This window comes from Gorilla gorilla, chromosome 9, assembly GCF_029281585.2.
Source record: "Gorilla gorilla gorilla isolate KB3781 chromosome 9, NHGRI_mGorGor1-v2.1_pri, whole genome shotgun sequence".
Lineage (NCBI taxonomy): Eukaryota > Metazoa > Chordata > Mammalia > Primates > Hominidae > Gorilla > Gorilla gorilla.
In genome coordinates this window covers 24,631,457-24,842,686 of record NC_073233.2, presented here as the reverse complement: position 1 = coordinate 24,842,686, position 211,230 = coordinate 24,631,457, and the positions used below count along the sequence as shown (strand labels likewise).

The 211,230-nt window shown below is 42.9% G+C and overlaps 7 protein-coding genes across 29 annotated transcripts; 2 read left to right on the top strand and 5 right to left on the bottom strand.

The window, feature by feature from the left end:
• Window positions 1-260: 260 nt before the first annotated feature.
• Window positions 261-39,182, bottom strand: LDHC (lactate dehydrogenase C). 2 transcript variants are annotated; one of them, XM_004050791.4, is made up of 8 exons: window positions 39,060-39,182; window positions 38,625-38,759; window positions 36,185-36,302; window positions 21,534-21,707; window positions 16,525-16,698; window positions 12,794-12,911; window positions 5,161-5,284; window positions 261-549 (listed from the first exon to the last, which is right to left on the bottom strand). In XM_004050791.4, exons 2-8 carry the CDS (start codon window positions 38,748-38,750, stop codon window positions 385-387), a joined length of 999 nt encoding a protein of 332 aa, XP_004050839.1. In that variant the 5' UTR covers window positions 38,751-38,759; window positions 39,060-39,182; the 3' UTR covers window positions 261-384. The 2 variants fall into 2 exon arrangements, with proteins under 2 accessions (XP_004050839.1, XP_004050840.1); XM_004050792.3 differs by having other exon boundaries at window positions 39,006-39,173.
• A 4,439-nt stretch (window positions 39,183-43,621) lies between these two features.
• On the bottom strand, window positions 43,622-56,937 carry LDHA (lactate dehydrogenase A). 2 transcript variants are annotated; one of them, XM_004050786.5, is made up of 8 exons: window positions 56,807-56,937; window positions 54,479-54,628; window positions 51,912-52,029; window positions 50,463-50,636; window positions 48,467-48,640; window positions 47,669-47,786; window positions 45,896-46,019; window positions 43,622-44,354 (listed from the first exon to the last, which is right to left on the bottom strand). In XM_004050786.5, the coding sequence occupies exons 2-8, from the start codon at window positions 54,602-54,604 to the stop codon at window positions 44,190-44,192; spliced, it is 999 nt and encodes a 332-aa protein (XP_004050834.1). In that variant the 5' UTR covers window positions 54,605-54,628; window positions 56,807-56,937; the 3' UTR covers window positions 43,622-44,189. The 2 variants fall into 2 exon arrangements, with proteins under 2 accessions (XP_004050834.1, XP_004050837.1); XM_004050789.4 differs by lacking the exon at window positions 56,807-56,937 and adding an exon at window positions 54,837-56,076.
• A 31,494-nt stretch (window positions 56,938-88,431) lies between these two features.
• GTF2H1 (general transcription factor IIH subunit 1) lies at window positions 88,432-133,067 on the bottom strand. Of its 3 annotated transcripts, none has more exons than XM_063711034.1 (16): window positions 132,519-133,002; window positions 129,122-129,328; window positions 122,037-122,205; window positions 119,320-119,512; window positions 116,998-117,163; window positions 115,616-115,709; window positions 113,837-113,986; window positions 113,640-113,719; window positions 107,538-107,665; window positions 107,334-107,421; window positions 103,284-103,372; window positions 102,792-102,909; window positions 97,186-97,276; window positions 96,588-96,703; window positions 94,526-94,618; window positions 88,432-89,475 (listed from the first exon to the last, which is right to left on the bottom strand). In XM_063711034.1, the coding sequence occupies exons 3-16, from the start codon at window positions 122,188-122,190 to the stop codon at window positions 89,389-89,391; spliced, it is 1,647 nt and encodes a 548-aa protein (XP_063567104.1). In that variant the 5' UTR covers window positions 122,191-122,205; window positions 129,122-129,328; window positions 132,519-133,002; the 3' UTR covers window positions 88,432-89,388. The 3 variants fall into 3 exon arrangements, with proteins under 3 accessions (XP_063567104.1, XP_055211967.1, XP_018892611.3); XM_055355992.2 differs by lacking the exon at window positions 132,519-133,002 and adding an exon at window positions 130,981-131,176; XM_019037066.4 differs by lacking the exon at window positions 129,122-129,328 and having other exon boundaries at window positions 132,519-133,067.
• On the top strand, window positions 132,721-176,641 carry HPS5 (HPS5 biogenesis of lysosomal organelles complex 2 subunit 2). Of its 17 annotated transcripts, none has more exons than XM_055355978.2 (24): window positions 132,756-133,127; window positions 137,365-137,521; window positions 143,255-143,365; window positions 143,827-143,891; window positions 144,343-144,535; window positions 146,192-146,325; window positions 148,899-149,111; window positions 149,754-149,825; window positions 154,336-154,424; window positions 156,276-156,454; window positions 157,530-157,688; window positions 158,263-158,449; window positions 159,126-159,249; window positions 160,086-160,235; window positions 162,290-162,367; window positions 163,251-163,828; window positions 167,240-167,360; window positions 167,561-167,716; window positions 168,539-168,658; window positions 169,845-169,958; window positions 171,400-171,506; window positions 173,080-173,350; window positions 174,670-174,803; window positions 175,370-176,641. In XM_055355978.2, the coding sequence occupies exons 2-24, from the start codon at window positions 137,414-137,416 to the stop codon at window positions 175,375-175,377; spliced, it is 3,471 nt and encodes a 1,156-aa protein (XP_055211953.1). In that variant the 5' UTR covers window positions 132,756-133,127; window positions 137,365-137,413; the 3' UTR covers window positions 175,378-176,641. The 17 variants fall into 17 exon arrangements, with proteins under 17 accessions (XP_055211956.1, XP_055211955.1, XP_055211953.1 ...); XM_055355977.2 differs by having other exon boundaries at window positions 132,934-133,183; XM_055355976.2 differs by having other exon boundaries at window positions 132,993-133,314.
• An 8,701-nt stretch (window positions 176,642-185,342) lies between these two features.
• LOC101146566 (serum amyloid A-1 protein) lies at window positions 185,343-189,101 on the bottom strand. Of its 2 annotated transcripts, XM_031015861.3 has the most exons (5): window positions 189,006-189,046; window positions 188,860-188,920; window positions 188,325-188,419; window positions 185,975-186,113; window positions 185,343-185,593 (listed from the first exon to the last, which is right to left on the bottom strand). In XM_031015861.3, exons 3-5 carry the CDS (start codon window positions 188,413-188,415, stop codon window positions 185,455-185,457), a joined length of 369 nt encoding a protein of 122 aa, XP_030871721.1. In that variant the 5' UTR covers window positions 188,416-188,419; window positions 188,860-188,920; window positions 189,006-189,046; the 3' UTR covers window positions 185,343-185,454. The 2 variants fall into 2 exon arrangements, with proteins under 2 accessions (XP_030871721.1, XP_030871720.1); XM_031015860.2 differs by lacking the exon at window positions 188,860-188,920 and having other exon boundaries at window positions 189,006-189,101.
• Window positions 189,102-192,719: 3,618 nt separating this feature from the next.
• On the bottom strand, window positions 192,720-193,880 carry LOC101135829 (putative protein FAM10A5). Its single transcript, XM_004050783.5, has one exon. It carries the CDS (start codon window positions 193,855-193,857, stop codon window positions 192,751-192,753), a length of 1,107 nt encoding a protein of 368 aa, XP_004050831.2. The 5' UTR covers window positions 193,858-193,880; the 3' UTR covers window positions 192,720-192,750.
• Window positions 193,881-207,461: 13,581 nt separating this feature from the next.
• On the top strand, window positions 207,462-210,917 carry LOC101134521 (serum amyloid A-2 protein). Of its 2 annotated transcripts, XM_019037491.3 has the most exons (5): window positions 207,474-207,538; window positions 207,624-207,684; window positions 208,125-208,219; window positions 210,109-210,247; window positions 210,642-210,917. In XM_019037491.3, the coding sequence occupies exons 3-5, from the start codon at window positions 208,129-208,131 to the stop codon at window positions 210,778-210,780; spliced, it is 369 nt and encodes a 122-aa protein (XP_018893036.2). In that variant the 5' UTR covers window positions 207,474-207,538; window positions 207,624-207,684; window positions 208,125-208,128; the 3' UTR covers window positions 210,781-210,917. The 2 variants fall into 2 exon arrangements, with proteins under 2 accessions (XP_004050826.3, XP_018893036.2); XM_004050778.5 differs by lacking the exon at window positions 207,624-207,684 and having other exon boundaries at window positions 207,462-207,538.
• Window positions 210,918-211,230: the final 313 nt, after the last annotated feature.

Here is a 211,230-nt window from a genome sequence, read left to right as displayed (position 1 = left end):
CTGGTACTCTAATGGATGAAAGTACAAGATAAAATTGTAATACTAGAAAAAGGGCTTGGCTTGTGAAAAGAATCAAAGCTCTGTATTATAGTGATTATACATATTCTACTACATCTGAAGGCACTCTAACATATGTGACATACCTCAGAAGTATAACTTACACCTGTACAGATTGGGTATCATTAGAATAGAGCTATAAATGATTCTTAAAGAGGAAAATCTCTTTACCATTTGCTCGTTCTAATCTTGAGAGACTAGAGTTATGTCACAGGTCTCCAATTTGTTTTTATTTTTTAAAGATCAAATGAAAATACTTTCAAAATTTAAAATACACAGCCTGCTATCTTCTGTTCTCCAAACAGTGGAACATTAGAAGGCTTTAATTTAAAATATTAGATCCTTTTGAATATTCCAAAGTGTTTCTGCACTCTTCTTGAAAAGGGCCTCCTCCTCAGAATTCAAGTTAATTTTCACAACATCTGAGACACCATTCCGCCCCAAGACACAAGGGATACTGAGAAAGAGTTCTTCTTTTATTCCATATAATCCCTGAAAGGCAAGATAAGATATTGTTCAAATAACCTGATATGGAAAAGCAGCTATGCAAAAGGGCATCAAAATGAGAGTATACAGGAGAGACTAAAGCATTCAACAAGAATCACTCAGAGGGTGGCAGAGTGATGGTCAGCAAAAGCAAGAGCATCCTTATGTCCTATAACCATGTGGAACTTACATTCAGTGACATGAAGAAGATGCCAGAGGCCTTTACAAGGACCCAGAAACATACAATTTACCTTATCCCTTACCAGGTCATCTTTTGGTCCACAGGAAAGGATGCCATGCAGTCTTTCATGATGCCATTTTATCAAAAGGAGGACTATGAGAATCAAGTAACTTGTGTGTAGTCCAAACTACATCGAGGCAACAGTGAAGCAGGAGGCGACTGGGAAGGCTCTGCTTCATACCTTTACAGCAGGGAGCATCACTGAGTTTGGACAATGGGTGCTACGGGTAGCATTTTAAGCCTCCAGTGGAGCCTATAGATGCTCTTACATGCCCGGTGGGGCCTGTGCCTCCCATCACCAGCTGCAATGGAATGCACTCCTGCCCTTCTGTACTCCTATCCACCACCTCCACCTGAGTTCTATCTGGGACCTCCCATCATGGATAGGGCCATGAAACAGGTGCAGCCCCGTGGCACTGCCCTATCCTGGGCCCCTGGAACCTCCCATCAGAAGCCCCAAAATTCCCTCCATTCCTGCAGCCAAGGCCGAGAAGCAGCTGCCAGAGCCTATTACAACCTGGGCAACTCACATAACATCTACATGCATAGGTACCAGCCTCCACCACCTCCATACTATCCTCCCTGGTCTTGGAAGATAGGAAAACTCAATATACCCCCCAAAAATTAAAATTTAAAAAATGTTAAAAGACACCCAGTTAAAAAAAAAAAAAAGACACCCAGTAAATCCCTCACACTTCCCTGCCTCCTACCACTCATTACTCTTTACCCCTCTCTTTGGGGCTGAGTCTGGGGTTGTGGGAGAAGGGAGGGCATTGTTCTTCTCCAGGACTGATTATAAACAGTTACCAGGAATGGCGTTGAAGGAAGAGGGGAGGCTCCTTGACTCTGGAGCAGTGCCTCACAGCTTTCCATGCTGCAGAGCCCACGGGCGCTATTCAGCCATGCTTCCCTCTCACCATCTCTGAGGCTCTACTCAGGAGCACAAGGTGTGCCCCTTGTTCCTGTTTTGCTTCAGTAACTTCTCCCCACAGAGGGATTCTCTGGTCGCCTCCTCTACCATAGTCCAGCTCCCTCATTTTGGTAGCCACTTTACACTCAACCTCATAAGCACCATCAGATCAGCCAAGTGTCATCCCTGAGGGTGCCCCGCCAAGAACTACTTACATTCCTTCCACTTTGGCATCTGCCTAGCTATGGAAAGCCACTGTCTTTTCAGACTGTCAACCCACATTCTATTCAGCCAGGCTCCAGCCACAGTCATACTGAAATTCGCAATTCACTTCCCTATCCTCTTTTTTTTTTTTTTTTTTTTTTTTTTTTTTAGGAGACAGTGTCTCGCTGTGTCACCCAGGCTGGAGTGCAGTGGTGCAGTCATAGCTCAATGTTGCCTGGACCTCCTGGGCTTAAGCAATCCTCCCACTGCAGCCTCCCAAGTAGCACACACCACCATGCCTGGCTATTTTTCTTTTCATTTTTTATAGAGATGGAGTCTTGTTATGTTGCCCAGGTTGGTCTCCAACTCCCTCTCTGATCCTTGATCATTCTGTTGCCACCTCTGTGACATTTGAAGCTTTAACATGAGCTTCCATGGGTGTAATCAGAGGCAAGGCCTCTGATGGTGGCAGGGGAAGAAGTCCCTCTGCTTCCCTACTGGTTATTTCCAGAATTTGTTTCCCTTTACCTCCTGTCATCTCTCTTCTCTCTAGAAGAGGCACCTCAGACTGGAATTCGAGAATTCATGTCCACCCATCATGCCATCTGAGGACTGCTGGGTGGGCTGGGAACAAGGGCTCCTGCCTGAATCCTGGGACCAAGCCTGGCCCTGTGTGCTAACTGTGACCTGCTGCTAGCCTCCTCAGCCTACCCTCTTCCCTTTAAGCTTTATGCCTGGTTAGTGATAATTTCCCCTGGATATATTAGAATTTGTTCTCATTTGCTCTTGGACCAGCTGTGAAATACAGAGATTGTTTAAAGAGAATTCCCTATTTGACAAAAAAAAAAAATCCAATTAATATATTAATGTGAAATAAACTCTGCACACCTTGATTTGGTGAAAATGTGAAGTAGTAAAAGTGAAGTAAGTGGGAAAGAAAGAAAAAATAAGAATATACAAATGACTCTGCTTGTAACGTTAAATGTTTAAATGTTCCCTATAAAATATAACTCAGCAGGGCGCGGTGGCTCACGCCTGTAATCCCAGCACTTTGGGAAGCCGAGGTGGTTGGATTGCTTCAGGTCACGAGTTCAAGACCAGCCTGGCAGCAGCACAAAACCCCTTCTCTACTAAAAATACAAAAAATAGCCAGGCGTGGTGGCGCGTGCCTGTAATCCCAGCTACTTAGGAGGCTGAGGCACAAGAATCGCTTGAACCCAGGAGGCAGAGGTTGCAGTGAGCTGAGATTGCGCCACTGCACTCCAGCCTGGGCAACAGAGTAAGACTTCATCCCTCCCCAAAACATTAAAATTAAATTAAAATATAATGTCCATTGACTTGTTCGGTAAAGCTATTAAATTCCCATATTACTCAGTTTCTTCACTGATTACTCATTTGACACTTCCCTGACTCTTTCTCCAGAGTCCTAGAGAGGCAGTTGCTTATTCTCCCATAGGTTCTGCAGCCTCAGAAAAGAAGGGGTGTGTGGTATCCATTGTGTACTCTTTATTGCCTCTTCCAAATCTTTTTTTTTTTTTTTTTTTGAGACAGAGTCTCATTCTGTTGCCCAGGCTGGAGTGCAGTGACACAGTCTTGGCTCACTGCAGCTTGTACCTCCTGGGTTCAAGCAATTCTCTTGTCTCAGCTGCCCAAGTAGCTAGGACTACAGGCGTGCACCACCATACTCAGCTAATTTTTGTATTTTTAGTAGAGGCGGGGTTTCACCATGTTGACCGGCTGGTCTCAAACTCCTGACGTCAAGTGATCCACCGGCCTCAGCCTCCCAAAGTGCTGGGATTACAGGCATGAGCCACTGCACCTGCCCCGTTCTTCCAAATCATTAATCCCCTGCTCTTATAAAAACAAAACATATTCTCCCTATTTTTTGAAGATCATCTAATTCAGCTCTTCTTCCCTTTGTAAGGACTAACCTCCTAGTTATTCAATCTCATTCACAGACTGACACATGGCTCACAGTCTTCCCTGTCTATCTCAATTTCTGCCATTATCCTTGTTAACTTCAACATACATATGAATAATCCAGCCAAAATTCCCTTTCTTTCCACTTTCTAGACTTTTTTCACTTATGAAACCTTCTGCTCCCACTCCCGTTATCCTACTCCTTTCACTATCTCCTTTCACTAAAAATAGAGAAATCGACAGGCCGTGGTGGCTCACGCCTGTAATCCCAGCAATTTGGGAGGCTGAGGCAGGCAGATCACGAGGTCAGGAGATCAAGACCATCCTGGTTAACACAGTGAAACCCTGTCTCTACTAAAAATACAAAAAAAATTAGCTGGGTGTGGTGGTGGGTGCCTATAGTCCCAGCTACTTGGGAGGCTGAGGCAGGAGAATAGTGTGAACCCGGGAGGTGGAGCTTGCAGTGAGCCAAGATCGCATGACTGCACTCCAGCCTCGGTGACAGAGTGAGACTCCGTCTCAAAAAAAAAAAAAAAAAAAATAGAGAAGTCATCAGATGCTTCCAATGTCAAATATACAAATCTACATGCATCAGTACACATTCTCTCTTTGTTAACTCCTGCCCCTCCTCCTTTTAGGGGTAATGCCTACAACTATGCTCTGGACTCCATCCCCCTCTGCTTACCACTTCTGTCTTCATCCTCTCCCTTGGTACTTGATCTTTACTATAAGCATCTTATCTGTGTAACAAACAAACAAACAAACTTCTTGCCCTGATTTTCCTTACCTTCACAACCAAATTCCTAAAAATAGCTATTACACTTGTCTTAATTTCCTCAGTCTACGCCAGTGGTTCTCAGCCAGAGGTATTATAGGATCTAAGCCTGCAGCTACTGTGACCCATCTTTGTTGCCCCATGGAAAAAGTCTGCATGAGTTGGAAGCCAGTAGAGGAAAAAGATGAGCCAAGAGAATGGAGAGAAAAGACAGCTCTCATAATATTGTCTGAGTACCAGAATCAGGCCTCCTTGGCATTTCAGTTACATAAGCCAATAAATTTTCTTTTTGCATAAGCTAGTTTGAGTTGGCTTCACACTGTTTATATGCCAGGGCTCAAAACTGTGTCCAAAACTGTAAATGTGATCTTCAAACCTGGTTCTCTTTCAGGACTCCCTTCCTTAGGTCAAGGTATCTGTATTTTTTTGACCTGACCTGAGGTCAAGGTCTTTGTATTTTTTATTCACTATTATATCCTCAACATCTTGTACACTGCCTGGCATATAGTAGTGACTCAATAAATATTAAAGGAAAGAATGATAAATGAAGATTTAATTTAAGCCTACCTTAACCATGGTGGAAACTGGGTGCACTCTCCTAAGATTTTTCAAAATGGATCCTACCAGATCCATCACAGACAGTCCAATAGCCCAAGAGGTATACCCCTTCAGCTTGATAATTTCATAGGCACTACAGTTGTAGAAAGTAAGAAAATCAAATCCATAATAAGTCAACCCAGAGAAAACATAATATTCTTCAAGCATCCATTTTAAAGTTATCTACATGTCAATGCAATTGTATTAGAATTTTCTCATAGATTTCTTACAGAATTTATAAGCAGGCAACAAAACTTTCTATACTGGTCTAATAAAACTTCACTACATACTTTATTACTTTTTTATTGATTATTATTATTTTTTTTTGAGACAGGGTCTTGCTTCCTTGCCCAGGCCGGAGGGCAGTTGTGTGTGATCATGGCTCACTGCAACCTCCACCTCCTGGGCTTATGCGATCCTCCCTCCTCAGCTTCCCAAGTAGCTACTTGAGAGTACAGGCATGAGCCACCATGCCTGGCTAATTTTTGTGTTCTTTGTAGATACAGGGTTTCGCCATGTTGCCCAGGCTGGTTTCAAACTTCTGAGCTCAAGCGATCTGCTCGCCTCGGTTTCCTGGAGTGCTGGTATTATAGGTGTGAGCCACTGTGCCCAGCCTACTTACTTTAAGTAAAAATTAATTTACTCTTTTTTTAAATCATAAAGGCAGAATACTAGGACAAATGTGCCACTCAAGATGAAACTAGCTTTTAATATTTTTTGTATTGTTGCTTAAATATGCAACATAGAAACTAATCACCTTGAAAGTTACCATATAAATCTCTTGGACCATTTAAAATTGTTACTAGTGGCCAGGGGCAATGGCTCACATCTGTAATCCCAGCACTTTGGGAGGCCGAGGTGGGTGGATCATGAGGTCAGAAGTTCGAGACCAGCCTGGCCAACACTGGCCAACACAGCGAAACCCCATCTCTACTAAAAATACAAAACTTAGCCAGGTGTGGTGGTATATGCCTGTAGTCCCAGCTACTCGAGAGGCTGAGGTAGGAGAATCACTTGAACCTGGCGGGCAGAGGTTGCAGTGAGCCTAGACTACACCATTGCACTCCAGCCTGGGTGACAGAGTGAGACTCCGTCTCAAAAAAAAAAAAAAATTGTTACTAGCTTGCCAATGTAAATTTATACAGTTGTAAGCTGTGTGTATATATCTTTCCTAAGAATATATCACTAAATCAATAATAAATGAATATGGAAAATATTCATGATACATTTTCAAAGGAAAATAGCACAATACTAAACATTATGCATTTTCTTATCTCTGGCTTGTAAAAAATATACATTTTTATACAAACTTTAGAGCTGCATCAACCTACCAAGTTATTAATAGTGATTATTTTTACAAGACAGGCTTACAGGTGAGTCTTCTTTATGCCTGTCTGAATTTCCTTATTTCCTACAATTAATATTTATTATATATTTGCATTGCTACAAATAGTGGTCTCAGGTTTGGATTGACAGTCAACTTCACTGGACAAAGAGGGTTTAATTTAGCACTAAGTTTATTTAACTTTTAGAAAGGATACAGGACAAGAAGCAAAGACTGTCCAGCATATATCATTCATATCAGGAGGTCTTACAACTACCCCGTTTTAAAGCCCCAAGAATGCACATAACACACTTGGTTGCCAAGATAAGGCATATATATATATACCACCTGAACACAGCAGGTTGGGCCTGGACTGTTCCTACAGTAGTGTCCTATGATTTGACTATCAGTCCAAAATCAGGGCCAGTATCAGAGGCCATGCAATACTTTTGATGACAAAAGTACTTTTAGACCCTCAATTCTGTACGGCCAAGACTCCGGGGGTAAGTAAAAGGAAAGGGAAAGAGGGTCTGCCTGGCACCTGATTGACAGCATACTGTCTATGAGTTGAAGAAAAGAAAGCTCTACAGTAGATAACTGGGGACAAATCTCACCAGTTGAATCTGGATGACAGATTTATCCTCTCAGGTATTAATAAAATAGATTGAGAAACAGAAGAAAGTTGAGAATGGCTAAAAACATAATCCTTCAGTTGTTATTAACCATCCTGATGAAAATAAAATTGCTGGTGTAAAAGAAAGGGTAAATGGAGCAAATAGAAGAAATAGTTTCAAGGATGGTACTTTAAGACAAAAACTGATACACATTGTAAACCAAATGCCCTCTTGGGAACAAGTAAGGACATCTTATTAAATCATGATGTCATTCCTCTGCAATTGGTGGTTAGACAACAGCAAATCAGAAGCTGTTGTGTAAAAAGAGCTGAGTAGTTTTTAGATAAATATTAGCAGCACCCTGAGGATTGTTTATAATTATAGATCCTCTGCTAAATGATCAAGAGGCAAATAATTTAATTTTAGATACTGCAGAGTTGAGAGGACCAATAGTGATAAGTACTGATCTGAAACACATTGGAATATTTGGTATTCAAATCACACAGGACTTCAATGGGAAATGTGATCTTAATCCTTGTTCCCTTAAAGCAAGTGTCTCAAATTAAAAAGGAACTGCCCGAGTACAGTGGCTCACACCTGTAATCCCAACACTTTGGGAGGCCAAGGTGGGCAGATTGCTTTAGCTCAGGAGTTTGAGACCAGCCTGGGCAACATGGTGAAACCCCATCACTACCAAAAATACAAAAAGTGGCCAGGCATGGTGGCATGCACCTGTATTCCTAGCTACTCAGGAGGCTGAGGTGTGAGGATGGCTTGAGCCTGGGAGTCAGAGGTTGCAGTAAGCCAAGATCATGCCACTACACTCCAGCCTGGATGACAGAGCCAGACTGTGTCTCAAAAAAAAAAAAAAAAAGAAAGAAAGAAAAAAAAGAACTACCATTCTCTGTGGTACAATTATTAGTGACTGGGTAGATAAAGACCAACACTGTGACAGCCCTATGGGAGGTAGATGGGCTGCTCCATAACACTTGGAAACCGCTGTCGGTTAAAACAGGTTCCTTAGTGGGTGGGGGGTATGGATGTGCCTCCAGACCAGTTAGATCCCTGCATTTATTGGAGACTGGTCTCCTGGCCCCTATAGCTGAAAATATATGGGCATAAGGGACAGTTTTGTTGAGAAGGATAGGAAAAGATACTGTAATATTAATACATATTGTGTTTTCTAGGGATTAATTTAACCTCTCATTCAAAGCTTTTTGGTGAAACAAAGCATTTGTAGGTTCCCTTAAGAGAATTTAAGAAAATAAAACATACCAATAATGATTTTCAAAGTAAAAGATATTTTGGTAAATTGACCTAAAACTTTCAATTGATGTGATACTTATGGAAATAGTTTGGCCAAAAAAAGAAATACATTTGCTTTAGAAATATAAAAACTGCGTGGTGGCTTCGGGAGGCTGAGGCGGGCAGATCACCTGAGGTCAGGAGTTGGAGACCAGTTTGACCAACATGGTGAAACCTCATCTGTACTAAAAATATAAAAACTAGCCAGGTGTGGTGGTACGCTCCTGTAGTCCCAGCTACTCAAGAGGCTGAGGCATGAGAATCGCTTGAACCCAGGAGGCGGAGGTTGCAGTGAGCCAAAATTGCCCCACTGCACTCCAGCCTGGGCAACAGAGCAAGACTCTGTCTCAAAAAAAAAAAAAAAAAAGAGAGAGAGAGAAAGAGATAAAACATGCGATTGAATGCGTGTATCAATACCTTTAATAAGACGCAAGTGACAGTAAATGATAGAGGGGGAAAAAAACAGTCTAGTTGGTTAAGAATTACCAAAACATTGTGAAGGATTCTGTTTACCTACTGTGTCTTACAGAGTCTAGTGGTTGTAGATGTACTAACTTGTCTTTTCTATTTATAAAATATTGAAGAAATGTTTGTCAAATGAACTCTGAAGAATATATGATACCAAGATAATAATCTGAGGTCATGGAAAGGTACCAAGGGTAAAGGGTTAACAGTGGATTTGAGCCCTTTCGAAAAAGCCAGAAGTAACTGGGAAGATAACCTTGAGTTTGAGTTCAGGCAACATAGTTTTCTAGATATAAAAATTAGTTAAGATAAATGTGGACTATTAACTATAATAGAACTAGGTTATCAGCACTGGATTTTATGAAACCATTGATTTGTGCATTGTATCAGGACTAGCAGTACTGGGATCAAGTATGCAGACCCTGAGGGCGATGTGACAAGAAGTGCATTAAGAACTGTTGAGAATTTCCCACTTTTGCAGTTAAAAAAAAAAAAAAAAACTGTTGAGAACTAAAGGCAGCCGCTTTCCTGTGCTGGGGAAGTCTGCCCCCATGTCAGCTTCCTTCTGTGTAACTGAGTGTGCCCCATGCAGTGATAGGGCCTAGAAGCTACACCTAAGCATTGCAATACTGTTGTTTTGTTTTGTTTTTAGACGGAGTCTCCCTCTGTCGCCCATGCTGGAGTGCAGTGGCGTAACCTCAACTCACAGCAACCTCCACCTCCTGGGTTCAAGTGATGCCTCAGCCTCCCAAATAGCTGGGATTACAGGCGCCCGCCACCAAGCCCAGCTAATTTTTGTATTTTTAGTAGAGACAGGGTTTCACCATGTTGGGCCAGGCTGGTCTTGAACTCCTGACCTTAAGAAGTGATCTACCTGCCTCAGCCTCCCAAAGTGCTGGGATTACAGGCATGAGCCACCACGCCCAGCCGCATTGAAATATCTTCTAAAGGGCCGGGTGTGGTGGCTCATGCCTGTAATCCCAGCACTTTGGGAGGCCAAGGTGGGCAGATCATGAGGTCAAGAGATTAAGACTCCTGGCCAACATGGTGAAACCCCGTTTCTACTAAAAACACAAAAATTAGCTGAGCATGGTGGCGCATGCTTGTAGTCCCAGCTACTCAGGAGGCTGAGGCAGGAGAATTGTTTGAACCCGGGAGGCGGAGTGCAGAGACCACACCACTGCACTCCAGCCTGGCGACAGAGCAAGACCCCATCTCAAAAAAAAAAAAAAGAAAAGAAATACCTTCTAAAGAAGATACTGATATGCTATACTGTGTTTTCTTCCTGGTATCCTTTCACCATGCTAGATAAACTTAATGCTAGGTGAAAACCTATTATGTCCTGTGAGTCGGACAGTCTGAATTTCAGACAACAATTCGTGGCTATATACTTTTAATATTGTTGTTGTTGTTTTTTGTTTTTTTTTTAAGAGATGAGGTCTCACTCTGTTGCCCAGGTTGGAATGCAGTGGACTATCGTTGTTCATTGCAATCTTGCATTCCTGGGCTCAAGTAATCCTCCCATCTCAATCTCCCAGGTAGCTAAGACTACAGGTATGCAACACTACAACTAGTTAATTTTTTATTTTATTTTATTTTATTTTATTTTATTTTTTAGAGACAGGATTTTTCTCTGCTGTCCAGGCTAGTGTGCAGTGGTGTGATCATACCTCTGCGAGTTTGAGTTGAGCCTAAAACTCCTGGGCTCAAGTGATCTTCCTGCCTTAACCACCCCAGTAGCTGGGACTACAGACATACCACCATGCCTGGCTAATTTTTTAAAATTTTTTGTGGAGACATGATCTCACTCTGTTGCCCCAGCTGATCTGAAACTCCTGGCCTCAAACAATCCTCCTATCTCAGCCTCCCAAAGGGTTGGGATTACAGATGTGAGCCACTGCACCCAGCCTTAACTGCTTTTTTAACTACGGTAAAATTTATCATCTTAACAATTATAGTTCAGTGGCATTAAGTGCATTAACACTGCTGTGCAGTCATTACCACTATCCTCTCTCAAATGTTTTCATCTTCCCAAACTGTAGCTCTGTACTCATACACGTTGCCATGTTACTTTTTATAACCAAAAATAAAATAATATAAACTTTTAAAACTAAAAGGCATTTAAGAGAATAAAAACTCACCCATGATCACTTGTTATATTATGACTTTTTAGTCTCTGCCCTAATTCTTACACATTTTTGTTTTATTATTTTATTTTATTTATTTATTTGTTTGTTTTCTTTGAAACAGAGTCTTGCTCTGTTGCCAGGCTGGAGTGCATTGGTGTGATCTTGGCTCACTGCAACCTCCGCCTCCCGGGTTCAAGCGATTCTCCTGCCGCAGCCTCCTGAGTAGCTGGGATTACAGGGGCACACCACCACACCCGGCTAATTTTTTTTTTTTTTTTTTGTATTTTAGTAGAGACGGAGTTTCACCATATTGGCCAGGATGGTCTTGATCTCCTGACCTCATGATCGGCCCACCTAGGCCTTCCAAAATGCTGGGATTACAGGCATAAGCCACTGCGCCCAGCCTATTATTTTATTTATTTATCTTTTTTCTGAGACAGAGTCTTGCTCTGTTGCCCAGGCTGGATTGCACTGGCACAATATTGGCTCACTGCAACCTCTGCCTCCTAGGTTCAAGCAATTCTTGTGCCTCAGCCTCCCAAGTAGCTGGGATTACAGGCACGCACAACCACAGCTGGCTAATTTTTGTTTTGTTTTGTTTTGTTTTCTTTTAGTAGAGACGGTTTTCACCATGTTGGCCAGGCTGGTCTCGAACTCCTGACCTCAGGTGATCTGCCCACCTTGGCCTCCCAAAGTATTGGGATTATAGGCGTGAGCCACCATGCCTGGCCTCTTACACATTTTTGTAGGGTTGTTGTAAGTATACACACAGTAGACCTGTGGTTTTTGTTAAGTTCAATATTCCAAGCTGTGAATATCCAAAAGTGATTTTTAAGTTCTTTTTTTTTTTGAGATGGAGTTTCACTCTTGTTGCCCAGGCTGGAGTGCAATGGCGCTGTCTTGGCTCACTGCAACCTCTGCCTCCTGGGTTCCAGTGATTCTCCTGCCTCAGCCTCCCAAGTACCTGGGATTACAGGCGCCCATCACCACACCGAGCTAATTTTTGTATTTTTAGAAGAGATGGGGTTTTACCATGTTGTTCAGGCTGGTCTCGAACTGCTGACCTCAGGTGATCCACCCGCCTTGGCCTCCCAAAGCGCTGGAATTACAGGCGTGAGCCACCCCGCCCAGCCAATTTTTAAGTTCTATAACTTCTACTAATATGTAACTTGACTCTTGACTAAAGCATGAAGAATAATCCTGTGTGCTGTTAAGGCTAATATATATGGAGTCAGATGCTTCATTTATAAGAAAACCATATTGATTTCTGATCATCTGCGTTAGCTTAATGTTTCATCTACTCAAATGATGAACATTTAATAAATTCTTGGCATGGTTCTAGCATTTTACATGTAGTATTAACTTATTTACTCTCCATAATAGCCCTGTAAAGTAGGTTCTATAATTATCCCCATTTCGAAGATAAGTAAACAACTTCTGATATTTTAAGTAATTTCCCAATATCATATCACTAATAAATGATGAAGCAGGTTTCAAACCTGGACAACCTGGGTCCAAAGTCCATGCTCATAATCACTATGCTTTTATTACTCTCAAATATATGAGTTGTGAAATAATAAGTACTTTTTCTTTTTGAAAAATGCCCCCAAAAAGAAAGCTATGTATAAGTCTGAATTTAGTGATTTTCAGATGCCTAGAGTTATTTATCTCACAAAAAGCAAGGATCAACTACTTGATTTTTGTCCGTGATATTTATTCTTAAGACTGACTATTAAGGCATTAAGAAACTTAATAGGTACTATTACCTTTGAATAACTTGTTTATGGATATTTTTCCAGTGTTCCTTATCTGAATCCGTTCCTAATTTAGGGTCCAGAGTCTTCAGAGCAACACCAGCAACATTCACCCCACTCCATAAGGGCACTAAAAAATACAGATCTCAAAATAAACTCTTCTTCCCAATATTGCATCAGGAGTTTGAGTTCAGTGTTGTTTTTTTAAGTTAAGTTGCCACCTGATATGGTTCAGATGTTTGTCTCCTCCAAATCTCATGTTGAAATGTAACCCCTAGTGTTGGGGGTGGGAAGTGTCTGATCATGGGTGCAGATCCCTCATGAATAGCTTAGCATCATCCCCTGTTGATGAGTGAGTTTTCACTCTAAGTTCATGTGAGATCTGGTTGTTTAAAAGTGTATGGCACCTCCTCTCTCTCGTTTCTGCCCTCACTATGTGACACATCTACTCCTCCTTTGCCTTCTGCCATGATTGCAAGCTTCCTGAGGCCCTCATCAAGAGCATATCTTGGAGCCATGCCTGTACAACCTGCAGAAGCACAAGCTAAATTAAACCCCTTTTCTTTATAAATTACTCAGCCTCAGGTATTTCTTTTGTTTTTTTTTTCTTTTTCACTCAGGCTGTAGCATAGTGGCTTGATCTCAGCTCACTGCAACCTCCACCTCCCAAGTTCAAGGGATTCTTCTGTTTCAGCCTCCCAAGCAGCTGGGATTACAGGTGTGTGCCACCACACCCAGCTTTTTTTTGTATTTTTAGTAGAGATGGGGTTTCGCTATGTTGGCCAGGCTGGTCTTAAACTCCTGGCCTCAAGTGATCCACACGCGTTGGCCTCCAAAAGTGCTGGGATTACAGGCATGAGCCACTACTCCTGGCCAGGTATTTCTTTTTCTTTTTTTTTTTTTTGAGAGGGAGTCTTGCTCTGTCGCCCAGGCTAGAGTGCAGTGGCGCGATCTCGGCTCACTGCAAGCTCCACCTCCCGGGTTCACGCCATTCTCCCGCCTCAGCCTCCCGAGTCACTGGGACTACAGGTGCCCACCACCACGCCTGGCTAATTTTTTGTATTTTTAGTAGAGACGGGTTTTCACCGTGTTAGCCAGGATGGTCTCAATCTCCTGACCTCGTGATCCGTCCACCTCAGCCTCCCAAAGTGCTGGGATTATAGGCGTGAGCCACCATGCCCGGCCCTGGCCAGGTATTTCTTTACAGCAACACAAAAATGGCCTAAAACGCCACCTTACACCATACATAAAAATAGGTTTCAAATGTATAAAAGAGGGAAATGTAAGAAATAAAATTATAAGGTTGTTAGAAAATATGTAGTAGAATTTATTTATAATTGTGTGGTATAGGAAGCATTTTTAAGCAACATACATATTTTTTAAGCAATATGCAAAATGCAGTATAAACAAAGAAAAAGACTGATAAGAAAGATAAAATATAAGCAATGAGAGGGAAAAGAATGTCAAATTAATACCATACTTCTCAATAGTAAACAAGAGCCAAGGAGGAATAACTGTCAATCTAGAATCTCACATCCAATTAACCTGTCATTCCAGAATAAGATGAGACTAAAACAGTCATATAAACAACACCAACAGGATAGAGTTCAGGAAGAAATAAATTGAATCCAGGGGAAGAAATTAGATGGAGAAAATAAAGATAAGCAACACAACTGGCCAACCTGTAAATAAATCTGAACAAGTATTAACTATTCAAATAATAATAATTATAACTAGTTTGGGGGATATAAGAACAGTATGGATACAGAAAAGGAATTAATAATTACATGTATGACAGAAAGAGGATGGTGTCAACATCAAAAAAAGGGGATGATCAAACTAAAAGCATTCTAAGATCTTTGTATTATCCCGGCCGGGTGCAGTGGCTCATGCCTATAATCCCAGCACTTTGGAAGGCTGTGGCGGGTGGATCACCTGACGTCAAGAGTTCGAGACCAGCCTGACCAACATGGCGAAACCTTGTCTCTACTAAAAATACAAAATTAGTCGGGTGTGGTGGTGCATGCCTGTAATCCCAGCTACTCAGGAGGCTGAGGCAGGAGAATCACTTGAACCCAGGAGGCGGGGGTTGCAGTGAGCCGAGATCACACCATTGCACTCCAGCCTGGGCAACAAGAGCGAAACTCTGTCTCCAAAAAAAAAAAAAAAAAAAAAAAATCTTTGTATTATCCCAAAAGAGAGTAAATAAATTTATCATCTGAGGTCAAGTATGAATGTTAAAAATTTATAGATAACCATTTATAAGGTAAGTGTATAATTCAAAGTATTAGAGGAAATTAAAGAAAGTAGATCCAATGGAAAACAGAAAAAGAGGAAGGAAACCGAAAAATCATGCTAAATAGAATACTAAACATGTTCAAATTAATACTAATCAGAATATACTATTTTCTAAAAATAAACTTATAGAATATTAAATGTGAGAAATTAAAATATACCAGAGAAAATTAGTTTTAATGAACTTCAGGAAAAATAACACAAGCCAACAGGGTCAAAGTAAGGCTCTGGTTGAAGAAATATTTGTCCAAATCAAATAAAGTATTTGTTATATTATGGCTCTTGGATTATAAAGAAAAGGGCACTCTAAATATTTTGAATAAATAAATGAATGTTTGAACAAATGGTCTTTATTCTCAATTGGTTTATTGCCATTATGGAAAGAAGATTTACATACATGACACAATTAAAGAACACTGTAAAAAGTATAAAGTTCTAACCATGTAGCAGAGACTAAATGTTTACATTCAGTAAAGAGAGAGGTTGGTGTGGCCTCAATAGTTAAAATCACATATTATTTCATTTATATGAAAAATCTGGAATAAATAAATCTACAGAGTGAGAAAGTAGATTAGTGGTTGCCTGGGGCTAGGGTAGGGGAAAAAGATGCGGATTTCATTTTGGGCTGATGAAAAGATTCTGTATTTAGATTGTGGTGATGTTAGTACAACCCTGTGAATATACCAGAAACTCATGAATTCTGTAATTTGCTGGTTGAATTTTATGGTACATGAATTGTATTAGTCCATTCTCACATTGCTATAAAGAAATACCTGAGACTGGGCAACTTACAAAGAAAAGAGGTTCAACTGGCTCACAATTCTGCAAGCTGTACAGGAAGCACAATGCTGGCATCTGCTTGGCTTCCTGAGAGGCCTCAGGAAACTTTCAATCATAGAAGGCGAAGGGGAAGCAGGAGAGTCTTATATGGCTACAGCGGGTGGCGGGGGGGGGGTGCCACACACTTTTAAACAACCAGATCTCACAAGAGCTCACTATTGTGAAAACAGTACTAAGGCAGATGGTGTTAAACCATGACAACATGCCTCCATGATCCAACCACCTCCCACCAGGCCCCAGCTCCCACACTGGGGATTACAATTCAACATGAGATTTGGGCAGGGACACAGATCCAAACCATATCATGAATTATGTCTTAATAAAGCTGTTTAAAAAAATCACAATAAATAAAAAAGTATTACAGATAAGAGAAACACTCACATTGACTATTAAAACAGCTATATGCTTTGTGGACTATTTTATGAAAGATAGCTAAATCAATGATGCAAAATATTGAAACTAAAGGAATAGTAAAAGTTACACCAGGGAAATACCAAAAAAATTAAACTTATACAACTATATTAATATAAGGAAAAAAACTTTAAAGGAAATAAGCATTAGTAGAGATAAGAAGGGTAGTCACGTAATAATAATAGATTTATACTTACCACTAGAATCACCATGTTCTCCAATAATCCAACCATGGCAGCTTGTGGGGTGGACACCCAACTTTTCTCCAATTAGGTAACGGAAACGGGCAGAGTCTAGATTACAACCACTTCCAATTACACGAGTTACAGGTAAGCCACTTATCTTCCAGACTATATATGTCAAAATATCCACTAAGAAGAAAAATTTTGTGTTAGAAAAAGATTCATCATAACTTAAAAAAATTTTTTTTTTCCTGAATACATAGATGAATTGTTTTAGAGTCAAATACAGATTTACTACAAAGTGAAGCAAGTCACTGGCTGGGTGCGGTGGCACATGCCTGTAATCCCCTGGCACTTTGGGAGGCTTAGGTAGGTGGATCACTCGAGGCCAGGACTTTGAAACCAGCCTGGCCAATATGGTGAAACTGTCTCTACCAACAAATACAAAAATTAGCCAGATGTGGTGGCACACACCTGCATTCCCAGCTACTTGGGGGGCTAAGAAGGAATCAGAAAACCAACCTTGGTAATATAACAAAATAAGGCTCGTCAACACCCCCCAAAAATCACATAAGTTCACCAGCAATGGATCCAAACCAAGAAGAAATCCCTGGTTTACCTGAAAAAGAATTCAGGAGGTTAGCTATTAAGCTAATCAGGGAGGGACCAGAGAAAGGCGAAGCCCAATGCAAGGAAATAAAAAAAAAAAAGATACAAGAAGTGAAGGGAGAAATATTCACATAAATAAATAGCTTAAAGAAAAAACAATAAAAAATTCAGGAAATTTTGGACACACTTTTAGATATGTGAAATGCTCTGGAAAGTCTCAGCAATAGAATTGAACAAGTAGAAGAAAGAAATTCAGAGCTCGAGGACAAGGTCTTCAAATGAACCCAATCCAACAAAGACAAAGAAAAAGAATAAGAAGATATGAACAAAGCCTCCAGGATGTCTGGGATTACAATAAACAACCAAACCTAAGAATAATCGGTGTTACTGAGGAAGAAGACAATTCTAAAAGCTTAGAAAACATATTTGGTATTTGGGGAGATAATCAGGGAAAACCTCCCTGGCCTTGCTAGAGACCTAGACATGCAAATACAAGAAGCACAAAGGACACCTGGGAAATTCATCGCAAAAAGACCTTTGCCTAGCACACTGTCATCAGGTTACCCAAAGTTAAGACAAAGGAAAGAATCTTAAGAGCTGTGAGACAGAAGCACCAGGTAACCTATAAAGAAAAACCTATCAAATTAATAGCAGATTTCTCAGCAGAAACCCTACAACCTAGAAGGGATTGTGGCCCTATCTTCAGCCTCCTCAAACAAAACAATTATCAGCCAAGAATGTTGTATCCAGTGAAACTAAGAATCATATATGAAGGAAAGATACAGTCATTTTCAGACAAACAAATGCTGAGAGAATTTGCCATTACCAAGCCACTACTATAAGAACTGCTAAATGGAGCTCTAAATCTTGAAACAAATCCTGGAGACACATCAAAACAGAACCTCTTTTTTTTTTATTTATTTATTTCCTTTTTTTGAGATGGAGTCTTGCTCTGTTGCCCAGGCTGGAGTGCAGTGGCATGATCTCAGCTCACTGCAACCTCTGCCTCCCAGGTTCAAGCAATTCTCATGCCTCAGCCTACCGAGTAGCTGGGACTACAGGTGCCCACCACCATGCCCAGCTAATTTTTGTGTTTTTAGTAGAGACAGGGTTTCACTATGTTGGGCAGGCTGGTCTTGAACTCCTGACCTCAGGTGATCCGCCCACCTTGGCCTCCCAAAATGCTGGGATTACAGGTGTCAGCCACTGTGCCTGGCCCAGAACTTCCTTAAAGCATAAATCACACAGGACCTATAAAACTAAAACACAAGTTAAAAAGCAAAAACAAACATACAAACAAAAACCCAAAGTACACAGGCAACAAAAAGCATGATGGATACAACAGTACCTTGCATTTCAATACTAACACTGAATGTAAATGGCCTAAATGCTCCACTTAAAAGATAAAGAACTGCAGAATGGATAAGAACTAATCAACCAACTATCTGCTGTCTTCAGGAGACTCACCTAACATACAAGGACTCACATAAAGGGGTGGAAAAAGGCATTTCACGCAAATGGACACCAAAAGTGAGCTGGGGTAGATACTCTTATATCAGACGAAACAAACTTTAAAGCAACAAGCAGTTAAAAGAGACAAAGAGGGACATTATATAATGGTAAAAGGCCTTGTCCAACAGGAAAATATCACAGTCCTAAACATATATGCACCTAACAATGGAGCTCCCAAATTTATAAAACATTTACTAATAAACCTAAGAAATAAGACGGACAGCAACACAATAATAGTGGGGGACTTCAATACTCTGCTGACAGCAATAGACAGGTCATCAAGACAGAAAGTCAACAAAGAAACAGTGGATTTAAACTATACCTTGGAACGAATGGATTTAACAGATATATACACAACATTTCATCTAACAACCACAGAATACACATCCTATTCAACAGCACATGGAACTTTCTCCAAGACAGACCATATGATAGGCCATAAAATGAGCCTCAATAAATTTAAGAAAATTGAAATTATATCAAGCACTCTCAGACCACAGTGGAATAAAACTGGACATCAACTCCAAAAGGAACCTTCAAAACCATGCAAATACATGGAAATTAAATAACCTGCTCCTGAATGAGCATTGAGTCAAAAATGAAATCAAGATAGAAATTAAAAATTCTTCTAACCGAATGACAGTAATGACACAACCTATCAAAACCGCTGGGATACAGCTAAGGCGATGCCAAGAGGAAAGTTCATAGCCCTAAATGCCTACATCAAAAAGTCTGAAAGACCACAAAAGACAATCTAAGGTCACACCTCAAGGAACTAGAGAAACAAGAACAAACCAAACCCAAACCCAGCAGAAGAAAGGAAATAACTAAGATCAGAGCAGAACTAAATGAAATTGAAACAAAAAAATACAAAAGATAAATGAAACAAAAAGCTGGTTCTTTGAAAAGATAAATAAAATTGATAGACTATTAGCAAGATTAACCAAGAAAAGAAGAGAGCAGGCCGGGTGCAGTGGCTCACACCTGTAATCCCAGCACTTTGGGAGGCGAGGCAGGTGGATCACCTGAGGTCAGGAGTTTGAGACCAGCCTGGCCAACATGGTGTAACCTCGTCTTTACTAAAAATACAAATACAAAAATTAGCCAGGCGTGGTGGTGTGCACCTGCAGTCCCAGCAACATGGGAGGCTGAACAGGAGAATCGCTTGAACCTGCGACAAGGAGATTGTGGTGAGCCAAGGTCATGCCACTGCACTCCAGCCTGGGACAGAGCAAGACTCCATCTCAAAAACAAAAAAACAAAACAAAACAAAACAAAAACACACACAATGATATTGGATTGGCTAAAATTTATTTTATTTTATTTATTTATTTTTATTTTTATTTTTTGAGACAGAGTTTCACTCTTGTTGCCCAGGCTGGAATGCAATGGTGCGATCTCAACTCACCACAACCTCCACTTCCCAGGTTCAAGTGATTCTCCTGCCTCAGCCTCTTGAGTAGCTGGGATTACAGGCATGCACCACCACACACCCGGCTAATTTTGTATTTTTAGTAGAGATGGGGTTTCACTACGTTGGCCAGGCTAGTCTTGAACTCCTGACCTCAGGTGATCCACCTGCCTTAGGCTCCCAAAGTGTTGCGGGGATTACAGGTGTGAGCCACCACGCCTGGCCTGGATTAGCTAAAATTTAAAACTGTTTTTTTTTTGTTTGCTTTGGTTTTTTTTTTTTTGAGACAAGGTTTCACTCTGCCACTCAGGCTGGAGTGCAGTGGCACAACCACAGCTCACTGCAGCCCAGATCTCCCAGGCTTATGCAATCTTCATACCCAGCTTTTTTACTTTATTTTATGTACAGACAAGGTCTCCCTATGTTGCCCACACTGGTCTCAAACTCCTAGGCTCAAGCGATCCTTCTGCCTCAGCCTCCCAAAGTGCTAGGATTACAGGCATGAGCCACAATGCCCAACCTGTTTGGTAATTTCTGATAGAGTTAAACATATACCTACCATATAACCCACCTATGTTACTCCCAGGTATTTATCCAAGAAAAATAAAGACATATGACCACACAAATACTTACATACAAATTATGATGTTAGTTTCACTCATAATAGCCCAAAACTGGAAATAACCTCAATATGTTTCAACAGATGAATAAACAAAATAGCATTTTAAATGTATAAACAATGGCTGGGTGCAGTGGCTCACATCTGTAATCCCAGCACTTTAGGAGGCCAAGGCGAGTAGACTGCCTGAGCTTAGGAGTTCCAGACCAGACTGGACAAAATAGTGAAACCCCACTTCTACCAAAAATATGAAAATTAGCTGGGTGTGGTGGGACATGCCCGTGGTCCCAGCTACTGGGGAGCCTGAGGTGGGAGGATCAATTGAGCCTGAGGTGGGAGGATCAATGTGAGGCAGAGGTTACAGTGAGTCAAGATTACGCCCTGCACTCCAACCTCGAGTGAGACAGAGGTTGAGTGACACCCCATCTCAGAGTGAGACCCCATCTCAAACACACAAACAAAAAAATGTATAAACAAAAGAATACTTCGGCGCTAAAAAAGGAACAATATGATACACTCACTAATATGGATGAATCCCAAAATAATTATGCTGGGTGAAAGAAGTCAGGCAGAAAAAATTACATTCAGCATGATTTCATTCATATAAAATTCCAGAAAATGGGGCCAGGGGTGGAATGAGAGATGAACTGCAAGGAGGCACAAGAAAACTTTCAGAGGTAGCTGAAATGTTTTGTATCTTGATCATGGTGGTAGTTTCATGAGTGATTACATTTATCAAAACTCATCGCGTTATATACTTTAAACGAGTGCAATTTATTGTATATAAATGTTAACTCAATGAAGTTGATTCTTTTAAAGGAATGGTATGGAAAGATCATCCTTATGCAATAGAATGGAAGAGAGAAGACTCACCTGGATTTGAAACAACAAGAATTTTACAATCAGGACTATAATGGACTATGGCAGGAATGATTGATTTCATTATAGCCACATTACGTTGGACCAGGGCAAGGCGAGTTTCTCCCTCCTGCTGCCTTGCACCTGCTGTGACAATAACTATTCTGGAGTTTGCAGATACACTGTAATCTAAAAAGGAAACAAAATACTATATTTGGATCAACATTACCATAACCACTGTGCCTTAACTCCTTAAAACTCTATTGTATGTTCTTAGTATTATATTAAAGTATCCATGTACCTTTATGTCTGGCATTTTGGAGATGAACGGACTTTTCTAACCTTTATAATCTGAAGGAAGCCTTGTCACTATGACTTGCCAAATTTCACATAGCTACCTCAAAAATTTTTATAACAATAGAAACTAACATCCCCTTTTGCCCAAATTCCCATGTGTTATGAAGGCCCAAGGCAATGAAAGTCAGCTCTCTGCCTTCTTAGAAACACCAAAATGAGGCCAGGCGCAGTGGCTCATGCCTGTAATCCCAGAACTTTGGGAGGCCAAGGCAGGCGGATCACGAGGTCAAGAGATCAACACCATCTTGGCCAACATGGTAAAATCCTGTCTCTACTAAAAATACAAAAATTAGCTGGGAGTGGCAGGACATGCCTGTAGTCCCAGCTACTTGGGAGGCTGAGGCAGGAGAATCGCTTGAACCTGGGAGGCGGAGGTTGAAGTGAGCAAAGATCGCGCCACTGCACTCCAGCCTGGCAAGACTCTGTCTCAAAAAAAAAAAAAAAAAAAAAGACCAAAATGAATAAAGACTTAGAACTCTGAGAATTTATGTGTCTGTTTCAGGAGTCTAAGAGTGAGAATGTATTTACTTCTAATATTGTAAGGGACTGGGTTTGAAATCACAAACAAGTTCTTGACCCACCCAAGAAAATAAACTACATACTAAATGACCAGTTGTTTCACCTGTTGAATACAATGTCACTACTATGAAGCACTTACTAACTCATACTGGACTTCTTTTTTTTTTTTTTCTGAGATAGTGTCTCACTCTGTTGCCCAGGCTGGAGTACGGTGGTGCCATCTCAGCTCACTGCAACGTCTGCCTCTCAGGTTCAAGAGATTCTCCCACATCAGCCTCCTGAGTAGCTGGGACTACAGGCATGCACCATCACACACAGCTAAATTTTTATTTTTTGGTAGAGACAGGGTTTCACCATGTTGGCCAGGCTGGTTTCGAACTCCTGACCTCAACTGATCCACCTACCTCGGCCTCCTAAAGTGTTGGGATTACAGGCGTGAGCTACCACATGTGGCCTCATACTGGACTTTTTAAAAAAGCACTATATAGCTGAAGATTATCTACCATGTGGATGTAAAAAATTAGTTAAAATATCCTCTATATCTATCTCATCTCGACTTTTCATGTTCTTTTAGAAAATGAAATCTAATAGCTGGGCATAGTGGCTCACACCTGTAATTCTAACACTTTGGAAGCTGAGGCTGGCGGATCACTTGAGGTCAGGAGTTCAAGACCAGCCTGACCAACATGTCTCTACTAAAAATACAAAAATTAGCCAGCCATGGTGGCGTGCATCTGTAATCCCAGCTACTCAGGAGGCTGAGGCAGGAGAATGGCTTGAACCCAGGAGGCGGAGGTTGCAGTGAGCCCAGGAGGCGGAGGTTGCAGTGAGCCCACATCATGCCACTGCACTCCAGCCTGTGTGACAGAGTGAGACTCTGTCTCAAAAAAAAAAAAAAAAAAAAAAGAAAAAAAAAAGAGAGAGAAAGAAAGAAAAGAAAACGAAATCTACTTAATTTTTAAAATATCACATCTTCATTTATGGTGATTCTTGTATCTTTCTAATCCAAAAGAGAAGATAACTTATGAAATATGAACACTGTTGTTTTTCCTGCCCCAGTAAAGATTTTAACTAGAAAGGCACACTTAGGAATTAGATGACATTTCTGGCCAGGCACAGTGGCTCACACCTGTAATCCCAGCACTTTAGGAGGTAGAGATGGGTGGAACACTTGAGGTCAGGAGTTCAAGACCAGCCTAGCCAACATGGTGAAACCCCATCTCTACTAAAAATACAAAAATTAGCTGGGCATGATGGCACGTGCTGTAATCCCAGTTACTCAGGAGGGTAAAGCAGGAAAATCACTTGAACCTAGGAGGTGGAGGTTGCAGTGAGCCGAGACTGTGCCACTGCACCCCGGCCTGAGTGACAGAGCGAGACTCCATCTCAAAAAAAAAAAAAAAAAATCTGGCTCCAAATCATCTTTACTAGCTTTATGTCTTATTTTTATGTCAGATTTTCCAGGTGCCCTGATCCTGTTAATGCCATGATTTCCTTACCTGTTATTTATTTTTCTTTGTAAATATAACCACAAAGAGACCATAAACTACAGTGGTCTGGAGCAAAAGCTCTGAGGTCTAACTGCCAGTATTCCCAACTTTGCCACTTACTAGCTGTGTAACTGTGGACAATTACTTTGCCTACCCCTCTAACTCTCACTTCCTCATCTACAAGATCAAGCTAATAGCGTTTTTTTGTTGTTATTTTGTTTTTGTTTGTTTGTTTGTTTTTTTGAGGCACAATCTTGCTCTGTCGCCCAAGCTGGAGTGCAGTGGTGCAATCTCAGCTCACTGCAACCTCCGCCTCCCAGGTTCAAGCAATACCTCACCTCAGCCTCCCAAGTAGCTGGGATTACAGGAGCCCACCAACATGCCCGGCTAATTTTTGTATTTTTAGTAGAGACGGGGTTTCACCATCTTGACCAGGCTGGTCTTGTACTCCCGACCTCATGATCTACCCGCCTCAGCCTCCCACAGTGCTGGGATTATAGGCATCAGCTACCACGCCCAGCCGCTAATAGCCTTTTTAAAAATATGGTTCTTAAGAAGATAACTCAGTGAGTTAATATACATTAAGTACTCAACAGTGTGTATTAAATGTTCAATAAATGTTAGCAATTAACATTATTATTATATTAGTCAAGTACTTCTTCGAATACCAATTCCTCTGCTAGATATCCCCAAGTATTTATCATATCATTCATAAATGATATGTGGTTGTATTTTGAAAGAAAAATAAACAACAGGTAAGGAAATGATGGCATTAACAGGATCAGGGCACCTGGAAAATCTGACATAAAAATAAGACATAAAGCCATCATATCATTCATTATTTATCATATCATTCATAAATACCACTTTCTTCACAGAATTTTTTTATAGCACTTACTGCCTATAATTATGAAAAAGTCCTTATAAGAGCATATGTTATCTTCTCATGGTTATGTCTTATTTAAACCCCTAACTTAATCATAAGCACCATAATATTAATAATAGGTTCTGATTTCACTGATTTCACATTACTCCCTTCTTTCCACAAATATCTTTTTTTTTTTTTTTTTTTTGAGACGGAGTCTTGCTCTGTTGCCCAGGCTGGAGTGGAGTGGCGTGATCTTGGCTCACTGCAACCTATGCCTCCCTGGTTCAAGTGATTCTCCTGCTTCAGCCTCCCAAGTATCTGGGATTACAGGGACCCGCCACCATGCCCAGCTAATTTTTGTATCTTTAGTAGAAACGGGCTTTTGCCATGTTGGCCAGGTTGGTCTTGAACTCCTGACCTCAGGTGATCCACCTGCCTCGGGCTCCCAAAGTGCTGGGATTACAGGCGTGAGCCACCACACCTGGTCCATAAATATCTTAGCAGCCTCTATGTTCCACGCACCTGGATTCACTGTACATATGAGATAATTTAAAATATCTGTGGAGCTGGGCATAGTAGTCCCAGCTACTTAGGAAGCTGAAGCAAGAGGGTCACTTGAACCCAGGAGTTAGAGGCTGCAGTGCACTGTGATTGTGCCCATGAACAGCCATCTCTAAACTAAAAAGTAAAAAAAAAAACAAAAGTTGTGGCTGATCAACGATGTTCCATCATTGCTCTTCCCCATTAGACCTCACAATATGTATTTTCTTTTTTCTTTTTTTTTTTCTGAGACAGAGTCTCGCTCTGTTGCCCAGGCTGGAGTGCAGTGGCGCGATCTCGGCTCACTGCAAGCTCCGCCTCCTGGGTTCACGCCATTCTCCTGCCTCAGCCCTCCTGAGTAGCTGGGACTACAGGCGCCTGCCAACACGCCTGGCTAATTTTTTTTTTATTTTTAGTAGAGAAGGGGTTTCACCGCGTTAGCCAGGATGGTCTTGATCTCCTGACCTTGTGATCCACCCACCTCAGCCTCCCAAAGTACTGGGATTACAGGCGTGAGCCACCACGCCTGGCACAAAATGTATTTTTTAAATGTTCTATTGTGAAATATTTCATATACAATAACATATAAGAAATATACACTCAATTTATAAAACATTAAACAACTCTGTTAAAACCACACAAAAGGCCAAGCACAGTGGCTCACACCTGTAATCCCAGCTACTGGGGAGGCTGAGGCACGAGAATCACTTGAACCTGGGAGGCAGAGATTGCAGTGAGCTGAGATCGTGCCACCGCACTCCAGCCTTGGGTTAACAGGGCAAGACCTAGTCTCTAAAATATAATAATTTTTTAATGAAAAAAATTAAAAATATTAACTCTGCCAAAACTGCACAATAAACATCTAGTTCACATTTGTCCTCTGGAGGCTGAGGTGGGAGGACTGCTTGAACCCAGGAATTCAAGAGTTTGAGGTTGTGGTGAGCTATGATCACACCCCTGAACTCTAGCCTGGGCAACAAAGCAAGACCCTTTTTCAAAACAAAAAAAAAAATCCCCAAATTTATAGAACATTGTCAACACCTTGGAAGCCCCTGCATGCCTCTAACAGATTATATCTATCAACCACTCTTGTGGCTGGCAAAAAATCACATCACTTTTAAAAAAGCTTTACTACCTATGCATGTTTAAATTACATATTAATTGTTTTTTTATTTGTTTTGTTTTGTTTTGTTTTGAGATGGCTCTATCACCCAGGCTGGAGTACAGTGGCACGATCTCAGCTGACTGCAACTTCCGCCTCCCAGGTTCAAGCGATTCTCCTGCCTCAGCCTCCCGAGTAGCTGGAATTACAGGCACGTGCCACCACACCCAGCTAATTTTTGTATTTTTAGTAGAGACAGGGTTTCGCCATGGTGGCCAGGCTGGTCTGGAACTCCTGACCTCAAGTGATCCGCCCACCTCGGCCTCCCAAAGTGCTAGGATTACAGGCGTGAGCCACCATGCCCAGCATTACATAGTACATTTTATCTGTTTTTGAATCATAAGGCATGTATTCCCTTAACTAAATATTATGTATCTGATATTTATTCATGTTAATGTGTGTTCCTGTAGTTTCTTCATTTTCACTGCTGTGCAATATTACACCGCATAATTTTACAATTTAGTACTGGGATTCATTGACTTGTTTACAGTTTGAGGCTACTACAATACGTTCTTGTACATGTATCCTAGTGCGCATGTGCAAAAGTTTTCTTGGGAATATACTTAGAAGTGTAATTTCCAGGTTGTGGGATATGTTCATGTTCAACTTCACCAGGTAATGACAAACTCGTGGGGTTTTTTTTTTTTTTTTTTTGAGACAGAGTTTCATTCCATGGCCCAGGCTGGAGTGCAGTGGCGCGATCTAGGCTCACTGCAACCTCCACCTCCTGGGTTCAAGCGATTCCCCTGCCTCAGACTCCTGAGTAGCTGGGATTACAGGCGCGCACCACCATGCCCGGCTAATTTTTGTATTTTTAGTAGAGACAGGGTTTCACCATGTTGGTCAGGCTGGTCTCAAACTCCTGACCTCGTGATCTGCCCACCTCAGCCTCCCAAAGTGCTGGATTACAGGCATGAGCCACCGCACCCGGCCAAACTTGTTTTTTTAACTGGTTTTACTACACTCCTATATGCTGTGTGTGAGAGCACTTATTGTTCCACATCCTCACAAACACTATCACACTTCTACCAATCTAGTGGGTGTGTAATGGTATATTGATATGGTTTTTATTTTCCTGTGCTTGGTTATTGAGTTTTCTCCCCCTATTTATAAGCCACTTGAGTGTCTTCTTTTGTAAATTATTGAAGGCTTTTTCTCATTTTTCTATTGAGCTGTGCATTTTTTTTAGGTATTATATTAATACAAGTATTTTTATTCTGAACACTATTCCTTTGTTAGATGTTAACACTGCAAATATCTTCTCTCAGTTTATGGCTTGTCTCTTTGCTCTTTTATATTATATTTTTGTGAACACTCTTAACTTTGTATTCTTTATTGATTATGCTTTTTGTGTCTTTGTGTTTAAATCAGTCCCTACCTTCAGGTCATAAGGATATTCTACGTTATCTTCTAAAGGAAATTTTGAAGTTTTGCTTTTCACATTTTAGTCTTCAACCAACCTGGCTTTGATTTTTGTGTGTGGTATCAGGTAGGGTGTGTGTGTGGTATCAACTTATTTTTTCCATAATGATAACTACTGCCATAAGAACAATTCTAAAGGTCCATAAATTTCCTATTTATCTAGAAAATTATCAGTGTTATATAACAATCTTTTATATTGTCTCCTAATTAAGTCTCTGCACATAATTAGTGCTTTATAATAAGTCTTGAATTAGCTTGGAATGTCCAATAATAACAAAACCTGCGGGGTTTTGACTAGGATTGCATATAATCAATATGGGAAGAATGGATAGCTTACAATATTGAGACTTCTATGAACAAGGAATATCACTTCATTTATTTATTTTACTCTTGAGTAGCTGGGACTACAGGTGTGTGCCAACACGCCCGGCTAATTTTTTGTATTTTTAGCAGAGACAGGGTTTCACCATGTTGGCCAGGCTGGTCTCGAACTCCTGACCTCAAGGGATCCACTTGACTCGGCCTCGCAAAGTGCTGGGATTACAGGCATGAGCTACTGCGCCCAGCCTCCCCTCATTTATTTAGATAATATATTCTTTGAGTTTTTTGTTGTTGTTGTTGTTTTCTTTTTTTTGGTTTTGGTTTTTTTGAGACATGTCACCCAGGCTGGAGTGCAATGGCGCAACCTCAGCTCACTGTGACTTCTACCTCCCAGGCTCAAGCCATCCTTCCACCTCAGCCTCTTGAGTAGCTGGGACTCAGGCACCCATCAACACGCCCAGCTAATTTTTGTATTTTTGGTAAAGACATGGTTTCACCGTGTTTTCCAGGCTGGTCTTAAACTCCTCCACTCAAGCGATACTCCCGCCTCGGCTTCCCAAAGTGCTAGGATTACAGGCACCACACCCAGCCTGACATTTAACATCTTCTAATGAGGTGGTATGTTTTCTGCACAAAAGCTCTTATCCCAGGTATTTCCTATTTTTATGATATTGTAAATAATAGCTTTAGATTTCTTTTGCCTGGTTTTGGCATGCAGAAATACAATGGATTTTTTTTTTTTTTGAGATGGAGTCTTGCTCTGTTGCCCAGGCTGGAGTGCACTGCCACAATCTTGGCTCACTGCAACTTCCACCTCCGGGTTCAAGTGATTCTCCTACCTCAGCGTACCAAGTAGCTGGATTACAGGTGTGCACCATTACGCCTGGCTAATTTTTGTATTTTTAGTAGAGACAGGGGTCTCACCATGTTGCCCAGGCTGATCTCGAACTCCTGGCCTTAAGTGATCCACCACCTCAGCCTCCCAGAGTGCTGGGATTACAGGCATGGGCCATCGTGCCTGGCCTTGATTTCTGATTACTAACTTTGTCTGTCATCCTTGCTAAACTTTTAGTTTTATATGCTGTCCTATTCTTATATTTCTATCTTCTTTTTAATTCATTAGGTATGTTTATCTAATATTACTTCTTCCTCTTTACTAACTTTTTTGTTTTTTTGGATCAGTCTTGCTCCATCGCTTAGGCTGGAGTATAGTGGCAGCGATCTTGGCTCACTGCAACCTCCACCTCCCGGGTTGAAGTGATTCTCCTGCCTCAGCCTCCTGAGTAGCTGGGACTACAGGTGTGCACCACCACATGCAGCTAATTTTTGTAGTTTTAGTAGAGACAGGGTTTCACCATGTTGGCCAGGCTAGTCTTGAACTCCTGACCTCAAATGATTCGCCCACGTTGGCCTCCCGAAGTGCTGAGACTACAGGCATGAGCCACCATGCCCAGACACCTTTAAGAATTTAAAGGTTTCTGTTCTTTTGTTAGCTGTCACAGAAGTTAGATCATGTCATCTGTAATCCCAGCTGAGTGAGGCAGGAGGATCATTTGGGCCCAGGAGTTTGAGACCAGCCTGGGCAACATAGCGAGATCCCATCTCTGTGTTTTTTGTTTGTTTTGAGATGGAGTTTTGCTCTTGTCACCCAGGCTGGAGTGTAATGGCATGATCTCTGCTCACTGCCACCTCCGTCTCCCAGGTTAAAGCGATTCTCCTGCCTCAGGTTCCTGAGTAGCTGGGATTATAGGCATGCATCAGCATGCCCAACTAATTTTTGTATTTTTAGTAGAGATGGGGTTTCACCAGGTTGGCCACGCTGGTCTCAAACTCCTGAACTCAAGTGATCTGCCTGTCTAGCCTCCCAAAGTTCTAGGATTACTGGCGTGAGCCACCACATCCGACCTACACCTCGCCTCTTTAAAAATTATTTAAAAATTTGAGGCCAGCCATGGTGGCTCACTCCTGTAATCCCAGCACTTTGGGAAGCCGAAGCGGGCAGACCACCTGAGGTCAGGAGTTAGAGACCAGCCTGGCCAACATGGTGAAACCCCATGTCTTCTAAAAATACAAAAAATTAGCCAGGCTCAGTGGTGCGTGCCTGTAATTTCAGCTACTCGAGAGGCTGAGGCAGGAGAATCACTTGAACCTGGGAGGTGGAGGGTGCAGAGAGCTGAGATCACACCACTGCACCCAGCCTGGGTGACAGTGTGAGACTTTGTCTCAAAATAAAAATAAAATATAAAAATTTGAAAAAGAAAAAGAAATTACAACGTGCATTTTTAACTTATCAAAGTTCAAAGTTAATCACCACACTTCCTGCTTCCCTAATGACACAGGAAACTTAGAACACTACTTCATTCATCACTATCACCCCTCGCCCGTATATTTATATGCTATATTCAAAAATTTTTTAATCCCCCAAGACTACAGTTTTATACAATTGATGTTTATTTAGATTTGCCTTCATATTTACCATTTTCTCTGTCCTTCATTTTCTGTCTTGCATCACAGATCTTATATGTGAGATCACTTTTCTTTTGCCTGATATGTATACTTTTGTGTTTCCTTTAGGGAGGGTCTGACAGTAATTGTCTCAGTCTGTTTCTGAAAACACCTTCATTCACTCTCCTTTTTTTTTTTTTTTTTTTTTTAAGAGACAAGATTTCACTATGCTGCCCAGGCTGGTCTCAAAGTGATCCTTCTGCCTCAGCCTGCTACCAGGCCCAGCTTTGTCCTTGTTCTTGAAAGATGTTTTTGCTGGGTAGATTCCAGATTGACACTTACTCCTCCCTCAGCACATTAAAAATATTCCATTGTCTTCTGGTTTCACTGCTGCTATTGTCACCCTCTCCCTTTTCTGTAGGTAATTTATCTTCTCTCTGACAATTTTTAAGAACTTCTTTTTGCCTTTAGTGTTCTCTAATTTCACAAGAATATGTCCAGGTAGGGATATTATATTTATTCTTCATGAGATTATTTGGCTTCTTAAATCTGTGGGTTGATATTTTTCAGTGGTCTTCAAAAATGCTGAATCATAATCTCTTCAAATGTGATTATTCTATCCTCCATGACTCTTAACCTGTTACATTTTCTACTTCTTGTCTTCTGGGTAATTGCCTTAGATTTGCCACTTCTCTCTTCAAATGTGTCTAATCTATCATTATATCCATAGAGGTTGTTGTTGTTGTTGTTGTTGTTTTAAGACGGAGTCTCACTTTGTCGCCCAGGCTGGAGTGTGGAGTGGTGCCATCTCAGTTCACTGCAACCTCTGCCTCCTGGTTCAAGTGATTCTCTTGCCTCAGCCTCCTGAGTAGCTGAGACTACAGGCATGCACCACCACACCCAGCTAATTTTTGTATTTTTAGTAGAGACAGGTTTTCACCATGTTGGCCAAGCTGATCTCCAACTCCTGACCTCAACCAATCCACCTGCCTCACCTTCCCAAAGTGCTGGGATTATAGGACTGAGCCACTATGCCTGGCTCCACTGAGTTTTTCACATTTATAAGTTATATTTTGTTACTTTTTTAATGTTTTTATAGTCTCCTGTCTCATGCTGATATTTTCAAGTCTGTTCTTTATTTTTTATGTAGAATAATCATATTAATTTTATAATTTGTGTTTGATAATTTTTAAATCTATAGTGGCATGTTTCTGTTATGCTGGTTCTTGCTCATGCCTTTTCTTGCAGATTTAATTATTTCTATTGTGAGATGTTCATTTTCTCTGGAAGTTTATTTGTGGAAGTTCTTTGAGGCCTGAAATAAAGTGAGTTTCCTCCAGCTACCATCTGATTGCTTAAGGTTTTCTGGAATTCAAATAAGAGCCAGCTTGTGGTTCCAAATCCTTAGCAGGTATATTCCCCCACTAAAGTGTCTAAGACATTCAATTTTACTTGTAGTCCCCAAAGGCAGGGAGAGAATAATTATTTGTAGATCATCATTACATTAACGGTATAGTTCTGGCAATGGTAAACTACTGTTGGCAGACAAGCGATATCTGGTCTACCACCTGTGTTTGGTAAATAGAGTCTCACTGGAGCCACACCCACTTGCTTATGTATTATTGTCTGTGGCTTCCTTTTGCACTGTAAGAGCAGAGTTGAGTAGGTATAATAGGAACTACATAGCTGCAAAAGCCTAAAATATCTACTATCTGAGTCTTCCTAGAAAAAGTTTAGTAACCCCTGGCTTAGTCCACTAGGGTACCAGGTTTGTGGGGTGATCTCCCCAAATCCCTAAGCTCTGTCTCTGGTCTCCTAAATTTTATGAGTCAGTGAAAACCAAAACTGATGTCCACCATGTTTGGCAAATGCTATCAGGGTAAAAAGAGCAATCAGAGCTGCAGTGCTCTGCTTAACTCTCTGGTTTTCTCACTTCATTCAGTACCTGTTGTGAAAATGCCTTACTTTTTTGTTAAGAACATATTCTTTCTCAAGGATTGATTTTTTTATTTCATATTTTATGCAGGAGTTTTCTCATTTACAGCAAAAGATTAATCCAGGTATTTATCCTGCCATATTATTAGAAATTGAAGGTTGAATATGTTTTCAAGTATTTTAAAATATGGCCAGGTGCGGTGGCTCACACCTATAATCCCAGCACTTTGGATCGCTTGAGGTCAGGCATTCGAGACCAGCCTGGCCAACATGGTGAAACCCCGTCTCTACTAAAAATACAATTAGCTGGGCATGGTGGTATGCACCTGTAATCCCAGCTACTTGGGAGGCTGAGGCAGGAGAATCTCTTGAACCTGGGAGGTGGAGGTTGCAGTGAGCAGAGATCACACCACTGCACTCCAGCCTGGGTGACAGAGCAAGACTCCATCTCAAAAAATAAAATAAAATAAAATAAAATAAAATAGTAATACTCTTTTAATTTGACTCCATTTAACCAATCCACCAAATTAACTGATACAAAACATACTGATACCCCAGACATACTAAACACTCTCAACTAGTAAACTACTATCTAGTATGTCTATGTACTTCTGCTCATTAGTTGCTACATATCAAGAATTAGTCATATTTGTACCCAAATATATGTATGTATTTATTATTATATATATAATTAAAGATAATATAAGTCACTAAATACCAGTGTGAAAGAAATGTTTGGTAAAGGTAAACACCACATTCAACATTGAGATTTAGGGACAGGAAGATATGAATATACAGAATGTATCAACTGACTTGGTAATGTTTTATTTCTTTTGCTGAATGGTAGATGCACTGATGTCTGTTATATTATTATATATATTGTAGCAATAGGATCTTCCTTTGTGCCCAGGCTGGAGTGCAGTGATACAATCATAGCTCACTGCAACCTTGAACTCAAGCAATCCTCCTGCATCAGCCTCGCAAAGCTAGGGCTACAGGCACAATGGAGACAGGGTCTCACTATGTTGCCTCTGGCTGATTTCAAACTCCTGGCCTCATGCGACCCTCCTACATCAGCCTCCCAATGTTACATTATTGTTAATCTCTTTTTCTCTATCAAGTATTCCATAATTAATATTAAAAATAATTGTTTCTATGAAAAGTAAGTTAATCCCTGGGAAGACATTAAAAGCAAATTGTTTAAAAATTGTCCTTCTAGGTTTGAGAAAGGGATAAAAATGGGCTGGGCGTGGTGGCTCACACCTGCAACTGCTTGAGCCTAGGAGTTTGAGACCAGCCTGAGCAACAGAGTGACACCGCATCTCTACAAATAATAATTTCTTAAAAATTAGCTGGGTGTGGTGCTGTGCACCTATAGTCCCAGCTACACAGAAGGGTGAGGTGGGAGGATCACCTGAGCCTGGGAATTCAAGGCTGCAGTGAACCATGATTATGCCACTGCACTCCAGCCTGGTGAAACTGTCTCCAAAAATAAAATAAATCAAGTCATAAAATTTAGTAAGGTTTTATAACCAGACTGCTTCATGAACACTTTTAAATTTATTGTAGTACTTTAAAGCAATTTAAATGATCATTATTGACGTGCTTTCAGAAAGACACCACCTGTTGTTCCAGGTACTTGCCAGGCTGAGGCAGGAGGACCCCTTCAGCCCAGGAGTTCAAGATTGTAGTGTGCTAAGACCATGCCTATAAATTGCCACTCCAGGCCGGGTGCGGTGGCTCACGCCTGTAATCCCAGCACTTTGGGAGGCCAAGGCAGGCGGGTCACCTGAGGTCAGGAGTTCAAGACCAGCCTGGCTAACGTGGTGAAACCCTGTGTCTGCTAAAAACATAAAAACTAGCCAGGCATGGTGGCACACACCTATAGTCCCAGCTACTTGGGAGGCTGAGGCAGGAGAATCGTTTGAACCTCGGAGGTGGAGGTTGTGGTGAGCTGAGATTGTACCACCACACTCCAGCCTGGGCAACAGATCAAGACTCTGTCTCAAAAATAAATAAGTAAATAAATAGCCACTCCAATCTGGGCAACATGGAGAGGAGAGGAAAGGAAAGGATGGAGGGCTGGGGAGGGTAGGGGAGGTGAGTAGAGGGGAGAGGATCAGAGGGGGAAAGGGGAAGAGGAGGAAAGGAGGAATGAAATGAACGGAGAAGGGAAAGGGGGAAGGAAGGGGAAACGGAAAAGGAAGGGAAGGGGAAGATGGAAGGGAAGGGGGAAGGGATGGGAAGGCACTGCAAAACTCTAATCAGCTGAGCCGTACTCAAAGGCCTTGCCCTACAACCAGAAAATCAGCAAATGAACTTTTATCTACATGTGTATGTTTTAGGTCGATATAAAATGTTTATCATGGCTCTTTCTAAGAAGCATGTTTAAATTAGGTAACTGCCTTCAATCTCAATCATGTTAGATAAGAGGGCTTCTAGTAGAAAGTATATCTGTTGAATCACATTACCAAACAGTGCACCATATACTTTAGTGTATGATAAAATAATTATGTTTCCTAATTATCTGAGGCTTCTTAGTTGGTCAACAGATGATGCTAACGCCAATGAGGCCAAGTTCTAAATTTCTTATGTTCTATGGCCTCATGCTATACCTTGAAACCTGGTTCACTATAAACATAGAAAGAAAACTAAAGAATATGGATAAATGTATTAATAATATTACAGAAACTCTTCAAGATTGTATATTCTTGGGAAAATATATAAGACAAAATGACAAGCTTAAAAGCATTTATACATCAGTTATGTAAAGAAAACAAAAGCTTAGAAAACCTACATAAAGTCATTAATAGAAGAGATTCAATTTTTCTTTATACTTTCTGTTTTCCAAATATGCTCCAATTATATCGAAGTGTTCTTTTTAAAAAAATTAACTTTTTAAATTATATGGCCCGGCTGGGCACCGCAGCTCACACCTGTAATTCCAGCACTTTGGAAGGCCGAGGCAGGTGGATCACCTGAAGTCAGGAGTTCGAGACCAGCCTGGCCAACATATAGTGAAACCCCATCTCTACTAAAAATACAAAAATCAGCGGGGTGTGGTAGCGCATGCCTGTAATCCCAGCTATTCGGGAGACTGAGGCAAGAAAATTGCTTGAACCCAGGTGGCGGAGGTTGCAGTGAGCTGAGATTGTGCCACTGCACTCCAGCCTGGGCAACAGAGCGAGACTCCATCTCAAAATAAATAAATAAATAAAAATAAACTATATGGCCCAATCACCTGAGGTCAGGAGTTCGAGACCAGCCTGGCCAACATGGCAAAACTACGTCTCTATTAAAAATACAAAAATTAGCCAGGCGTGGTGGCGCATGCCTGTAATCCCAGCTACACAGGAGACCGAGGCAGGAGAATCACTTGAAGCTGGGAGGTGGAGGTTGCAGTGAGCCAAGATCGCGCCACTGCACTCTAATCTGGGTGACAGAGGCAGACTCTCTCAAAAAACAAAAAAAATTGATTAACTAAATTAAATTATATGGCCCAATGGCATGGTGCTATTTTTAATTTTATATTTATTGACATCAGTTTGGTAAAATTTATTACTTTTTTAAAAAGCTTTGAAAATAACTTTATAAAACTAAAATTAACCTTTTCCAGAAGTAATCTTTGAAGTACTAAAGAAAAGACTGCCATGCTGAAGATCCATCATTTCTCCCTTCAGTTTGTCCAATGCAACATCAACAAGGGCAAGTTCATCAGCCAAATCCTAAAATACACAAAAGTTCTGAATAAAATGTTCCTACTTAAGTTTTAGGAGAATAAGAAGAATTTTCATGTGGCTACTTGATAATTAAAGGAATCTCATATTTTAATAGGGAAAAATGATATAAAAATAGTTTTTCAATGAGCCTGGGTGACCGAAAGTCAAGGTAAGTAAATATTAAGATGTAGCAAAAATTGTTTGACTTCATATAATTGTTAGAACTTTTTAGAGCTGGGTGTTTTTTGTTTTTGTTTTTTTTGCCATTCAGATAACAGTTTGAAACCAAGGAAAATAAAATGATTTCAAAGGCTTTTATTATATTTAGCCTTTATTTTTGTGTTTTTTGTTTTGTTTTGTTTGAGATGAAGTCTCACTCTGTCGCCCAGGCTGGAGTGCAGTGGCACAATCTCGGGCGCTGCAACCTCCGTCTCCCAGGTTCAAGCAATTTTCGTGCTTCAGCCTCCCGAGTAGCTGGGATTACAGGCGCCCGCCACCATGTCCGGCTAATTTTTGTATTTTTAGTACAGACGGGGTTTCACCATATTGGTCAGGCTGGTCTCAAACTCCTAACCTCAAGTGATCTACCCATCTCAGCCTCGCAAAGTCCTGGGATTACAGGCCTGAGCCACTGCGCCCGGCCAGGATTTTATTATATTTAACCTTAACCCTAATTTCTGAGTTGGCTAAAGCTGCTTTTAGTATGCGTCGTTATGGCCCAAACAGGAAGGTAACCACCTCTGATGAACACTTATTGTTTTCATCTGTCTAGTGTCCCTTTTTCTGGTAATAGAATTTCTCTTTTCCATGGGAACCCATTCCATATGTTTCAGTGCAGTACAATTAACATTGGTTTTCCAAGCTTAGGGTAGATGGGCATAAAACCAGACCTAGCCAATTGTTCCATCCTTTCCTTCTGGTCACAGAAATCAGTTCATAAGTGGACATATGGCCCAGGTATAAGAAACAAGCATGTCTATGAAGTTTGAAAATGGAAGACGGAAGATTACATCTCACTTTTCTTTGGAATCATAAGCTCTAAGAATAACATGCAAATCTAAGAACATTAGTAAGGACTGTAGAGTTGGAGAAAAAACAAGAATCTAAGAACAAACTGTACAGCCATCTTTACCACCACATAGAAAGACTCTACGAATTAAGCCAACAGAGAAAATCTAAACCAAGATATACAAAGACTATGTCTTGATATGTGTGAACTTCAGAATCCGGTAGTACCTGAAGCAGTTTTGCCCTGTTTCAAGTTACATGAACAATATATCGTCTTTTTCTGCTTACCCTAATTTAAATTGGGTTTTTGTCACATGTGACAGAGTACGGAACTATATACAAGGAGTGTATTCATTCAGATTTCAATAGCCAGATTCCAAAAGCGAACAGTAAGGGAAAGAAGTAAAAGTCCCTACTTAAGGCCAGGCGTGGTGGCTCATGCCTGTAATCCCAGCACTTTGGGAGGCTGAGGCAGGCGGATCACGAGGTCAAGAAATCAAGGCCATCCTGGCCAACATGATGAAACCCCGTCTCTACCAAAAATATAAAAATTAGCTGGGCGTGGTGGCACATGCCTGTAGTCCCAGCTACTCAGGAGGCTGAGGCAGGAGAATCGCTTGAACCCGGGAGGCAGAGGTTGCCGGGAGCCGAGATCCTGCCGCTGCACTCCAGCCTGGCAACAGAGCGAGACTCCGTCTCAAAAAAAGAAAAAAGAAGAGAACAATAAACACTGGGGACTCCAAAAGCAGAGAGGGAGGAGGGCACAAGGGTTAAAAACAATACCTATTGGCAGCCAGGTGTGGTGGCTCATGCCTGTAATCCCAGTACTCTGGGAGGCCGAGGCAGGCGGATCACTTGAGGTCAGGAGTTCGAAACCAGCCTGGCCAACACGGAGAAACCCCATCTCTACTAAAAATATAAAAAATTAGCCAGGCCTGGTGGTGCATGCCTGTGGCCCCAGTTATTCAAGAGGCTTAGGCAGGAGAATCGCTTGATCCCGGGAGGTGGAGGTTGCGGTGGGCCAAGATCGCGCCACTGCACTCCAACCTGGGTAACAGACAAATCCTGTCTCAAAAAAAGAAAAAGAAAAGGAAAGTCAGAAAAAAAAAAGAAAGGAAAAGAAAGAAGAAGTTTTAAAAAAAAAGGAAAAGAAAGAGAGAAAGAAAAAGGAAGGAAGGAAGGGAGGGAGGGAGGGAGGAAAGGTCAAAGGATACATAATTGCTTTCAAGGGATTAACCTTGCAACCCTGAATACATCGACATATACAACACTCTGAAGTGCTCACTTGATTTTCAGCCACAGGATGGGCTTCTCACTCACCTTCAGTAAGATACTAATAGCACAAGCCATGCCTACGGCACCAGTTCCAACAATAGTAATTTTACACTGGGAGTCTTTATCATCCTCAATTAGCTTCTCAATTAGCTGCTCCTTGACAGTTGACATTTGGAGAACCTGATAGGGATAATGCAATTTCATTGGATTAACCACACTGAACATCTAAGAAACTACCTCTTCAGTTTACAGAATGTTGGAGCCGGGGATGGGGGGAAGCCAAAGAAAGAATTTCCTGGTCAAAGGATGCGGGGAGGGTAAAGCAAGGCCCAGTCTACCAGGCAATGGGAGGGCTGGGGCACCAGCGGGCTTTTGGATTTCTCCCTGCCCCCAGCCACCACTTTCACCCCAGCACCACACGCTCACAAATGCTTTGCTTGGCGCAATCAGTACAGATGACCCACAAGGACAAAGCACCACCTTTGAAGGAAGGCACAGAAGTGACACCAGAAAAATACACCAACGACAGTTGAGGCGCTAAGCCCGGCGACGGTTGCCCTCCGTGCGACTCGAGACACGCACGTTCCCCCGCTCGGCTCTTATGCGTCAGCACGCAAGCTCCGCCCCCCGCCGGCCCAGGCGCGGGCATGGGGCGTCTTTTCTGCCCTGGAGAGCTGTGTGGGTGGTGGCGGTCCAAATCACCGAAATGCTGATGCGAAGAATTCTAGACTGGCCCAAAGAGTGTGCAAGACGGGGATATCCATGCATTATTTGCAGGATTTTAAAAATTATTAACTTCTGTAACTTCAGGACTGAGTGCTGAAATAAAGTTAGAATTTCTCTTGAGAGAACAGAAGGTAGTAATGAAACGCAAAGATGCGAAGTATGCTTTCAATTTACAGCAAGAAATTGTTGATATTTATAACTCATGGCCGGACGCGGTAGCTCACACCTGTAATCCCAGCACTTTGGGAGGCCGAGGCAGGTGGATCACCTGAGGTCAGGAGTTTGAGAACAGCCTGGCCAACATGGCGAAACCCCGTCTCTACTAAAAATATAAAATTAGTCGGGCATGGTGGTGCATGCCTGTAGTCCCAGCTACTTGGGAGGCTGAGGCAGGAGAATCGCTTGAACCCAGGAGGCGGAGGTTGCAGTGAGCCAAGATCACGCCACTGCACTCCAGACTGGGCAACAAGAGAGAAACTCCATCTCAAAAAAAATTTACATATATATATATTTTTTTTGTGAGAGAGATATATATCTCACAGAAGGGGACACAACCTACTCCATCTTTTGTAGAGTATTTGCATTTGAACCTTTTTCAAAATCCAAAATATAATTTATTTTTCTTATAATAGCCTGTAGTGTTGTTATTGTTGTTGTTTTTGAGACAGAGTCTCACTCTGTCGCCCAGGCTGGAGTGCAGTGGCGCAATCTCAGTTCACTGCAACCTCCGCCGCCTGGGTTCAAGCAATTCTCCTGCCTCAGCCTCCCAAGTAACTGGGACTACAGGCGTGCGCCACCACGCCCGGCTAATTTTTGTATTTTTAGTAGAGATGGGGTTTCACCATGTTGGCCAGGATGGTCTCCAACTCCTGACCTCGTGATCCGCCCTCCCAAAGTGTTGGGATTACAGGCATGAGCCACCGTGCTGAGCCACCGTGCCCAGCCGCCGGGCAAATTTTTTTGTATTTTTTTGTATTTCACCTTGCTGGCCAGGCTGGTCTCGAACTCTTGACCTCAAGTGATCCACCCACCTCGGCCTCCCAAAGTGCTGGGATTACAGGCGTGAACCACCGCACCCAGTCAGTATTTGTTTTCAGTATGGTTCAGATTATGCAATAACCCTGCTTTAAACTCTTCCGTGGCTTTCCATTACAGGTAGAGTAATCCACTTTTACCACAACCTAGATCTTCAAGATTTGGCCTCCTACCCCCACTTCCCATATCATCTCAGGACACTCAATACACTTCCTTCCAACTAGGCTTTGGACAGCTTTTTTGAATCAGGACTTTTTGCTGTTCTTTAAACCAAGAAAGCTCTTTCCCCAGCCCTTCTCAAGGTTAATTCCTCATTTTCAGCTTTGCACATACATACTCTGGCTTTCCTTGACAAATGTCAACTACCATCATTTCCTGTATATCTCTCTCTTATGGCACTTTTCTCAACCAGCAACTAGCCTGAAGCTAGAGGCCTCCTATAGCAGACAGGAGCAGCAACCACTTGGTCCTATACCTCCACAGCAACCTCATTTATCCCCGGGCTGAGAGGGAGATTGCTGGCCTGGATGGACTGGAAATTTAAGCTCTACACCTGCCTCAGGCCCCTGGCGGCCAAGGAAGGTATCAGCTTGGTAGTGGCCAAACTGATGCTAGATGACTAGAACTGGCTCTTCATCCATGCCTGCCCAAATATTCCAAATTTACTTAACATTTTGCTTACTTGATTGCAGTAACTTTAGAACCAAAATTTGTCTTTATTTATTCTTGTACATTGCAACATTTACCAAAGCATAGTAGGTACTCACTAAAGAATTTTTGGGCCAGACATGGTGGCTCACTCCTGCAATCCCAGCACTTTGGGAAGCCGAGGCTTCAGCCCAGGAGTTCAAGACCAGTCTGGCAACATAGGGAGACCCCCATCTCTACCCCCAAAAATAAAAATAAAATAAAATAAAATAATTTTTTTTGAGACAGAGTCTCGCAGTCTCGCCCAGGCTGTAGTACAGTGGTCCGATCTCGGCTCACTGCAAGCTCCGCCTCCCGGGTTCACGCCATTCTCCTGCCTCAGCCTCCCGAGTAGCTGGGACTACAGGCGCCCGCCACCATGCCCAGCTAATTTTTTGTATTTTTAGTAGAGATGGAGTTTCACCATGTTAGCCAGGATGTTTTCAATCTCCTGACCTTGTGATCCACCCTCCGCCTCAGCCTCCCAAAGTGCTGGGATTACAGGCGTGAGCCACCACACCTGGCCAAAATAAAAAAAATTTTAAAGAATTTTTAAAGAACATGGCTTTGAAGTATTGCGTTTTATTTTGGCAACATGGGCTTTAGTGGGGGGAAAAAAGGAAGTAGAACCATGTTCTGAGCATCACATTTGCTTCTACACTAACTGGCAACTTCTGTGAGATGGGGATAAGGCCTGCTTAATTTAGTTCCCAAGGTTACTATGAAAAAAAAAAATCAAGTTTCTTTGCAGAGTTGGCCTATTCCTTGCCTGGGGCAGGAAGGTACAAACTGAACCTGGAACATTTATTTTGCCCATAAGTAAGGACACTTTACAAGATTGCATTTGAAAATTCATGAAAGATTAATAGAATCAGTCTATTTCACTTAAATATTATTTTTCAGTCATGTTGGTATTGACTAATTTATTGTATCAAATAATATAAAATTAATGTAAATTTAAAAATTTTAAAGACTGAAGGTGACTCAAAGTTTACAAAAGGCTACAGGATTAAGTACAGGCCTCTTTTTGTGCTAATTAAAATATTCTTTTTTTTTTTTTGAAACAGGGTCTCACTCTGTCACCCAGGCTGGAGTACAGTGGTGGGATCTTGGCTCACTGCAACCTTTATCTCACGGGTTCAAGGGATCCTCCCACCTGAGCCTCCTGTGCAGCTAGGACTACAGGCACCTGCCACCACGCCTGGCTAATTTCTTTTTTGTAGAGACAGGCTTTTGCCATGTTGCCCAGACTGGTCTGGAACTCCTGGGCTCAAGCAATCTACCCACCTTGGCCTCCTAAAGTGCTGGGAATTTGAAGCCACTGCACCCAGCCTATATTCTAAGATTAGATACTGGTGATGGTTGCCGACTATGTGAATACACTAAAAATCCACAGAATGATACGCTTTGTAGCTGTGTCCGACCCTTTGAATGTGAGGACTCTTTAGGTGGCAGCAGGTATCCAGATCATGAACTTTTTTGTAGCTCATCAGCTATCATTAGTGTTAATTTCTTTAATTTTTATTGAGACAGTCTCGCTGTGTTGCCCAGGCTCGAGTGCAGTGGTGCCATCTTGGCTCACTTCAATCTCTGCCTCCCCGGTTCAAGCGATCCTCTCACCTCAGCCTCTTGTGCCTCAGCTTCCCAAGTAGCTGGGATTACAAACATAGGCCACCATACCTGGCAAATCTTTCGATTTTTAGTACAGATGGGGTTTCACCATGTTGGCCATGCTAGTCTTGAACTCCTAATCCACCCGCCTCAGCCTCCCCAAGTGCTGGGATTATAGGTGTCAGCCACCACAGCTGGCACGTGTTAGTGTATTTAATGTGTGGCCCAAGACAATTCTTCTTCCAATGTGGCTCAGGGAAAGCAAAAGATTGGACAACCAGGCTTTAAGATAATTCCTTCCCTTAACTAGCTCTCAGGAAAGAATCTTTGGAAAAAGATGCTGGAGTTGGGAATGACAATAATGTTGTTCAGTTAACCTTTACAAGTATGGTTTTCAGGCCTGGATAAGGGTCACAGTTGTATTTTCAGAAAAATGTACAGAAAACTTGAGGAGACATCCACCAAGGTTACTTGTTTTTTTTGGTTTTGTTTTGTTATTTTAACAGATGGGGTTTTGTTGTGTTGGCCAGGCTGGTCCCCAATTCCTGGCCTCAAGTGATCAGCCCACCTGGGCTTCCCAAAGTGCTGGGATTATAGGCATGAGCCACTGCACCCTGCCTTAAGATTGTTTTTAATTGTTACCAGCTTCCAGAGGACAAGATCTCAAAAATCTGTGTTCCCTATAGTGACACACTATCATTGCCTATATTCAGTTGGCAAATAAATTTTACATTTACATATAGAATGTTACTTTCCAATTATGATTAGCATTATTATCAAATATATAATACTTTGGGACTTACAATGGAAGTGGTACCAATACAACTCAGTTGACTATTACATCCTCTGCTATTAGTCAATAATATCCCTTTTAGAAAAAATCGTTGCAGGGTTGCCCAAGAATAGCCTAATATTTCCAAATTAATATAATAACTAGCAGCTTTATGACTTTATATCTTAATATAATGAATTAACCAAAGTAGTCACTGTTCAAGGTTTATTGGGGGTTTTAGTTGGTATAACACTTGGATAGTTGGTTGCATTGTTTGTATGTAGATCTTTTTACGTTATATGGTAATGTACACTACTGATATAGTTCACAAAATAAGATCCTTTGGAAGAATTATGCACAAGACATATGATATTGGATTTATACACTGGATCCCAGGATGTGACTCATTGGGAAAAAATGTTGGACTAGGCATGTTCAGTGAAGGAGCCAGAAAGTTATATAACACACGGTAAACATCCACCTGGCTCAAGCGGCAAATGCAGTACGTACAGCATTGGCAGTGGTGCGTCAGAGGTGGCAGAACTATTTCACACTAACCAGTTGAAGACTACACAAGATTAATACCATCCAGCATCAGGATATAGCTGTGGATTTTACAAACCATTCTTATTTCTAACTTCAGGAGTTGATGTTTTTCCCAGTCCATCTTAAAATATTACTGCTTTAATCACAGATCAGATAAAAAGGACAACATGCACAACCTCCACCTAGAATCCTGTTGTAGCCTAGACAGTGAAATGATATGACATCAGAAGACTTTAAAATTGCAGCTCCTTTTGGATCCCCCAAAGTGTATCTGCACTCTTCTTCAAACGGGCCTCTTCCTCAGAAGTCAGAGTCACCTTCACAAGGTCTGAGATTCCATTCTGTCCCAAAATGCAAGGAACACTAAGGAAGACATCATCCTTTATTCCGTAAAGACCCTGAAGATGAAATGAAAAAAAAAAAAAATCTCACATTTTGTCTATGCATTCCCAGGTTTCCCAAGACTTACAGTCTCTATAATTATAAAGCTTTTTTTTTTAATTTTTTTTTTGAGGCAGAGTCTCGCTCTGTCGCCCAGGCTGGAGTGCAGTGGCACGATCTCAGCTCACCGCAACCTCCACCTCCAGGGTTCAAGTGATTCTCCTGCTTCAGCCTTCTGGGACTACAGGCATGCGCCACCACACTTGGCTAATTTTTGTATGTTTAGTACAGATGGGGTTTCACCATGTTGGCCAGGTTGGTCTCAAATTCTTGACCTCAGGTGATCCACCTCTTGGCCTCCCAAAGTGCTGGGGTTACAAGCATGAGCCACAGAGCCCAGCCGCTTTTTTTTTTCTTTTGAGATGGAGTTTCACTCTTGTTGCCCAGGCTGGAGTGCAATGGTGCGATCTCGGCTCACTGCAACCTCCACCTCCTGGGTTCAAGTGATTCTTCTGCCTCAGTCTCCCAAGTAGCTGGGATTACAGGCGCCTGCCACCACACCTGGCTAATTTTGTATTTTTAGTAGAGACAGGGTTTCACCATGTTGGTCAGGCTGGTCTTGAACTACTGACCTCAGGTGATCCACCCCTTGGCCTCCCAAAGTGCTGGGATTACAGGCATCAGCTGCCGCACATGGCCTTTTTTTTTTTTTTTTTTTTTTTAAACAGAGGCAAGATCTCACTGTACTGCCTAGGGTGGTCTCAAACACCTGGGCTCAAGCAATTCTCCTGCCCTTGGCCTTCCAAAGTGCTGGTATTACAGCTGTCAGTCACTGTGTGTGGCCTAATTATGAAGATTTTAAAATACAACTTGAGGCCGGGTGCGGTGGCTCACACCTGCAATCCCAGCATTCAGGGAGGCCGAGGCGGGTGGATCACAAGGTCAGGTGTTCGAGACCAGCCTGGCCAATATGGTGAAACTCCGTCTCTACTAAAAATACAAAAAGTAGCTGGGCGTGGTGGCACACACCTGTAGTTCCAGCTACTTAGGAGGCTGAGGCAGAAGAATCGCTTAAACCTGGGAGGCAGAGGTTGCCGAGATTGGCCACTGCACTGCAGCCTGGGTGACAGAGGGAGACTGTCTCAAAAAAATAAAAAACTTTGATAAGTAGAAATTCCTTTCCAGGTGTTCAGTTATGATTTAATTAATAGTATAAAAGAAAGTCATTAAAAATAGTAACATAACGCTAACTTGAATATAATTTCTATTTTCCCCAATGGAGAAATAGTTTATTTCTTTTATAGTCTTCCACCTACCTCAGCATAATTGAACAAGACTTTTTTGTAGTCAAATTATCAAGTATCTATGTGTTGAACAGGCCTAATGGACATTAATCCTAAAGCTCAACCATTTCTTTCAAAAAAGGAAAGCTGTGGGTACATTAATTTATTTCACTTAAGTCAGTAATGGAAGACTTGTATTAATCTTTCTCAGAAGAATCTTTTTTAAAAAGCCAGCAAAAAGCATTCAAATACAGCGTATCACTACATAGACCTACCTTAATCATGGTGGAAACTGGGTGCACCCGCCTAAGATTCTTCATTATACTCTCTGCCAAATCTGCTACAGAGAGTCCAATAGCCCAGGATGTGTAGCCTTTGAGTTTGATCACCTCATAAGCACTGTATGATAGGAAACCATAGGTAAAGGCAGAAAAAGCAGGGTGGGAGAAAGAAAGAAAAACAAAGTTTTCATTAATACACATTTTACAGTAAATAATGCCACAATGTTGCATTATACCAAGAATAACCCTTGCACATGTATGCTAGGATATTATGTACAGGGATATTCATTAACAGTACTGTTAGTAACAGCAAAAACATGACAATCTTTCCAATGCCCTCCAACAGAAGAATGGATAAATCATGGTATACTGATACAATGGAATATTACACAGCTATCAAAAATAAACTATAGCTACTTGTAAAAAAAATTGGATAATTCTTAAAAATATAATATTGAATTTTAAAAAGAAATCCAAGATAACATAGCATCCTTAACTCAGGATTATCTCAAGTGGGAGCGTGAGGGGGACAGAGGGATAGCTGGGGGAAAGAGCACAGAATCCACTTATTTCCAAACACCAGCAGAATACTAAATTCTGATTCAACAATGTTATTTGACAGATATTGTGTTTCTTTCTTGAGCTGGGTGGTGGGTTCACAGGTTTTATTTAATTAAACAAATACAAACAAGAGGGCCTTGCTTGACCAATCACAAGAATATGTTATGAACTAAAGATTATGATTTTTTTTTTTTTTTTTTTTTTTTTGAGACGGAGTCTCGCTCTGTCACCCAGGCTGGAGTGCAGTGGCGCGATCTCGGCTCACTGCAAGCTCCAACTACCGGGCTCATGCCATTCTCCTGCCTCAGCCTCCCGAGTAGCTGGGACTACAGGCGCCTGCCACCACGCCCGGCTAATTTTTTGTATTTTTAGTAGAGACGGGGTTTCACCGTGTTAGCCAGGATGGCCTCGATCTCCTGACCTCGTGATCTGCCTGCCTCGGCCTCCCAAAGTGCTGGGATTACAGGCATGAGCCACCATGCCCGGCTATGATTCATTTTTTAATTCTATAGACCTGAGGTCCACACAGGACCACAAAGGTAAATAATGCCACCAAGTTGAAAGCTTCCCTATTTCAATAATTTTTTTTTTTCCTTTGAGACAGGCTCTTACTCTGTCACCCAGGCTAGCAGGCTCTGGAGTGCAGTGGCAGGATCTCACTTCACTGCAGCCTTGACCTCCCAGGCTCATGCGATCTTCCTGCCTCAGCCTCTCAAGTAGCTAGGACCACAGGTGCTCACCACCATGCCTGGCTAATTTGTGTATTTATTGTAGAGACAGGGTTTTGCCCTGTTGCCCAGGCTGGCCTTGAACTCCTGAGCTCAAGTGATCCTAGGGCCTGGGCCTTGCAAGGTGAGGCACATTCTTTTTTTTTTTGGCTAACATGGTGAAACCCCATCTCTACTAAAAATACAAAAAATTAGCCGGGCGTCATGGCATATGCCTGTAGTCCCAGGTACCCAGGAAGGCTGAGGCAGGAGAATCGCCTGAACCCGGGAGGCAGAGGTTGCAGTGAGCCAAGATTGCGCCACTGCACTGCAGCCTGTGCGAAAGGGCAAGATTCTGTCTCAAACAAAACAAAACAAAAAAACCACACAAGTTTTCTAACAAAAAGTTCTCAAATGCAAATACTATTACAATTTTAACCTTTTAAATAAAAATAGTAAATGTTAATATTCTGTGTTGCCAAATTAAAAGATTTATTACCTCTCAACCACCTGCTTGTGAACCTCTTTCCACTGTTCCTTATCTTTATCAGTCCCTAAATCTGGGTGCAGAGTCTTCAGAGAGACACCAGCAACATTCATTCCACTCCATACAGGCACTAAAAGAAATAGTACAGACTACATTTATTTTCATGTACCAACAGATTAGTAATTGTGATTCATTTTCCTAACTCTCTTATCTTCGGAGGAAGAATACTCAATTTTGGTAGATGGTCAAGACTACTAATGTAGTCATTACTCACTTTTAGATTAGATTTTCATTTACTTACATTATGTAAAACTAAGAATTTTAACTGTATTATAACCTGTTTCTCTGGCCAATTGAAATGTTTAACCCATGTATATTTGAAATATAAAGATAGTATGAGAACATAAGGGGGGTTTTCTTAGCATACAGAACCTAATCATAACATTTTTCAACTGTGATAATATAACTTTTGTGCATTTGGATTTGCTCATCTTTTCAGGGCCAGGCAGTACAAGTCAGGTATAAACAGCTGTGATATTAAATGACTGAAGTCATCCTAAGAACTACAGTCTTAAGATATCCATGGTAAGAAGACAAATTTCATTTCCCGTCCCCCTCGCCATAAAATGCCATATAAAATGGCAACAATCCTAACAATTCTTAACATTTAATTATACAAAATGCTAGATTTCGGGAAACCATTCCATCCTACTGAATGGATATTTGATTAGGCTCTAATTGAATAATACAATGCCCATCGACTTTTTATATAATCTTTTCAAAAACAAAAAGAAAATAACTTATGCTTACCACTGGAATCTCCATGTTCCCCAAGGACCCACCCATGACAGCTTAATGGGTGAACTCCCAGCCTTTCCCCCATCAGGTAACGGAATCGGGCTGAATCCAGATTGCAACCACTTCCAATAACACGGTTTTTGGGAAAACCACTTATCTTCCAAGCCACGTAGGTCAAGATATCCACTATGAAAAAGGAGAAAATAAAAATCACCCATTATCCTCTCCCTACACACAAAAAAGATATCCCTACTATGAAGAAAACACTTAAGCAGATACTAGGTGATCATTAGATAATGATAGGCTACTCCAGATATATGGCTTTTCAGGATCTTGATATTGATCATGGCTAACCAATAATTTTGTTAATATTTTTAATTAAGCCTCTACACTATGTATATCAAGTCCATTAATTATTCAAAAAGTAGTTTTGGCTGGGCATGACAACTCGCACCTGTAATCCCAACACTTTGGGAGGCTGAGGTGGGAGGACTGCCTGAGGCCAGCAGTTCAAGACCAGCCTGGGCAACATAGCAAAACCCCATGTCTACAAAAAACTTTTAACAAACTAGCCAGGCATATTGGTGCATGCCTGTAGTCATAGCTACTTAAGAGGCTGAGGAAGAAGGATCACCTGAGCCTAGGAGGTCAAAGCTGCCATGATCATCCCATTGCCCTCCAGCTTGGGCGACAGAGTGAGACATGCTCTCAAAAAAAAAGTATAGTAACAGTTTTATGAAAATAAACTGTTTATCAACTAAGAGACAATTATGGGCCCGGGCACGGTGGCTCACGCCTGTAATCCTAATACTTTGGGAGGCTGAGGCAGATGGATCACCTGAGCTCAGGAAGTTCAGACCAGCCTGGGCAACATGGTGAAACCCCTTTCTACTAAAACTTCAAAAATTAGCCGAGCATGGTGGCACGTGCCTGTAATCCCACCTACTTGGGAGGCTGAGGCAGGAGAATTGCTTGAACCCAGGAGGCAGAGGTTGCAGTGAGCCAAGATCGAACCACTGCACTCCAGCCTGAGCTACAAAGTGAGACTGTCTCAAAAAAAAAAAAAAGAGAATAACAATTATTCACAAACTTATCCCTTATCCAAGATCTTGGGCAGGTAATTTTAAGCTCCAACTACATTTAAAGGCATTGTATTCCCTTTAATGTTTTAAAATTATTAAAAAACAAAAAACACACACATACAAATCTCCTTAGAAGGGAAATGAAACATGAAAAATAAATGAATCGCCAGGCACGGTGGCTCACGCCTGTAATCCCAGCACTTTGGGAGGCCAAGGCGGGCAGATCACAAGGTCAGGAGATTGAGACCATCCTGGCTAACCTGATGAAACCCCGTCTCTACTAAAAATACAAAAAATTAGCCAGGCGTCGTGGTGGGCACCTGTAGTCCCAGCTACTCGGCAGGCTGAGGCAGGAGAATGGCAGGAACCCGGGAGGCGGAGCTTGCAGTGAGCCAAGATCAAGCCACTGTACTCCAGCCAGGGCGACAGAGCGAGACTCCGTCTCAAAAAAAAAAAAAAAAAAGAAAAATAAATGAATCAATAAATATGCGTGGCTGGGCACAGTGGCTCACGCCTGTAATCCTAGCACTTTGGGAGGCAGATGGACTGCTTGAGGCCAGGAGTTCAAAACCAGCCTGGCCAACATGGTGAAACCCTGTCTCTACTAAAAATATAAAAAATTAGCCATGTGTGGTGGCAGGCGCTTGTAATCCCAGCTACTTGAGAGGCTGAGGCAAAAGAATCGCTTGAACCCATGAGGCAGAGGTTGCAGTGAGCCCAGATTGCGCCACTGCACTCCAACCTGGGCGACAAGAGCAAAACTCCGCCTCAAAATATATATATATATTTTAAAATAATATTCGAAAATATTTGTAAAAGTGTATTTTTTAAAATATTTCAAAATATTTAAAATATATATAATATATATATCATATACTATCAGTTTTACTATAGCTTGTCAATTTTTATGCAGTCAAAAGCCTCACCTGGATTTGAAACAATAAGCAACTTGCAGTTCGGGCTGTATTTTACAACATTAGGAATGATGAATTTAAAGATGTTCACGTTACGCTGGACCAAATTAAGACGGCTTTCTCCCTCTTGCTGACGTGCCCCAGCCGTGATAATGACCAGCTTGGAGTTTGCAGTTACATTATAGTCTAGAGAAAAGGGGAATAATGACCAGATTAAGGCCTTTAGAATAAATTTTACCTAGGCAGCAAAAATTTGTTCCATAAATGCTCCACAAACCTTTCTTGTTCTTAGAGTTTTATCATTATGGCTTCTTAAATGGAGGAAGAGCATGTCAACATCTTCCTTGTATTCTAGTTTTAGTCAAGTTGTAACTTTACGTAACTACAATTAGGGAGAGCTGGAGGAAATCAAGTTTATTATTTGATCCTCCTATTAATTTCTTACATATCCTCAAATTTTTTGATCCCCAAGCTCAACGTTCACACTCTTCCATACTCCTGTTTCTACTTAACTGGTGTCCTATCAGCCCAGGAACAGGCAATTTCGTGTGTGTGTGTGTGTGTGTGTGGTGGTGGTGGTGGTGGTGGTAGGGGGACTTGTTTTTAAGCAGAGACAGCTTTACACTTAACAAACATATTTTGCTTCTAGATACCCTATGGCACAAGAGAGTTATAAGCCAGTGATGAAGGGAGTTGCCCATCAGCGAGGTGGCCAGTGATTTTCAGGTATCAAAATAGACACTATTTGGGCTCACATTCAGGTTTCCTGGCTGGTGCTGTTAAGTGTGAAAGGGTCAAGCCAAGAGTATTAGCTGAACAGGCTCATTTATTTACCCTATTCTCAACTTCGTGTGTGAAAGGATGTGGGGGCAAGTAAGTAACACAATGTGGTTAAATACAGACCTAAGGTTTAAGCTTTACTCATTACATTCTAATTCAGATGGTTTGCATAGCATGGACAAATTGGATTTCTATTTTAAACCATTTGCCAGAAATTGAAACTTTGATATTCACAGGCACCCAAGTGAAATTGTTCCCAGGCTCTTGCACCCGGCATTTAAAACAAAATCTTTAAAGAGCTACGATTTGAAGCCTGATAAAGCATTTAAGTCTAAAGCCGGGCACAGTGGTTCACACCTGCAATCCCAGTACTTCGGAAGGCTAAGGAGGGAGGATCACTTGAGCCCAGTGGTTCAAGACAGGCCTGGGCAACACAGTGGGTCCCCATCTCTACAAAAAGTAAAAAAATTAGCTGGGCATGGTAGCATACCCTATAGTCCCAGTTTCTTTGTGAGGGGGAGGGGATAATGAAGTGGAAGGAGGATTGCTTGAGCCCGGGGTTCGAGGCTGTGGTGAGCCATAATTGTGCAACTGCACTCTACCCTAAGCAACAAATGGAGACCATCTGGAAAAAGAATTTAAGTCAAGCATGGATTATAATATAAACTTGTTGAAATCAACCTTTGCCAGAGACAATCTTTGGTGTTCTAAGGAAAAGGCTGCCATGTTGGAGATCCATCATCTCTCCCTTCAATTTGTCTTCGATGACATCAACAAGAGCAAGTTCATCTGCCAAGTCCTAAAAGACATCAAATCTTTAGTTAAATGGAAAATTGCCACTTCTAGATTTTTAGAAGAGCATGAAAAATTTCTATATTTCCGGCATAGGAGAGTTATGTTACTTTATTAGTACAGTATCGAGATATTCAAAGTAGAGGGCACCCCATTTCAAAAGCTGACTTACAGATTACTCCATACATAGATAGCACTGACCCTCTCTCCAGCCCTGTCTCCCCACTGAAGCGAGCTCTATAGGAGTTCCACCACTGCAGATGTGGAAGCAGAACACTGGACTGGCAGTTGCTAGAATAACTTCCAATTATATAAAACTGCTCTGTCTACTCTCTCAAATTCCATCCTACACACCAATTTTAGGTTGTTATTCATTTAACTAGGTGATATTTACCAGCATCAAGACTTGAAATTAGTAAGAAATGTTCTGGCCGGGCATAGTGACTCACATCTGTAATCCCAACACTTTGGAAGGCCGAGGCGGGCAGATCACTTGAGGTCAGGAGTTCAAGACAGCCTGGCCAGGCCAGGCATGGTGGCTCACGCTTGTAATCCCAGCACTTTGGGAGGCCGAGGCAGGCAGATCACAAGGTCAGGAGATCGAGACCATCCTGGCTAACATGGTGAAACCCCGTCTCTACTAAAAAATACAAACATTTAGCCAGGCATGGTGGTGGGTGCCTGTAGTCCCAGCTACTTGGGAGGCTGAGACAGGAGAATGGCATGAACCCGGGAGGCGGAGCTAGCAGTGAGTGGAGTTCACGCCACTGCACTCTAGCCTGGGCGACACGGCGAGACTCCTTCTCAGAAAAAAAAAAAAAAGACCACCCTGGCCAATATGGTGAAGGCCTGTCTCTACTAAAAATACAAAAATTAGCCAGGCGTGGCAGTGGGTGCCTGTAGTCCCAGCTACTCGGGAGGCTGAGAGAGGAGAATCACTTGAACCCAGGAGGTCAAGTGAGCCAAGATCGTGCCACTGCACTCCAGCCAGGGCAACAAAGCGAGATTCCGTCTCAAAAAAAAAAAAGTTAAAAAGTTAAAAAGTCTGATTTCCACCCATCTTTCAGAGATGGAATCTGAACTATTCCCTGGTTGATTCCATATATGAACCAATACTAACAGTTATGGATAAATAGGTTTGTGCAGTGTATAATACTGGCAAAAAATATCCTTATAGTTGCAACTCAAAGTTCATAGGTGCATTTCAGGCCAGGAGCACCAATAACAGCTTTAATACAACTGGATGTGGTCTATCGTTACCAAAAGTTATTCAAGCTGCAGATATATCCCTAAATCATCCACAATATAATGAGTGTCAGTTACTCTTCTTACCCACACCTGAGCCAGAGGCCATCACAGAGAAAAACCATAGGCGGTTTGTAGGTGTGGGGAAAACAGCATCAATTTCTCATCTAGTGGGTAAGGAATAAAAGTTGGTGTATTATGTGGCCTTTCCTAAGAACATATGTAGAGTCACCTGTGTTGTTACAAGGCCTTTTCATAGCTCATTTCTGTCTTTAGTCCCTTCTCACTTGAATCCATTTCTATTTAGAACCCAGAATTCATCATTTTACTTTTATTAGAAACTCCACATCTTAACTTCAGATTTTTTTTTTTTGAGATGGAGTCTCGCTGTCGCCCAGGCTGGAGTGGAGTGGTGCTATCTCGGGTCACTGCAACCTCCACCTCCTGGGTTCAAGCAATTCTCCTGCCTCAGCCTCCAAAGTAGCTGGGACTATAGGCGTATGCCACCACGCCCGGCTAATTTTTTGTATTTCTAGTAGAGATGGGGTTTCATCGTGTTAGCCAGGATGGTCTCCATCTCCTGACCTCATGATCCACCCACCTCAGCCTCCTAAAGTGCTGGCATTACAAGCATGAGCCACCGTGCTCCGCCTCAGACATTTTAATGTTGTAAGCTGCCTCAATTTCTTTTAAATATAAATCAGGTTTCAATAGTGTAATAAGGAGTGCTTTACTCACAATTTCTTTTTTCTAATTAAATTTTAGCTCCATAATTGATAACAAAATTGCTATCCAAGGCACAGGGGCAATGAGATTTGGGTGGGAGAACTTATGCTTTCCCATATAATTTTACCAATAAATGACAATTTTTGAATTGTCATTTTCAATTCAAAAATCACTTTAAAAGAATTTTGGCTCATTTAAAGTCATGGACCCTTCCTTTTCATTGGTAGTCAATCCATGCATGTTAATACAGAATAATGAATTTTAGGAACTGGGTCTCCAGCCTGATAACCTTTGATTCTTTTTAATTTCAGATACTTTTGGTGTATTATCATATTTCAAAAGTTTGTTTCACAGAAAGTTATCTGAATGAGTGCATAAATCTAAATACTGTTACATGAAATGTAATAATACAATTCTAGGGGTAGGAGTGGGGGTAGAGGATGGGGTCAAGGTATGGGCTTCCAGTGTGGTAGATTCTCACTTACCTTCATTAAGATACTGATGGCACAGGCCATGCCAACAGCACCAACCCCAACAACTGTAATCTTATTCTGGGGGGTCTGTTCTTCTTTTAGAAGATTATGAATCAGCTGATCCTTTAGAGTTGCCATATTGGACTTGGAACCAAAAGGAATCTATAGGAGGAAAAACATTTAGTGTCACTACAGCTTCTTTAATGTTTATTAACCAAGAGATTTTTTTAAGCTATTTTACTTCCTTTGGGGGTATTTGCCACTATAAATCACTAGAGATGACTAAAAAGGGAGGGGAAAAAACCTAATGGTTGCCAAAAGAGAGTTGAAAGGCCTAATGACAGGGTCTGTGAAGAGTGAAGGCCCATACCTTAGCGTGGAAAAGGAATATCGACGTTTGGGTGTAAGTATAGCCTCCTGAGGGTTCACCCATCGCGGTTTATTAACCCCAAGTGGGGCTGGCCTTTCCTCAGACAAGATCACTCTGAGCTACTCCGGCTCCTACAGCAAGGGCACAGCCAGGCTTCTCAAGTAAAAACCAGAGATACGTGCAGAAAAGCCATTAACTGCCACAAAGCTCAAGCCCAAGGCACAGGAGCCTGCGGTGATCCGCGCGCATGCGCGCTTTGTGGCTCTCCTTCCCGCTCGGAAAGGTGGGCGGAAATCAGACTAATTGCTGGGTCCTCCGAACGCCCGGCTTTTACGCCCCGCCCAAGTACGGAAGATGGGCGGGCCCAGGAACTTGTGCGCGTGCGCATGCGCATTACAGCGCGCAGGGCGAAGCCGATTAGTCTAGCGGCCTCCGGCCGTTGGGAAGCGGGCATCGGGCCAGAAGGCAGAAGGCTGAGAAGCCCCGCCCGTAAGCAGAGGCAATCTGGAGCTATGCAGCTCAGTGGGTGAGAGGGAGGGAGCTGGGATTCAGACTTCAGACCTAATGAATGCCCCGAAGCAGACGCCAGCAACGTGAAGCCTAGCTGGCAGCCTCCCAGGTCTGGCGTGCAGCCAGCGCCAGACTTTAAATCGCAATACTAGAAACCAGGGCCTGTTAACCAACCGGGAGGGAGGCGCACGGTGTGGCTTCTGCCGTGATCCTTGTTGCAAAGGCCTGTCAGGCCCAGTATGAAGAAATAGTTTCAGTACAGGGAGTGTAGAAATAGCTGCAGAAGGCCTGAGGCCTGCAGCCCTAGAGTTAATAGCTACTTGGTGGAACCCTCGAATTCTTTCCACCTTGTTAATCCAACCCTGCACTGCATTCGCTGGAGGAAATATCACAGGCTGCATCCCCAAAGTATCACGTCTAGTTTTGACACCACTCCAAAGGGCAAAAATCCGAGAGGACCTCTAGGCAGGCAGTCAGCCCAGAGTCACCAAGCTGGAGCCAGGTCTCTCCTTACAAATCACTGCTATTTCTAGACAGCCTTGTAAGGTTTCTAGCCTGGCAGGGGGAAGGGAGTTCCTGCGGACACCTGCTAGCTTCACTGAACGGCCCCGGGATCCAATGCTACCTTTAATGTAGGGGCGGAGGTGGGAGGGCATGGGATGAGGGAAGGGTGCGTCTAGAGGCGAGAGACATGCAAAAACGAGTTCTACACCTCACCTCTGCCGCCTACTCACTGGGAACTTAGAGATCCCTGTCTCCTAGCTTTCGGTCTCCCCATTTGTTAAAAGGAGGAGTTGGTACCGGCGGATCCTACTCAACTGACCGTCTGAGGTGCGGAAGGGCTGGGATGCTGCCTGCTTCATCTTTGCACGCGCCGTGCCTAGCGCAGCCCGAGATACACCAGTAGCTTCTTAATAAATGCGCAAAGAGCTCCCTATAATCTGCAGGCAGCAGCTGCCCTCACGGAGGCCACCTCTCGAGCGTCCCAAGAGAAAAATGCAAGCCACGTGGTACTCAGCCGCTTTCCGGCTTTCAAGAACCCGCCCCGGACAAGCTGAGGCTTTTTTGGCTCTATGGGCTCCGAGAACTCGACCTCGAGTTTTGCACCGCCCGCCGATTTCGAGCCCAGAGGTATCCCCCACCCTTAAGGCCTATCATATCCTTGTTCCGCATCCACCCGGGTTTTCGACCCCTGCTTGGGTGCGGCCAACTCCTCGGTTCCCCAGCGTGGCCAGAAGCCATGGTTCCCGCTTAGAGCAAAAGCAGAGCGCGGCGAGCTCCGAACACATGCGTTGTGTGGGCCGCCGCCCAGAGATCTGCGGGCTGTGCTTCTGGAAAGCGGCTCCTACACCTCCCAGGAGCAGGAACCCCTTCGCGAGCAGCGGAGGCCAGCAGAACCAGAGGCAGTTGGTTCTACCCGCCCATCCCTCTGGCGCCGTGCGCGCAGGGCCCTACCGTACCGGGAATGCACGTCGGGCGGTCGTCGGGAGCGCGTAGCAATGAGATCCGGAATCGGCGGCAGCGGCTGCAGCACGCTGAGCTGGGCGCGGGAGGGGCCTTAAGTGGAACAGCTATGCTGACGTCAGCGGGGGGGGGGGCCGGCGGACGTGCGGGAACCCACGTGTGAGTCGGGCTGGGGGTGGATGCCGAGCCAGGCGGGGCACTGGAGAGGCCCGGGTGGCGCGCGCAGCCAGACAACCGACCGGCAGACTGCTCCACGTGCGCTGGAAATCTAAGTAAGGTGCTGCCCTCCAACCACAGAAGCCCCGGGGTCGGAGCCATGAGCCTGAGTCAGGACGACCTTCAGTTTCCTCGTCCATGAAACCTGGGGAGGTTACTCTCAGGAAGGCTTGGATCTGTTTCTTCTTCATCCCTGTTTCTCAGTGTCCAGAACAGCTTCTGGCACGTAATAGGCACTCCACAAATATTTGTTGAACGAAAGGAAGAAAATGCCTAGCAGTCAGTCAGTCTGTTCTTACCTAAGTCGAGTGACCTCCAAAACTCGACGCTGCTTTTCCCTCTGCTGCTAAGCCTACCAGCTCCCACTCACAGTGAAGCCTTGGCCTCTCAGGCCTTGCAGGGTGACTCAGTTCAAATTTACATTTTATTCTGTACTTCCTACTGCCCACCCCATTGGCATCTCATCTCGAGTCTCAGCCATACCCAAGAACTGTCAGTGGCTTGTTTTTTTGGTTTTGGTTTTTTGTTTGTTTATTTGTTTTTTGGTATTTTTCGAGACAGGGTCTCACTCTGTTACCCAGGCTGGAGGGCAGTGGCATGATCATGGCTTCCTGCAGCCTCGACCTTCTGGCTCAAGCGATCCTCCCACCTCGGCTCCCCGAAGTGACTGGGACTACAAGCGCGCCCACTTGCCCTGCGATTTTTTTTTTAATTATTAATTTTTTTTTTTTTGAAACGGAGTCGCTCTGTCGCCCAGGCTGGAGTGCAGTGGGCTGATCTCGGCTCACTGCAACCTCCGCCTCCCGGGTTCAAGCGAATCTCCTGCCTCAGCCTCCTGAGAAGCTGGGATTACAGCCAAGCGCCACCACGCCCGGCTAATTTTTATAATTTTTAGTAGAGACGGGGTTTCACCATGTTGGTCAGGCTGATCTCAAACTCCTGGCCTCAAGTGATCTGGCCGCCTCGGCCTCCCAAAGAGCTGGGATTACAGGCGTGAGCCACCGTGCCCAGCTCAATTTTTTGTTTTCTTATCATACTTACCTCTGGGCCTGTATTCTTGCTGATTCCATTGCCCAGCCCGCCCTCCTCCATCTCTTCTTTAATTTGTAGCAATACTTCCCCACTGTGGGGTATATTATGAAATATATTTGGTAAGCCCTTGAGTATGCCAAAATTTCCTGAATTTTCTGATAGAAGTGTCTTTTGTTATTTATAAAGAGCCTTTTTCCCTGACTTAATGTTAATGAATGAGGAGTCTTAGCCTCAGGAAGGAGCCAGTCATGGGAAAGACCAAATGATTAGGGAATTAGAGGGCTGGAACTTTCAGCCCAAAGGGGTGGATGGGTTTACCTACTCCCTGAACCTACAGCAGCAGCCCAGTGCAGCTTTGAGATAGATCCATAACTGAGTTTCTTGGTTTTGACAGAAAACTCTAACCTCAGCTCCAAAATAGCACAAGGGGCCAGGTGCAGTGACTCATGCCTGTAATCCCAGCACCAATGTGGTTGAGGTGGGAGGACTGCTTGAGGCCAGGAGTTCGAGACTAGCCTGGGCAGCATAGTGAGACCCTGTCTCAAAAAAAAAAAAAAAAAAAATAGCAGGGCATGCTTGCATGTTCTAACAGTTTTCCCATCACTCTAGATTCTAAGATCACTCTAGGTTCTGAAATGGGGCTCTCACCTCAAACACACAGCTGGAAAGTTTAGGGGTGGGCCACTGATTCTTCAGAGTACCTCAGGGCAGGGCAGATTGCCACAGTGTTTTCCGGTTCCTCAGTCTTTGCAACAGTGTTCTCAGTCAGGGCTGGGCCCCTGCCTGCCTACCAAATGTGACCACTGCTGCTGGGAAGAGGTGTGCAGAAGGCAGAGAGCTGAAGTTGGCTGGGGAGACGAAGAATTTTCACCTGAAAGGCTTGGGTTTGGGCACTCTGAGATGACCTGTGAAGATAAACTAGGTAGAGTCTTCATTCCCCTAATTTATGATACCTAGCAACAGCTTGCTCCAAGCACAGCTTCAGGCTTCTTAGGCAGAACAACAGCCAGTATTTGACTCCACAAATATGAATAAAACAAATACCATTTACTGAGCACCTGCTATGGTGCTGGCAGCCAGCTGGGTAATCCCCATACTCATCCTTTGGAGTAGGCATAATTATCCCCATTTTTCAGATATGGAAACCAAGGCTCAGAAAGGTAAGTGACTTTGCTAAGGTAGTGCAGCTAGTAAGTGATTTTGGCTGAGACTTTAACCCAGTGCTGACTAACCCCACAGCCTATGATTTTCTCTCTATTATAGGATATTGTTCCACACCACTCCATACAAAGGGCAAGAAATTATCTAGGGGGCCCAAACCAGTCCCAGGCTCAGAAGAGGCTGTGGGTGCCAATGGGTGTCTCTGCTGAGACCTTGGTATTCCGCCCTTAGACTGGGACTTAGACCCTTGGCTCTCCTGATTCTCAGGCCTTTGGGCTCGAACTGGAATTTATACCACCAGCTTTCCTGAGTCTCCAGCTTGCAGATGGCAAGATCATGGGACTTCTCCGCCTGCATAAACACATGAGCAAATTCCTCCTCATAAATCTCTTTATATATATCCTTCCATTGGTTCTGTTTCTCTGGAGAACCCTGACTAATATAGAACCCTGACTAATACAATCCAAACAGTAGAACTTCTGTACTGAAGCCAGAGAAGAATGTGGAACCCTTGGAACAGGTCAGAAAACACTTTCAGGGGACAGAACAGAATTCTTAATCTGACCAAGTGTTCTTTGGATGTGGCCTCTTCAAAAGGGAAAACCCCTAGCACAGTCACTATGGAAAACAGTATGGAGACCCCTCAAAAAACTAAAACTGCAACTTCCATATGATCCAGCAATCTGAGTATATATCCAAAAGAAACGAAATCAGTATATCAAACAGATATCTGCACTCCCATGACTATTGCAGCACTATTCACAATAGCTGAAGTATGGATGGACTCAATCTAAGTGTCATCAATGGATGGATGATAAAGAAAATGTGTTGGCCAGGTGCAGTGGCTCATGCCTCTAATCCCAGCACTTTGGGAGGCCGAGGTGGGTGGATTACCTGAGGTCAGGAGTTCAAGACCGGCCTGACCAACATGATGAAACCCCATCTCTACTAAATAAAAAAATTAGCCGGGCGTGGTGGTACATGCCTGTAATCCCCAGCTACTTGGGAGGCTGAAGCAGGAGAATTGCTTGAACCCAGGAAGCAGAGGGGCTGGACATGGTGGCTCATGCCTGTAATCCCAGCACTTTGGAAGGCTGAGGCAGGCAGATTGAGCCCAGGAGTTCAAGATCAGCCTGGGCAACATGGTGAACCCCCATCTCTACAAAAAATACAAAAAAAAAAAAAATTAGCTGAGAATGGTGGTAAATGCCTGTAGTCCCAGCTACCCAGGAGGTTGAGGTGGGAGGATCACCTGACCCAGGGAGGTCCAGGCTGCAGTGAACTGTGATGTCACCACTGCAGTCCAGAGCAAGACCCTGTCTCAAAAAAAAAAAAAAATTTAAAAAAAGAAGAAAAAAATGTGCTATATATATACCCAGTGAAATACTATTCAGCTATTTCAGAATGAAATCCTGTCATTTGCAGCAACATGGATGGAACTGGAGGTCATTATGTTAAGTGAAATAAACTGGCACAGAAAGACAAACATCGCATGTTCTCACTCATGTGGGAACTAAAAAATTTGGTCTTATGGAGGTAGTGAATAGAATGGTGGTTACCACAAGTTGGGGAGGATAGCGGGGATGAAGGATGAAGAGGGATTGGTTAATGGGTGCAAAAATAACAGTTAGGGCAAGTATAGTTAATAACTTATTGTATATTTCAAAATAGCTAGAAGATTCAGAATGTGCCCAACACAAAGAAATCACAAATATTTGAGGTGATGGATATACCAGTTCCCCAGATTTGATCATTATACATTTTATGCTAGTATCAAAATGTCACATGTACCTCATGCATATGTACAACTATTATGTATCAATAAAATTTTTTTAAAGGGAAAATCCCATAAAGAGGTGGTTTGACCAAGGGACAAGCTGGCCTCAGAGAATAGATGCTGCTCAGCACCCACTGTAAGATTTTCCCAAAATGGCCCTGGCTGCAGGATGCTGTCCATCCAAAACACAGTGCTGAGTCATTCCTTCATCTTGTATTTATTATACGCCTCCTCAAGAGCATTCGGTGGCCCCTCATTGCCTCAAGAATAAAGTCCAAACACTTTGGAAAGACACAGCCAAACCCCTGTGATCCAGCGCCCACATCCCCTCTCTGGTTTTATCTATTTTCCTTCATGCTTCCTATATACCAGTCCCAGGGCTACGCACCACATTCCCCAAATGTGCCATGTACTCTCTCACCTCAAGCCTTCCACCTAGGGAGTTCCTTCCCTCTGAGTGCCCTCTCCTTTGCCATCATCCCTACCCACCTGAGCCCCACATAACCAGCACTCAATATATTCCTTTTTTTTGAGACAGGGTCTCCCTCTGTGACCCAGTGCAATCTCAGCTCACTGTATGCAACCTCCACATCCCAGGCTCAGGTGATCCTCCCACCTCAGCCTCCTGAGTAGCTGTAACTATAAGTGTGCACCACAATGCCCGGCTAATTTTTATATTTTTAGTAGAGACGAGGTTTCTCCATGTTGTCCAGCCTCGTCTTGAACTCCTGGGCCCTAGCCATCTGCCTACCTCAGCCTCCCAAATAAATTAATTCATATTGGTGTATGTCTCTGTCACTGAACTGTAAGCTCCTAGTGCAAATAAACTTTTTTTCCACCGGGAAACTTTCTTTCCACTAGGAAAAAATGTTTTCCTAGCACAGGGCAAGAAGTTTTCCTAGCACCAGGCACAGTGGCTCATCCTTGTAATACCAGCACTTTGGGAGGCTGAGGCAGGAGGATCGCTTTAGCCCAGGAGTTTGAGAGCAGCCTAGGCAAAATAACAAGACCTAATCTCTACGAGGAAAAAAAAAATTAGCTGGGCATGGTGGCGTGTGCCTGAAGTCCCAGCTACTCGGGAGACTAGGGTGGCAGAATTGCTTGAGTCCAGAAGGTTGAGGCTCCAGTGAGCTATGATCGCTCCACTGCACTCCTGCCTGGGAGACAGAGTGAAACCCTGTCTCAAAAACAAACAACAACAACAACAAAAAGGCTGGGCACGGTGGCTCACCCCTGTAATCCCAACACTTTGGGAGGCTGAGGCTGGCGGATCACGAGGTCAGGAGTTCGAGACAGACTGGCCAACATCGTGAAACCTTGTCTGTACTAAAAATACAAAAATTTGCCGGGTGCGGTGGCAGGCACCTGTAATCCCAGCTACTCAGGAGGCCGAGGCAGGAGAATTGCTTGAACTCAGGGGGCGGAAGTTGCAGTGAGCCGAGATCGCGCTACTGCACTCCAGCCTGGGTGACAGAGCAAGACTCCATCTCAGAAAACAAACAAAAAAACCCCACAAGTTTCTCATTTATCTCCATAACCCAACACATACATTTATTTGTGTAACAAATATATTTTGAATTAAATGCCTGCTATGTAAAGGGACTGTACTAGGTATTGGGGATACAAAAATGAATACAACAAACTTACAAGCCTTCGAAGACTTTAGTATTTAGTGGAGGAAACTGACAGCCTCGCCCTTAATAGTCAGAATGCATAAGAGAATGTAACTACTGCAAAAGAGGTAGAGAAAAGTGCTCTGCCATTCAGAGGAGAGAGGGCATTTGGGTAAGGATACCAAAAAAGGCTTCCTGGAAGAGGTAGCATCTGAGCTGCAGCTAGAAGAGGATTTTAATCGGTAAAGATCAGGTGCTGAGAAAGCAGAGAACAAAGCATGAGTAAAATGCACAAGGGCAGGAAAATACATGGTGAGTCTGGTTAATCTTTAGCCTTAAATGCCAGGCTAAGAAATTTGGGGGAGACAGGGTATGCTGGCTGACACTTGTTTTTGTTTTTGTTTTTTTTTTTGAGGCAGAGTCTCACTCTGTCGCCCAGGCTGGAATGCAGTGGCGCAATCTCGGCTCGCTGCAAGCTCCGCCTCCGGGGTTCACGCCATTCTCCTGTCTCAGCCTCCCGAGTAGGTGGGACTACAGGCACCCGCCACCGCGCCCGCCCGGCTAATTTTTTGTATTTTTAGTAGAGACGGGGTTTCACCGTGTTAGCCAGGATGGTCTCGATCTCCTGACCTTATGATCCACCCCCCTCGGCCTCCCAGAGTGCTGGGATTACAGGCGTGAGCCACCGCGCCCGGCCGACACTTGTTTTTTTGTTCTTGTTTGTTTGGTTGGTTGGTTGATTGTTTTTGAGATGGAGTCTCGCTCTGTTGCCAGGCCAGAGTGCAGAGGCGCGATCTCCGCTCACTGCAAGCTCCGCCTTCCGGGTTCAAGCGATTCTCCTGCCTCAGACTCCCGAGTAGCTGGGACTACAGGCGCGCACCATCACACACAGCTAATTTTTTTGTATATTTAGTAGAGACGAGGTTTCACCATGTTGGCCAGGATGGTCTCGATCTCCTGACCTCGTGATCCACCCGGATCTGTCTCCCAAAATGCTGGGATTACAGGCGTGAGCCACTGTGCCCAGCCCATGGCCGACACTTGTAATCCTAGGACTTTGGGAGCCTGAGGCAGGAGGATTGCTTGAGCCCAGGAGATTGAGGCTGCAGTAAGTCATGCTTACACCACTGAACTCCAGCCTGGGCAAGAGTAAGGAAAGGAAGGCACCAGGATTTTTTTAGTAATACACAACATACAGATCTACAACATGTACAGACCATATACAGCTCCAACCACATCTGTTCAGAACATACACTTCTCAGACAACCCTAGACAGCCCCACAGTCCCTTCAAACCCTCACTGACAGCCTGACTCTTTTTTTTTTTTACCTTTTCTGTGGTTGCAAAACTGATGGCTTTCCTGAGTTGCAGGGCCCAAGATGCAGACAACCTCATCAGTCTCTGTTCCTGAGATACCACGGCCTACTATGTACGTACCAAAGTAGAGGCTCCTCTCTTTGGCATGAGAGCAGGCACCTGCTCCTGAGAAACTCCTTCATGTCCCTCTCCTCATCCCAAGCCCCATCTATCTCTCAGATGACAGGAATGGATGCCAGAAGACTCCACCCTGACTGTTCAGGTTCTCCTGGGTGACAACCCCCGGTCCCCTAATGCCTGTCTCCTCCTCCTCACCCACTCCTCCTCCAGGCAAGGCTCATCCTCAGGCACAAGATGCTGCCTGCATTTCCTCTTTTGGCTTGGACCGTCATTCCCTCCAGAATTCATTCCTCACACTGTTCCCTAATAATATCCATCTCAAAAACTCTAGATTCCTTCCCAGCCACTTCCTAACCCAGGAAATAAGTAGCAGCTGTGTCCTTTCTCTCCCTCTTTCTCTGGCTGGGATTTGGGCCTCAAGCTTCCCATCACACTGAGAAGTTCCAGAGCAAAGACTGTCACCAGAATTTAAGTGGCTTCCAAACCGAGGGCCCCCAAAATCAGTGCTGCAGAGGGAGTCCCAAGGCCCCTTCAAGCCAGACAGTCACCAGTGGCACCCACAAGCAGAAACTGTCTGTTGTCTAATCACAGCAGGGGAGGACCATAGAAAGTTGTGATAGCCTTTCCCTCTGACACCTTGGGTGGCAAGGACAGTGATGGGCATGGCGGGACAGAGACGACGGGGCAGCTGATGGATAGGGGACACTGGCCTGGGGGTCAGGAGACATGTATTCTTACCCCAGCTATGTCATGGACACATGGGTAACATTGTGGCAGTTGCATTCCCTCTGTAGTAGCCTCAGCACCCTTGACTGCAAACATAAAGGGATCTTTCTTGGCTGGGTGCGGTGGCTCACGCCTGTAATCCCAGCACTTTGGGAGGCCGAGGCAGGTGGATCGCTTGAGGTCAGGAGTTCAAGACCAGCCTGGCCAACATGGTGGAATGTCATCTCTACTAAAAATACAAAAATTAGCCGGGCTCGATAGTGGGCTCTTGTGATGCTAGCTACTCAGGAGGCTGAGGTACGAGCATCGAACCCAGGAGGCGGAGGTTGCAGTGAGCCCAGACAGCGCCACTGCACTCCAGCCTGAGCGACAGAGCGAGACTCCATCTCAAAAAGAAAAAAAAGGGTCTCTTTCTTCCAGCTGTAATGTCCAAGGAGGCTCTGAGGTGGTGAGTCCAGCTTCCACACAACACACCTTCATTTTTACAATGCTCAGGACTCAGAGGCAACGCGCTCCCCATTTTGGGAAGTGATCAGGGCTGCTCCTGAGATAAGGGAGAAATGCCTATGGTGACAGGAAACCTATGCCTGCCATCCTCTTGTCCCCCATATTAGTTCCAAAACAGGATCCCAAATGCCCAGTACACTGGTGGGTGTTTGTTAAATTTGTTAACAAAAACTATCTTGGCCGGGCGCGGTGGCTCACGCCTATAATCCTAGCACTTTGGGAGGCCGAGGCGGGGGGGATCACGAGGTCAGGAGATTGAGACTATCCTGGCTAACAGGGTGAAACCCCATCTCTACTAAAAATAATAATAATTTAAAAAATTAGCCAGGCGTGGTGGCGGGCGCCTGTAATCCCAGCTACTCGGAAGGCTGAGGCAGGAGAATGGCGTGAACCCGAGAAGAGGAGCTAGCAGTGAGCCGAGATCGCGCCACTGCACTCCAGCCTGGGCGACAGAGCGAGACTCCGTCTCAAAAAAAAAAACAAAAACTATCTTGGGCCTGGCGCAATGGCTCACGCCTATAATTCCAGCACTTTGGGAGGCCGAGGCGGGTGGATCACTTGAGGTCAGGCATTCAAGACCAGCCTGGCCAACATGGAGAAACCCTGTTTCTACTAAAATACAAAAATTAGGTGGGTGTGGTGGTGGGCTCCTGTAATCCCAGCTATTCAGGAGGCTGAGGCAGGAGAATCGCTTGAACCTGGGAGGCAGAGGTTTCAGTGAGCCGAGATCATGCCACTGTACTACACCCTGGGCAAGACAGAGCGAGACTCCTTCCCAATAAAAAACAAACAAACAAACAAAACAAACAAAACAAAACAAAACAAAAAAACTTGGCCGGGCGTGGTGGCTCATGCATGTAATCCAGCACTTTGGGAGGCTGAGGCAGGTGGATCATGAAGTCAGGCATTCAAGACCAGCCTGGCCAACATGGCGAAGCTTCGACTCTACTAAAAAATACAAAAATTAGGCAGGCGTGGTGGTGGGTGCCTGTAGTCCCAGCTACTCGGGAGGCTGAGGCAGGAGAATTGCTTGAACCTGGGAGGCAGAGGTTGCAGTGAGCAAAGATCGTGCCACTGCACTACAGCCTGGGTGACAGAGCAAGACTCTGTCTCAAAAAAAAATAAATATATATATATATATACTATATATATATACTATATATATACACTATATATACACTATATATACTATATATATACTATATATACACTATATATACACTATATATACTATATATACTATATATATACACTATATATACACTATATATACTATATATACTATATACATACACTATATATACTATATATATACTATATATACACTATATATACTATATATACACTATATATACACTATATATACTATATATATACACTATATATATACACTATATATACTATATATACCATATATATACACTATATATACACACCATATATATACACTATATATACACACCATATATATACACTATATATACACACCATATATACACTATATATATACACTATATATACACTATATATACACTATATATACACTATATATACACACTATATATACACTATATATACACACTATATATACACTATATACACACTATATATACACTATATATACACTATATACTATATATATACACTATACACACTATATATATACACTATACATACACTATATATATACTATACATATACTATATATACTATATACATACTATATATATACTATATACATACTATATATATACTATATATACATACTATATATATACTATATAGACACTACATAGATACTATATAGACACACTACATAGATACTATATAGACACACTACATAGATACTATATAGACACACTACATAGATACTATATAGACACACTACATAGATACTATATAGACACACTACATAGATACTATATAGACACACTACATAGATACTATATAGACACACTACATAGATACTATATAGACACACTACATAGATACTATATAGACACACTACATAGATACTATATAGACACACTACATAGATACTATATAGACACACTACATAGATACTATATAGACACACTACATAGATACTATATAGACACACTACATAGATACTATATAGACACACTACATAGATACTATATAGACACACTACATAGATACTATATAGACACACTACATAGATACTATATAGACACACTACATAGATACTATATAGACACACTACATAGATACTATATAGACACACTACATAGATACTATATAGACACACTATATAGATACTATATATATACTATATATATATATATATCACGTCCCAACACAGTGGCTTATGCCTGTAATTCCAACACTTTAGCAGGCCTAGATGGGAGGATTATGAGACCAGGAGTTCAAGACCAGCCTGGGCAACATAGTAAGATCTTGTCCCTACAAAAAATTTTAAAAATTAGGTTCTGCTGGACAAGGGGGCTCTCTGCCCTGTTCTTTGAGCCTGCTCAGAGGACACTGCCCTGAAAAGGCAGCCGTACTCATTTCTGTAGGGTGCTAGAAGGGAAGCCTGAGATTCTCTTATGAGGAGCCAAAGAAAACTCCTCAGATGCTCAGGAGGGAGCTCAGGCTGTGGGGGGCCGGTGCCGATGTGGAGAAGGCTTCTTCTGTGGCCAGATAAAGGACATCAGGTCCTTCCCTTGTGTGTAGCTGTGGTGGGTTTCACAAGCATTCTCTCAGGGTGTTTTCACCCTGACCGGAAGAGGAAAGCAGAAGCTTTAATATTTAACTGGTGATATTGCCAAAACACAAAAAATTGTATTGCTCCAGGCCACACAGCGGGAAAGTGGCCAAGTGGATTTCAAACTCACCACTCGGTACCTCTGACTTCCTGTCTCACAGTCTGGGAGGATAGTAAGTAAGTACTTAGCCCTTTGCTTCCTGGATATCAAAGGGCAAAAGTAATAAATACTCCCTAGCTCCCTCCCCTGCCCAAGGCTACAGGAAGGTCCAGACAGCTCCTCTGGCTCACAGGGCTACTTCAGGGCTCTATCTAATTAGCCTCCCTCTCCCTGGTGCTGCATTAGCCTTGCATGGCCCTTGGGTGTACAAGGCCAAGCTCTGCCTTTTGTACAAACACACTTGCAGCGTCAGGCTCTCTCAAAGGACAGTTTCACTGAGCTCATACTCCAGTTTTAGCCACAGAAGGGATGAAAGCCTCAGAGAAATCCTCATAGCCTTGGTCTTCCTTTACCCACTGAATCAGAGGGAGATCACCAGCCCCTGACACCTACCCCTGCCTCACTTATGCTGCAGGGCCTGTCAGTAACTCTGCCTAGCCCACAGGGCAGACATTAGTCACACAGTGGAGACTTCGTGCTCAGAGAAGAGAAGGGAAGTTTTCTTGGTCCGCCCTAGTGTTTCAGCGGTGGTGACTCAGGGCCTAGAACTTCCCAACCACCCTAGTGGTTTCTTCTCTGCACCATGTACCATGACCTTCACAACATGCCTGGCACTATGGGTGTGGTTCTCCCTCTAGTCTCTGACTCCTGGGTTTTTTCCACTGTACCAGAGCTTCTTCCAACAGCCCTTGCTTGGAGTTGACAGCTCTGTAGCTTGGCCTCACTCTGCAGGAGGCCACACCCCAGCTTTTAAAGATACAGCGTCGGCTGAAGGCTACCTCAGTGGAGAGCTCCCAGCCTCAGCTTCCTCTCCAGTTGTCTTTTGGCTGCAAACTCATGATGTCACAGACAACCCCGACCCGACCCCCACCACAAGCTAGTTTTCAAGCACCCAAATTCCTCCCCTTTCCTCAGGAAGGCTGCCTGTCAACCACAGATGGGTATAGGCTGTGCCAGCATCTCCATGGTAACCATGGGCCGCAGCTTCCTGCCTTGATCCAGAGCTTGCACCCGTGGCAGGGCTCCCTTGCAAGGAGGGCTGGCTGTCACAGTAGGCCCATTACACATCTCACTATCATCCTCGCATGGGGACAGCTTAGGGAGGCAGCACAGCTCAGGAGTTCTTTGAGGAAGGTCTGAAAGGGGGCAGACTAGGAAGGCTCTCCCTTCTTTGTGGAATCGATTCTTCACTGTAGGCTGTGGGGCTCCAGTGTTAACACTTTTTCAGGGCAATGGGTGAAAGTTGAAAATGTGAGTTTGTGAGTTAGCTTTAGACTTTGCTCTCTTGGGGGGTACAGGAGAGAGACTGCAATTGATTAGGCAATAATTCCAGTTCCTTGCCACCCCTAACTCCATAAAATGTCCCCTGGGGCAGTTGAGGAGCTCTCAACTAGGGGGGCTGTTTATCCATGTGGAATCAAAGACTCCAGAGTGAGAGGGGGGCCAGCGAGGGCCAACAAGAGGAGAGCCAACCTGAACTGCACCCTTTTGAGGATTGAGGAGGTATCTTCTGAGAGATTCTGTTTCCAGGAGAAAAGCAAACCAGAATACAAACTGCAGCTGCTGCTGTTCCTCCTGCTTCTCATCTCCGTCCTCTAAGGACATCTCCTCTGCTTCCAACCGCAGTACTAGAAGGCAGGGCATGGGAGTGAGCCTGAAACTCATTGTAGCAGACCAAACCTCACAGCCTTCCCTGACCCCTGCGTATTTGTTTGTTTTTTTTTCTGAGATGGAGTCTCACTCTGTTGCCCAGGCTGGAGTGCAGTGGTGTGATCTCGGCTCACTGCAACTTCAGCCTCCTGGGTTCAAGCAATCCTCCCACCTCAGCCTCCAGAGTAGCTGGGACTACAGGCGCAGACCACCATGCCCTGCTAATTTTTTTTTTTTTTTTTTTTTTTTTTTGAGACGGATTCTCGCTCTGTCGCCCAGGCTGGAATGCAGTAGTGCGATCTCGGCTTACCGCAAGCTCCGCCTCCCAGGTTCACGCCATTCTCCTGCCTCAGCCTCCCGAGTAGCTGGAACTACAGGCGCCCACCACCAAGCCCGGCTAACTGTTTTGTATTTTTATTAGAGATGGGGTTTCACTGTGTTAGTCAGGATGGTCTCGATCTCCTGACCTCGTGATCCCCCCTGCCTCTGCCTCTCAAAGTGCTGGGATTACAGGCGTGAGCCACGGCGCCCAGCCAACACACCCTGCTAATTTTTGTATGTTTTTGTAGAGACGGGGTTTCACCATGTTGGCCAGGCTGCTCTCAAACGCCTGAGCTCAAGTGATCCGCCCTCCTTGGCCTCCCGAAGTGCTGGGATTACAGGCATGAGCCACCGCGTCCAGCCTTGCATAATCCTTCTTTTCATGTTCAACTTCTTTTCCAAATCTCCGTGGAGGGCAGTTAGGTGTTTGCACTTCTGTGATATAGAATCAAGAATACCAGCAGGCGCGGTGGCTCACACCTGTAATCCCAGCACTTTGGGAGGCCAAGGTGGGCGGATCACCTGAGGTCAGGAGTTCGAGACCAGCCTGACCAACATGGAGAAACCCCATCTCTACTAAAAATACCAAATTAGCTGGTCATGGTGGTGCATGCCTGTAATCCCAGCTACTCGGGAGGCCAAAGCAGGAAAATCGCTTGAACCCGGGAGGCGGAGGTTGCAGTGAGCCGAGATCACACCATTGAACTCCAGCCTGGGCAACAAGAGCAAAACTCTCAAAAAAAAAAAAAAAAAAAAAAAAGAATCATGTTAGCTGGGCACGGTGGCTCATGCCTGTAATCCCAGCACTTTGGGAGGCCAAGGCGGGCAGATCACTTGAGGCCAGGAGTTCGAGACCAGCCTGGCCAACATGGTGAAACCTTGTCTCTACTAAAAATACAAACATTAGCCAGGCATGGTGGCGGGCACCTGTAATCTCAGCTACTTGGGAGGCTGAGGCAGGGGAATTGCTTGAACCTGGGGGAGATGGAGGTTGCAGTGAGCCGAGATTGCGCTACTGCACTCCAGACTGGGCAACAGAGTCCCTGTCTCAAAAAAAAGAATACCATGTTGGGGAAGACTCTATAGAATGATAGCAGGGAGAAGAATTTGGGTCCTTAGGCTGTTAATCTAATAAAGAGAGAGAGAGAGAACACCTCAAAGGAATTTGGGGGGCACTGAGGGTGGGAGAGTTGAAGAGATGCCTTAACTTCTGTGGACTGTGATCAGAGTGAACTGTAGAGGAATGAGGCCTCTAGCTATTCTCATTTAGTGCTGTTGTAGACATCATTGGAATCTCCACTATCACTTGGCCAAATGTGAAGCTAAGGATTTGAGATATTTTGGAATTACTTTTCTTTTTCTTTCTTTTTTTTTTTTCCCTGAGATAGGGTCTTGCTCTGTTACCCAGGCTGGAATATAGTAGCATGATCATAGCTCACTGCAGCCCTGAACTCCTGGGCTCAAGCAATACGCCATGCTCAGCCTTCTGAGTAGCTGGGACTTCAGGGGTGTGCTACCACGCCTGGCTAATTTTTAATTTTTTATGTAGAAATGAGGTCTTGCTATGTTGCCCAGTATGGTCTTGAACTCCTGGGCTCAAGTGATCCTCTTGCCTTGGCCTCCCAAAGCGTTGGGATTACAGGCATGAGCCAGTAAGCCTGGCCTGAAATTACTTTGGATTGCTAACAGGTGCTTCTTAGACAGTGCTGGGAGACAAAACCTCATGGTTCCAGACTTTGTAAGAATTGCAATAATAATTACTCCTATATTTAATTAATTAATTTATTTATTTATTAGGTCGAGTCTCACTCTGTTGCCCACGCTGGAGTGCAGTGGCATGATCTCAGCGTGCTGCAACCTCTGCCTCCTGGGTTCAAGCAATTTTTATCCCTCAGCCTCTCGAGTAGTTTGGACTACAGGTGTGCACCACCACGCCTGGCTGATTTTTGTATTTTTAGTAGAGGCAGGGTTTCATCATGTTGGCCAGGCTGGTCTCAAACTCCTGACATCAGGTGATTTGCCCACCTCGTCCTCCCAAAGTGCTGGGATTACAGGCGTGAACCACCGAGGCTGGCCATTATTTATTTATTTTTATGAGACAGAGTCTTGCTCTGTCGCTCAGGCTGGAGTTCAGTGGTGTGATCTTGACTCACTGCAACCTCTGCCTCCTGGGTTCAAGCGATTCTCCTGCTTCGGCCTCCCGAGTAGCTGGGATTACAGGTGCATGACACCACGCCCAGCTAATTTTTTATTTTTAGTAGAGATGGGGTTTCACCATGTTGGCCAAGGCTGGTCTTGAACTCCTGACCTTAAGTGATCCACCCACTTCGGCCTCCCAGAGTGCTGGTATTATAGGTGTGAGCCACCGCATCCAGCCTTAATATGTACTAAATCCTATACATTCATTATCTAATTTAATCCTCACAACTACACATTTTAACAGAAACAGAAACTGAGTCTTAGGGAGGTAAAGTAACATGACTAAAGTCACTTGGGCATATGTACTGAAGCCAGGCCTCAAAGAAAATGAAATCCAGAGGCTGGGTGCGCTGGCTCACGCCAAAGTATATCCCAAAGTATATCCCAGCACTTTGGGAGACCGAGGCGGTGGATCATATGAGGTCGGGAGTTCAAGACCAGCCTGGCCCACATGGTGAAACCCCGTCTCTACTAAAAATACAAAAATTAGCCGGGCGTGATGGCATGTGCCTGTAATCCCAGCTACTCAGGAGGCTGAGGCAGGAGAATTGCTTGAACCTGGGAGGCAGAGGTTGCAGTGAGCTGAGATCGCGCCACTGCACTCCAGTCTGGGCCACAGAGCGAGACTCTGTCTCAAAAAAAAAGAAAATGAAATCCAAGTAGCAGCTTGAGATCCAGGTAGCAGCTTAGCAGCTGGGTAGGCTCCCTGCATGGAGACCAGGAACTGCCACTACCTCTAAGAGCAGAGAAAACAGGGTGTTCCTCTCAGTAAGCTCCCAAGAAAATTGCCAGGCCATGCTGAAGAGGGCTCTTACTGATCTAATGAAGCAGAAAATCAAGGAGATTTACATGAGGCGTTGTGGCTTGGAGGCTGCTCCCTCACAAATCTGAGCACCAGGAATGTGCTGGGGCCCAGGTGACCATCTGCAGCAGCTCCTGCCAGCCTGTTTCTGTGCTGCTTTGTTAAGTCCCAGAGGCAGGGGATGGGGAAACACAGAGAGAGTGACTCTTTCTGAGGAAGCCCTATTTTTCTTTTCTTTTCTTTTTTCTTTTTTTTTTGAGACAAAGTCTCACTCTTGTCCGCCAGGCTGGAGTGCAATGGCACGATCTTGGCTCACTGCAACCTCCACCTCCAAGGTTCAAGTGATTCTCCTGCCTCTGCCTCCCGAGTAGCTGGGATTACAGGCACCTGCCACTACGCCCAGCTAATTTTTGTATTTTTAGTAGAGACGGGGTTTCACCATGTTGGCCAGGCTGGTCTCAAACTCCTGACCTCAGATGATCTACCCACCTCAGCCTCCCGAAGTGCTGGGATTACAGGCGTGAGCCACTGTGCCTGGCCTAGGAAGCCCTATTTTTCAATCTTTCTGCACAGGCCTTTCAGAAAATTGACATCTCCCTCCTGCTTGCACCACTTGGAGAGAAGCTCTTCACCTCTCCTAGGGACATGGAGGCGCAGAGAGCAGGGCCTCCAGCTGCTCTGCATTGTCCTCCAGCAAGAGGGTCCCAGACAGTAATCATTGTGCAGTGGGAACCTCAGGTTTGGGAGCCACACAGACCTGGGTTCAAATCCTGACTCTGTTCCTACTGCCTGAATGCTTCTGGACAAGTCATTTAACCTTTTGAAGCCTTTAGTGTCTGTGACATTAAAAAAAATGATAGCCCCCATGTGAAAGGTTTAATGCAAACAAAAGTACTTGGCACAGGGTGATTGCCCAATAAACCATATTCCTATTGCAGGAAAATGACTTGGGAAGAGGCGAGTTTGTGGTTCCTGTTCTGACAGTTTGTTTCATCTATTTGGGACTGTAATTTTTTTTTTTTTTTTTTGAGACAGAGTCTCGCTCTCTCCCCCAGGGTGGAGTGCAGTGGCGTGGCATGATTTCAGCTCACTGCAATCTTCATCTTTTGGGTTCAAGCAATTCTCCTGCCTCAGCCTCCCGAGTAGCTGACACTACAGGCATGCGCCACTGCACCCAGCTAATTTTTGTATTTTTAGTAGAGACAGGGTTTCTTTCCTTTTTCTTTCTTTTTTTTTGGGATGAAGTTTCACTCTTATTGCCCAGTCTGGAGTATAATGGCGCGATCTAGGCTCACTGCAACTTCTGCCTCCTGGGTTCAAGCAGTTCTCCTGCCTCAGCCTCCCAAGTAGCTGGGATTACAGGCGCCCACCACCACGTCCAGCTAATTTTTTGTATTTTTAGTAGAGATGGGGTTTCGCCATGTTGGCCAGGCTGGTCTTGAACTCCTGACCTCAAGTGATCCACCTGACTTGGCTTTTCAAAGTGCTGGGATTACAGGCGTGAGTCACCGTGCCTGGCCCATTTTGGACTGTAACTGATTCTTAGAATCCTTTTTGGCCCTTGCCCAAGTCTATCTTTGACCCCTTGCTCAGATAAAGGCTGCTCTAAAACTTGTTCCCCTGCTTTTGTTTTCCCCCGAAAATTAGAGATGGGGGGGCAGGGAACACTATGTTGCCCAGGCTGGTCTAGAACACCTGGCCTCAAGCAATCCTCCCATGCTGGCCTCCCAAAGTGCTGGGATTACAGGCATGTGAGCCGCCATGCCCATCCCTCCACTGCTTTTTAAAAGAGAAACACCTTATTACTTAGGACTAATGTCAGTTGTATATACAAGATTGGGCTGGCTACCAGTTTCCCAGTTTTTTACGGTGTGTTTAGGATGTAAAGCACATGAATGTTTCTGGTCATTGTCAAACACTGGATTGTCTCTGCCCCTTGCATCGATTCAGAAAGCCAGCCCCTGCCCAGGAGGCTCTGGCCTCCTTCAGTTTTGTTTTCCTCACAGGTTGGAAAGAGGCAGCCATATAATTGACCAGACAGCAGCAGAGTGAGCCACATGTCTCTGGGGGAACCGGTCTGCTCAGTACAGCTCTTTGCTTTGGCCTCACACTGCCCTGGGTTTAACTGGCTCTGCCACTCATTATGAGAACATGGGCAAGTTTCTTGATCTCATGGGGCCTCGGTAGAATAGGGGTAATACCGTTCCTTTTTCTTTTTTTTTGAGATGGAGTTTTGCTCTTGTTGCCAAGGCTGGAGTGCAATGGCACGATCTTTGCTCACTGCAGCCTCTGCCTCCCAGGTTCAAGTGGTTCTCCCGCCTCAGCCTCTGGAGTAGCTTGGAGTACAGGTGCCCGCCACCACGCCTGGCTAATTTTTTGTATTTTTAGTAGAGACTGGGTTTTGGCATGTTGGCCAGGCTCGTCTCAAAATCCTGGCCTCAGGTGATCTGCCCACCTCAGCCTCCCAAAGTGCTGGGATTACAGGTGTGAGCCACCGCACCCAGACCATTGTCATAGGTTGTCGTAAGCTTTAAATGTAAAGCTCCAGGCCGGGCACGGTGGCTCACGCCTGTAATCCCAGCACTTTGGGAGGCTGAGGCGGGCGGATCACGAGGTCAGGAGATTGTAGACCATCCTGGCTAACACAGTGAAATCCCGTCTCTACTAAAAATACAAAAAATTAGCTGGGTATTGTGGCACGCACCTGTAATCCCAGCTACTCCGGAGGCTGAGGCAGGAGAATCACTTGAACCTGGGAGGTGGAGGTTGCAGTGAGCTGAGATCGTGCCACTGTACTCCAGCCTGAGTGACAGAGCAAGATTCCGTATCAAAAAAAAAAAAAAAAAAGTAAAGTTCCAGTGCTCAGTAGGTACTCAACAAATATTAATTCTCTTTTCTATCCCTTTTGGGCAATTTGCAATGTGGAACTGAAGATGCTTCCAGGGAAGCTCCCAGGAGCCCAACCTAAGAAGAGGGGATGGCCCAGAGGAGCCAGGAGTGAGATCTTTGACACTACCTGCTTCCCCACCTGCTGCTGCCTTGTCTGGGCTGGAGCTGTGCTAAGAGCAGTTCTAGGACAGATGAGGAGACAACTGTTCTGCCTGGGGCTAAGGACTGAACCCTCCAGGTAGCTGTCAATTACCAGCCCTCCCATTTTCTCAGCCTGTGTCTCAGAGCAAGGTGCAAAGGAAGGGAGGTCCCTGGGGAGTGTAAATGTAGCTCTAAGAGGGAGGCCACTGAAATTGCTATTCTAGTCCACACCATTTGTAGGCAGCCTCTTGCAACCAGCAAGCTGTTTTATTCCACAGAAACAAACAGTGATTTCTGGGGAAGTGAAGACTGCACTGTACAGGTTCCATTCCAGTCTGGGGATTAGGGGAGGCAGAAGAGTACAAGTCCTGGGGCTATTTTGGAAGGAAACTGGCTTCTAAAATCTCTTTTCTGGATTAGTAGTACTAGCTACCTGCAGGATTAGTGTTTATCATATTGTAGTCACCGTCACAATGCTTGCCTTTCCTGAATAGCACCTATACTATCATTTATTTAGCACTTTTCTTTAAATTGACTATTTTACTTAGACTTATCCTTAGCAAAATATCGGCCTGACATGCCAATTACCTTTCTTATTTTTCTTTTCTTTTTTCTTTTTTCTTTTTTTTTTGCGATGAAGTCTCACTCTGTTGCCTGGGCTGCAGTGCCGTGGCACAATCTCGGCTCACTGCAACCTCTGCCTCCCGGGTTCAAGTGATTCTCCTGTCTCAGCCTTGTGAGTAGCTGGGACTACAGGCACCCGCCACCACAATCGGCCAATTTTTTGTATTTTTTTTAGTAGAGATGGGGTTTCACTATGTTGGCCAGGCTGATCTCAAACTCCTGACCTCGTGATCTGCCCACCTCGACCTCCTAAAGTGCTGGGATTACAGGCGTGAGCCACCGCACCTGGGTTTTTTTTTTTTTGGAGATGGGGATCTTGCTGTGTTGCCCAGGCTGGACCACAGTAACTGACTATTCACAGGTGCGATCATAATGCACTATAGCTGTAAACTCCTGCCTCAGCCTCCCAGGTAGCTGGCACTACAAGTGTGTGCCACTGTGTCTGGCTAATGCCAGTTATGTTTAAAAACACATATACATTAAAATATATAACTTTTACAATTAAAAAAAGTTAATTCATATGAAATTTACTCTCTCAACCTCCTGGAGGTGTGCTAACCACACTTTAGAAAACAATGGGTTAGGCTAGGCGCAGTGACTCATGTCTGTAATTCCAGCACTTTGGGAGGCCGAGGCAGGAAAAATGTTTGAGCCCAGGAGTTCGAGACAAGCCTGGGCAACATGGTGAGACCCCATCTCCACAGAAATTAAAAAATTACCAGCCGGGAGCGGTGGCTCACGCCTGTAATCCCAGCATTTTGGGAGGCCGAGGCGGGTGGATCATGAGGTCAGGAGATAGAGGCCATCCTGGCTAACACGGTGAAACCCTGTCTCTACTAAAAAAATACAAAAAATTTGCCGGGCATGGTGGTGGGTGCCTGTAGTCCCAGCTACTCAGGAGGCTGAGGCAGGAGAATGGCGTGAACCCGGGAGGCGGAGCTTGCAGTGAGCCGAGATTGTGCCACTGCACTCCAGCCTGGGTGAGAGAGTGAGACTCCATCTCAAAAAAAAAAAAAAAATTACCAGCCTGGCCAACATAGTGAAACCTCATCTCTAGTAAAAATACAAAAAATTAGCCAGGCATGGTGGCAGGCGCCTGTAATCCCAGCTACTCGGGAGGTTGAGGCAGGAGAATTGCTTGAACCTGGGAGGCGGAGGTTGCAGTGAGCTGAAATTGTGCCATTGCACTCTAGCCAGAGCGACAGTGCAAGTCTCAAAAAAAAAAAAAAAAAAAAAAAAAAACTAGCTGGGCGTGGTGGCATGTGTCTGTGGTCTCAGTTACTTGGGAGACTGAGGCAAGGAGGATCACTTGATCTCCAGTCAGCCAGGTTTGCCCCACTGCACTCCAGCCTGGACAACAGAGTAAAACCCTATCTCAAAAAAAAATTTTTTTTTAAAAAGAAAAAACACTGGGCTAATGAAGAACTTGGTAGTGGAATGACAGTGACATGCTCACGCTGGAAACTTTGGCTTGGTATATCACAAGGCACTGTGACTAGCTAATACGAGTATGGAGAACATCAGTTTACAGCAACCATCTTACGGGGCTTTCAGTCATGAAATGGTGAGCATTCGCCTAAACACAAAAATAAAACATTACCAAAACTCAGTGCTAGTGGACCTCTGGCTAAACATGATGAATTGACCTGATACATTTATCTTAACTCCTTCCCCAAGCCCCACTAAAGTGATAGGAAAATAACACACAAAAGTATAACCACACAAAAATGAAGGAAGATGAGAAGTCTGCCAGCAATGCTTTGGAAAGTAGAAATCAGTGGAGACTGAGACCATAGTGAAATTCAAGTGCCCACACGGAGGGAGTGAAGAGATGGAAGCTGATTTGCTCTGAAGTGCACTGTTCAGTCTCAGGAATTGGAGGTACCAGGTACCATGGAAGGGAAGGGTAAAGTGCGGGGCTGTAACAGGGGCTATAAGGAAATGCTAGGCTCCCAGACTTCTATTCCCACCCTGAAACAAAATGGCTACCTCCTGCCTCCACCTTAAGTGAGAACAGGTTTATTTTCTGAGGAAATGCAATCAGGGCCCAAGCACAATGGTGAGAGCGCTGGGGCATAGGAGATTGTCTGTATACAGAGAGCTCCCTTCCCCAGGTGATTCCCAGAAGGGTGGCATCCAGGCTTACACTCCCAGTAGAAACCTGGAGATCCCTTCTTTGGAGAGACTGAACAGCCTCAGAGAAAAGTCCCATAAATAATATATATATATATATTTTTTTTTAGAGACAAGGTCTCATTCTGTCATCCAGGCTGGAATGCAGAGGTGTGATCACCACCCACTGTAGCTTCAACCTTCCTGGGGTACATGTGATCCTCTCAAACTGCTGGGGATTACAAGCATGAGCCACCATGCCCAGCCCAGCTGAGGGTTTTATAGTTGACTCTGCCTGGCTGTAATTCTGAACATCTTTTTGCCTTGCAGGTCTACATTTCTGTTTGCCATACTGCTCTGGGCTCTGGGGGTTGACCTGAATGGACCACACAGCCATGGTGTCTCCTGTCCTCCACCTTCACTGGTGAAGACTGGGAGTGAGGAAGAAGAGTGAGATTGCACCCTCTCTGCAGGACCATGGGCAGACCCTGCCCCTTACCTCTTCTCAGGGGTCTCTCTTCTCTCCTGTTAACTTCTTCCCATTCCCTCATCAGGCCTTTGCTTGGTTTCTGGACATGCCGCCCACACCTTTGTAAATTGTCCCTTTAATCTCTTCAAATAACCCAGTTTAAGGGTGCCATTTGTATCCTGCCAGGATCCTGTCTCAACCACTAAACAATATTCACATAATCAAAATGTAAACACTATTAATTATCGAAAAACTGTGAAATAACTATATCAGGAGCCTGGAGTCGAGGGGACAGGAGTAATGGTATTATAAGAACACTAAATCTTCAACTACCATAATAGAAAGTCAGTAGAAAATAACAAAATTAATAAGAATGGTATACTGTCAGCTAAAAGAGTGGAAAGTAATTGATTCAGTGAAGAGAGAATAAAGGGTAGGGGGCAGTGAGTGGGATAGTGGACGTGGTATTTTGAAATGTGCCTTCTAGTGCTTTTCACTTTTTAAATTATGAGCACGTAAAATGTTGCTAAAAAAAAATTAATTTTTGAAAAGTCTAAAGCCAAGAGAAAAAAACACAGTAATGGCCCTTTGAATTCTTTTGAGGGCCTAGTGCATAATGGATGCTTAGCGGTACCAACAGCAGAATTCAAGCCTCCCTAGTGACTTCAGATCCAGTAATCCATCTCCTTCACTGCACTTTTGGAGAATAAAGCAGTCTCAGCCTCAGAGCCATCTGTGCTTGTCAGTGTGAGGCCTGATAGAAATAAAATAGCTCTCCTGCTCCCAATTATTTCTATCAGGTAGAAGAAAAAGTTCCAGCCTGCAAGATCAGGTTAGGGAGAGAGTGAGGAGGTTAGCGAGACAGTGAGGAGGGTAGGGAGAGAGAGGTCAGTAGATGCACAGAATTTGCATTCAAGAGCTGAATTTGAATCTTAGCTCTCCACTCCCGAGTTGGATGCAGGGCCTTTTCATCTCTCCAAGCCTGTTTATTCTCAAGTAAGCTTCACGAGGGCATTTTGCCCATAATCTAGGACAGTGCTTTGTTTTTTTGTCACCCAGGCTGGAGTGCAGTGGTGCGATCACAGCTCACTGCAACCTCCGCCTCCTGGATTCAAGCTATTCTCGTGCCTCAGCCTCCCGAGTAGCTGGGATTACATGTGTGCACCACCACGCCCAGCTTATTTTTGTATTTTTAGTAGAGACGGGGTTTTGCCATGTTGGCCAGGCTGGTCTCAAACTCCTGACCTCAAGTGATCCACCTGCCTTGGCCTCCCAAAGTGCTGGAATTACAGGCATGAGCCACTGTGCCCGGCCAGGACAATGCTTTTTAATAACCAGAGGCTTTTTATTTTTACTTTTGACACAGGGTCTCTGTTGTCCACCTTACAGTGCATGATCATGGCTCACTGCAGCCTCAACTTCCCGGGTCAAGTGATCCTACCACCTCAGCCTCTGGAGAAGCTGGGACTACAGGCATGTGCCACCACACCTGGCTGATTTTTATTTTTTGTAGAGACGGGGGTCTCCCCATATTGCCCAGGTTGGTCTCGAACTCCTGGTTTCAAGTGATCTGTATGCCTTGGCCTCTCAAAGTGCTGGGATTACAGGCATAAAGCCACCACACCTGACCAATAAATTGAGACTTTTATTTATTTATTTATTTATTTTTGAGATGGAGTCTCACTCTGTTGCCCAGGCTGGACTGCAGTGGTGTGATCTCGGTTCACTGCAATGTCTGCCTCCTGGGTTCAAGCAATTCTCCTGTGTCAGCCTCCTGAGTAGCTAGGATTACAGGCATGAGCCATCATGCCCAGATAATTTTTGTATTTTTAGTAGAGATGGGGTTTCACCATGTTGGCCAGGCTGGTCCTGAACTCCTGACCTCAGGTGATCCGCCTGCCTTGGCCTCCCAAAGTGCTGATTACAGGTGTGAGCCATTGCACCCAGTCAATTTGAGACTTTATAAGTAGAAGGCTGTATACTGATGCACAGTAGCTTAATAATTATTGAATGAATCTTGAGGATGAAATAAGAATGGTCATATAGCATGGCAAATATTTGGCAAATAGATCTAATAGATAGTAGACAGTAGTAAACTAACTAATAAGAGTTTCTTTCCCTTGATCTCTACCTCAGCTTTTTACCAATGTTGTTATATGGCAGCCTAAGTCAATAAGCTTTTTTTTTCCCCTCGCTCTGTCGCCCAGGCTGGAGTGCAGTGGCGCAATCTCGGCTCACTGCAAGCTCCGCCTCCTGGGTTCACGCCATTCTCCTGCCTCAGCCTCCCGAGTAGCTGGGACTACAGGCACCCACCAGCATGCCCTGCTAATTTTTTTTTTTAGTAGAGACGGGGTTTCACTGTGTAAGCCAGGATGGTCTCGGTCTCCTGACCTCGTGATCCACCAGCCTCAGCCTCCCAAAGTGCTGGGATTATAGGCGTGAGCCACTGCGCCTGGCCCTAAGTCAATAAGCTTTGAACTGAAGCCTGGTAATGGTAAGTAGTAATAATAGAGTCATGAACCTCATAATGTTTTGGTCAACAATGGACTGCATATACAAGGGTGGTCCTGTAAGGTTATAATACTGTACCATACTTTTACTGTATCTTTCCTATGTTTAGATACACAAATACTTACTCTTGTGTTACTATTTCCTCACACTATTCTGTATAGTAACATGCTGTACAGGTTTATAGCTTCAAATCAATAGGCTGTACCACATAGCCTCTATGTTTTGTAGGTATACCATCCAGGAGGTATAGCCTACAACATGTTGGGAGGCCGAGGCGGGAGGAATGCTTTGTATAAGTACAGTCTGTGATGTTCATACAGTAATGAACTCATCTAATGATGCATTTATCAGAACATATCCTCATTGTTAAGTGATATATGACTGTAATAGTAATAAATGATAGAAAGAACATTTATTCTCAGAAAAAAAAAAAAAGAACATTTATTGAATGGTCATTTTGAGCCAGGCACTATTCTATATTAGCTCATTTAACCTTCACGGTAAATCTGTAAGTACTACTATTATGCTCATGTTACAAATTAAGAAACTAAAGTTGGGTCGGGGGGTGGTGGTGGCGGGGGGAAAGAAAGAGACAGAGAAAGAAAGAGGGTGCAGTGGCTCCTGCCTGTAATCCCAGCACTTTGAGAGGCTGAGGCACGCAGATTGCTTGAGCCCAGGAGTCCAAGACTAGTCTGGGCTACATGGCAAGAACTTGTCTCTACAAAAAATACAAAAATTAGCCAGGCATGGTGGCATGTGCCTGTAGTCCTAGCTACTCCAGAGGCTGAGGTAGGAGGATTGCTTGAGTCCGGGAGGTGGAGGCTGCAGTGCTGTGATTGTGCCACTGCACTCCAACCTGGGCCACAGAGTGAGACCTAGTCTCTTAAAAAAAAAAAAAAAAAAAAAAGAAGAAAGAAAGAGAAAGAAAAACTGAAGCATGGAGAGATAAGTAATCACACAGCTAGCCAGCTAGTAAATGACAGGGCTGGAATTTGAACCCAGGCAGCTTACCTGTAGATCTTGAGTGCTTCATCATGTAAGTTAGACTTCTCTTAATTTATTCATCTGACAAAGAAAATGGATCGCTGTTGTATTTTTTAAGGAAATTCCTTCTTATCTAAGTTATAATTGTGATATGTAACTGTTACAATGCCAAACCACCATATTTAGGACATGCTAACTGAAACCTGTTAGTGACTTTGTTTTGAAGATAAACCCTTCGCACCTATTGAATCAAGTTTTAAGGTTGCTCTCCTGCTAACTCAGCATACTCTAAATGGCTTTTTCTTTTAACTCAAGTTTGATCCCAACTTCTATTTAAAGAAAAAATTTTAAGCCGGGTGCAGTGGCTTGTACCTGTAATCCCAGCACTTTGAGAGGCTGAGGCGGGAGGACTGCTTGAGCCCAGGAGTTCAAGGTCAGCCTGGTCAACATAGTGAGACCCCATCTCTATGAAAAAAATTCAAAAAATTAACCAGGCATGGTGGTGCGAGGTTGTAGTCCTAGCTACTCGAGAGGCTGAGCTGGGAGGATCACTTGAGCCCAGGAGTTGGAGGCTGCAGTGAGCTATGATCATGTGGCTGCACTACAGCCTGGGTGACAGTCTGAGACCCTGTCTCAAAAAGAAAAAAAAAAGAGCTCAAAATTTGGAGAATGCAGGTCACCACAAAAAAGTGTCTACTAATCAGTCTAGTAAAGATGATCTAAGAAAATCAAATATGTACAGGTTTTGTGGGGAAAATGAAAGCACAGAAGAAAGCACTTTTACTTTTCTTTGAGGGAATTTTCCTCCATTTAGGGTTCTAAGGTTAAACAATAAAAACAAGAAGGTGCTGCAGTCTTTCACTGCGTGACTCAGGGGAAGCCTTATCAACATTCATTACAGCAAACACTTGCATAGCACTTGTGGTGTGCTGGACTCTGCTCTAAGTGGCTTATAGACATCTCAGCTATCCTCACAACAACCCTATCAGTTAAATGCTACTACTAGACCTATTTTGTTGATGGAGAAATGAAGACACAGATTAAGCAAATGGTTTACAGCTAGTGTTTTAGACATGTGAGATTTGAACCCAAACAGCCTAGTACCAAAGTATAGCATCCAACAGACACATGCTATACTATGTGTCCACTGCTGCAGGGATGTGGATAAATCCTGTGAAGGGGCTGTCAGAACAGTTGACTTACTCTCCATTCCTTATTCTGTAGGTCTAAATGTTCAAGGGCAATAAGGATATGGTTGATATATATGTGAAGTCTCGTGGATGTGTATTCAGCACAGGTATATAACCTGTTCTCAAGAATAACCAGGTGGCCGGGCATGATGGCTCATGCCTGTAATCCCAGCACTTTGGGAGGCTGAAGCAGGCGGATCAGAAGGAGGTCAGAAGTTGAAGACCAGCCTGGCCAACATGGCAAAACCCCGTCTCCACTAAAAATACAAAAATTAGCCAGGCATGGTGGCGGGTGCCTGTAATCCCAGCTACTTGGGAGGCTGAAGCACGAGAATCGCTTGAACCCAGGAAGCAGAGGTTGCAGTGAGCCGAGATGGTGCCACTGCATTCCATCCTGGGTGACAGAGCAAGACTCCACCTCAAAAAAAAAAAAAAAAAAAAAAAAAAAGACAAAAAAAGAAAAAAGGAAAGAATAACCATGTGTCAGAAACAGATACAAATGGGTAGGACCAAAATTTACAAGAATTTGGCTTGCAGAAATAGGATCACTAACGGATTCTTCTCTAAGGATATGAGCCCCTTTGTTAAGGATTATCTTTTTATTCATTTATTTATTTAGAGACGGGGTCTTGCTCTGTTGCCCAGGCTGGAGTGCAGTGCCGTGAACACAGCTCATTGCGGCCTGAACCTCCCAGGCTCAAGCTATCTTCCCATCTCAATCTCCTGTCTCCTGAGTGGCTGGGACCACAGGCACATGCCACCATGCCAGGCTAATTTTTTTTTTTTTTTTTTTTTTGTATAAAGGGGGTTTCACCATGTTGCCCAGCCTGGTTTTGAACTCCTGGGCTCAAGGGATCCATCCACCTTGGCCTCCCAAAGTGCTGGGATCACAGGTGTGAGCCACCATGCCCGGTCATTTTCTAACTTTTAAAAATTAAGAAAAAAAAAAAAATTAAGAGGCAGGGTCTAGCTGTCATCCAGGCTGGAGTGCAGTGGCATGATCATAGCTCACTGCAACCTCAAACTCCTGGGCCCAAGTGATTCTCCTGCCTACCTCCTGACTACAGGTGCATTCCACCATGCCTAACTAAAAGGATTATCTTAAAGGGCATGTTCAGGTGCACAGGTATCTCTTTGTTAGAAAAATCTCAGGTTGCAGGTTAGAAAAGAATTTAAGGGCATAGACAAATGTCCAGAAGAAGATGCACTGACCATCACCTCAGGAAAGACTTGGAAGTAAGGGTACAGAGACACTTTCTATTTTATATACTTCAGCACTATTCGAAACTCAGGGAAAAAAAAACCCCACGAATTATGCTTCCACTGTATGTATTGCACACACACACATATATATAGCGTGCGCACACACACACACACACACACATATGTAACTCCACCCAGGATGGAAAGAAAGTCAGTAGTGGCCACGAGATGACAAGATTTCCAGTCTCTTCTGTGACTTTAATATACACCCAAACAAGGAGATGGACTACTAACTCAGGCTGGTCACTCCTGAACCAGGTTCCAGGCAATACTCCAGTTCTGGACATTTTAACAGCTGAAAATAACTAAGACTCCCCTGGCCTCAAGAACTGGGAGAACAGCTGAGTCTTGAGGGAGCTAAATTGGGAAAGGGCAGAGGTAATCCTAAGGAATCCCATGCAAGTCTTGACACTGGAGACAGCAAACCTAAGTTTGAAACACACAGCTTTCCATTCCAGACACTGTCAGCTCTAGAGAGATGGTATATGCAACAGGAAATCACTTTCTGGATTAAACTCTCAGACTCGATGAGTGGGGTTACCTTTCTAGTTACAGATGTTAAAACATTCTTTTGTTTTCCATCCTGAAGTGGATTTTACAAGGTACCTCACCCACTTTGTAGTATGTCTAAAGCAGACTAACATTACTGACTTTTTTTGAGATGGAGTTTCGCTCTTGTTGCCCAGGCTGGAGCAGAGTGGCTTGATCTCGGCTCACCACAGCCTCCACTTCCCAGGTTCAAGCGATTCTCCTGCCTCAGCCTCTTGAGTAGTTGGGATTACAGGTGCCTGCCACCACGCCCGACTAATTTTTTGTATTTTTAGTAGAGATGGGGTTTTGCCATGTTGGGTAGGCTGGTCTCAAATTCCTGACCTCAGGTGATCCACCCGCCTCGGCCTCCCAAAGTGCTGGGATTACAGGTGTGAGCCACTGCGCTAGGCCACTACTGACTTTCTTTCCAGAAAAGACTCATTCTCCTAAGGCAGGACATGCTTTTGTTACATTATTACATTTTATAGCCCTCTGGGCCTACTAGGCAGACTAATCCCATGATGCAATTTGCCACAAGTAAAGCACAGAATAGAGTCAGGCAGGAATGACAAAGGAGTCAAAGGAAAAACTAGGCAATGGAAGCCTGGGCTGTGGAATAAAAACTTGCAACTTCACAGACATCTCATCCCTTCTCCAGACTAGAGAAGCCTTAGGGTAAATCCTAGCTCTGACACTTACTAGCTGTGTGAATTTGGGTAAATTACTTAACCGCTAAACCATTTCTAATCTGTACAAAATCTTGTAGTATCTACTTGCTTCTTCAGTTGTGGGAAGGGAGATACAGCAGAAAAAGTGTTTGGCACAATGCTGGTTTACGGCAGCCCTCAACCATCAGTGGTGCTATTATTTTCCACAAGGAGAAGGTGAAGGGCCATAAAAGGCCTATACAGCTGCTGAAGTTCATTGTTAAAGGTATCCAAGGCTCAAATATTTCAAGTGCAAGCTAGACATGAAATTCACAGCTATCTCTGTGAATCACCCTTGATTCCTTCACTCCCTGTGAGTTGGGCACATACACTGTAGAAATGCCGTTACTCAGGCCCTTCCTATTTACCAGGACTTCATTTTAATGTAGACGCTTTCCTGTGTGGTTTATTCAGAAAGTCTTATAAATCTGTCCTAATTGCCAAGTTTAACCCCTGCCTAACCCCCAACCACCAGAAAACCCCCCTATAAAAGCAACTTGCTTAAAATTTTCTCTCAAGTCTCCCATGCCTAGTAGGTAAGGTCTGAGTATTTTACTTTAGCATACAAGGCCATTCACAACCTGAATTAAAATGGTTTTCTGAGCCTTACTTGTCACTTCCAACTCTCCAATCTAACGCATTTTTTCCTGTTCTTCTAACATATTTCAGTCTTTCAAACCTTCTCACCATCATGCTCTTCCCTCAGTCTAGAAGAGATGACTTTCTTCTCTACCTCACAAAATCCTACTCAACCTTCAAGACTTAGCTAAAATGCTCTTTTAAATGAAGTCTTTCCTTCAGGCTTTATATATATATATATTTTTTTTGAGACAGGGCTTTGTCTTACTGTCCAGGCTGTAGTGCAGTGGTGTGATCATAGCTCATTGCAGCCTCAATCTCCTGGGATCATGCAATCCTCCCGCCTCGGCCTCCAGAGCAGCTGGAACTACAAGCACATACCACCACGCCCAGCTAACTTTTTTTACTTTTAGTAGAGATGAGGTTTTGCTATCTTGCCCAGGCTGGTCTTGAATTCCTGAGCTCAAGTGATCCTCTTGCCTTGGCCTCCCAAAGTGCTGGATTACAGGTATGACTCACCATGCCCAGCTTACAACTTAATTTTCAACACAGCACTCAACAGAACATTCTATTTCTTATGTCTGCCTTTCCCAATAGCCATTTTTTTTTCATTTCAATCATTTTTCTATTTGCCCCACTGTGGCAGTAACACATTTGAAAGTACTTTGTGAAAGTGTAAATTTTAAGGGATTATACCAGTACATATACTGATCTGAAAGAGAAATGGGAAGACTGAAGGCAGAAAATGATGTGGCTTCTTTCCCTTTACCAGTTCAAGGTCTTCATAAATTTTTCTTTTTTTTTCTGTAAAAAAAGAGATGGAGTCTCACTATGTTGCTCAGTCTGGACTTTTGAACTTCTGGGCTCAAGTGATCCTCCTACCTCAGCCTCCCAAGTAGCTGGAACTACAGGCATGTGCTACCATGCCTGGCTTAGATTCTGACCTTAGCAGTCATTATATGAAGGATAACCAGTTTGTAACATGGCCTAAAATAAAATGAACAGTTCTCAGGCAGCCTACCCAAGGAAATTCACACGTAATGAGAAACCAGAGATGTGTTAGAGTTAAAAGGGTAAGTATAAAAAGTTTTACTTTTTTTGTGTAATTTTTAATACAAGACATCTAAAGTCTTAAACATTAAGTTGATCCCATCAGGAACAAAATATGGCACGAAGTTCAGAAACAAGAACATCTTTTTTTTCTTTTTTTTTTTTGCACTTAGGCTTTTCAGTCACTATGCAATGATTATCGATTCGCCAAGGACAGTAACAGTCAAATACTAGAGAAAAGGAGATAGGAGAAACATCTTTTATTTCTTCTAAAGAGGTGAAAATAAGATTTTTTTAATATTTCTCACTCATAAGATTTTTAAACTCTTAAAAATGCAATATCTTCTTTTCAAAGCACATGCCATCTTAAAAAAATCTTAGCAATGTACATTTGCACTCAAAGAAAAACATGCAGCGCCATTGTCTTCTGACAAAATTCTGCATTAAAAAACCCTATGCGACTTTCTGCAAATATATTCCCTCTTTATTATTCAGGGACTCCAAACCACAAACATTCAGTGCAATATTTATTGTTTCTTATTTCCGTAGGAAACACAGAACCAATGATGTCTTCTGACAACTGTTTCCTGATGGTTGAGCAACAGTCTCCCTTTGCTTTATTTTAAAGTACTCTTTTTAACTTGCTGATGTAAGGTATAATTGGAATTCATTAAAACTTGAGGATCCAATGGAGGGTGAAGAATGAAGGATGGAGGAGGAATACTTAAGGTCTACCCTGTGCCATAAACTTAGCAAAAAAATGTACACAGAAAAAAATGACAACCAAAAAACCTCAGATTTTATCAATGCACCCTTTAAAAAGTGTTTTTTTTTTAAATTTCTGAAAGCAGCTTAATGTGAATCAAAAGCAGTTCCTGAGCAACTGCAGTAAACAGTCTTTTAAAATATATATATGTACATACACATGTACATATATATGTGTGTGTGTATATATATATATATATATTTGCAACTTAGCTCATTTAGTTCTGTCTTAATTTACCTCCCCAGCATTTAGTCCCTTCTTTCCTTTCAGTCTCCAATGTGCAAGTACAATAGCATCAGCTCTGGGAGTTGGCGTGGAGCAGATGTTTCTTATCACTCCTGTGAGGTCATCTGCTTGTCTGTCAGGCCAGGTTTCCAGAGTTGCTGCAGGTCATAGTTCTCTCAATCTCACAAAACCTGTAAGCATCATGGCCACCTCACGTTTTCTTCATCAGACGCCGTGACTGCCATGTGTGGAGCTTGTTGTAGGCTGTCTGGAGCATCTCTTCTATGTGACTTACCAACTGAAAAACACAGCAAGACACTTAACAACTGGGCAAAAGCAGGGGAATTTAATCCTTCCAACCCAAATCTGGCACATACTTCAGAGTGTAGTTTCGGAGCTCCTCTGTATTTCCCCAGTCAATGAGGTAATGTGCAAGCCCTCTGAGAAGGTGCTGTCAGACACATTTTGTATGGAAAGGAAAGACAGAAAGTAGGGGGCAGTGAAAAGGCTGCGGTTGTAATGGCTGTCCTGTCATTAACCAATAATAGGACAATATGAAAGTCACAATTGTGCTCCAGGCCTCAATTCCTTCTGTCAAACGAGGGGTCTGAACTATATCTGTGATTTTCTAGATTTGAATACTGGTCAGCCAACTAAGGCCAGGATGGTAGTATAAACTTTATTTTATTTTATTTTATTTTTTGAGACAGAGTCTTGCTCTGTCACCCAGGCTGGAGTGCTATGGTGTGATTTTGGCTCACTGCAGCCTCCACCTCACAGGTCCAAGCAGTTCTCATGTCTCAGACTCCCGAGTAGCTAGGGTTACAACCATGAGCCACCACACCTGGCTAATTTTTGTATTTTTAGTAGAGATGGGATTTCACCATGTTGGCCAGGCTGGTCTTGAACTCCTGGCCTCAAGTGATTCACCCACCTCAGCCTCCCAAAGTGCTGGGATTACAGGCCTGAGCCACCATGCCCGGCCAGGTTTTTGTTTTTTTTTTTTAAATAGTGGAGATGGACTCTTGCTATGCTGCCCAGGCTGGTCTCGAACTCCTGGGCTCAAGCAATCTTCCTGCCTCAGCCTCTCAAAGTGCTGGGATTACAGGCATGAGCTGCTGTGCCCAGCCCCATATATACATCTTGGCAGAACACTGGAAAAATGCCTTATTCTCCTGAAGATTCTGATTCAACAGGCCTGGGATGAGACCCAAGAATCTTTGATTTTCAAAAGCTCCTGCAGTTAATTCTGCATAATTTTGTGAAACAGTTTGCTATTTTTAGGGTTTTTCCAACTCCAGCATTTCAGGAGTTCAATACAACTCAGCAGATTACAGAAAACCTAAATGGTTTCAATGCTTCACACAATGTGCTATGTCATGTCTTGGGTCAGGACTATAGATCTTTGAGTAGATTAAGAATTTTGCCCTCATCATGGACATAGCTAGAAGTCAACAGGATCATATGGAATCTTTTTTATTTTTTTGAGACATGGTCTCGCTACGTTGCCCAGGCTGGAGTGCAGTGGCTATTCACAGGTGCAATTTTAGTTTACTATAGTCTCAAACTCCTGATTTCAAGTGATCCTCCTGCCTCAGTCTCTTGAGTAGTTGGGACTACATGTGCATACCACTGCATCTGGCTTATACTGACTTTTGAGGTAGAAGTCTCTGGAATATGTTTCCTTGGAGGTGGACAGTGTTTAAGTGTTTAGAAGTAAAGTTTTGCCAAGTCTGGGAGGATGGAGATGGAGATCAGGAAGTCCTAAATTCCTTTGGCATGTCAATGTTTAGGTCTGAGGGGTACAGAGTTAAAAAAATTACCCTTACTGCCATACCTGTTTATCATTATGGGGGATAGGAATATTTAGCTCTGTCTGGAAACTATAAAAATTACTTATTCTGTTTGATGGGCAGCAGTATCTATATTATCAATTGGAAGACATGAACACCATATCCTTCTGTAAGGCTACGCATGGCCTCAGCATCCTTTTCTTTTTTTTTTTGAGATGGAGTTTCACTCTTGTTGCCTAGGCTAGATGCAATGGCACGATCTCAGCTCACTGCAATCTCCGCCTCCCAGGTTCAAGCAATTCTCCTGTCTCAACTTCCCGAGTAGCTGGGATTAGGGGCACTCGCCACAACGCCCGGCTAATTTTTTGTATTTTTAGTAGAGACGGGGTTTCACTGTGTTGGCCAGGCTGGTCTTGAACTCTTGACCTCAGGTGATCCACCCGCCTCAGCCTCCCAAAGTACTGGGATTACAGGTGTAAGCCACCACACCTGGCCCTCAGCATCCTTTCCAACACAGCACTCCAAGCAGTTATAATCAATTAAGAAGGCACATGACCTGAAACCTATCTGCCATCCTTGCCCTGCTGTGAGAAGACACTCCAAGCTTCTATCTGATTATAAGTAATGCTGTTTTGTATTTTAAGAAAACCCACTTAGAATATTTAGGAAATAAATATGAAAAATCTTGCTGATGATTTTTCAGCTTTCAATTGTAAAACTCCCCTTTTATTTATCCTACTTATTGAATACTGAATCTTAAATTTGTAACTAGAGTCATGTGCCACATAATGTGCATATATGATGGCGGTCCCATCAGATTATAATAGAGCTGAGAAATTCCCATCATCTAGTGATGTCGTAACATCATACAGCAGCACATTATTCACTCGTTTGTAGGGATGCTGGTGTAAACGAACCTATTAAGTAGCCAGCTGTATGAAAGTATAGCATGTACAATTATGTATAGTACCTAATACTTGATAATGATAATGAATATGTTACTGGTTTATCTATTTACTGTATTTTAAAATCATTATATACGGTGTACTCCTACTTATATATATAAAAAAGTTAACTGTAAAATAGCCTTAGGCAGGTCCTTCAGGAGGTATTCCAGAAGAAGGTATTGTTTCACAGGAGATGACAGCTCCATGTGCATTACTGCCCCTGAAGACTTTTCAGTGGGACAAGATGTGGAGGTGGAAGACAGTGATGATCCTGACTCTGTGTAGGCCTGGGCTAATGTGTGTTTGTGTCTTAGTTTTTAACGAAAGTTTGAAAAGAAAAAAAAAATTAAAAATAGAAAAAAGGCACCAGGCGTGGTGGCTCACGCCTGTAATTCCAGCACTTTGTGAGGCCGAGGTGGGTGGATCACGAGGTCAGGAGTTCGAGACCAACCTGGCCGACAGAGTGAAACCCGGTCTCTACTAAAAATACAAAAATTAGCTGGGCGTGGTGGTGGGTGCCTGTAATCCCAGCTACTCGGGAGGCTGAGGCGGGAGAATCGCTTGAACCCAGGAGGCAGAGGTTGCAATGAGCTGTGATCATGCCACTGCACTCCAGCCTGGGCGACAGAACTAGACTCCATCTCAAAAAAAAAAAAAAAAAGAAAAAGAAAAAAAATATATATATATATACGGAGAGAGGGAGAGAGAGAGAGAGAGAGAGAGAGAGAGAAAGGCTTATAGAATAAGAATACAAAGAAAATACTTTTGTACAGCTATACGATGGGTGTTTTAGGTTAAGTGTTATTCCAAAGAATGAAAAACTTTAAAAATATTTAAAAGTTTATAAGGTAAAAATGTTATAGTAAGCTAAGGCTAATTTATTATTGAAGAAAAAAAGCTATATTGTAAATTTAATGTAGTCTAAGTGTACAGTGTTAGTAAACTCTGCAGTAGTGTACAGTAATGTCCTAGGCCTTCACATTCACTCACTGAGTCACCCAGAGCAACTTCTAGTCCTGCAAGCTCTATTTATGGTAAATGCCCTTTACGGGTGGACCACTTTTTATCTTTTATACTGAATTTTTACTGCAACTTTTCTATGTTTAGATACACGAATACCATTGTGTTAAAACTGTTTACAGTATTTAGTACAGTACTATGCTGTATAGGTTTGTAGCCTAGGAGCAATAGGCTACACCATATAGCCTAGAAGTACAGTAGGCTATATAGCTAGGTTTTAAGTACACTCTGTGAGGTTCATACAACAAAACTGTCTGTCAATGAATTGTTTAGAACACATCCCTGTGGTTAAGCAACACGTGACTGTACTATTCTTCCCAAGGTACCTCTGGGAGGGCTTGTATAACTGCACATACAAATGATCTGATGTGGTTGCTCTAACCTTGTTTTAAATACAATGCTAAAAATGCTGGGTATAAAGTGACACTTCTCAATACCTCATCCACTGACCTTCCCCACTGTAAACAATCAGGGAAGCTGATGCCAAATAGAACCCAGGAACAGTTTGGCTTACTACGAGTAGTGGCAATTCTATCTTTCCTTACGCTGCTAGGTTTGTGCTTGCTACTCAGTTTTTCCAAATTAATAAATTAGTAGTATGTATTTTTCAGAACATACACACAGATTGTAAAACTTTTTGAGACAGAGTCTTACGGTGTCACCCAGGCTGGAGTGCGGTGGCATGACCTCAGCTCACCGCAACCCGTCTCCCACGTTCAAGCAATTCTCCTGTCTCAGCCTCCCGAGCAGCTGGGACTACAGGCATGCGCCACCGTGCCAGGCTAATTTTTGTATTTTTAGTAGAGACAGGGTTTCGCCACGTTGGCCAGAACTGGTCTCGGAACTCCTGACCTCAAGTGATCAGCCTGCCTTGGCCTCCCAAAGTGTTGGGATTACAGGCGTGAGCCACCGCACCCGGCCAGATTGTAAAACTTTTCTAAGGGAAAGCATGGAGATGGTCATCAAAAATGCTTTGGTTAGTCATGACCTCTGGAAGGAAAGAGAGAGTGGTATGCAACTGGACAGGGGCACTCAGGGAATATCTATGGGTTATGGCAACATTCTACTAATTTTCCTGATTGGTGAGTAAACAGACAGTTATTTTATTATTTAAAAAATATGTATGTATTTTATATACTTCTGAATGCATGACACATTTCAATATTAAAAAATAGTACTTTGAGCAACAGAAAATAAAGTATTGGCCGGGTGCAGTGGCTCATGCCTGTAATCCTAGCACTTTGGGAGGCCAAGGTGGGCTGATCACCTGAGATCGAGTTTGAGACCAGCCTGGCCAACATGGTGAAACCCCGTCTCTACTAAAATACAAAAATTAGCTGGGCGTGGCAGCATGCGCTTGTAATCTCAGCTACTCAGAAGGCTGAGGCAGGAGAATCGCTTGAACCCAGGAGGTAGAGGTTGCAGTGAGCTGAGATGGAGCCACTGTACTCCAGCCTGGGCGACAGAGTGAGACTCCGTTTCAAAAAAGAAAATTAAGTATCTACTCATTTACATGAAAGCAAAATCAATTTCATCATTTTACTACAAAGAGAAAGAAGATCAGGCAAAAATCAGATTGCTGCCTTACATTTGTGCTTAAATACTGTCTCCGAATCTTTTCTTGGAATGGACAGAGCTTCGTAACTTGGAATCGTTCCAAATTACTTTTCATTTTCACTACCTAAAAAAGATGAGAAACAATAAATTACAGAGAAATCTCAAGCTGTAGAGACCAACAGAAAAACAATCTTCTACATATGAAAGTTACTTTTCTTGTAGAATTTTTTTTAAATGTAAAAATAAAATAAAAATATACCAATTATATCACATTGTTAACCCTTCAATGTGAATATCTTTCAGTCATAAATACTCATTTGGCCAGACGTGGTGGCTCACGCCTGTAATCCCAGCACTTTGGGAGGCCGAGGTGGGCAGAACACAAGGACAAGAGATTGAGACCATCCTGGCTAACATGGTGAAACCCCGTCTCCGCTAAAAATACAAAAATTAGCTGGGCATGGTGGCATACACCTGTAGTCCCAGCTACTCAGGAGGCTGAGGCAGGAAAATTGGTTGAACCCAGGAGGTGGAGGCTGCAGTGAACTGAGATCACACCACTGCACTCCAGCCTGCCGACAGAGTGAGACTCCATCTCGAAAAACAAAAACAACAAAAAACCCAACTCATTTAAATAGTCACTCATTGATTTATTCATTCATTTAGAGACAGGGTCTCATTCTGTCAACCAGGCTGGAGTGCAGTGGCAACATCATGGCTCATTGCAGCTTTGACCTCTCTAGGCTCAGGTGATCACCTGAGCTACTTTTCATAATTTTTGTAGAGACGGAGTTCTGCCATGTTGCCCAAGTTGGTCTCAAACTCCTGAGCTCAAGCAATCTGCCTGCCTTGGCTTCCCAAAGTGCCCAGTTTAGTGGCTCATGCCTGTAGTCCCAGCTACTAGAGAGGCTGAGGTGGGAGAATCACCTCAGCCCAGAAGGAAGCAGCTGCAGTGAGCTGAGATCACTCCACTGCACTCCAGCCTGGGTGACAGCGTGAGACCCTGTCTCAATAAATAAAATAAAATAAAATAATTATTGTCTTTCAACGTATGAATATACCAAATGCTTCTCTAACCAACCCCCTTCTGGTAGATATTTAGGCCATTTCCTCTATCTTAGAGAGTGGTAGACCATCTCTAGCTAAGTATTTGCATTCCTAATTATTTCCTAAATTTCTAAATGTTGAATTTCATTTGAAGTTTCATTTGAATGCTGAAGTAAAAGCATCTAAAAAAACACTAGCAGTGGAAGAAAGCACTCTTGGCTACTTGGTCAACATTGATCATTTTAAGATTTTTGTTCTTCTGCAAATTAGGTGAAAAAAATATTCTTTTAAAAAATTTATTTATGTATTTTTTGGAGACAGAGTCTTGCTATGTTTTCCAGGCTGGTCTCCAACTCCTGGGCTCAAACAATTCTCCCGCCTCAGCCCCGCCAGAGTGTTGGGATTACAGGTGTGAGCCACCGTGCTTGGCCAAAATGTTCTTTTACTGTAGCTGTAATTTATCTGCATACTGGTAAGTGTGAGCATTTCCCCTTAATCTTCCTAGGCCACTCCATTCTTTAGTGAGTTGCTTGTAAAGTTTGCCTATTGTGCTTAATGAGGTCTTTATCTTTTACTTAATCATGGTTTATGAAAGCAATTTATAGTATTACTATTAATGTTACATTTTTCATTTGTCAACTGTCCTTTAATTGGTTAAAGGGGTTTTAGTGTTAAAAAGCTAGTGCTATATTTGTTGTCAGTTCTTATTTTGGATTTTGTTATCCCTGAAAAACGTATCAAACATAAATAAATTTATTGATGTAATTTGTTTTGGGTCTCTATTCACAGTGGCTTGGAGGTAGATACAAGTTTTAAGTTGTATGATTATTAGTTATGGAACTCGTCTGGATCTCAGTTTCCAAATCTATAAAATGGGTACCAATAGCTACTCCATAAAGATGCTGTGAGGTTTACATGAAACGATGTATGCAAAAGAGTTATCCCAGTGTCTGTCACATGGTAAGACTTAATAAAACTTTCCAATTTCAAAACTTCTTGTAAGTCACTACCACAATTATCTGGCTGTCTTCAGAACTGCTTCTAACCTTTTCTTCTAGGAATGGCGTATTAACAGGAAAGCAGGACCAGAAATGTCGTAGAAGTTCTCCAACAGCTACATATAAGTGTTTCAATTCAGACTGAATATCATTTGGCACCATCTCTGCAAAAGAAGAACGAGGCCCATAGGTTAAGAGCTATTTTAACATATACAGTCTCGAAAAAAATGACCACTCAGAGAATAAACTTGAACGTGTACTCTTTGTCAATGCCAAACCAGGATGTGCTATTTTCAGATAAGTTAGTAATTTTGTGGCTGAGAGATCATAAAATTTAAAAGCTCTTGGGATTTTAAAGAAACTTTCAGGTTTCCCCTTTATTCTAAGAGGTAGGGGAGAAGAAAGGAGCTTTTACTATGATATGAGAGAAACTAGCAATGTACCACTATTTGTAATAGTAAGACAGTTCTGAAACCTAAGATCTTGTCTAGATGTGTTTCAGAATCTGAATGTATAAAAACAAATCTACAAAATAGAAATCCCAGGATTATTCCAAGGAAAAACCAATAAAAGTTCAGCACTCCTCCCAGCTTGCTTTTTAAAGCTGATTTAGGCAGAAAGTAGTAGAAGATGGCCCGGCACATACGGTTTATGGCTTGCTGTGTTCCTCCCTGCATAAGTGCCCCTCCAGGTGACAGTGCTGTGATGGTACTACTGGCAGCACTACTTGAGAGAACCTGAAAAAAATGAAGATGCATTAAAACTGGTTTTCCTCCCTTTTTTTTTTTTTGCCACCTTTCTTTCTTAACATTTTAGTTTTAGAGCAGAAGATGAAGTGCTTTTCCTTTTGTTTAAATACTACATCATTTACAGTGGTCAAAGTGAACTATTTTCCTTGAGGGCAGAAACACAATCCGTGTAGAAAGAAGATACCTACAAATCTTCCAGGCATGCCAGGCAAGTCCACAGGGACCTCAAAACTCCCAAGGTTTTGCCTAGTTAAAGCCCTTTCTTAAGTACCAATTCAATTTAACATGAGAACTCTTACCACTGAAGGTAAAATTGAGTTTAAGGAAAGAAAACAGGTAAAACAACATGTTAACCTGTATCCTTTGTTTCTGTTAAATTTATTTTTCTAAGAAACAAAATCTTGTTATGTTGCCCAGGCTGAACTTGAACTCCTGGGCTCAAGCAATCCTCCTCCCTCAGCCTCCTGAGTAGCTGGGACAGACTACAGGTGTGTACTCCACACCTGGCTTTGCTAACATATACCCTTGATAACAGATTGGGGGAAAAAAAAAATAAAGAGCAGAAATTTATTAACTGTCATTTAATTTTCAAGGAAGTGAATAAATATAGCCAAAAGGGGGAAAAATATACTCCCCACTGTATCGACATCAACATTTAGGAAAAAATTGACCTATCTATTCAATGAGTGCCTATCAAGTGCCAGGCACTGTAGGGAAGCACTGCTATAGGGAGGAACAAATAATTTGTGAAACAGCAAGTGCAGGGTTAGCATCTCTAAGATTTTCCAATGAAGTTTTTATGAGTAGAAATCCATCCATGTATAGATTGGATGAAAACATTTTTTCAACTTAGTGTAAAAGTACAGTATGGGACAACCATGAGTGAAGGGGACATTGGAGCTCACTTTATTCCTATTTTCCTTTTGTCAGATACCAGCCTGGGCAATATGGTGAAACCCTGTCTCTACAAAAAATACAAAAAAATTAGTTGGGCATGGTGGTGCATGCCTGTAGTCCTAGCTACTTGGGAGGCTGAGATGAGAAGATCATTTGAGCCTGGGGAAGTTGAGGCTGCAGTGAGCTGAGATGGTGTCACTGCACTCCAGCCTGGGCAACAAAGCAAGACCCTGACTGCAAAAAAAAAAAACAAAAACAAAAACAAAGATTGACTACAGTGTAAAAAAATTACATGGGGAGAGCTGGGCATGGTGGCTTACAATTATAATCCTAGTGACTCAGAAGGCTGAGGTGGGAGCATCGCCTGAGCCCAGGAGTTCAAGGTTGCAGTAAGCTATGATAGTGCTACTGCACTCCAGTCTGGGTGACAGAAACCTCACCTCAAAATCAAACAAACACCACCACCCCCAAGACAAAAGTTATGTGGGTCTACTTGGGCCCAAGGGCCAGATACTGGACAACTATAGTCTACACTGAAAGAATTAGTCAAATAATCCCAGATTGGTTATGTGTGCATTTATGTACACATATGTATTTTCTAGCTTTCTGCTGAAGTGACAATGACACCCCAATGTATACCCAGTGCCCAGATTTTTTTTTTTTTTTTTTTTTTTGAGACAGAATCTCACTCTATTGCCCAGGCTGGAGTGCAGTGGTGTGATCTCGGCTCACTGCAACCTCCGCCTCCCAGGCTCAAGCAATTCTTCTGCCTCAGCCTCCCGAGTAGCTGAGACTACAGGTACGCACCACCATACCCAGTTAATTTTTGTATTTTTGGTAGAGACAGGGTTTTGCCATGTTGGCCAGGGTGGTCTAGAGCTCTCAAGTGATCTGCGTGCCTCGGCCTCCCAAAGTGCTGGGACTATAGGCGTGAGCCACTGTGCCCGGTCCCAGATCTTGGTTCCTACCTTAATCCACTCAGTGCTAAAAAGAAAATTCCACGCCTGGGACAGAGCAGATATAAGATAAGCCTGGAACATCTATCTTACTATACCATTAAGTAAGGAGGGGCTAAGAATGATGGGGATATTGTCAGAAAGACACAGGAGAGCCTGTGTGAAGGGTATAGGAAGGGTTTGACTATAAAGGCATGGGTAGACTTTCTGGGGTGACAGAACCGGTTTTTTAAAATCTTGATTTTGTTGGTGGCTACACAACAGCATGTGTTTATCAAAACTTGTAGAATAGCAGACTTAAAAAGATAAATTTCATTTTGGGAGGCTGAGGCAGGTGGATCGCTTGAGCTCAGGAGTTCGAGACCAGCCTGGGCAACGTGGTGAAACCCTGTCTACACACAAAAATATAAAAATTAGCCAGGGATGGTGACACATGCCTGGAGTCCCAGCTACTTAGCTACTTGGAGGGCTGAGGTGAGAGGATTGCTTGAACCTGGGAAGTCGAGGCTGCAGTGAGCCGAGATTGTGCCACTGCACTCCAGCCTGGGGGACAAGGTGAGACCCTGTCTCAAAATAAATAAATAAATAAGTAAATTTATTTACTTATTTATTTTACTGTATGTTAAGTTGTACCTTGGTTAATAAAAAGAAAAAAGGCTGGGCGTGGTGGCTCACGCCTGTAATCCCAGTACTTTGGGAGGCTGAGGCGGGCGGATCACGAGGTCAGGAGATCGAGACCATCCTGGCTAACACGGTGAAACCCCATCGCTACTAAAAATACAAAAAAATTAGCCGGGCGTGGTGGCGGGCGCCTATAGTCCCAGCTACTCCAGAGGCTGAGGCAGGAGAATGGCGTGAACCTGGGAGGCGGAGTTTGCAGTGAGCGGGGATCGTGCCACTGCACTCCAGCCTGGGCAACAGAGCAAGACTCCGTCTCAAAAAAAAAAAAAAAAAAAAAAAAAAAAAATTAAAAAAATTTAAAAAAAAGGAAAAAGAAAAAAATGGCCTGTAGTATCAGCACTTTGGGAGGCCGAGGCGAGTGGACTGCTTGAGCTCAGGAGTTAAAAGACCAGCCTGGGCAACATGGCAAAACCCTGTCTCTACCAAAAATACAAAAACTTTGCCAGGCATGGTGGTGAGTGCCTGTGGTTTCAGCTACTTGGGGGGCTGAGGTGGGAGGATCGCTTGAGCCAGGGAGGTGGAGGTTGCAGTGGGCCGAGATCATGCCACTGCACTTCAGCCTGGGTGACAGAGTGAGACCCCATCTCAAAAAAAAAAAAACAAAAACAAAAACAAAAAGAAAAAGAAACAAAGAAAAAAGGATAGCAACAGTGTTTAACTCATAAATGAATCCATGCTGATATAAATAACAAACAGAGGAGAAGGGAATGCTCTTCCTTTCATGTTAGCTGATAAACATAGAAGGGCTGATGGAATTAGAAAATCATCATTTAACAACTGCTCTTCCAGGCAAGAATCATCAGTGATTCTAAAAAAACTACCAGATGTAAGTTTTTTGTGTGGTGACACATGCCTATAATCCCAGCTACTCAGGAGGCTGAGGCACGAGGATTGCTTGAGTCTAGGAGTCTGAGGTTGAACGGAGCTATGACTGTGCCACTGCACTACAGCCTGGGCATCAGAGCAAGACCCTGTCTCTAAAGATAATAATATTAAAAAATAAAAATAAAAAATTTGGTGACAAATGGGGTATTTATACAGTCTCAAAGTACAGCTCCACAAGATATGTATTAATTACAAAGGGAAAAATAGTTAACTTTTTGGTGGAGAAACCAGGCAAATACTACCTTTAACCAAGTGAAAAAATTTAATATCACAAGCTAGGATATATACAAATCATTTGCCTCCTGATATGACACACTGAGTAGGATACGACATTACTTCTGTGGAATTTCTGGCAAAAATGCCTAATGTGAATCTAGTCACGAGGAAACATTAGGTAAATTTAAGGTCATTCTACAAAAAATTGCCCAGTACTCTTTCAATGTCAAAGTTATGAAAAGACAAAGATTGACAGATCATTCCATTTTAAAGGAGACTAAAAACACATGAGAAATAAATACAACTCATAAACCCAGCTTGTCTGCTGGACCAAAAAAAGTTTTCTTTTGCTATGTAGAACATTGGTGGTATAACTGGTGAAAATGTAGTAAGATATATAGACTAGATAACACATCATCAATGTTAACTTACTAATTCTATAATTGTACTGTTATTTAAGAGAATGTCTTAGTTTTTTGAAAATATACATCGAAATATTTAGGGGTAAAGGGAAATTATGCCTGTAACCTTCTCTCAAAATGGGTTGGAAAACATATTTTTCTGTCACTTTCTGTAAAATCTGAGATTTCAAAATAAAAAGTAAAAAAGTAAGTCTTGATGTGTGATAAATAACGTAATATAGGTATACACTCAGTGCCTCAGTGCTCATAAAAACGGAGAAAGGGAAAAAACAAATTCTTCTTTGCACAAGTTAAGGATTACTTTCCAGAGGCAATGAAATTGGAGCTGAGTCTTCAGTAATTATTAGTTCCTTGGGGGAGAAACACGGCTAAGGGAATTCTAAAGAGAAAGAGCATAAGCCGAAGCACAGGAAGCATGAAGGAGATAATGTGATCAAAAGATTCTGGACAGCTTAGTGTGTTAGGCTGGAACCCTTGGCCATGTGTGGAAGGGAGTAGCGGAGACTATCGCTGAAGATGAGACTCGAGTAGTGGGCTGGGGCCAGACTATAAAGAGTTTTGCAGGCCAGACAAAGGCACTCAGACTACTGCAGTGAAGGTTTTCAAGCTGCAGTGATAAAATACATGTTTTTATTTTTAAATATTTAAATGTTTATTTATCTATTTGAGATGGAGCTTCGCTCTTGTCGCCCAGGCTGGAGTGCAATGGCGCAGTGTCAGCTCACTGTAACCTCTGCCTTCCAGGTTCAAGTGATTCTCCTGCCTCAGCGTCTTGAGTAGCTGGGATTACAGGCGTGTGCCACCACGCCCAGTTAATTTTTAAAGTTTTAGTACAGACGGGTTTCACCATGTTGGTCAGGCTGGTCTCGAACTTCTGACCTCACGTGATCCACCCACCTCGGCCTCCCAAAGTATTGGGATTACAGGTGTGAGCCACTGTGCCCGGCCAAAATAAGTGATTTTAGAAAGACAACTTGCAGTAGCATTATGGAAAATCAATCAGGTTTGCCTAAATACGGGTGATAGAATCAAGAAGTATTATTGAAGGCAGAACTGACAAATTGCTGATCAACTGAAGTATGAAAAGAAACAAAGAACAATGATGAGCTGTTTTACGTATTTTAAGCCTGAGTCATGCAGAATATTCAGAGAATAATGTCCAGACAGAATTTGGAAACCTGGGAGATTTTCCCAATAAAAGTATATAGAAGTAAAGATCACAAAATTCATCAACTTAATTTTTTTTCATTATCATCTTATCTTCAGATGCCTCTTGAATATGCCAAACACCTTTTCTTGCTACCTCTTGATTTTTTCAATTTATTTAGCAGAACTATGTCTTTAAGCCCAATTAAAATATTAGTTGTATAGTTCAATCTGCTTGTGCTCATAAACTGAGGAAGGAACTATGGGAATTCTGGCCTTCAAACAGTAGAAGTCACCTACCTGAGTTAACTTGGGTGTATAAGCTTCCATTTCTTGTCTAATACTTTGAAAAGAATTAATAATGTCCTGACTTGTTGCATACTGTAGTGACTGGATTGGAGTTGGACCATGATAATACCTGCAGGTTAGCACAGAAGAAATTACTAATCACACACAGTAAAGATGCTCAACATTTGTCTTTGCAACATTTTAGCAGTCAGTACTAAGTTCCCCTCAAGGCAAGAAACGATAACTAAAGAGATTTCAATAAAATAATTTCAATAAAATAATTTAATTCCCATAAGGGCAATAAGAAAGCAACAGCAGAAAGATCCAACATTTATTGTCATGGGTTTAATCATTTTTGCTTCCTGAGAAGCCTAAATTTTAAACAAAAAAGGATATTGTACTTTGATGGTGACAAACTGATTAAAACATGAGTGCTATACTTGTAGGATATATTTTGGACTGAATTGTTACATAGCTATTCTGCTTAATATTGACCAAACTTACCTATCTGACTTCTTGAGGTTTAGTGCAATCGTTTTTACAGAATTATTTTTCCCCAAGTCTTCATATTCAATGGACTCTTGTAATTTCGCCTATAATTATTAACACAGTACTTTTTATTTTGTCACAACTTTCTCTTACACAATAAACATGACGCAAAAACAAAACTGTACATAGGGTAAAAAATGAAGTCTTCCCACCATGAGCTTCTCTTCCTAGAGATGACTGTCCTACAAACGGTTGAACCAATTTTCTCAACAACTATTTAAGAATACTAGTTTTCTTACACTCTGACCACATGAAGTATTATTGAACTTTTTACTTTTGCCAATCTGGTAGGTGAAAGTTTACATTTTATTATTTTTTCCCCAAATGAATGATCTGTTATGCTGTCCACTATTTTTATAGTGGGTACTTTTTAAAAAATAAGACTTTTAAATATTAAGGAAACAGTCTTTTACATGTTGTAAATACTTTATCTTCCAGTTTGGTGTTTTTTTGTTTTGTTTTGTTTTAATTATAAAAAAATCCATCTCCTGGGCAGGTGCCTGTAATCCCAGCTACTTGGGAGGGTGAGGCAGGAGAATCGCTTGAACCCGGGAGGCAGAGGTTGCAGTGAGCTGAGATCACGCCACTGCGCTCCAGCCTGGGCGACAAGTGAGACCTTCATCAAAAAAACAAAAAACAAAAAATTCCGCCTCTTTGCCCGCTTTTTGCTTATACATCTGTGGCTTAATTTTTCTTTTTTTCTAGGCGCATATCACCACCTCCCCAGCTGAACTCAGTCTCCTAAACTGCGGAGATTACAGACACACGCTACCATGCTCAGCTTCCAGCTTAATTTTTGCTTAATCTTGGATCCACTCAGAATTTATTTTGGATTAGGAGTAAAATAGGGAATCTAAGTTTCTTTTAACAAAATTATCAATCAGTGCTTCTAACACCATTTGTAAAATAATTTACCTTTTCCCACTGATTTTTAAAATGTCATGTGTATCATATATATGCTTAATTCCTCCATGTATTTGGGTTTACTTCTGGACTCTTTTAGTAATTTTATTCATTAATTTTATTAATCTGTTACCCCCTGTGCTATTAACAACCTGCTTAAATTTTTACAGCCTTGTAATAATAAAAACATATTACTTATGAAAGATACATGATCTATGTAAACATTTGTGCAAATCAGCCTTGAAATATTTCATCCTCTACAAAGCTATGAAATTCATCTGGCCAACTCTTATTGACTACCAAGACTAGAATCAGAACATTCAGGTTATTAACTATACCTCAAAAAACGTCAATCTGAAAACTTAACGTTTTAAATTGCTCCAGCTTTAAGATTCTAAATAGTCCCTTTATGGTACAGGAACAAATCTGACCTCACATGAGGTCACAAATCTGACCTCAATCTGAAAACTTAACGTTTTAGATTGCTCCAGCTTTAAGATTCTAAATAGTCCCTTTATGGTACAGGAACAAATCTGACCTCAGAGAAACACATCCTTACCTAGACTCAGCCTGACTTTTTTTTTTTTTTTTAACTACTTTCTCAACTCTATACCTTTCAGCCAACTTCAAGGATTACTGATGTCTTCATGATTTTTGACATGTCAAGCTTATCTCTACCCCTGCTGTTGCCTTACCAATATGACATGTCCCTACCCAAGCTCCCATAACAATCCAAATCCTAAACTTATGCCAAGGCCTTGTTAGGTCACCTGACTTTCACACTTAAATGAAAGCTCCATCAAGGTAGGGACTCTGTCTGCTATTAATTCTGAATCTCTCATTCTACAAGTGAGAGAATCTATAAATTGTAACCCTTTATAGAATAAACAGCAGTCAACCACTGACTTCGAAGAATAGTTAGAGCCAGCATTTACCACTGAATACTGATAGCCCCTGACTTACAATGGTTTGACTTCGAATTTTTCAACATTATGATGGTGTCAAAGTGATTCACATTCAGTAGAGAAACCATACTTTGAGTACCCATATATTGTTTTTCACTTCCAGTATTCAATGAGTTACATGAGATATTCAACATTTTATTAGAAAATACACTTTATAGTAGGTAATGCTGCCCAACTACAGGCTAATCTAAGTGTTCGGAACACGTTTAAAGTAGGATAGGCTAAACTATGGTGTTCCATACATTAGGTGTATTCAATGCATTTTTGATTTACAGTATTTGCAACTTATGAGTTTATTGGGATGTAGCCCCATTTAAGTCGAGAAGCATCTGTATTGTAAAAATTCACACAAATAAATAAATTTCTTTTTTATTTTTTCTTTGAGATGGAGTCTTGCTCTGTCATCCAGGCTGGAGTACAGTGACGCGATCCCAGCTCACTGCGAACTCCGCCTGCCAGGTTCAAGTGATTTTGCTGCCTCAGCCTCCCAAGTAGCTGGAATTACAGGTGCACGTCACCATGCCTGGCTAATTTCTGTATTTTTAGTAGAGACAGGGTTTCACCATGCTGGCCAGGCTGGTCTACAAATTCTGACCTCAAGTGATCCACCCACCTTGGACTCTCAAAGTGCTGGGACTACAGGTGTGAGCCACGGCTCCCGGCCAAGAAATTTCTGATAACTTGTTCACCACCAAGAATCAAGGGTACTCAGTGCAACAGTATAAAAAGAAAGTATCACTTAATAGATTTCTTCTCTAACTTCTCTATAACTTATTATTAGCTTTGCTTTAGTTCAAAAAAGAAATACCTCACTGGCTTTATTAATTTTATAGGTAATACATGCCTGTAAAAACATTAAGTTACTGAAATAGGCTGGCACAGTGGCTCATGCCTGTAACCCCAGCACTTTGGGAGGCTGAGATGGGCGGATCACATGACGCCAGGAGTTCAACACCAGCCTGGCCAATATCGCAAAACTCCGTCTCTACTAAAAATACAAAAATTAGCTAGGTATGATGGTGCACGCCTGTAATCCCAGCTACTCTGGAGGCTGAGGCAGAAGAATTGCTTGAATCCAGGAGGCAGACGTTGCAGTGAGCCGAGATTGCGGTGAGCTGAGATTGCACCACTGCACTCCAGCCTGGGTGACAGAGCAAGACTCTGTCTCAAAAAAACAAACAACAACAACAGAAACATTAAATTACTGAAATAAATGAAAGAAATTAAGACTTACCCATAATCTCTTTATTGAAAGATAACCGTTTAGCATATTCATTTGAAGGCCCTTTTAAAGCTCACAAACTATTTTTTTTGTGTGTAAAACTGTACTGTACAATCTGTTCTGTGAACTCTTTGATGCAATATTATCATTAATGCTTTCAAAATAATGAACAGTTGCATCAATCTCTATTGTATTAATGCAACACAGATAACAGAATCCTTGCTACTGTCTTTATCATGATACTGTAATGAATATTTCTATCTAAATCTTAGTATACATCTTTCTTAAGAAATAAATGTCCACAAGTAGAACTAAGGGTGTAAAGCTTTAAACATTTAATATACATTGCCTGACTGCTCTCTAACAAAGCTTTATCATAATTAGGAAGGGAGGTACAAAATAGCGTGGCAAAGTTGCAGGAGAAAAATAAATACACAAGAAGCTAATTCTGTCCATCCTTCTCCACACCCTCAAATGATTTCTTCAATATTTAATGAGAAGACACTTTCAGCTCTGAAATGCTAGGTTTAACATGAGGGCCAATTCACTTTCTTTGAAAAATCATATACATGAAACTTTGGTTTTTCTGTCATATTGCCTCTGTTGAATGAAGATTTTATTCCCGGAGAACAAAATCACATATAAGAACAATCCATACGTATGTGTACATGTCGGGAAAACAAACAAACAAACAAAAAACAATAAAAATGGCTAACAGGCTAGAGTCAATGGAAAGTTGGCTGGCAAGCCAAAGCTGGGGAAATACTCTTTGTAATGCTCTATACTTTAAGCCAAATGCTTAACATCTTAGTTAGAAGAACTGAGTCACAGGAAATAAGCGTATACAGTACTTGCGTCACATAAAGTATTTGGAGAAACTTGAGCCCCAAATGGTTCATATTTTTTTGCCCATACCCTTTTGACTGCTGGCTGAAAGCAGTCTGCATCTCCGGAATTTCCATCCATGTTGCTGGGCTCACTATTTTGTTCATTTTGTGCTTCTCTTAAAATAAAGGGGAAAAAAAAGTTAATGTTAAAAACCACAAGCAAAACAACACCACAACTCCATCTGGATATCCTGAACAGCCCAGTTACTGCACCTCTGCATTTATACTTAACTGTTTTCTGAGTCCAGCTGCCAGGACCATGGCACTGTGATGGTTAAATCTCTTGATGATGGCAGCATTACTATTCTCTTTTATGGATTTAGAACTGGAAGCAGATGGCACAGAGGAAATGCCATAGCCCTGTGAGAAATAATAGATTAAAAATTTTTTAAAAAGGTTCTGCTTTTCTTATTGTAAGACACGCTTAGCTGAAACATCATTTGCTGGATGATGGGACTTTTATTACTTCTCACGAACATTACTAAATATTTATGAACAAACATTTAAAAACAAGTGACATTATGCACATAAAATATTAACAAATAGCACTAACTCGTTTTAGCATTACAAAATACATCTTAAACTGAATTTCTCTCTCTTTTTGAGATGGAGTCCCGCTCTGTTGCTCAGGCTGGAGTGCAACCTTCGCCTCCTGGGTTCAAGTGATTCTCCTGCCTCAGTCTCCTGAGAAGCTGGGATTACAGGCGCCTGCCACCACGCCCGGCTAATATTTTGTATTTTTAGTAGAGATGGGGTTTCACCATGCTGGTCAGACTGGTCTTGAACTCCTGACCTCAAGTGATCTGCCCACCTTGGCCTCCCAAAGTGCTGGGATTACAGGTGTGAGCCACCGTGCATGGTCTGCATTTCTCTTTTAAAGAACAATTTGGATCTAGTTATCAAAACATTAAATAAAAGCAATAGAGTCAGGACACCTGTAATCCCAGCACTCTGGGAGGCCAAGGTGGGCGAGTCACCTGAGGTCAGGAGTTCAAAACTAGCCCGGCCAACATGGTGAAACCTCATCTCTATCAAAAATACAAAAATTAGCCAGGTGTGGTGGCACACACCTGTAATCCCAGCTGTTGGGGAGGCTGAGTGAGGCAGGAGAATCACTTGAACCCAGGAGGCAGAGGTGACAGTGAGCTGAGATTGCACCACTGCACTCCAGCCTGGGTGACAGAGTGAGACTGTCTCAAAAAAAAAAAAAAAAGTAAATAAAAAGAATAGAATATAGTGAGAAAAACACAGACTATGGATTCAGAAAGATAAAGAGTCAAATTCTTTTTCTAACATTAATCTAGGCAAGATAAACTTTTCCAAGCTCTATAAAGTAGGATAAAAGAGAATAAAATGAGATTATATTTTAAAACATGTATTGAGTGCACGCTACTTGCTAGACCATGCAGATACAAAATTGATTAAGACCCCATGCCATAGGAGCTTAAATACTAGTTAATGGGAAGCTGGGCTGGAGAGAATTACTAATCAATCCTACTGGAGAAGAGGGTTTGAAAAAGGTTCACAGAGAACCATAAGATAAACTGGTGCTTGCCAAGTAGATCTGGGAGACAATAACATTTCAGGGAGAGGAAACTGCTTAAACAAAGGCAAAGAGGCACTGTGGTCCTGATTATTTGGGAGGTTGAGGCAGAAGAACTGTTGAGCCAAAGAGTTCAAGTCCAGCCTGGCAACATAGTGAGACCTTGTCTCTATTTAAAAATAAAACAAAACACAAGCAAAGCAGCAATGCAGTACATATTGTGTCATGAAACTGTATATGGTTCAATACACTAATAACAGTGGTCCAGGAATTGGTGAGGCTAAAAAGGTGAAAGAAAGATCATGAGACTCATATGGGCCAGGCGTGGTGGCTTACGCCTGTAATCCCAACACTTTGGGAGGCTGAGGCGGGTGGATCACGAGGTCAGGAGATTGAGGCCATCCTGGCTAACACGGTGAAATCCCGTCTGTACTAAAAATACAAAAAATTAGCCGGGCGAGGTGGCGGACGCCTGTAGTCCCAGCTACTCGGGAGGCTGAGGCAGGAGAATGGCATGAACCCCGGGGGGCGGAGCCTGCAGTGAGCCGAGATGGTGCTACTGCACTCTAGCCTGGGTGACAGCAAGACTCCGTCTCAAAAAAAAAAGACTCATGTGCTGGGTGTGGTGGCTCACGCCTGTAATCCCACCACTTTGGGAGGCTGAGGTGGGTGGGTCACCTGAGGTTGGGAATTCAAGACCAGTCTGGTCGTGGTGAAACCCTGTACTAAAAATACAAAAATTAGCTGGGCGTGGTGTGTGCCTATGATCCCATCTACTCAGGAAGCTGAGGGAGGAGAATTGCTTGAACTCGGGAGGCAGAGATTGCAGTGAGCTGAGATCACGCCACTGAACTCCAGCCTGGGCAAAAGGGCACGACTCCATCTCAAACAAAAAAAAAAAGATCCATATGCTGTTCATCAATGTATCAAATAATTACTAAGAGATTATTACTACATGACATGCGCTAGGAACAGGCCAATAAACAGAACAAAGTCAGCTTCATGAAGATTACACTCTGAGAGGAGTGTGAATGGAATTATCAAGTAAAACAAGGTAAACACAATTTTTTTTGAAAGTGGAAAATGTCATTGAAGAAAACAGAGGGTAACATGATGAAGTGACTGAATTTGTGGGTGGTTAGAGAAAGCCTCTCTGAAGCAAGCAACTTTTTAATTTTTAATTTTTAAATTTATATTTTTATCTTTTTTTGGAGACAGGTTCTCGCTCTGTTGCCCAGGCTGGAGTGCAGTGGTGCAATCGCAGTTTACTGCAGCCTTGACCTCAAGTCAAGGCTCAAGTGATCCTCCTGCCTCAGCCTCCCGAGTAGCTGGGACTGCAAGTTTATACCACTATGCCCAGCTAATTTTTAAATTAAAAAAAAAAAAAAGTTTAGAGATGTGGTCTCACAATGGACTCAAACGATCCTCCCACCTCAGCCTCCCAAAGTGCTAGGATTAAAGGCATGAGCCACCCCACCTGGCGAGAAATGACATTAGAACAGGTATCTAAAGATAGGCAGAAGCTGGTTAGGGAACAAGCAGGTAGAAGATCAGTTAAGTGCATAGGCCCTGAGGTAGAAAAAGCGTGGCATGGAAGTGAATGGTCATTATGTCTAAAGCATGAATGAGTAGAAGTGGCCCCATCTGAGAAGTATGCAGGAGCCAAATCTAGCAGTCTTGTAGGAGTTTTGATTTTATTCTAAGCTCAATGAGAAGATAATGAAGAGATTCACATAGGGGATTATTAGGATCTGATTTATATTATAATCCTTTTTTTTGAGACAGTCTCACTCTGTCACTCAGGCAGGAGTGCAGTGGCGCAATCTTAGCTCACTGCAGCCTCTGCCTCCCCAGTTCCAGCGACTCTCCTGCCTCAGCCTGCCGGGTAGCTGGAATTACAGGCATGTGCTGCCAGGCCCGGCTAATTTTTTTATTTTTAGTGGAGATGGGGTTTCACCATGTTGGCCAGGCTGGTCTCAAACTCCTGACCTCAGGTGATCCACCCGCCTTGGCGTCCCAAAGTGCTCGATCACAGGCACGAGCCACCACGCCCGGCCTATATTATAATTATTACTGCGAGGGGAGAATAAACTATAAAAGACAAGATAGCAAAAATAAAGGTTAGAAGGCTAAGGCAAGCAAACAGGCCAAAGATGATGATACCGTAAGCATGAAAGGGTGTAAGCGTTTGTGTAGATCCCACAAATGAGAGGTGTATTGTACGAGGCTTGCTGATACACTGAATGCTGGACATAACAGGAGGAAAACATGGCTGGCTGCAATGGTTCACGGCTGTATAATCTCAGCACTTTAGGAGGCTGAGGTGGAAAAATAGCTTGAGCCCAGGAGTTCAGACCAGCCTGGGCAATATAGGGAGACCCTGTCTCTACAAAAAATAAAATTAGCCAGGTGTGGTAGCCTGTGCTACAGTTCCAGCTACTCAGGAGCCTAAGGCAGATTGCTTGAGCCCAAGAGGTCAAGATTGCAGTGAGCCATGATTGTGCCACTGCACTCCAGCCTGGGCAACAGAGTGAGCCCCTGTCATAAAAAAGAAGAGGAAGAATCAAGGAGACTCGCCGACTCCCAGGTTTTTGGCTTAAGCAAATTGTAATGCTTTTTACTAAGAGAGGGAATACCCATGGAGATACGTTTATGAGGATGGGAATCAAAGATTCCATTTTACATGTGAAGTTGAGATGTCTTCGAAATACCTGAGAGATGTCAAGTAGGCAGTTAGAGCTCTGCAGTCAAAGACAGACTATGGTTATTCAGGATTCATCATTATGTAACAAGAATGTTTTTATTTTTATTTTTACTCCCTCCCCTGTTCCCCATATCTAGTAAAGCAATGGAATAGAGAGAATGCATTCAGGAGGCCATAGATCATAGCCTGTGATAGTTACTATAATCAGAAGATTGAGAAGGGAAGAAGGAACACCAAATGAAAAATGGCATCAACCAACATTTGTAGTAAAAAGACTGGTTATATAAATGTTGATATACCCATACCAATGGAATACCATGCAGGCATCTAAAAATACCGATAACAACAATGCCTATTACCTACTACTTATTACGCACTAGGCTCTTTTAACTCATAGAAATCCTATAATGCAAGTACTATTAGCCTCACTAAGGAAAAAAAAAAAACAAAAACAAAGAACTGGGCTTGGGCTGGGCACATCGGCTCACATCTGTAATCCCTGCACTTTGGGAGGCCGAGGTGGGTGGACCACTTGAGGTCAGGAGTTTGAGATCAGCCCGGCCAACATGATGAAACCCCGCCTGTACTAAAAATACAAAAATTAGCCTGGCGTGGTGGCATGTGCCTGTGATCTCAGCTACTCGGGAGCCTGAGGCAGGAGAATCGCTTGAACCCAGGAGATACAGGTTGCAGTGAGCCGAGCTCAGGCCACTCACTGTACTCCTGCCTGGGCAACAGAGTGAGATCCCATCTCAAAAAACAGAACAAAACAAAACAAAACAAAAACCAAACAGGGCCTAGAAATGTTAGAAGATATCAGAATCTAAGTCAGCTAGTTTGGTTTTAAAGTCTATGTTTTAAACTATGGGATAGTTTATACAGATACTGATACTAAACAGAAGATAAAGTTACAAATGTACATGTACAATATGCCATCATGTTTATTTTAAAGAAAAAAAAGCACTAAAAAAGTCTTCCTTTCATAGTAAGTTGTAAGTCTAAGCGCCACTAAGCTTTATTTTCTCAGGATAATTAAAGAGGGCTATGCTTGTATAGATTCTTCTTCACTTCTGAAAGGGTGATGTCCTGAAAAACTCACCGTATGATGAAAGTATAAATTGAAAATATACTGGCTGGGCGCGGTGGCTCATGACTGTAATCCCAGCACTTTGGGAGGCCAAGGTGGGCAGATCACCTGAGGTAAGGAGTTTGAGACCAGCCTGGCCAACGTGGCAAAACCCCGTCTCTACTAAAAATACAAAAATTAGCTGGGTGTGGTGGCACGTGCCTGTAATTCCAGCTACTTGGGAGGCTGAGGCAGGAGAATGGCTTTAACTTGGGAGGCAGAGGTTGCAGTGAGCCAAGATTGCACCACTGCACTCCAGCCTGGGCAACAGAGTGAAACTCTTTCTCAAAAAAAAAAAAAAAAAAAAAAAAAAAAAACAGAGACAGAAAAAGAAGAAAAATAAGAGCAAGAAAATGAAAACTCAGAGTAAAGGGAGTAACTGAGGAAGACAAGTTCTGGCCTAGAAGACAGAGGCAGTGACAAAATTATCCTTGATCACAACAGGAACCATCTCTTTCTCTGCAAGTAGATAAATCTGTAGGTCTGGGGTCATGATGCTGAGGTAGGTAGGTCATATATGATGGCCTACTTGCTGAAACATTGGGGTTGGCATGGTATAAGGGTCATGAGAGTGCTTAAGGTTTGGCAGATAGTAAGCAATCCACAAATGTTTGTTATCTTCCTTATTTATTAATTTATCCATATTTCTTTAGATTAAATGTTAGCTAGAGCATAAAGCTGAACTCATCACATTAAGCCTTTATTATTACTAGAGAACTGCGGATGAGGGAGCTAGAAATTTATTTTTAAAAGGTTTTAGCAACTCACACAGGAATTTCATTTCTTCTAGGCAATTTTAATGGCAAACAACGCTATTTCAAAGCACTTCCGATAAATCACTTCAAGTAACAGTATTTTGCTTATTTGACATTCTCACAAGTGGAATAGGTCTACGCTTAAGACAGTGTTGAAGACTAGGAAAAGACTCTTTTCTCTCAAAACTTCTTTTATTGCTTCTTACCTCATCTAATGGTTTATCTTCCAAAGCTGTTAAATCTAGTAGTGGGTTTTTCACTCCTAATGAAACCATTGTTTTTAGGCCTAGAAAATCAACAAAATAAAAAGTTCAGCATGTCTTATCTGTCTCAGAAATTAACACCTATAATGTCTAGAGGGTGGCAAGTTAAATACCAGTGTCTACCAGAGATAAACAGTTACCTTTTTCATCTATTTTGGCACATTCTGCAAAGAGATCCTTTGACCCTGTATTCAGCCGATCCCTGTGAAAATAATGGGACTGGAAAAAACGTGTCCAGAATTCCTTCTCTGTCATGTTGTGGGGAACATTTTCTGCATATTTCATTTTTACTGTGGAAAAAAACCCACAATTATTATATACTGAATTTCCATTTTTAAAACCTCTCAAATTAGGTAACTGAAATACAAATAGCAAAATCTAGACCATAAAGCTCTCAACTCTACATACTATATGTTATAATCTAATTATAAATATGAAAGGTAACTTGAGAGATTAGGTGAGGTATGACTTCTACAAATCTTACAAATTACAAACAAAACCTTATTTGCACCAAAAGAATAAGGTTTTGAAGTTTTAGTAGAAATACCAAGAATATCAGGAGTCAGAGCTGAGTCTGCTTGTTTGCTCATTGATATATGTGCACTCTCAAACCAAGGCACTGTGTTAGCTTGTGGGGTAATAACGATCTCAATATCCACTGGACTGTCAGCTCAGCACTCCAGGGGCATACACACTGGCAAGCATAGAGTTCAACAGCATTGTTTGCTGAGCTCTGAGTTTAAAATTCCAGGTCTGCCACTTTCTATCTGTGTGATGCTGAGCAAATTACTTAATCTTTCTGTACCTTGGTTTCCTCATCTGTAAAATGAGGGTCATAACAGTACCTCTACTTCATAGGTTTACGTGATGATTAAATCAGTTACTATAGAAAAAGAACTTAGAAAAGTGTCTGGCACATAATAAACACTACACAATTATGTTACCATCAGAAAGATACAAAAGAGCCAGATGCTGTGGCTCAAGCCTGTAATCTCAGCACTTTGGGAGGCTGAGGCGGGCAGATCACTTGAGGTCAGGAATTCAAGACCAGCCTGGCCGACAGGGTGAAACCCCATCTCTACAAAAAATACAAAAAGTAGCTTGGCGTGGTGGCACGTGCCTGTACTCCCAGCTACTTGGGAGGCGGAGGCAGTAGAATCACTTGAGCCTGGGAGGCGGAGGTTGCAGTGAGCCAAGATCGTGCCACTGCACTCCAGCCTGGTTGACAGAGCAAGACTCTGTCTCAATTAAAAAAAAAAAAAGAGATAGGGTCTTGTTTTGTTGCCCAGGCTAGTCTTAAACCCCTTGCTTCAAGGGATCCTCTTGCCTCAGCCTCCTGAAGTGTTGGGATTACAGGCGTGAGCCACTGGGACTGGCAGGATTTCATAGAGGTGGCAAGGAGGTGATGCTTGAGCTGAGTCCTGAGAGAGAGATTCCTAAGGGACTAAAGGGGTAAGAGTGGGGAAGAGGGAAGCGAGAACAGAATACAGCTTAAGAGAGTACCGCTTAGTCAGAAGAATGACTGACACACTGGCTCTCACCCTTGTCTACACATAATAAATCACTGAGGCTGGGGTCAAGGAATCTATGCTTTTAGGATGGCATCTGCATGGGAAGTAATTTTTGGGTTAGGAAGGTCACTCTGGATGCAGAATGAAGAATGATCTGAGTTAGTAGTACAGACAGACTCGAATGGCAGTCATATTAGTGAACTGATGACAACACATTATTTACTGAGCCCCTAGTATCTACCATATGTCAGGCACTGGGTAAAAAGTACTTTACATAATTTATTGCACTTGATCAGGAATCTGAAGCTTTTTGTCTTTCACTGATATACTATAGAATATATCCTTCACTGATACACTATAGAATATATCCATATATTTTAACCATCTGAAAGAACTGATTCTTCTTACCTGCTGGATAGGTCCTAAATATGGACTCAATGATATCAGAAGTTAAATTATATCTTAGACCGTTACAGCCATCAGTTTGGGGCCGGACATCAGCCTAAAACAAAGCCCATACACACACACACGTTAGAGCATCAGGGAAAGATGGCTCAGGTCCCAGTGGACACTGGACAAAGGTGGAAAAAAAAATTTCTGAACTAACTGCATAGACAGAGAAAGTCCCTCACCTTCACTTTTTGCACAGAGGCAGGACTCAAAAAAGCCTGACTGATTTCTCACGGTCTTAAGTGACCTATAAAATCTGCTTCTTTGGAAGTCTACTATGGTCAAATAGGCATGTTTAAGTATGAAGTCAGAGAGGCAGTGGAGCTTTAAGATAAAACTTGTATGGTCATAAAAATCACTACAAACCTTGGTTAGTAAATAATTAAATTAACATTAACTGACTGACTTCTTTGGGAAAGGCCTTATTAATTCACTTCACTAATAAACATCCAAAAAAGATACCAAACATACAAATAGTATTCAAAATTTTGTTGAATGTGTTAATACTATTCTGGTTCCACTAGACTACCAGCTGACTGAATTCCATTCCATAATTCCACAGATAAGGTGTTCCCAATTGTTCTAATATAGTTTACAAATCTTACATTTTCTATAATATGGTCATGATACATTTAACCTTGTATTGTAAGTAAAATATGGCAAAGGTTTAAAAAGGCACCAGAAAGCCCTACCTTTGAAAATATTTGAAAAAGTAAGTATTAGTCCAAACTCTGAAAGAGTCATTTTCAAATTCCATTTGACTACCAGCATGCTAGGGTCAAGTCCAAAGGCCAAGAAAACATAACTGGTAAAAAGAAATATAAATTTTTTAAAAAATGCATGTATTTTAAAAACATTTTGGAAGAGGGCTGAGTGTGATAGCTCATACTTGTAATCCCAGAGCTTTGGGAGGCTAAGATGGGAGGAACTCTTGAGGCCAGGGATTTGAGACCAGCCTGGGAAATACAAAAAGAGCTGCCCCCCGCCCTATAAAAATAAGAAAATTTAGCCAGGCAAGGTGGTGCACACCTTTAGTCCCAGCTACTTGACAGGCTGAAGCAGGAGGATCGCTTAAGCCCAGGAGTTTGAGGCTGCAGGGAGCTATCACTGTGCCACTGCACTCCAGTCTGGGTGACAGAGTGAGACCCTGTCTTTTAAAAACAAACAAACAAACATAATAATAATAATAGTTCAATAACAGTGAAGAATACCATGGATACTCAATTTTCCATTACTTTCCTTTAAGGAAATGCTAAGTTTTACAAAAGGAATAACGGTCTTAAGACACATATTGGGGTTTGAATTTTTATTTTCTTCAGAAATCTAGAAGGCTCACATACCAGAAATGCAGCAGAAATGCCAACATCCTGCTTATGATTGGATGTGGAAGAACTATCTGTTGCATTCACATTTAAACGATTGGCCCAGAATTCCTCAGCACTGATCACTTGACTCACAACAAGGTCTTTATAAAGCTGAAACAAAACAGGATCTTCTTGCAGCATTCTGTAAAGCAGAATATACTGAATATAACTGAACTTCTAGAATAAAACACCATGTAGGTACATTTTAAAAAGATTTTGGCAACACAAAACATTGAAACACACAACTTTTATTTTGTGATGTTTGAACAGCAGAGGTCCTTCAGTTCACTTTTCAGTAATTAAGAGCAAAATACCCCACATTTTTGGAGGAACAAATGAAGTGGTGATAAATGGAGGTAGGTGTAAAGGAAAGATTAAACCCTTTGAGGACATGGGTTTGATCTTATTCATCTCCATATCCCAGTGATTCAAAGATCACCACATCTGCAGTGTACTGTCTGTTGGTATCTGAAAATGCTCAAGTCCGTTAGATAAAATGGTGTATTTACATACAACCTATACATATCCTCCCATATACTTAAATCTTATATTATAAATCTTATAATAACTATTTATAATATCAAATACAAGGTAAATAGTTATATTTTTATTTGTATTATGTTTAATTATTGTACGGTTATTTTTTTCCCAAGTACTTCTGATCCAAAGTTGGTTGAATCTGTGGATGTAGAACTCCTGGATATGGAAGGCTGAATGTATTCTCTTTCACATACAGAAGTAAATGGGCAGAAGAGGAGGTATGCTTAAAATTTTCCAGCAATGAAGTTTTTTTTTCTTTTTTGAGATGGAGTCTCGCTCTGTCACCTAGGCTAGAGTGCACTGGCATGATCTCAGCTCACTGCAGCCCTTGCCTCCCAGATTCATGCGATTTTCCTGCCTCAGCCTCCCAAGTTGCTGGATTACAGGTATGTGCCACGACACCCAGCTAATTTTTGTATACATAGATATGTATTTTTTTTAGTAGACGTGGAGTTTCACCACGTTGGCTGGGTTGGTCTTGAACTTCTGACTTTAAGTGATCCACCCACCTCAGCCTCAAAAAGTGCTGAGACTACAGGCATGAGCCATTATGCCCCGCCTTCAGCAATGGATTTTTCATGGCGCTAAGCATGCACAGATATAAGCACTGCTGGCCTGAAAGATATTGGTGATGGAATAATTCATAAGGAAATTGTGGCCAGGTGTGGTGGTTCACACCTGTAATCCCAGCACTTTGGAAGGCCCAGGCAGGCAGATCACTTGAGGTCAGGAGTTTGAGACCAGCCTGGCCAACGTGGTGAAACCCTGTATTAAAAATAGAAAAATTAGCCAAGTGTGGTGGCGTGTGCCTGTGATACCAGATACTTGGGAGGCTGAGGCAGGAGAACTGCTTGAACCCAGGAGGTGGAGGTTGCAGTGAGCTGAGATCACGCCACTGCACTCCAGCCTGGGCAACAGAGCAAGATTCTGTCTCAAAAAAAAAAAAAAAATTCTCATTATTTTACATACTGTCTCACTTTTTCAGTGTGAATTATTTTAGGTTTCTTGTTCATAAGCATACTTCCAACGGCTTAGCATCTTCTCTGTGACAGAGAACTGGGAAAAGAAATTAAGGAACTTCAGCACCTTCCAATCCCGGTTCTGCTCCTAAGCAGATGTTAAGCATGATGCAGTTAATTCAGCTTCTGGGTTTGCACATTCTCATTTCCCAAAGTCAAACAAGCAGTAAGATTTTAAAGCTGAAAACTAAACACCAAGGTAAAGACACTAGAGCCCATATTTTCCTACATTACAGTATCATAGCAAAAGTGAGGATAGGTGGCCGGGCGTGGTGGCTCATACCTGTAATCCCAGCACTTTGGGAGGCCGAGGTGGGTGGATCACTGGAGGTCAGGAAGTTCGAGACCAGCCTGACCAACATGGTGAAACCCCGTCTCTACTAAAATTACAAAAATTAGCCGGGCATGGTGGCACACGCCTGTAGTCCCAGCTACTCGGGAGGCTGAGACAGGAGAATTGCTTGAACCTGGGAGGTGGAGGTTGCAGTGAGCCAAGATTGTGCCACTGCACTCCAGCCTGGGTGACAGAGCGAAACTCCGTCTCAAAAAAATCCAAAAACAAACAAACAAAAAACAACCACCACCAAAACAAACAAACAAACAAAACAAAAACAACAACAACAACAAAAAACCAAAACCAAAACCGAAAAAACGTGGGGATAGCTAACAAGCTATTACCATACTAGGAGACTATAGAGAACCCAGTATCTCTTTCAAAAGGCTATTCTTTTCCTCCCACCTGTTCTTCTCTTCCAGTTCTTTATTTGCTTTCCTCTTGAATTTGGGCAGCAGCTGCTGAAGAAGGTCTTTTACTGCATCTCGCTCTTTCACTGCTGTGCTTTCATTGGAAAAATGGAAGTTAGTTGTGTCCCCTGCATGTAGGACCAGCTGAAGCTGAATTTTAGCTTTTCCTTCTGGACTAATTTTCTGGCCTAAAAAGAAGCATGAGGGCAGTTAGATGATGACACTCACACTGTGGGAATAACCATACAGTAAGTTACTTCTCCCAAGATGATTCAGGATTCCTTTGGGCTTTAACTGCCCTATTCCAATACTGATGCTTTTGTAGAATGCACTCTTCTTAAATGATCCCATACAACCAGAGCATGCTCATCAAACTCACTAACACTCTGCTTCCTTCTTTGGTACTCTTGTCATGCAGCACTTCTCACCCACTGCTACTACCTCCAGATATTAATGGGCTTTTGTTTCCATTCAACGAGGGCAGACCTCTTTAAAGCTTCCTGAATGTATTTTAAACAAACTGCCCCAAATCAACATTATCATTAATAAAAATGACCTATCATGATCCAAAAGACTGCAAAATGCGGGCCATGGCATTTCATTTTGCAAGGGAAATATGTAATTTTATATTCGAGAAATCTGGTGTCACCACTTTAATAAAGTTATCAAACTTAGCCTCATTAAAAGTGAGACAACCTGACACTATATGCTTTCTGAGGTGATGGAACAGGAAGTGAATGTCACTATGTACGTTATTACTCTTGCACAAAATGTTTAAGCTGAATATATTCAAGCCTTTAGATCTGATTTTTAGCTTATAAAAAATACAGGTATACAGGAATAAATTAAAACCTTGAGGAGACAATCAGAAATATTCAGAATGTTTGATATTTGACAAGGCTATACCCTGAAAGGGACTAAAGAAATGACAACTACAGGAACCTAGATTGGATACCGTTTTTTTAAAAATAAAAAAATAAAAAAAAAACCAAAAACCACAACTATAAACATTATTGAGACAACCAATGGAAATGTAACAATGGCTATTTTTTATTAAAATGTTTTCAGTGTGATAATGGTATTACAAGCAATAAAAGTGCACACACAAATAATAAAGCAAATATGGCAAAATAATAACTAATATCTAGGTGGGGCATATTACGTAGGTTTTCACTGTATCATTCTTTAAAATTTTCTGTAACTTTGTCAGCTATGATAAGAACTAAATCAATTTCAATTGCTTCTTTCAGATGTAGGCATTCCTTCGAATATTCAACTTGAAACTGTTCTGATGCAAATCTAGTTTTGGGTATGCACTGCTTTCACCAATAACTGAGAAGAATTGTAGAGAAATTGGAGATGGGCATACTGTTTTGTTTATTGTACACTGTGGTTATCACAATGTGCGTGTGTTATTACACAAAGCTATGGGGCTAGCTTCCCATTTGAGAGAGACGCTAATACTCCTAATTTATAAGTCTATTGTTACAGAAATGTTAGTAGCTAAGGCTATTAGCTAGTAACAGAAATTTGTAGGGCATTCTCTCAGAAATATATTTCTTTTTTTGAGAAGGAGTCTCGCACCCAGGCTGGAGTGCAGTGGTGCGATCTTGGCTCACTGCAAGCTCCGCCTCTTGAGTTCACGCCATTCTCCTGCCTCAGGCTCCCGAGGAGCTGGGACTACAGGCGCCCGCCACCATGCCCAGAGAATTTTTTTGTATTTTTAGTAGAGATGGGGTTTCATTGTGTTAGCCAGGATGGTCTCGATCTCCTGACCTTGTGATCCGCCCACCTCGGCCTCCCAAAGTGCTGGGATTACAGGCGTGAGCCACCGCGCCCGGCCCTTAATTTTTGTATTTTTAGTAGAAATGGGGTTCCACCATGTTGACCAGGCTGGTCTCAAACTTCTGATCTCAGGTGATCCACTTGCCTTGGCCTCTCAAACTTCTGGGATTACAGGTGTGAGCCACTGCGCCTAGCCCATGCCTGAAATTTATAAAAAGAGATTCCACCACCTACATTCACTATAAGGTTGAGTCTTCTCAACAGAAGATGGCCACATAAGCAAAGATCAGACAACTTGCCTAACTGGTACAATTTTAGTGAAGGAAAATCTGGCATCATCTATCAGCATTTTAAATGCATAAACCTGGCCAAGCATGGTGGTGCCTGCCTATAATATAATCCCAGAATTTTGAGAGGATGAGGCAGGAGTGTTGCTTGAGGCCAGGAGTTTGAGACCGGCCTGGGCAACACAGCAAGACTGTCCCTACCAACAATAACACAAAAAAACACATCAACTATTAAACAGGAAATTCTTTGCAGAAATGTATCCTACACATACAACCTTGAAATGATATTAGTGCAAACAATGCAATAAAAAAATTTTGGAAACTTCCTAAGTGTCCAACCACAGAGGGCTGGTTAAATACATGATTGTATATTCATTTAGTGGAGTATTATGCAACTCTTAAAGTGTGTGGAGATCTATATGTCAGGTAGATTTACATATTATATGTAAACCTGTACCTGTTCTGTTATTAAGTGAAAAGGTCAGGTTATAAAACAGTATATATTCAGTGACCCCTTTTGTAATTATTTCTACATGGTTGATTTTTTGATATAAAATAAAGATTATTTATATAATCTTTTTACAAAATTACTAGCAACTATGACATACAAATACATCAGAACTTAGTATAGCTGACTTACATTTAATATCTGCATACATATGGCTGATTGTAAATCTATCTTTGCCTTCAGGTGCCCAAGCAATTCTTTCTGCCATGAGGTACAGAGCTCCATCCTGCTTCTTTTGACGCACTTTCTTTACAATCAGCAAAACTTCTTCAGATGAGGTTGCCATGGTGGCTAGAAGGTGCTAAGAGAGAAAAAAAAGATGAAGAAAAAAATTACTCCACACATCAATTAGGGTTGAATTTGCTGACTTCTAGAGTCCCTTTCAAATATAAAATCTAAACTGTAGGAAATTAACGGGGAAGAAAAAAGTCTCTTTTCTCATTCAAAGTTGAAGATAAAGCTGCACGGCATCATTCCTCTACAATTAAATTTCATTTTGCTCATACCACAGGTGTAAATTTATACAATACTTATATGCTAATGAGTATTAATTTATTTTCCTCAGTTATATTCTTATACACACACAATTTGAAAATGTGTAGTCTTTCATACAGTCTATATTTACAATTGTAAAACTGTAGAATTACAGTCATATTTATTATTTAGTTCAAATTTGTTTCAATTGAAACTAAAGTCTGCAAGATTTGTGGGGACTTCCCAGAACCATTCCCAGAGCTGAAACCACACCAAAGTTTCCTGATTTCTGGTCTGTTTCTTCTGTATAAATAAAACTGAGAGAACTAAATATTTAACACTTCACATGCTAATTTCTTATCTTTTAACATTCAAATGTCTTCAACTGCTCTCCACGTCTTGGCCATGATTCATTGGTATAATGCCTAACTAGTTATCTAAGAAAGAGTCTGGTCCCTCCACCTCCATCCCCTGCCTCTGCGAATCTTAAATGCCCAACCCAAATCCTCCAGGCTTGAGTGTGGCTGTCTGCACTCAGTGAGAAAAACTGCTGACTGATGGTGCTGTCTGCCATGGGCCAGGATGGGGAAAGTTGTGGCACCAATGCCACATATATGCCATTTCTGGTGAAGTTATGACTTTAGTTTTCATCCCCAGAGGAATGGCCAAAATATAATTTAACAATTATGTTTGCCCTGGGCAAATAAGTGAAGCTTTACTGCAACATTTTTCTGAGGGTTAAAACAAATGAAAACAGGCCAAGTGATGTGGCTTACACCTGTAACCCCCGCAATTTGGGAGGCCAAGGCAGGAGGTATCACTTGAGCCCAAGAGTTTGAGATCAGCCTTGTCAACAAAGTGAGACCCCGTCTGTACAAAAAATAGGTCTAATTACTTTGGGAGGCCAAAGGGGGAGAATTGCTTGAGCCCAGGAGTTTGAGGCAGCAGTGAGCTATAATCACCACACCGTACTCCAATCTGGGTGACTGAGTGAGACCTGGGTCTCTAAACAAATAAAATGGGAACAATGAAATACTGGATCTGCCATTAGTTCTCCAAAATAATTGAGAACTTCTATTTGAACATAATGGGAAAATAAGTATTAGGAAGGGGGGTACGGCAAGGATTAAAAACAACAGAAATCAGAAATTCTTGTAATAAAGTTACAAAAAAAAAAAACCCCAAAAAAACTACTTAAACCATCACCTCTTTTTTTTTGAGATGGAGTTTCACTTTTGTTGCCCAGGCTGGAGTGCAATGGTGTGATCTCAGCTCACCACAACCTTCGCCTCCTGGGTTCAAGTGATTCTCCTGCCTCAGCCTCCCGAGCAGCTGGGATTACAGGCATGTGCCACCACGCCTGGCTATTTTTGTATTTTTAGTAGAGACGGGGTTTCTCCATGTTGGTCAGGCTGGTCTCGAACTCTTGACCTCTGGTGATCCACCCACCTTGGCCTCCCAAAGTGCTGGGATTACAGGTGTGAGCCACTGCGCCCAGCAAACCAACACCTCTTAAGATTAATAAATATGGCTGGGCACGGTGGCTCCTGTCTATAATCCCAGCACTTTGGGAGGCTGTGGCAGGTGGATCACTTGAGCTCAGGAGCTCGAGACCAGTCTGGGCAACATGGTGAAACCCATTCCCACAAAAAATACAAAAATTAGCCGGGCAAAAGGATGTGCTCCTGCAGTCCCAGCTACTTGGAATGCTGAAGCAGGAGAATCAGGAGAATCGCTTGAGCCCAGGAGGCAGAGGCTGCAGTGAGGTGAGATCGCAACATTGTACTCCAGCCTGGGGATGAAAGTGAAACCCTGCCTCAAAACAAAACAAAACAAACCACTGGATTAAAACAATTATTACTTCTTATTCGCTCAGTGAGTTAGAAATAAAAAATACAGGGAAAAAAGTGAAACCTTGCTTTCTCTGAAGTTGATTATCTCAAGTATGAGTAGTCAGATACCCCTTTTATAGGTCTTTACAGGCTATTCTATCCCGAGAATAGAAAGGAAATAGGTCAATGTGAATACATTTATCCAACAAATCTGTACTGAGCCAAGGAGCCTGGGGACTATCCAAAGATGAATGTCTGTTGATTTCTGCTTTCAAAGATCTTCCAGGGCAGCAAGTGTGTATATGTGTGCTATTTGTTAGTGTATACTAATTAGAATGTGTGTAGACTCCTAATTAGGGAAAAGGAGTCAGGCTGGTGGGAGCAGGGGAAAGCAAAAAGAAAAAGCAGATAAGCTACAAGTCAGCCTTTCTTCATGGTCCAGGACACATAGCCCTCCCGTGCAAATAATTCACAATCTTCCTGCGCCCCACTTATCACCAGAACCTCAGCGGATAGAAAAATGCAAGTTAGCTCACTGCAGCCTTGGTGTTAGCAGTACTTCATGTAGCCCTCTTCAGCAAAAGTACAATCCTATAAAATCCCCTGGAAGCTTTTGTCTCCTTGCAGTCAGCTCTCCGCTTGCTAATCTGCACGTTGCTTTCTTGCAACATATCTTCCTACTTTCTCTAACAAATCTGCCTTTCTTTACCTACAACTGTCTTCGTGAATTCTTTTTATTACTGGTGCCACCAGCCTCAGACAGTTGCTACCCACGACATGAAGTCCCAAAAGGGACACAAAAATGTTCCAAGTTAGGACTCAGAGGCAGTTTCTTCACTCAGAAAGCCATGAGAAATGTTTGCCACAGAATTTTTAAAAAGCCATTTTAAAAAACTAAGATATAATTAACAAACCAACAAATACGTAGGTCTTAGGCATTCTGTTCAATGCGTTTTGACTATAGTACACACCCATTTACAGTTACCCAAAATGAGACACAGAACATTTCAGTCACCCTTGAACATTCTCTCATGTTTCCTTCAGGTCAATCTCTTTTCCCCAACCTCCAGCAACTACTCTGATTTCTATCACCACAGATTAGTTTTTATCTGTTCTAGGATTTCATATGAAAGGAATCATACAGTATGTACTCCTTTTGTCTCTAGTTTTTTGCTTAACATGTTTTTTGAAATCCCCCATATTGTTGTATATGTATCATTTCATTCTGTTTAATACCTAGTTTGGTTACAAATTGGGTCTTGAAGAGACGACTTCTACAGAGAAAGTAAAGGGAAACAGGTGTCAGAGGCAAAGGGAATAGTTTGGGGCAGTGGACTGAAACTCTCTAGGAATGAGTAATCTGCTTAGGATATAGCATAAGGTTCATGAGATCAGTAGGATATGAGGTTGGATGGTTAAGATGGAGGCATATGTGGAGAAGGCCACCCCATGTGGCAAACAACAGGAAACTTCTGAAGACTTTTGAATAGGGGAGTGATTTGTATTTTAGAAATTAATCTGTGAGCAGCAGGAGAGACTGGAGAGGAAGGGACAAGGAGGACCACTGAAGCAGCAGAATGAACAGACATTGTTAAAGTGCTGAAGGAAGCGTCACGGTTGCTTGCCCATACCCCATTTCTGAGCCTTACTGACATGAGCACAGTGGTACCATTTTCAGAAATTAATGAGAAGGAAGAGCAGATTTGAAAGTGAAGATAAGGAATTCAGTTCCGGACATAATGAATGTGAGGTACTGCTGAGTCATGCAGGTGGAGAGAGTCTGCATTATGTAGGCATTTGCAAATGCTGGAATAAAGCCCGATTAGATGACTGCTTTTAATTAAAAAGGGATTTAAAAAATTCCATAATGTCACAACCCTGACATCAATTTTCCTCATTTTTAATTGTGCTTACCTTATCTGTACTCACCTTACAAATGTAATCATAAAATACATTCAAGTCCATTATTCTGTGATTTTTACTCACCACTGAGAATTTGTTTTCTTACAATCCCATTTTGATATCCATATATCAAATATGATAAAGGATCACAATTCTTAATAAACGATACCACCTTTTAACTGACTTATTTGATGTCTTAAGACTTTGAGAGTTTTCCCTTCTTGAAGTTTAAAAAACTGTTTTAAGACTATTTAATGACATGAAAAGATACACAGAAAAAAAAGGCATGTAGTTTGATTCCATATTCTTTTTTTTTTTTTTTTTGAGATGGAGTCTCACTGTCACCCAGGCAGGAGTGCAGTGGCGCGATCTCGGCTCACTGCAACCTCCGCCTCCTGGGTTCAAGCGATTCTCCTGCCTCAGCCTCCAGAGTAGCCGGGACTACAGGCATGTGCCACCATGCCTGGCTAATTTTTTGTATTTTTAGTAGAGATGGAGTTTCGCCATGTTAGCCAGGCTGGTCTCAAACTCCTGGATGCAAGTGATCCGCCCGCCTCAGCCTCCCAAAGTGCTGGGATTACAGGTGTGAGCCACCATGCCCGGCATGATTCCATAAAATTTTTTTTTTTTTTTTTTTGAGATGGAGTCTTGCTCTGTCACCCAGGCTAGAGTGCAGTGGCGTGATCTTGGCTCACTGCAACCTCCTCCTCCCAGTTCCAGGAAACTTTCCCTGCCTCAGCCCCCCAAGTAGCTGGGATTACAGGTTCCTGCCACCACGCCCGGCTAATTTTTGTATTTTTTAGTAGAGACGGGGTTTCGCCGTGTTGGCCAAGCTGGTCTTGTACTCCTGACCTCAGGTGATCCACCTGCCTCGGCCTCCCAAAGTGCTGGGATTACAGGCGTTAGCCGCCGTGCCTGGCCCCATATTCTTTTTTTTTTTTTTTGAGATGGAGTCTCACTCTGTCACCCAGGCTGGAGTGCAGTGGCCCGATCTTGGCGTACTGCAACCTCCACCTCCCCAGTTCAAGTGATTCTCCTGCCTCAGCCTCCTCAGTAACTAGGGGTTAGAGGCACATGCCACCATGGCTGGCTAATTTTTGTATGTTTAGTAGAGATGGGGTTTCACCATGTTATCAGGCTGCTCTCGAACTGACCTAGTGATCTCCCGCCTCAGTCTCCCAAAGTGCTGGGATTACAGGCGTGAGCCACTACACCCGGCCTGCCCCATATTCTTAAATTTAAAAAAATCTAAAATTTAGGCTGGGCAGGGTGGCTGACGTCTATAATCTCATCACTTTAGGAGCCGAGGCGGACAGACTGCCTGAGACCAGGAGTTTGCGACCAGCCCGTGCAACATAGCAAAACCCTGTCCCTACAAAAACTATAAAAATTAGCTGGGCCTGGTGGTACACATCTGTAGTCCCAGCAAGCCGGGAGGCTGAAATGAGAGGATTACCTGAGTCCAGGGAGATGGAGCCGTGATGACACCACTGCACTCCAGTCTGGGTGATAGAGTATTCTCCATCATCTAGAATTTGCTGAATGCTTAATAATGTGTCAGGTTCTGGACTAAGTTTCTTATAGGCATTATCTCAGTCCCCAGTTAATAATCCCATGAGGTAGGTTCTATTATTAGTTACATTTTGTAGATAAGGAAACTGGGTCTGAGAAATCAAGAGGCTTTCTTAAAGCATCAGGGAAGTAGCAGAACTGGGTTTGAATCTGGGTCAGTCTGTCTTTGAAATTTCACTATGTTACTCTGAAAATATATGCGAATGAAGGGATAGATACCAAATTTAATGATGATTATCTATGGGTGATAAAAATACAGATGATTTAAATGTTCTCTTTTCTGATCTATAATAATTATATATTTTATACTAGAGCAGTTATTAAAAAAAAAAAGTCTTCCCAAGAGTTTCTTCTCTATCAAACCAAATGTTTATAAAGGTAACCCAGGAAAGTGTTAGGGGTGCTAGTGTGAGAATTTGAAAACAGTGTTTTCTATTTTCAATAGTTTATTTTAACATTAATTTTCTAGTATTCTTTATAATAAACATATAACTATGCAATTCTTCTGCCAGAACCTCCCAAGTAGCTGGGATTATAGGCGTCTGCCACCACGCCCAGCTAATTTTTCTATTTTTTTTTTTAGTAGAGATGAGGTTTTGAGGCAGGTGGATCACTTGAGGTTGGGAGTTAGAGAACATATTTTAAAAAGCCCACTCTGTAGAATATGAAACTGGACTGCAAACCATACAAATTAGGAAACACATGTTTTAAGAAAAATGAATTAAAATCTAAGAAAGATGAGGGGAGGATTTGAGGGGGAAGTTGGCAAATAATTTTAAGTATGTTGATACTTCATTATCCTACTTAAGTAGGATAATTTTAAGTATGTCAGTAGTTGGAAGAAAAGCAGTGAGCAAGGACAGCTGATAGAGCAAGTCTCCAATTAACTGGACTTACAGGCACAAATAAAGTGTTAGTATTGGAAAATAATACAAAAACCTTTATGAGTTGAGAAGGTAAAAAAAATGCATGAAGACAGAGAAACTGCAAAGTGGAGAATACATCATGAGACAGAACTGACTGCAGCAACTGGGAAAAACATAACCTTTTTTTTTTTTTTTTTTTTTTTGAGAAGGAGTCTTGTTCTGTCACCCAGGCTGGAGTGCAGTGGCCTCATTTCGGCTTACTGCAACCTCCGCCTCCCAGATTCAAGCGATTCCCTTGCCTCAGCCTCCCAAACAGGTGGGATTACAGGCACGCACCACCACGCCTCGCTAATTTTTCTACATTTGGTAGAGATGGGGTTTCGCCATGTTGGCCAGGCTGGTCTCAAACTCCTGACCTCAGGTGATCTGCCTGCCTCAGCCTCCCAAAGTGCTGGGATTACAGGCGTGAGCCACCACGCCCAGCCATAACCTCTTATATATAACATATAAAACCATTTATATCAAAATTTGTTTATGGGGAAATTTAAAAAATAAATCTGAGATAAATTACCGAACATTGGGCACAAATGGTCAATTGTCTCACAGCTAATTTGCTTGGTAAATTTTCCTGGTCATCTGTAGCACCTCTTAATTGTTCAAGGACCAATTTCAGGAGGTTTAACAGAATCACTGTAGCTATCTTACAATGCCTTCTGTGATTTCCAGGTTTTTCTTGAGTGTATTCCTTGAGTGGCAAACACTTCTTCCCAGGAGAACTCTATAAGAGCCATAGAAATTTATGAAAGTTATTGGTGTAGGCTACATTTAAACAGATCAGGTCAATGAAGATCTCGCTTTACTAAAAGACTATTTACTTATGAAATGGTCTGTTATAAGACTTCCTTAAATAGCAAGATCTATAGTAAAGGCATTAATTTATTTGCAGTTAAAAATGTATTTGTCCGAATCTAAATTCATATACCTTGCTCTGAGCCTTTGTACATTCTCTTCCTTTCCCATCAACTGGCTAACTTTCACTCATTTTTTTTTCAGTCTATGTTAAGCTTCAAAGTTACCAGCTAAAGTCTCCTATTATTTTCTTCATGGCACTTACAACAACATAATTTTTAATGTAATTCTTTTAATGTACACGTCTCCTGACAGATTGCAAGCTTCATAAGGGAGGGCAGAGGCCATATATGTCGGGTTCTCTGTAATATAGCACCCAGTAATATAGTGTTTGGCCTATAAGAAGAGTCCAAGAAGTATCAATGACATCATTTAAGATCTTGCTGTTAAAAGAATACAATCTCTTGCTAAGACATAATAAGGAATCTTTGCATATACATCTTTGCCTAAACTCCAGGAACCACTATAGTTTTCAATTCACAGATCAATGTACCATTTCTCATACAGATTCTAATAACTGGATCTTGCTCTTAAAAGGCAACAGTGATAAGGAAGAATATGAACTGGCTGAATACAAATCTTTACATTACTGCACCTCTGCATTTCCACTACCTACATCCCCTTTTCCAATGTGCAAGAGATAAATGGAGGAGAGGAGATAGGGAGCAACAAGTGAAAGAAATCTTCTGAAAGAAGGATTACTAGAGAGCACTGTTATATCTGCCAGCATACAAAAATGGAGATTTGGAATGCTGCTTGCCATCAAGCAATCCAAAAGTGTTTGAACAATTCAGCATTAAAGGGAATAACTTTATAAGTATGTAAAGAGTGACCAAAATGTACTGTTTTAAGGATAATTTCACAGGTAAGGAAGATATTAAGGAGAATAACTGATGTGGCAATTTTAGGACTGAGCACTTGTACATTTTACAGCAGTGCAGGGAAGAGGCAGGAGGAAAATGCGACAGAGATGCATGACAGAGGAAAATATGCTCATATCCACTAATAAATACTGCATACTGACAAGAGTATATTACCAAAATTGAGAGAAGAGTAATCAGTTGGTAATCAAAGTGGTGAAAAGAGGAACTACTAGGTCAATGGCTGATACTGCCACACTGAAGGCAGGAAAGAGAAAGGAAGGGCACAAAGACATCTCTATCAGCAGTATCCATAAGGCAGAGATAAATGGTGGCCAAAATGCTAGGAAAGCTCAAGGTATGCCAGACAACATTCTGATGGTAGGGAATAAAATAGCACAGAGAAGCAGGTTATCAGAGGGCAGGACACATGGTACCAGCAGGGAGAAGTTACAAGCCTTGAGGGCAGTACACACAGGAAGCATTCACAACCCAGGACTGGTGCTGGTCACTGGCTTCACTACTTTTAACTGATTCTTCTCCCACACTGCACCAAGTTTCCTAGTATTTTTCAAAAGCCCTCTCTGAATTTGCTTTGATTTTTTTTCACATTTGTACTGCAATGTGTATTTAATATCACCTAAGAGAGACTCAAACTTACCAATCTGTTGCACTGCTACAAGTCGGCTGAATGGCCTGGTCAACATGGTGAAACCCCGTCTCTACTAAAAATACAAAAATTAGCCAGGCATGGTGGCGTGCGCCTGTGGTCCCAGCCGCTGGGGAGGCTGAGGCAGGAGAAGCCCTTGAACCCGGTAGATGGAGGCTGCAGTGAGCAGAGATCACGCCATTGCACTCCAGCCTGGGCAACAAGAGCAAAACTCCGTCTCAAAAAAAAAAAAATGTCGGCTGAGTGAGGATAGCAGACCATCTCTTTTTTCTCCTTTCTGAATGAGGGACTTAAGCCTGCTAACAGGTACAAAGTTCTCTCCAGAGTCTAGTCCTTCTGTAAGCCCAAGGCCTGCTACTAGAGGTTACCTTCCCTGCAGTTGTGACTTCTCCATTTCAACTGCTCTGGTTTTGTCTTTTAAAAAATCTTAAGGTTGGCAACTTTGGCTTAATTACCTAAGTCCAGTTCAGTGGTTTTCAAACTGTGTTCCAACGAGTGGCCTCTAGGATAGAAGTTAAGTGGGGTGGTGGGGCCTGGCCCTCTTAAATTTAGTTCCACCAGAGCATGCTGCTTTATATATTGGGTTCCAGATTCATGGGGAGAAATTGTTCCACTCCTTTAAAATGTTTGAAAATCACAAGTCTGGATATTGGTTTGTATGGAGTCAATACTCACTGCAAAGCATATTTCATTCAAACCACTCAGTTTTTTTTTTGTTTGTTTTTAAGACTGGGTCTTCAAATGGACAAAGGGTGTATTTTTCATATCTTCTTTCCCCATCCCCATTTTACTGATGCTAAAATTGGAGTTTGGGAGTCATTTGGGGCCAGGCACTGTAGCATAATTCTGGCGCTTTGGGAGGTCTAGGCAGGAGAATCGCTTGAGCCCAGGAATTCGAGGTTACAGTGAGCTATTATCACGCCACTGCATTCCAGCCAGGACGACAGAACAAGACTCTGTCTCTTAAAAAAAAATAAGTCACCTCCTTATTTAATTTGGCCTTTGAGAACACTGGGGGATTTACAAAATAATTACATATATCCAGGTACTCACGGTCTATTTTTCATCATTACACGACAATCAAATGACCAAAAACTAGGAGTGTGTGGACTGGCACGTGTTAAGGTTTTTAAGAGAGGTAAGATTGACAGGCGGAAGCAAAAGGTGTGCAGACAACAAGGTGACAGCTTTTCTCTTACAGAATCCCAGACTCAACAGCACATTTCCTGACGGGAAGGGCTTCTCTGTCTGGGAGAGGCCTCCACTTCATTCTCATAAGCCAAATCTGATCCTGGCTTTGGGTAAACCTGCTCTCAATTTAAGAGCAGGTTTCCTTTAGACAAGTAGATTAGGGGTCGCCTCTTCCTCGCCTCAGGATAAGGGCAAACAAGACGCTAGGCTTGGACGTTGGGAGGACGGCGACAGCGACGCTGGGAAAAGGGGTAGAATACACGCCGTCCAGCGGCCCCCAGGCCTGTCAGCTCCTCACCCGCCCACCCACCCGCCTGCATTCTTCGGTCTAAACTTACCAGGTGGAAGCTACAACTCTAGACAGGAAGTAACTAACTGGGTTGGATCCGGTCGAGTTCCGCTGCGCTTCTCAGAGCCGCTGCTGGGAAGAGGCCGAAACCCAGTGGCCGCAGCAGCAGCCACCGCCTCTGTTACTAGGGGGTCTTGCCTCCATCGCTGGCTGCGAGGAGTCTGAGGGCACGTGACCGGAAGTAGCAAGGCGGGCCCTGGGCACGTGACTCAAGAGCGCGGCCGCCATGACACCTTCCGCTAGTTCCCTCCCTCCCCCACGGGTTCCCGCCTGTTTCGTTTCCTCTCTCCGGTCTCGAGCGGCGAAGGGTCCTGGGATCCTGGCTGGCCCAACCATTTGGCCTAGAGCTCCTCCGGTTCCAGTCGGCGCCGTGTCTCCAGCCCGCAACGGCCCTGCGGCCGCAGGCCGTAGAGAGCGTAATCGCGACCGCGGCCTGAGGGGGGAGGGACCACGCGCAAGGAGGGGCGTGACTCGTCACGTGATGAGGAAGTGCCGTTAGTAGCGTTGTCTCCAGTCCGCGGCTCTCCTGGATGACGTCAGCAAGGAAGGGGAGGAACGCGAGGGGAGACTGAAGTTCACGTTCCGCTCTTAGTGCGCGGTGAGTTCCCCGGCGCTAAGCCGGGAGACAAGATCCGATCCACTGAGAGCTGCGAGGTACTGGCCTGGATGTGGTGGAGCTGGGCTGGGACCTCCGGGCTGCTGGTCTGTGAGCCTGGCTTTGAAAATTGGTTACTGGGTCTCCTTTCAAGAAATCTCAAGATATTAAAGTTACTGCTGTTAAAAAGGTAGTAGTTCCACTAGGCAGGGAGCTTTTTGTGGGCAGGGATTGTGTTTTGTTCATCCCTGTGTCTCTAGCGGTGTGTTCAGGTCCTGGAACATAGTAGGCACTCAGAATGTTGAATGAATGAATGTATGAATGAGTCAGTCGCCATTTGTCTGAGGCAGAGAGTTGTTTTCTGATCATTTCTTCTTGGATAGAAAGATCCCATTGTGAAAATGAGGCAGTCTGCAACTTCCCCTTCTCATTTCTTCAATTTTTGCCATCTTTCTTACTTCTTTCTCCTCTTCTTCCACGCACCTACTGGGGCAAAAGAGAAACATATTTGCATTTGATGTGTGAGCAACAAACACTGAACTATTTTACGATAATGGAAAGATGAGATTTGGATTCAGGAGACGCGTATTCTAATCTCAGCTCTACCATTTATGAACTCTGTGATCCTTGGGCAAGCCAGTCTCCCAAAAGTTGTTTCATTTACTTTGGTTAAGCATTTGTCGCCAACTTCTATGTTCTTAGTTTTTGGTAGAGTGACTTCACAGAAGTAACATTTAAACTCAGCTTTGCAGAAAGGTAGGGTCTTGGTAAATGGGGGAAGATTCCATAAACATCATATATTAAACCATGGAGGCACAGCAAGTTTATGGAATGAAAAAGAAAAAAAGAGTCGAGTCCAATGTAGTTGGAGAATAGAGAGGTTAAGATGGGAAATGAGGCTGGAAAAAGAGGTAGGGAGGAGATAACAGATTTTCAAGAAATGGAGCTGTTGAAGGCTTGTACAATATTATGTATATATTTTTAAAATTTTATTGTGGAAAATTTCAAACGCAGACAAAAGTAGGATAATAAATTGAACCCTCATGTACACTTAACGCAACTTGAACAATTATCAGCATTCTGCTGTTCCTGTTTATACTGTTTGTACATTTCTAGGTACTTTTTATATCCATTGTTGCATTTGATTAATAGCAGCTTTCAATTTGAGCTCAGTTCTACTGTATGTAGCTACTGGCTAAGAAGATTTTATTTATGTAAACAATTTATTTGGGTTTTAGTTGACCACTTGCTCTGTTGAATCAACGTGTAACATGGCCACTTAAACACAACTAATACTGTTTTTAGGTTGTAATATAGAAACTTAGTGTCTAGATCCAGGAAGTTAGTGTTTCTACTCTATTCTGGGCTCATCTAACTACTTAAGGAGTATTACGCTCAGTTCTAGGCACCTCATTTTTAGGCAAACTACAGTGCCTCTGTAGAAGGTTGACTGGAACAGAGGGTTGGAAAATGTCATGTCAGGAGTGATGAAGAAACTGGGAATGTTAAATTTTTAGAAGACCTGATAATGCTTTTCAAATACAGAAGGATTGTTTTGGAAAGAGACAGCTTGTTCCCTTCAGCTGTAGAAGCTACATACAATTAGGAATAATGGTAGAGCTCTAAGTGATCAGGCTTCAGCATAGTGTTAAAAAGAACCTTATAATAGTGAGCCCTTTGGAGGACTGGAATTGGCAGCTTCATGAGAGTGAGTGCTTTCTTTCCATGGCTGAAAATGTTCAGGGATCTAGGGCAAAACTAATTTCTGAATTAGGTGGACATGTTCACTGAATTACCTATGAATCTTTTTCCATCTTGAGAATTCTAGGAAGTAGGGCTCATGTGCGATCTTGAGAGCTGGGTATGTTTGGATAAGAAAATCTGGAAGGGAAGCAGTCATTTCAGGGAGAGTAAACATAAAGTATAAAGTTGAAGTTGGTTTAACACTGTCATTCAGCAGCTTCTCTGAGAATTGGCATTGCTTATGCTGTTTTTATTTTCCATTCTCATTTCTGTTAAATTCTTTTTTTCTTTTCAGTAGAACTTACTAGGTGTGTCCCCCTGCCCACCCCCGCATTATATTATAACTTCCAGGACATTCTCTTTTTACCGAGATTAAGGCGAAATGACCTACTTCAGAGTTTCTTTGTTTCAAGATCACAAGTAGAAGAGACACTATGATATTATCATTCCTTTCCATCTCTTGGATCCTGTACCATGGTTTTATCTTTTTCTTGAATCTTCAGTCCCTTTCGTTCTAGACTCTACTTTTAGCTACTACCTACAAATCTGTTGAAGAGTCTCCCCAATAATAAGTCAAGAGAGGTTTTCTCCTTTTCCACCAGACTTCTTGAGTAATTGAAATGTTTTACCCTCATTTTCATACCACCCACCCGTTTTCTCAAGTCTTTGTTTTCTAGCATCTAACCACCCACAGCACTTTACAGAAATTGTGTGACCTCCCAACACCAAATTCTTCAATTCCTTTCTGTTGCCTGCCAAGTTAAGTTCAGGTTCTTTGGTTTGAAATTCAAAGTGTTTTGTAACTTGGGCCCAAATTAAGATTCCAGCTTTATCTTTCATTATTCCATTGCTTGTATCCTGTTTCAACCAAAGACTAAATTTGTATTCTTTTAGTATATTCTGCATTTTTTTCTTCTCTATATATTTGCTTATTGCTACCCTACCTGCTACCCTTTCCCTTTTCCTTGAGATAAAAGCCTAGTCAGCATCAGTACTACTTTCCTTAGAGCGTTTTCTTCAGTTCCCTTTAATTCAATGTGATCCCTCTGTCCTGTAAAGTTCTAACAAAGCAGTTTGCTTATGTTTCCCTTATAAGATGTGTGTGTGTGTGTGTGTGTGTGTGTGTGTGTGTGTGTGTGTGTGTGTGGTATTTGTCTTTTCCTCCGTATTATAAACTGACTGACTTCTGGAATTATTTTACTTGTCTTATTTTTACCACTGTGCCTAGTACTTTACTAGGTACTCAATGAAATGAATGAGTGAAAACAATGAGGGAAGATTTTCTTAGGTCAATAATTCTCAAATATTTTGAGTACAGGCATGTGAAAGTTTCTTTTTGGGTTTTTTTCTTTTTTTTTTTTTCTGAACATTCTCCTTGCAGAGGTCAAGGTGTATTAGGAACATTGTTACTAGCAGAAAATAAGATTGTGTTATGTGTGTGCAATAAAAAATATAGTCTTCGTTTTGCCACTAGAAAGTATGCTCTATGAGGGTTAGAATTTTATCATCTCCAGGACCTAGAATAATGTCTGGCACGTAGGTGGGTGCTCAGTACAAATTTGTTGAATAAATGAGTGATCGAATATATATGTTTCTGGAAAAAAAGTCAAAAACGTAAAGCATGAACAAACAACAAGAATGTATAAACAGTTCATGACTTTTTCTGTTGTATTCATTTGCTTTCTAAATTTGGCAGGTAACAAGTGATTGAGAAAAGTTATAATTAATGAGTAGAATTTTCTTTTCTTTTTTTCTGGAGATTGGTGCAAGTTGACAAAAAAGTGCATTTGAGAGTAGGTGAACACATAAAAACTTTCGTGTTACTTTACAAAGTCCTCACTGGTTATTTGGCATTTGTTACCTTGTATTCTTATCCGTATTCTGTCCTATCTAGTCTCTTTTGTTGAAGCGCTTATTTTTCTTTGTGCTCTAATTCCCTGTACCTTCTCACTTAGTAGATCTGTTCATTCATTCACCATACTTACTAAGCCCCTGCTCAGTTGAAGAGAGAAGTCTATTGGCCTATTCCTATAAAGTACTGTTAAATTGTTAGCTGATAACTGTAGGGTTTGCTGATAACAGTTAATAAGTTGAGGCCTTTACAGAAGATTGCATTTTAATGAGAGACTCCTAAAGACAGAAGATTTAGTATTCATAGAAATGCAGCAGCAAGGTTGCTGTTTTGCCTCAGGGTGATATGCCAATTTTCCTAAATCCTACTCTGCCTATTCTGTTTACTCACACTGTTAGATAATACAGGGGGATAGGATTATGGAGGGCCCTGAGAATCCGTACCTGCTACTCTGGGAGTTTTAGAGTCAGGGAATGACACAATGTAAACACACTGTGGCATACAATGTTACCTTATGTGTTTTCTTTCTAAGTCCCTGTGTAGTGGGGACTTTCTCATGTTTCTCTATGTTCCCCACATATTTGTTAAATGCATGTTAAATGAATGGTGGGCTTCTTAAATTATATTTTTGTGGATTTTATTCAGGTGAGGAATACTGTATCTATCATTCAACAAGTTTCAGCTTTCTGGCTAAATGACTTTTGTGCCAGTGATACCAGAGTCCTACAGCCATGTTCTTGCAGAGTTTGAATCTCTGGATCCATTACTCTCAGCCCTGCGGCTGGACTCCAGTCGTCTAAAGGTGAATTTCTTGATCCTTGTATCAGTTTCATTTTCATGTGCTCTCTGTTACTGTGCCCCTACCCTCCAGTTCCTTAACGTTTAGTGGAATCTTGGGTGTTCTTACCTGTCCTAGTCATACTTTTGTGGGGGAAAAAGAGAAGAAAATAAACTTTTTATCTGAGGAGTGTGAGCCCCTTTAAATTATCAGGCCCAGGCTGGGCGTGGTGGCTCACACCTGTAATTCCAGCACTTTGGGAGGCTGAGGTGGGTGGATCACTTGAGGCAAGGAGTTCAAGACCAGCCTGGCCAACATGGCGAAACTCTATCTCTACTAAAAATACAAAAATTAGCTGGGCAAGGTGGCACGTGCCTGTAATCCCAGGTACTCGGGAAGCTGAGGCACGAGAATCACTTGAACCCGGGAGGTGGAGGTTGCAGTGAGTCGAGGTCATGCCACTGCACTGTAGCCTGGGCGACAGAGTAAGACTCTCTCAAAAAAAAAAAAAAAATTATCAGGCCCGGAGAAGCATTGGAATGAAACAGCAGTCTCTTATCACTCTTTTTTTTTTTTTTGAGACGGAGTCTCGCTCTGTTGCCCAGGCTGGAGTACAGTGGTGTGATCTCAGCTCACTGCATGCTCCGCCTCCCGAGTTCACACCGTTTTCCTGCCTCAGCCTCCCAAGTAGCTGGGACCACATGTGCCCGCCACCACGTCTGGCTAATTTTTTGTATTTTTAGTAGAGACGGGGTTTCACCATGTTAGCCAGGATGGTCTCGATCTCCTGACCTCGTGATCTGCCCGCCTCGGCCTCCCAAAGTGCTGGGATTACAGGTTTTATCACTTTTGTTTGAGCTAATTAATTACCTCTTGAGGCTACTTGCTATGTGGGCACTAGACTAACTGACACCAAGTAGTGATAAAATGCAGTACACTTCATAGTTCAAAAGTGTATAGCCAATCACTAATCAATGTTATTGCTGTAAGCCAATGAGAATTCCTGACAAACAGCCTCTTCTGAAAACTTGAGTTTCTTGTTGTCCAGAGCATTCCCCAAGGCAACTTGGAAGTGTGTCCTAGGCTGCATCCTCAACCTTGGCCCAAATAAAGTCAATGTTAATTTGGCCTCAACTTCTTCCTTTTACGTTGACACTTTACATAGAGGTATAATTTTCATAGCTCTTTCTTGATTTATTTTTTGGGCTATCTTTTGAATTCTAATTTACCATCCCTGGAAACCATGATACTGACTTGCTTCATTTTTCCCCGTTAGTGTTCTTGCTGTCTTCTCTCAGAAAGTAATGTATTTGATTGAAAATAAAATGGTATAAATGAGTATATCTCACAAAGACCAAGAGAAAACTGTCTCTTCATCTTCTGAAGGTTTGCTGAAAATCAACTACTAAAAATAAGATTAATAGGAGAAAAGGCATATAAAATCTTATTTTCTTTTCTTTCTTTTTTTTTTTTTTCTTCTTTTGAAACAGGTTGTATCTGTTGCTCAGGCCTAAGTGCAATGGGGAGATCCTAGCTCACTGTAACCTCAAACTCCTGGGTTCAAGTAATTCTCCTGCCTCATCCTCCCGAGCAGCTGGGACTAAACATACTCGATACCATGTCAGGCTAATTTTTAAAGTTTTTGTAGAGATGGGGTCTTGCTGTGTTGCCCAGGCTGGAGTACAGTGGTGAGACCATAGCTCATGATAACATCGAACTCCTGGCCTCAAGCAATCATGTGCCTTGGCCTTTGGCCTCCGTAAAGCACTGGGATAACAGGAGTGAGCCACCATGCCTGGCTGTGTGTACCCTCTTTCATAGGGAAGTGGGGATATGGAGAACGTAGATGATTGTTTTGAGTGGCAATAAATCATTATGGAGAATGAATAGACCTAGCAAGTGGGAGGCAGACATGGGAAGGTGAGGGATGGAGCTGTATAGGAACAATCTGACTTATGCAGGTAAAATCCCCCAGATAAACTCTTGGAGCTACCTTCAGAAGAATAAATGAAAAGTCTATCTGGGCATGATGATGACTCCCAGTCTCTTCTCTAGTGGTTGATTTTTCCTGGTTATTTGATGAGATCCTTAGGGAAAGGGTTTAGGACAATTGCATTTCTTTTGGAAGGAAGCTTTCTTTTTCTTTTTTTCTTTTCTTTTTTTTTTTTTTTGAGATAGAGTTTCACTCCCTTGCCTAGGCTGGAGTGCAGTGGCACGATCTTGGCTTACTGCAACCTCCACTTCCTGGGTTCAAGTGAGTCTTGTGCCTCAGCCTCCAGAGTAGCTGGGATTACAGGCACCTGCCACCACGCCTGGCTAATTTTTGTATTTTTCGTAGAGACAGAGTTTCACCACGTTGGCCAGACTCGTCCCAAACTCCTAGCCTCAGACAATCCTCTTGCCTCCTCCCAAAGTGCTGGGATTACAGGCATGAGCCATTGAGCCTGGCCCACTTTGGAAAGAAGCTTTCTTGGTCAGATAAGGAAATTCCTCTGGAGAGAGTCCCACTCTGTGCTTGGTGGAGAGGTGGAAACGAGACAAGGTTAAAGGGACTTTGGTTTTGAGGCAGCTTCTAAGAACTGTCAGCATGTCAAAGCTCCCTATTTTGGGGTATTGGTTGCTGAGCCCCAATAACCCCTTTACATTTTGAATAACATGTAGTTATACTAAGGTCATTCCAAAACAGGGAGTCTGGTGTAACCCTCATTTTAGGGAGAAAAGCAAAAGTTAGTTAGCTCTGGGCAGAATGTCGACGTAAGAGGAAGAAGCTGAGGCAAGTGCCCTGGCTTGGTGGCTCATGCCTGTAATCCCAGCAATTTAGGAGGCGGAAGTGGGAGGATTGGTTGAGCTCAGGAGTTTGAGACCAGCTTGGGAAATATGGCAAAACCCCATCTTTACAAAAAATACAAAAATCAGCTGGACGTGGTGGTGGGTATCTGTGGTCCCAGCTACTCAGAAGGCTGAGTTGGGAGGATTGCTTGAGCCAGGGAGGTTGAGGCTACAGTGAGCTGTGATAGCTCCACTGCATTCCAGCCTGGGTGACACAGCAAGACCCTATCTCAAAAGGAATTAAAAAAAACCCAGAAAACAAAACAGACAAAGGCAAAAATAATATAAGCAGACAGTTTATTAGGGCCAAGCTTGAGGATTACAACCTGGGAACATAGATAAAAGTTGCTTTAAATATACACTTTGATTAGCAGCAGTTACAAGTGGATTATTTATTTATTTATTTATTTATTTTTGAGATGTAGTCTTGCTGTGTTGCCCAGGATGGAGTACAGTGGCACCATCTCAGCTCTCTGCAAACTCTGCCTCCCGGGTTCAAGTGATTCTCATGCCTCAGCCACCAGAGAGGCTAGGATTACAGGTGTGTACCACCATGCCTGGCTAATTTTTGAATTTTTAGTGGAGACGGGGTTTTGCCATGTTGGCCAGGCTTGTCTTGAACACCTGGCCTCAAGTAATCCGCCCGCCTCGGCCTCCCAAAGTGCTGGGTGGATTATTTTTTGAGACGGCTGGTCGGGGGAGGGGGGATGCGGTCTTACTATGTTGCCCAAGCTGGAGTGCAGTGGCTATTCACAGGCATCATAGCCGAGTCATAGCACACTGCAGTGCACTGTAGCCTTGAACTGGCGTCAGGCAGTCTTCTTGCCTCAGCCTCTCAAGTAGCTGGGACTACAGGCATGTACCACACCACATGGCCTACCTAATTTTTATATATTTTTTAGAGATAGGGTTTCATTATGTTGCTGTGGCTGGTCTCAAACTCCTGGGCTCAGTGAGTCCTTCTGCCTTGGCCTCCCAAAGTGCTGGAATTACAGGCATGAGCCACTGCACCCGGCCTTTTTTTTTTTTTTTTTTTTGAGACGGAGTATAGCTCTGTCACCAGGCTGGAGTTCAGTGGCGCAATCTTGGCTCACTGCAACTTCCGCCTCCTGGGTTCAAGTGATTCTACTGCCTCAGCCTCCCAAGTAGCTGGGATTACAGACACGCACTGCCACACCCAGCTAATTTTTGTATTTTTAGTAGAGACGGGTTTCACTTTATTGGCCAGGATGGTCTCGATCTCCTAACCTTGTGATCCGCCCACCTTGGCCTCCCAAAGTATTGGGATTACAGGCGTGAGCCACTGCGCCTGGCCTGGATTTCTTAAAAATAAAAATGTTTAAATTAGGGCTGGAGTCTTATTCTGTTGCCCAGGCTGGTCTCGACATCCTGGCCTCCCAAAATGTTGGGATTATAGGCGTGAGCCACCTTGTCCAGCCCAAGTGGATTTTTAAAGGAAAAGAAGAGGCAGATTCTCAGTTGTTTACTACCAAAAACTCATATTAAAATAACAAAAACTATTGATTGGCTATACGTTGTTCTTTGTATCACAGATTTCAGTGACATGAAGGTAACAGGTGAGACAACTAGTCAGTGGCAAAATTACTTTAAACAATTGCCCCCAGGCATGGGTGCAGAGAGTGGGTGCATGACTGATATCTCATATTCATTTCTGTCTGGGCCTGCATACTTCACATAGCTCAGACTGCCCTGAGCTATTTTTTTTTTTCCCTCAATAACTATGTGTTTTGATTGTCCTTGGAATTCAAAGAACTATGTACTTCCTTCAATCTCTGAGTTATTTTGATTAAACTCAGGAATGATGTGGTAAAAATCAAAGTTTCATAACCAGTACCAAAGTAATTTCATTTTTATACTTTTGCTACTGCCCTAAAGGAAATACTAGCATCTGAGGAAAGGGAAAATAGGAAGTGATAGACAAAGTAATATGAGTAACAATTTTGAGGCTTGATATCAGTTAGACATTTTTTTCAGCTGCAAATTACAGTATGGTGTAACATATTAATAGGAGCTTACGTGGTAAAGATGTTTATAATCTCATAGGAGGTTAGTGTTCTGGGTTTAGTGTAGTGGCCCAATGATATAACTGACTCCCATTTTTCCTGTTCTACCATTGCACATATGTTAGCTTTTAGCTGCTTTTGCAATATGTGTCCCGTCTCCAGTCTTACTGTTCTCATTAACGTCTCAAGAAAGTGGGGGCAAAGGGCAAAGGCTTTCTACAGGCTCTGCCTTTCATCTTTCATCAAGGCCTCAGCAGTCTTGGTCTTATTAGCTAGAATTGAGTTACATGACAACCCTTGGCAACTAGGGAACTGGGAAGGTGAATATTTAGGTTTTCCAACTTCTATGGTGAAAAGCAACAAAATTGAAGAAGATTGGGAATGTCTCTTAGTCAATCAACTAATAACTTTTGCCACGGGGTATTGGGCACAGCATGACCACTGCATTCTCTGATGGAGTCTCACCTACCCTAAGACTTGTGGATGTTTTGTGGTGTTTGTACAGATTAGAAATGATTTAAATGAATGAATATTTAACCTGGTTGCTTTATCTTCTGGTAACTTCCTTGGTCTTCCATTGTTGTAGTCAGCATTGGAATGACCTAGTCAAATTACACAAAATATGAAGTCTTAACAGCCAGCTTTTGCCAAGGGAAAATTACTCATACAATGGAGCCTATTCAGCCTTTGTGAGATTCATTTAGAAGTTTAAAAACAAAATGTTCTTTCTTCAGTATTTTACTATTCTAGAATTAGAGAATAAGTGTCATATTGTGTCCATATGGGCAGAGGGTAAAGTGAGGGAAGGAGCCTGATGCATAAATCCTCAGTATTTATTTTCAGTGGATAGTCTATTTGGTTAAGTAGCTGTGATTATCTCACACTTCTCTTCACATGTTTTTAGTGCACGAGCATAGCTGTGTCTCGGAAATGGTTGGCTTTGGGCAGTTCAGGAGGAGGACTCCATCTCATTCAGAAAGAAGGCTGGAAGCACAGGCTTTTTCTTTCACACAGGGTAAGATTAAGGGCAGCTCTGTCATACACCATTTGGAGTCTCTTTCATAAATGCAGATTTCTCCAATATAAATAATCATTTGGAATAAAAGAATGTAGAACTTGGCTCGGTGCGGTGTCTCACGCCTGTAATCCCAGCATTTCGGGAGGCCAAGGCAGATGGATTACCTGAGGTCAGGAGTTGGAGACCAGCTTGGTCAACATGGTGAAACCCCGTCTCTACTAAAAACACAAAAATTAGCTGGGCGTGGTGGTGAGCACCTGTAATCCCAGCTACTTGGGAGGCGGAGGCGGGACAATCGCTTGAACCCAGGAAGTGGAGGTTGCAGTGAGCCGAGATCACACCATTGCTCCCCAGCCTGGGCAACAGAGCGAGACTCAGTCTCAAAAAAAAAAAAAAAAAAATAATAATAATAATGTAAAACTTGAGATTTAAAAAATGTTTTTTCTTTTGTGCTCTAGGAAGGTGCAATTTCTCAAGTCGCCTGTTGTTTACATGATGATGATTATGTTGCTGTAGCTACCAGGTAAGAATCTGTTCCAAAACTATCTGTCCTTTTTCAAATGCATTTTAAATTGACACGTGTTTGTTAGGGTGACCAACCATCCTGGTTTGCCTAGGATTGTCCCAGTTTTAACAATGAAACTCCTGTGTCTCAGGAAATCTCTCAGTACCCAGCAAACCAGAATGGACAGCTGGTCATCCTAGTATTTGTAGAAAATGCTAATTTAAGGTTACAACATTTCAAAGGCCTTAAAAGACAAAGGGAACAGAGATAATTTAGATCATCTAACTTCTCCTATTAAACTGGTTTGGTGACTAAAACAAGGAAATTAATACCTTGACTTTTTATAATACTTCCTCTTTTCTGAAGAACAAGAGTTGCATATGTTTTTGATATAGTTGATACTGTGATGCAATAAAATTGTACCTTGTTCACCATTGCCAAGTTTGCCTCTGCGACTCAATTCTTGCAGTCAAGGTCTTGTAGTTGTTTGGGAATTAAATCAAGAGCGTCGTGGGAAACCGGAACAAATGTATGTGTCTTCAGAACACAAAGGCCGAAGAGTCACAGCTCTCTGCTGGGATACAGCTATTCTTAGAGTTTTTGTAGGTGATCATGCTGGGAAGGTTTCTGCTATCAAACTCAATACTTCTAAACAAGCAAAGGTGAGAAGCAGTCCCATTCTTTGTGTATGTAGTGAGATACAAGGTGTTGTCTTATAAAACTTCCAATTAAAGGATGTGATTTTATCTACTGTATTTCTTGGGAGACTAATCCGGAGTCCAAACCTGGAGATTTTGAGGAGACCTGTCTTTATATAGTACACATGGTGGCCTGTTAGCTCAATACCTTTACAGAATGGCTTTTGTGAACTAACTTCAGTACTTTGCACATTGTCTATTGCAGTCCTTCCTGATTCACCTGCATGGCTCATTTAAAGCATTCTTTAGTATAAGGCTATTAAGAAAGAAAAGATATCTATTTATTATTGGTGTGAATAAAGTGACAAACATAGAAATGACACCAATTGCCCAGGCTTCTGGTCTTCTCTGCTTCTTGTGTAGAAGAAACTCATAGGTCTGGGAATATTTTTTATCAGGATGGATATAACTTATTTTGAATGGAATCTTGAAGACACCTTCTGGCTTTGCTCTGCTCTGCAGGTCCTCAGGCTTCTTGCTGCAGTTATTACTGAGTAGAAGGGTTGAGACTCAGGTTACCCTAACAGAATGCTCCAGTCTGTCATTAAGACAGAATAGACCAGCTTCTCATTGTCCTGCTCCTCCACGGCCATTACATCAGAAGTAGAGGGATTTGTCTCGCATTGGCTTATTTCTATTTAGGATCCTGGCAGAAAAGAAGGGCTCTAACTACTATTGGCTAAATTTATTTTATTTTGAGACAGGTTCTTGCTCTGTCACTCGGGCAGAAGTACAGTGGTGAGATCATGGCTCACTGCAGTCTTGATTGCCCGGGCTGAAGCAATCCTCCCACCTCAAACCTCCTGAGTAGCTGGGACTACTGGCATGCATCACCACGCCTGGCTGATTTTTAAAAACTTTTGTAGAGACAGGGTTTCACCATGTTGCCCAGGCTGGTCTCGGACTCCTGGGCTCAAGTGATCCAATCACCTTGCCCTCGCAAAGTGCTGGGATTACAGACATGAGCCACTGCACCTGGCTATTGGCTAAATTATTTTATTTTAATGAACACATCAGAATATTTTTCTGGTTTGCCGTCATGACCTATCAAAGTTATCAATTGATTCTTAATATATTTTGGACCTAAAATATAGAAACCCTAGTAAACTTATTTTGTCTTTTTCTAAAAGGGAGAAGTACTATCTACAGGTGAAAAATTCTTTCACATACTCCAAAACTTTATTTATCTAGAGACAGGTTCTTCCTCTGTTGCCCAGGCTGGCATATAGTAGCATGATCTTAGCTCACTGCAGCCGCAAGCTCCTAGGCTCAAGCAGTTCTTCTGCCTCAGCCTCCTGAGTAGCTGGGATTATGGATGTGTGCTACCATGCCTGACTAACATGTTCTAAACCTCGCTTCATCTTTTTCATTCTAACCTCTAAGATTAGATAATCACAAACAGATCCTTGAGAAATCTCTTCTGCAGTTACGTACCAGATTATTTAATACAACTTTTAAGTGACTAGAACTTTGATATCCTTACGAGCAAATTAAGTTTTGGCTTATTTGAAAATTTTATTTTGCTATTCAAGTTATTTTCATTTACAAGGTAAAGAGGAAGAGATTGCATGTGTATGTTATGATTAAATAAACTTTATTTCTTTCTCACATTCCTTTTAGGCAGCTGCTGCTTTTGTGATGTTTCCTGTTCAGACAATCACAACTGTTGACTCCTGTGTTGTACAGTTAGATTATTTGGATGGAAGGCTACTTATATCTTCACTTACTCGATCCTTCTTGTGTGACACTGAGAGGTATATTGACCAACCATTAGTCATCAGAAATGCAGAATTTTAGAACTGGGAGGAACTTAGAAGTTATCTACCCCAAGCCCCATCAATCAGTTATACAGATTTTTTTTTCTTTTTTCTTTTTTTTCTTTTTTTGAGATGGGGTCTCACTCTGTCACTCAGGCTGGAGTGCAGTGGTGTGATCATGGCTCACTGCAGCCTTGACCTCCCTGGCTCAAGCGATCCTCCTACCTCAGCCTCTCAAGTAGCTAGGTCTATAGGCACATGCCACCATGCCCTGCTAATTTTTTGTATTTTGTTTAGAGACTGGGTTTTGTCATGTTACCCAGGCTGGTCTTGAACTCCTGGGCTCAAGCAATCTTCCTGCCTCAGCCTCCCAAAGGGCTTGGATTATAGGCATGGACCACTGCCCCTGGCTATACAGATGTTAAGGAATCAGTTGTATGCAAGCTGATGTTAGAGAGCAGAGAGGAGGTAGAGGAGTCTAAGACAGTCCAGTGGGTGACTAAGACAAGTATTCCGTGAGCCCGTTGCTGGTGAGACATTCTGAGTGCCATGAGAGAAGGCTAAAGGCCTGTTTTTAGATGGGGAAGCAGGAAGTCTTCTTTCAGTTTTGTTGTTTTCAAGATTTGTTTTATTTTAATAGAATTTTACTAAAGGGTAAAATTGGATGAAGAATAATTAAGAGCTTTATGAAGATAAGTATTTCATCAAAATCTCAAGGGTAGATAGAGCCAGAGATCCAATGAATGGCAAAGGAGTGCATTAGAGGTAGCTGTGAAATACCAGAGCAGAATAGCAGACAGCTGGAAATGAATATTATGCATCACTATGCCAAAGTTCTCAGCCATTCTCACTGCAAGGAAATTTTCACTGGCCATTTCTTTTTTTCACTGGGCCTGGCAGCTATCATATTTCTTAGGACCATCTCCTTTTAAAAATTTATCATGGAGAGTTTTGAGCCTACACAAAAGAAGGGAGAATTGTGTAATCAACCCCTGTGTACCTATTTCATAACTAAGGTTGGATGACAGTATCATAGAACCTCCTGTAAAAATAACATGTTTAGACGTGCTTTCTGTTAGCTAGAATTCAGTTTTTGGGGACATGTGTAGTATAATAAAATATATACTTATGTTAAAAAATCTTTTTGTTTCAACCTGTTTTCCCTCCCAACAAACAGTTTTTTGGTTTTTTTTTGTTTCTTTGTTTTTTTTTTTTAAAGCTGAGACTCCTAGTGACTAGCCAAAGTGATAGATATGACTTTGCTTCATGTAAATTTAGTGTTAAGGATTAACTAAGGTAGCATATGTGAAAATACTCAACTTTGTGCCTGTGACGTATTGTTTGAAAAATAATAGAAAGTAAGATTAATGAGTATACAAATGATAATGAATTGATTACATTTTTCACTCAGCAAACATTTATTATGTTCCTCCAGCTCCTTAGCACTGTATTAGGTACCATAGAAAATATAAAATGAAGAAATATATTTTATTTCCCAAATAAGGAGTATAAGTAATAAAACCACTACTTCCTGTACTGCTCTGTATACATTTCAAAGCACTCTTACACCTATGTTCTTAAAGTAAAGCAAATGTTTTATTTTATTCATAAAGCAATTAAGTACAGAAGTAGTTGTTGAATTATCTGAGGTTATCTAGTAAATTCATGCTAGAGAGCATATTAGATCACTCTTCAATAAAAGAGATTGAGTTTATGGAACTCTATAATGTATTGAGTGCTTTTTGTAGGCCTGACACTGCTACACACTGGGAATTCAACCAAAGAGGAATAAGAATTGTCCTTTGCCCTGAAAAGTCATGATCTGCTGTTTAAATAGACATAATTGCCATATATCATAAGTGCTATGAAAGCAAAGCATAGGAAGCGTGTAATTCCATATATGGGAATCAAGGAAAGTTTCTGAGGAGGAATGATGGAATCATGGAGAGTAAGTAACAGGAGTTTTTAGGAAGAGACATCTCCCTCATCATTATCACCTTCTGTGTTCCCAGGCAGTGTACTAAGCTCTTTTATATATCTAACTCATGTAATCCTAAGGGAACAGAATGCTCCAAGGTGCAGAGTTTCAGAAGGACCTGGGTTTTTGAGGAAAACGTAAGTTTATTGGGTGTTTGTGGTGAGGAAGTGACTTGGAGACAGGGTTGGAGAACTAGATTAGTAGCTTCCATGGAGTGTCCAAAGAACATTTTACAAAGTGACTTTAGAAGCAATTAGTAGGATTCAAGGATGTACGAAATAGTTTGGTAGCACTCACCTTTTAGATTTGGAAGGGGCCTTTACATTAATTCTGAGCCTCTTATTCTGTGGATAATAAACTGAGTACTAATATGAAATGATTTGCTTCCTGTCATAGAAATAGCTAATGGCAAATCAGAGCCAGAATCCTATTTTGATCTTTCCATTCTATTGTTTTTTTCAGTATATTGCTAATATGAATGAAGGAGAAGGCATTGTGAGTGGAGTTATTATGCCCATGCTGATTTGTAGTGCCGTTGTTTTTGACTTTTTTTTGAAAGTAAATCTGCTTTCCCTTCCTTTCTGGATGTTAGAGAAAAGTTTTGGAAAATTGGAAACAAGGAAAGAGATGGAGAATATGGAGCTTGTTTCTTTCCTGGAAGATGTTCTGGGGGCCAGCAACCTCTGATATATTGTGCTCGCCCAGGCTCTAGGATGTGGGAAGTGAACTTTGATGGAGAAGTTATAAGTACACATCAGTTCAAGAAACTCCTCTCATTGCCACCTGTCCCTGTGATTACTCTAAGGTAACGATTTGTATGGCTGGTTGGGATTGTTTGAAGAGCTTCTATATAGAGGTTCGGTGAAAGTCTCTGATATTCTATCTGTGTTAAAGATTTTATTATACCTGGCCGGGCGCGTTGGCACACGCCTGTAATCCCAGCACTTTTGGAGGCTGTGGCAGGCGGATCATGAGGTCAGGAGATCGAGACCATCCTGGCTAACGCAGTGAAACCCCGTCTCTACCAAAAATACAAACAAAATTTAGCTGGGTGTGGTGGCGCATGCCTGTAGTCCCAGCTACTCGGGAGGCTGAGGTGGGAGAATGGTGTGAAGGGAGGCGGAGCTTGCAGTGAGCTGAGATTGTGCCACTGCACTCCAGCCTGGGCGACAGAGCGAGACTCCGTCTCAAAAAAAAAAAAAAAAAAAGATTTTATTCTATCTTTTCAGAGTGAAGTTGAATTTTTATTTTTATTAAAAGATTCAGAAAAACCAAAGAAGTCTTTGATAATTACCTCTCCTATGATTAGTGTCAGTCGAATAAGGGCAGATGCAGTTAGGCTCTTGAATTTGTTTTGGAGGCAAAAATTTCCCTATATTGGGAAAAGTGTAATTTTATGTTATACTTTTAACAGATAAACTCATTAACAGATGTATTTACTTTCTAGATCAGAACCTCAGTATGATCATACAGCTGGATCCTCCCAATCTTTGTCTTTCCCCAAACTCTTACATCTTAGGTAAGTTTCTCCTTTCCTTTGTTCTGGCGGGGGGGGGGGGAAAGAATACTTAGATTTTTATCTCTGTTTCTTGTTCAGAAGTAGTTTTTTAAGGTTATTTTTGCACTAAATTACTTTTAGAAAGTTAGGAAATAATTATGTTACATGAAGTGTTCTGTATCTAAAAGGAATGGAAAGATCCTAGAAATACACTTCTCTTTCCAAGCCAATTGGAGAGTTTATAATTGCCAAGAAACTTCTAACAATTGGAGCTAAGATAGCTCTACTAACCTCCTCATAACCTCCCCTACCTAATGGGATGCTATAATGAAAGCAAGTCCCAGATCAAAATCTGCCACACAGATGTATGCTTTTTTAGCAAGCAGGCACAAAAATAGTTGTAGAACTTGTTCTTGTAAGCTTGGTGAAATTTCAGCTCTCTATCCTGTAGGTACTCTGACAAATGCTTGCATGGAAGATCTGCTGGAGGCAGTTTCAGCCATATTCTAATGTCAGAGTTCAGCCAGCCTTCTAGTTGGATTAGATGCAAAGTCCAGCACAAAGTGCTGCCTTAAAAGTTGTTAAACTGCTGGACCTGCCAATTCTTACACCTTGTTCTGCAAGAGCAAGAGTACCAGTGTATGATTTCCAGCCAATATCTTGAACTCTATTTCATCAATAAAAAATTACTTCTGATATCCCTTAGGCTAGTTAACAAGATCTCTGATGCAAATTCAGCAAATGTTGTATGAAGTTGTTATATGGTACACTGGAGTGTGAACACCTGATTCAGTTCTTTCAAAGGCTAACTAACCACTCTTTGTGATTTTTAAAAATAATTGAAGTGTTAATTAATTGCCTCTAAGGGTAAGGATAAAAACCAGTTCATGTATTTGTCATACTTCCTACACTGAAGTATTTAAAAGTGAATTATAAGGTCGGGTGTGGCTCATGCCTGTAATCCCAGCACTTTGGGAGACCGAGGTGGACAGATCATCTGAGGTCGGGAGTTCAAGACTAGCCTATCAACATGGAGAAACCCCGTCTCTACTAAAAATACAAAAATTAGCCAGGCATAGTGGCATGCTCCTGTAATCCCAGCTAGTAGGGAGGCTGAGGCAGGAGAATCGCTTGAACCTGGAAGGTAGAGGTTGCAGTGAGCCGAGATCGTGCCATTGCACTCCAGCCTGGGCCACAGAGCAAGACTGTCTCAAAAAAAAAAATAAAGTGAATTATAGACATTATAACACTTTAGTAACTCCATAATTCATCATGAAAGTTACTAGAGAAAGACATTTATTTATTTACCCATAATTAGATAAAGCATATTAAAAACTCTTCCTCCTTTAGCATTCTTCCTTTGTGGCACTTGTCACAGTTTATAATTACATATTAATATAATATTTATACATGTCTTACCCTAAACAGTAAGCTCCATGAAGGCTTTATTTCTGTTTTGTTGACTATTATTTTTTCAATGCTTGGCCTAATGCCTGGCACATGATAGATACTTAGATGTGAAGTGCGGGGTATTGGGAAGTCCCTTACCCAAGTTTTTTTTTTTTTTTTTTTTGTAGAGACGGAGTCTTGCTCTGTCACCCACATTGGAGTGCAGTGGCGCGATCTTAGCTCACTGCAGCCTCTGCCTCCCAGGTTCTAGCAATTCTCCTGCCTCAGCCTTCCAAGTAGCTGGGACTCACAGGCGCACGCCACCACGCCTGGCTAATTTTTTGTATTTTAGTAGGGATGGGGTTTCACCATGTTGCCCAGGCTGGTCTCGAACTCCTGAGCTCAGGCAATCCACCTGCATCGGCTTCCCAAAGTACCCAAGAATATGTTTTCTAGTAGTTGGGCCACAATACACTTAGCTCTCCTGGTAGAGTTATTCTTTTGGCTGTAGCTATTTAAAGCTCCTGTTATAGTCCCTACCATGGTAGACAGAAAGCCTTTGATGATCTGGCTCTGCCTATTCCTCAGCTAAAGCAACAATTAACACCACTTTGAAACTTCTGCTGATTCCTCCAAGAGGCTTATGTTAGACAGCCTATTTCTGTGCATGTACTGTTGTCAAACCATATTCATTCCTTTATCATTGCCACTGTCTTACTGTATTATGAATATGCATCCCAGCATCAGATTGTCAACTCCTTTTCTATGGGCAGTGCTAGACACATAGAAAACTCTCAAATGATAGTGAATTCAACAAAGAGTTTTTTCGAAAACATGAAGAGGAGGGCTTCTTTTCATTCCTGTTTGTTTATGTTTTTCATTCGTACATTGTGCCCTATGGGACTTTTACTGTTGCAACCCATAAATCCCAGAGGGGGCATCCTTATGTACTTTGTTTCCTTTCAGGCACATTGATATCACTTTCCTTTCTGGAACTTCTAAAACAATGCTGTTAGGCTTATGTCCCCATTTATTATCAGTGAAGGGATAAGGGGACAAGGAATGTATAAATTACGAGTATCAGCTTTTATCTAAGTTCCCGTCCTCAGCCCCCCATCTAATCTAGGTTGCTATTCCTAAGGAATTTTCCAAGCTGAATGTCAGGTTCAGTATCAAAATTATGATCCTGTATCTCTTTCTCAGGGATCCTCTGACCCCCCCCCCCCAACCCCCCCGCTTTTTTTCTCCTTTGACTCTTGAAGGCAGCCTTCTCAATTTTACTTTGGATTCAGATTCTGACCATTTCTTGCATTTTATGACAAAGATTACTTTCCTGTAGGGATAGTGATCTGGTCTTTCATATTGACAAAATGTTTAACACTTACATGAGGACCCAACTCCTGTTAAAAATCAATTAGTTTCATAGCCACATGGAACCATTTTTAGTACTCTTGGAAACATAAAGGAAAAAGAAATATAGTCCCTGTTCTTAAGAGTATAATTTATTGGAGAGATGTGATTTATTTCTCCAAAAAGTTTAACAACAATAAGAAGTAAGAGTTGTGACAGTGCAGTAGATGATTAAGTGCCATATGAGCAGAGTATAAGAAATAGGTTGAGTGCAAGAAATAGGGTGAGTGTTGTGGGCTGTAAGGGAGGATTTCAGAGGGAAGTAGAACTTCTGATCCTTGAGAGGTGGCTAGATTAAGAACATTGTAAGTTGGAGAATGTCCTGAACAGCATTAGGAAGTGGAGATTACCAGTGGTATATAAAAAATAGTAGCAGCCTTGAGAGAATAAATGAAATATGTGAGATAAATTTATATGAGTAAGTATAGAAAAAGATGAGTAGAAAAAGATGAGTCCTCCAGACCAGAGGACTGGAGAGAAAGAGAACCAAGAAAATGCAGTGTCCAGGAGCCCCAGGAGGTGAGGTTCAAGAAGCAGAGAACAGTTAGCAGGGTTGGCTTCTGCTTGGGGTTAAGAAAATGGGACGTGATGAAGGGTTATTGGGTTTGGCAGTTTGGGAATCTGTGACTTTTTGAGAATTCAGTTAAGTGGAATAGTTAGGATTCCAGATAATAGTGGGTAGGTTAGTGAAGATAAGTGGAGGAGGAAGTAGATTCTGTGTTATATAGGAAAAAAGTCCAGGTTTTGGAGCCAGACTATCCTGCATATCCAGTATAAATTCTGACTCGTCTACATTTCATGCTGAATGGCCTTTGGTATATTATTTTATTTCTCTGAGCCTTAGCTTTTTCTCTTTTTAATAAGAATAGTATATCTACCTTGATTGGCTTCTACAAAGTTAGGTAATATAGACAGAGCCTTTAATAAAGCTCCTGGCACATCGTTGACCAGGAGTTCTCAGCTTTTTGTTGCCCACACACAACTAACAACATCAAAATATTACTGTTCCTAAAAGTGGCTCACTAGAGTAATGATTGGCAGTAAGATGTTAGTCTTTGTTTTAAATGTGCCCCTATCATGTCCAGTATGGAAAGTTCAGCTGCTTTAACAAACATCAGGTAAAGGTCCCTAAGCTTTTCTTTTTCCAGATACCAGCCTTTTCTTTCTTTCTTTTTTTTTTTTTTTTTTTTTTTTGAGACAGAGTCACCCAGGCTGTCACCCAGGCTGGAGTGCAGTGGCACAATCTTGGCTCACTGCAACCTCTGCCTCCCAGTAAGTGATTCTCCTGCCTCAGCCTCCCGAGTAGCTGGGATTACAGGCGCATGCCGCCGCGCCTGGCTAATTTTTCTGTTTTTAATAGAGACAGGGTTTCACCATGTTGGTCTGGCTAGTCTCAAACTCCTGACCTCAAGTGATCCACCCACCTTGGCCTCCCAAAGTGCTGGGACTACAGGCGTGAGCCACTGCACCCAGCTGACCGTTTTCTTTTTCTGGAAAATATCTAGTATATGTGTCTGAATTTTCTCAATTTGGCATCATTTTATGCTATTTATTAGTGGGCTGTTGTTACAGACAGAAAGGAGTTGTTAGGACTCGATTAGCTGGATCACTCTTGTGTTTTCTTTGTACAGTCTGATTTTACTTTAATAGCTAATGCAAGGATCTGAATTCGGGGAATTATAAACTTTTGTATCCTAGCACACTTGAATTCTCTTGACTTCTTCTCTTGCAGTGAGCATTGTGTGCTGACTTGGACAGAAAGAGGAATTTATATTTTCATTCCTCAGAATGTTCAAGTTCTTCTTTGGAGTGAAGTCAAAGGTAATTATGTTTTTCTTTGTAATTTTTAATCTCATGCTTATGAAAATTTGATTATTGTAGGAGCATTCTCTTGTAATTTAAGAAGTTGAAAAACAGGATGGGATGACTTTTTTTTTTTTTTTTTGAGACTAAGTCTTGCTCTGTCACCCAGGCTGGAGTGCACTGGTGCGATCTTGGCTCACGGCAACCTCCGCCTCCTGGGTTCAAGTGATTCTCCTGCCTCAGCCTCCTGAGTACCTGGGATTACAGGCACGCACCACCACACCTGGCTAATTTTTGTATTTTTAGTAGAGATGGAGTTTCGCCATGTTGGCCAGGCTGGTCTCGAATTTCCTGACCTCAGGTGATCTGCTGGCCTCAGCCTCCCAAAGTTCTGGGATTATAAGCATGTATGATTACAGGTGTGAGCCACCGTGCCCAGTCACGTTTCTTTTAACGATTGACCATAGATATTTCCCATTGTAAGGTACTTCCCAAACATGCATTAGTGAATTTGCATTCAGCTATTTATTTTTTCATGAGTCATTTTATTTATTTTTTAATTGACACATAATAATTGTGCATATTTATGGGGTACATAAATATGTACCCCATAATATGTTTCGATACATGCAGTGTATAGTATACCCTGATCAGATCAGGGTGGTTAGCATATCTACCATGTTAAACATTTATTAGCTCTTCATGTTGGGAACATTCATTATCCTTCTAGCTCTTTGAAAACATACATTATTATTAACTATAGTCATCCTACAATGCTATGGAACAGTAGAATTTATTCCTCCTATCTAGCTATAATTTTGTATCCTTTAACAAGTCTTTTCCCTGTCTTCTCCTTCCTCTTACCCTTCCCAGAATCTAGTCACCTCTGTTCTGCTTTTTTACTTCTGTGAGATCACATTTTTCTAGCTTCTGCATATAAATGAGAACATGTGGTCTTTAACTTTCTGTTCCTAGCTTATTTCACTTAACATAGTGTCTTCCAGTTTTCATGAGTAATTTTAAGTGCAGTTTTCATTAGTAACTGCTGAAAAGGAACAAACAGGTTATTTTTCCCTCTATTGCCCTGAGTCTTTATCCCTGCCAGAAGTCTTACTTTGACTCCCATTTTGTATCTTTATAGTTTGGGGTTCAAATTGTTCTTGTGGGAGCAACAGCCATCATATGTGACTGAGACAGAAAATCAATCTCTATATTCTTTGGGTTAAAACCAGAAGTGGAGGAAATCTAGCTTTTTTACCATTGCTGCTCAGTAGAGAGTGTTACGTTGACTTTTTGGTTCTTTTTCTATGTTTGTAAAAACCAAAAAAGGAGAGAGAGAAAGAAATCATTACTTACTGGTCTTATCAACAGTGACTTTCTTGTGGCTTAAATTTCTTAAGTATGTCCCTTGAAAAGTAGTCTTTTAAATCCTTTCAGGATACTCTGCCAAGACAGATATTTTCTTGAAGGCAGATATTTTCTCATGAACTGTATATTGATTTACATACTATGTTAAAATCCATTCATTGAGGACCAGGTTGTAACACTCGAACCTTATAGTCTGGCCTCTAATGTAGATTATCCTCTTTTAATGTCCCAATTCCTTTTCACAGAAAACAGCATTTTTAAACATAAGACTTTAGGTCAGAGAGATATAGTTCTTTCTTCACATCTTTTATTCTTGATCTTTTTAGAATAGTTTCTAAAATATGATTTCTTCATTGAACTGCAAGTACAAAAATAGAGATGAAATTCAGTCAAGCCAAACCCTACGTAAGAAATGAATTTATTAGAATAATTGCATCCCTTTTAAAATTGTAAGGGGTATTTGGTTAACATTTTGTATGTTCACACCTGTGGTTTTCGTAGATATTCAGGATGTGGCTGTCTGTAGGAATGAATTGTTCTGTTTGCACCTAAATGGGAAAGTCTCACATCTCTCCCTGATATCTGTGGAGCGCTGTGTGGAACGCCTGCTAAGAAGAGGCCTATGGAACTTGGCTGCTCGTACATGCTGTCTTTTCCAAAATTCTGTCATTGCCAGCAGAGTGAGTCAGAGCTTACCTAGACATCTTTACCATGGATTGGTGAAACTCTCCTAGCTTGCAAGATTGTGTTACAAAGTTGCTTGATTTTATTAACCCTGTCTGTGTGACCTACAGATACAGCAATACATGCCCAGAGAAAGCATGATAGATATATCTAGGGGTGGATAGAGGGTAAGAAAGAGGGTACAATTTTCATTTAAAACATCAAATTTACATACGAATTTGTTTCAGAACTTGTTTTTAAGGGGGATAATTGTGTATATGGTAAATTTTAATTAAATTATTATTATTATTATTTTGAGACAGTCTCGCTCTGTCACCCAGGCTGGAGTGCAATGGCACAATCTCGGCCCACTGCAACCTCTGCCTCCTGGGTTCAAGCGATTCGCGTGTCTCAGCCTCCTGAGTAGCTGTGACTACAGGCGCTCGCTGCCACACCTAGCTGATTTTTTTTGTATTTTTAGTAGAGACGGGGTTTCACCATGTTGGCCAGGCTGATCTCGAACTCCTGACCTCAAGTGATCCGCCCACTTTGGCCTCCCAAAGTGTGGGATTACGGGTATCAGCCACCACACATGGCCTTAAATTCTTAATTCCTAAGAAAATTCTCATTAAATCTTTCTCCAGCTTGCTAAGCCTTTTTAAAGCACCATTGAAGTTTTATGTTCTATATTAGACTTATTTCTTTCTTTTTTTTTTTTTTTGTTGAGATGAAGTCTCACTCTTGTCCCCCAGGCTGGAGTGGAGTGCAATGGCGTGATTTCAGCTCACTGCAACCTCCGCCTCCCAGGTTCAAATGATTCTCCTGCCTCAGCCTCCCGAGTAGCTGGGATTACAGATGCCTGCCCCCACGCCCAGCTAATTTTTGTATTTTTAGTAGAGACGGGGTTTCACCATGTTGGCCAGGCTTGTCTCGAACTCCTGACCTCAGGGGATCTGCCCGCCTCGGCCTCCCAGAGTGCTGGGATTACAGGCGTGAGCCACCGTGCCTGGCCTAGACCTCTTTCAATATATTGGCCATTTGAATATAGATTTACCTACAAATAGCTATTCCATTGCGATGTTGTTTTATTAGGCAAGAAAAACTTTAACTGCAGATAAATTGGAGCATTTGAAATCTCAGCTGGACCATGGCACCTATAATGATCTAATTTTGCAACTGGAAGAATTGATCTTAAAATTTGAACCTTTGGATTCAGCTTGTAGCAGTAGAAGAAGCTCCATTTCATCACATGTAAGTATTCTCACCTTTAAAGGATTTTGTAGGGTAAGATTTTTCCATCTTCGGTTGTTCTTATTTAACCTCTAGGATCCCCAAATTTGTTGTCCTTTCCATTTATGTTTTTTGGTGGGAAGGGGTGAACTTTTGTTCAGCTAGTGGCTCAGCTCTGTGAAGCCTCCATTTAGGTGTGTCTTGGAGCCACATTTTGTTTTGCATTGTTTATTATTTTTTGTTCCCTGATATACTCATATAGCTCTCAGCATAAGGTACGTTGCTCTAATATGTGATTTCAGGTGCTTCATGCTAATTTGAGCCTGAATGCAGCTCTGGATTATCTCATTTAATCCCCATTCTCACTACCATGCTTTATGAAGACAAGCTAGAGAAATATGGCAGCTGATGCCACTAGCACACGGAGTGACCCAGCTGCCAGGCACCTAAGCCTTGCTCATCAGTTTGTTCTAATAAGCCATAATGGTTGTTATTAACTTTCTATTTGAGTGTTGGTATTTCTCTGCAGAAGTTATATTAACGTTATAAAGGAAATTTTTACCTTTTTTTTTTTTGGAATTCTTTTAATTTTTAGGAAAGTTTCAGCATCTTGGACTCTGGTATTTATCGTATCATTAGTAGTAGAAGAGGCAGTCAGTCAGATGAAGACTCTTGCTCCCTTCACAGCCAAACCCTCTCAGAAGATGAGAGATTTAAAGAATTCACCTCACAGCAGGAAGAGGACCTGCCAGATCAGTGCTGTGGCTCACACAGAAATGAAGGTGATGAATGTGTCTGTTGTTGGTTCCTGATGTGAAGCCATTATTTTCCACGAGCTCTTGTTACCAGGATTATCTTGTGCACAGAATTTCTCTGAAGTGTTAATAATTTTTAACATGTTGATAGAACTTTCCATCCAGATCTACAGATCTGCTCCCTACTAGAAGAGTTGGTTTATGTTTAGTATTTTTTTCCCCTCATGTTTGGACTAACATTAGGGCCTGTTTTTGATCATGCATCAAAATGCTGGAAAGGTTATGAAAGAAAGGTCATTAACCAAAAGAGTGGGAAGATTTTATTCTGACTAACCAAATTATTTTTCATCAGGATTGAAAAATTACTGCAGTTTTTGGGGGTCATTGCCTTCCTTTTTCGATGTGCGAGTATTCCTGTGGCTGAACTAGTGAGAAGAGAATAATAGAGATCCTAAACTCCCTTTTTGACTTATGGGGACTCAGGGTTAGTAGGCAAATGAAGGTACCTGCCTCGGTGTTTTATGTGGACCATCCCGTGCGTTTTGTAAACCTGTGTTCCACTCATTTGTTTCTGGGTCAGTTGTGATTTTGGTATTGAATCCTTCATTTCTTTCGGTTTATTCATTTCAAAATTTTTTTAAAGATTAAAACAATTCCCACATGATTAGATTTTGTTTCTTTTTTTCCTGATTCCATTCATTAGACAATGTTTCTCATGCTCCAGTGATGTTTGAGACAGATAAGAATGAAACTTTTCTCCCCTTCGGCATTCCATTACCATTTCGTTCTCCATCTCCTCTTGTGTCTCTTCAGGCTGTCAAAGAAAGGTAAACCAATTAGTCTTGTCATTTAATTCCATTACTGATCTTATTTCAGTTCTCACATTAGGTAATTTGTGCTGAGAATGGAAAATGAGAAAAAGGAAGTCTCTTGTTTTCCATATAACTTGTCATATGGAGCTATTAACTTCTCATTTACCTTGGGGAGAGTCTAGCTTCCCTCTGTTTTAGCAGCTGGTATTTGAGTTGTTGCAGATGTAGGTGCCCCCACCCTCAAGAGATCAAAAATTAAAAATCTCTGATGGGAATAGTTTCCACGTATCATTACATTAGTCTTTAGTTGATCCTTTCTAATGGTCAGTTTGGGCTCAGACTTGGAGTCTTTTCAGAATTCTTTTCTAGCTACTCCATGGGACCAGGGTTGACATTTGAGATTAAGAGAGAAGACTTTGTGCAGCTACTTAACTGCTTATCTGAGTCTTACTGGATACAAATTTTGCTTAAGAAGGGTATATTGTGACTAGTTAACAGCTGAGTTACATGAAGCAATTCTTTATTCTGTGACCAGAATGGGGCTGATGATCACATGGCTTTGCCTAAGTTGACAGAAATATTACAGATACAGCTGGAGTTAAAGACCTTTTCTTTAGCGCTGAAACACTGATTTCTTAGGGCAGTTTAGTAAATAATGTGAATCATTATATTGTAAGTTTATATACGTGAAATACTATTATTTGAACAGAGGAGTTGCTATAAACAGTCCTTCCTAAGTCCAAGTTGCCTCCCTAGGACTAATAGAAACACAGAAAACTGAAGAATGAAAACCTGAGTTTTCTCAGTAATAAGTTTTTATTCATGTTAGTTTTTTGTTATTTGACTTCTAGTGTTTCTAGCTTTGTGCGTAAAACTACTGAGAAGATTGGCACCCTTCACACGAGCCCTGATCTGAAAGTGAGACCAGAGCTCAGGGGTGATGAGCAATCATGTGAAGAGGATGTGAGTTCAGATACCTGCCCAAAGGAGGAAGACACTGAGTAAGCCCTTACACATAAATCTCTATACATTCTAGGGAATCCAGCTGTCAGTTTTAAGAAAGCCATAGACCAACCTTGTGCAGCCTGTGGCCCGTGGGCCTCATGTGTTCCAGGATGGCTTTGAACGTGGCCCAACACAAATTTGTCAAGTTTCTGAAAACATGAGTTTTTTTGTGATTTTTTTTTTTAATAGCTCATCAGCTATTGTTAATGTTAGTGTATTTTATGTGTGGCCCAAGACAATTCTTCCCATGTGGCCCGGGGAAGCCAAAAATTGGACACCTGTGCCATAGACTATGTCCTTTTCAAGAAGGCACATGTATGTCTGCATTCATTGAAGATTGTTTGTGTAGCTTATAAAAATTGTGAAATTCCACAAAGTGTTGAAAAATTACATCACCCTGAAGCAGATCTATTGAGCAGAGTTTTAATTTAGTACTTCTTCCATCTTTCCCCTGCATAACTCCCCTCCTTCCCCCCATAATCTCTTCAAACTTCTGGAATCTCACAGGAGTATTATATTAAGAGTAGGATGACCAAGGATCTAGACCTCGTCCTGGCTCTGCGTATGACTAGTATGTGACTTTGGGAATGTCACTGATGCTCTCTGGCCTGTAAGATCCAAAATGTGCTATTATTTGATGAGTCAAGGACTCATCAAGCAATAGCAAAAGGACAACCTTTTATATTCATCTAATTGTCTCATGTAACATGAGTATAATACTTTATTCTCTAATGAAGAGAATATTAGATTGAGATAATGAAAAAGAAAACAAGGGATTCTTTAGGCAACATTGATCAAGCAGTTGGCATTGATGTCCTGTCAGGTACCTTCCCATAATATGCTGGTGGCCTGGTCCTTGTGTAGTAGAGTTGTAGCAGAGCCCTTAATCGGGCATAGTGTGGAGTATCTTGTCTCTCTGGCTTCTGCCTTATAGTTCAGGGAATCTGGGTATTAAAGGCAAACAAATTCAGCACTTACCCAGGAATTAAGAGAGAAACCCATGGGACCAGTGCATCTGGACAGTCAGACGAAATAAAAGATTTGTAATCTTCAGAATAACTTAGTGAATCCATATGTTTATAGAAAAAAGTACAGATTTTTTGACATGGCATTTAATGCAGCCTTCTATCTGACCTTAGCTACCTTTCTAGCCACATCCTTCTAAGTGCTATAAATTTCACTCCTATCGGAGAACTAAGTGTGTACACTGACACTTTACTACCTTTCTTCATGCTATGTCTTCTATCCAGAGTATTCTCCTGCCATTTTTTGTGACACAAATAATACCTCCTTAGGAATATGTCCCTTTCCCTACTCAGAAAAATTATTTCTTCTTCTCTGCTTTCATATCACAATGCTCTTTTAAAGAGCTGCTCTTTGGTATTCAACTTACTCTTTTTTTAAATTATACTTAGTTGTTTGCATGCCTTTCTTTCTAATGAGAGCTTACTGGAGCTTATCACCTTGAGGCCAAGGACCACCTTTTCTATTCATCTATTTGTCTTATGTAACATGAGTATAATACTTGCCGTTAGTAAGCATGAGAAATATTTGTCTAAGGGCCAGGCGCGGTGGCTCACACACTTTAGGAGGCCGAGGCAGGTGGATCACGAGGTCAGGAGATCGAGACCATCCTGACTAACATGATGAAACCCCATCTCTACTAAAAATACAAAAACAAAATTAGCCAGGCATGGTGCCGGGTGCCTGTAGTCCCAGCTATTCGGGAGGCTGAGGCGGGAGAATGGTGTGAACCTGGGAGGTGGAGCTTGCAGTGAGCAGAGATCATGCCACTGCACTCCAGCCTAGGCAACAGAGCGTGACTCTGTCTCAAAAAAAAAAGAAAAGAAAAAAGAAATATTTGTCTAAGAAAGCTCTGAGGCTGAGGCAGGGAGAATTGCTTGAACCCGGGAGGCGGAGGTTGCAATGAACCGAGATCACGTCACTGCACTGCAGCCTGGGCGACAGAGTGAGACCCTGTCTCAAAAAAAAAAGCTCTGATCCCCTCTAACTCTTGTGAATGTTATTGTTATTTTTCACACTTTTTTAGGGAGGAAAAAGAGGTAACTAGTCCACCTCCAGAAGAAGACAGGTTCCAGGAGCTTAAAGTAGCAACAGCAGAAGCAATGTGAGTATAATGAGAAACTTTTATAGTGACTTCTCAAGGCAGTTTAGTAAATGAAGTGAATCATTATATTGCAAGTTTTTTATGGGCCTTATATGAAATATATAGTTGATTAGAGAAGTTGCTATAAATGGTCTTTCCTTTTATTAAGTCCAAGTTGCCTTCCTAGGACTAATAGGAAAAACCCAGGCACCAAAGTTTTCATTCTTGGCAGCAATAAGATTTTTTTCATGTTAATTTTTTGGTATTTGACTTCCAGTATTCCTAGCTTTGTGTGTAAAACTACTGAGAAGATTGGCAGCCTTCACACAAGCCCAGAATGGGAATGACTTTCTGAGTCCATCAGTAGTGGTCCTGAGACAGTTTGGGGCAGAGGTAGCCTCATTTGGAATTGAAATTGAAGAATTAGGCTGGGCGTGGTGGCTCATGACTGTAATCCCAGCATTTTGAAAGGCTGAGGTGGGCGGATCGCTTGAGCTTAGAAGTTTGAGACCATCCAGGGCAACATGATGAAACCCCAAATACCAAAAGTAGCTGGATGTAGTGGGTGTAGTGGCATGTACCTGTATTCCCAGCTACTCAGGAGGCTGAGGCGAGAGGATCACTTGAGCCTGCAGTGAGCTATGTTTGTGCCATTCCACTCCAGCCTGGGTGACAAAACAAGACCCTATCTCAAAAAAAAAAAAAAAAAAAAAAAGAGTAAAACACTACAAAGTTTATGTTCTCTGTTTTGTCATCTTGTTGAGATAGTTTTTATTTAAAGAGTTGAAAAGTAACGTTTATTCCACATGAGTATGTTACATTGGTTAGGTTAATTTAGCATGAATTAACTTGTTTTAAGAAAAACACATGACACATGAATTTCATACTTGTCTGTCTTGTATAGGACCAAGCTACAGGACCCTCTGGTTTTATTTGAATCCGAGTCTCTGAGAATGGTTTTACAGGAGTGGCTTTCACATTTAGAAAAAACATTTGCCATGAAGGACTTTTCAGGCGTTTCAGATACTGACAACTCATCCATGAAATTGAACCAGGATGTACTATTAGTTAATGAATCAAAAAAGGGAATATTAGATGAAGATAATGAAAAAGAAAAAAGGGACTCTTTAGGCAATGAAGAATCTGTTGATAAAACAGCATGTGAATGTGTAAGGAGTCCAAGGGAGTCTTTGGATGACCTGTTTCAAATATGTTCTCCATGCGCCATTGCAAGTGGTCTTCAGAACGACCTGGCTGAATTGACAACATTATGTTTGGAGTTGAATGTATTGAATTCTAAGATCAAAAGCACCAGTGGACATGTGGACCACACTTTGCAACAGTACTCTCCTGAAATTCTGGCTTGCCAATTCCTGAAGAAGTACTTTTTTCTCCTGAACTTGAAAAGAGCGAAGGAGAGTATCAAGCTTAGTTACAGTAATAGCCCTTCTGTTTGGGATACTTTTATTGAAGGATTGAAAGGTAATACTCAGATTGCCTTATCAAAGATAGAAATTCGTATTAAAAAACATTAGCAGTTTTGAATTTTGGGGTTTAAAAAAAGATTTAAGTAGAAAATCACATCTGTTCTGGTCAACCCTTCATTCTGTTTTCCATTCATTTTAACTTTTAATAGTTCTTTCAGACATTGGTTAAATTTACAACTGGATTATAAGAAATTAGTTTTTAAATTTTTATTTATTTTATTTTTTTTGAGACAGAGTTTCACTCTGTTTGAGTGCAGTGGCGCCATCTTGGCTCACTGCAACCTCCGCCTCCTGGGTTCAAGTGATTGTCTTGCCTCAGCCTCCCAAGTAGCTGGGACTGCAGGCGTGCACCACCACGCCCAGCTAATTTTTGTATTTTAGTAGAGACAGGGTTTTGCCATGTTGGCCAAGCTGGTCTCAAACGCCTGACCTCAAGTGATCCACCTGCCTTGGCCTCCCAAAGTGTTGGGATCACAGGCATCAACCACTGTGCCTGGCCCTATTTTTTATTTTTAGAGACAGGGTCTCACTCTGTGCCCAGGCTGGAATGCAGTGGTGTGATCATGGCTCACTGTAGCCTTGATCCCTTGGGTTCAAGCGATCCTCCTGCCTCAGTTTTCTGAGTCGTGGGGTTACAGGCATGTGCCACTGTACCCTCGATTTCTTCATTTTTTTATAGAGATGGGGTCTTACTGTGTTGCCCAGGTTGGTCTTGAAATCCTGACCTCAAAGCAGTCTTCCCACCTTGGCCTCCCAAAATGCTGGGATTATAGGTGTGAGCCACCATGCCTGGCCCTAGAAATTAGTTTTATTTCTCTCATAATGACATTCAGAAAATGGTAGAGCAGTGCTGGGGAAGTTGAGGTTAAAGTAAAATGCTTATAAATGCAGATGTATTAAAAGAAGAAAATCTCTCGTGTAACTTACTAACACAGAAATACTATATGGGGTACTTATTGTGTGGCAGATATTATGGTAAACACTTTTCAGCATTGTCTCATTTCATCCTTACAATAATGTTTGGAGTAGATGGTGTTATTCCATTTTATAGATAAGCAGTTTGAGGCAGAGAGAGATCTTAGGTAGCTAAACTGCTGTAATAAATATCTGATAATGAAGTAACTCATACATAAATAGAAGTGTATTTCTTGCTCATGTAACAGTCCAGGACAGGTATTCCAGGTCAGTGGGTAGCTGTCTCCCAGGTGGTAATTCAGCATTCTAGCATTCCAATTTCCTTCCATTATTTTCAGCTCCATCTTCCCTTAAGGGATGTGGTCGTGTTTGGGTTGCTATGTCTGGGGAAAGCATGTAGAAAGTGCTGTCTTATAGGCCTGGCCTGGTAGTGGCTTACCTCTCTTCTGTATACATTTCCATTGATGAGAATTCCGTCATATAGCCACAACTAACTGCAAAGGACACTGGGAAATGTAACCTGTCCAGGATGAAAAGAATGAATATAGGTGAAGAGCTTGCTTACATGTCTGCCTCAGAGACTTTGGTGCATAGCCAGCAGTATCTACCTTGGCTGAAGGTCACATATGTCATCCTGACATATAATAGAAACCAGCTCTCATACCCTAAAAACTATATGCATTGCCCTTTCTGCAGCCATAGTCCCATGTTTTTGAAGAAGTGAATTTTCTTAATTCCAAATCCTACTTGAATAACAGATGCCATATTTCTAATACTTTAGACTTTAAGCAAACTTTTCATTCATTACCAAAAGTGAATAGAGATACATTTTTATGTCATCTTACTTAAAGATATTTTAGCTTTCTAGAAACATGGATCTATAGTTACAGATCTGCTTTAATTCAAATATAGCAGTTAAAAGCATAATAATTTTTTTTTTTCTGAGTTGAGGTAGATTGTCTTTTGTGTGAAATAAGAAACAAACTATTTCTCCTCAGGTAAGTTCAAACGTGTGACATTATTACTCATTGTAAATTTACTGTATCTGTCTCTATTATGTGATCATACCCAGTCACAGAAGAGCAGAAAAGAGTCTCCATCAGCCAGAGTGATAGTTGTTACTACCAGTGCTGGCTAGAGGAAGCATGGTGGGCAATTTGAGTGATATGGCTGCTTACTTCAATTTAGGTGGATATGTCTGGTTTAGCTCCCGCGCAGTCATCAGGCTTCCCCAAACCTCTGAATGGCCTCCTCCTCTGAATTCCTTTAAAGTACTTATTGCCTGACACAGTCAAATGGGAAACAATGAGACTGGGGAAAAAATGACTTTTTTAAAAAAGCATGTATCAGAAATTGAATGTTGGCTCTTAGAACCTGGTGAGTAGGCCTCACCCTTCTAATGATGTGATAATTATGGGAAACAGCTTTTGGAACTGTTATTTGGGATTTGTCTTCAGAGGCAGTTGAAAAATACTTGCCCAGCCTAGGCAACGTAGCAAGACCCTGTCTCTACACACACAAAAACACACACACCAGCCTATGCAATGTAGCAAGACCCTGTCTACACACACATACACATAAACACACACACACACCCCAGCCTAGACAACGTTTCAAGACCTTGTCTCTACACACACATGCACACACCCAGGTATTGCAGCTAGGCAACGTAGCAAGACCCTGTCTCTCCACACACGCATGTGCGCATGTGTGCACACAGGCACTGCAGCTAGGCAACGTAGGAAGACCCCGTCGCCACACACACACACACACACACACACACAGCCAGGAGTTCAACTGCACTCCAGCCTGGGCAACAGAATGAGACCCTGTTTCTAAAAAACTGAAAAAGAAAACTACTTGGAAAAAAACCCACTTTACTTTAGATTCATACTTTTTTTTTTTTAAACCACAAGTAGTTTTAGATCATCACTCACTTCTTTCACCAGACTTGATTTTAAATGACTTGGCTATTCCAAAAAGTCAAATCTTTTGTTCTTCAGAGAATGAGTATTTGCTATACTGATAACTTTAAGAAAAGGTCAAATATTTTAAAATTAATTTCATTGAATTTAATTCTAAAAGATGGAGTAGGAATACTAGTTCTAGAAAAAACTGAGCAACTTGGCATTGATGATAGCTATGTATATTGGTTTTTGATGTGTGCTTATATGGACAGTTGCTATATATAGGCCTAGATACTCATTATTTTAAGAGTAATAGTCACTGATGTATTAATTATATGTTCCTTTGTCTTATTTAAAACTTTTAATATGCTTTGCCTCCCAATTAGATTTTAAGGTTCTTAAAAGTAGAGATTACATCTCTTGTTTTTTTATTTGTTTCTCTTGCAATGCTTAACATTGGGCCTTGCACATAATAGGTCCACACAGTAGGTACGTGACTAATGATTGCTGAATGAACATGTTCATAAATTGAATATTTCTGCCTAAGAGATAAAGTTTGGAAAAGGATATGCTTTATATTTCAGAAATGGCAAGTTCCAATCCTGTGTATATGGAGATGGAAAAAGGAGATCTACCAACAAGGTTAAAGTTACTAGGTGATGAGGTTCCTTTTGATAGTCCGTTGTTGGTTGTTTATGCTACCCGGTAAGTTGTCCTATATATTGTTTATATGAACTAAAGCACATGCATTTTTTTGTGTATTTTAGTCTCTAACGTTACTCATTTGCATATGAGGCAGCTTCTGTTAGTATATTTATTTTCATTTGTAATAAGTAACCTAAATGTAACCAAGTTATATAATTTCACTGAAATTAGAGACTAAAGTGTTTTGTTTTTAAATGCAGGTTGTATGAAAAGTTTGGGGAATCTGCTCTTCGATCCTTAATCAAGTTCTATCCATCCATTTTGCCATCGGATATCATACAACTTTGTCATCATCACCCTGCTGAGTTTTTGGCCTATTTAGACAGTCTGGTGAAATCAAGGCCTGAAGATCAGCGGTGAGAAGGAGAGCATATTTGCAGACTCTCCTTTCTTTTGACAGGGCATTGTTTCTCTTTTATAAGCAGGTGTCACACTTTGTACTGTTAATTACCAAGGGGTTGAGGCACATACTATGGAAGAGGAGGATTTGGGAGGCCTTGTAACATTCTGCCACATGTCACAGCACACATCACAAATGTGCATGTACCACACTTCTTCACTGCCTCTCAGGGGTTCTCAGATCAGTGCAAAATTAATCCCTTGATTCAGGGCCTGAACTAAGAAGATAAGCTTCTCATTGTCTTTGCAGTGAGTAGATTCACTGCCACCTTTTTATTGACATAGATCTCAGTTCCAGCTCTTCTCTTTTTAGGCTGATGTCTGATTTTCTGTCTCCCCATGGTTGTAACACTTGTGACCTGTGCCCCTGGCTTATTAGACTAGCGGCTTCCTCCTTTCTTCTTTTGATTGGTTCACATTTGCCACAGTGTTGCCCAGGCTGGATGCAGTGGCTATTCACGGGTGTGATCATAGCATACTACAGCCTCAAACTTATGGCCTCAGTGATCTTCCTACTCTGGCCACACTGGTTTTTATTTGTCTCTTTCTTTCTCTCTCTCTTTCTCTCCCTTTTTTTTTCTTTTTTGGCCCTTTGACATTTTCTTTGTTATCTTGGAGCTTGGTCACCAGCATTTCTAGACATTTTGTAGCAGAAGAGTTTTCAAGTTATTTCTTCTTCTATATTCATCTCTTAATCAGGTTTTCTTCACACTCCCCACATTTTATGTTTCCTTTCTTAGCGTGAAGATTGGTGACTTTTTTCCCCAACTTTGTCTTAGGTCTTCTTTTCTTGAGTCCCTTCTGCAACCAGAGTCTTTAAGGTTGGATTGGCTGCTTTTGGCAGTGTCCCTTGATGCTCCACCAAGCACCAGCACAATGGATGATGAAGGTTATCCCAGGTACAGAAGAAGTCCTCTTTCTTTGTTTTTTTCTTTACTTTTTTTTTTTGAGACAGGATCTCACTCTGTCACCTAGGCTGGAATGTGGTGCTAAGATCATGGCTTCCTGCAGCCTTGACCTCCTAGGCTCAGGTGATTAAACCCTCCAACCTTAGCTTCCTGAGTAGCTGGGAAGACAGGAGCACACCACTCTGCCCAGCTAATTTTTTGTACAGATGAGATTTCACCTTATGGCCCAGGCTGGTCTCGATCTCCTGGGCTCAAGCGATCTACCTGCCTTGGCCTCACAAAGTGCTGGGATTATAGGCGTGAGCCACTGTGCCTGGCTAGGAGTCTTATTTCTAAGGATTAAGCTCCAGTGTTCCTTTGGAATGGAACTGGTTTATTCACATATGGCATTCTGGGCTCACTTTAGAAATAGCTATGGAAGAGACTGACCCAAGTCATGGTAGTAATGAGATTAAGTATATTTCTTAGTGGTTCTGAAATTTTTTGGGGTCACCGTATAGGAATCTGATGATTCCTTTTAGAAAAATGCAGTCATGCAAAACTTTGCACAGCTGACCCCCTGCAGGTTTTTCATGGGCCCACATTAAGAGACCTTGGTGATTAAGCCTGTGAGAGGATAAAACTGGGTGTGGGGGTTAGGGAGATAGGTATGTATGTATTTTCTTCCTAAAAATGTGTCAAGGAATTTTTAGACATAACCTGATTTAGGACTTTAAAAATAAAATAAAATTAAAGTACACACTGGTACTTGTGTCAGAACTATTGCTTGCGTTTCCTCCCAGGAGAAGCTTCTTAAAAGACCCCCAAATGCCTGTCTTATATTCCTAGGAGAAAGTCTGGAAGGATATGCAGTGGTTATCTGTGAGTGATGGAATGATAGAATTAAGAGAAGAAAAAAGGATTTATTTCTTTTGCTTTTGATTACCTAAAGTATCTAATCTTTGAAGAAAAAAGAATTTATTTCTTTTGCTTTTGATTACTTAAAGTATCTAATCTTTAAAAATAAACAGGTTATAGGAAAAATAGCTATTTTTAATTTTTCAAAAGCCAAATAGCAATGTTTTTAAAATGTAGTAATATAATGCAGTTAAACTCTATTCTTACCTATTAGGTGATAAATAAGCATTTTCTGGAGTTTATTTCCTATCTAATTTACTGATTCCTTTTCATTTCATAGGCCTCATTCACACTTGCTTTCCTGGGGTTACAGTCAGCTGATCCTTCATCTAATTAAACTTCCTGCAGATTTTATAACCAAAGAGAAAATGACAGACATCTGCAGGTCTTGTGGGTAAGTGAGAATTTTTTAGAAACTGAAGTTAAGGTTAGAAACATTTCAGTTAACAACCTTATAGTTAAGGGTCTGAATTAATACACATTAATATTTGGGGATTCTCTTTGCTATTTAAAAGTACCTTTTTGTTTTAAGTGATAGTAAATTAAACATCTTTTTTCCATTTAAATTTCGTGCTTTTTTTTTTTTTTTTTTAATAGCCTTAGCTAATTTCCCCTCCACTCCCTCTGCTTAGTTGCCAGCCCCAGTTCTCAGGCATGTAGATAGTATTTAATTAAGCACCAGATTATGTGATACCAATTATAATTGATAGACTTTTATAATTAATACAGTAAGAGAGAGATCAAAATGGGCTCAATAGCATCGCTGGTGAAGGACTCAAGGAGGAGGTGAGATTTTGGAGGTAAAACCTAAAACCTGGGTAGGATTTGTATTTATAAAGGAGCCAGGAGAGGGTGAGTTAGGTGAGAGAAACAGAGCAAGGGCGTGGAAAACTGGCATTGCTTATTATCCATGTCACACTTCAGTCAGTTATTTATTGCCTGGTGATACTGGCTTATGGCTCCAACTGGATTATAATCTTTTGAAGATAGCAACTTGTGTCTTTCTTTTCCCTCATAATGTCTATATCTAATTTGTATAGTGGTAGGCACTTGATACATATTTGCTCATTGTAATGAGGGCTGAGTCTGGCCAGGTGGTGGGTGACAAGATCATGCAGGACCTTGAAAGCTGGTAGAATAATTTAGTTATCAGTAGAGACCCTTTTAGAGTGAACTATTTGGTGCAAAAATTGTGTAATGAAAGTGGAGCTTTCTAGAGATAATTTCTGATGTCATACATGAGAAGGCTGGAGACAGAAGGCCAGCTAGGAAGCTGTTGGAGTAATTCAGATATGAGTGGATTGGTGATTAGTAGGGCAGCAAAAGGAGCACATCCAGTGGGCATTTCAAAGGAAAATGCGGTGGGACATGCTGATACTGGATATAGCGAATGAAGGAGGGGGAAGAGTCAAGGAAGACTTCCAAGGTTTACATATTTGGAGAAGAAATATGCTAGGTTTGTGTTGAATTTTAAAGTTTATAAATTGAATAAAGCTTAAATGCCTTATAATTGGAGCTTGGCCTCAAATGTCAGCATTTGTTGCTAGGTTTTTTTTTTTTTTTTTTTTTCCCTAGATCAGGGTCATCTGATAGAACTTTCTGTGATAGTGGAGATATTCTACTGAACTGTCCAATGGTGGCCACTAGCCACATGTAGCCATTGACTACTTGAAATGTGAATATATTAACTGAAAAACTGACTTTCAGATGTTATTTACTTTTAATTAATTTAAATTGAAATAGCCACATGTGACGGTGTCTACTGTTTTGGGCAGCACAGCTCCAGATAAATTCATGGCCTTTTATTCCTTTCTTCAACTTCGGTCTCTTTAAAGTTTCTGGCCTGGATATCTAATTCTCTGTTTGGAGCTGGAGAGAAGAAGAGAGGCCTTCACCAATATTGTGTATCTGAATGATATGAGCCTGATGGAAGGGGACAATGGTATGTCAATCCTAACTGGTTACTCTTGGTTGTCAATTTTTAGAAGTTACTCCAGACCTCTCAACAAAAAAATTTGGTGAACCTTTCAATGATCATATATTTAATATGTGATTCCACTTAGTTGTCACATTTGTGGAGTTTTTGTTTTTGTTTTTTACCTATAGCCCTTGATATGTTATGAAATCACAATTAAGAATGAACTATAGGCAACTTTTCTATTTCATGAGTGCCTACTATGTGTTAGGCACTATACTATGTGCTTTCCATATGTTGTTTTAAATGAGATAACAAACGCTGGGGATAGTTACTATTATTTCCACTTTCCAGATAACTAAGGTACAGAAGGGACAGTTAATTGGCCCAAAGTCACACAGCTACTAATAGTAAATGCTGGAGCTGGGGTTCAGACCAAGGACTTCCTCCAAAATTTGTGCTTAGGCTCTTTTTTTTTTTTTTTTTTTTTAAATTTCCCATTAATTAAAGATGATTCTGGCCAGGCACGGTGGCTCACGCTTGTAATTCCAGCACTTTCAGAGGCCGAGGTGGGCAGATCACCTGAGGTCAGGAGTTTGAGACCAGCCTGGCCAACATGGTGAAACCCCATCTCTACTAAAAATACAAAAATTAACTGGGCATGGTGGCTCATGCTTGTAATCCCAGCTACTTGAGAGGCTGAGGCAGGAGAATTGCTTGAACTTCGGAGGTGGAGGTTGCAGTGAGCTGAGATCACACCACTGCACTCCAGCCTGGGCAACAGAGCAAGACTTGGTCTCAAAACAAAAAGGAAAAGAAAAATTCCTTGAATTCGTCAAGTTCTTTCCTGTGTCACATTGTCTTCCATGTTTCCTTTATCAGAAATGCAGGCCCCTTATTTCTGATGGCTCCTACTCCAAGTTTTCACATTATGTGGGCCCCATGCATATGTCCTCTAAGCTTGTCTCATCTTTTAGCTTTCTGCTTCAATGTCACTTCCTCATAGAGCCCTTCTCAGATCTTCCAGGCAGAATCAGCCATTCTCTCTGATGCTTCCTTGTTCTTTTTTTTCATAGTGCTTATTAGCATACTTTATAAGTATATACTTACGTGTTTAAGTTTTGTCTCCTATACTAGACTGTAGGCTCCACAAGAGTACAGAGATTGTGTCTCTTCTGTTCATCATTACATATCCAGTGCTTAGCATAGGATATGCCCTGGGTAATTACTGAGTGGTTGAAAGAATTCTGAAGCTGCCTAGGTGTGGTAGCTCATGCCTGTAATCCCAGCACTTTGGGAGGCTACGGTGGGAGGCTTGCTTGAGCTCAGGAGTTTAAGACCAGCCTGGGCAACATGGTAGTGAGACCCTGTCTCTCTTTAAAAAAAAAAAGAAAAAATCAAAGTTAATTTTGTGGCTTCTCTTTCTCATGAACAATTTATACAACAAATTTTCAGAAAACAACTTGTGTTAGGGTGATGAGATTGTGTTCTTGAATATTTTTACGTTTTGGCATTAAACATTTTCACAGTTTTGACCACCTCCTGTATCCAGTCAGTGTGCTAAGAGTGGTCAAACTGACACTTCCCTGTGTGTGTTTAGGTTGGATCCCAGAGACCGTGGAGGAATGGAAGCTTCTCCTTCATCTCATACAGAGCAAGAGCACGAGGCCAGCCCCCCAGGAGTCCCTAAATGGGAGCCTCAGTGATGGGCCTTCCCCCATCAATGTGGAGAATGTTGCACTTCTGTTAGCTAAGGCCATGGGCCCAGATCGGGCTTGGTCACTGCTACAGGAATGTGGTCTGGCCCTTGAGTTGTCAGAGAAGTTTACCAGAACCTGCGATATCCTGAGGATTGCCGAGAAAAGGCAGAGGTAATACCAGTTTGTCCTACCCTCTGCATAGTGCTTGGAGAAGGTAGAAGGCCACAGACTTTCAGATGTAGATGTGGAGATCATTTAGTCCCGACCCATCACTAACATGAGGAGACTGAGACTGATCTGGTAATTAAGGGAAGAGGCTAAAGTAATATTTCATTCACAGCCATGACCAAGATGCTGTTCAGATTAACCTGAATAATCTGATGTGTCCTTGATTCTTTAAAAATATTACTGGTACCAGGCTGGTCGTGGTGGTTCACGCCTGTAATCCTAGCGCTTTATGAGGCCGAGGTGGGCGGATCACAAGGTCAAGAGATTGAGACCATCCTGGTCAACATGGTGAAACCCCATCTCTACTAAAAAAAAAAAGTACAAAAATTAGCTGGGCGTGGTGGCACGTGCCTGTAGTCCCAGCTACTTGGGAGGCTGAGGCAGGAGAATCGCTTGAACTCAGAAGGTGGAGGTTGCAGTGAGCCAAGAACATGATACTGTACTCTAGCCTGGTGACAGAGCGAGACTCCATCTCAAAAAAAAAAAAAAAAAAAAAAAAATTACTGGTACATGGCTGGGTACAGTGGCTTATGCCTGTAATCCCAGTACTTGGGGAGGCCGAGGCAGGTGGATAACCTGAGGTCAGGAGTTCGAGACCAGCCTAACCAATATGGTGAAACCCTGTCTCTACTTAAAAAAAGAAAAAAAATACAAAAAAATTAACTGGACATGGTGGCAGACACCTGTAAATCCCAGCTACTCGGGAAGCTGAGGCAGGAGAATCGCTTGAACTCAGCAGGCGGAGATTGCAGTGAGCCAAGATCACGCCATTGCACTCTACCCTGGGCAACAAGAGCAAAACTCTGAAAAAAAAAAAAAATTACTGGTACCAGATACCTAATGTCTCAGTAATTTTTTTTTGTGTGGTATAATACACATAAAATTTATCATCTTAACAATTTAAAAATGTTCACCTCAGTGGTATTAAGTTATTCACATTGTTTTGCATCCAGTCTCTAGAACTTTTTCATTTTGCAAAACTGAAACTCCACACCCATTAAACAGCAACTTACTTCCTCTACCTAGCCCCTGGCAACCACAGTTCTACTTTCTGTTTTTATTAATTTTACTATTCTACATACCTCATCTCAGTGGAATTAATGCATTTGTCGTTTTGTGACCAGCCTGTTTTCACTGAGCATAGCATCCTAAAGGTTTATCCATGTTGTAGCATGTGTCAGGATTTCCTTTCTACTTAAGGCTGAATAATATTCCGTTGTATATATATGCCACCTTTTGTTTATCCATTCATCTGTTGACAGACACTTGAATTGCTTCCACTTTCTGGCTATTGTGAATAACGCTGCTATGAATATGAGTATACAAATATGTCTTCCAGACACTGCTTTCAGTTCTTTCGGGTATATACCTGAAAGTGGAATTCTGGAGTCATACGGTAATTCTATTTTTAATTTTTTGAGGAACCACCATACTGCTCTGTAGAGACTGCACCATTTTACTTTCCTGCCAGCAGTGCACAAGAGTTCCAGTTTCTCCATGTGCTAGCCCCACACTTGTCATTTTCTGTTGTTGTTTTTTGTTAAACAGTAGCTATCCCAGTGGGTGTCAGGTATTATATATCTCATTGTGGTTTTGATTTGCATTTTTCTAGTGATTAGAGATGTTGAGCATTTTTTCATATGCTTATTGACCATTTATATAATTGTCTTTGGAGAAATAGCTATTCAAGTCCTTTGCCCATGTTGAATCAGGTTGGGTGTTTTTGTTGTTGTTGCTGTAAGAGTTCTCCGATATTCTGGATATTAACCCCTTATCAGATTCATGATTTGCAAATATTTTCTTCCATTCTGTAGGTTGCCTTTTCACTCTGTGCATTGTGTCTTTTGATGCACAGAATCAGTCAACTTTTTGAATCCTCTGAAACTCTGTAGTTTTTAAGTTTTCTGTGAAGAATGAACAATGACAACTAAATTTGCTTGTTTCTTTTCTTTGGGATTTCAGGGCCTTGATACAAAGCATGCTTGAAAAATGTGATCGGTTTCTCTGGTCCCAGCAGGCCTAGTGGGAGAAGATTCAGCAGGATGTCATCACATTTTGAGAAAAACTAAATCATGCTCCTGAACCTTCTGAACGCATTTGTTATTGAAGGAAAGACACCACCCCCAAATCCTGCCATCTTATTGGGGCTACTTTTGTCAGTGTCTGTACCCTTGGCATCGGCATCTGTGACTCTTTATCCATGACCTCAGTGTTTCTTAACCAAAGTTGTGTGTTACTCAGCATTTCTTAACCAAAGTTGAATTTTGAAAAGAGTCAGTCTTTGTTTGCTGGAATTAGAATGTTAATGTCCTAGTATTATTCCGAACTACAGTATTAACTGCTTGTTGCTAGTGGATTAGACAGATTCTTTTCTTACTGTGGCTTCCATGTTGGGAGCAGAAGCTTTTCATCCTGGTCACATGAAGACAGATAGTATTATTGACTGGAGTTGAATTATTTTTATATCTTGTCTGGCACAATATGGAAATTACTGAAATAAGACAGTGTATAATGGAATTAACACCCAAAATAAGCAGAACACTGAAGATTTGAATTTGATATTTAAGTAAAATGGGACTGGGTGCAGTGGCTCAGGCCTGTAATCCCAACCCTTTGGAAGGTAAAGATGGGAGGATCACTTGAGGCCAGGAGTTCAAGACCAGCCTGGGCAACATAGTGAGAATGCATCTCTACAAAAAATAAAAAAAATTAGCTAGGCATAGTACCTGAGGCCAGGAGGTCCAGGCCGCAATGAGATGTGTTTGTGCCATTGCACACCAGTCTGGGTGACAGAGAGAGACCCTGTCTCAAAAACAAATTAAATAAAATATCTTCATATATAAATTAAGCTAATTAAAATATTTTTCCCTGTATTTATTTAATATTTTCTAATCTGAACCCATATACAGCTGACTAATTCATTCTTAGAAATGTGCTATCTGTAATCTTTCCTAAACAGAGTAGCCCACAAGAATCATGCACTTTTTAAAAATTATTTCTAAGAAGCCATAACAAAGCTGTGTACTAATAAAGACTGCAGCAAGCACTTGTGTTATTTAAATTATGTAAGTAGATTGTCATTTGTCAGGCTCCTGTACATTTACATAGCATGTTATATGAATAATAAATGTAAAATATGACTAAAGTTTTCATTGGAACACAATGTAGACAGGAGGTTTATTATGAGCATTTTGCAGAAAGGTGTGGAGTAAGTAAAGTGTTGGATGCACTGAACAATTCAACTCTTTTTTTCATTTATAACATAACCAGAGAATATGGACACAAATCACTGTTAAACTTACACATTACTCCTAGATATGATGCAACCATATGGGTTAAAGAGATTGTCGGGCTGGGCGCGGTGGCTCACGCTTGTAATCCCAGCACTTTGGGAGGCCAAGGCGGGTGGATCACGAGGTCAGGAGATCGAGACCATCCTGGCTAACACAGTGAAACCCCGTCTCTACTAAAAATACAAAAAAATTAGCCTGGCGTGGTGGCTGGCGCCTGTAGTCCCAGCTACTCGGGAGGCTGAGGCCAGAGAATGGCGTGAACCCAGGAGCCGGAGCTTGCAGTGAGCCAAGATCGTGCCACTGCACTCCAGGCTGGGCGACAGAGTGAGACTCCGTCTCAAAAAAAAAGAGAGATTGTCAGGGAAAGGAGAATTCTTAGAATTCCGGGAAGTATGGAAAACCTTCCCGCTAGCATAATTTGCCTTTTGGCCATATTGGATTACGTTGAAATGTGTGTCTATACTGAGATAAGAGTGAGAGCCCCCGTCCACTGTCAGCACAGTGACTACTAGAAGGCCCAGAGGAAGTCCCGTGACAAGCAGACAGCATGAACTGGCACAATTGTGCAATCATTTCTTCACAGACCTTCTCAAGGCACAGCAATTCTCATTTGATAAAGGGTATGGAGAGAAATTTCTAATATAACAAACAAAAACAAATCTTGTCACTTGAATTTATTTTCCAAGGCAAACAAACAAAAATCACCTTCATGACATTAGATGAGAAAAAAAAATCTCCTTCAGTTAAACATTTAAACTTGCAGTCTATTTGGGTATTAGTTTTTAAATAGAACTTGTATCTTTCTTTCGCTTCCCTGAAAGTTCTAGGCAGATTGTGATTCATGGTTGCCTCCCTTTCGCTTTTGTTTACAGCTCTGACCGGCTGTTTTACAGGGCATCACAGTGGCTGACAGCTTGTGTTCTGAGGCTGACTGCCTTGGTTTGAATATCTACTCTCTCTTTTGCTTCATGACTTTGGGAAGTTCCTTTGTTTTTCTAAGTTTTAGTGTTCTCATCTGTAAAATGGGGATGATGGTAGCTCTGATTCAGGGTATTTTGAGGATTAGATGAGATAATAGCACAAAGAAAGAGTGAGGTGTTAGAGCTCCTTTTTAGTGAGAATTAAAGGAGACGGAAATGTAGGGCACAGTGCCTGTGACGTAGCATATAGGTAATAATGTTAGCTATTGTTAGAAAGCTTTGGGATGTCGTTGTTGGACCTGATAGTTATCAGACCCATAGACATTGGATTTACATGAGCCAGAGACAGTGGGAAGATGAAAATTGAAATTAATAATTTCCTTGCATGTGTTAAATTTGTGATTGCCCTGGTCAAGGCTCAAAACCTTGTAGTAGTCATCCTTGCCTCTTTCTCCTCCTCTACCCTCACTTCTAATTACTAGGTACATTTCTACCTTGCTTTCAATTCTACCTTGCTGGTGTTTTCCATTAGTCATTTTTTTTCGCATTGTCTCTTGCCACCAGCTCACGTTCTCATTATTTCTTGCCTAGACTATTGCCACAGTCTTTTTTTTTTTTTTTGAGACGGAGTTTCGCTCTTGTTGCCCAGGCTGGAGTGCAATGGCGTCATCTCGGCTCACAGCAACCTCCGCCTCCCAGGTTCAAGCGATTCTCCTGCTTCAGCCTCCTGAGTAGCTGGGATTACAGGCATGTGCAACCACACCCAGCTAATTTTGTTGTTTTTATTTATTTATTATTATTTTTAGTAGAGACGGGGTTTCTCCATGTTGGTCAGGCTGGTCTGGAACTCCCAACTTCAGGTGATCCGCCTGCCTTGGCCTCCTAAAGTGCTTGGATTACAGGCGTGAGCCACTGCGCCTGGCCCATTACAGCAGACTTAAGTGACCTTCCTCTCTTCACCTCTAACCACTGACATCCCATCACTGCCACCAGTTCATCTCAGCACAATAAATGTAAACAATCTTAGATCTATTAAGAGGTGACAGCGTGCTGGCGACCCTCGCAGCCCTTGCTCACTCTCCGTGCCTCCTCGGCCTCGGCCCCGGCCCCCACTCTGGCGGCACTTGAGGAGCCCTTCAGCCCGCTGCTGCACTGTGGGAGCCCCTTTCTGGGCTGGCCAAGGCTGGAGCCGGCTCCCTCAGCTTGCAGGGAGGTGTGGAGGGAGAGGCGCAGGTGGGAACCGGGGCTGTGCACTGTGCTCGCGGGCCAGCGCAAGTTCCGGGTGGGCGTGGGCTCAGCGGCCCTGCACTCGGAGCGGCCGGCCGGCCCCGCCGGCCCTGGGCAGTGAGGGGCTTAGCACCTGGGCCAGCAGCTGCTGTGCTCAATTTCTCGCCAGGCCTTAGCTGCCTTCCTGTGGGGCAGGGCTCGGGACCTGCAGCCCGCCATGCCTGAGCCTCCCCCCGACTCCGTGGGCTCCTGTGCGGCCCAAGCCTCCCTGACGAGCACCGCCCCCTGCTCCAGGGCACCCAGTCCCATTGACCACCCAAGGGCCGAGGAGTGCGGGCACATGGCAGGGGACGGGCAGGCAGCTCCACCTGTGGCCCCGGTGCGGGATCCACTGGGTGAAGCCAGCTGGGCTCCTGCGTCTGGTGGGGACTTGGAGAACCTTTATGTCTAGCTAAGGGATTGTAAATACACCAATCGGCACTCTGTATCTAGCTCAAGGTTTGTAAACACACCAATCAGCACCCTGTGTCTAGCTCAGGGTTTGTTAATGCACCAATGGACACTGTATCTAGCTACTCTGGTGGGGACTTGGAGAACATTTATGTCTAGCTAAGGGACTGTAAATACACCAATCAGCATTCTGTATCTAGCTAATCTAGTGGGGATGTGGAGAACTTTTGTGTCTAGCTCAGGGATTGTAAACGCACCAATCAGCACCCTGTCAAAACGGACCAATCAGCTCTCTGTAAAATGGACCAATCAGCAGGATGTGAGTGGGGCCAGATAAGAGAATAAAAGCAGGCTGCTTGAGGTGGCAGTGGCAAGCTGCTCAGGTGCTCTTCCACACTGTGGAAGCTTTGTTCTTTTGCTCTTTGCAATAAATCTTGCTGCTGCTCACTTTTTGGGTCCACACTGCCTTTATGAGCTGTAACACTCACTGCGAAGGTCTGCAGTTCACTCCTGAAGCCAGTGAGACCATGAACCCACCGGGAGGGACAAACAACTCCAGACGCTCCACCTTAAGAGCTGTAACACTCACCACGAAGGTCCATAGCTTCACTCCCGAGCCAGGGAGACCACGAACCCACCAGAAAAGAAACTCCGAACACCAGAAGTAACATTCCGGACACCCCACCTTTAAGAACTGTAACACTTAAACACTCACTGAGAGGGTCTGTGGCTTCATTCTTGAAGTCAGTGAGACCAAGAACCCACCAATTCCAGACACACTATTACCCAGTCAGGTGATTCACAAACCTGGCTCCATATCAGAATCACCGCAGGAGCTTGTTAAAAATACAATTGCTGGCCAGGCATGGTGGCTCACACTTGCAATCCCAGCACTTTGGGAGGCCAAGGTGGGCGGATCACCTGAGGTCAGGAGTTCAAGACCAGCCTGGCCAACATAGTGAAACCCTGTCTCTACTAAAATACAATAAAAATTTAGCCAGGCATGGTGGTGGGTTCCTGTAGTCCCGCTACTTGGGAGGCTGAGGCAGGAGAATCGCTTGAACCCGGGAGGTGGAGGTTGCAGTGAGCTGAGATTGCACCACTGCTCTCCAGCCTGGGCCACACAGCGAGACTGTTAAAAAAAAAAAATTAGCTGGGCATGGTGGCACACACCAGTAGTCCCAGCTACTCAGGAGGCTGAGACATGAGAATCGCTTGAACCCGGGAGGCAGAGGTTGCAGTGAGCTGAGATCGCACCACGGCACTACAGCCTGGGTGACAGAATGAGAGTCTGTCTCAAAAAAAAAAAAAAAATACAATTGGTAGAGACCCTGCCCCAAACCTGAAAACTATAGATCAAGGGACTAATTTATTTTTATTTTTGAGACGGAGTCTCGCTCTGTCACCCAGGCTGGAGTGCAATGACACGATCTCAGCTCACTGCAACCTCCTGGTTTCAAGCGATTCTCCTGCCTCAGCCTACTGAGTAGCTGGGATTACAGGTGTGCGCCACCACGCCTGGCTAATTTTTGTGTTTTTAGTAAATGTGGGGTTTCACTATGTTAGCCAGGCTGGTCTCCAACTCCTGACCTCAATTAATCTGCCCGCCTGGGCCTCCTGACGTGCTGGGATTACAGGCGTGAGCCACTGTGCCCGGGCTCAATGGACTAATTTAACCTCCCTCAACTTGCCATCGACCCCCACACTGTTCTGAGATTTAGATAGAGTCATCCTCGTGTATAGATGCACCACAGTCCGTGAGAAGATTGTTTATCTTGCTTTCATGGGAAGTTAATTGCAGATGCACTGCCAGGATCTTTGTCTTCTTGGGGCACAGTCATGCCACTTCCCAGTCAGAAACTTTCAACGCCTCCCCTCTGTTTTCAGAGTACAGCCCAAGCCCTTGGGCTTGGCATTTCAGGCCTTCCGTGATCTATTTTCAAACTTTTTCTGTTTCAGAGCCCAAGTTTGTCCCTTGTCCTGGGTCCTCCGTTCCTTGCATACGTTCTGCACTTTGCTCTTTTTGCATATGTTCCTGTTCAACTCTGGCGTGGCTTTTCACCCATTGCCCACCTGCTGAAATTTCCTTAGGATTCTGTCCACCTCACATGGACGTGAGGGCTGTATAATTGTCAGAACCCTGAACTTATGAGGGCCCCCCACTTGGTTTAATGTTCTGCTTTCACTGTTTTGAAATTCTTAATAATTGATGGACAAGGGTTCCCACATTTTTTTCCCGTTTTGGCTTCTCAACAAGTCCCTACTTTTTTTTTTTTTTTTTTGCTGTACTTCCTACAGATTAGGTAGGAGCTCCTGACTGCCACAGTAGATCTAGGGTAGAGCCTGAGATTTTGCATTTCTGACAAGATCCCAGGCGATGCTGATGCCTCTGGTCCTTGGATCACACTTTGAGTAGCAAGGGTCAGTCTGAAGTATGGTAGAGCCAACAACTTGGAAGGAACCTGAAAGACAGTACGGAGCTGAAGTCCCTGGCAGCTGAAATACTCATCACAAACTGTTAAGTGAGACATAAATTTGTATATTCCTTAACATTCTGTATTTTGGAGTATCTTTGTTAAAGCAAGTTAGCCTTACCCTACTAAAGAAAGTGAAGGAGAGCAGGTCTCACAGGTCCTTCTGTCCTTTTCTAATTTGGAAAAAGCCTATGAGGTGTGCAATGGGAACTTGGCTCTGAGTGGGTCAAACACAAGCTCATGCTCCCTGGTTTGCTTCCTCCAGTGCTGGTGGGGGCTGACTGGAATGGCCTTTCTGATCTGAGGGGTTGGAGACTGATTTTGAAAGAAGTCCTCTTAGACTTCTAGCCCAGACCATGCAGTGCAGCCCAACTTACCAGAGTTCTGCTTTGAAGTTTGGGGCCAAACCCCAACCAACAATAGAGTGCTGGTCATTGTCCTCAGAACTTATCTCCATTGGGGACCTTGTGGGTTTGATTGGGCATAAGATTCATATATTCCTGGTATCCCCTAACCATAAAGGCCATCATATTACCCTCATTTTACCACAACCTCTAACAAAGTACCTATGTTGTAAGAAAACAAAAACAAGTTATTTCAAGCAAAAGATTATGTCGTGTGTTACAATCTTGCTGCTAGGAATGTCACCATGTCCCTAAACCTATTAAAGCCCCATAGCATCCCTAAATTCCTTCAGTGTCTTGTGGAGCACTGTGCTCCAAATCATGTTCCCCCTGGGAGTGGCATCTGTGTGGGATCACAAGGGTTATGGCAGGTTTCATTAGTCCATGGTGGTTTACATTTCTCTGTCTCTCCCAGTCGCCCTGCCTCTTTCCCCATCTTGGCTATCCAGTATAGTTTCTTCTTGTCTCTTTTATTCTTAGTCTAAGATCCAGTCCATTCCTTTGTTCCCAAGTGAACTTGCTGTGTCCAGACCTTACTTTCAAAAAGCAAAGCTTTGCACTGTGTATCAGATGCAGCCTGTCAACTACTTCAGACCTGCTGGCCCACTCCCCTTTCTCCAGCCACTGCTACAGTGATGAGTTCCACCATAGGCTTTAATTCATTTCACGCAGGTACAACCTGGCAGCACCTTGCTTTGGGTCTGCTCCGTGGACCTTCTACTTCCTACTCCAGGTAAACCCACTGGACGCTCTTGTGTGCATAGCCAACAAATGCAGAAAAGTTAACAATGGTGGGGCCACCTTTGACCAAAGGGAGATGGAAGCCAGTTGCTAGGTGCCTTTCATTTTGGACTGCTGATGGAGAGCACTGAGACACTTTTTATGATGTTCCTGTGAAGGTCCCAGTGGCATCAGTTATGTGGCTCTTATGCATGGCCAGCTGTATAATGTGTCCCTGTATTGGCCTTGCTCCTCCCTGTTTTACTCCACTGTCTCACTCCTGCTCCCCGTGTTCATTCCCCAAATACCTACACACAAGACTTTGTTTCCGCTTTCTTTTCAGGAGAACCCATGCTAAGAATTGAGGAAAGGTGGCGGAGGTGGGAAGCGGGTGCAGTGGGGAGAGTCTGCTATTCTTTGAGGCTTTATCACCTAGACTTAGTCTGTTATCTAAGTTGAGGGTGTATTAGGTAAGAAACAGTAGTTAACCAGTCATCATTGCAGGCTGGGTCTTCTCTCCCCACACGACTTGCTTCCTTTTCCTCCCACTCTGATGTCCTCCACATCTGTTCAGCGGAGCTCCCTGACCCTACCTGCAGATGCAGCACAACTTATGGCTTGGTATAGGAACTACTGAAGGATCCTCAACCTCTAATCTCTAGGCAAGCCTCCAACTACACTCTGGGGTACTAGGGAGAGTGGCACATCCACACTTAACTCAATAGCGAGAGACCCAAAGGCGTTGCTTCTGATCAAGGAACTAATTTTACAAAAAATGAAGTATAATGGGGTCCCATGCTTATGGAATTCACTGCTGTTACCATGTTCCCTATCTTCCTGAAGAAGAGAGGAGGTCTCCACTGCTGAATCTCTTGGCCTTGTTCAGTCTATCGCAGGTTCTGGAGTCAGACAAACCAGCCTGCAGTCTTGGCTCTGCACCTGTTACATGTGTGACCTTGGAGAAGGCCTGAGCACATACCTCTAAACCTGTTTATCCAACTGAGAACATCAAAGGCTTCTCTGCAGTGTCAATCCGATAAAGCACGTAAAGTATAGGACACAGTCTTGCAATTGCAATGTAAAAGATGGCAGCGATTCTAGTTACTATTCACTGGCCTTCCATATTCCAGCAGAGTTTGGACTGCCACCAGTGTGTGCCTGTATTGAGGCTCTTATTGTATTGTGTCTACCTACATATCTCGCTTTCTCTTTAGAACAATAAACATTGTCAAACGACAATGAGTGAGACTAATGTATCTTGTGAACGGTTACACAGGACAATAGAAATGAAAGTGTTTTTATGAACTGTTCAAATGCTAGTTATGTTACAGGGGCTTCCAGTCCAGCAGAGGAACTGACATACAAAACCAATTCTGAGAGGAAGGGCAAAGATGAACCAGCAGGTGTGAACAAAGTGCTTGGGAGCCACAAACTCTGCCCCAGAGTGTGGTGCATGGCTACTGGGAAGGCTCTTCAAGGAAGTGGAATTTTTGTCTGGACATGAATTCTAAGTCAGTGAAAAGAAAGATGAGGGAAACAAATGGGAGAGCCATTCTTTAAGGAGAATAAAGAGAAACTTTAAAAATTGGGTCAGTCAGAAGCAGGGTGATGTCCCTAAAAGTAATAATAGTAAAATAAGAAAATAAAATTTTAAAATGAGATCAGGAGTAGGGGCTAGTGTTGGTGAGACTAATGTATCAGTTGCCAAGACTCTTGGGATGAGGCTTTCCAAAGCCTCATAGAAACATCGTTGAGGACAAGGCCAGGAGGTCGACAAGGGGACAGGACACAACTGACAGGGCAGTGAAGAGATCTGGGCACACAGAGGCCTGGGAATAGCAATAAAACGACTGGTGAGGCCTCTGCATGACCAGGGAGAGGGGGTGGGTGAGCGGTGTGAGACAATTGATCGATGTAGCCACAGATACAAAAGGAAGGGTTTAACATAGAGAGTTATTAATGGCTAACATGAGATTAGCTACTAAGGGATAAAAAACACAGAAAGAAGTAAATTTGGGAAAGGGCTCCTCACAAGGCTGAGATTAAATCTTGCTGGAGAGTGTGTGGCTGTAGCCACTGGGTGGCAGGAAGCTTTTGCTGGGTGCCACAAGCTAAAGCTGCAAGCAAGGAGCTCTCCATTGAGGTGCTGGCAAAACGTGCCGGGGTGCAGTTGAACTCACTGGGAATGTGGCTGGGGTTTCTACAAACTCACTGGGCAGCTGCTCACATGGGGTAAGGGGTGGGATGCTGCTGAAGCCCCTGGGATCCTGTGGGGGTGGCCACTGAACTCATCATGTCCTTGCCTCAGGGATGCCCAGGATGCCCTGTGTGCCCAGGAGTCGTCTCCCCCCCACCAAGGCTCCACGTTCACCTAGATGTGCATGGATCACCCCTTCATACTAAACAGGCAGTCTATACCACAAAGTATAACACACAGTTTCCACAAATTCCACCTCTTAAGTATTTATTAGATACCCATTGTGTACCCTCTCCCCACTTTGTATCCCTGCCCTGAGGGCCTCACAGCCAGATCTCCTGAGAGCAGAGTGAAGAGGAAGCTCAGTATTTCTCAGGCAGGCCAGCAGGTCGGAAGTGATTGGGGTCTTTGCCACTCCTGCCCCATTCATTGGCAGCCTGATCAGCCAGCGAGTCCTCCGCACCATGGCCAAAGAATCTCTGGATATTCTCTCTGGCATCGCTGTAATCAAGGCAGGCAAGGAGATTAATAATCAGGCCAGTGAGCAATAGCCCACCCTCCCATTCTCCCTGTTCCAAGGGAGGGCTCAGAGAGGAGCCCAGAAAGGCCATGGAAGGAGGGATGAAAACACTGGGCACCACCCCATTCAGCCAGGCTGGGCACCCCTAGGCTGGATGAACAGCACCCAGAGAGGGAGGGTGAGGAATCACTCACTCCTACCATCCACTCAGACCCTCACACTGAGCACAGAGGCAGAGAGAGGGCAAGAGCAGGAGGGGCCGCAGCCTCTAACTTCTCCACAAGGAGGTCGTCTCCCTCCTGACTGTCCAAGGCAGGCAAGCTCTGCTCACCCAGCTCTGGCGTCCCAGGAGCTCCAGTTACCTGATCGCTTCTGCAGCCCAGGCACCCCCAGGTCCCCTTTTGGCAGCATCATAGTTCCCCCGAGCATGGAAGTATTTGTCTGAGCCGATGTAATTGGCTTCTCTCATGTCAGAGTAGGCTCTCCACATGTCCCGAGCCCCTGGAAAGGAAAGGAAAGGCAGAAGGGACATCAGGAGAACATAAAGACTCCAACACCACCTTAGAGGGGAATGAGGAAGGACAAGTTTTCCACTGACTTCAAGCTTTCAGCCTGTGATCATAGCAGCCTTGGATACCATGGGTTGAGAAGCACATTCCTTTATCCTAGTTGGCTTCTCCAGGTCCCCTGGTGAAGAGCCACTGCTATAGAATGAAGCTGCCTATGATAAGATCCAGGAGTGTGTATGAATGAGGTGGTGACATGGAATACTGATGCTGAGAAAGGTGGCAGACACAGAGTACTTCTGCCCTGACAACTAAAGTCTATATTCTTTTTTTTTTTTTTTTTTTTTTAGACAGAGTCTCGCTCTGTCACCCAGGCTGGAGTGCACTGGAGTGCAGTGGTGCTATCTCAGCTCATTGCAGCCTCCACCTCCCAGGTTCAAGAGATTCTTCTGCCTCAGCCTCCTGAGTAGCTGAGATTACAGGCATGCACCATCACGCCTGTCTAATTTTTGTATTTTTAGTAGAGACGGGGATTTCACCATGTTGGTCAGGCTGGTCTCGATCTCCTGACCTCGTGATCCCCCTGCCTTGGCCTCCCAAAGTGCTGGGATTACAGGCGTGAGCCACCGCACCCTGACCTAAAGTATATATTCTTGCAAATGGAATACACGTCATTGTGACCTGAGTTCCAGTGACTGTTAGGAGCATAAAAGTCCCTAAATACTTTCTTAGTAGGCTGTACTGATGCTGTGGGTTGCTTGAGGAAGCAATAGGGCAGTGGTGCTCTGCCTTGGCTGCACTTTCTTTTTCATTTTTTTTAGACAGAGTCTCGCTCTGTCACCCAGGTTGGAGGACACTGGTGCGATCTCTAGTCACTGAAACCTCTGCTTCTCGGGTTCAAGTGATTCTCGTGCTTCAGCCTCCTGAGTAGCTGGGATTACAGGTACCTACCACCACGCCTGGCTACATTTTCATATTTTTAGTAGACACAGGGTTTCACCATGTTGGCCAGGCTGCTCCGGAACTCATGACCTCAAGTGATTCATCCACCTTGGCCTCCCAAAGTGCTGGAATTACAGGCGTGAGCCTTGGCTGCATTTTCTAATGACCCAGAGAGAAACTGAAAGTCCCAATGCCCAGGCCACACCCCAGACCAGTTTCTGCAGACTCTGCTGGGGAGTTGCAGGCATGGGTAGTTCAGGTGATGCCAAGGTGTGCCTGAGATTCATAACCATCAACCTCTAGGAGGTGGTCAGTGATGCGTCTACCTGGCAAGAGCTCTGACCTCAAGCACAGCCGGGCTCAAACCTCTGCCCTGCCACCTGCTGACTGGCAGTAAGTCCCTGGGCATTGGCCTCAGCTGCTCTAAGTCTCAGCTTTCTCACCTTCACAGAAGGGATGCCTGCCTCACAGAGTCATTCTGAAGCTAAATGAGAAAATGCTGTGGTCCTTGTGGGGGCTTGATGCACGTTAGTTCCCAGCTCTTGTCAAGAAGGCTGGAGAAGGAATGGAAATAGAACAAACCAGGAAGGGAGCCCCTGACAGAGCGAGGCTAAAGAGCCCTGTACATTATCCAACTAGGAAATCGAAGGAGGAAGGAGAAAGAAGACAGAAGAGTCAACAGCCTTAGTCATACTCCTATGCGATTTATGCTGAGGGACATTTTATACCAATTGCAGGCCTTATTTTGCATCTTCTACTCCAAACAAACAGCTCAGGTGCTCCTGGAAAGGATGATTGTTCTTTCTCTGAGTAACTGACTGACAATAATCCTCGACTCTCTAATCTGTTTAGCAGCTCCCCAGGCACCTGGCACATCCTGCACATTGGGCAGCACAACCTAAGGCAGCGGCTCAAATTTTAAGGAAGCCCAAAAATACCCCTTGTGCATTGTTACTGGATGCCCCATTCCTTATGGCTCAAGAGATGTGTTTTCGATACATCTTGCAGCGGCTTCTGAAATGTGATCCATCCACTGAACACACCCTGAGAAGCTGCACCACAGGGAAAGGAGATACTCCCAGCAGCTCTGAAAGACTCGAGACAGGCAACCCAGCAAACCCTAGTTCCTGGCAGGCCTCAGCAACGCAGACACTAGCAACTCTGTGGTTCAAAAGCAGCCTTCCGAAAGCATCATTTTCCCCAGTTTATCAGGTCCAGGGCGATGTTTCTCTTCAGAAATCCTGCAAACCTTCTGAAGCCTTACCATCAAAAGCCTCGCCAAGGAACGAAAAGAAGCTTCGGCTGCTGACACTCAGGACCAAGGAGCAGAAAACCAGGCCCGTGAGAAGCTTCATGGTGCTGAAATGAAAGGAGAAGTCAGGCAGTCGCCCACAAGACTGGCACAGTTTCCCTTGGGACTTATATTCCGACGAGAGCCTGGTTATTTCCACGGGATCTTATTAGAGTCTCAGTGGCTCATCTAGGAAATCTTGCAGCAGGACCTCATTCAGAGCCAGAAGCCCTCGGTTCTGAACCCATCAGCCCTGAAGCCTGACTGCATAAGAGGATGCCAACGTGGCATTGATGGAGGAAGGCAGGAGTTACCACCAGACTGTCACTCCCTCAAGTAACCTATAATTCCCCACAACGCATTTACCGTGTGTTCCCTCTGCCCCGCACAGAACTCAACATGGGATAAACACAAAGCAGGATCATTATTTTTTATTCTTAAAGCCTTTAGCACCTGGTATTCCCAGGTGTTCTCCCATCCAAGTACTACCAGGCCCGACCCTGCTTACCTCTCTAGATCAGAGGAGATAAGACACCTTCAGAATGGTATGGCTGTATGCCCCAGGATAACTATTTTTTTAAAGGAAATGATAATCTTGTTGGGAAAGAGAAAACAGAGTAAGTTTAAAAAATCACTCCTTGGTGTGCTCCTCACCTGATCTGTGCTGTAGCTGAGCTGCGGGTCCCTGCCTGCCAGGGAGCGGTGGCTGCTATTTATACTGAGCCTTCCCTGCTGGTCTCTTGGGAGGGAAGAAAAGCTGGATGTGGTCCCTGGGGAAAGTCCCTGCAGGTCATTTCCCCTACAAAATGGTCTAAGACAAGTTCCTGGATGCCAGTGGTTTCTTCATCCCGGGTCATTTATCCCAGTTGTGCAACCTGAGAGAACAAGATGTGCCCGGCTGCTGTCAGGGCAGGAGACCAGCTCTGCTCCTCAGCATTGAGGGGGCTGAGGCTGCGGAGTTGAGAGTGGGAGCCCCGTGATGGCGGCACCTGGGCTGCTGGAAGGTGTGGAGTGAGGGCAGCTTTGAAGCCAGCTCCTGACTCTACCAGTCATTTCCTCAGGATGGGCTCTGCTGGGCCACATGGCAGATGCCTCTGAAATGAAGTCCCTCTGAGTTCATATCTAAAGCTTCAAAGCTGACAGACTAGGTCCAGCACAGTGGCTCACTCCTATAATCCCAATGCTTTTGGAGGCCAAGGCAGGAGGATCACTTGGGGTCAAGAGTGTAAGATCACTCTGTGCAAAATTGTAAGATCTTGTCTCTACAAAATATAAAAATAAATGGACCGGGTGTGGTAGTGTGCACCTGCAGTCCCAGCTACTCAAGAGGCTGAAGCGGAAGGATTGTGGGAGACCCAGGAGGTCAAGGCTGCAGTGAGCTATAATCACGCCACTGCACTCCAGCCTGGGTGACAGAGCAAGACCCTGTGTCTAAAAGAAAACAAAATAAAACTAGCAGCCTAGCCCTGCCATGTCTCATGTGTGCCCTGGAAGGCTCCTTCCACCCCTCAGTCTAGATATCCCGAGATTTACCTCCTCAGCACAGAAAAGCCCTGCTCAGCTGGCCTAGTCAATTAGGAAATTAGGAAGGAAGGAAGTGGTCAGTACCAGAGCCCAGCAGGGCTGAGGCCAGGACATGCAGAGAGGCTGGTGGACATAGCAGCAACTGTGGTTTCTTCTTCTCCAGTCCATTTTCACTCTTTCATTTTTTCTTTCTTTCCTTCCTTCCTTTATTTTCTTCCTTCCTCTCTCTTTCTCCTTCCTTCCTTCCTTACTCCCTCTCTCTCTTCCTCCTTCCTTCCTCTCTCTCTTCCTTCCTTCTTTCCCTCCTTTCTTCCTCTTTCCCTCCTTCCCTTCCCTCCCTCCCTCCTTCCTTCCTTCTTTTCTTCCTCCCTTCCTTCCTCTCTCTTTCTCTTTCCTTCCTCTCTCTTTCTCTTTCCTTCCTCTCTCTTTCTCCTTCCTTCCCTCCTCTCTCTTTCTTTCCTCTTTTCTTTTCTTTCTTTCAGAATGCTACGAATATAGGCCTCAGGATAACTACTTTTTAAAGGAAATGACAATCTTGTTGGGAAAGAGAAAACAGTAAATTTTAAAAACATTCTTTGGCATACTCCTCACCTGATCCTCCTCTCCTTCCCTCCCCTCCCCTCCCCTCCCCTCCCCTCCCCTCCCCTCCTCTCCTCTCCTCTCCTCTCCTCTTCTCTCCTCTCCTCTCCTCCCCTCTCCTCTCCTCCCCTCCCCTCTCCTCTCCTCCCCTCTCCTCTCCTCTCCTCCCCTCTCCTCTCCTCTCCTCCCCTCTCCTCTCCTCTCCTCCCCTCTCCTCTCCTTTCCTCCCCTCTCCTCTCCTCTCCTCCCCTCTCCTCCCCTCCGCTCTCCTCTCCTCCCCTCTCCTCTCCTCCCCTCTCCTCCCCTCTCCTCTCCTCTCCTCTCCTCTCCTCCCCTCCCCTCTCCTCTCCTCTCCTCCCCTCCCCTCTCCTCTCCTCCCCTCCCCTCTCCTCTCCTCCCCTCTCCTCTCCTCCCCTCTCCTCTCCTCTCCTCCCCTCTCCTCTCCTCTCCTCCCCTCTCCTCTCCTCCCCTCTCCTCTCCTCCCCTCTCCTCTCCTCCCCTCTCTTCTCCTCTCCTCCCCTCTCCTCTCCTCCCCTCCCCTCTCCTCTCCTCCCCTCTCCTCTCCTCCCCTCCCCTCTCCTCTCCTCCCCTCTCCTCTCCTCCCCTCTCCTCTCCTCCCCTCTCCTCTCCTCCCCTCTCCTCCCCTCTCCTCTCCTCCCCTCTCCTCCCCTCTCCTCTCCTCTCCTCCCCTCTCCTCTCTTCTCAAGACAGGGTCTTGCTCTGTTGCCTGAGCTGGAGTGCAGTGGTGCAATCATGGCTCACTGCAGCCTCAGCCTCCCAGGTTTAAGTGATCCTTGCATCTCAACCTCCCAAGTAGCTGGGACTACAGTTGTTTGCCAATATGTCTGAGTAATTTTTAAAATTTTTAGTACAGTGGGAGTTTCACCATGTTGCCCAGGCTGGTCTCAAATTCCTAACCTGCAGTCCTCCTGCCTTGGCCTCCCAAAGTGCTGAGATTATAGACATGAGCTACCATGCCCAGCCAGAAGTTCATATCTGATTGCTTCTATTTTTCAGTGAAATAGGAAGCAAAGTTGTCAACTGAGAAGAGAATGAACGAGGAGTTGTGGGAAGTTTCAGGAGAGAAGAGAAGTAGAAAGCAGACATCTAGGAAAGGAAGAATGTGACTGAACTTGAGAAAGGTAGTGGATTGTATGGTAGCTCATGGTCAACGACCATGAATTTAAAGTGAGACTAGTCATAGCAGTTGTGCTTTTTTTCTGATCACATTCAGCTGCCAAGGTTCAGACTTTTAGCAAGTGGCAAATTGAATATCACTGTGCAATAAATGCTTGTTGAATTGCATGACTGAATACATGCGAAGGTCAAAGGAGGAGGATTTATTTAAAGATGAGGGAGGGTTACAGGGCACAGGGAGAATGTTAACAGAGAGAGTGACTGAGGGTAAAAGATAGGGCATAACATAGGCTTCAACAACCAAGGGGCCACAGGGCCACTGGGCACAAGGTTGCCCAGAGTGTAGCAGGAGCAGGTCTTCCTCTGAGACAGGAAGGAGAGGAACGATAACAAGGAAGATGCATTTTGAGATGAAGGACAGAGATCCTGAGGGAAACCAGCAGACCCTTTTCTTTACCAGTCATAGAACTCATCACTCTCCACCTGTTTGCATTTCTGAGTTTGACCCAGAGTGCACAAAACACAGGGATAGGAACCTTGTCAGGCTTATTGACAGATAACTGTTGTCACTTTAACACCAAACACAGCACCTCACCTGTAGCAGGTTCTTAGTCACTTTTATTGATTGAAGGAGTCAATGCATGAGTGAAGTAGAAGTCATCTGCGATAGATTGACAGGTGGAAGGTTAAGAAGAATGGAAAAGCTTTGAAACAATGATGTCATTTAGAGATGAACATGGACTTTTTTTTTATGTTTGCCTCGCACTAATAACTTTTATTTCACTCAAATTAGAGCAGTAATCTTCCATAAATAAGTATATTCCCTGCCCAATAATTCAAAGAAAAATCCACAATGATTAGTAAAGAAAAATATAAGAATTAACAGACCCTTTAAATTTGTTTTAAATATTTGAAGATTTAAAAAGTGTTTAAAGTTTGTAATTCCTAGTAGGAAAACATTATCTGAATGAATACCCTAATGGCAAACCACTGTAAAATGCTTCAGCTGCATTTGGGGGAGAGGGGTAGGGATTATCTTCAAAGCACCCCAGCTCTCTTGATGAGAAGGTCAGAGGTACATTGGTTTGTATTATTGCGACATCCATAAGGTGATCTAGGTTGCTTTTCCTTCAGCAGGGCTTTATTTATCAGAAGGGCATTACACTTGACCTCCAAATTTGGCTGACAATTTACTGATGAGATTCATAACCTTTGGGTTGCTCTGGTATTTTGACATATTTGCTGGGTTCTGAGCCACATCCTGGAAGGCCACCATAACTTCTGGATCCTGCATGGCTGCAAGAGCCTCTGGATCACTAAGAATTTCATTGAGTCCAGGCATTCCGGCCATTCCAGGCATGTCCCCTCCCATTCCAGGCATTCCTCCGGGAAAATTACCAGGCATTCCCCTAGGAAAGCCACCTGGAAAAGGGCCATACTGAGCTCCTGACTGTTGTCTGTCTTCCTCCCTCTGGGCTCTCTCCTGCTCTTTTTGAGCCTTCTTAACTCGTTCTATTCTTTCTTTGATCTCTCGCTCTTCATGTTTTCGCTCATACTTTCTCCAATGTTCTGCAATTTTCTGTGCCCTAGGTTGAACTTCTTTCAGCATTGCACTAGCATCTTCATCATAATCCAATTTACAGGCAAAGGCAAGATCATGGGCTGCTTCTTCCCAGTGGCCTAGGAGTCTGTGTGCTTTCCCCCGCCACTTGTAAGGCTGAGCTGAATCAGGATTTATTTCAATGGCTCTGTCACGGTCTCGGATGGCAGCATTTGGCTTCTGTAATTTGACGAAGACACTGGCCCTCTTTGCATACAAAATGGCCAAGTGAGGATTCAGCTTGATGGCTTCTGTGAATAAGTCAATGGCTTTCTGGAGTTCACCATCATTTAGGGCTTCAATAGCAGCCACTTTTTTATCATTTGCCTGATCCATCATCTCCTCCGTTATCTCCACATTTTCATGTCCCATTTCTTGAGGAGCATCAGGGTCTAGTTCAATCACACCTTCTTTATCAATTTCTAGATCACTTTCCTCACTTGATGGTTCGTCTGCCTTTAAGTCTTCCTCCACCTTCTTACTATCAGGTTTTTCTTCCTTGGTATTTTCTTCTGATTTAGCTTTCTGAGTAGCAGGTGGTACTTTACCTCCCATGCTCTCCACCCACTCTCTCAGGAAGCGCATTTCCTCGGTGTGCAGAACGCTCGGATCCTGCTTACACATTTTCACAAAGGCCCGAAGCTCGTTCACTTTGCGGGGGTCCATGGTAGGGAGGTGGTGGGTGAAGCTGGGGGGCTGTGGCCCAGTTCCAGGCCCAGGCGCTGGCTCGGCATGACCGCGCAGAAGGGGGCGGCTGCCTCGAGTGAACATGGACATTGTTAATATGCAATAGAATCTCAGCCTACTTGAAATGTTTACATTAATTGTCAAAAAACATATTCAGAAGGCAAACCCTTATCATCTCTCCGCTGCTCCCAGAGAGATGTTATTAGGCATCACCTTCTGGGTTATGATGGCTTCTTAACTGGCTTCCACATTTCCCCCTTTGCTGCCAACTAGTCTCTTTTCAGTATAGCAGCCAGGCTGTTACAACACAAGACAACTTCTATCACTCTCCATTCAAAACTCTCCGGAGGATTCCACTTCCACTCATAGTTGAAGTCAAAGCCCTTATAATGGTTTTCAAACTTTACTCAAACTGTCCTAGCTCCTTCCTCTCGTACCTCATCATCCAACTCTCTCCTCTTGCTCATTTTGCTCTGGCCACACTGGTCTCCAAACCCCCAGGCACATCTTACCCTAGGGGCCTCGGATTAGCTGTTCCTTTCCTCTGGAACATTCTTTTCCCAGATATTTGCATATCAGGGCTTTGAGGGGGCCTTGATCCGGGAATGCAGGATACTGGAAGGTTCAACAATACAGTTATTGTCAATAAGAGTATTGGCAGTGAATGTGTTGGAAAGAGGGCTGTAAATGAACTGTGAAAATTTTCCGTGAAGATGGGAGAGGACTGGAGAGTTTTGTCAACGAATACAATAAAGAGGTACTTTGTCTCCAAACATCACTAAGCAGATTGTCTACACAGAAGCTTCTAGTGGGTATTTCTAGGCTGGGCACGGTGGCTCACACCTGTAATCCCAACACTTTTGGGGGCGGAGGCGGAGGATGGGTTAAGGTCAGGAGTTTGAGACCAGCCCAAGCAACATAGTGAGGCTCCATTTCTACAAAAAATTAACAATTAGCTGGGCATGGTGGCACGCTCCTGTTGTCTTCACTACTTGGGAGGCTGAGGCAGGAAGATCACTTGAGCCCAGGAGTTTGAGGTTACAATGAGCTATGATTCCACCATTGCACTCTAGCCTGGCAACAGAGCAAGACTCTTGTCTCAAAAAAAGAAAAAAAAAAAGCAGATTCCTAAGCCATAATCTTGGAGGTCTTGGTCTCAGTTCAGCGAGTTGGGGGTGATCTTCAGGAATCAGTGTTTGAAAATCTTCCTGTTTGGAAATCACTTGTGCAGATAACATTAGTAAGACTGGAGAGAAGGTGATAATGAATTTATCAGGGACTTCAAAGAGGACACATCACAGAGGTGAAGAATGGAGAAATGGTCATGGGAAGCAAAGAGGACGAGGACCCCTCTTTCTCATTCTATTGTCTAGGAGGAATTGCAGGAGGCATACCCCATGGGTAAAGATGAGAATAAAGTGAAATCAACATGGGAAAGGCAGGTTTCAAGTTTTTGTAATGGGAAGGAAATAGGCAGAGATAAAGGGGCATCCTCACCACAGACCCTTCTTTCGAGGAGCTCACTGGAAGGTAGTAGAAGAAGGGTGGGCAGAGTGTCGGGAGAGTTGAGGCTGACTCATATAGAAATTAGTTGATGTGACGTGAAAGCAGGGAGATGAGAAGAGTAAAGGACATGGCGGTTGAGCGTGCTGGTTAGTGACAGCAGATTGGGATTCTTTATTGCTTCTGGGCTCAGTGTGGGGTGCTGTACTATGGGGGGCTGATACTTATGAGCCAGTGGAACTACTCCCCAAAGGTCAAGTGGACTAAAATAAAAACAGTGAGGATGCCTTTCTGATCTTCTCCCAACCATGCTGAAGTCCTGAAGAGAATGGAAGTTAGCAGAAAGTTCTGGAGAGAATGAAGGGACAAGGGAGGAGGGGAAGGAAACAGTGGCTAGTGAAGGTAGGCAAGGAGTACTCTCAACACATGCTTAATATGAAACATTTATCAGCAAGAAACTAGTTTTTAAAGCTGACACACAGCATTCAAACTTGGAGACCACAGGCCTCACAGGGCAGGTCTTCTACTTTTTGAGATCTCTAATTACTGGATCCAAACTTTCTCCCTGGGAGAGGGTAATTTGTTTTTGTATGAATTCATCTTTTATAGAGTCACAGCCAGTCCCTTCTTTCTAACATGTGCACCACATCTCCTAGGCACGACTGTCTTTGGCTCATTAAGAAAAAACTCTGCCTCCAAACTCCTATCAGATGGAGAAGCTGCAGAGAAGATAAATGGCTTATTCAAGGACCAGAACCCAGGACACTCATGATACCTTGGCCAGTGCTCTTTCTTCTCCACCTCCTTGCCTCCATCCCTTAACAAATGTTCTTTTCTGGGAACTTGGACACCCCTTGAAAAGATGAGGAGTGGTTTATGGTAATTCCAGGTTGGATTATTTGGTTTGGGAGAATGCCATTGGTCACAGCAATCTCAGCTCCTGGCAGCAGAAACCTGAACTTTGTCTCCATTCCATTTTGCCATGGTTATCTCTAACAGAAAGTCCTGTTATGAAACACCAGAATACCTTCCCAGTAGAGGTTGTGACACTGAGTTCCCATCACAGATCCTAAAACCCAGCCACCTAGACTTGGAGGCAGTGTGGCTGGAAGTTAAGAGCCAAGCCCTGGTTTCAGACAGACCTGGTATGACCTTGCCTCTGCCATATACTGATATTGTGGAAGAGCACTTAATGACCTGGAGAAGTATAGACAATCTCTTAAGGGAAAGAGTGCAATAGAATATGATCCCATTTTTGTTCAAAGACATGTTCCCATGGTGAAACACAACCTAGGAAGTTTTACATCTGTGTTTCTAGGTAGTGGCAACAGCTTGTGTTATTCTAGATTTTTAGAATTTTTTACAATGACATGTCCATTCATTTATTGATTCATCATCAGTCATTATCCATTCACGCATTGAGTGCCTTCTATGCAGCAGATACTACAATAGGTATTGGGCATACAATGAGGGGAGATGGTGGCTAACCAGGTCTAGGTTGTGCCTCCATGAAAAAGAGACTTATAATTGGGGAAAAATGATTATACATGTGTAGACATAAAGCTTATACTTATAATAAATCAGTAAGATTCCAATAAATAAACGGGAAAAAATATGTGTACAAAAAGTATAATGAAAGAAAAGAGAAAGCAAGGGGTATCACTAATCATTCTAAGATTGTTTCTCCTTAAGAACAACAGTCCCCAGGTACTAATATCATTGCTCATTCCTACCATCTCTTATTAAAATAAATAAAATAAGAAATGGCTCAGCTGTCAAAAGGTCTCCTGCCACTTTACAGAAGTAAAGCCAGGCCATGGGCTATCGATTACCAGGAGGGCAGGAGAAAAGATTCCCTCCTGTTTCTTCCACTTAGCAAGTGAATCACCAGGAACACAAAAGGACCAACTATTTAATTCAGGGGTGGACTCGTTTTCTTTTCTTTTTTTTTTTTTTTTTGAGACGGAGTCTCGCTCTGTCGCCCAGGCTGGAGTACAGTGGTGCGATCTCGGCTCACTGCAAGCTCCACCTCCCGGGTTCACACCATTCTCCTGCCTCAGCCTCCCGAGTAGCTGGGACTACAGGCACCCGCCACCACGCCCGGCTAATTTTTTTGTATTTTTAGTAGAGATGGGGTTTCACTGTGTTAGCCAGGATGGTCTTGATCTCCTGACCTCGTGATCCACCTACCTCGGCCTCCCAAAGTGCTGGGATTACAGGCGTGAGCCCCCGCGCCCGGCTGAGGGGTGGACTCTTAATTGTGTTTGCTGTGTGTCCCTTCTCACAAAGCCCACACCCTCTCATGGAGAGAGAACCCTTTTCTCCTGGCTCAGAGTTTCCAAGTTGCATTCTCTAGGCACCAGAATCCAAACCTGTCTGCATTGAGTTCTGCGTCTCTTCCCCTACAGGTTGTTGGCTGAGGCTCACGCCTCTCTGAAGCCTGCTGGCCTCTAAGTGATGACTGAATCAGGTTATGAAGGACTCGCAGCGGGGGCATGTTGGGATTTGGTCATCAGCCCACTGTCGGCAACAGCAAGAGCCACTCTCAGAGTCTGAAACTGGTATTGCCAAAGGACAACAGAACTCTGCATTCTGTTTAAAAATATTGCACTTTATTCCTCTTCAAACATTTGCAAAAGGGAGTAATAAATTATAGGCGGGTGGATCACCTGAGGTCAGGAGTTCCAGACAAGCCTGGCCAACATGGTGAACCCCATCTCTACTAAAAATACAAAACATTAGCTTGGCGTTGTGGCAGGTGCCTGTAATCCCAGCTACTTGGGAGGCTGAGGCAGGAAAATCGCTTGAACCTGGGAGGTGGAGGTTGCAGTGAGCTGAGGTCACGCCATTGCACTCCAGCCTAGGCAACAACAGTGAAACTCCTTCTGAAAAAAAAAAAAAAAAAAAAAAAAAAAGACATCTCAAAACCCCAAATCTCTTATGGACTTGTATAGTATTTATGAAACTAAGAACTCATTTGAGAAGAGGAAAATTCCAATAATTCTTCTTAAATATCATTTCAATTTCAAGTAATTTATAGGTATGTCTTAGGAATCATCATTAAACCTTCTGTACCAGTTAGGCTATTCAAATATCTACATCTTTAAACATGTATAGCAATTTTGAAAAATAGAGAAGTTTTTCAGTTTAGATGAACAATAAAATATTTTGTCAAAAAGACTCCTTTTCCTTTTACATTCATTGTCAGGAAAATCCAGCATAGGAAATTTACTGCTTATGGTTGAACAACATCAAATTTGTAGATTTACCAGAGAGCCTGTCTCAATCTGATTAGTTAGCAAAACAGGGAGTCCTGTTTAGTTCTCCTAAACATTTTGTAACTCCCTGGTTTCTCTTGCCTTCAGAGAGATGTGATTTACAACACAGTGGTTCAATAAACAAAAAGTAATTTCAGGTCCAAGTAATTTGCCTTCCAATTTCCCATTAATTAAAGATGATTCTCTGCCTAAATGGAGACACAGGTCTCTTGACACATAGTCTTTTTCCATAACCCCAGCAGTGTATCTTCCTGGTCAGACCTGCTGGGTGGGCACACTTCCCAGACACAGGGCCCTCCACCTCTCTGGAGCCCCCAACCTTATTTGGGAGCTCAGGCTCACTACATTTATGCCCAGGTATGGGGAACTCACAGCCAGGAGACCTAAGCCCAGCAGATCTTGCAAGGGGAACAGGGGTACATACCACTCATAGACAGACTGAGGATAAGGATGACTTGAGCCCCTGCTTGGCATGCCTTTCCTTCTTGGCACATAGATGTGTTCACCTCCAGGCCTGGCACAACTGGGAAAGGCCTGGAATTACTAGGCATTAGGACCAGTGAAAAGTTTCAGAGTCAAGGAAGAATTGAGCTTATGGCCTCCTGTAGTCCAGCTGGCTATAACGTGTCCCAGATCTGTTCCCTAACTTCCACCAGGACTGCCCATTTCCCCAACTCTAATGTGGGATTTTTTTTTTTTTTTTTTTTGAGACAGAGTCTCGTTTTGTCCCCCAGGCTGGAGTGCAGTGGCGCGATCTAGGCTCACTGCAAGTTCCGCCTCACGGGTTCACACCATTCTCCTGCCTCAGCCTCCCGAGTAGCTGGGACTACAGGCGCCCACCATGACGCCCGGCTAATTTTTTTGTATTTTTAGTAGAGATGGGGTTTCACCATGTTAGCCAGGATGGTCTAGATCTCCTGACCTTGTGATCCACCCGCCTTGGCCTCCCAAAGTGCTGGGATTATAGGCGTGAGCCACCGTGCCCGACCTAATGTGGGATTCTTTAGACTGGTGGGGAGTCATTAGGGAAGGAAATGCTTTGTGTTTGCTCAGACATTCATTCCAACCCCATCCCATCTCCAGTGAGAGACTTGTAAGCTCCAAATCCTGACTTTCCTTAATGCCTCAGGTCCAACGCCCTATCTGCCTCTCTACTAGCACTCCCGCTTTGCTGCCTCAAGATGCTTCCCTCCCATTGATGATGTGTGGGTATTTCTGTTGTTGTTTTTTCATGTCTTTTTTCCATCTTTTTTTCTTTTTCTTTTTGTTTTTTTGGAGACAGGGTCTCACTCTGTCACCCAAGCTGGAGTGCAGTGGTGTAGTCTCAGCTCACAGCAGCCTCGATCTCCCAGGCTCAAGCAATCCTCCCACCTCAGCCTCTCGAGTAGCTGGGGCTACAGAAGCACACCACAACACCCGGTTAATTTTTATAATTTTTGTAGAGACGGGGTTTCACCATGTTGGCCAGGCTGATCTCAAACTTCTGGGCTCAAGTGACCCACCCACCTTGGCCTCCCAAAGTGCTGGCATTACAGGCGTGAGCCACCGCTCCCGGCCCATTTAAAAATTTTAATTTAATTTGATTTTTATTATTTTTTTTGCAGCCCACAACAAGATGTCTTCATTTTTCTTTTACATTATTATTATTATTTCTTGGAGACAGGGTCTTGCTCTGTTGCTCAGGCTGGAGTGCAGTGGCGGGATTGTAGCTCATTGCAGCCTCTAACTCTTGGGCTCGAGTGATCCTCCCACCTCAGACTCTCAAGTAGTTAGGACCACAGGCATGAGCCACCACGCCTGCCCCAATATACATATATATATACATATATACATATATATATACACACATATATATACACAAATATACATATATATACACACACACACACATATATATATTCAACATTTTTGGCTTTCTCTTCTTGAAATATTTTTAGTAAGATTTCTGAGCTGGGCATGGTGGCTCATGCCTGTAATTGCAGCACTTTGGGAGGCCAAGGCAGGAGGATCACTTGAGCCCAGGAGTTCAAGACCAGCCTTGGCAACATAACAAGACCCTGTATCTACAAAAAAATAAGAAAACTAGCCAGGCATGGTGGTGTGTGCCTGTAGTCCCAGCTACTCGGGAGGTTGAGATGAGAGAACTGCTTGAGCCCAGGAGTTTGAGGCTGCAGTGAGTCATGATCACACCACTGTACTCCAGCCTGGGCAACAGAGTGAGACCCTATCTGTTTTGTTTTTACCTTAGAATATAGATTTTATTATTAGTTAGGTATGGCAAGGCCAACAGCTCAGGAGATGACTGCCATTGAGAAGATAGCCTCACAGTTCCCAAGAGAAGAGAGTGAACTATGCCACAGGGGACTGCACCAGGAAGTAAGTGGGTAAGTCAGGGAGCAGAGGAAGTAGGGGAGGTGTAGGAAGAGTCCTTACTGTGTTTCTGCAGGAAGGAATGGTGTGGCAGCATACACAGGTTTAAGATTGGCTAGCATGAATAATTTCAATGGGTGCAGGGGCATGGAGGCTGTCCCTAGTTGTTTGGGACGTGGTCCTTGAGTGATTAGGGCAGGTGGATGGTGCCCCAGGATGTGAGAGCTTGACAAAGGAGGTGGGTGGGAGTGTGGACTCTTGATTGGTTGGTCTGCACATGGAAGGCATGCTCCCAGGAGAGTCATTTACTGTGTCTAGGACTTGACTAGCTCTGAGAGAAATGGTCCGTCAGGGTCAGCAAGGGCCCAGATGCCAAGCACCAAAAACACAAAATGAAAGGACATGATTAATACAACTTGCGAGGCACCCTTGGCATGGCTCAAGCATTCTGCTTAGATAAGCCAGGCTGTCTGAGAGTCTTGCCAGTGCATGTCTCATCCTTGGCCTACATAGTTTCCCTGGTCACCCTTGCAAGTCGGCTTCCCTACTTAAAACACCTCCAGTCTCCATCCAGTCTCCCACTCCACAATTCCCACCAGGAGAGCAGTCCTCACTAAGTCCTCCATAACCTGCCTGCATCCATCCTGGGACATTTCATTCCTATGACTGCCCCCAGTGTGTCCCATCTGCTGTTCACACTCCTCTTTCCCAGGTGCCTGCTTCACACCTCATGCAACACTCCTGTCGCCTGGTGGTCTGAAGCACATGCGCATGGCTTGTCCTGGCACAGGTAGGGTAGGATCTGATGTCCACGGGCCCTCAGCATCTCCACCATATCTCATGAACCATTCCTTCCCTAGGTGCAGTCCAACATCACTCCGACATTCCCTGTGGGATGGCGGGGTGGGGTACACTCACTTCTCCGTGGATCACCATTGGCAAACTTTATACTTAGCGCTTTACAGGAAATGGTTTCATTCAGGCCGGGAGTAAGGAGGCTCTTCAAAGCTGGGCAGCCCTACTTTCCTGGCGCCCACTTTGGACATAACTGCTACTGCAAACAACTCTCGCTTCTTCTGCCCCCGAGACACCCTCTGCCCCAAAGACTGTGGCAGGGGTCACAGTGGGTTTCCCCACTTGTGGCAGATCCCATGATTCCACATCTCAGAGACCAGTACATGTCCCGTGTTTGCTCGTGTCAGGGAAAAACTCTCTCAAACCGTGTATTCCCTCTGCCCTCAAACAGCAATGATCATCAACACAGAAGACCTCCGTAACCAAAGGTGTGGGGTTTTTCCCCCCACACACCAAGCAGCAGACACCAGGAGTGTCCTCCAATGCAGTTCCAACACTACCTACCTGGAGACAGTGTCAGATCCCACAGGTTGGGGGCTCAGTCCCCAAGACCTCCCCCTCTTTCTCCCCAGTTGCAAGTCTGGGCCTCTGGAACTTCTGACTGACTGGCTTCAAGTTGGGGTTCCCATGACCCCCTCTTTGGGTTCGATTAATTTGCTAGAGTGACTCACATAACTCAGGGAAACACATTTGCTGGTTTATTATAAAGGATATTATGAAAGATACAGATGAAGAGATGTGGAGGGCGAGGTAAGGGGAAAGGGGTGTGGAGCTTTCATGATCTCTCTGGGTGTGCCACTCTCTAGGAAGTGTTCACTCTCCAGATAGTGTTCAGCTATGTGGAAACTCTCTGAACCCTGTCCTTTTGGGTTCTTATGGAGGCTTCATTACATAGGCATGATTGGCAACCATGCAGAAATGTGACTGGACAAAAAGCATATGGTATAAACCCAGCAAGGCTTGTCTGTTCAGACTTGGCCTTTCTGTGCAGCATTCCTTCCTCTAGGGTATGAGGCAAGGCCCTTTCTGGAATGAGAGTCTTTTGACCCACAATCAAATTAGAGTCCTGCTTTGGGCAGGTGGAAGAAGGACAGGAGAAGCTCATAGACAGAGATTCTGTTTACTGAGGCCTAAAGTGCCCAACAATATAACAAGGAGTTAGGATCCAGGAGCTGCAGATGAAAAGCAAAATATATGGCTGGGTGCAGTGGCTCACACCTGCAATCCCAGCACTTTGGGAGGCTGAGGCCCGTGGATCACCTGAGGTCAGGAGTTTGAGACCAGTCTGGCCAACATGGTGAAACCCCGTCTCTACTAAAAATACAAAAATTAGCCGGGCATGGTGGCAGGCACCTGTAATCCCAGCTACTCGGGAGGCTGAGGCACGAGAATCGCTTGAACCTGGGTGGCAGAGGTTGCAGTAAGCAGAGATCGCGCCACTGCATTTCAGCCTGGGCAACAAAAACAGACTCGGTCTCAAAAAAAAAGAAAAGATATATATATGTGTATATATCTAAACATTACAGCTCTTGCTTTTTTAATTGACTTAACTTTTCATTGACTTAACTTCTCTTTTTTTTTTGAGATGGAGTTTCGCTCTTGTGGCCCAGGCTGGAGTGCAATGGTGCAATCTTGGCTCACCGCAACCTCCACCGCCCGGGTTCAAGCAATTCTCCTGCCTCAGCCTCCTAAGTAGCTGGGATTACAGGCATGTGCCACCACGCCCAGCTAATTTTGCATTTTTAGTAGAGACAGGTTTTCTCTATGTTGGTCAGGCTGGTCTTGAACTCCCAACCTCAGGTGATCCACCTGCTTCAGCCCTGCAAAGTGCTGGGATTACAGGTGTGAGCCACCGCACCCAGCTGACTTAACTTTTCATAGATAACTTATTCATCATAAAGAATTAATTTATTGGCTGGGTGTGGTGGCTCACACCTGTAATTCTAGCACTTTGGGAGGCCAAGGCAGGCGGATTGCTTGAGCTCAGGAGTTCCAGGCCAGCCTGAGCAAAATATTTATTTTTTGTGTTTATTTACAATAAATACAAAAAGTTATCTAGGCCCAGTGGTGTGCACCTGTAGTCCCAGCTACTCGGGGGGCTGAGGTGGGAGGTTCACCTGAGCCGGAGAGGTTGAGGTTTCAGTGAGCTGAGATTGTATCACTGCACTGCAGCCTGGGTGACAGAGCCAGACTTTGTCTTAAAAAGAAAGAAAGAAACAAAGAAAGAGAGAGAGAGAGAAAGAAAGAAAGAGAGAGAGAGAGAGAGAAAGAAAGAAAGAAAGAAAGAAAGAAAGAAAGAAAAAGAAAGAAAGAAAGAAAGAAAGAAAGAAAGAAAGAAAGAAAGAATTTGTTGCCTTCCTGATAAAAATTCCAGTGGGAAATTTTGATTCACATTGCATTTAATTTATAAATAAATTTGGGAGAATTGGTAGCTTTGCTAAGCTAAAATATAATCTCTGTGGACATGACGTACATTGCCACTTTTTATCCTTTAACAGACTAAATTTTCTCTGTAAGAGGTTATTTCCTAGATAGTTAATATTTTTGGTACTACTTTGTGCTGTATTTTATAACTATTAAGGAATGTTGCAGAGAAATGCTATCAATTTTTAAAATTTTGCCATGAATACAGCAGCCTCACTGAATTCTCTTAGTAGTTCTAATAGCTTGCCATTTGATTCTAACAGGTTTTCTATGTAAAAGATGGTGTCATCTTCAAACAATGATAGTTTCATTTCTTCTCTTTCACCTCTTACCTTCCTTGTGTTTCTTTAGCATTGGGCAGGTCCTTCAGGGATATGTGAAACAGTAGCAGTAACAACCAGACATCCTGGCCTCTTTGTTTTTTTTTCCGTGGTGGAGTCTCACTCCGTTGCCCAGGCTGGAGTCTCACTCCGTTGCCCAGGCTGGAGTGCAGTGGCACGATCTCGGCTCACTGCAGCCTCCACCTCCCGGGTTCAAGTGATTCTCCTGCCTCAACCCCCCAAGTACTTGGGATTACAGGTACCTGCCACTACACCCGACTAATTTCTGTATTTTTAGTAGAGACAGGGTTTCACCATGTTGGCCAGGCTGGTCGAGAATTCCTGACCTCCAGTGATCCACCTGCCTCGTCCTCTCTAAGTTCTTGGATTACAAGTGTGAGCCACCACGCCTGCCATTGTGGCCTCTTTGTTGGTCTTCTTGAGAATGCACCTGAAGTGTCTTAATTACACTTAATGTTTGCTGTAGAGCAATGATTCTCAAACCTTTTGGTCTCAGGATCCCATGACACTATTAAAAATTATTGAAGACCCCAAAGAACTTTTATTTATGGGGACTCTATTCATCAGTATTTACCATAATAGAAAGAAAAAATTTAAACATTTATCAATTCTTCAAAAAATTATAAATCTTCTATATGTTAACATAAATAATATATTTTTATGAAAAATAACCATCTTCCAAAAGAAAAAAAGTAAGAAGAGTACTATGGTTTTACCCTTTTGAAAATTTTTCATGTCTGATTTTTTTTTCATAGCTGGATTTTCCTATCTGATTCATCATCCAACCTGTTTTAATATGTTATTTAGGTTGGAGTATATGAAGAAAATTCAGCCTCACACAGATATATAGTTGAAATGGGGGAGTGTATTTTAATGGTATTTTTAGATAATTGTGGCTATTCTATATTATACCAAACTCAACAAGTGGTAGCTTCTGAAAAGTCAGTTACCATGTGGAAATCCACACTCATATCAACTAACTTGTCATATTGTGTGTACTCATGAGAAAATGAGACTGAAACATGAAAATAGTGTGTTAGCACTATTCTAAAAATAATTTTGATATCAAAGCCTCCCTAAGGAGGGATTCTTAGGGTTCCCTGGAAAACAGTTTGAGAACTGTTGCTATAACATATTGGTATTTATCCTTTCTTAAGTCAGAAATGGTCTCTTTATTTTGTTATGCATTTTCCTTATCATCAGTAGATGTTGACAATTATGAAATTCATCTTCTGCATCTAGTAAAATAAATGTACAATCCTTTTCTATGATTACTGGTACAGTGAATTACAAAGATAGATTTTTCTGATATTAAACTCTTCTTGACTCCCTGGAATAAGCCCTGGTTAATCACGATGTACTATTATTTTCACATGATCTGTGCTGTACCATGTACAGCATGATGTACTATTACTGCTACCCAGTCGGAAACATTCAGCCTCTCTCTGTGAGCTCTTTTTCCCTGGGGATGTCAACTACCCTGCCTAAAATATGTGTGACTGTGTGTGTGGACCCATTCCAGCAGGTACCACTCTCAGTGGTTTTAAGGTGGCAAGATGTAGTGGGGGAGGTGGAGGTGTCAATGCATAGGTCTCAGAACAGAGTCTATAATATCATTGTTCACATTGGAGCCACGCATTTGCTGCTTATGGAGTATTTGGCCATCCTTTACTTCCTGGCCCTACCCATTTCTCAGAGATTAAAAAAAATTTTTAAAGATAATCTTGCTGTGTTGCCCAGGCTGGCCTCAAATTTGTGGGTTTAAGCAGGCCTCCTGCCTTGGCCTCCCAAGTAGCTGGGACTATAGGCACATGCCACCATGCCTGGCCCATTTCTAAATTGCTTGTTTGTTTGTTATTACAAATGCCTAGCCCTCAGGGTATGAACATGGACCAGAGAAGAAGAAACCAGAGTTGCTGCTATGTCCACCAGCCTCTCTGCATGTCCTGGCCTCAGCCCCCCTGGGCTCTGGTACTGACCCATCTCTGGCCACCATGCTCCTCCATAAGCCTCTGCAGAGCTAATCTGACCCTGTTGATGTTCTCATGAGAGAGTGATCTGCATGCCCCCTGCACCCCTCCGTGATAATACGGCAGACCAAGAGCTCTCCCACCCTTCCCTGCCTGGATGCTGGGCATGTCCCCAGCTGGGCTGCCTATTTAACGCACCACACTCTCATTCTTCCAAGGTGGGGCTCCAGGACTAGGCTGGGGCAGCAGAAAGTCCCCCTCTCTACATTATCCTTGGCTCAGGAGCCAACTTAGAAAAAGCATTTCCAAATTGGCTAAGCCAGCGGAGCAGAGATTTTCTGTGCTGAGAAATATCAGGATATGCAGAGGGGTGGAAGGAGCCTTCCAGGGCACACATGAGATGTGGCAGGGGTAGGCTGTCTGTTTTAAAGCTTAAAGGCTTTAGACATGAACTCACAGGGACTTCATGTCAGGGTCATCTGCCATGTGGCCCAGCAGGGCCCATCCTGAGGAAATGACTGAGTCAGGAGCTGGCTGAAGAGCTGCCCTCACTCCACACCTTCCAGCAGCCCAGGTGCCGCCATCACGGGGCTCCCACTGGCATCTCTGCAGCTGCACTTCCCCCAGTGCTGAGGAGCAGAGCTGATCTAGCACCCTGTCCATTACCAAGGCACAGCAAACCTCTCTTGTTCCCACAGGTTACACAACTGGAATAAATGACCCGGGATGAAGAAACCACTGGCATCCAGGAACTTGTCTTAGACCGTTTTGTAGGGGAAATGACCTGCAGGGACTTTCCCCAGGGACCACATCCAGCTTTTCTTCCTTCCCAAGAGACCAGCAGGGAAGGCTCAGTATAAATAGCAGCCACCACTCCCTGGCAGGCAGGGACCCGCAGCTCAGCTACAGCACAGATCAGGTGAGGAGCACACCAAGGAGTGATTTTTAAAACTTACTCTGTTTTCTCTTTCCCAACAAGATTATCATTTCCTTTAAAAAAATAGTTATCCTGGGGCATACAGCCATACCATTCTGAAGGTGTCTTATCTCCTCTGATCTAGAGAGGTAAGCAGGGTCGGGCCTGGTAGTACTTGGATGGGAGAACACCTGGGAATACCAGGTGCTAAAGGCTTTAAGAATAAAAAATAATGATCCTGCTTTGTGTTTATCCCATGTTGAGTTCTGTGCGGGGCAGAGGGAACACACGGTAAATGCGTTGTGGGGAATTATAGGTTACTTGAGGGAGTGACAGTCTGGTGGTAACTCCTGCCTTCCTCCATCAATGCCACGTTGGCATCCTCTTATGCAGTCAGGCTTCAGGGCTGATGGGTTCAGAACCGAGGGCTTCTGGCTCTGAATGAGGTCCTGCTGCAAGATTTCCTAGATGAGCCACTGAGACTCTAATAAGATCCCGTGGAAATAACCAGGCTCTCGTCGGAATATAAGTCCCAAGGGAAGCTGTGCCAGTCTTGTGGGCGACTGCCTGACTTCTCCTTTCATTTCAGCACCATGAAGCTTCTCACGGGCCTGGTTTTTTGCTCCTTGGTCCTGAGTGTCAGCAGCCGAAGCTTGTTTTCGTTCCTTGGCGAGGCTTTTGATGGTAAGGCTTCAGAAGGTTTGCAGGATTTCTGAAGAGAAACATCGCCCTGGACCTGATAAACTGGGGAAAATGATGCTTTCGGAAGGCTGCTTTTGAACCACAGAGTTGCTAGTGTCTGCGTTGCTGAGGCCTGCCAGGAACTAGGGTTTGCTGGGTTGCCTGTCTCGAGTCTTTCAGAGCTGCTGGGAGTATCTCCTTTCCCTGTGGTGCAGCTTCTCAGGGTGTGTTCAGTGGATGGATCACATTTCAGAAGCCGCTGCAAGATGTATCGAAAACACATCTCTTGAGCCATAAGGAATGGGGCATCCAGTAACAATGCACAAGGGGTATTTTTGGGCTTCCTTAAAATTTGAGCCGCTGCCTTAGGTTGTGCTGCCCAATGTGCAGGATGTGCCAGGTGCCTGGGGAGCTGCTAAACAGATTAGAGAGTCGAGGATTATTGTCAGTCAGTTACTCAGAGAAAGAACAATCATCCTTTCCAGGAGCACCTGAGCTGTTTGTCTGGAGTAGAAGATGCAAAATAAGGCCTGCAATTGGTATAAAATGTCCCTCAGCATAAATCGCATAGGAGTATGACTAAGGCTGTTGACTCTTCTGTCTTCTTTCTCCTTCCTCCTTCGATTTCCTAGTTGGATAATGTACAGGGCTCTTTAGCCTCGCTCTGTCAGGGGCTCCCTTCCTGGTTTGTTCTATTTCCATTCCTTCTCCAGCCTTCTTGACAAGAGCTGGGAACTAACGTGCATCAAGCCCCCACAAGGACCACAGCATTTTCTCATTTAGTTTCAGAATGACTCTGTGAGGCAGGCATCCCTTCTGTGAAGGTGAGAAAGCTGAGACTTAGAGCAGCTGAGGCCAATGCCCAGGGACTTACTGCCAGTCAGCAGGTGGCAGGGCAGAGGTTTGAGCCCGGCTGTGCTTGAGGTCAGAGCTCTTGCCAGGTAGACGCATCACTGACCACCTCCTAGAGGTTGATGGTTATGAATCTCAGGCACACCTTGGCATCACCTGAAATACCCATGCCTGCAACTCCCCAGCAGAGTCTGCAGAAACTGGCCTGGGGTGTGGCCTGGGCATTGGGACTTTCAGTTTCTCTCTGGGTAATTAGAAAATGCAGCCAAGGCTCACGCCTGTAATTCCAGCACTTTGGGAGGCCAAAGTGGATGAATCACTTGAGGTCATGAGTTCCGGAGCAGCCTGGCCAACATGGTGAAACCCTGTGTCTACTAAAAATATGAAAATGTAGCCAGGCGTGGTGGTAGGCACCTGTAATCCCAGCTACTCAGGAGGCTGAAGCAGGAAAATCACTTGATCCCGGGAAGCGGAGGTTGTAGTGAGTTAGATTGCTCCAGTGTGCTCCAGCCTGGGTGACAGAGTGAGACTCCGTCTAAAAAAATAAAAAAGAAAAAGAAAGTGCAACCAAGGCGGAGAACCGCTGCTCTATTGCTTCCTCAAGCAACCCACAGTATCAGTACAGCCTACTGAGAAAGTGTTTAGGGACTTTTATGCTCCTAACAGTCACTGGAACTCAGGTCACAATGACATGTATTCCATTTGCAAGAATATATACTTTAGTAGTCAGGGCAGAAGTACTCTGTGTCTGCCACCTTTCTCAGCATCAGTATTCCATGTCACCACCTCATTCATACACACTCCTGGATCTTATCATAGGCAGCTTCATTCTATAGCACTGGTTCTTCACCAGGGGACCTGGAGAAGCCAACTAGGATAAAGGAATGTGCTTCTCAACCCATGGTATCCAAGGCTGCTATGATCACAGGCTGAAAGCTTGAAGTCAGTGGAAGATTTGTCCTTCTTTCATTCCCCTCTAAGGTGGTGTTGGAGTCTTTATGTTCTCCTGATGTCCCTTCTGCCTTTCCTTTCCTTTCCAGGGGCTCGGGACATGTGGAGAGCCTACTCTGACATGAGAGAAGCCAATTACATCGGCTCAGACAAATACTTCCATGCTCGGGGGAATTATGATGCTGCCAAAAGGGGACCTGGGGGTGCCTGGGCTGCAGAAGTGATCAGGTAACTGGAGCTCCTGGGACGTTAGAGCTGGGTGAGCAGAGCTTGCCTGCCTTGGACAGTCAGGAGGGAGACGAGCTCCTTGTGGAGAAGTTAGAGGCTGCGGCCCCTCCTGCTCTTGCCCTCTCTCTGCCTCTGTGCTCAGTGTGAGGGTCTGAGTGGATGGTAGGAGTGAGTGATTCCTCACCCTCCCTCTCTGGGTGCTGTTCATCCAGCCTAGGGGTGCCCAGCCTGGCTGAATGGGGCAGTGCCCAGGCAGGGTCAGTGTTTTCACTCCTCCTTCCTTGGCCTTTCTGGGCTCCTCTCTGAGCCCTCCCTTGGAACGGGGAGAATGGGAGGGTGGGCTGTTGCTCACTGGCCTGATGATCAATCTCCTTCTTGCCTGCCTGGACTACAGCAATGCCAGAGAGAATATCCAGAGACTCACGGGCCATGGTGCAGAGGACTCGCTGGCCGATCAGGCTGCCAATAAATGGGGCAGGAGTGGCAGAGACCCCAATCACTTCCGACCTGCTGGCCTGCCTGAGAAATACTGAGCTTCCTCTTCACTCTGCTCTCAGGAGACCTGGCTGTGAGGCCCTCGGGGCAGGGACACAAAGTTAGTGAGGTCTGTGTCCAGAGAAGCTGAGATATGGCATATAATAGGCATCTAATAAATGCTTAAGAGGTGGAATTTGTTGAAACAGTGTGTTCTTCTTTTGGTGCTGACTGCCTGTTTGGTACAAAAGGGAAATCAATGCACACCCACGTGAAGGGTGAGCCTAGGTAGGCCTATGTGTTTGGATGTGAGGAGACATTCTTAGTAGTCACCATGCAGACACCTGCATCAACCCTTCCACAAATTAGGCCTCCTTTTTTCCAGACCTTTGTGGTTACATTGTTGCTATTTCCAGTCCCTTCCTTGCCCAGGCTTCTCATCTCCTGTGAATTATTTCCTGTTACCTTCTCTGTCCCCCAGTTCTTCATTCCTCAGTGATCTCTGTTTC

Excerpts from the sequence above, each read along its gene's own strand:
- GTF2H1 (XM_019037066.4), bottom strand. The coding sequence starts at position 122,190 with ATGGCAACCTCATCTGAAGAAGTTTTGCTGATTGTAAAGAAAGTGCGT. Across the intron at positions 115,710-116,997 it reads GCATTTCTGCTGCATTTCTG|GCTGATGTCCGGCCCCAAAC; the intron begins GTATGTGAGCCT and ends GCTTTGTTTTAG. Across the intron at positions 103,373-107,333 it reads TTCAGCCAGCAGTCAAAAGG|GCGAAATTACAAGAGTCCAT; the intron begins GTATGGGCAAAA and ends TAATAATTATAG.
- LDHA (XM_004050789.4), bottom strand. The coding sequence starts at position 54,899 with ATGGGTGAACCCTCAGGAGGCTATACTTACACCCAAACGTCGATATTC. Across the intron at positions 54,629-54,836 it reads TATTCCTTTTCCACGCTAAG|ATTCCTTTTGGTTCCAAGTC; the intron begins GTATGGGCCTTC and ends TTCCTCCTATAG. Across the intron at positions 52,030-54,478 it reads CCATCAGTATCTTAATGAAG|GACTTGGCAGATGAACTTGC; the intron begins GTAAGTGAGAAT and ends GATGTCTTTTAG.
- LOC101135829 (XM_004050783.5), bottom strand. The coding sequence starts at position 193,857 with ATGGACCCCCGCAAAGTGAACGAGCTTCGGGCCTTTGTGAAAATGTGT.
- LOC101146566 (XM_031015860.2), bottom strand. The coding sequence starts at position 188,415 with ATGAAGCTTCTCACGGGCCTGGTTTTCTGCTCCTTGGTCCTGAGTGTC. Across the intron at positions 186,114-188,324 it reads CCTTGGCGAGGCTTTTGATG|GGGCTCGGGACATGTGGAGA; the intron begins GTAAGGCTTCAG and ends TTTCCTTTCCAG. Across the intron at positions 185,594-185,974 it reads TGGGCTGCAGAAGCGATCAG|CGATGCCAGAGAGAATATCC; the intron begins GTAACTGGAGCT and ends CCTTGATTACAG.
- LDHC (XM_004050791.4), bottom strand. The coding sequence starts at position 38,750 with ATGTCAACTGTCAAGGAGCAGCTAATTGAGAAGCTAATTGAGGATGAT. Across the intron at positions 12,912-16,524 it reads AGAACATGGTGATTCTAGTG|TGCCCTTATGGAGTGGGGTG; the intron begins GTAAGTATAAAT and ends TGTATTTTTTAG. Across the intron at positions 550-5,160 it reads CAGTTTCCACCATGGTTAAG|GGATTATATGGAATAAAAGA; the intron begins GTAGGCTTAAAT and ends CTTGCCTTTCAG.
- HPS5 (XM_055355978.2), top strand. The coding sequence starts at position 137,414 with ATGACTTTTGTGCCAGTGATACCAGAGTCCTACAGCCATGTTCTTGCA. Across the intron at positions 143,366-143,826 it reads GGCTTTTTCTTTCACACAGG|GAAGGTGCAATTTCTCAAGT; the intron begins GTAAGATTAAGG and ends TTTGTGCTCTAG. Across the intron at positions 143,892-144,342 it reads TATGTTGCTGTAGCTACCAG|TCAAGGTCTTGTAGTTGTTT; the intron begins GTAAGAATCTGT and ends CAATTCTTGCAG.
- LOC101134521 (XM_004050778.5), top strand. The coding sequence starts at position 208,129 with ATGAAGCTTCTCACGGGCCTGGTTTTTTGCTCCTTGGTCCTGAGTGTC. Across the intron at positions 208,220-210,108 it reads CCTTGGCGAGGCTTTTGATG|GGGCTCGGGACATGTGGAGA; the intron begins GTAAGGCTTCAG and ends TTTCCTTTCCAG. Across the intron at positions 210,248-210,641 it reads TGGGCTGCAGAAGTGATCAG|CAATGCCAGAGAGAATATCC; the intron begins GTAACTGGAGCT and ends CCTGGACTACAG.